Source organism: Zootoca vivipara, chromosome 10 (assembly GCF_963506605.1).
Source record: "Zootoca vivipara chromosome 10, rZooViv1.1, whole genome shotgun sequence".
NCBI classification, from domain to species: domain Eukaryota; kingdom Metazoa; phylum Chordata; class Lepidosauria; order Squamata; family Lacertidae; genus Zootoca; species Zootoca vivipara.
Genome location: NC_083285.1, coordinates 8,722,838 through 8,961,620, shown reverse-complemented (window position 1 = coordinate 8,961,620; position 238,783 = coordinate 8,722,838). Strand labels below are relative to the sequence as shown.

Here is a 238,783-nt window from a genome sequence, read left to right as displayed (position 1 = left end):
AAGTGGGTGAGGCAGCCCTTCAGTTTCGGATGGCAGCAGGTATCATCTTAGAAGAAATCTTTCTGCAGGGGAGCACATGAACTTGTACCCAAAGTAGTGAACTTATCAAAAGTCTGCCATCCGATTAAATGGGAAGTGCATCTTCCAAATTCAGCAGAAGGGCTTTAGCCATTAATGCACTTATTAGACTTGCAGCTGCCCTAGAGCCATAGTCATCAAGCATGATTGATGGAGTGTGTTATTTCTGGGGGGGGGGGGGAATGAGGCAGGTTGAGAATACCTCCATTAGTAGATCCTAGCGATCCCCATGATTGTTTTCTTTCAAAGCCGCCTCAGAGGTACAGTCCAGGTATGTGAAAGTGAACTATCAAAAAGTTCTGCTTACCAGAAAAAGGGCAACAGCAAGCAAACAGCAAGCAAATCATTTTATTATTCCAAGTGTGGAGAATGAAAATTATTAACAGGCAGAGGGTGCTGACATGTCGAGGTTTGCAGAAACCAGCGATTATGTTTTCCTATTCTGTCCTGGAGAGACATAAAGTGTTCCAGGTGTTTGACCTCTAAATACAAATTATTTTGCTTAGTCATGAAAGAGCAGCACAACCACATGATACATAATTTGCATTTTCTGGATGTGAAAAATGATTTATGGATAGGGAGGGCATGTGTTCTTTGAGAAAGCTAGCTATCCTATTTTCCCATGCCTCTTTCCCAGCAATCTAGATTAGCCCTGATTCCTGCTTGGTCACAGTGATTCCAGGATCAATGTGTTTATATTATCTAATGCAGGAGTGTGGAAACTGTGGCTGGACTCCAACTCCCATTAGCCCCAACCAGCATGGCCTTGCCTCATGTAAGGGGCAGCAAATTCCGAGAGCAGGTGCCGGCAAAAATCACGATGCGGGAGAAACCGTGAAGCCAGCCAATGCCTCTACATAGTTCCATCCTTATTTCAGACATTGTGGTATATCACAATTTTTAGCTGGTGATATATCATGATGATGAAAACCAGATATCGCCCAAAACAGCCATCAACTCTTAGTATTAATCCTGTTCCTTCAAGCAATTTACCTGCCCTTGCTTTCAGATGACAAAGGAAGTTGTATGAAATATATATGCTGCGCTGTGCTTTTATGTGAATTCAAAACCCGCTGTCCTTTATCTTTTATCCTGAGGTTGCCTACAGGTATATGCTAACAACATCTAACCATCTTGCTGGTCCCACTGAGAGAGAAAGCGCTGTCCCCGCTAGCAACGGAGAACTGGAAACCTGGCTGCAAAAACCCATCATCCCCCAAAGGCTTCCCATTGGGCTCCCAACATAGCTCTTGAAACTTCCACCCCACCACCGAAGAACTATTTCCCACCTCCACTACTCAGCCAAGATTCTCCTCTTATTAACCCCCCTCTTGTGCCTGAAGTCAAGACACAAACAGAGGGGAATGAGCCCGTCAAATACACAGGAGAGATAATTGGGGGGGGGCACCTGTTGCTGTTCTCCCTTTGCTTGCATCTTGGCTCGTACGGGAACTGCCCTACAACTTCGGAGATGGAGGGAAGCACGCTGTGGCCTCTGCCACCGGCCCGAGGACTAAGGGTCACCCGGAGATGGCACCTCCTACCTTCCCAGAAATAGCATCTCGGCAAGGGGAAGACCGACCTGGCCCCATCCATCGGCCACACGAGGAGCAACGGCTTCGCTTGCCATGCCAGAAAGAACACTCAGCTCCAACTGTCAGTTGTCCCTGCCAGAAGAAGGAGGCAGGAGGGAGAGAGAGAATCTGGCCCCATCCCATCAGACAGAGGAGAAAAGGGCACCAGCAAGGGGAGATCACCCAGCTGTAGAGGCCAATATATATCGATCAAGACTTCATACCAGCTTAAAAAACTAATTTCTCCCCTGTCTGCCTTTCCCTCCTACCCCTTTCCTCTTTTGTCTCTTTCAGTCTTATTCTCTCTCTTTTATTTATAACTTATATAAATGCATCTATAATAGATGCGAACAATAATTGTCTGGAAAGCAGCATAAAACCTGCTAAATAAATAAATGAGAATGAGTTGATTGGGGAGCCAAAGCTGTTCCAAATGTTTTAAAATACTGTGTATGCCCCCCCCAAAATGAGTTGCCAACTAGAAATGCCCCAGTCCTGCTCAAGTTAGCTGTGACTAAATCTACAAGCCTGTACTTACTTCTGAGTGGGCATATGCTGGTCCTGTTAACGCGACTAACTGTAACTGGATCCAGGCCCTGTGTTCTATACTGCATATTTATTCGATGTTCTATATTGCATTTGGATGACACAGTGTTCAACTGATCATACACAGACAAGCTCAATTCAATCTAAATCCCGGCCGCGCATTTGCCATGCAATATTTGCTGCTTGTTAAAATATGCTGCATTTCTCCTGCCCCTCTCTAGCACACGCTGCTTAGGCACAGACAATACATTTCATCGTTTTTACCTGCAAAATGTTTAGCTAACAGTTGAATCCCACACATGCCTACTTGGAGGCAATGAGTTCAATGGGGCTGGCTCCCAGGTTACTTTGATTGCAGCCTTAATTTGAGTAAACAATAAGCCGTACCTCATTATTATTGGGTTAGATTTAGCCTCTGGTCCAGCTTGTTATCTGAAGCGATGGATCCTTCTGTCCCTATGCAGGAAGTGGTCCTGTCATCTTTATATTTCTGCTTTCTCGTGGCATTGGGGATTTCCCATCCTCACTCACCCACCCACCTCCACCGTGACACTGACTCAAAATGTTCCCGTCCCCGGGAACACTGTTGGCTTTCATAACACATCGTGTCCTTTGCTCACATGAAATCCTTGCGTAGTAACTTCATAAGGCAGTTATGAATTAAGCGGCAGTAAGGGAGCCAGGGCAAGCATTGATTCTAGCAGGCTCTGAGCTACTCAGCTGGGGAAGAACAAACACAGAGGGGAAATGTTGGGAATGCCACCTGTCACTTACAAATACGTTTTCCTTCAGTCTCCGTTTGCTGTTAGTAAAGCTCACGTTTCTTAAACTGGCAAATCAGCTTATTTGGACTGAATCCTCACTCCAATGTTTCAGCGGCTGTTTTCCTCCCTCCAATTTGCTTCTCATATGTCACAGAAGCTGTCCCCCTTGCAGAAAGAGATTATTAATGTCCCTTGTGCATTTCCCACACCCCTTTCCCTTTGTTCCCAGGGTCTGACATGCAGAGAAATGACAGCTTATTTGCCTAACGGCGCATTACATCTATTTTTTATATAACAGCGCTGTCTTCCTTCCCTCCTTATTCTTTCATTCATTTAACTCTGTATTTCTGGCTGCCCAGCAGCATAAGCCATCCGCGTGACTCTCGGAAATGTCAAATAATAAAATACAATACTAAGTATTGTTGCACACTGCCACAATCTCCGAGCAGCGTGATACTTTGGGGTTCCAAGTGCTCACCTGGGGTTCATGCTTCCTTTTCGAATGAGGCGCAGCAGAGACAGTGGAGTCTTTATGATAGATGGTTTATTTGCAAACACACATACAACCTGAACTTACGATGGAGGGCTTCACAGCATCAACACCCCAAAAGGATGTTGCTTCTCCCATAGCTGCAACCTTGGATTCAGACAGGAATTCAACATTGCTCTCTGACTCTCTGCAAACTCTGCTCAAAAACTTTGTCCTTCTAATAAAGAGTTGAAGGAGGGGCCCCACCCATTTCGTAACTGGCACAGGTCTCCCCCCTTCCCTTTGTTCTTTTAATGGCCCATCACCCAGGTGATCATCTCAACAGGAAGCTAGCTTGGTTTATATGTTAACACTTGCTTTTAATACTTGTTGGATCCAGGGATTAGAGGGGTCTGTCACCCACAAACTCTTTACATAGAAGAAAAACTGTAAAAAGCAGCACAGAAATGGTTCTTTAGCAACAAGACTGAGGTGCAATATAAATGGGACTTGCCACATCCCATTTATGGGGGCGGGGAGAGGGCAGGGTGTATGTGTAAGCTGACTCATACACTGAATGAATTTCTCTGGCTCTTACCACATTCTAAGAATTGTCATCAATCAAGCCACAAAACACAGTCGTCTTGTTTTTGTAGCAAGGCAGCAAGTTAGAGACAATGTGACCAAGCGACAGAGAGTACTGTATTGCTACAAAGTTTTAGCAGTGTGTTAGATTTAGCCAACTGACTTACAGTATTAGAATTTCCTACCATATTGTGCAAGTGCTTTATCTGAAGAAATTGATACATAGCGTGATCTATATTTTGCATTAGCCGATTAGCATCTAGATAAGTTTCTATTTAAATCCCATATCTTTGGAAGAGGCATATCACATCTCTGTTTGCATATCTCAAATTTATTGAGTATGCCAACCAATTGACAATTCTACTACTGTATACAGAAGAGGAGGAGGAGGAGGAGGAGAGGAGGAGGAGGAGGAGGAGGAGGAGGAGGAGGAGGAGGAGGAGGAGGAGTTTGGACTTGATATCCTACCTTTCACTCCCCTGAAGGAGTCTCAAAGCGGCTAACAATCTCCTTTCCCTTCCTCCCCCACAACAAACACTCTGTGAGATGAGTGAGGCTGAGAGACTTCAAAGAAGTGTGACTAGCCCAAGGTCACCCAGCAGCTGCATGTGGAGGAGCGGGGACGGGAACCCAGTTCACAAGGTTATGAGTCCACTGCTCTTAACCACGACACACACTGGTGGAACCCTATGAATTAACCCTTTCTTATCCCAAATCTGGGGGGGTTGAAACAAGGTATTTTCTCTGAGAAGGAACCTGCAGACCTCCAAAGGTTCTTAGAGTACAACTCCCATCATCCCTGACCATTGACTATGGCTGGAGTCCCTCAACACTGGAGTGTAATGGCTGCCCTAGGGTTAAAGGTCAGGATTTGTTACTCAACCACAGAAGTACTCCTACCATATTACATTGTTCAAGATTACTCATCTCACCTCTTTGCTGAGTCTAGATTAAAAATGTTACTAAAGATCCATAATCATATAGTATTATGCTCAGAAAAACCGATCCCATCTTTTTCTTTTTCTTTCTGGACAACATATGTAATTACGGGGGCGGGGAGGATCCTGCTGTAATAAATTTTGATATCATGCTATGTCATTATCACAGCGCACTTAGTGAAATATATAGAGAGATCAGCTTCTGCGTAAACCTCATTTTTGCTTTCCATGCCCATAAAATACTGCATTCGTTCTTTTCATCAAGAGTCCTTCTGATATTCTGAATTACAGATATATTATTTGCAAATACGTTATCAGGGTTTGAACTGATTTGGATCTATAGATAGCTTTATTGGGGAGTCCCTTCCCCATCATATATACAAAAAACATTTGCCGGGGGGGGGGATTCTCTATAAGCTCTTAAACAAGTAATAGGTTAAAAACAGCAACCATCTAATATACCTTGAACTGGACTGAAAATTGAGGGGCCAAGATTTAGTTTTATTCACAGCACGTGGAAATTACATGATTTGTTCGTTCCTTGTTGGCATCCGTCTGTCTCTAAATTCTATCATTTTATGATTCTATGTGTGCCTTTGACCTGTCCTGGAGATCAAAGACTACCTTGTCTGTAGCAGCTCCCTGTTGATGAAATGCCTTGCCCTGGGAGGCCTGCCTGGCACCAACTTCACCATTGTTTTGGTACAGGGGCAAATATGCTGTTGTTTACCTGCACATTTGGGCAGCACCATGTATTAGTTGCTTTTACTTTGATACAGTTCAATGTTTCTGTACTACTGTTACAGTATTTTATTGCTTCTGGACTAGTTGTTTCAAGAAGCAATACATAAATTCAATAAACCAGGGCACCCTGGCAGAAAGGGTCCAGTTTCTTTTGAGTGACAGTAATAGCTTTGTAACACAGAGACCTCTATGCTCTGGCTGCAAAAAGAAAAAAGAAGTCAGAAAAAAAGCAGTTAGATTAAATCACTATAAATTGTTGTGATGATTCAGAGGTTTACTTTGAAATCAAGTTGGATGTGAGTTTGTCCTGGGTAACGTCTCTCTTCCATCATGGATGTTGGCTCATATTATGGATATATGAACTGTATTGTTTTATTGGTACTGTTGCTGCGGGTTTGTCATGGCTTTTGGGTAGAGCAATAAACTCACGTTATTAAAAATAAACCTATCGGCATGCTAGCTAGGGCTAATAAGAGCTGGGGGGGTAACAACATCTTGAGGGCCGCAGGCTCCTTCCCATATGAAACCAACAAGAGCTTTCCCCCCTGCCCCGCTCCCCTGAGACAGAGAACAAAATCATTTACAGGTGGGGGATGGTGGGCCTCTGAGGGTGGATCTACACATAGGGGGGAAACGCTATGAATAAGCCAGAAATTATATTGTTATAACAAACAAAAAAACCCATGGAAAAATGTGTATAAAAATTTCCTGCTCTCTGGCACCATCTGGTGTTGCATGTTTATAGTGCATCCAAATCATTGTTTCTTTACTAACATACTGGTAGCTGAGACCTGAGAAAGCCTGCTGTTTTCCTATTATTTTTATTTATTTATACCCCAATTTTTTCCCTCATGGGACTCAAAGTGGGTTAGAGAAAAACAAGAATTGTTAAAAAACCTAGGAAAAACAACAACAATTAAGCATTAATGGAATTAGAACTACGGTATGCACAGATATAAAATTGGTCTGGAACAGGTGTAGGCAAACTCGGCCCTCCAGGTGTTTTGGGACTACAACTCCCATCATCCCTAGCTAACAGGACCAGTGGTCAGGGATGATGGGAATTGTAGTCCCAAAACATCTGGAGGGCCGAGGTTGCCTATGCCTGGTCTGGAACATACCAATAATTACAACAAAAACAGCACAGCACCAGCCCTTCCATTAAAAGCAGTCAGTTCCCCAAAGCCTGTTGGAACAAGGAGGTCGTCGCCAGCCGGAGGAAGCACAAGGTGGGAGCCAGTCTGGCTTCTCCAGGGAGGGAGTTCCAAAGTCTGGAAGCCACCACCAAGAAGGCCCTGCCTTGCGTCCCAACAAAGCATGCCTGCGAGGGGGGCAGGGCTGAGAGAAGGGCATCCCCTGAAGATCTCACAACCCAGGCAGGTTTGCATGAGGGAATATGGTCTTTTCGGATATCTTGGACCTACAGTACCAGCCATATCGGGTTTTATAGGGCAGTGGAGCTGCTTCAGCAGGGAGTTGTATGCTCCCTGTAACCAGCCCCGGTCATCAATCTGACTGCAGTTCTTCGAGCCAGTCAAAGTTCCTGAGCACTTTTCCAATGAGAGAATGAAAACCAGCGATATTATTTTCCTACACCTGGCCCAGGCAGATGAGGAAAGTCAGGTCATGCTCCAGGTGTGCAGTCATTTCTGCTTATCCAGAAGAGTAGCACAAACACCTAATAAATCAGTATTCTGCTCCCCACCCCACAATGTGGAGGATAATATGATATATTGGGAGATGCTGGCTACAAGACTGAGAGAAATCCAGCTATTATATTTTCCGATGGCTGGCTCAGAGATACCCCAAAAGGCAGGAAGTGATACAGGTTTGTTCTCAACTCACAGCAACTTTTTCTTCCCCTCAAGAGCGGCACAAGCGTATAATGCCTGCCTTGCAGCTAGTCATCTAGATGCTCAGGGATGTGACCAGTCTAGAACAATGTCATATATTCACACATGCAGAGCCTATTTTCCAGGGATAGTCCCAGTTTTACAGAAGCTGCATCAGTTTCTGAATTGACCCTGGAATGTCCCACTTTTCCTTAGGGCATCCCTATTTTCATTGGAGAAATTTTGGAGGGCAGGCATGCACATGCAAACTCACATACTTTTGAAAGTCCCCCACAAAAATAGGAGTGGTTTTGGTGACTTTCAGGGAGCCCATAGCACATTCTGGCTCCACACTATGTCTTCTTTGGTGATCGATCACTCATAGCCGAGTAAGATCGTCTTCCATAAACATGGTTTTAACATAAGGTTACCAGATGTCCCTGTTTCCTGGGGACAGTCCCCAGATTTACACAGTGGGGACATAGGTTTCCAGGCAGGAGTTGATCATGGTGAGGGTTTGCCAAGTGTGCCTTCCTCTTAGCACGTTTCTCCCTTTCGTCCTGAGTTCGAGTGTCTTCAAAGCCCTTGACACCTTTGGTAAAGGCTGTTCTCCTCCTTGGGGTGTTTGGGGGAGGGTTTTTTGGCCCTAGGCTTTGAAACAAAAGAGATTTTCTCATACTTCTGCAAACCTTGGGGTTCTCCTGTGCGTGTTAAAACCACCTTCGTGTTTTTCAGGTTTGGGTCCATTTCTGAAGCAGTCATTCTAATTCCCCATTTGAAGCAAGTGGTATTTTCGAAGTATATATAAAAAAAGGCCTGTGGGAATTTATCCTGGTGGCTATTTGTCCTTGGTCAGGCAGGCTGCACCCTTCATGGGTGCTTGAGACTTCTTCCTCAGGCACTTGACAATAAGCTTTAGCAACTAGGACTCATTGTGACATGAATTAGCACAAGATATGCCCTCAAAGAGCTGCTTACTACTCCTTAATTGGCTGTTTACCCTTTGGAGCTTTGTATGGCCATCCTCGCAGGAACAATGGCAGGCAAAGATACCCTTGGCAAATATTAACTTCCTCTTTCTTCACCGACTTAAAACCTTCACTCAAGCAAAAGCCAAGGATATCTACACATTTTCCAGGACTCGCCGCTGTGTCCGATTCATGGCATTTCAAGCTAGACTCAAAGAGCTTAAGCTGCGGGGTGAGGGCAGGAGGTTGGAGAAATATATCATATGTGGTGGCAATGCAAAATAGTTAAACCCTTTTGGGAGGCGATTTATAATGAGTTAAAAAAATGTTAAAATACACTTTCCCAAAGAAACCTGAACTATGTTTGTTAGGCTTAATTGGGAAGGAAATAAGAAAAGAAGATGTAAGAATATTTATGTACGCCACCACAGCAGCCAGGGTGCTCCTAGCCCAGAAATGGAAATCCACTATGGTACCATCAATAGTGGATTGGAAAGAGAAAATGGTAGAATATATAGAGCTAGCTAAGCTGACTGGAAGAGTAAGGGACCAAAAAGATCAGAAAATCGAGAAAGAATGGGGAAAATTTACGGAATATCTTAAAACACACTGTGAAACACCAATTGTATCTTTTGTGACTTCATGATACCTGCATCTGTAAATAATGGAGACTACATAGGAGAAGATAAGATGTAAGAACACTAACAGGATTTTGCTTTATATGAGCGCAAGTTGTAAAAATTTGATTAATAAAACCAAGGATGGGAGAAAGGGGAAGTCGTGTTCGGCAGAACAAATGTAAAATATGATGTAATTAAAGGAGATATCCCTAAAAAGGTATAATCAGGGATATACTTTTCAATTTAAGTTGTGATTATGTAAGAATATTTGATTATGTTTATTTATGAAGAAACAATAAAAATTATGGTTAAAAAAAAAAAAATAAGCTGCGGGGTGAGAAGACCTTAGGTGAGCCGGTCGGGGAGGCTAACAGGCCTGCCCTGGGGGGAAAGGCCAGCCATCCCAGGACTTTGATGTTGCCATAGTATTGAGCCAACTAAAAGTACTCATGGCGTACAGAAAAATTTGCTAACTATCCATCTGCAACCTCAGAGGCATGTGGCCCTCCCGGACCTTTGTATGTGGCCCTTGGATTCCTCTCCAGGCCACGCCCTGAGTGGTTTTGCCTGCCTGATAATGCCTCTTCCTTGCCTGGATGGAGAACAGGGATGGAGACAACATGTGGCTCCTAGAAGCTTACAGCATGTGATAGCAGCCATACCCCGGGAAAGGCTTCAACTGGCCGGCTAAACCTGGTGAGGGTGGCCAATGGGTCTCAAACCCTCAGTGAGTTAGGCACTTCCCCTGCCTGCGAAGACAGGCACCGGCAGATTGAGCAGAAGAAAAGGCACAAAGCATTTCTCTTAGGTATAATGGGTACAGAGGATATTCATGTACGCAACCACCGCCACAAGAACAATAATATCCAAAGGTTGGAAAGGAGAGAATATGGAACAAACAACAAAAATGGAATGGCAGGAGAAATTACTGGATTACATAGAATTGGCAGCAAATGACAGAATTAGGAATCAATCAGATCAAAGGTTTAATAGAGAATGGGATAAATACATATTATATTTAAAAGAACACTGTAATCTTAAACAAATCTTTGGCAGGCCTACAATGACTCCTGCAAAGTCACATAAATTATAGATATTTTAGAAAAACTTAAATCAGACAATAAATAATATGCAGTTGATATAGAAAACTTGGAACCCACGATGGGGAGATCGAAGTCATAACAGGTGGAAGGAAACTCTTATGTATAAAAATATTCTGGTTTTTGAGTTTTTTGTTTTTGTTTCTTAGATATGTCATTAGTTATTTGTTTCGTTAAAATGTTTTTATTTGTTTTGTTAAAGTGTTTAAAATCAATAAAAACTGTATAAAAGGGGGGCGAAGGGGGGGGAGGCACAAGGCAATCTCTTATGAAGACTTGACTGCACTTGACCATCCCAGGCCCCCTCTCAAATAACATACCCGTCTTAAGGCTGCACTCTTGCTTAGGAGTAAGCCACTGAATTCAGCACACCTACTCAGTCATTCTTGCACGGTGTCCTTATTTTGTTTTCATGTTGCCATCATTTTTTAGGAAAGAGGTTCTATAATGCAGTCCGCATAGCTCAGTACACCAAACTGGTTCAAATGGATGTGGAGTATCCCAGAGAGCTTTGCTCCTTCCCAATCCTTCTTACTGCCCCCTCCCCCGACCTCAACCAAGGATTGACTTAGGCTCAAGGTTAAACTCTCTACTTCCTAACCATGAGCTGCAGTCAATGTCTCGCTCAGCCACCGTGTCTTGTTCATTGTCTTTAGGAGCCGCACAACGGGTCAACATAAGCAGGCAAACCTTTTCTTGCTACTTTTATCACTATTCTGGAAAATATTTAATCTGTTGTGGTCATGCCATTACTAGAGGGTTAGGATTCTTTGGCTTTGATCCACACATAGCGTTGCAGCCAAAGAATCCTAACACCACCTCAAATGTGCAAAATCTCCATCTTCTTTTGAGGAGCTAAGAAATTCAAGATGCAAGCACATCTGAACTCGTTTACTTTCTGTTTTATCCTTCAAAATCTGAAGAATACGGTCAGCTAAATTGTGTTTTGCCCTCTCTAGGGTTGTTTGGAATAAGGGCGGCCGTTTTCCTTTACTGAGCAATGAAAAGGTTCTTATTGTGCAAACAAAAACCAAGAGCCATAAAACAGGTAGCTTAATAGCATTGAGAAGGAAATACCGGTATCTGCTGGGATCTTGTCAAAGAACGGTACACAGAACACAGAGCACAGAATATGGAGTACAGCTCTATGTATTATGGGTGCTTGCAGACTGCCACTATTTAGCTGGAAGGCTTCAAGCACAGAGCAGGACTTTCGGTTTGTACAATTAAAGCAAATCAAAGTGCTCTGTTGCCTAAGTGCAACTATGCCATTTTAAAAAAAAAAGAAAAAGACTTTGGTGGGTCATTTGAAAAGGAAATGAAAAGTGTGGGAGGAATATGAGTAAGTGCTCTGCAAACAAAGCAGCGTGAATGCTCATTGTCATATAACTGCCCTGCAAACAAATCAAAATGAATGCTCAATAATAATAAATACGGGCATCATGCCACCGTCATGCAAGGTTAGCGCTAGTGGACCAGGGTGAACGTTGAATGAACAGGTTGTTCTTTGACTGCCAGAGTTAACATGCAAGAGTTGAAACTCCTTTACTGAAGGCTATTTCAATGTGGTGTGATCTACACAGAACTAATGCAATGTGATGTACACAGGCAAATGTCTTTTATCTCTTTTGTCTTATGCTGTGCAGATGCTAGACGGCCACGTTTTCTAAAATGGTGTCGTAAGGCTCTCAGCAAAATAATGCAAATCATCATTTATTTATTTTTGAATTCATTTTTATTTGATTTTACAAAAATAAGTTTATAACAATACCAAATGCATATCCATGTAAAGAGATTTCTCTGAATCATTCGCTGTGCTGGAATTCTCAGAGTGGTTCAACAATCAATCCCTCTCCCCAGAAAAGTATGGGAATTGTAACTATGTGGGGAGCAGGGAGATTAGATTAGATAGATGATAGATAGATAGATAGATAGATAGATAGATAGATAGATAGATAGATAGATAGATAATTGGATTTTACAAATTAATGTTTACATTCATAATCATAAATAAAAAAACCCAAATAAACAAGATTCTTCCAAATCTTTTGACTTTCCTCCACCCCTCCATGGATTCTTCGTTTACCCATTTCTACTGCATATCATACGTTACTCCAATTTTCCAGTTATCTATTTTGTCCAACCTTAAAAGAGTTATTTTTAAACCTGCTAAATAGTTCAGGTGTTTACAGCAGTCTTTCAAATATAATATAAATTTATCCCAATCTTTATTAAAGTTTTGATCTTCCTGATTTCTGATTTTCATGGCCATTTTGGCCATTTCTACATAGCCCAGCAATTTGTTCTACCATTCGACTTTGGTAGGGGGAGCTTGTCGTCTTTCCAGCTCTGGGCTACCAGGTGAGCAGGGATGTAATTTAAAAAAAAAAAAAACCTCAGCACCCTTAACAAACTACAATTCCCAGGATTCTTTGGGGGAAGCCACAATTATTTGAAGTAGTTTGATTCTGCTTTTAATGCATAGGGCAGGGAGGGCCTCTAGTCACTCCGTGCATAGTTTCACAAACCCCTATCATCATGTATCACCCCCTTATTTGCCTTTTGTCTAAACTAAAAAGTCCCCAAACCTTTCATCACACAGGAAATTAATAGTAACAACAACAACAACAACAACAACAACAACAACAGTGATTTTGCTTGCTCTTTTCTGCACCTGTTCCACGTCTACAATATCCTTTCTTGGGGGGGGGGGACTGATGGGGTAGCTAAATATGGCTATTATCACAGATTTGTGTAAAGACTGTATACCAGTTTTATTTATTTGCAGTTTTATTTTCTATCCCTTTTGCGAGAATCTTGGCAGCTCAGAAGCGTGGGTTGTGTTCAACTTAGTCCTATTCAGAACAGACCCACTGAGATTAATCAACCTAAGTTACTTATGAGCGTCACTAACTTCAATGGGTCTACTTTGAGTAGGACTGGCACGGAATACCACCAACCCTATGAGCAGATGCCATCAACTCCTCTGGGCTTTGTATTTTTGTATTTGATCATCCATAGCTCAGTCAGCAGGGCATGAGACTGGCGTTGCGGGTTCGAGCCCCATGTTGGGCAAAAGATTCCTGCATTGCAGGGGGTTGGACTAGATGACCCTCAGGGTCCCTTTCCACCTCTACAAGTCTATGATTCTGTCTGGCAACTTATGCCAGTGAAGCATATTAACCAGGAAGGAAGGCTCATCGTCTTCAGAACACTTGTTACTCATTTACACAAAAAAGCACAATGGGTGGCTTAGCCAGGCTCCAAACTCAGCCAAGCGAAAGTTGCCTTAAGCAAGTCATGGGTTTGAGGGAAAAGTTGGAAACTGGCTGTGTGCAACTGCATTCTGATGTATCAGTAGTTGCTGACTATTAATCATCTCGGCTTGTGACCTCTGCAGTTCCAGTTGTGCTCATGCCGCTATAAATAAACATTGGATGCCTGTGCTATGCAGATGAATGTAGTTGCAGGTAATCTTCCCAGATCCTCCTTGTAGTACAAGAATGTGGGGAAATTCAGCAGTCAGAAACATCCTAGCCAGAAACACTGTAGAGACCTGTCAGAAGTAAGCATGGACCAATGGTATCAAATGGTATGGGAAACAGCCTCATTAAAAAAAAACTAACCAATAAACTGACACAGGGACAAATAGAAGATGATGCCCCTTTATCACAAACACAGCCCAACAAGACAACAACAAAAATCGCCGACAGCATACAAATCAATCTGGCTAACCTGATTCAAAAATACACATTCACATCCCTGCTCACACACAAAAACAATTCTCAATACACCCAACCAAAAACAACCAACCACACCCTCTCACCACCAAGGAAACACAACGAGCGAATAGTAAGAGAACCCATACAAGTAAGGCTGATACAAAACCCCACACATACACTACGTAGAAGAATAGAAGCATAACCACCCCACACCACCCCGGTCACCATTCCCCCCCCTTTTCTTCCTAATTGTTCAAACCAATTCATGAACCAGGAACTTATACATTGACCACTAATAATGAACCATACGTTGTAGATATTACTCCACACATGCTATATTTGTGACGTACAATTGACATGAGAAAACTTGGTATACTTGTTTGTATAGCATTATTCTTGTTTATAAAACCCAATTTAAAAAAAAGAATGTGGGGAAATGAAATGGAGAAGGATCTTTGCTAGTCCCCTTCTAAATTTATTCTTTTGCATGCAAAAAAATAAAATGCATTTTCCACATCTTAGTTTCTGTTGCAATGCTATGCTCATTTAAATGGGAATTGGCCCCACCGCATACAGTGGGGCTTCAGGGATAATGCTATTTTTACTTTTTACTTTAATTTTTGTGTCCGACTAGCTGGACCCTGTCTCTTGGCTGAGCTCTGCCAGTTGTCTGCAGCTCAGTCTTGACTGCCCAGCAATTCTTTCCAGCAGCACAGTTTCGCTCTCTTCTCTCTCAATGAAGCCGTATTGCCTAGATTCTCCTACTGGAGAATAGGAATAGGAACACATAAAAGAAATAAGCGCCAGCACATCATAATTGCTTGAGGTGTCAGGACTGTGTCTGAGTCCGATGCATTTTCTGAGGGGACCAAAATGCCCAGTACAAGAAAGTATCGTTTTTATTGGGTAGGAAATGTGCAAAGATTTTCAGCTTTAGCCTAATTCTGCCATTAGCTACACTCTTAAGAAACGGAATGAAAGCTTTCTTTTAATTCTTGGCTTGGCTATTGTTTGACAATTCCTAAAAGCTTTTCTTTTTACCAAAGCAAGAGGTTGTTTGCAGGATTGCAGCTTCTATCTCCTATTTATGGAATTAATGTTTCTACCTGTGGTTTTTGTTTGTTTTAAACATGTATATTATTTGACGGAGGAATTGTTTTGTTACTGATTCCTTATATTGCTTTCTGTGCTGAGAAGGGTGTCTCTAAATATTGGGAATGAACAAATAAGATTTGTTCCGTTCTCCTTCCTGAACGGTCAAATGCCAACCCTGCTTCTTCATCTCTAATGATCCCATACAGAAATACATCCCATTGAGTTAAATGGGGCTTATTCCTGTGGATATATAGGATTTCAGCTTAAATGTTTAACTGTGTGGTCTGATGGATTTTTACTCTGAAGCAAGTGCCAAGTGAGAGTACAAAGAACGGCGGTATCTGACGGTTAGATGCTTTGTTTCAAAGCCGGAGATTGCTTGCAGCTTCTAAATGGATGCTGAGTAGAGGTTAACATGAAACTCCTGTGGTTAGAAAGCATTTGCTGGGTTGACAGGCCTGTAAATTCCAAGGTGATGACTCCTGTCACCTACATTCTCAGCTGCAACTCAATCTGCTCCAATTCCTCATTGGCCTCCTGGCGTTAGCTTGTTGACAACTGCTGACTCATCGCTGTCATTCATATTATTTGGAGCGTCTCTCCCCCACACCCACCCCTCCTTCTCATCTATGGAAGGAGAACAAAACGGAAGAAGCAACTGTTCCCTCCATTCAGATCTCCAATAGCAATAAAACAGCCACAATGGAATTAAATTACCATTGTCAAAAGTCCTGCAATCGTGACCGGAACATCACCGTACCTTTACACTAGACCAGCTCCCTCAGACAAGGTCGGTTCTCAGATTGATCATAAAGGTCGCAATACAGTTCAATGAACCCAGCCATTTGTGCGAAACCTTCCTTTAGGAGTTACCGTACGAGTTAGCAAGCTGTAATTCTATGTATAGCATCATCCCCTACTGGTTTGATGGGAAAACAGGTTTGCAGTGCTATCGATACCAAATGTTGATGGGGCATTTCTCAGCTCAGAACAGGCAAATATTTGGAGGGTACTACGCTGAATAATCAGAGGTAGACAACATGGTCCCTTCTGGATATGACTGGACTCCCAACTTCCTCCATTCTTGACCTTGGGCCTTGATGGCTGGGGCGTTGGAAGTCCGACAACAACATCTGCACAGCGCCATGTTGCCTACCATTGATTCTGTCTGCGGCATTTATAGTTGTCTTTCTGCCAATGCAATCGAGGCCGTTTGCAATTCTAAATATTTCATGAAAAATAAAGGTGAAAAAGCGTTGTCTTGTCTTTTCTTGTTAAGGCAGAATTCTCTCAGGCTGTTTGGTAGTCTTGCTGGATGCAGATGGCAGGAATTTGAAGGTCTGGGTCTCTGCTCTTGCTGTCCTCTCAAGGTGTACACTACAGCCCATAATTTTGCTGGTCTCATTACTATAGTGTGGGGAAAGGTCATTACTATTTCTGTAACTGCCAATGAGGGAATTGACTCATTGGCTGCATTTGGACAAGCATACCGTGGATGAATTTAAAGCTGTTTTCATATCCTGACTTGTTTGAGGGCCATTAACCATAGTTCAGATGTGATGGAAAATGGGGAACTATAGTTAACTAAAGGCTTGCTGGCTGCTTTCCCAGCTTCTGCAAAAGGAGCAGCAAGGTAGCACACAAAGCTTTTTCCTTAAAGCACTTTTGCTTTCCCAAAAGAGGACTGGGAACTGGAATTTACCCACTAGTACCTTAGAGACCAACTAAGTTTGTCATTGGTATGAGCTTTCGTGTGCATGCACACTTCTTCAGATACCATGTGTAGAATAGTAGCATGCACACGGAAGCTCATACCAATGACAAACTTAGTTGGTCTCTAAGGTGCTACTGGAAATAATTTATTTTGTTTTAACTATGGCAGACCAACACAGCTGTTGTTGTTTAGTCGTTTAGTCGTGTCCAACTCTTCGTGACCCCATGGACCATAGCACGCCAGGCACTCCTGTCTTGCACTGCCTCCCGCAGTTTGGTCAAACTCATGTTCGTAGCTTCGAGAACACTGTCCAACCATCTCGTCCTCTGTCGTCCCCTTCTTCTAGTGCCCTCAATCTTTCCCAACATCAGGGTCTTTTCCAAGGATTCTTCTCTTCTCATGAGGTGGCCAAAGTATTGGAGCCTCAGCTTCACAATCTGTCCTTCTAGTGAGCACTCAGGGCTGATTTCCTTAAGAATGGATAGGTTTGATCGTCTTGCAGTCCATGGGACTCTCAAGAGTCTCCTCCAGCACCATAATTCAAAAGCATCAATTCTTCGGCGATCAGCCTTCTTCATGGTCCAGCTCTCACTTCCATACATCACTACTGGGAAAACCATAGCTTTAACTATACGGACCTTTGTCGGCAAGGTGATGTCTCTGCTTTTTAAGATGCTGTCTAGGTTTGTCATTGCTTTTCTCCCAAGAAGCAGGCGTCTTTTAATTTCGTGACTGCTGTCACCATCTGCAGTAATCAAGGAGCCCAAGAAAGTAAAATCTCTCACTGCCTCCATTTCTTCCCCTTCTATTTGCCAGGAGGTGATGGGACCAGTGGCCATGATCTTGGGTTTTTTGATGTTGAGCTTCAGACCATATTTTGCACTCTCCTCTTTCACCCTCATTAAAAGGTTCTTTAATTCCTCCTCACTTTCTGCCATTAAGGTTGTGTCATCTGCATATCTGAGGTTGTTGATATTTCTTCCGGCAATCTTAATTCCGGCTTGGGATTCATCTAGTCCAGCCTTTCGCATGATGAATTCTGCATATAAGTTAAATAAGCAGGGAGACAATATACAACCTTGTCGTACTCCTTTCCCAATTTTGAACCAATCAGTTGTTCCATATCCAGTTCTAACTGTAGCTTCTTGTCCCACATAGAGATTTCTCAGGAGACAGATGAGGTGATCAGGCACTCCCATTTCTTTAAGAACTTGCCATAGTTTGCTGTGGTCGACACAGTCAAAGGCTTTTGCATAGTCACCAACACAGCTACCTACCTGCAACTGGAATTTACCCAGCACCCTTAACAAACTACAGTTCCTAGAATTCCTTGGGGAAAGTTGTGTGCTTTAAAAATAGGGTGTGGCCACAGCTCATATCGTGGTTTATGAAGCCAAATTAGGATTGTCCAAGTGGTACCGGGAGAAGTCTCAAATATGTGGAAGATGCTCTTATGCGCTCCAGCATAATGGGGATTGGCGTGATGAAGACAAAAAAGAGCACCACCATATCCTGAAAGCACGTTTGAAGCATCTCTCAGTGAATCAGTCCCCTTTTCACTAATAGTACAAGTACTGATGACTTCCTTTTTCAGTAGCGTCACAGACAAATCCACTCCTGTGTGTGCAAACAGCCTGAAGGAGAAACCTGTCCAAAGCATGGTGCCACATTTAATCCTAACATACAGAAACTCTGATATGGACATCAAATAAACCGGCTATGCCAAGGGTGTGCCTGTTGGAAAGCCAGTACTGTGTATCACTTGTTTCTTATAGAGCAGGCACCCCCAAACTGTGGCCCTCCAGATGTTTTGGCCTACAACTCCCATGATCCCTAGCTAACAGGACCAGTGGTCGGGGAAGATGGGAATTGTAGTCAAAAACATCTGGAGGGCCGAAGTTTGGGGATGCCTGTTATAGAGTATACCTAACAACAGGGCTGGCCCTATGTTGAGGCAAAGTGAGGCGGCTGCCTCAGGTGGCAGATGCTGGGGTGCAGGGAAGCGACAGAGCTGTGGGTACCATGTGGCCTGCCCTGACCCTCCTATGCTAAAAGAGGCTCCTGGGATGCCACTGGGACATTGCTGGAACAACTCTTGGGTTGGGGCAACTGGCTAAAAGGTTTTTAAACGGTTTAAACGGTTCTAATTTTGGTTCCTCTGTTTCATTTTGGTCGGGTTGGTGTTGGCTAAATGTTTAGTTGGGGTTGGCGGTTACTTTAATTTGGGTGCAACTGTAAAATGTTTATTATTGTTGTTAATATTGCTGCTATTGGTGTTATTGATTTGTTTGTTGCTTGTATAGGATATCTTGTTTTTTAATGTTTGATGTTTTGTCGTGCTTTATGTTGTAAGCTGCCCAGAATGACTGGAGAAACCCAGCCAGATAGGCAGGATATAAATTAAAACATATTATTACATTACATTACATTACATTACATTACATTACATTACATTACATTACATTACATTATAAATTGCTAGCCTGCTGCCCTCAAGTCCCGTGGAAGATACTGTCCTTTTGCCAGGTTCAACTACCAGTCAAATTGGCTTCTGTATGTGCCTTGGGGGAGGGACCTATCTTGTCTTTGCTTCAGGCAGCAAAATGTATTGAGCCAGCCCAGCTTAACAAATGATTTTCACACGTTGTGATGATGCAGTTTCTCCCTTCTTCATTATACATTTCCGTTAAAATATAAAAATAAAAAGTTGTGTGTGAAGCAGGCCTTAGCTTTCTCTCTTTCTAGGACTTAGCTGCCATCTATAATATAGGGATAATACTACTGGCCTAGTTTATAGGGTTGTGGTAAAGATTAAGTATAATTCATGCAACGTGCTTAGGAAAAACATTGTAAAAATTCCGAGCATTCTAGGCATTCTAGCACTCTTGTGGGAAGCGGCCAGAAATCCAACGTCCTTATAAAATAAACAGTATGGATACTGCTGAATATGAATATTCCTGTACAGGAACACCAGCAGACAACTCAGCCTTCCAAGGCAGGCAGGCAGAATATGTTTGCAAAAATAGCAAGAGTAGGGAAAACAGCTTCCCAACAGTGTAGCTTAGCTTCAAAGAACGCTGAAAGATTTATCGCAAATCCGAGAGGCAAAGAGAACAAAAACATAAAACTGTTGATATCGCTGCTTTTGTTGACACAACAGAAAGTGAAAATTGCTGAGGAAGACCCTGCGGTCTGAAACATAATCCAGATTTGGATACATTAGAGCATATATTTGAAGGAAATGGAGCATGTTTGAACAGCTATCATGAAACAGAACAAGGGCCGGAAGAACTGCTCATTCTGGAAATATCAAGTGCCGTTTCATAGGCTGTTGAATACTAACACAGAAAGACCATTTTAGCCTTATTCAGACATAGAGAAGGGATACTCTGGCAACACGTGGATGCTCATTATGGACGGTAGGAATATGTTGTGGATCAATGGTGAGGTCCATAAATCATCACAGTGGTTTTCAGACTTACAGTGGGGGGCAGGGGATTGGGTTTGTGAAGAGTTTATTAGATGTTCCTCAATTAGAAGTTCACTACTGCTGGGCAAATTGCCGTGGAAGGCAGCTTGGCCAATTTCTCCCCTTGCAGGATAATCTTTAGTGTGCATTTTGTGTTGCATGATCTAATAAAGCAGCGCCAACAATGCTCCAGGTGAACTGATTGCGTACGTAGAACATGGAATTCTGCAGAATTCTGTGGTCAAGTTTCCCAGTGCATCAGAACTGGTCATGATCCTAAATTTGCCTCTGCTGCTTGCCACAACTATGATGTAGAACGGAAAGCGAGAGGCGAGGGGCACCAAATTCTGGCATTCCACAGGGGGCCACTGTAAACAGTTAGAAAACAGAAGTGACTTGAAAAGGAGAACGGCCTTGTTACATTTCAAGCTACTAACATGCACATAGTTCAATATACAAAAGGGATCCACACCTGGTAGACTTAGCTACAAATCTACTGCAGCAATAAAAACCCACAGGCAAGTCAGTCACTTTCAGTCATTCCACCTGTGCAATGGGAATAAGAGTGACCTTACAAGGTTTTCGCAAGAGCCAACGAGATATCTATATAAATATAAATGTAGGCATTGCCGGCGCGGAGGTCACAGCCTTTCTCCGTAACCGCTGAACCGTAATGTAACAAATTTGGCCACAACGTTCCATGCCCATCAGGGAGGGATCTGGCATAATTCCCCCCCCCAAAAAAACCACACCAATAATTATTAAACACAAAAAAGGGAGGTGTTTGTGGTGAAGTTCCAGCATCTCTTTTTCTAGAAAAATAGCACCAGCCATTCCATTTAGATATCATAACCCTGTATCTATTGGTTTAACCAGTCCTCCATGAATTAGTCAAAAAAACTCATTTAAACCCCTAGCCATAGCATCTCATAGTGGCGAATTCCACAACTTATTAATGCAATTAGCACATTGTAGGCTTCAAATTCCACATAAAGGATAGATAATAGGCTGCCCAGGACAACTTTGGAACTCGGGCAGAGAGATTTAGCTGGGGAGGGTGGGGGAAAGTTGGTGGATAATTTCTGCCAATAATAATGGTCTTCAGACTCTGGCTGAAGTCCCAGTCAAAACTGGACGTGTGTATGCACAAGCAAGTGGAAAGAGTCAGAGTGTCCATTGTCCCTCTCTCGCTTCCGGGGGGGGGGGGGAATCTTTCACAGCGCTGAGTAAATATTAATTTTGGCACCGGCCCTTCTGTGATGTGGCGATTTCCCACTCTAGCTGCCTTCTTGAAGTCACAGTGCCTTTCAGTCTGTACTCCTGGGAAACGGAGAAGGTTCACCAAGAAATGAACCTCTCCTTTTCATAACAAACAAGTTGGGAGGGGAGGTAGCCAAGAAGGCTGTAACCAGATCACTTAATATTTTGGTGGTGGTTGGGCATATCATTCAGGAGAGAGAGAGAGAGATCAGCAACTGTTCCAAAGGAGATTAAACCGACAATATAATTCCATCAGCTCTACAGGGCGTTTAACCCACTTTGCAGCCAATTAAGTTGCTTCCCCACTGGGTTTTGTTTCTTCTGGGAGAGCCCACACCCCCAAAGAAGGTCCCTGTGCATGCACATACTAGCAGCAAGCAATGCATAACATACTAGCCCACTTTCTTAGCAATCCTGTGCATAATTGGCTAGCATTATACAGCTGAAATTCTTTTTAATCCTCTTCTGGGAGTAAGTGCTCTTGAACTCCATGGCAGTAGTAGTAGTAGTAGTAGTAGTAGTAGTAATTTATGTGTACCCCGCCCATCTGGCTGCCTTTCCCCAGCCACTCTGGGCGGCTCCCAACAGAATATTAAAAACACCATAAAACATCATCAAACAATAAAAACTTCCCTAAACAGGGCTGCCTTCTAAAAGTCACATAGTTATTTATTTCCTTGACATCTGATAGGAGGGTGTTCCACAGGGCAGGTGCCACTACCAAGAAGGCCCTCTGCCTGGTTCCCTGTAACCTCACTTCTCACCAGTGAGGGAACTGCCAGAAGGCCCTCGGAGCTGGACCTCAGTGTCCAGGCAGAATGATGGGGGTGGAGATGCTCCTTCAGGTATACTGGGTTGAGGCCGTTTAGGGCTTTAAAGGTCAGCACCAACACTTTGAATTGTGCTCGGAAGCATACTGGGAGCCAATGTAGGTCTTTTAGGACCGGTGTTATATAGCCTCGGCAGCCACTCCCAGTCACCAGTCTAGCTGCCGCATTCTGGATTAATTGTACGGTTTCTGGGTCACCTTCAAAGGTAGCCCCATATAGAGCGCTACCTTTGAAACTACCATTACTTCTTACTGCAAGGGCCCAGGTTGTAGAACAGCGAGCCTCAATGAAGATTTTGAGCAGGCTGAAATGCGGCTTTGAACTGTTAACACAAAGGATTAGAAGTGCAAAGGATTGTTGGCAGAGAGCAAGTGTGAAGCAGGGACCCCATTTATAAAAAGGCAAGAAGTATCCAGCCTATGTCTAATTCCCCTCCCACATTCTCCAACTTCCTGTGTTCTAATATGTCCCAAACAACAACAACAACAACAACAACAACAACAACAACAACAACAACAACAACAACATGAAAACTCCATTATCATTCACTAGCCAGAGCAAGGAGAGTTCATCAGTTACTCTGGTGCTCCAGCAGAGGATCATCGTCACTCCTGAAAAATGTCCCACATTCCTCCTTCACCAAGCTGCCCTGATGATCTTTGGATCAAAAGGCAGTGGACACAGCTTCTGACTTAGGGATGGGGAACCTGTGGCTCTCAGGTGTTGGACTCCAACTTCCATCAGCCGCTCTCCAACATGGCCAGTGGTCAGGGTTGATGGGAGTTGCAGTCTGAGAATATCTGGAGGGCAACAGCTTCCTCAGCTGTCACTACAGCAAGTGCTGTCACATTCAGGGAAACTAAACCCTTCAGTGCCTCTCACTGCTCTTGATATCTCACCACCCTCCTTGCCTCCTCACGTGTTCAGAGAAGTGGGGATCAGGTAACGATATCTAGCCAGAGTGCTCTCCTGTTTATGATCAGAGAATGCTATAATATTTCATTGTACAGTACGTACTGCTCTAGGGGAATTTTGATTTCCAGTTAATTGCTTTACTTATTTTCTTTAGCAGCCGAACCATGGTATACATCTCTATGTAAACTAGATCAATACAGGTTTTTTAATGCCTTGGATGCATAACTAGACAGCTGGAGCATGATTTATAGGAACTGCTACTATTCCCTTCTTAGCAAATTGACGGTATAATGAGATTTAGGCTGCAATTCTAGATGCACTTACCCAGTAGTAAACTTTACTGAATTCAACGGGAATTCAGATATATTATTTTCATTTTCCTCCTTGCAGAGGAAACATCTGCATCGATGAAACCCATAGGGGTTTCCTGAAATGTTTGAGTTAGTGGAGCAATTTTCTAGGAGGTTTTGCTTCTACCTAGTGGTAGAAATGTGAATTGTGCAAAAGGCTGCCCCCGCTTCTTTTGTTTGTAAAGGATTTGGCACCAATAAACTGTGAAGTCTGCCAGCTCAGAATGTAGGAATACATGCCTTGGCTCTGAAGCCAAGCTCTGAAGAAGATTTATACTCTCTGAATCATGGTACATAAATAGCAGCTTTCCCAAGCTTCTGTAGCAAGAAAGAATTGCTTCCAGTCAATGAGACAGGGAAGTTTTTCTAGAGACCAGTACAGGTATTTGTGGGCTAGCAGTCTGCAGGCTGATTTGAAATACAGAATCACTCTGACTAGAGATTCAGAGTTCTAGATTCTGTCCTCATTGGCCAAGCTGCCTGCTCCTCCCGCTGGCTGCCAAAAGCCACTGTGACTGAGTAGGAAGAGTTGGCATCCGTCTGTCTTGGGGAACAAGAGAGGAGTGTGCCTTTGGGGGTGAGGTCAAGCTGTTGGAAAGTTGCAGCGCCTGCTGTGGCTGTAGAGACCAATACAGGAGAGACATGTTTTGTTGCAGCTGGGACAGATGAAGGTGCCTAGTTGTGCTGCTGCAGATGCACCATTGCCAGGGCTGTCTTAAACGCCCCTGCCGCTGTGGTGCGCCGGATCTCTCCGGCGCCCTCCCGCCCCGTTTCCCAGCGCGGTGGCTGGGTGGGCGCAGCGGCGGGCGGGCAGGCACAGCGCGATCTCTCTGGCGCCCTCCCGCCCTGTTTCCCAGCGCGGTGGGCGGGTGGGCGCCGCTGCGCAGCGGACCGGCCGGCCAGCAGGCGGGCGCAGCTCGCGGCGCCTGTCTGGCGGACCGGCGCCATGGTGCCCTGCGCCACCGGGGGTCTACCTAGAGCCGGGCCTGACCATTGCATTTCTTCTCCCTGCACTCCTCCCAGTGGTCATTTCTCCTCTGGCCACTGCTGTGGATGCACGACCTGTCTATCTCTAAGCACTGCGGTCCTCTGCAAGGGATTCCCACATGACAGGGTTGATGTTGCCAGCCTTCATGTCATGTTTGCAGACATCTATGTAACACAGAGTTGGTTTGCCAACGGGCCTGGTGCCTGAAGCCAGCTTCCCATAGAGCACGTCCTTGGGGATTCTGCCATCTTCCATTCTGTGGGTATGACCAGGTCAATGTAGACGTCACTGAGATAGGAGTGCAAACATGCTGGGAATGTGGGCTTAGGAGAGCACGTCTTCATTTGAAACTCTGTCCTGCCGTGTGGTACCCAAAATTTTCCTTATGCCGAGCATGTGGAAGGGATTGAGGCATCGCTCCTGGCATCGAGCATGTGGAAGGGATTGAGGCATCGCTCCTGGCAGTTGTAAGTTGCCCACAACTTACACCCATAAAGCAGGGTGCTCAACACACAAGCCTGGTAGGCCTTCATCTTGGTATTCGTTGTTAGCATCACATTCTCCCATACCCTTTTGGAGAGGCGAGCAATTGCAAAATGACCTGGTGAAGCCAGGACCATTAAGGAACAAGACTGGGCCATTGAGGACCATTGGCAACGCAAGAAAACTGTCTTGCCCCCCATCCTGAGGTGTGAACAGAAATAGGGGATTTGGAAGGTTGCCTGGGTAACTGGACATGATGTCACAGGAAGAGTTTGGGGCCTCTGGCATGAGGCTTGAGATAGCTGAGGAGAGGCCAGACCAACCTGGGGAAGCTGGCTGAAGAGAGGCTGGGAGAGATGCCTTGGACTCCAAGGGAATCTCCACTGCATCTTCAATTCTAATAATAATAATAATAATAATAATAATAATAATAATAATAATAATATTTATACCCCGCCCATCTGGCTGGGTTTCCCCAGCCACTCTGGGCAGCTTCCAACAGAAATATTAAAATACAATAATTTATTAAACATTAAAAGCTTCCCTAAACAGGGCTGCCTTCAGATGTCCTCTAAAAGTCTGGTAGTTGTTTTTCTCTTTGACATCTGGTGGGAGGGCGTTCCACAGGGTGGGTGCCACTACCGAGAAGGCCCTCTGCCTGGTTCCCTGTATCTTGGCTTCTCGCAGCGAGGGAACCGCCAGAAGGCCCTCGGCACTGGACCTCAGTGTCCGGGCAGAACGATGGAGGTGGAGACGCTCCTTCAGGTATACTGGACCGAGGCCATTTAGGGCTTTAAAGGTCAGCACCAACACTTTGAATTATGCTTGGAAACAAAGGGGCGCAGACCCTGGTTGAGGACCAAGACCTCTGGAATCCCATGCATGGCTCAGCAGGGATTGGGGTGGGGGGTGGGCTTCCGCAGTGCCCTAATCTCTGAACCTGTTCCCCAGTCTAAGCAATTTGTCTGTGATGTGGAGGAACAGCCTAAGCAGCTCTTCTTTTCTATCTCCTCTGCTAATTTGGTTGCTGCTCTGGACTTGTTTTCGACCTCTCTGGGATGCTCTAAACATGAGGTTGGGGGGGGGACCTCTCAAAGAAAGAGTCAGAGGGCATGCCTTTCTCTGCTCCTCAGCAGATGTAATCTGGGTATCTGTGGGGTTTTTTTTGACAATAGAAACTGAAGCTTGAACCCCTTCCCCCTCAAGTCCACATACAGTCTCTCTTCCAGCCTGCAGCCTGTGCCTGATTTCATTATTTAACAAAGACCATCCCTAAAAAAGAACAGTGCAAAACAGGAAGTGCGGGGAATGGCTCCTGTTATCTTTGGTGTTGCTGTGAGTCCCCACCCCCTGCTCCACAAATGAATCGAGTTGGCATGGTCTGCAAACTGTGCATCCTCTCTTATCCTCCCCTCCTTAAAAAAATTGTTAAAATTTTATTTTCACAAAGTAATGATCATAAATAAATAAGAAGAAAAATATGCACCCACCACCAAGACCATTCCATTGTTACTAGCCAACTTCCCAAAATTTCAACACCTCTTGCGATGGTTTAACCCCTTTCCGCTTTAACAGTACAAATTCTACAAACACCTTCCATATCTCCTCAAAATCGTATCTCCTGCATATTCCCCATCTTACCTTAATAGCACATGTTAATTTATCATTAAAAGCTATTATCTCATACCTCTTTATACCATTCTTCCATTTTATATTCTGCTTGCCCCTTCCACTTTCTAGTTATTGTGCAGCTGTCAATAAACTTGTGAGCAAATCCTCACTTATTCTTAGGACAGCAAGAGATAATGCTAAATACAGTGGTACCTCGGGTTACAGACGCTTCAGGTTACAGACTCCACTAACCTAGAAATAGTACCTCAGGTTAAGAACTTTGCTTCAGGATGAGAACAGAAATCGTGTGGTGGTGGCGCGGCGGCAGCAGGAGGCCCCATTAGCTAAAGTGGTACCTCAGGTTAAGAACAGTTTCAGGTTAAGAATGGACCTCCAGAACGAATTAAGTTCTTAACCCGAGGTACCACTGTATAGGACATGGATCCCAGAGTTAGGTGAAGAACGGGGAGAGCAATATGGTCCACCCTGCTTTGCCCATTTGGGCAAACACTCACAAAGTACTCACCCCCAACACACCAAGCGTCACATTTATTATCTGGTTTGGGCTGGCCAGTTTGTTTTCGTTCTGGGGGGAAAAAACACCACTGGGGAATTTCCTAGGTTATAATTGCCCAAGATGACATAATTATAGCTAAACTAACAAGATTACACCTTAACACACATAGCTGACAAGCAACACAGCAATACCAGTTCAATTTATTAAAAGTGGGAGGGTTGTTTCCCTGTTTATGAAACTGTACTGAGTGATCCCTTTTAATGAAACGATGCAAGGTGCTTGAATGATCTGGGTAGCAAGTACAGGCTTGGATTCAGGTGCATATATAACAACAAGAGATAATTCCCCCAATCTGATTAGCCTGTCACAAGCCTCTTGCTGGAATATAGGTGGATTTTATGGGCTGAAGGCAAACTATATGGCACATCCCAAGAATGCCCTGTCTTTTCCTGCTTCCTTGGTTTCACAGGATAAAGGACAGAGCGTGGTATAAATGCTCTGAGCAAATAAGCAAACTTTCCATGTCTACTGGGCATGATCAGTATCAGGGAGATACTTAATTACCAGTAGTTCTTTTTCTTAATTTAAAGTTAGCTCTGTGACATTTGGAGTTTCCCAAAGCATGCCAGAACCTCCTTCTTGTTTCTCCCAGACTGCTGGGTAACTGTCAGGCGCGCGCGGGGTGTGTGTGTGTGTGTGTGTGTGTTTCAATCACACACTGTTGAATTCAGCTTGCGTAATTTAAGCTGATTTCGAGGTCTTGTGCAGCAGAAACCCTTCCCACCCCCTTCCCCAAAACATTGGACTTTTTGCAATAAGGGAAGCAATGGAAAAATGAACTGAGGGGGAGTGCAAAGTACCGTAACCGTCGCAAAGTCAAACCGATCGCAACAAATCTTCATTGAATAGCTATTGTCATCTAATATCCCTGCAAGCAAATCAGGACGAAGTTGCCTGGAAGTGACCGCAGTGAGCCTGCTTTTGCTTCATTCCTGTTGGCACTGAAATGCACATGGTGGCCAATTTTCCATTCTTTAAATGGTCCCCAGTGCTGTTTTCTCCAGGGTGCTACTCAATGGTGCTTTTCAAATGTTCCTGTTTGGCTTCTCAATCAACTTTGCTGCACAGATGCAGCCCCGCCCCCGCCCCCAAATTCATAAGGCTCTTTCTACTAATAAAGCATCTCTAAAACCAGTCCAGCTGTGTTTTTTTGAATCTCCTAATTATTTATTTGTGCTGAAGCTGTTCCCGTAGAAGAGATCGCTTACCCCATCCGAGCGCTAAAACGAATGTGCATAACTCACATGCATATTTGCACAATGTTATAATGACCTACCCACATTTATCTTCAAGATGCTCCTTCTTCCCTTTTATGGTTTTTAAAAGTTTATGAGGCTTTTATGTCCAACTAGAGTACATTTTTGGTGCTGTAATGGGCAGGCTATGAATGATTTAAATAAATAACGTAGTGAAGCTGGACATAGTAACATTGTAATCGTATGCATGTCTGCTCATGGAGACAAATGGGATTTATGCCCAGGCCCAGGTAAATAGGTATAGAATTGCAAACAAACAGTAGGGATGAATAGAGTTGTGGGTTGTGAGTGAGGGGCTTCTCCCTGAGTGATCTTAGACTGATCAGTCTCCACTTCTCAGCTTAGCTCATGGGTCTTTGGATGATAAAATGGAAAAAAAAATATGTGGAGCCCACTCTGCACTTGTTGGAGGAAGGGTGGGATGCAAATGTAAATAAATAATTGTTGCAGACATTAATAGTGCAAAGGAAAAGGAAATGAACAAGATTTTGTGCAATGAACCACAGAAACAAAATAAGACCACTTTGTGCTGCCAATGAGGGATTCAACAGAAATCACAAGGTATACATACTTGCATGCATAAATCTGATGGTTGCACGATGTATCTTGTAAATTTCTTTACAACATTTGCTCTTACATTGAAGCGCCAAGATGCTGGCTGCAAAATCTGATTCAGGGGCTTTTTTCTCCTGCAAAAGAACTCTAGGGCAGCCTTTGTGAAATGTCTATCTAGATGAGAGGCAATTCTGGAAAGAGAACATGGCTGGATTAATTGGAATCAGCCTTTCAAGAGATCCAGACAATTAAGCAAACATGAATTGTGGGGCGATAGTCTGAGCATAGATATAAGCCAGACTGCTTACAGCTAAATTGAGCCCTGCTAAGCATTCTCTTTTAAGTTTTAAATGTCATTAGTATGATGTTTAGATATATTCCCTACTCAAATCTACCCAGAGAATGAATAAATCATGCTTCCCCAGTAGCAGAGACTGAGACTGTGCTTCAGAGTTGCTTGTTGTCTCTGTTTATTGAATGCTTTTGTTTCAATGCAAGTTTTAACTTGTGATATTTCCCCACTGATATATGGGGAGGCGGGGTGTTGACCTTCATGTTTAGAGTGTGGAAAATTCACAGGTAATGCTAATGCAGGGTGGAGAGGGCCTCCTGAGGGTACATTCAGCTTAGAAGAATGTCATCAGGTTTAAAGACATAAATAAGTTAATTACAGCCAATGATAGCCTTCGCCTGTGCAGTTTTAAAAAACAGCAGCCGTGCTATTGGGTGAATAAAATTTACAGCAGGAGAGTTGCAACTTGTTTCTTTTCAGGTACAAGGCTGGCTGGTGTGCTGCCAAGATGTCTCGCACAAAAAGTCTTGGCATAAGGGCTGTCAGCCGTTGAGAAAACTCTTCCTGGCTTTCAAACAATACAAGTCAGTGGGAGGAATTTTGCAGAGCCATTTCCAAAAACAGCAATAAGATTAGTGCTTGGTTCTTCATACAGATGAAGTGTCGAGCTATTCCTTCTTAGAAACAAACAGGAGAGCAAGTAGGCTTCTTGCATCTTACTGAAGTCCTTCTCTCACAAGCCCTGCTCAGCCAATAAGTTAACTGGGTGATCTTGGGTCAGTTACCGCCTATCACCTTACCTGCCTCACCGGGACATTTGCAGGGAAACCAAAATACTTGTTTACAAAGCTATTGTACTACCAACCTTACAGTATGCTTGTGAAATATAGACTACTTACAAATGCCATCTCCAACTCCTCAAAAGATTCCATCAACGGTGTCTCCAAAAAAATTTACACATCACTTGGGAAGACAGGTGAACTAATGCCAGTGTACTAGAAGAAGCAAATATCACCAGTGTCGAAGCAATGATTCTTCAAAATCAACTTCATTGGACTGGTTGTGTTGTTCGGATGCCCGATTATCATTTTCCAAAGCAACTACTCTATTCTGAACTTAAAAATGGAAAGCATAATGCTGGTGGTCAACAAAAGAGGTTTAAAACTCTCTGAAGGCAAATCTTTAAAAATGTAGTATAAACACTGACAACTGGGAAACACTGGCCTGCGAACGCTCCAATTGGAGAATAGCATTTACCAAGGGTGCCATGGGCTTTGAAGGCACTCGAACTCAGGACACAAGGGAGAACCCTCACCATGATCACCATGATCAACTCCCACCCAGAAACCTGGACATCCACAGTCACTTACCGACTTGCTGTTAAAACTGTTTATGGAATGTTTATGGAATGACAATCTTACTCGGCTACGAGTGATCGCCAAAGTAGAAGACCTGCCTCACAAGGTTCTTGCAAGGATAAAAGGAGGAAGAGCACAGTAGCTGTAGCTCAGTGTTGGAATATGCGCTTTGTATACAGAAGTCCCATGTTTCCCAACATCTCTAGATAGTTCTGGAAAATGCCCCTACGGTATCTGAAACCCAGGAGACTTCATGCCAGTCATTGAGAACAATACTGAGCTTGATGAAGCAGAAGTCTATCTGTTTCAATGCATGGTTCCTATGTTATTTCATAGACAAAAACATAGAGATCTATTTTCCATTCCAAATTTTGATTCCACCTAACTCCAACACACAAACCCCAACATTCCTTCCTAACGAATAGATTGCAAATACCGATAGTGACCGCAGCAGGTGAATTCATCATGGGAGCAATTTCATCAAGGACAGATATTTTTGAACAGCTACCTTATTAAGCACATTGTAATTTCCCCATAATTTCCCCTGATTTCGCCACGGCAGATGCAATCCATAGAAACCTAAGTGCAATCCATTACGGAGAGCATGTGCACATTCTGTTTAAATCAGTAGCAATTGAATTCTTTTCCTGAAAAGAACCATAGATATACAGTGGTACCTCAGGTTACAAATGCTTCAGGTTACAAACTCCGCTAACCCAGAAATAGTACCTCAGGTTAAGAACTTTGCTTCAGGATGAGAACAGAAATCGTGCTCTGGCAGCGCGGCGGCAGCAGGAGGCCCCATTAGCTAAAGTGGTACTTCAGGTTGAGAACAATTTCAGGTTAAGAACGGACCTCTGGAACAAATGAAGTTCTTAACCAGAAATACCATTGTAAAGTGTTTTAGGGATAAATACAGGATATGATACACAGTGGAAAATGGTTATTTTCCACGGAGGGGAGGAAGGAAGTCCAAGAATTTGGAGAATTCTACACTTTTTGATTCTATTTTATGTGTGAATGTAAAATTAAACTGTAAAACCAATAAAAATGTATTATAAAAAAGAAATCTTTCTCTGAAGTAGGTTTACTCAGACGCAAACCCTACTGAGTTCAGCGGAACTTACTTCCAAGTAAGTATACTGCAGCCTTGTGAATGACTGTATTTGACTGATTTTAACAAAACTAATCTGAACCGAACTTTGCTTCTAGTGATCTAAATGAAATTTAATTTCACATAACTTATTTTGCACCATAAGCAGTCCAATAAAATGTTCAAGCAGTTTATTTGAGTATCATGACAGACAAACATCCTATAACACACATTGTCTAATAATAATGCGCAGAATGGCTTTAAAATTAATTCAGTTGCTGTGCATTATTTAAAATGAATTTTTGCTGCACAAAAGCAACTCTCTCATTTGGCACTAGAGGTCACTGTAGCAGCAGGGAAAAGGTGCAGCTCAAAGAAGCAGATTCAGAAGCAGTTGGAATTAGGATGTACTTTAAAATACTTCCAAGTTGTGTATGAGGGTAGAAGTTCTGCATCTCAAACAGAACAGTTGAATATGGTGCATTGTGATGTTACAGCATGATGCCATAGAGATCTGATTTTGGACATTTCGAAAAAAAATAGAATTGCAAGGAACCCCGGGGGTCATCTAGTCGAATGCCCTGCAATGCAGGAATCTCAACCTCTGCTTAAAAATCTCCAATGAAGGAGAGTCCGTTCCCCACTGTTGAACAGCTCTGTTAGGAAGTTCTTCCTGATGCTTAGTCAGAATCTCCTTTCCAGACCCTTGATCATCTTGGTTGCTCCCCTCTGCACACGTTCCACCTTGTCAACATCCTTCTTAAATTGTGGGGCCCAGAACTGGACACAGTATTCCAGGTGCAGTCTGACCAAGGCAGAATAGAGTGGTACTACTACTCCCCTTGATTAGGACACTATACTTTTGTTGATGCATCCTAGAGGCAAAGGCAAAGGACCCCTGGGCAGTTAAGTTCAGTCAAAGCGCGGCTATGGGTGGGGTTGCGACGCTCATGTCACTTTCAGGCCGAGGGAGACAAGAAACCAGTTGGCATGTCTTTATTTCCTTCCTTCCCTTTTATATTTATTTGTGCATATTTTTTTGCTGTGAGCAGATTTTTCTTCCAAAACTGGTTACTTCCAAACCAACCTGATGCTTGTTTACTCAGATATATATGTCCCACGGAATTACACAGTAATTATTCTCAAGCAATTGGCTGTTAATGGGAAGGTTGGTTGTTCAAGCCCACACAGGGATGGTTGTGGGCAGGATTCCTGTATTGCAGGGGTTTGGATTAGATGATCCTCAGGGTCCCTTCCTACAATTCTATGATTCTATAATGAGTTTACCAGATCAGGCTTTACACAGCAAAGAGTTACAGTGGTGCCTCGCTTAACAAATGCCCCGTAAGACAAACTTTTCGCTTAAAGAAAGGATTTTTCTAGCGGAGGTTGCCTTGCTAGACAAATTCGTTTTACGAAAAATTTGTCTAGCGAATCACGGTTTCCCATAGGAATGCATTGAAATTCAATTAATGCGTTCCTATGGGCAATTTTTTTTTAAAAAAATAATTCAATGCATTCCTATGGGATTCGCTAGACAAATTTTTCGTTATAAGAATAGACCCGTGGAATGAATTAAATTCGTCTAGTGAGGCACCACTGTATCAGGAAGTGGCATTTCCCTGTTTCCTTGTTGTTGTTTACACTGCTTGATAGCCTAAGGCGGCCTCAGCCCTGTACAGTATACCTGAAGCAGCGTCTCCACCCCTGTCCTTCAGCCTGGACGCGAGAAGTGAAGTTACAGGGAACCAGCAGAGGTCCTTCTTGGCTGTGGCACCTGCCCTCCCATCGGATATCAAGTATGGTAACTACAAAATCTTCTGAAGACACCTGAAGGCCGTCCTGAATAGGGAAGCTTTTTAATGTTTTTATGTATGTTGGCTGGGGGAACCCAGTCAGATGGGGAGCGTACAAATAATAAATTAATATTATTTTGAGCATGGCGCTGATGATGATAATGATGATGATAATGATGATGATGATAATAATAATAATAATAATAATTTTATTATTTATACCACGCCTATCTGGCTGGCTTTCCCCAGCCAGCCACTCTGGGCTGCTTACAGCACATAAAAAAATTGCAAAACATTAGACATTAAAAAATTTCCTGATACAGGGTTGCCTTCAGATGTCTTCTAAAAGTCAGACAGTTGTTTATCTCCTTGGCATCTGATGGGAAGGGGTTCCACAGGGCAGCTAGTGTTGGAAATGTAAAGAGAAAGAAGGTTATTTTTATCATATGTGGTGGTCTTGTAGTAAGGTTAAAGCTTACTGGGAAATGATATATAATGAATTGAACAGGATGTTTAAAATAATGTTTGTTTTTTTAAAAACCCAGCTTTTCTTTTGGGAATTATAGGGATAGAACTAGCTAAACTGTATAGAAACGTATTCATGTATGCTACTGTAATGTATGCGGCAAGAATGTTACTCACCCCAAAATGGAAAGGAGCAGAAGTCCCAGCAAAGGAAGACTGGAGACAAAAACTTATGGAATATGCAGAAATGGTGAAACTTACTGGAAGAATAAGAAATCAGGAAGACCAAAATTTTAATAAGGAATTGTTAGCATGATTTGAATAACACTTGTAGTTTAATGGTGAATTTTGGATATAATTGAGATGTACAGTACTGTAAAAGGTTTGGATTGTTATAAAAGATGCAGGAGGAAATTATTAATAACAGGACCCACAAAGGGGAGGACAGAAGTCCTGGAGATTCTTTGGAATCTTGTCTTTATGTTGTATGTTTGTGACTGTAAAATTTCAATTTAAAAAATAAATAAATAAACCAAATAAATAAATAAATAAATGCAGTTTTTTTTTAAAAAAAACGGAAGACTAAGATACGGTATCAAGATAAAAAACTTTATAAATGAATGGAAACTTTTTATTGAATATTGACAGATAAATTGTAAACAGATAAGAACATTGGCAGGATTATTGTTGTAACCTGCAGTTATATATACTGTATATTTAAAGTAGATGAATAAATGAGCAAATTAAGTTAATCTGGATATGCAGAAGATATTGAAAATAAATTTAAGGAGAAGCAGAAAGAGGGGGAATCAAGCTTTGATTGCAAAATTAGTGAAACGTATAAACCTGAAAAGCATAAATAAAACAGAGGGGGTGAGTTGCAGGTTCAATTCCCACACCCATGGGACAGCTGCATATTCTTGCACCGCAGTGGGGTTGGACTCCTGATCAGGGCTGGATTTAGGTCTGATGAGGCCCTAAGCTACTGGAGGTAATGGAGCCCTTTATATGCCCAGCTGTCCTTTGTCAACAAGAAATTGTCCCTGATTTTTGTGTTGAATGTTAAATAGTGGGAAAGATATATGATATATGGTAATTTATGGACCTAATAGGTATCTAAAGCCATTTGTACATAACAAAGAAGAGCCTACACAACACAAAACACTGTTGCTGTATGTAGGTTTTATTTCATTTCTTTTTTTATCTTATATTCTGGAAATGTACATCCAGGGTTTTTTCCCCTTTAATTTTTTTTGGCGCCCCCAAGAGTGTGGGGCCCTAACCTATAGCTTGTTTAGCTTATACGTAAATCCGGCACTGCTCAAGATCCTCAAGGTGCCTTCTGACCATCCTCTGTGGGCATCGGCATGAATGTTTTATTATCTATATGCCGCCCATGTGCCTTCCCGGCAAACTCCTGCCCTGCGGACGACAGGGGCCGCTGCCGACCAGGCGAGGCAGAAGGGGCCCGAGCCGCCCCGGGACCGCCTCTCCCTCCCTCTCGCCGGCAGCTCCTCCATCCCAGATTCCCCGCCTCTCCCTCGGCGCAGGTTGCCTCTGCTCCGTTGCGCGCAAAGGCAGGAAACTCCTCCTCGGGCACCGACGGCAGCCTGCCCGTCCGACCGCCTGCCTCCTCGGGGGCGGCTTTTGCAGCGTCCCATCTCCCTAGAGATCTCCGGTGGGGAGGAATTAGCAGCAACAGGAGAGGCGGAAATCCAGAGCCCGGGCGGCGAACTTTTCCCGAGCGCACGTGCCGAAGCCAAACTTACCCCGGGCGGATCCGTCTCTTGGGATCTGCGCCGCGGGAGAAGGGAGGCTGCGATGGCTCCGTGAAAAGGGGCGAGGAGAAGAGGAGATCGCGCAAAGCCAGGAAACTCCTCCTCAGGCACCGACGCCTGTCTGCCTCCTCGGGGGCGGCTTTTGCAGCAGCCGATCTCCATAGAGATCTCCGGTGGAGGAATCAGCAGCCAGCACAGGAGAGGAGGCGGAGAAGCGGAGATCCAGAGCCCGGCGGCGAACTTTTCCCGAGCGCACGTGCCGGAGCCAAACTTCCCCGGACTGACGCGAGAGGCTTTTTCCTTTCGCCGGGGATTGGAAGTCTGCGGTGGCTCCGTGAAAAGGGGCGAGAGGTGGAGGAGATCGACGGACTGGGACCGGCTGCCTGGGATCCGTCGGGGCACCGGCGGGGGAATCCTCTCCCCTGAGGGAGCGATGCTTTGGGGCAGCTGCTGAAAGGAGCCGCCGCCCACACCGAGGCGAGAGGCGCAGGTTCATCTCCGGTGGCGGGATACGAGGAGCCATTTTGAACTTTTATATAAAAAGGAAAGTTTGCCCTCCTGAGGGGGCACATAAGCGGGCGCTCATGGACGACGACGCCGGATGAGCAGCAGCGCGGCCGGGTGGATGGATTTTGTCGCCCCGCGGCCGCCCTGGAGATGCCGCGCCGCTCGTCCGTGGCCGCCTGGCTGCCGTGGCTCGCGCTGCTGGGCCCCGTGGCGACCGCCGCTTGGGAGCTGCACGTCGACGAAGCCGCCGCCGCCGGGGCCCCGCTGCTGCTGGACGTGTCCGTGGGGCCCGGCTGGCTCTACGCGCTGGACGAAGCTCGCACGCCGCGCGCGCTGAGGGAAGCCGTGGAGGTGACGCCCGGCGGGCTGCTGCGGAGGACCGCGGTGCCCGCGCGGTGCGGCGACGCCGGGGCGCCCAATCCGCTGCCTCTGCGCCTGCGCTTGATTTCCCGCGCAGGCGGCGTTTCCCTCACGCTGCGACTGGCGGCCTACCTGCACGGGCCCGGCTGCCTCAGTCGCCGACGGGCCGGAGCCCCGGCGCACCTGTCCGTCCCCGACGCGGGCCCCGCGCTGAGGCGGAGGCTGCGCGGCCTGCCTAGCTGCCTCGCCGCCCCGGAGCCTCAGGAGGGGACGGAGGACGAGGAAGAGGAGACGCCGCTCCTGGAGGCGCTGCGGGCCTTGACGAGTTTCCCGCGCTGCCGGTGCCTCGACGGGCCTCACCTCAGGAGCTCTGAGGGAAAAGGGGGGGAAAGCTTGAGGCTTCTTTGTCACGTGACCAGGGGCCACGGGGAGGTCCTGGTCGAGTTTGGTGGGCGCCATTTTGAGGGAAGGGAGTGGGCAGCAGGTGGGCCCGAAGGCAGGTTGGGTAGGAAGAGGCGGGCGGCTTCTCAGGAATGGCGGGTGGGGAGGGAGGGCAGCCGGGGTTCTTGGCCACAACGGACACTGAGGAGTGCCAATCACCCTCCGCAGTTCAAGCTGCCCAACTACCAAGTGTCAATTGCGGAGAACCAGCCAGCGGGCACGACCGTCATCACCTTGGAAGCCCATGACCCGGGCGAGGCGGGCCGGCTGACGTACTCCATGGAGGCGTTCTTTGACAAGCGCTCCAACGACTACTTCGCCATCGACGCCGACACGGGCGTGGTGGTCACCACCCGCAGCCTGGACCGCGAGACAAAGGACACCCACGTGCTTCAAGTGATCGCAGCAGACCACAGTGTGCCGCGGCACCGCTCAGCCGTCACCTTCCTGACGGTGACAGTGAGTGACACCAACGACCATGGCCCGGTGTTTGAGCAGCCGGAGTACCGGGAAAACATTCGGGAGAACCTGGAGGTGGGTTACGAGGTGCTGACGATTCGTGCGACGGACGAGGATGCCCCAGACAATGCTAATCTGCTCTATCGTATCCTGGAACCGGGTGCTGGGGAGGGAGTCTTTGAGATTGACCCTCACTCTGGTGTCGTGAGGACCTGTGCCCCTGTGGACAGAGAGGAGGTCTCTGAATATCATCTTTTGGTCGAAGCCAACGACCAAGGTAAAGAGCCCGGTCCTCGAAGCGCCACAGTCACGGTACATATCACAGTCGAGGATGAGAACGACAACTCGCCACAGTTTAGCGAGAAACGCTACTTGGTGCAAATCCCAGAGGACGCCCCGGTAAATAGCCAAGTGCTGCAAGTGCAAGCTACAGACCGAGACCGCGGCAACAACGCCCAGGTGCACTACAGCATCGTGAGCGGGAACCTCAAAGGACAGTTTTACATCCATTCTTTTTCCGGTTCCATTGACTTGATCAACCCCCTGGACTATGAGACTATCCGAGAATACACACTGAGGATCAAGGCCCAGGATGCAGGGCGGCCTCCACAGATAAATTCTAGTGGGATGGTGTCCATTCAAGTTTTGGATGTCAATGATAATGCCCCCATTTTTGTAAGCACCCCTTTTCAAGCCACTGTGCTAGAGAACGTCCCTTTGGGTTACTCAGTGTTACACATTCAGGCAGTAGATGCTGACTCTGGAGATAATGCCCGCTTGGAATACAAACTCATTGAGCTGCCTCACCCTTCTGCACTGGTGTCTCCAGGTGGGGACATGGGCTTCCCATTCCAGATCAACAATAGCACCGGGTGGATTACAGTGTCAGCTGAGCTTGACCGGGAGACTGTCGAGAACTACCACTTTGGGGTGGAGGCCAGGGACAATGGTATCCCTGTCATGACTTCCTCAGCCAGTGTGTCCATCACCGTCCTCGATGTCAACGATAACAGCCCTACTTTCACTGAAAAAGTTTACCAGCTCAGGCTTAATGAGGACGCGACAGTAGGCAGCAGTGTCTTGACGCTGACGGCGGTGGACAAGGATGTCAACAGTGTGGTGACCTACCAGATCACTAGTGGCAACACTAGGAACCGCTTTTCTAGCACTAGTCAGAGTGCAGGTGGGCTGATCACTCTGGCCTTGCCACTGGATTACAAGCAAGAGAGGCAGTATGTGCTGACTGTCACTGCTTCTGACGGAACTCTATTTGACACTGTCCAAGTCTTCATCAATGTCACAGATGCCAACACGCACCGACCAGTTTTCCAGAGTTCCCACTACACCGTGAGTGTCAGTGAAGACAAGCCCATTGGCACACCCATTGTAACTATTAGTGCCACTGATGAGGATACTGGGGAGAATGCTAGGATCACTTACATCCTGGAGGATAACATCCCTCAATTTCGCATCGACCCTGACACGGGCACAATCACAACTTTGATGGAGCTAGACTATGAGGACCAAGCCTCTTACACACTGGCCATCACAGCCCAGGACAACGGGATCCCTCAGAAATCTGACACCACCTATGTGGAGATCCTCATTTTGGATTCCAATGACAATACGCCCCGTTTCCTTCGTGACCGCTACCAGGGTGCAGTCTTTGAAGATGTGCCCCTCTCCACCAGTGTCTTGCAGGTGTCCGCCACTGACCGTGACTCTGGCCCTAATGGCCGCATCCTTTATACCTTCCAGGGTGGTGATGATGGCGATGGTGATTTTTACATTGAGGCCACATCAGGGGTGATACGGACGCTGCGCAAGCTGGACCGCGAAAATGTGGCTATCTACAGCCTGAGGGCTTTTGCTGTGGATAGGGGCAGTCCACCCCTCAAAGCCTCTGTGGATATTCAGGTTACTGTGCTGGATATCAACGATAATCCACCTGTATTTCAGCAAGATGAATTTGACATTTTTGTGGAGGAGAATAGCCCCGTGGGTTCCATTGTAGCCCGGATCAGTGCTGTAGACCCCGATGAGGGAACCAATGCACAAATCATGTATCAGATCGTGGAAGGGAACATCCCTGAGGTCTTCCAGCTTGACCTTCTTAATGGTGATCTCACAGCCCTGATGGATCTAGATTATGAGAGCCAGACAGAGTATGTCATTGTGGTGCAAGCTACCTCAGCCCCACTTGTGAGTCGAGCCACTGTACACATACGCCTTCAAGATCAGAATGACAACCCTCCTGTGCTGCAAGACTTCCAGATCCTTTTCAACAATTATGTCACCAATAAGTCTAATAGCTTCCCTTCTGGGGTGATTGGCAAGATCCCTGCTCATGATCCTGATATATCAGACCAACTTGATTACACCTTTGTCCAGGGCAATGAGTTAAATCTGCTGCTTTTGGACTCTGCTACTGGAGAACTTAAGCTTAGCCGTGACTTGGACAACAACAGACCCTTGGAAGCCATAATGAAAGTGTCGGTTTCAGGTAAGGAAGCACGTTGTTTGTTTTTAATTTTGGTGACTACAGATAGTAGCTACAAATGGTGGCAGAAAGTTGTTTAGTGGCCAAATATGTTGGCATAGGCAAGTGTGGACTTTGTGCCTGTTTGTGCCTCTTTGATATCCTGAGACTTCTTTTGAGGGGGGAGGGTAAATTTTTGGAGAGCAGCCATGGAAACTTTAAAAGCTGTGTGCTTTGCCCTGACATTACTTTGTAGTGGAATTTAACCAATCTTATTTTGATCCACAGAAACATTTCTGTTTAGGAAGAAAACTTAAATGTGTCTGCATTCTTGCTGCTGGGTAGGATTAAGCTATTTGAATGTTGAGCATAATACTGGTAATTTAAACCTAGCCACAGTTTTCATTGATATATGTTCAAGGCTGTAGTCAAAAGAACAGTTAAATTAGTAGTAAGAGGAAGCTTCACTGACTTCTCTAGCAAGAGATGTGTCCCTATGTGTGTGTGTATAGCATGAAGATTAATGTGTCTTAATGTTGCTGAAAAATGTCTCTTACATTGTAAAATCACAGTGGGGTATTACACAAAGATATGAAAAATGTATGAATTTCTTTTGCATTCTTAGCATTTTATTAGCCAAATTTGTAAATATTAATGGTCATACTTATTATTAGTTGTCCTAATAGGAAAGCAAAACAGAAGACTCTCCAGAATCAATTCCTTTTGTACATTTGTTGCCATTCTTTCCAAAAACATCTTAGTAAGAGGATAATACTTCAAGGCCAAATTCCATAGCATCCTGTTTGATGATTAACACAGCAGATTCTGCTTAGCCAAAGTGAATCTAAATGCATTTGCTATATTAGTGAGGATTAGACTGATGCTGCTGTGGGAACAATGCACCACTAGATCTGAAGCAGAGAAAAGAAGAAGATTGTTCACATTCAGAATTAAATGGGGCTCTAGAAATATTCTGAGGCAATATTGGATCTTGAAGGACAATTTTTTAGAAGAGTAGTCTTGATCGCCTGTTGCAGGAAAATAAAGTGCAATGGCACTTAAAATGTTAACCATACTTGTGCCAAGTTTAAGCACATTTTGATCTCTCTTTTTCCATGTGCAGCTAACACGCTTCTGTTGAAATAAATGGGATTTAAAAGTGATTAATCTATGCTGGATTGTGTCTTAATATATGTATTTTTGCATATGCTTTCATGGACAAGACCTGCTCCACCAGTTGTATTTGCTTCTGAGGCTTGTTACCAGCAGATTGGTTTGAAGTTATAGGCTTGAATTGCAATGGTTACACGAAAATTGGCTTTGAAAGTAGTTTTAGTAAAGTCTGCACTCTGATCGAAGGTTAGGAGTTGGTAAGAAATGGTAGAAGCATTCTCAGAAATGACAGATGTGATTACCAGGTGCAGGGGGACAAATGTCAGGAGATGATTATCTCCTTCATGCCGTGTTTATGGGTTTCCAGGGGACATCTGGTGGGTTAGTGGGGGGGGGGATTGTCTTTGGTGTGATTCAGCAAAGGCAGTTTGTGTGCTGTTTAAATACCATAACCGAGTATAATATGCCTGTGTGTGTGTTCTATATGCTAGCAAGCATTTATTGTGTTAAAATGCTATGCTTTTAAATGATTCAGTGATTTTGATGATATGCTTACAAGTTGTACATATTTTTTTTGAAGGCACATTCCCTACGTGGGTATTTTGAATAACCCTTTAAAAAGCTCCTGGACAAAACTTGGCCCTTAAACTCTGCTTTCATTTTAAACTGTGGACTTAACTCTTTATAATCGAAGCCCATACTGTGCATCAATAATGCAGCACCTAGCCTTTTGCAGTCCCTCTCCACACTGTCTTTATTGCAGGTCTCCTGGGCAGCTGCAACTCTTGTTGACCTTTTGAGACCCATTGTGAACAGGATCTTGTTAGTAATGCTTTTCACTCCAGATAGTCTTTTCACTTTTGAGAGAAATGGATTCAGCGTGTGCAAATAACGTTTTGGGAGGTGTTTCTCTCTGGCTGCTTTGTTACTCAAATTAGTCTGATTCTATCAACACCTAATTAGAATGTAGCGCTTGTGGAGTGAATGGCCATACTGAGATCAGTGGCACAAGCCACACCCAAATTCAGTGTGCTCCTCGTATTTGTTGGACTAGTGAAAGTGGTGCTAACAACCATGCTATATTCCACTTGACAACTGACTTAGGTTTCATGACCAACTTTAGAAGTGTCTAATTGTGGTTAGCACATAATTGTTACTTCCCCGCTGGTTAAAGATTTCCAGAGATAATACACTCAATTCTCTGGGCTTGCAGTGGCTTGTATTTGGGTGACATGCACAGAGCCATTAACAAGCTGAATCAACTGATAGAGAAAAGTAGGTTCTTATCTAATGTCAGAAGATGAAGTGTAGGTCATAAAACAAACCTCAAAGGACTCTGCTTGGGGTAAAAAGACAGGAAAGAGCTATTTTTAATTAGTGTTCACACTATAATAATTCTGAAGATTTCAGTGGGTGGACAGGAAGCCTATCATCTTGATTCCCATTGCTATTCAAAGAAAGCTAAACATTCTAAGGTTCCAACATTATCACTTAACTATTGTACACAAATCTGTTGATCTCAACGTACAGTATTTGGTTTTCTGTGCTTGTATCCATAGGTTTGCCCCATTGACCTAAACATCTTCATGCAGACCCAAAATAAGGGCTATGTCAGGTTAATTACATGGAAAACATTCCCATATGGAGGGGGGACATGCAGTCTTTGATTAGGTGTGATACCTTTTTTCTATATATACAAAGGATTTTTGTCCAAATCAGGTATCACAGTGCACATATGTACAGTGGTGCCTCGCTTAACGAATGCCCTGCTTAACGAAATTTCCGCGTAACGAAAGGATTTTTCAAGCGGAACTTGCCTCGCTAGACGAATGCGTTTTACGAAAAATTCGTCTAGCGAATCGCGGTTTCCCATAGGAATGCATTGGAATTCAATTAATGCGTTCCTATGGGCAAAAAAAAATTCAAAAAAAATTCAATGCATTCCTATGGGATTCGCTAGACGAATTTTTTCGCTATAAGAAAAGACCCGTGGAACGAATTAATTTCGTCTAGCAAGGCACCACTGTAAAGTGGAACACACAAAGGTGTACTTACCTCATCAGCTGTCCTATTGTTTTGTTGTGGTGAAAGCAACTGGAACTTTAATGCTACTGAGTGAGAAATGCAAGAAAGTTAGCATAAGCAATTTTTTTTGGGGGGGTATCCAGACTATGTTGCACTGAGCTCCCATGGAAATAAATACTTAGGCATGGCTAACTTAAGTCCAATTGATTTCAATGGGAACTATTTGCAACTAACTTTGGATCCCACCCAATGCCTGAATCTGATTTACGGGTACAGATTCATTATGAAAATGCTCTGGCCCTCATCCAGAGAACAGTGAGTCTCAATTCAATCCCCCAAAAGTAGAAATAGCAAATGTTCAGATTTATTGCTGAGTTCCTCTTTTTCTCCCAGTTCTTTCAATTTACAGTACTTGAACTTCTTGTTCCTACTATTCCACCCACTTTTTCTTGTATTCTTCCACTTCCCTGAAAGGGTCCTTTTGCTGTTGTGTCTTTTCCTTCCAGCCAGTAAGCAAGATTGACACATAATATTTTACCTTGCCTATGAGACATCTGTGCCTGTAGTGTATTTTCACTATTCTCCATACCAATTACCTGTCTCCATACCACTCCTGTCTTTCACTGCCTCCTGACCAAACTGCGGGAGGCAGTGAAAGACACGAGTGCCTGGCGTGCTCTGGTCCATGGGGTCACGAAGAGTCGGACATGACTAAACAATAACAACGATGCCAACTACAGCAGAAGGAGGCAGAATTTGTGTGGTGGTTACACACCCAGAATCAAACTATGAAATTCTCAGTTAAATGATCTCAGGCAGCCTGGTGGAAAGTCTCATCTTCCTGAAACCCTGGAGGGCTACTATCAGCACAGAAACAGGGTTTGGCAGTAGGGGGTTTGACAGACCATTGATACGTCTTGTTAAGCACCAGCTCCTGTTCATCTGAAACAAACTCTGGCTTTATGTAAGTGACCTTGCTCCTGTTTCAGTTATTAAATTTTTGGGCTGCAGTTCCATGGAGGTGCTGAAGGCTTGTTTTGATAGAATTATGCAGAGCAACCAGTTCTTCTATGATTGACATATCAGCCTAATATTGCAAGGACTTGTTTTTATAGTTCACTGTTACCTTGTTGCTTGGGAAAGAAAGGGTTGGCTTTGGGTGTCAACAAAGGAGGGATTAAAACATAAATGGTTCTAGTAGCCTCCTCCCTGCCGCTAGGGAAATAAATTCCATAAGTGTGGGGCATCGTTGCCATGATATCACTGCAGGTCATACAATTATTGGATTATCCTACTCTTCTGAATGCATGATGTATTTTACACTTTTGCCTAGACAGTGATTTCCCCCATGCAAGAGACACTGATCCATCATCTGCTGTGTAATAAATATAACATGAAAAAACCCCACTGAATTTAATTCTATGACATGATAGACTTCTATGAGTGTTCAAATTTTTGTTCAAGGAAAAACTGAGAAAGAGACTTAAAATATAGCAGTAATTTGAAGCAAAGGTGAATGTTATGGCTTTAGTGTAGGCTGCTGGTTTGAATCCAACAGAGCAATAGTGCAAGTGGAAGCCACCTCTGTTGATGCAAGAGATGGGCCCTTTGATTTCTCCCCATTGGTTGAAATCTATTGAACTACATTGAACATCATTACACAGGGTCCCTGCCACTCAAGAATGGCTTTCTGGAGTTGCAGGTGGTTGCAGCGACAAAGAGCTGGGGATGCCTTTTTCTATGAGAAGAATTTCATTCTCAGTTCTTAGAATGCAAGCCAAAATTCTCCTTATCATGGTGTTGCAAGGACTCTACATATGTACCATATCATTTTTGCTCAAATCCTTCCTTTTTTACCCATGATGCACTGCAGTGTTAATGGTAACTATTCGTGTCCTTAAAGCAAGCTTTGAAACCAAGGTTGGAACATGGCTTGCAAAGCCTGCTTCAAGCTAAAAGTGATTACTGTCAGTGTGAGAGTGGACAAGGGATGTGACTCATAGAATTGCAGAATTGTAGTGTTCTGAGGGACCACGAGGGTCATCCAGTCCAACCCCTGCAATGCAGGGATCTTTTTGCCCAACGTGGGGCGAACCCATGACCCTCAGATTAAGACTCTCATTCTCTACCAACTGAGCTATATATACTGTGGTAATACTGCACAAGGTTGTGCAACATTATCGGTCTCCCATAGCCACGGTTCCATTAAACCAGGGATGACCAAACTTGGCCCTCCCAATGTTTGGGGATTACAATGCCCATCATCCCTGACCCCTGGTCCTGTTAGCTAGGGATGATGGGCATTGTAGTCCCAAAACAGTTGGAGTTTGGCCAACACTGCATTAAACTGTATAATGAGTTTAATTTGGTGAAAGCAAAATTAGTAAGTCTGAGAGCAATTTTTAAAAGATGTTATTAGATCTGCCTCCTTTTTACTATGGCAGTTTGAGTACAACTGCAAATTGAATGCATGAAAAGGAAAGGAATTTGAACCTGGAGTATAGAATAATAGAATTGTAGAGTTGGAAGGGACCCCAGGGGTCATCCAATCTAACCCCCTACACAATGCAGGAATCTCAGCTAAATCATGGCCATCCAACCACTGCTTTAAAAACCTCCAAAGAAACAGCATCCACAACCTCACATGGGAGTCTGTTTCACTGTTGAACTGATAGGTCTACAGTTGTTGATAAGTAGAAATATAAAATAAAAGCATCCTGCACACTGGCCAGTAGAACTAACAGTATTCAGCTGCTGTGCTGATTTCACTGCTCTTATCATTCCTGGGCCCCGTTAAAATTGCTCTGTACGTCTTTTATCTAAGTTATCAATTAATACTTATTTAATCGAGTGACAGCCCTAACAGAAATCCGCTGTGTTAAGGCTAGAATGTTGTGTTTTATTTTTTCAGCTTTCAGAGGTGCTTCAGAAAGAAGGAACTTTCAGGACTAAAAAAACTGCAGTTTATTTCACCTAAGAAGCAGTGAAGTGAAAACTTTGCTTGGTAGCACTGGAAAAACGGAGTGTGGTTTGCTCCAAGAGGAGCTAACAGTCCACTTGCAGATTCTAGGAAAATGAAGGGTGTTGACTCTCCCAACATTTAAAGTTGTAGTGCTATGGTGATGTACTTTGTCACTTATGAGAGACAAGCACTAAACAGCAATCACATGAAAAGTGAAAGACCCGATAGATCTCTTGCTGCCGACATACGTAATCATGAACATATAATCCTTATCATGTACAAAGCAAGTGATGTAGAGCCAAACTCTTTTCAGCACTCTTTGGGGAAGCATGATTTGTCTCAAAACCATTTGAGTGGCAATAGAGCCCAAAACATTTCAGCAGTAGAAACGGAGGAACCCATCAACAACACCCAAGATCTACCATGTAGGTGTTATGATGATAGAAAATTTTGCCACCATAAATAAAAGGTTTAACGGCTACTATCTATATATGCATTGGTAGATGGGAACAAAACCAAGTAAAAAAGAGACCTGGAGAAATAAGAGTTAAAGGGCAGAAACTTTTTGCTTGAACTAAGAGCCTATAATTTAGTGGTAGAGCACAGGTTTTGCACATACAGAGCTAAGGGTTAACCCTTGGCATATCTTAAAAGTTATAGAACAGTGGTTCTTAAAGGGTGTGGTGTGAAGGAGTATGGCAGGAGATGATGGCAAGTGTGGTGGGAATATTCAAGGACAATCAAAGAAGCATTTAACTGTTTCAGTATAGTGTAGTATAGTATAGTATAATTTTTTTATCAGCAGAATATGGATATTTTGGGAATGATTTTTATTCTTATGTAGCTGCAGCTGCATTGTTTTATACTTTCTGGATGTCCCGTAATAATATAATAAAGTATTTTTGTTCTATGTTATAAATCAAGCACTGCTAGAAGTTGTTTCTTTTTGCTTTCCAATGTATTTTTTATCAATAACAAAATCAGAGTTTACCTCTAAAAAATTTATTCTGTCAGCGTGGACCAGGAAAAAAACCTTTGAAAACCACTGTTATATTTTGCTAGTGTAGTTTATTTTGATCGGATTTGTTTATTATACAAATGGTTATACTTGAATTTGCTTGTATTCTTTCTTATAGCATTCTACTGTGTTGCTGCACCAGGACACCTGCCTTTTATCCTAATTTAATCTAATAGTTTTTAAACTATGTCTGCACAATGTTTTATTGCAAGCTGACATAAATTACTGTGAGATTGTGTTGCATCAAAAAAAATACATCTTGCAATATCCTCATTACTCAGCAAGAATTGCTGTCAATTACTGTACCTGGGCTTTCCTCACAGTAGGAACTCAGCACCATGTTCCAGGATGGTCATCCAGAAGCTTGTCTGTCTCTTGTCAGAATTAGTTTTCTGCCTAATTTAATTTGCTACGGGAGGCTTTATATCAGTAAAATAGCCTCTTTTTTAAGGCTCACAGCTTTATTAAGTCACTGTTGGCTTTGTTGCATAGTTGGGCATTTTATGTCTAGTGAAGTGCTGAGAAAACAAGAAATGAGGGACTTTTTAAATTTAAATACTGCTAATCCTCATTACTGGTTGGCCTGTTGGTAATTTGCCGGCTTGCCACAGCTTGTTTCTTGGCATAGACAGCTTTGCCAGCAGTTCCCCAAGTGATGCCTGCCTGATATATTTCGTAAGGATGCTACAAGTTTTTGTCGATAGTGACTAGGTGGAACCATCCTGGGGGGAAATGACTAATGTGTAGGCACACAAGGAGTTTGAAATAGGGGCTTAAATATATGGCACATCCTCATTCAAAAGGTGAACGTAAGCTTATCCTAAGCTTTTGGAAACTGTCTGGTATAAGTGGAGCATATAACAGAAATTGCTCTCTCTCTTAAGCTATTGACAAGTTGAATTTGAATAGCATGAAATGACCTTACCATCTGGCAGATAATTTGTTTGCTAACTTAAATCCTCTCTTACACCTGACTAGAAGGCCCTTGGTGTTTGTTCAGTTGTTTTCAACTTCCTTTTATGAATTGCAGCTGATTCTTAAGAGACAGTTGTATATATAATATATATAATAACACATGCCTATTTTAAACAAGGCAGCTTGCTTTATTTTATTAATAAATTCAAAGTGTTGGTGCTGACCTTTAAAGCCCTAAATGGCCTCGGTCCAGTATACCTGAAGGAGCATCTCCACCCCCATTGTTCTGCCCAGACACTGAGGTCCAGCACCGAGGGCCTTCTGGCGGTACCCTCGTTGCAGGGAACCAGGCAGAGGGCCTTCTCGGTAGTGGCGCCCGCCCTGTGGAATGCTCTCCCATCAGATGTCAAAGAGAAAACAGCTACCAGATTTTTAGAAGACATCTGAAGGCAGCCCTGTTTAGGGAGGCTTTTAATGTTTAATAAATTATTGTATTTTATTTTTCTGTTGGGAGTCGCCCAGAGTGGCCGGGGAAACCCAGCCAGACGGATGGGGTATTAATAATAATAATAATAATAATAATAATAATAATGTTGTATGCCACGCCAATCTCCGAGCTATGCAAGATTTCAGGCACTCACCAATGGTTTGTGCATCCTTTTGGAAATGAGACGCAGCAGAGACTGTGGTGTCATTGTGATAAATGGTTTATTTGCACATATATACAACCTGAGCCTATGATGGCATCAACACCCCAAAAGGGTGATTTTTCTCCCATAGCCGCAGCCTTTGAGCCAAATAGAAACCAACCATTGCTCTCAATCATTGCTCTGACTCTGTCTCCGGCTTACTGCTTTACTTCTAGCTTACATCACTGCTCTCTACCTTTCTGCTCTCTACCTTTGTCTTTCTAGCTAACAAACAGTTGAGGGAGGGAGGCCCACTCAATTTGCTCTCTGGCACAGAGCCACTCGTTTTGTTACCTTGGGACCCATTTTGGGGGGTCATTATAGCCTGGCTATTCCGCCCATTGACTCAGTACTGGATCCAGGAATTAGAAGCCGGGCTCAGACATACAGCCTAAAATAAGTAATGTTTTTGTACTTATTTCAGTCAGCTCACCTTTTCATAGACATGTTTAAGGTAATGTAAACTATGGTATCATTGGTACTCTAAAAATATGTGAACATTTATGATTGTGCTTCCAATTACTTAATAGTTAAAACAGATAGTTATAAGGGAGCTTGATGTCATATGGTGTATAAGGGCCAGTTCCAATATAACACATATATGGGATAGCTTTTGGAGTGCTTCCCATATTGCTCTCTGAATAGATGAACTATACTAGTCAGAATATGTTATTTAGGTATCAATGAACTTGTTTTCTTTATCCAACTTCATCACCTGGGATTTTATTTTTCAAGTCACATAGTTCCTGTTTCGTAATTTATCAGGGTTGAGTTTTTATACTGCTTTACACTATCCTGATGTTTTATGAGATGGGGGTACATGAATACTTTTATTAAGTAAGTAAGTAAATAAATAAATAAATAAATAAGAACCAATATATGAGATGATCAGACTGTCAGATAAATAGTTTGCTAGAATCTGAATGTAGTTCTATAAGGTGTGTGTGGCATGCAATCTACCACTGCATTACGACTCTCTAGTCTGCTGGATTTCACATAATTTTTATGTGGTTTTTCTGTTTTTCTAAATTAATCCGATTTCACAAATTCACATTTTTTCCAGTTTGTCAGGCTTTATATCTTGGAGACCTGATGTGTATGTTTCTCAAATTTAAGTGCAATTTACACATGTGCCACTAACATAGGCTTGGGAGTTTCTTTCAAAAATCTAGTAGTGCTTTTGGAAACTACTGCTGCAGTGTATACATGTGCGATTTAGAACCTGTGCATGTTATTTTTGCTTGGGGTATTTGTTTCGTTGGAATTTTATTTGACATAGTGCAGTCATACAAGGTCAAGTACAATTTCACTAGACATATGTCTCGCATATGGTAGTTAGGGCCTTCTAGAACAAGGCTGATTAACAATTCAGGGAGTTATCTCTGAGAGTTTGTGCATAGCTGGTAGACCAGCTATGGAACCCTTGTGCCAAGGTAAGATAAAACTATCCAAATGCTTTGTTATCAGTAATGGTTTAGCTGTAGTGCCTTTGTTTGCTGTGGTATGGTTGCAGATAGTGTCAAATACCACTGAAGAGGTGTGAATTATTCCCTTGTTCTTCCTGCTTCTGTCTGTGTCGGGCCCCATGGCCCCACCACTGACTGTCAAAATATGAAATTCAAGGCCTACAGGGGGAAATAAAGTGACAGCTCTCTAGTTATGCCTGATGTCTAATTATTACATGATGTCTAATTATTGCATGTATATCCAGAATGAACATTTCTGTAAACATCTGTAAACAAGCTTCCTCACAAGATGGTGTGACTTATGTAGGCATTCTAAGATTATGTTTTGCTAGGATTCTTGTGCATAATAACGTGTGGAATGTTGCTTCCCTTGGCATTTTAGAAAGCTTGTCCAAACTGGAACAGCTAACCAATAGGAAACATAATAATATTCCCTGAATTATAGAAATATAGTGGAATATAGCTGAAACTAATCTCAGTCAAGTTAATATATGATGGCAATTAACAGAAGCATAGATTTTTTTGGTAGATTTTTTTGTTTTTGTTTTTAAGATGTGCTGTATGTTTGGACCACATGCTGTTCCTTGCATTACAGTGTTAGTGCAGCATCTTTCTGGGGGAGAAGCACAGACACTAGAAAGAATCACGGCTTCCTGAGTGAGAAAACTAAATACATTGGTACCTCAGTTTACGAACTTAATCCGTTCCTGAAATTCATTCTTAAACCGAAACTGTTCTTAAACCGAGGCACGCTTTCCCTAATGAGGCCTCCCACCGCTGGTGCCCTTCCACCATTCGGATTCCATTCTTAGACCGATGTAAAGTTTGCAAACCAGGATACTACTTCCGGTTTTGCAGAGTTCGTAAACCAAATCGTTTGTAAACAGGACTGTTCTTAAACCGAGGTACCACTGTAAATAAATCTGATATGAAGTAGGATAAATGCCATAATCCTGTAAAGAACATGCGTGAGCACATTTATTTCAATGAGTTTAAGTGCCCCCAAACCCTATTTTGTATTGTGGCCCTGGTCTATAAAACATCAGAACATCAGACCCAGGCGCCAAATGTGGCCTTCTGGGTTTCCACAAGTGGCCCTTGGAATTATCCACTTTGGGGGCACTTAAACGCATTGAAGCAAGTTGGAGTTAGCTCTTTATTAGCAAAAGCAGGATCATCCCACCACCAATCCCCTGGGTCTGAGCCTTCTTCCCTTGGGCGTTCCCCAACTGGTTCCTCTCACCATTCCTCTGCATCTAACCAGTCCATGACACAGTCAGGATGGAGAACAGAGAGAAGTGTGTAGAAACTAGTCTGCCTCACAAATATAGGTTGCTTCACCCACTTTTGTCTCTGGCCCTGCCCACCACTGGCATGTCACCCTCAGCAGACTACCCAAAAGGGAAGGCAGCCCTCCATCCAAGAAAGGTTCCCACCACCCCTGCTCTATAATTACATCACTGGTGCATAGTTGTGTGTATTTGGTATCCCTGGCTGTGTTGTCCATCCCAACAGAGTTGTCCAACTGGCCAGCTTTACTGCCAACCCCTTTCCCTTTCCCTGGAGTTTCTTTTATATCAGTGCAAAGAAGCAGGGCATTTAAAATGGACGTGTGCTCAACATTAGTCTACAAAGTATGGACATTAGTCACAGAAACAGGGTAATATCCATGTCATGGGGTGTGATATTGGGCACTGAGCAGTTATAAAAACCCCTGTATGTCAGAGAGCAGGTCCACATTGGGAGAGAATACGGAATACATTTTCCTTGCCTATTCTTTCACAGTCAACCTGTGCTGCACTCTTGAGTATTGGAGATTATTATGCTCCTTGAGAGATAAAAACCTGATAGCTGCGTTTGAAACACCACTTTGTTAAAGCTGTAGAGTAATTTGATCATTTGGCAAAGCAAGACAGTTAATAATTTAAGAACACCAACAAAGCAATTTTCTTTGTGTTCTTTCTTGCATGCCTTACACTTTAAAAATTGTTTTTAATTAGTGCTTTATCATATTTTAACAGCTAATGAATTACAACTTTTGATCATATTGTTGATTATATTATTTTGATCTTCAAAAAAAATCCCCCTTGCCATTGGGAGGCGGCAATTATGTATGGTCTTTTCTGTTATTCTTCCTCAAACCCCTTTGAAGAAAGGTGAAAAGGAGTCTGAAGGACATTAGTAACTTTATAAATGGAGGAGCCATAGCTCAGAGACAGAGCAGATGCTCTCTATGTATGAATCCAAAGGTCACTCTTCAGTATATCCAGGTTAAAGAACTCCAGTAATACAGTTTGTGGGGGAATGTCTCCTAAAAGGGTTATTCTATCTATCTATCTATCTATCTATCTATCTATCTATCTATCTATCTATCATCTATCTCTCTATCTATCTATCTATCTATCTATCATAAACTTTATGCACCACTTGATTGTTTAAAAACCTCAAAGTGGCTTTTAAAAAGTGGATTGTTTTTATTAAATTTATATACTGCCCTTCATTTGAAGATCTCAGGGCGGTTAACAAGATAAAAATACAGGATAAAAGCACAAAATAAATAGTTAAAACAAAAGAAAACAATACCACCACCCCACAAACACATTTAGAAGGACATAGAATATTAATTAGCCTGACCTGGTTGAAGAGGACTGTTTTTGCCTGGCGCCTAAATATTTATAATGAAGGTGCCAGACAAACCTTCTTGGGGACAGCATTCCACAAATGGGGAGCCGCTGCTGAAGAGGTCCCGCTCTTGTGTTGCCACCCTCCAGACTTCTCATGGAGGAGGCACACAAAGAAGGGCTTCAGATGATCACAGGGTCTGGGTCAGTTCATATGCGGAGAGGCAGTCCTTGAGGTATTGCGTTGCCATACTAAGAAATCTGTATAGGACTAATATATCTGTATAGGACTAATATATCTGCCTCTATGAGAGAGAATTAAAATGGAGAAAAAATTAGCATAAAAATGGTAACTCTCTCCTCCCATTCCCCTAAATTCATCTCTCCCCCCCCCCATTTTTCTGCTGGCTCAATCCCTGCAGCAGAACTGGGGGTTTCTACACAAATACCAACAATTAATTAATTGACTCAAATTAATTAAATGTTGCACAGATTCTCCCCACCCCCCAGTTTCTTCTAATCTTAGAGCATGGAAATGCACACAAATTGACCATATCCTAAAGAATTCTCCATTTTTCTTGCTCACACTGAAATGCTGGGGAGAGCTAACATTCATCAAGCTTGTCTATAATGCTTGGGGGGGGGGTGAGGAATACTCTTTCACCAAGATTCCTATCTGAGATGGAAATTCTAATGAACACTGAGCAAGAGGGATATACATTTACCTATACTATAGCTATGTGTGATCAGCATAGCCATTGACCTTGACTACCTGCATATGGTTAAATTGTTCCCAATCCTTGTCATCACTAGGATTTTATATCAAGATGGTTATCTGGGAGGGAAAAACATTCACATTATTATAAAAAGAAACCATAGACAAACCCCTTTCTTAATCTGTAGACTTCAGTAGGAATGGGCATAACCAAAAAGCAGTGGGATATGCAAAGCCTTTGCTTGCTATCCACTACAAACCCAGAGTCTCATTCCTGGTCAGTCACTGCCAGTTCATACCCCTTGAAATTAAGATAATTTTTTGCCCTGACATCCATCACTTTACACTTATCTACCTTAAATTGCATTCGTCATTTTATTACCCATGTGCTCTGTTTGGAGAAGTCCTTTTGGAGCTCTTTGTACTCCTTGTTTCTTATAACAACCCTGAACAACTTGTTGTTATGTAATCCATTCCTGATGCACAACAGGACCTCTCTGATTATTTATTGACTGCTAAGATTATTCAGGAGTTGTGGTGAGGCAATTTGTCAAGAGTTTTTTGGAAGTCTTAAGTACACCATGTCAGCAATATCACATCTATCTATATGCTTCTGGAAATTCTCCAAGAACTCCTAACCAGTGATGGCGAACCTATGACACGCGTGTCAGACGTGACACGCAGAATCCTCACTGCTGGCACGTGCTGTTGTTGTCCCCCCCCCGTTTGTTCTCCCGCTCCTCCTACAGCTTGTCTCCGCTGTTAAAACCCAGATCCTTTTTTGTTGTTGCTGCTGGTAGCCAGAGATTGGTTTTTAACCCTTTCTGTGCTGTTTTTTCTTGCGCTTTGGCAGACTATGTTGGTGCTGCCTGTTAGTTCCAGCGAAGTTATTATTCACCATTTATTTCTGTTCTCTTCCCACCCAAAAAAGTGCAGCAGTTTTGGGGCACCCCCCCAGAAAAGCAAAGCAACTTTTGCACCCCCCAAAAAACTCCAAAACTTTGGTCAGCAGCTCCCCCCAAGAAGCTCAACAACTTTGTGATAAATAAGGGGGTTTTGGTTTGGTTTGGTTAAATAACTAGTTTTTGGTTTATTAAATACAGTTATATATTACAATTATACATTTTTGTTATTTAAACTATAAATATCGCGCAATTATGGTTTTTTTCTCAAAGTGACACACCACCCGAGTTATGCTCGGTTTTTTGGCGAATTTTGACACACCAAGCTCAAAAGGTTGCCCATCACTATACAGTAGGTTAGTCAGACAAGACTTACCTGAAGCTGGTTCTGCTTCAGCAAGGCTTGTTCCTCTATATGCTTTGTTATTTTATCTTTAACAATACTAGTTTTCCCAGGACTGACTTTAAGCTAATTGTCCTGTAATTTCCAGTTTCTCCCATGAATTCCTATTTTTTAAAAATGGTTTTACATTGGCCACTTTCCATTCCTTAGGCATGGGGGCTGATCTGAGGGACAAGTTACATATTTTTGTTAAAAGATCAGCAATTTCACCTTTGAGACATTTGAGATCTCTTGGGCTTGGTGATTTGTCAGTTTTGATTTTGTCTTATTAGGACTAGTCTGGCATCTCTCAGTTCCTCAGACTCCCTTTTTGCAACAGTAGTTCAGGCACTGGAATCTGCCCTACACTTCCATTCCAAAGTAAGATGCAAATAATTCATCCAACCTGTCCCTGTTAGACTAAAATGGCTCACCCTTTGTAAACAGCTAGGGATCTCAACCTCCCTTTTAGGATTAACTTTCTAAGGGTAGATTAAACAGCCACTTTGTTTGCCCTATGACTACTTCTTGAAAGCTTAGTAAAGATTCCCATAATTCTTCATCACGCAAGCAAAATGCTCTATAAATGTGGCTATTGAAGATTGACTCCCATATCCTACCCAACCTAGAGCTGCCATCACCAAAATTTGATGTCTAGAGCTAAGTAACTGGAATCAAAAGACAGCTCTCCAGAGAGATGTCTCATCTCCCTTCCTCCCAAACAACACCCCTAGGAAGAACTTACAATGCACCCGAACATGCAGCTGCTCAAAGTGTGGGTGGGGGCCCTGACATTTCTTTTACTTGCTGTGGTCCCACCCCACTCAGTTGCCCACCTTTTCCACATTGAGCAGCAAAGGTTTGCAGGTGCTTCAATTTACTTTTGCTTCAGTATGAGTAGAATGCTTCATGTGATTGGGGACCCTGCACTGTCAGATACAGAAGAGAAGAGATGAACTTGCATCGTGGAGAGACATTTGGAGTTTTAGTATTCCAGTTCTCACTTGAAATAGGCAGCCAAGCTCCTGTAATTATGCTAAGAAAGAAAAAGAGATGGGGATGTAGAAAGCTCCTTATCATGAAATACAACAGAGATTTTATGACAACCTGTTTAAATAACTAATTTCTCTTTCTCAAATGAGTGTTCAGGTGCAATGTGAATTCCTAGTTTGTGACTTGGTGGTATTGATATTAGCCGATAAGTAAACTTCCTTCTTTTACTTTCAAAAGAAATGGGTGTGTGTGCTGCTCTGGAAGGTAAATAATGAAAGAGCCTTTCTTGGCACATTTCCTGATTGGGGATGATTTGTTTCTATTGCAACAGACTACAGCAGATTTATGCTGTGTTTCTGATTAAACACAAAATGTGTCTGACTAGAAAGTCTGCAAAAGTGTGACTTCTAATGAAAAAGAAACTGCTGTGGTGATGCCATAAATTGTGACCAGAACATTAAAATTTTTTGCAACAAAACAGCAGAAATTGTATGGAACATAATATGCAGTAATTCCTGGGTGGGTGTCCTTGTATGTAAATAAAGGCTAGCTAATTAATTGCTGAACTTGAAGTGATAAACCTCCAAGCACTTGCACATGCACAGAGCAAAAACACTTTAGCCTCAGTCCTAATAATCTTACTCATAAGACTATATGAGGAAGACTTGCTCACATACCGGTAATAGTTCAGTTAAGTGTTAGCCTGAGCATTTGTACGATCAGCCTTGCCTTCCTCATATCTTTAGGACAGTTCTTCCAAATGAGGTTTTTCAGCCTACATGGGGCATCAGTGGGCATTTGCAGGAAATGGAGTACAATTAGGGCACAATCAAATGAAGGGCAAGTACAGTACATTATTGTGGGCAGAATTGTTAGGGTTCTGGAAGGAGGCAGCCAGTGTAGCGATTCAGAATTGAGGGCAAGCAGCAGCCTCAGAGCAGAGGCTCACAGAGAGGGCACAGGGTAAACAGAAACAAAGGTCCACAATAAACAGACGAGAGAGAGATCTCCCTGTGGGGATCAGTCAAGTTGCTCTGATCAAATGCATTGTACCACATATTGGAAACTTCCTTATGCATGGATTGTTTGAAGAATGGGGCTGACAAGACTCTCAGGGATGACTGCTACTCGTGAGGAAAGATAATAGCAAGGAACTATGGTACTCCCTGCAACTGCCACTGTCACCTGCTTGAAGCTGAGGTGCACCTGAAAGCGCAAATATGTGGCATGAAGGAAGCTCAGCCAGGTTTGGGGGCATTCATTGTCTTCTACCCTTAGTCCAGCCTGAGATGTGTAATGGTGAAACAGAGGCCGCTGTGTGTGGGGAAAAGGAAACTGTTCCACCCCAACTTCCAGCCCCGCCAACCTTTATCCAAGTTTTTGATACCAGTGCTGGAATGGAAGGCAGGGCTGGGCTTGTTTGCTGTTGGCCCCTTCTGCCTGTCAATTCTGAAAGGTATTTATTCACATAATATTTTAAAAGAATGCACTAGCTGGCATGCTTGCTCTGTCTACAGGAGAAAGTCTCGCCAGTGCAATTTTCTTCCCTGGTATGAAGTGGTGAATTATTCAGCCAGCATTTAAGAACTGACATGGAAGATTACAAGAGAATTCATGATAGTTGTCAGTGTGGAGTGAAATGTGCTACTGCAGAAGAAGTGGACAGCTCAGATTGCTTGAGGCTTTGCCAAAGGGCTGTCAGCTTTGCTCCTTGACAAACAAGGGGTGTTTTTACACAGTTCCCAAGGAAAGTCTGTTTTAATTCTACTAAACTATACTAATTCTGTATTAGCAGGGTTATATCTCAACCACCTTCTAGACTGGTATTTTGAATAATTAAAGCTGTATACCACATAGTACATGATTCCTCTCAGCATCTTAGGCAAAATGTATTTCACACACAAACACAGCAGAACCCTAACAGAAGATTTGCAGTTACTCCTGTTGAAGTGAGAAACAAGACCCTGGTTATCAAAACCAGAGAGGGCTTCTGAGGCTATCCTAGCTGAAGGTCAGCAAGAAGCTAAGAACTTCATTATTGGCTCCTTTGGGAGGATGAGAGGGACATAAATTTGATAGGTCAGTCAATCAGTCATTACCAAAGCAGCTGGAGCAAAAGGATAGTGAAACCAACCCCCTCTTTACAATGAAAGGTTGGACCTACATTTTTTTGAGGATATGCTAAGTATATATTAACACTGGTGATCCTATGGGGGCATTTCCAATTCTAAGGAGTGTGTATGTCAGGTTTTTTAACACCAAAAAGTTCACCCTGTGATAATGATAGCATAAAAGCAGTCATAGTACTATGTAGTACTTTACTTAAGTGTTCAGATCATCTCATGTACATTATATTGATAATCCTAAACAGATCAATAAGGTTGGCCCCATTCTTGGCATGTCTGTCTCGAGAGAGAATGGATTGCTCCTCTGGGGGTGAAGTTAGCAGCACCGAAGTGACCTCCCTGGGGTGCAAGCCTGGGCAGTGTGTATGGAGGTCCTGGGCTGCCCAGACGGCAAGACACCACCACCCCCCGGCCTCGCTGATGTGGTACAAAGCATTATTATCACCATATTTCATATCTTAAGAGGTCATTCTCATTTTCTTGTAAATGCTTTGTTCTTACAAAGGTAAGAACCCTGCCCTGTCCCCTGAAAAGAAAATTTGATGTGTACGAAATCATCACAAATGTAGTTTTCAGCAATTGCCTTTCTTTTGGTTATTTTTTAATTGCATGGCGTGAAGGTACATTAGAAGAAGCAAAAACCATGGAAAAGGTATAAAGAAGTATTACCCCATACTGCCAATTTTTTTTTTTGTAAAACATGGTTTTGAGGTGACTACTGTTATTGGATGCTGGTGCCGATGTGGGTTAAACCACAGAGCCTAGGGATTGCTGATCAGAAGGTCGGCTGTTCGAATCCCCGCGACAGGGTGAGCTCCCGTTGCTTGGTCCCTGCTCCTGCCAACCTAGCAGTTTGAAAGCATGAAGTGCAAGTATATAAATAGGTACTGCTCCACATGACCTGGAAGTTGTACACCGGCTCCCTCAGCCACTAAAGCGAGATGAGCGCTGCAACCCCAGAGTCATCCACGACTGGACCTAATGGTCAGGGGTCCCTTTACCTTTACTGTTATTGGAGGAACAAGGGCACTTTTCAGAACCTACTGCAGCAACCTGTTACAGCAAGCCATTTAGTTTACTCCATGTATGGTAGTAGTACAAATAATATGAAATAGTATTTTTGTCTCAGTTCAGACCACTTGAAATATGAATGGCTTCTTGGGATACAAATTCTGACAAGGAAACAGTAGCAGTTAAGAGCCAATAAAGATAACGGCTATTAGCAAGTATGATATGGAAACTTATAAAAATGTAGCAATCCTGGTTCCTCTTGTGTGCTCTTCTTTTCTTTGTAGCTGCTTTTTGAGGTAGCATTTGTTTGGTTTTGCTTATTGTTATAAGATTGGATGGGATGAGCTTAGATACAGTTTCAGGGACTTTTTGAAGCAGACAGGCACAGCGAGTTCTCAAAGCAATACTGTTGGCATAGGCCTCCCCTGCCTCCCCACTGGCTATTTGTAATTGAAATGAGCTTAGGCCAGAAGGGTGCTTTGAAAATCAGCCTTTAACAGCTTTTTCTAGATTAGAAACTGTATTGCAGAAGAAGCAGATTTGCTGAAAATGGGCTACTGTGAGCTGAGCTGAAATGCACATTCAGAAAAAAAATACAGGCTGGAAATTGCATGCTTGATCACTCTACCACCAAGTAAAACAAAACAACCAAATTTCATGAAGAAAACAAACAGAAGGCTGAGGCTAGAGCCCCTCTTCTAACATGCTGTCTTTTCTAGGCAGGGGATTTCTGATGTAGGATAATATTCAAACACTAGACTGCTGTTTGACATTTTAAAGTGTCCTAAGAGAGCTGTATCACGTGTGTTCTGATTGTGTACAGTAACTTTTTCCTTTAGGCTTTCAATAGGTAAAACATTAATTAATGTTGTCCTGCTTGATAGAATTGGGGGGTTGGGGGGACAGCATTTTGGTGGCATGGAGCATAGGGAAGAATAAACAAAAACTCATGCCTTATAGTATGTTGGGCCTTCAGCGCAGTTACTCCTATATTTATGGAACCTCTTTTTTTGAAGAGGTGATGACAGCTATCTTCTTTGAAGTTTTTTCCCCCTGAGCACGCCTCTTTCCTCAAGCTTTTGATTGACAATATTGCTTTTGATAATATTGCTTTCTGTGACTGTTTCCACATTGCTGTTGATTGGTTACTGTTGACTTCACGTTGTATTTTTGTTGTTGTAAAACTGCCTTGAACTCAGTGATGTAGTATATAAAATATTTTAATAAAATAAAAACAGTATATTCTGATAAAATTCTAGTTAATTAATTCCTGGAATTCTGAGTGTGCACATCTGCAGAGGGTTCTCAAAATTAGAATATGAGTACCACAACAACTTTGCTATTCCAAACATGTTATCATCAAATGAACAGTGAATTATTATTTTTTGTACTATACTGTACGCACCTATCAGTAGAGTATATTACTTTTCATAGCACTACTTGTCTTGCTAGTCTTCTGAGTACCTTGCATGCCAACATTTTGACTCCCCTCCCCGTTTCCTGTGTTTAATTAACTCTGTTAAATTCTTTTTCTAATTGATATGTGTTGCTGCAAGTACAACCATAAGTGAGAACTGTGTCTTAGGCACAAGGCCATCCTTTCTCATTAAATATTTGAAAGATTCTCTTTAGTTTTCTCTTACATATGTGTAATCTCTCCCGTTCCCATTTAACAGGCTGGTGACATTTTCCAGGCTTCTGACTCTAGAACAGCTGATAGAACTTACAAAATTATTAACATTCCTGAGGTATTCCTCCTACAGATTCTTACTCATTGTTAATTACTTCTGCAGTTGGTCTTTGAATGAGTAGTTTGTTGATTAGGCTTTCAGAGCAAATCCACACACAAAAAATCATACTGCCGCCTTTTTAACTAAAACCACTTTACCACTTATCTGGCATTTATAGCAAAATACATTGGACACCTGCTATCTATGTGTTTGTGTAAGTGTATGACAAGAATTAATAGGCTACAGAAACTGGCTGCATATTAGTATTGCCCTAAAGCATGCTCTTTATTTAGCACACTAAAGATTGCTGTATGGTAGTTTTTGTTGCTTTTTTATCTTTCTGGTTATCTGTTGGTGGGCTTGTAAAAGAAAGTTCTATCATGAGGATCTAATTCATTCTAGGACTTGTGAGAGTCCAGCTCTGGCACCATTATTACACGCCATGTCTCAACTATGGAATGCATCCGCTAAGGTTAGGTTACTTAAAAGTCGTCCTGTGCATGACTAGAAAAAGTTAAGGACCTAGAGAAAGACTTGCAGATATTTGTTCTTTGACATATGTGACCCCAGGCATTTCCCTCCCCACTACACTAGAAATTAAGCACCTTTGCCTAAGAATAGAAATTTGGACTGGTGACAGGTTTCAGTAGGGCCAGGCTGTAGTAAGGCAGGGGTAGAGAAGCTTTTTCAGCCCAAAGGCTGCATTTCCTTGCAGGTTATCTTATGGGGATTGCATGACAGTAGGGCAAAAAGCAGAAAGAGCAATGAATGTGACTCTTTCCTTTGTATATAGTAGGCTACATTATAGCCATGCAAAAGCTACAGTAAATACATGTTTTGCTTGTAAGATATGACCGAGCAAATGTTCTTCATTACCTACTGACAGATTCCCTCAATGTGGCAGCACCTTATTTGGAGCCATTAAAAAATCTCTCCCTACAACGAACTTTTAATTAATATTTTTGTTGGCTCGCCATAAGGAAGCCAGCCTGCTGCACAATTAAGAGCAGAGGACTAAATATATATAACCTCTCCATTAAAACATTTAGGTTGGAAATCTCTGGATTCCTGTACAGTCATACCTTGGGTTAAGTATGCTGCGGGTTGCGTACTTTCAGGATAAGAATGTGGCGGACCTGGAAGTGTTTACTTCTGGGTTCCGCCACGTGTGCATGCGCAGAAGCGTTCTGTGCGCTTTGCGCATGCGCTAAAGCGCTCTATCAGCACTTCATGCATGCACTAAAGTGCCGCTCGGGTTAAGTACTTTTCGGGGTGCAAACGGCACCCCGGAATGGATTGAGTATTAAACCCAAGGTACCACTGTATTCAGAACTTACATGATAGATGGGAATAGCCTTTCCTTTCACCATTTGTATAGCATGACCAGAAGAGAGATTGTTGTCTATGGTGTTCCTTTCATAGGCTCTTGAGGTTTTTGTAATGCTTCAGAAAGCAGTGGAATCTTGTTTGATCTGAGATAGCATGAGGACAAGAGAATACATAATAAGGGAAATAGTACATCTATGGTTCAACATTAATATCTCTTTTAAAACAAAGGCAACACTATCTATTGTATATATCCAGCCAAAACCTTTCTTAGTAGACTATAAAAGACAAATGAATGAATGTGAACACTGCACATGCCAGTTAGGCCCAAATATTTATCATTTCTATAGAGATAAAGAAATGAGATTAAACCAAGAAATGGCAGCATGACCTGTATATTACTGCTTAGAGATCGTTTGTAAATAAGGATGTTGGCAATGGAATATTTTTTCTAATGTTGTAGATCAGTATCTAAGGTGGTTTAAGCTTCTATGAAAATACACTCCATTGCAATCAGTGCTGCTAACTTCCAAGTACATATGTGCAGTGCTGAGAAATAAATGTTTAGTTTGGCAGACAGCAATAATGAGAGATATGCGAGAGAACTTTTTATAAAGATAAAGAGCACCTTTGGCATTTATTTTGTTGCCTCCTGATTCATCAAGTACTTAAATTACTATGCGTTTTTATTTATTTTCTAATACTAATTTGTGGAAACAATGTTTCATTTATAAATGTTTGCTGAGATCACATGCTTTGTATTCTGTATTAATTTTTCATAAAACAGCTGTTGCTTTGCCAACATTAACATAAAATTTAGGTTTGACCAAACTGGTAACCTCATAGATTCTCCTCTTGTCAGTAAATGCTTGAACACAGTTTTGGCGCAGTCTTGCAACATGCCCTTTCTCAGGAAAGAATTGTCTGGGCTAGAAAAAGCGTTGGCGCAAGAAAAAGGGTTGCCATAGTGACTGAAACCTACACTTAGTCATCCCTCAAGAAAAGTAGGCTGCAAGATGCACCTTTGTAATGGCCTTTTGAAAGTAAGGGACCCTTTAAATTGAAGAACCCATTTCATTGTCTAAATGCAGATTTCTGTCACTTGCAAGAGAAAGGGTCTCTGGAGTACGGTTTGTGTATCAATGCTTATTTTAATCGCTTTTCATCCAGAAATGTCTTAATGAGAATGAAGGTTTATTTTCTGTGGTGCAGCAGGGCTCAGAGTTTTGGGCCCGAGCATGGATCTCAGTTTGGTTCCCTAGAGTTATAGAGAAAGAACATATAGACCCTAGTACAGAGGCTTGAATAGCTATGATCAGACTTGAAAAGCACAGCTTGGGAATTCCTCCTTCACAGAGATCCATCACCATTTATAGTAGCAGTGATGAATGTTAACGGTTTAATGTTTGTCTTTTACCCTGTAACGTGTGAGGCAGCTGCATTTCTCTTTCTAGCTCATGTACACTGAAGAAACACTATGAAATGTTGGCACAGACCCCCACCTTGCTGTCGTATGATTCTGATCAGTGCACATACGGGATAAAAGACATAACTGCCTCACATGCTATTGGGTAGAAGTGAAGTGTTTGCTTTTTTAAAACAGTAGATTTGCTCCTACTATAATGTGTAAGGCAGTTAAAACAACAACAACCGCTGATTGTGGACAGGCGCTAAAGTTTAGTGTGATCCACCAAGATGGATGTAGCCCACCGATCTCACAGTGGGGTTTTATAAACCTACTGTTTTTCCTCCTGCCTCAGATAGTAAAACAGGAATATTAACTGGTAGATTAAAATATATGGCTAATGGGGCTGGGATGGGCTCAGCTTTGGTAGGTCATAAGTTGCTGTGCTGGACTGGTCTCATGAAGGAACAAGATTACAGTGATCTCAAGGATGCACCTAGAACCACATACAGCCATTGTGAAGTTGGAAGAGACCCTGAGAATAATCTAATCCAACCCTCTGCATTGCTGGAATAGGCAGCTGTTCCATACGGGGATCGAACCATTACTTGTTCTGATTTCGTCCAGGTCACAATTACAGTAGCTACATCATGAACAGATATCTTGCAATTATATTTGCAAATAGGTTTCTTTTAGGGATACTAGCTGGCCTGGCCACGCATTGCTGTGGGTCATTCCTGTGATTCCCCCCACCCTGTCCCGATCCATGACGTATCCCGCCCCTCCTCCCTCCAACCCCCTGGCTCATCCCTGTGTTTTGGTAGGATACCCATCCCTCTGTTTTCCCCAGGGAGTGTTGTCCCCTCCCCCCTGTATCTCCATACATTGGCCCCTGCGCACGCATCGTGAACATTTTTATACAGTGGTACCTCGGTTTATGAACACAATTGGTTCCGGAAGTCTGTTCATAAACTGAAGCGTTCATAAACTGAAGCGAACTTTCCCATTGAAAGTAATGGAAAGTGGATTAATCTGTTCCAGACAGTCCGCGGAGTACTTAAACTGAAGCGTTCATAAACTGAAGCAAACTTTCCCATTGAAAGTAATGGAAAGTGGATTAATCCGTTCCAGACGGGTCCGCGGAGTACTTAAACTGAAATGTTCATAAACTGAAGCATGGGTGTAATTTGTTCCAGAAGTCTGTTCATAAACTGAAGCGTTCATAAACTGAAGCGAACTTTCCCATTGAAAGTAATGGAAAATGAATTAAACCGTTCCAGATGGGTCCGCGGCGTTCATAAACCGAAAATTCATAAACCGAGGTGTTCATAAACCGAGGTTCCACTGTATATTTAGATTAAAAAATTTTGAAATAAGAACATGAGAAGCAGAAGTTATTATTGTTTAATTTTATTTTTTGGGGTTGTCATTTATTTTGGTGGGTATTGTATGATTTGGGCGTTGTTGTGTGTTTGGGGTTTTTTTGTGTTTTGTGTTATTTGGATTTTCTAATTTTGGAGTAGATGACCCAGAGAACTACTTTAATAATCCCTACCCGGGGGGGGGGGGAATAAAATAGCGAAGATCCACAGCCCCGTAGCAGCAGAAGGCGAGTTCCGAAGCACCCGAGCTGTTCGGTTCCATAAAAAAAACCAGGAAGTGGCAAGGGGAAGGTAGGAGATTGTAAATCGGGGCGGGGGGGAATTGGCCACTGCAAATATCTGAGGACTTAAACTGGGGAGAGAAAGTGCATGGTTGTTGTTGTTTTTAAGAAGCAGAGGCTTGCAATCAGTCATAGTATAAAGCCTAGGTTAAAAGGGGCATGGCGGCCCTTACTTAAAATGGGCACCGGAGCCTCACATGTGACACAACGCCCACTAAATTTTAAAGTAAAAACCCCTTGCCATGCCCCCAAGTGCGTTGCTGTGGGTTATCCCCCCCCCGGGCCTAGTGGGGGGCCTGGTGGCCTGGCAGGGGCCTACATAAAACAAAGGCCGTGCTGCGGCCTGTGATCTGGGCGTTCGCCCTCTCCCTCCCGCCTGGGCCTATTGGGAGCCTGACAGGGGCCTAGGGGTCTACATAAAACAAAGGCTGTGCTGCGGCCTGCGATTTGGGTGCTCGGCCTCTCCCCCCCCTCCCGGGCCTAGTGGGGGTCTGGCAGGGGCCTACATAAAACAAAGGCTGTGCTGCGGCCTGCGATCCGGACGCTTGCCCTCTCCCCCCCCCCCCCCGGCCTATTGGGGGCCTGGCAGCCTGGCAGGGGCCTGGTAATGGCCACCTAGTGGTTTCAGTTGCTTGGTTGATGATGTTATTATTTGGCACCGCCCTTCAGAGCTTTTGCTGGTGACAATGTGCAATCTGCCTTTCTATTGGATGCTGCTGGAGTCTTCAGAGCTTTTGCTGGTGATGTCTAATTTGTGTGCCTTTTTTGCATTTAATCACTATTTAAGGTATGAAAGCTGTGCTTTTTTGGAAAAAAAATGTTATGCCAGATCCCTCACTGATGGGCAAGGTACGCTTTGTCCTAATTTGATGCAATTTGGTTCAGCACTTACAGAGAAAGGCTGTGACCTCTGTGTGCTCAATACCTACATTTATATATATATATATATATAGATAAACTGGGAGCCACATCCTCATAGACATCTGATCAAATATAGATTGCAGAGTAACTTGTGTTGCATTTAGGCAATTATGAAATGTGAATGATATATATAAGCTATAAGAATGCCTATTCATGACTAAATTGTATTGAATTTTGGATTATGTTTTACTGAATATATTTATCTATCTCTGGTCACAATTGCTCGATTATGCATAGACAATTCCTGTATGGCAACTGCTTGATTAGGCATAGTCCACTATAAGCATTTAGACAAAACTGTTCTGTGTCCAGAGGATGAATCCTGTGATCAACCTGTTCGCTTCATTGTGTGTTATGTTGTTTTTCACATGCAATGACCCATTTAGAATAATGACCTGAATTTCTCTGGGTTAGAGTCAGATGGCACTTTTTGTCTCAGTTATTTATTTTACCAATGTGCTAGATACCATATGCCTGTGAGAATGCAACCATTCCTACTTAATCTTGCTTAAAGCCTTTTCCTTAAACGGGTATTTAAAAACATACCCCTGTGCAACATCTTATTTGGTAAACATCAAAATGAGTATAGATCCATCTTTGCCTGGATTGGCATTTCAAGGGATTTATTTCTTAAGAGGAATAAAAGCTTATAACATTGTCTAATGGGCTTTTTCCTCTTTAGACCTGGCATTATACAGAAGCTGATGAAGAAAAATGGTTCAACAAAAACTGTTTCCAAATATGCAGTGAAATAAGGATCTTAAAAGGCTTCATCCTGAAAGCCACTGCATTTGGTTTGGAAGCGCAGCAGCAAAATGTTAAAAAGAAAGAAAGATGTGCAGTGTTGATACTTGTTGCTGTGGGAAGGTTCATCAGTGGTCCTAGAGAGAGACATGGAAACCAACCTAAATATAATAATCACAACAAGCTACAGGTGCCTCTTCCATTAGCCACTTGAAATGGCTTCCTGTCATATAACTTTGCCAGCCGCCATGCAGTGGTTTCATTCTTTGCTCTCTTTTAGACCTCTCCCTTTCCCCCTTAGCTTGTCTGGCATGTGGTAATTTGAACAAGTGTTCAGTGAATATCATTGTTCCCCTTAGTTACTCATAAACAGGCTGACTGGCAGAACTGCTAAGCTCAAAAAGACCCAAGTCTTTCACAGGACACCCCCCGTTGCTGTGGCAACCAGAGAACTGTGCTACATTTGTAAATGTGATCTTTGACCATTCTGGATGGGTACACAGGGATTTTCGCAGCTCTGAGAAGAAGAAAAAAACACAAAATTCTGATATGTAGACGGTTATCTGATACAAGTCAGTTGAAACAGAGGCTCGTTCTGTGCAATAGCACACATCCCTCCTCTCTTCTGCAATGAGTGTGAGAGAGCACGAAGGATCTTTTCTCTCACTTTGCAATCAGCTTGAAATTTGAGCGAGATTCTGCGTTTGTAATTGCAGCGATAATTATAAGTTGCTTTCTGGCATATTTGCTTAATGTGAGAATACTCTTTGAATCATGGATCAGACATCAATAATGTTAATTTTTCTGCCTTCCTCAAGTTCATTAGTCCGAAACATAATACATATGTTCCCTTTGGTACCAGCCGAGTGATCTTCTGCACCGATATGAACTATCTAGGCCCCAGTGTAATTAACATATCAAATGCCCTGAGTTTTAAATCTCTTTCTCCCCTCCTCTTTCTTTTATATATATACACACACACACACACACACACACAGAGAGAGAGAGAGAGAGAGAGAGGGAGAGAGGGAGTTTTTAGACCCCCTACAAAAATTTGATACCCAACCTGTAGACGTTGGGGGTGAATGACAGAGAAATAGGTAAGGGTGGGGGCCGAGCTTGATTCCTTTTCTTTTTCCATGGGTTGATTGTGTGTATATAGGACAATAAACAATGACAGGCTGTTGCTTGTAATCAATAATTGGAAAGTGTAATCACAATTTTAGCCTATCCTATCATTTATTTATTTTTTTAGTCACTGAGCCCAAAGCAGCTCGGTAGGAACTAATATTTGATTGTCTCTTTCTGTGAAATCCTCACTTTTATTTATAAAGTGGCCATAGTTGTGCTAGGTACTGTACAAGTTATCTATACAGTTGTACCTTGGAAGTAAAACAGAATCCATTCCGGAAGTCTGTCCGACTTCCAAAATGTTCAAAAACTAAATCACGGCTTCAGCTTGGCTGCAGGAAGCTCCTGCAGCCAATCAGAAGCCCCATCGGACATTTGGGTTCCAAAAAACAGTTCGCAAACCAGAACAATCACCTCTGGGTTTGCAGCATTTGGGAGCCAAAACGTCCGAATTCCAGGGCGTTCGGGATCCAAGGTATGACTGTATCTTAAGGCAAGTAAACATCTGTCAGATGGTAAGCTGCTACTATCGGGAAGAATCAGTTTTTGCTTCAGTTATAAAAGTGCCAAGTTCAGTTGCACAATAACTTTTAAGAAGTTGCTGTACCTGATTTATTGGTCTTAGGTTAGGTATTACCACCCCTCTTCAAGTCTTCTATTCAACAATGCTGTCCACTTCTTTCACCTCATTAAGCATAAGAGGAAACTATTGCACAACCACAAAAGCTGACTTTGATTGCAGAGTTGAATGCATCTCACCTTCCTTTTTCTTTTCTTTTCTTTTCTTTTTATAAAGGCATGTTTCTAGTCCTCAAAGCTGTGATTATACACATGACATTGTGTGGACAATGGCTGGCGAAATCTGAAAAGGGGGCAAGGGCGTGTGTGCTGCTAAAACACCCAGTAGTCAGGAGGGGATGAACCCTCAAGTTCTCCAATAGTCCCTCCCTTGGCCAATCGAAGTTGACTGTATCATGAAAAACAAGCAACTACGTACCGGTATATTAAAATCTGTCCAGTTGTGGTAGGTTGAATTCAGTTGTTACCACAGAATTTTGATTTACTCTGTCCAGAGTTATGGTTTATAGCGTGGAGCACAATCAGTTCTAATCACAAAGCATAATGACACATCATTGTGAGTGGTAACAGTGATATCAGAGCTGCTATTTAGAGAGCTGACTGTGAGAGGTCTTCAGCATTTCGAGGTCTCATCAAAGCCTACTGTAGTGGATGATATTTAGCACTTAGAAGGCTTAAGCCTTCACCTCTTATTTATCTTTTTTCTCCTCCTGCTCAGGATTCAAGTAATAATGCATGATTCACTCATTTTAGAGCCTCTGGGAGGCATGTTGTTCTGACGTATTTCCCACCATGGATTGCGCATAGCTGATGCAGATTCTTTGTCAAAGACATGTCGCTTCTTTGAGAAAAGTAGAAGCACCTGGTCATGCCACCCTCCAGAATTTAATTAAGTTCCCAGGTTAGTTTACAAGAAAGTTGTTCCTACCTATCTTGTTGGGCTGCCTCCACAGGGGCAGGGAAGAAACACCATCTAGCTCAAGGGCATTTCATAGAATCATAGAATTGTAGAGTTGGAACCCAAGGGTCATCTAGTCCAACCCCCTGTGATGTAGAAATTTGCCACTAGTAAATTGTACATGCTGTACATAAAATGCCTGCCACACGTACAATCTGGGCAATGCAGAACATTTCCTCAAAATCATTATTTTATTGTGTGCCATGGCAGTGAGCCATTTATTGTGTGCCATGGTTAGAGAGATTTGTAATTCAGTAAACAATGAACAAAGTAAGTGGGTTCTTTTCTGGATTATATCCTAAGAAGGACTTCTGAGAACGAAGGTGGGGGAGAGAGAAAGAGATCTGCCATATGATGCAGTGTTTTGTTAATTGATTAAACATTGCTCACAGTTTCATTTGAAAGACTTTGTGCGTCTTTCATATTCTTTTGTAATGTAGCTGTCTCGTGTGCATTCTGAAAAGGCAACAGATCAGTGGTTCTTGATCTGTTACCTGCCTGTCAGTTCCCTCACAGATGATGGTTTTCATGCCATCTGAGTACACTTACCTGCCTGTCAGTTCCCTCACAGATGATGGTTTTCATGCCATCTGAGTACACTTACCTATCTCTTATTGTAGGTTGATCCAGCTGTTTTGTGGGGGTTGGCTTGGTTTTATTTAGGAGTGGATGGTTGACTCTTGCAGAGATATATATTGCCTTACGCCAGCCTTTGCAAACCTGATGTCCTCCAAGTTCTATTCTGCAATTCTGTTCAGCTCCATCCAGCCTGCAGGTTCAAACTTTAACAATACAGTAGATCTGAAAATGAGTTTCAGTGACGTCTGCTTTTGGCAAATGTAGCACAGTTTCGTCAAAAACTACCGTATTTCTAATTTAGCTACATGAGGCCCTACTAAAGTTTACCAGGAAGTAAGTTTAAATAAATTCAGTCAGACTTATTCCCAAGAAAGTGTTCATGGGATTGCAGTCTAAAAGGTTAACTGCATGGCCCCTTGTTAAATGTCCCAGATTGAGTCCAATACAGTGATACAAAAACCATCCCATGAGTTGCAGCTTACTTTTTATATACTTTAGATAGGTCCTTGCCTTTTTGTTTTGAAGACAGCATACGTGTCATGTGTTTTGAGGAAACATACGTTCCTATAATTTAACTAAACACAACCGCTTTGGATTTATAATCTTAGACAAGAATAATTATGGATACACAAGCTGTCAGACAACTGTAATCAAGAGGAGACACCAAAGGCCAAACACAGGGTGTAGTTCACTTAGAATAAATGAAGGCTGGTGCTGAAGCTGATGGGAGAATGGAACATGGTATTACTGGCAGTGGCATAAAAGACAGCATTTCTGTAGTGCTTCATGCTCGAACATTTCATTTTACATCTTCTGTCTCCTTAACAGTAGGGGCAGAAGAGGAAGAATCCAACATTATAGAATTATAAATATTTTTATATTGCCCTTCAATCATAATCCCAGGGCATTTTGAGATCCCACCATATATATATATATATATATATATATATATATATATATATATATATATATACACACATACACACACACACCACACACATACATTTCACCAAGGGTCTTGAAGCAGTTTCCAACAGATTAAAATGCAGGTTACAACTAGAGAAAATTTAAAATCTAACCATTTACCATCCTCCTCCTCCTCCTCCTTCTTTGGCGATCACTCGTAGCCGAGTAAGATTGTCTTCCATAAACACGATTTTAACAATGGGTCCGTAAGTGACTGTGGAGGCCAATTCTGGATCCACACGTCCTTCCACAGTAGGGACATTAGTTTCCAGGCGGGAGTTGATGACGGTGTGGATTTGCCAAGCCTGCCTTCCTCTTAGCACATTTCTCCCTTGCGTCCTGAGATGGAGCTTCTTCAAAGCCCATGACACCTTTGGTAAAGGCTGTTCTCCAACTGGAGCGCTCGCAGGCCAGTGTTTCCCAGTTGTCAGTGTTTATACTACATTTTTTAAGATTTACCTTGAGACAGTATTTAAACCTCTTTTGTTGACCACCAGCATTACGCTTTCAATTTTTAAGTTCGGAATAGAGTAGTTGCTTTGGAAGACGATCATCAGGCATCCGCACAACATGACCAGTCCAATGAAGTTGATGTTGAAGAATCATTGCTTCAACACTGGTGATCTTTGCTTCTTCCAGTACACTGATATTAGTTTGCCTGTCTTCCCAAGTGATGTGTAAAATTTTTCGGAGACACCGTTGATGGAATCTTTCGAGGAGTTGGAAATGGTGTTTATAAGTGGTCCATGTTTCACAAGCGTATACCGGTAGTAAGGTTGGTACTACAGTAGCTTTGTAAACAAGCACTATGGTTTCCCTGCGAATGTCCCGGGTCCTCAAACACTCTGCACTTCAATCGGGAGAAAGCCGCACTTGCAGAGCTCAGGCAGTGCTGGATTTCGGCATCAATGTTGGCCCTTGTGGAAAGGTAACTGCCTAGGTAGGAGAAGTGATCAACATTTTCCAACGTTACACCACTGAGTTGGATTTGTGGTGCTGCAGAGGGGTTATTTTGTACTTGTTGATGCAGCACTTTGGTTTTTTGGATGTTGAGTGATAGGCGAAGCTTTTCGTAAGCTTCTGCAAAGATATTTAGGATGGTTTGGAGGTCATCCTCTGAGCGTGCACACACTATGTTGTCATCAGCATACTGAAGCTCTAGGACGGAAGTTACGGTAACCTTACTTTTTGCTTTCAGCCTGTTCAGATTGAAGAGCTTTCCATCTGTTCGATATATGATTTCTACTCTGGTGGGGAGTTTCCCGTCGACATAGGATCATGGCAGTGAAAATAATGAATAGAGTTGGGGCAATAACACAACCCTGTTTAACACCTGATTCCGCTGTGAATGGTTCACTTTGAGAGCCACTGTTATCTGTGATTGTTGCTGTCATATTATCATGGAGGAGCCCTGGGTGGGGGGAGGAGGGGCCCAAATAGGTCATGGGTTGAGACAGGGTGGAGGGAGTCACAGGGATGACCTGGGGGTGGGGGGAGGGGGGACGAAATACCTAATGGGTTGCTACAGGATGGGAGTAATCACAGGGATGAGACACAACATTGGGGGAGGGGGTGGAAAAAACACATAGTCCGGGGGGGGGGGCGGAATACCTCATGGGTCGTGACAGGATGGGAGGAATCACAGGGATGAGACACAACGGGGGGGACACACATAGTCCAGGGGGGAACATACACATCCTCCCCCTTTCCTGGGAAACAAGGAACCTGAGCCAGGCACAGCAATGCATCATGGATCATCACAGGGTGGGGGCAGCCACAGGGATAACCCACAGCAACGCGTGGCAGGGCCAGTTAGTTATTCTTAAAAATCAAATTGTGTATGATTCTGAGCACAGTTTAAAGTGTTGGTGCTGAACTTTAAAACCCTAAACAACCTCGGCCCAGTATACCTGAAGGAGTGTCTCCACCCCCATCACTCAGCCCAGACACTGAGGTCCCTCTTCTGAGGGTCTTCTGGCAGTTCCCTCACATGTGAAGTTACAGGGAACCGGGTAGAGGGCCTTCTTGAAAGTGGCACCCTCCCTGTGGAACACCCTCCCTTCAGATGTCAAGGAGATAAAGAACTACACAACTTTTAGAAGCCAGATGGGTGGGATGATGATAATAATAATAATAATAATAATAATAATAATAATAATAATAATATTGCTTACATGAATATTATGTTAACCAGTTGGTGTGTTATTACTGAAGGGAACTGATGGATTGTATCTGAAATGTGCAAGGTGGAAAATCAAAACATTTTCTATTTTTCTTGGACATAAGCCCATGTGAAGTCAGGCTTACTTACCTCCAGGTTGACACAGGGAGATTGCTCCATTGTTTTTTATGCTTAATGCAGAAATAATTATAGAGTCACAGGCCATTATGCACACTTCTAACATTTCCAACCAAGTTTTTGAAGGTATTTCAGTAAATAGAATATTATATTATATTATTTTCAAGCCAAGAATAAAAAGGAAAGAAAAACAAAAGCCAACATCAGTTTAAAATTAAAAACTGCATGTGATATAACAAAATGTCTTAAATTGCCAGCTAATTCAGGGAGATAACTCAAATATGGGCTGAATCAGCTGACATGCCACTACTTCCTTTAGGCAAATAGGGACCATCCCCTCCTGCAACTAGGAAGTCATCACTTCTCTGGCCAAGCTGGCCATCACTTCCTTGCTAGTTTTTAATCAGCCATGAGGGTCAAGAACACAAGTCCCTGCCCAAACTGAGCCATGGGATAATGCTATGTCCTGTTTCATTCATGATCTCCCTTCTTATGACAAGGTGCAATCCACACGCAATATAAAACATCCTAATTTCATTTCCTAATTTCATTAGTGTCAGCTGGATGGAACCATTTCAGGGGCAAACAGGCAAGTTTTAAGTTACTTGCAAACCTCTACATTACTGTGAACAAGCACTGCAAGAAATGTTGTCAGATTTAACTTCTTTTCTTGTTCAGTGGACATCAGATCTTTTATTCAATCCTTGGCATGCATTACAATTCTCTAACACACAAGGTTCTAAAAATAGCTTGCCTCTCTTTCTGAATATGCAAAAATCTCTTTCAATTGAGGCTTAAGTGAAGTGACATTCCTTAAAGTTGATTGGCAACAAATCTTTCAGACTGTTGCTAATGTACTTTTGTGACATGTGCACCTGTTTAACTGGAGGGGAAGATTCTGTCTGCGTTGACTTAGTGGGAGGGAAAGCTGTTGGCAGCAAACAGCAGAAGCTCCAGTATTATGCAAAGGGGCCCCCAATGCATTGCATTGAGCTTTTCTCCTCCTGACTGTATTATGTCTAGGAAATGGAGATGCTCTTTTTGAATGGGCTTGTGAGAAAGCCACTGGGTCAAATAGCCAAGTTTGTGTGCTAACGTCTATTCCACTGTTTTTTTGCGGTAAAGTTGTTGTAGATTAAAACAGTTGGCTTTAAACTGCTGCTCTCTTAAACTTTAATTTATATTTCAGTGTTGTGGCTGTTTAGGCAAGTCATTGTTTTAATAAACAGTTAATTATTATTACTACAGACTTGTAGGCAGTCACTCACGTGGTTACCTGTGGTGAGTACGGTAAAAATTGTCTCCAGTTGACCGGGCAAGGAAGCAGCATCTTTTAGGACACAAATAACTATTACAGATGCAAAAGCCGAGGAGCTAGTAATTTGCCAAGAGAGGATGGGTGTTTTGCAGTTAGGGTGGTTTTACAGTAAGGGTGGATTTATTTGGAAGGCTGTACTATTATTTATCATATCTGTATCCTACCCATCCTCAATGAAGCTCATGGTAGCTGCAATGGGGATATTTATCCTCATAGCAAGCCTATGAAGTAGGTCAGTCTTAACAAGCTTCATAGCTGAGTGCAGATTTGAACCTAGGTCTTTTTAGAATCTGTACCCCTCTCATCAGCCTCAGCCAACATGGTCAATGGCCAGGTATGGTGGGAATCATTGTCTACTAACATCAGGAGAGCCACAGAAACCACAGAGCTTCAGACCAGGATGCTGTCCGCTATAGCATGCTAGCTGGTTCTGTGCTTAGCAGAAGGCCCAGAAAATGGTAACTGGTGACTTACAATGTACAAAGATACAACAGGAGATATATATGCTGGAAATGAGGAGAGGAGGTGCTATATTTTTGTCTTCACTCTGAACTTGTATTGTGGATACAGTTTCACTTTGGCTTATATCCTGAAAACATGTTAACTATAGTTGATGCCAAGATTTGAATTGGGTTTTAGAGGGAAAGCGCTAGGTGTTAACTATGGTTAGTGCTGCTGAAGATGGATTGGTAAAGCAGGATTAAAGTAAACAAGATGTCAGGTGGGGAATTGTGCTAGAGAAGAGAAGAGGAAAGAGGAGGAAGTCCGCAAGCTTGCGGACAATGTGTAGTTTTGCAATTTCCAGCCTTTAAACCAGGCATCCCAAAACTCGGCCCTCCAGATGTTTTAGGACTACAACTCCCATCATCCCTAGCTAACAAGACCAGTGGTCAGGGATGATGGAAACTGTAGTCCCAAAACATCTGGAGGGGCCCGAGTTTGGGGGTGCCTGCTTTAAACCCTGGCTCAGAGATTGACAGTATTATGATTGTACCAGGCCTGTGTTGGATTGTAGCCACTGTCAGGGTGTAACCACACTAATTATAGTTCTGTGATTGTTTTTGTACACTGATCGATAGAGAGATAGACATACACACAAAACCATACCCACACTCACATGTGCTGCTGAGGCTGCAAGTTGAAGCAAACGAATAGTGCAGCAGATGATGGACTTAAAAACTCTTCCTACCAGCACTGAAAATTGTGTAATCCCCTGCTGAAGAAAAGTCATGGCCCTCAATGTAGGATAACTCCTACTAACTATGTTAACAGGCTGGGACGTGGGTGGTGCTATGGGTTATGCGCGACTGGACCTAATGGTCAGGCATCCCTTTACCTTTTAAGCCCAAGATAATGTCATCAACCCATATATATGGAACCTAACTGTTTGCTAATAGAAAACACAGAGTTGTGAATGGTGGTGCATATTTAGCCCTTATGTACAATGAAATAGCCTTAATTATCTAAACTGTAATTATGCAAATTGACTTATTCAGAGGTCTGTTAATTATTCTGTAAATTCTTTCAATGATGCCCAGAAATCTTAATTACCAAACTTATTAAGTTGACTTTCCTTTGTTCTCCAGCACAGTTGAATAATCAACACATGCAATTTTGGCAGTAAACAGTACCATACTACTTTCAAAATAAACTTGCTTGCTCTCTGTTTATGTATAAAAAATAGTTTTTTTAAAAAAATACCTGGCAGTTTTTAGCAAAAGAAAACTAAATAAAAAAACCTTCCAGAGGAATAGCTGTGTCAATTGTTTGCAGCACAAAGAAGAAAGAGCTTTGTAGCACGTTTAACATATTTACTATGGCACAAGTTTTCGTGAACAAGAGTCTGTTTCATCAGATGCACACATACAAAAGACGCAGACACTGAAATAACTACCCTACAAATTTTCAGTTAGATTATAGTGCTAACATGAAAAGATAATTAACCCTTAACTGTATGGCAACCTCATTGTGCTGGCTGAGGCTAATATTTGAAAATGTTTAGAGGGCAACAGATTGGCAGAGGCTGAAGTGTCCCATTTCCACTTTCCATAGAGAAATTTGTATTCCCAGTCACGACTTGAATTGGAGAGCTGGCAGTAAGAAGGAAGGGACAGGCTTTTCTCATAATGAGTGGGCAGTGCAGCCATACCTGTATGCGCACACCTCTTTATATCATGTCTTACTCAGAAGGTAATGCTCTTTGAGTTCAGTGGGACATACTCCCATTGCATCCTATGGCTTCAGTCCTATACTCACTTGCAAAGGGAGCAAGCCCTTGAACTCAGTGGAACGTTTAAGAAGACATGCATAGCACTGCACTCTTGGTCATCTTGAGTTACAGCCAAAGGAGAAGGAATGCTTGCGAGGGCTTTAAAAAAGTAAACTCACTTAATCTTCTATCCTAAAGTAAAAATCTTGCCTGATTGCTTTAGGTGAGCAGGATTTCTCCCCAGATGACTAGGATATGAAATCTTTCCAGAAGCTTTTTTTTCTTTAAAAAAAATGTTTTAAAATTAGAATTTATTTGCAATGCTGATTTTATGCCTTCGGATGGGCTTTGGCCATGCTGACTGGAGTTGAAGTTCAATGGCATTTGGAAGGCCACAGCTTCCCTATCCACTAAACAAATCCAACAGTGAATTTTGGAAGAGTATTGTCAGATAAATGAGAGAAATCAATGATGGATGGAATGTGGGCAAACAAACAAGCTAAACCCAGGCAAGAAGGAAGTACTGTTGGTTGGCGGAACCGATCTAGTGTTAATGTTCAGCCTTTTTTGGATGTTGCCGTGCTTCCTTTTAAGAATCAGATTCTCAGCTTAGGAGATGTTCCTAGTTGCCCAAGTTGTTGTAGCAGCTAGGAGTGCCTTTTTCCAGATTAGGTCCCACTTCATCCTCAGCTCTTTCAGAATTTCCATTTCTGTTCAGCTTCATACTCTTCTTGAAGCTTTTCTCAGTAAATATTAAGTTTCCTTCCATTTTGATAGTTGAAAGGACCCTTCAACACTTCCATACAAGAGTTCCCCACCACATAAGATCAATAGACATAAGTCACTAAGTATTAGTTGTATATCACCCAGGGTGACTGATCACACCCTCAGCTCAGGAATTTGTTTTTTCCAGTAGTCACACAGTCCTAGCACACAAAAATCCACTGGATTTTCTCCCACCAGGATTACTTCATCTCAGAAACCTATTTAGAAGGGGAAAGCCATTTTGTTGTTGGTGTTTAATTTGAGAGCCCAAATCCATGCTGCTCTACTGCATATCACTACTGAGATCTGCCCATAGGTCCAAATCTACCTTTTGTTCACCCCTGTTATATATTGCAAAGCAGGGATGGGGAGTCTCTGGCCTGTGGGTCAAATTAGACCCACCAGGCTATTTTTGCCAAACTGCACCCAGCTGCCCTACACCTAGGGTTGCCAGACTCAATAGAGGACCGCACTTCTGTGCCTTTAATTACCCTGCTCTCTTTTGAGTCTGGAAACCTTAAAGAGAAACCAGCAGACCCTTTGTTTAATTTCATATGGGGCAGATAAAAACCTGTTTAAGCTGAAAGAGGCTTTGCAGGCACAGTCATTCAGCTGGAGAATGTTGGGTTTGTCAAGCTCCTTGCAAAATACTATCTCACAGAGCACTTTGAAAGGGGCTCTGCAAGTGCAGGTTAAAAAGTCACCCACTATCATTGACATGTGGACAGAAGTAAAGAGAATCATGGTAGTCTTTGATTTAGCAAAGCCAGGTGTCAGGGAGTCGTTGCAGCTACTCCCGAGTAAAGACGCTCCAGTCCGTTGTGTCTTTAAAGGTTTTATTGTGCATACTATTTACAGTGCAGAGATAGCAGAAAACATGACCTCCTAGTCACTCTCAGAATCCAACAATGGCACCCTTCTGCTTCGGGGCCAGCATAATAACATGGGCACCCTGAAACACCGCCCCCTAGCCCTGCGTTTGGGCGCGTGCCCCAATTCGGGTGCCGGAAGGACCTGTGCCCCTTCTTCCCCTTGCTGGCTGGGGCAGTGCCTGGGCTCCGACACCTCCCTGAACCGTCCCTCCTCCACTTGTTGGTCAGAGTGGTGCAGGGGCTCTGATGCCTCGCTGAGCCTTTCCTCCTCCATTCCGCTTCCCCCATACCCGCTGCTAGCGCTGTCACTGGGCGAAGTGCTGGTCAGGATGATGGGGGGAGGCTCCCTGTAGGGAGTCCCCCCGACACCAGGGATTAATTGTGGATGGTGTACTAGGTGCAGTCAGTTGAAGCAGATTGTATATTGCCTGGTGTTCAGAAGGGATGTAACTCTCAAAATGCAAAATTCATCTTCAGGTGGTGGGAAGTAATCTTCCTCTGCGTGTGGATTTTCTTAACGCATGTTCCTTTTTACCCTTCAAGGTTAGCTCCCAAGGTCTCATTTAATCAAACTTTTGCCAACCATCAGTTACTTCCTCATAAGATCCTAGAAGAAGATAACAGCCCCCCCCCCCCCGCTTGCTTTAGAGACATAAAAGCAATTCTTGCTTTATGCCTTAATTTGTGAGTCAGATGAATATGTTAGATCATGATATGTTTGTACAGGTTGCTGGATGAGTGAGCAGGCATGTAGAGAAAGCAGAAAGCTGTGAGATCATTGGGCTTGTTCTTCAGTTTAAAAACACTATCCGTATACCTGGTATTGCCTATGAAAAGCCAAACCAAGCTCCTAAATCTTTCACTGGTTGTAAAATTCTTGACACATACCGTACTTGAGTCAAAGGGTGGGTGGGTGTTTTAAAGCAACTGCTTATGAGAGGTAATTGAAAGTGCTGTTGAGGCACAGCCTGCCGTAGGCTTCCTTTATGGGCAGAATTCAATACCTTCCCAGCTCCCCCTCCTCCATGAAAATAACTTTTGAAATGTCAATTTAGTGATTGCATGTGTGTACAGGTGAGCTTTTAAATATTTAAATAAAATTCAGAAGCTTTTACTTCCAACACTCTTTGTATTTATGGAACTTGATTTGCTTGACTTCAGTTTTTTTAAAAAGATGTGCTCCATTTACTTTTCAAACATTTTACTGGCTTAGTCAGTCATTAGGATTTTAACTACTGTATAACCACCCAAACCAGTTTAACAAAAATACACAATTATGTCTCAGTATGGTAACAGAAATCAATCTGTAGAGCAGCAGTCATGGCTTCTGTACTTGCTTTGTGAAATACCCGGTCAAAGTATAATTTATCATGTGGACTTGGAAACTAGTTGTAGGAGTTTCCTTACTTCTGAGTAGGGTGTCTAGGACATTGTGCAAGATATGACCTCTTCTAGCAGTCATTGATTGGCATGCACAGAATGTGGAGAATCTAAGCTCTCATTCTAAACCGCAAGTTTCTAGCCTTTAGGGTTGCTCATGAAAATCCTTGAAACATAAATTTCCTGCCTAAGGCATAAAAAACTAAGAGGTGACTAGGTAGATATAATTATTCAACAAGAACTGTTACTATTACTATTTCAGATTAGGGGTATGAAATATTTCATCAGCTCAGCTCTCAATTCCCATCTCTTTGTGCTATATGCTATTGGTCTCTCCAGTTTACCAAGTTTCCTATCTCCAGAATATTTGGAGTTTAAAAGATCAGGTATGGGTGGGTGTGTAATTGCTTGTAATTGAAGTACAGTGGACCCTTGGAAGCCAAACACCTTTAAACTCGGATATTTTGGCTCCTGAACGATCGAAAACCAGAAGTGATTGTTCTGATTTTCTAACGTTCTTTGGAACCCGAACGTCTGGCACAACTTCCGCGGCTTCCGATTGGCTGCAGGAGCTTCCTGCAGTCAATAGGAAGCCACACATTGGTTTCCGGAGGTTTTGGAAGTCAAAAGGACTATTGGAACAGATTCTGTTTGGCTTCCAAGGTATCACTGTATAGATCCTGTGTGAATTGTTACATTTTCAGAAAGTTTGTAACAGCAGCACTTGGCGCTTTTTCTGTGCGACCTTCCTTTCTGCTGAAGACATGGTAACACACACAAACATGGGCTTAGAAGAAGCTTGTACAGTGGTACATCGACATCCGAATGCCTCGACTTCCGAAGGTTTCGACTTCCGAAGTCAGCAAACCCAGAAGTATTTTCGCTGCGCGTGCATTCTGCGCCTGCGCAGAAGCGGCGTGTGTGGTCTACGCATGCACAAAGCGCAAAATCACGCTTCGCGCATGCGCAAAATGGACGCTTCAACATCCGAAGGTTTCAAATTATGAAGAGCACCGCGGAATGGATCGCCTTCATAAGTCGAGGTACCACTGTACTGTGGATGAAGAACAAAAATTTAACACCTATTTTTACTTTGGAATACCTTTTGGTTACACATACTGCATACCATTATAGTCTGGGCCTTTTTTTCCAGTTGGCTAATTCCAGTGGGATCGATGAGATGCTGACCTTGAGAGGTGTTCCAGTGAAACAGTTTCCTGGTTCCTTGAGTTCCTTTTGCTAGCTGAATGCCTATGTCAATAAATAGAGTGGTGCCAGTAAACAGTGTCCAAAAGTTTGTTAAAGGCCAAAATCCTGTTGTTTCTCTTATGTTTTCTGAGAAAATTACAAGTATATGATTTACCATAGAGATTAGAAATAACATGGTTGAGGAAGAGTAAATGCAGACAGTGCACGTGAGGCCTCTTATCAATATAAAGACAGGACATACCATATATACTGGTATATTTGTCTCTTTAAGCTTGAATGGGCTGTAATTGGAGTTTCTGTCATGTCTGCATAAGAAAATGGTATTTATAATAATTCACTGGCTATGACAGCAGCCAGTATGACAGGCACCAAATGCAACTAGACCTATTGCTTGCTCAATTGTAGCCTAGCTAAAACCCTGTTCTCACTAGAAGGGGGGAAGGGAGGAAGCCACTAGCCAGTGTCAAGATTGCACTGTCCTAGGAGTAAATACAAGATTGAAGTAAAGTGGGAGAGAGTCAGTAATTATTAGTAATATCTCTTTTTTTCATGCCAAGGTAAGTGACCATTGAGTTACTATCTCTGACAGGTGAAGTTCATTGAATCCTACAGCTATAAGTGCCCAAAGACCACTTGCAGTCATTAGATCAGTCTGCATCAGGCATCCCCAAACTGCGGCCCTCCAGATGTTTTGGCCTACAACTCCCATGATCCCTAGCTAACAGGACCAGTGGTCAGGGATGATAGGAACTGTAGTCCAAAACATCTGGAGGGCCGAAGTTTGGGGATGCCTGGTCTACATCAATGCTAGCTTGGGTTTATGGGAGTTATAGTTTAAAACATCTGAAGAGCACCAGGTCGATGAGACCTGGTCTACAGGGTCCAGACCAATATGTGCCTAAGCAAAGGACAGATGTAAGGATGCCTGTGGACCAAGGGGGTCCCAGTGATCTAAGCAACAAAATTCCATGAATGGAAAGCAGTGGTTTCTGCATAACCCAAGGTAGGGAGTAGCATAGAGCTAGGGTGAAAGAGAATCACAGAGTCTTCAGCATCCTATTTAGCTTTGAAAGCTGTAATTTGAACTTCAAATGAGACCTTGTGACTGTATTAAGTTGGAAACAAAGTGTTAATCAAAGAGCATTGGGAATACCGTAGAATGCTTGGATAACATTGTGGAATTTTGTTCATTTTAGCTAAATAAGATCTTGATTTGGTTAACAAGTGATTCTAAATTTAGAAATTGATAGGTTTTCTAGGTAAATGGTATATATTTGGCGGGTTGTCAAAAGAAGCATCCTTTCTTGATTATAATTAAAATTATAGTTTCTTTCCTTCATTATGTCTCCTGGGATAAAGTATCAGGAAATCTTCTGCACATTTGTCACCAAACGATCTTAGGAAATCTTATTTATTTTCTGAGGTCTGTAAGGAACCTAAGAATTCCCCTGGGAATCAATAGTCTCTGTGTTGACAACAATGAGTGATATGTCCCTTGTACTGGGTAATATATCATGCTTATTGTCATTCTTTGACTTGTCTCCTCAAAAGAAACAGTGCACAATCCTGCTGTCTATTTTGTACATGCAGTCAGATTGTTGATTGATCATTATTTCAGTGGCTTCTGTAAAGTTTGTATTGCCAGTTGTTGTTTTTTACAATTGTGTATATATAGACACATGCACAATTTAGACAATATTGTGAATGCTGTTATGTGAAGGACCATAAAACAATTTTTTGCAAAGGGCATCTTTGAAGAAGACTGGGTTGAAGAACACAACATTTGGCAGATAAATTAGGCAAAGTTCAGCCACTGTGTGGTTCAGTTCCACTAGAGCAAGTGCATACAATTTTAGTAGTCTCTGGTTGACTTTTAGCTGACAGTTTTTAAGAGCAGAAATAATGGTACAGTATTAGGAAAGTGCATTCCTGTTATTTATTTGCAGTTTCAGTTGCTCTGTTATTATTTAGTGTTCTCTAGGTTCCTTTATTGCTGTTTTGGATGGTTCTGTTTTTATCTTCTATCTCTTCTGCTTCTGGTTTTATTTCTGTAGCTTTTATTGTAGCTTTATTGTTATATTTTGAATGGTTGTTCTAACTAATTTTGGCAGTTGTCTTGGGCAATTTCATCCTGAAAGGTGAGAGATAAGTTTTAAAAATAAACATTGTAAAGGAAAGTGCTATTTTCTAGCACTGTTTGAGCACATGGTGGAGAGTGGAAGTTGCGGGTTCATGCAGTTGTGGATGCATCCTTGCAGAATACAGTGGTACCTCTAATTACGAACTTAATTCGTTCTGTATTTCAAAAGATATTTCAGATATGTGACAAAATACCAAATATTAAAAAACAGATAGGTGACATTAAGCAAAATAAACTGGAGCAACTACTTGATTGGATGCGCTCTGCTAGTTTAAAGCTGGGTTCTGACACACACACAAACAGGCAGACTTTGTGATTATAGTTCAACTGTTACTGAACCAAGGAGAAAGTATCAATCCATTCTTGAACATTGCTGAGGGCTGGTTTGCATGTCTGAGACTTTTCACCAAGCCCTCAGTCTACCAGTAGGTGCAATGGGGTGTGTAAGAGCCAATGAGTGCCACTGATCAGCTATGCATGGCTTGGCAGTGGAGCCTCTTAAAAGAAAAAAAAACTTTAGCAAAGGCAAGTGGGCTGCTGAGCTAAGCTGCTGCTGCTATCTGGCTTTTCTTCCCATAACACACATCTGTTGCTGTGCCCTGTTTTGAAAAGCTAGCAGCTAAACACAAAGAGATTAGTGTGAGATAGAGCTTTGCAGAAACAGACTATTTAATTAAAGGTACTGTATGGGGTTTGCTTGAGCACCTCTGATTACACATGCAAAGGCTTTAAGAAGAGAAATTAGAGTAATGGAGTATTAAGAAGTGATCTTTCCACTCTTTAATATCTCATACATCCAGGCTTGTAAACATTAATGGGTTGCATTCTGATTGTTGCTCTATATGTGTATATGCATATGCCCATTGAATACAATAGCTTACTTGGAATTTACACTTAAGACCTGATCTATTTTTTTTACCATCTGGAATAAGAGAATGTACAGTGTTGGGAAAACATATGATTAAATTTCTGAATATTCCATGTTTTCTTAATTAAAATCTTATTGATTTTAATAACTTGTGGCATGAATGTGCTCATTGTCTTAATGTTTCAGAGTCTGTTTGATTGTTTGGCTTTTGCTGCTTATCTGTGGTGTGTTTGTAGTGAACATATTCCTCTCCAGACTGCTACAGTTCTCAAGTAGGGAACAATTAGTTTTGTCAATCATGATGGACATCCATGGCTAGATCTTCACTTTTGTCCCTTCCTTTTCAGCTTGCTTTTCTAGGTAACAGGGTTAGTTTTGTAGCATATACCATGGCTAGGGAGAAAAGTGCACTAGGCCTGGTTTCAACACTATTTATATACGTATCTATTGAAATTTCTATCATGACCCATCTCTAGATGTTTTCAAAATGTTAAATTGTGACTATCAAAAGACTGATAAAAAAATTGAGTAACCAATTAAGCCAGGTTACAGGTAGGTAGCCGTGTTGGTCTGGATCGAAGTAAAATAAAAAAAAATTCCTTCAGTAGCACCTTAAAGACCAACTAAGTTTTTATTTTGGTATGAGCTTTCGTGTGCATGCACACTTCTTCAGATAAGCCAGTAAAGCTCAGTGTTCAAAAGACCTCACTTTCTCCCTACCCACTTAATAATGGATCTGGGGCTTAGACTATGGCCTCCTGAGTGAGAACAGCAACTTTCAATCTGATATCTCAGTGTTTGGGTGACGTATTGCATTGCATAATGTTTGTGTATTTGGTGTTGCCCTTGGAAATGGGTGCAGAGCTGTAGTTTGTGCATGAAATGTGCACACCAACTTTTGGCGCCTTGTACGCTTCCTTCCAGCAACTGGTGCCAAACATATTGCTCTTCTTTCTTCTGGACCACACCAGTGAGGCTGAGAGGGGGGTCTTGTCATCTGGGCCATCCAGGACCTCTATACATATTGCCCAGACTTGTGCCCCGTTGAGGTCATTTTGGTGCTGCTAGCATAGCGGTTTGACTTCACCCCCAGAGGAGCAATCCATTCTCTCTCGAGACAAACAGATGCCAACCATGGGAGTAGCCAGAATTTGGGGGGGGGCAGGCTTTTGTTAGGGGCAGCAGAACCTCAGATTTGTATTAATTTATATTGATTTTGATTGACTTTCTCTTTTCCCGCTGGACACTTCAAGAATGTGGAAGAGGTCAAGCTGGGCTTTGCACTGTAAACACAGCACATCGTTCTGAATATGCACAGCTAGTTTGATGTCAGTGTCTCAGCCTTCAATGGAGATACTGTTTTGCATTATGTACTGCACTTTCCTCAGGTGTGAGGATTGCAAGGGTTTTCAAACTTGAAATACAGAATTGCCTCCTGAGCTTGTGTACCAAATTTCAGCCTGATATCTCAATGTTCAGTGAATGCCTGTGGTGGCTGATGTCTACAAAGACTGGTTGGGCAGAAGGCAGGGAGACCAGCAGTAAATGAAAGCCAGAGTTAGTGGTAAGCAGAGCTGACAAGTAGAACAACCCGTGAACAGGTTGTAAGTAAGAAATCAGGCAGGTGGATGCTGGGCAGAGGCTGAGGTGAATTTGTACAGATTAAACTTGCAACTACAGAGAAACAAAAGACTCCAGCAGATGCTTCTAGGAAACTGGAAAGCAGAGGATCCATTTTTGTAACTGTAAGAAGTGGATAGCTTTTCAGAAATGCACGTTGTTCTTGCTTGTTCTGTGAGAGCCCCATGCACTAGAGGGATTTGGATTTCAAAGTGAAATTAAAAAGACTCAGAGGTACAGAATAGGCAGTCATAAAGGCAAAGTTAGAGCCTTCTGATCAGATCACTCATCAGAACCTGTGGGGTTGTAGTACTGTGGGGGATATCATCCTGCCTTAGTTGTTTGGAGCTGCTTCTTTTTTTAAAAAAATCTACTCCCTTAAACATTTTTAGGGAAAAAATGAAAATAGGAGTTTTGCAAACTTCAGTGGTGGAAATAATTCCTTTTTGCACAAATAGACCTGTTCATGATATTCCTTCCTCTATTCAACACTGGAGTAAAGGTGAACTAATCTGCACTTTAATATCCTCCACTGCCTGTGTGCTAAGTAGCCATACTAGTCTTTTATTTTGAGTAAAATGAGCAAGCAGCAAGTAGCTGAGGGAAATACGGGTTTGTGGTTATAGATACACTGCTGCAGGCTTTAAAGGTGTAGCATTATGAGGATTTTTCTGCAGGAAGTGGATGTGTATCAGGTGCTCATCCGGTTGTCATCTACGTTCCTTGGCCGTCTACTCATGACTCTTCCCTGACTTTCTGCATTGGTGTGTGTGTGTGTGAGTGCAGCCATGGGACTTCACAGCAAAATGATTTCAGTTTCGGTGATGAGGACCATGGCTCACTTAGGATTTTCCTGTGAGAAGTATTGTCTTCTCTTATAGTGACAGTTTCTCCTTCTTTGAGTACTAAAAGCTGATTGTGAAACTTGGTGCAGGGTAAAATCAGTTTATCACATCTGAACACCTCACTTGCTCTGTGTCTATTTAATTTGCCTGACTTACTCTTTGCTCCTGCGTCTGTAATGTTAGAAGATTAATTTCAAATTGTTAGCATTCTGTTTCCACCCCCTTCACACAAATACCCTCAAACCCACTTAAAACCCACTTCCAAATAAGATGATTTATTCAGACATCATTATTATGCGAACATTAACTCTCTGTTCCTATTTGTTTGAAATAATTCAAGGTAATTTATTGTCAAGTTCGTTATGAATATTACAGCTGTTTCAGCCTCACCCCGTTAAAAGAAAATGTCATAACCGTAACTGACAAGCTGTTGTTGTTGTTTAGTCGTTTAGTCGTGTCCGACTCTTCGTGACCCCATGGACCATAGCACGCCAGGCACTCCTGTCTTCCACTGCCTCCCGCAGTTTGGTCAAACTCATGTTCGTAGCTTCGAGAACACTGTCCAACCATCTTGTCCTCTGTCGTCCCCTTCTCCTAGTGCCCTCAATCTTTCCCAACATCAGGGTCTTTTCCAAGGATTCTTCTCTTCTCATGAGGTGGCCAAAGTATTGGAGCCTCAGCTTCACGATCTGTCCTTCCAGGGAGCACTCAGGGCTGATTTCCTTCAGAATGGATAGGTTTGATCTTCTTGCAGTCCATGGGACTCTCAAGAGTCTCCTCCAGCACCATAATTCAAAAGCATCAATTCTTCGGCGATCAGCCTTCTTTATGGTCCAGCTCTCACTTCCATACATCACTACTGGGAAAACCATAGCTTTAACTATACGGACCTTTGTCGGCAAGGTGATGTCTCTGCTTTTTAAGATGCTGTCTAGGTTTGTCATTGCTTTTCTCCCAAGAAGCAGGCGTCTTTTAATTTCGTGACTGCTGTCACCATCTGCAGTGATCAAGGAGCCCAAGAAAGTAAAATCTCTCACTGCCTCCATTTCTTCCCCTTCTATTTGCCAGGAGGTGATGGGACCAGTGGCCATGATCTTGGTTTTTTTGATGTTGAGCTTCAGACCATATTTTGCGCTCTCCTCTTTCACCCTCATTAAAAGGTTCTTTAATTCCTCCTCACTTTCTGCCATCAAGGTTGTGTCATCTGCATATCTGAGGTTGTTGATATTTCTTCCGGCAATCTTAATTCCGGCTTGGGATTCATCTAGTCCAGCCTTTCGCATGATGAATTCTGCATATAAGTTAAATAAGCAGGGAGACAATATACAACCTTGTCGTACTCCTTTCCCAATTTTGAACCACTCAGTTGTTCCATATCCAGTTCTAACTGTAGCTTCTTGTCCCACATAGAGATTTCTCAGGAGACAGATGAGGTGATCAGGCACTCCCATTTCTTTAAGAACTTGCCATAGTTTGCTGTGGTCGACACAGTCAAAGGCTTTTGCATAGTCAATGAAGCAGAAGTAGACGTTTTTCTGGAACTCTCTAGCTTTCTCCATAATCCAGCGCATGTTTGCTATTTGGTCTCTGGTTCCTCTGCCCCTTCGAAATCCAGCTTGCACTTCTGGGAGTTCTCGGTCCACATACTGCCTAAGCCTGCCTTGTAGAATTTTAAGCATGACCTTGCTAGCGTGTGAAATGAGCGCAATTGTGCGGTAGTTGGAGCATTCTTTGGCACTGCCCTTCTTTGGAATTGGGATGTAGACTGATCTTCTCCAATCCTCTGGCCATTGCTGAGTTTTCCAAACTTGCTGGCATATTGGGTGTAGCACCTTAACAGCATCATCTTTTAAAATTTTAAATAGTTCAGCTGGGATATCATCACTTCCACTGGCCTTGTTATTAGCAATGCTTTCTAAGGCCCATTTGACTTCACTCTCCAAGATGTCTGGCTCAAGGTCAGCAGCCACACTACCTGGGGTGTACGAGACCTCCATATCTTTCTGGTATAATTCCTCTGTGTATTCTTGCCACCTCTTCTTGATGTCTTCTGCTTCTGTTAGGTCCTTACCACTTTTGTCCTTGATTATGGTAATCTTTGTACGAAATGTTCCTTTCATATCTCCAATTTTCTTGAACAGATCTCTGGTTTTCCCCATTCTATTGTTTTCCTCTATTTCTTTGCATTGCTCATTTAAGAAGACCCTCTTGTCTCTCCTTGCTGTTTTTTGGAAATCTGCATTCAGTTTCCTGTATCTTTCCCTATCTCCCTTGCATTTTGCTTGCCTCCTCTCCTCCGCTATTTGTAAGGCCTCGTTGGACAGTCATTTTGCTTTCTTGCATTTCCTTTTCCTTGGGATGGTTTTCGTTGCTGCCTCCTGTATAATGTTACGAGCCTCCATCCATAGTTCTTCAGGCACTCTGTCCACCAAATCTAAATCCTTAAACCTATTCCTCACTTCCACTGTGTATTCATAAGGGATTTGATTTAGATTGTATCTTACTGGCCCAGTGGTTTTTCCTACTTTCTTCAGTTTAAGCTGGAATTTTGCTATAAGAAGCTGATGATCTGAGTTACAGTCAGCTCCAGGTCTTGTTTTTGCTGACTGTATAGAGCTTCTCCATCTTTGGCTGCAGAGAATATAATCAATCTGATTTCGATGCTGCCCATTTGGTGATATCCATGTGTAGAGTCGTCTCTTGTGTTGTTGGAACAGAGTGTTTGTGATGACCAGCTTGTTCTCTTGACAGAACTCTATTAGCCTTTGCCCTGCTTCATTTTGAACTCCAAGGCCAAACTTACCAGTTGTTCCTTTTATCTCTTGATTCCCTACTTTAGCATTCCAATCCCCTGTAATGAGAAGAACATCCTTCTTTGGTGTCATTTCTAGAAGGTGTTGTAGGTCTTCATAGAATTGGTCAATTTCACTTTCTTCAGCACCGGTAGTTGGTGCATAAACTTGGATTACTGTGATGTTAAAAGGTCTGCCTTGGATTCGTATCGAGATCATTCTGTCATTTTTGAGATTGCATCCCATTACAGCTTTTGCCACTCTTTTGTTGACTATGAGGGCCACTCCATTTCTTCTACGGGATTCTTGCCCACAGTAGTAGATATGATAGTCATCCGAACTGAATTCGCCCATTCCCTTCCATTTTAGTTCACTGATGCCCAGGATGTCAATATTTATTCTTGTCATCTCATTTTTGACCACATCCAGCTTACCTCCATCCATGGTTCTTACATTCCAGGTTCCTATGCAATATTTTTCTTTACAGCATCGGACTTTCCTTTCGCTTCCAGGCATATCCGCAACTGAGCCGCTTCATCAGCTCTGAATCTACTTGTACTTGTCCTCCGCTCTTCCTCAGTAGCATGTTGGACGCCTTCCGACCTGAGGGGCTCATCTTCCAGCGTCATAACTTTTATATGCCTGTTGTCTTTGTCCATGGAGTTTTCTTGGCAGGGATACTGGAGTGGCTTGCCAGTTCCTTCTCCAGGTGGATCACGTTTAGTCAAAACTCTCCACTATGACCTGTCCATCTTGGGTGGCCCTGCATGGCATAGCTCATAGCTTCTCTGAGTTATTCAAGCCCCTTCGCCACGACAAGGCATTGATCCATGAAGGGGCAAGCTACACAGAAATAAACACTGTAAATTGAAAGATAGCTTTGCGAAACAGGGCGTAAGAAGGAGTTGCCTAATTCTTTTCATGCAGTTAGCACCCTCAAACATTCTGCTACATGATGCTGAACTACAACTCCCCCCCACTCCCCCCCCAAGCATTGGTCATGTTTGCTGGGGCTGATGGGAGTTGTAGTTTAGCATCTGGAAGGCCAAATGTTCCCCACACATGCTCTACTCCAGGCATAGGCAAACTCGGACCTCCAGATGTTTTGGGACTACAATTCCCACCATCCCTGACCACTGTTCCTGTTAGCTAGGGATCATGGGAGCATAGCTGCCAAGTTATCCCTTTTAATAGGCTTCCTCGCGAGAAAAGGGAAAACTTGGCAGCTATGCATGGGAGTTGTAGACCCAAAACATCTGGAGGGCTGAGTTTGCCTATGCCTCTTCTACTCCCTCAATCCCTAATAGAAATACCGTAAATCATGCATAATGCCTCCAGACAGAGAGCTGAAATCTCATCTATCCAGGGAGGGGTCATCTGAAAGCACATGATGCAGCAATCTTGCTGAAGCTGTGTAGGTCAGTGGCTCAATGAGAGACTCCCTATGAGACTTCCATACACCATAGCTGCCAAGTTTTCCCTTTTCTCGCGAGGAAGCCTATTCAGCATAAGGGAAAATCCCTGTAAAAAAGGGATAACTTGGCAGCTATGCCATACACTGCCTTGAGCTCCTGAGTGAAAAGGTGAGATATTAATGTGATAAGTTGGTTCACACATGCATTGTTCCATCAATTGTTGCTTGTTTCATCAAGCACACTCTTGTGTGAGAGAATGAGCCATGGAAAGAGCTTTCACACTGGACATCAGCTACAATACTTTTTATTGAAAATTGTTCCCACATTCCATAAGTGAGTAGCTAGATGAGATAATAATTGCTAAGTGAGTAGCTAGATGAGATAATAATAATAATAATAATAATAATAATAATAATTTTATTATTTATACCCCACCCACTCTGGGCAGCTTACAGCACGTAAAAAATTGTAAAACATTAGACTATTAAAATTTCCCAATACACCATTGGCTACAGATGAGAGGCATAGTGATCTGGGGTTTGCAAACCAGTCTTACAATATGACACAGGGTATTTGCTTGATGTTACTAGTTATGAATGCACCTTTGAGAAAGGGAAAGGTATCCAGAGCTTATCAGGAAGAAACTCCTGCTTGCCATCCTGAGTGATGATCTCATTCCTCCCTTTTCCTGACACCATGTGCTCAGTAGGGAGGTCTGGAGCAGAAGACCTCAGGCATCTCCAAAGTAATTGCAGATCAAAGGTCAGCGGATGAAACAGAGGCAAGGGCTCTGACAATGAGAAGAGGTTTTAAAACCTGTACCTTGTTTAACACTCCAGTGAGAAAACCCATTTGACTGAGTGAAGCGGCTGCTTTGTGGCAGGTCAGCAGGAGGGAAAGGCTGTAAACCAAGACTTACAGTGGTTAAAGGCTGTAATGCTAAGGGATTGTTGTCATGCCACAGCAGCTGCAATAGTACATAAGCAAAGAGAGACCTGGAATGCAGCTGCTTCAAGCCACTTGTATTTGAGCATAAGAAAAGGAATTGGGGGGGGGGGTTGAAAACTGTTGAGATATGGTCCCATTGATAGGATGTTTCTGTCCTTATCAGCACATACTTTAGGGGTAGCTGGGGTTGCAAAGAATGCAGTTCTACATTGATAAAACAGAGTTGTTGTGACCCCAGGGTCATTTGTACTAGAATGGTAACCATTATGCAGCCTTTTGTTATTGTGTGTGAATTAGTTTGTAACGAGAAAGTGAGCAAAGGATTTGACAAATGTGAGCATTCCATTTTACCACATTACATTTGTTGATATATGTTATTGGTGCAAACTGTATTCATTTTTGTGTGTGTATTTGGTTTGAGTGTGCAGGGGAGAGAAGGTGAGCACAAATTCAGTTGCATAAGGCAACAAATGTTTGCTCTTACTAGAATATACCGAAAGACCTATGCTTCCCATACTTTTAGGCTACGGTGATCATGTGAACCGTGCTGACTCCAAAATCAGCTGGTCGTCCAGTTGTTACATGGTGGAAGTGGCTTTTGTATAGGGATACCCTGTTAAAGATTACACATAACTGCTATATTTTTGCACAAAATTAATGACATGTGATACTTTCTGAGTGTTAATGTTAGTGTTAGTGGGGTCTGGCCTGCCTTGCAGATGGCGAGGTGCGGTTTGTGGGGGTGGCGAGGGGGGTGGGTTGTTTAGTGGGGTGATTGCGGCAGCGGTCAGGTTTGTGAGGGTGGCGACGGGGGTGTGGGTTGTGTAGTGGGGTGTTTGTGTCTGGCTTTGAGGGGTAACGGCCGTTTTAGCTGTTATAGCATGGGGGGGGAACATCGTCCTGCCCTCAAAGATGCAGCTTCTTTTCTATTGGATGCTGCTGGAGTCTTCAGAGCTTCTGCTGGTGATGTCTAATTTGGGCGTCACTTTTTTGTGTGTTTAATCATTATTTTAGGTATGAAAGGCTTGCTTTTTTGGAAAAAAATTGATGCCAGATCCCTCACTGATGGGCATGGAACGTTGTGGCCAAATTTGTTACACTACAGTTCAGCGGTTACGGAGAAAAGCTGTGACCTCTGCGCATGCAATGCCTACATTTTTATATATAAAAATGCATCTCTGGGTTATTTGTGGGGCATAGGAATTCGTTCATCCCCCCTCCCCCCCAATTTTTTTTTAATAATCCGGCCCACATGGTCTGAGGGACAGTGGACCGGCCCACGGCTGAAAAAGGTTGCTGACCCCTGAACTAAACCATAGTTTGCCCATTGTGAATGGTCCTCTTGCTTGCATGCTCCCTCACTCTTTGGTTTGCACAACTTCTTTCCCTCACTCTTTGGTTTGCACAAACCAGAGAGTGTCTGTTATGTATTGATTTAATATGTGTGCATGCGTTTCACTGCTAGTTCTGAAACTACCTTTCCTGCTCCAGGGTGATTCAAACGGGTGGAGTGACAGTTGCTATTGGTTAACTTGTTAGTACTGTACAATTTGGATCTCTACTCTGATTGGGTCCCGCCAAAATCTGAATGTATCCTTTCCCTAACTCCTACTCCTGAGAGTATAGAAGGAGCTCGCCCTTTCCCTCCCCGCAGTCAAGTTCCTACTGCAATAAATGAGATTGTTCTTGTTAGACTTAACTCCTAGCATATCCTTGCAAGCATGCTGCAGAGCTGATTACACAAAGAGCTGAAATCTGCACTCACGACATAACAGTGTCTTAGTTGGGAAAACTATGGTGTACGTAAACCACAGTTTGCTTCTTAAATAAAATTGGAAACAACAGTTGGAAGACGTTTTCTCATTTTGGCAAACATTGCATTGTGCACGTCAGTCTTCCCAATGTGGATGTAGCGGGAAACTACCGGTAGTTTGTGAAAACCAGGAAGTAAAAGAAAATTACAGCATCTGTGTGAAATAGAGTGTGGAAGGAGTACATGAGCTCAAGGCACAGTATCTAGAAAAGGCTTGGGGTGTGTGTGTGATTTGTTCCTATGGGTTCTCTAAATTACCAGATCTGCGCAAACAATACTTTAGAGCAGGGATAGACCCTGTGGCCCTCTAGACATTGTCGGACTCAGGCTCCTTTAATCCTCAGCCAGCAAGACCAGTGTTCAGGGCTGTTGGTAGTTGCAGGCCCAGTGGCATCTGGAGAACCACAAGGTCCTTATCGAAATGCTTGCAAAATGTGGTATATGTTTGATAAATTGGAAATTAATTCAAGCAGGTCTTTTTAAAATGTTGCAAATTCCCTAGGTAACAGACTCAATTCCCTAGGTACCAGACTCAATTCTAAATCTCCTGGCTGACTGGATTGTCCAGAGATCACAATCTCCCTATTTGTTTGCAGATTCTCCTATTTGAGTGAAATAGGGAAATGCATTTAAAAAGAAAAAAAAAGTTATTTCCAATTCTAGGGACAGTGGTTCTGCATTTAGCTGGCATTTCCTGCCTGTGGCAAAGGAATTGGCTTTTGCCCTTTACAGCAAAGGAAATGCAGTTCCTTTTCCAGTTTTCCTTTCCTTACCGAGGTCATATTCTTATTTCAGTCACAGTATTCAGGCTTCCACAGAGGTGATATCTTGTAAGTGAGAGCTTTAAGAAACCCAAAACATTTGCCTCCTTTTTATGAAGCATTTCCAGATCTCCAGCCATAATCACCAAAAATAAATATGACTCATCTTTTAAAAAGATATCAGTGAAAGATTCATGGTGAGTGCTTTTGTGTTAAAATAAAACAGTCTCCCTGTGAATTACATAAACGGAACAGAACGTTGGAATGACTTTTTCAACTTTTCTTTAATAATATTTCCTCAGTTGTTTATATTATTTTCATCTAAGGATTCAGAAATATTTTGCTGAATTTAATCCAGACTTAGAGACTGCAATCCTAACTATGTTTACCAGAAGTAAGTCCAAGTGAATTCAATTTGGCTCAGTCCTGGGAAAGTGGGAATAAGATTGCTGTCATAGTCATACTTGGAGTACGACAGTAAATGTGCCTCCCGAGGTGGAAGACTACCTTTATTTCACTTCCGAGGTTGTATGAGTTTTTAACTGGTCAGCTGCCTTTGTTGTACAAAGTGACTGACAGAGATTTTGTACAGGCTACTCTCGTTTCACGTTGGGGTTACATTCCCAAGATTGTGTCTAAAGCCAAAATTGTGTATACTGTAATCAAAAGCTATTGGGTTCAATAGTGGGTGGGATTGCCAAAGTCTTTTCCTGGACACTCATCTCCTTTCTGTTCCCTTTTTAGTTTTTTTGTCAGGCACATAAAGCTGAATGTGCGTGTTAAATGCACATAAGAGTGCATGTCTACTTAGAAGTACAGTATGTTGCATGGAATTCAGTGGAACTTATTTGCAGGTGTTTAATATGAATGCAGCCTTTCACTTCTTCTTAGTTCAGATTCAATGTACAGTTATAGTTAATGTCCTCCAGTTTAAACAAGTTGCTTAAACCTTAACGCACAGTCTTTAATCATCAGCATTTCTGTCAGTGTTCAGTTTTTTTGTGGTGCAGTCATAACATCACAGCAGAGCCCCTTATAACATCATACCTCATGCTGGGGCAGAGGTTGATGACCCCCCCCCCCCCTCAGCAAGTTTGTTGCTGCAACAAGTGTTGGAGTTGGGTTGTATTATTAGCTCATTTCATTTTTATTCTAGCTAAGGCCCTCAGAATAAGGCGTATTGTTCTTTCATAAGCGCTAGGCACAAGTCCCTCCTATTTTTTAAGTGAACAATTTCTAACAAACTGATTTCTCGCATGCTGTGGCCTATAGCAATTAGTCAGAGGCCAGTCGTCTGGCAAAAACATGGTTGTGCTTATTGCGCTAACAATTTTAAATACAATTTTTAAATACAAATTTAAATACAATGTGGTTTCTTTTCAATACACCACTATCCTTGTGTTGTAGGATTGGACAAAGTTATTTTAAACTGCTTTATGGTTTGTATTTCAGCATCGCCATAGCTGCTTGCATTCATGTCCAATTTCCTTTTGTGCTCACTTTTGGAGGACAAAGCTGTATGGTGTCTTGACGCTGTGCCTTTTATGGTGATTTATTAACTGTGTCAGAATAGATGCTGGGAATTCTGGGGAAGCTGTCTTGTATATTGTGACAGTTGATATTGATTATGACAGTTCCTGGACTCCAGTGGTTTCTCACACAGTAATGATATTTTGTCTTCTTGGTATACATACCATGTGATATACATCATTGTGCTTTTCTTAAGGGGGGAAAAAGCTCTTTGTTCGATACCTTTTATTCACTGTAGTTATGAGAGAGGAACTATAATAATACATTGTGCTGCAAGGAGGCAAAACACACAAACCCCCTGTTGCATAGGAACTGGGAACCAGAAACCATCTTGAGGCTTATATCTAAATGGCAGTTATTGCAAAGTAAGCCTGAATGATTAGTTAGTGTTGCTTGTGTTCATTTACTGTAATAAGTTGCATCCTATATTTCTATTGTGCTGAAATCCACACTCTGCCCATGCACTGAATCTACATTTATTGTTAAAAGCAACAAGATCTTTGCTGTTTTCTTAAATGATAGCTGAACTGTACCTTTTAAGTGCAATCCACATCCCATGGAATTCAGCAAGAAAATCCATAGTTTTTTCCTAGTGGTTCTGGGTTACCAATATTATTAGCAGTCATTTTCTTGTTTCAGAGCTGTAAAGGTCCCTTGCTTGAAAGGCAAGTCAGAGATAGCCTGGGAATTATTTACTCCTTATTTCCACATTCCTAACTCCCTGAAATCAATGGGACTTAGAAATGGTTACATTTATAGGCATCATTTTTCTGTTGATCTATTCTCATGTCTGGATTCTGCTTTTGGAATTTTTGGCAACCACCAATTTTTGGGGGGGAGGGAGGGGCATTTAGTCTAACCAAGGTTTCTCACAATTAAAGCCAGCCCTGTTTGCAGAATTAGTTACAACGGTGCAATTTTTACTTTGGTTGAAGCACACTATGGGTTAAATAGCTAATTAACCCAAATATGTTATGTTCTGAGTACAGTTTCGTTGACCAATATACAGTAGGAGGAGAATACTGTATGGTGGGGTGCAGGGATAGGAAGTTGCTTCCACTAATGAGCTCTTCGGGAGAAGAGACTTGGCTTTTCTCCTTTCCCCGTTAAGACTTATCCAAATGCTCACCAATCTCTTCGCATCAAGATAAAGACAATGCTAATTGCAATGAGAAATCTACCTTTTAAATAAAGTTGGGGTTGTGGGTGTTCAGACTATGAGTGAAAGCATGCAGGCAACTTGATGAAAGGCACCAAGTCTTTGATGCCCCTGCTCATTGCAATATGCCGCTGCTACCGAATACTTTTAAGTATTCCAGCTATGCATCTGCTTGATAATCGGGTTTCAGAATGATTGATGTTAAAAGATGCAAAAGACACTACTGGTTAACCTGACAAGCCTGTTCTAGGAACTTCTGTCTAGGCTGATCACTAGTGACTAAAAATGTTTAATGCTGGTGCGGTTAATGTATTTATTCAGATTCGTAGTCCTTCCTAGCTTAAACGGTTCAGCTTTAAAAGTTTTAAAAGATTTTGCAACAAAACTGACATAGATAAACTGCATAATAGCATTAAAGGCAAGTAGATGGATTGTTTTACTCAGGTTTGTAGGTAATTTTCATATAGTTACTATATTTTTATATGAACAATACGCAGTTAACAGATTAGAGTGGATCACTCAGGCTGCAGCCTTCATTCCATTGAATTCTGTGAGTACTTCTGAGTAGATACACATGAGATTGTTTTTTCTGTTGATTAATCTGTGAAACTTTCACCACCATTTTCAGTAATAGCCTTCACCTACTGCTTCTCACTAATTCAAAATTGTAAAGGTATTAGACAAGTGAGCAAAGAGTTTATTATGATGATGAGCACATTTATTTTATTTATTAATGGGGATAACTTACATCCTACCAATCCCCTATAAAACAGCACTCAAGGCGCTTAAGAACATTCACAGAAAATGCAATAATATAAATATTAGACTATTAAAGTAATACTTAGCAGCAAGTCAATTAAAAACATTGGGACGTAAGATAAAACAAGTCATCCTTAGGTTGTTGCTACAGATAGATTAGAGATAACAGATGGAGAACAAACCAAAACGATTTTCTATGGCCATTAGAGATGAAATTCCTCTTTACTTGATGTACTGTATTTCGGTTTTCTGCTTTATGTAACAACCTTGGCCATATAGCTTGCACAAGTAAATCTCAGAAAATTAGCTGCAGTTATGTAAGGTAGAAATTTTTCCAAAGCCATATAATTTTTCATGGATTTTTTTCAGTTTCTTTTCTTTAAAATGTTTAAAATATGATTTTATTCTATGGAAAATGTTCATTTTCAAAAATGCATTGTTGCATAAAATTATTGAATGGATGCAATGCTAGATTTGCAATTTCAATGTTGTAATAAACTTAAGAACCATATGTTTGTATACACAAGCATGCATACACAAATATTTAGTTTATTTATTTGGACCTAGGATATGGTAACTGTATATGCATTATCAGATCCCATTACATTTGGAGCCATGGAAAAGTTCCTGGTTCATAATTTTCTGGCAAGGTGAAAGGGAATAAGATTGAACTCCAAAATCAAAAGGTTTAACGTTATTGTTTTATTTATTTCCTGGATTTTGAGACTAGCTACATTTGTACTTTAGATCCAGATATATGAGGATTGTGGTGGAACTTGTGAAGCTTTCTTGGTTGGTGGAATCAGAGTTAGATTGTATTTTTGCTTATGGAGCTGCTGGAATCCCTCCTGACCAAGTCTACTTTTGGTTTTAGCTCCTTGAATTTGAGCCTCCTGCTTGAGTGGATAATGTGGGTGTTGTGTAGAAAGCGAGAATTTCATAGTGTGTATTGTAACCTGCCAGATACTGATCTGACATGCATAAAGTTCCATTCTAAATAACTTCATTTATTCTACCCATTTCCATGCTGTCAGGGCTCATTTTGACCTCACAGTTATCAGTGGGCCAGGTCCTCCTGGCTGCTGCCATTTGTGGCGTCTTTACAGCACTGAATTACCACTGGCCATTTGAGATGTTGGCTGGCATACTCTTTACTGCTCTTGTGCATGATATGAATCAGCACCCCATATTTGATGTTGCCTGCATGTGTAAGCACTTGGGAATGTTCTAGAAACACCTCTGATTCTTCTCTCTTTCCTCCATAGATGGCATTCACAGTGTTACAGCGCTTTGCACCTTACGGGTGACGATCATTACTGATGACATGCTGACCAACAGTATCACAGTACGACTGGAAAACATGTCTCAAGAGAAGTTTCTGTCACCACTGCTTGCTCTCTTTGTGGAAGGTGTGGCTACTGTGCTGTCGACAACCAAAGAAGGCATTTTTGTTTTCAATATTCAAAATGACACAGACGTCAGCTCCAATATTCTGAATGTGACCTTTTCTGCTTTGCTTCCTGGTGGCATTCGGAACAAGTTCTTCCCCTCGGAGGACCTTCAGGAGCAGATATACCTCAACAGGACACTCCTAACATTGATATCTACCCAGCGAGTATTGCCTTTTGATGACAACATTTGTCTGCGGGAGCCTTGTGAAAACTACATGAAGTGTGTTTCCGTACTTAAATTTGACAGCTCTGCTCCATTCATCAGCTCAAACACTGTCCTGTTCCGACCCATACACCCCATCAATGGGCTGAGGTGTCGGTGTCCCCCTGGGTTTACAGGTGACTACTGTGAAACGGAGATTGACTTGTGCTACTCTAACCCTTGTGGAAACAATGGCCTTTGCCGAAGCCGAGAAGGAGGCTACACTTGTGAATGTTATGAAGACTACACAGGTATGTTGTTACTTTTGTGAAATAAGCATTGCATTATGCATGTGTTATGTCTTAAGAAAGGCCAACCTTCTAGCTAGCTTCTCAGTAAATCAAAAGACCAAAAAGAAACCAAAGCATAAGGCCAAATTTAAAGCTAACTATAAATAAATAGGAGCAGGGGAAGACCCAGAACATGCTGTGCATGCACAAGGTCCAGTGTTCAGTCCCTCACATTCCCAGTTAACTAAGATTCTTTAACTGGACTGTTGTCTAAGTAGAATCAGGGGTATAGGCTACAGAGGGCCAGTGCAGTAAATTAAGGCAATAAAAATCCCACCTCACAGTTGTTTCAATGGTTATCTTTCCCCTGTACAACTGAGATGGCTGTGGTGTGATAGAAGCTGGGGAATGAGAGTCCAGACCAAAGAACTGTCATAAACTATGTACAGAAAAGATCGCAAAATGCACAGAGATCACGGCTGAGGTTATCAGGGTTAATTCTCACACACCCTACACATGTGGAATGTTTCTGTATCTGGACAACAGGGCTTCTGGCACTTCCCAACAGAACCTGCTATAGGGCACCAGCTCAACTCTGAAGAGATGAGGAAACACTTCCATACATTCTGGATTTGCTAGAACAGTTCACTTATATTGAATCATGTAGTTTTGGGGTCAGTTATGAAGATTTATACGTATACACATAGAGAAAACGAACAGCGGAACACAAAATTGTTCCTCCTTTATACACCTTCCCCTCATATTGGGAACAATAGGAGGGAAGGGAAAGACAGCTATAGATGCACTCGGACGCATGTCTAAATTGATTCTTTCTGGGCACCAGGAAGGCTTAGGATCCTTTGAATCCTATCCCTTCTACTGTTATAACAGTTCTCTGGGTTTTCCAGTGTAGAAGGTGCAATGTTGGTTGGGCCAGGGCTTTAGAGAAGCTGGTGGTATCAAAGAGGTGAGCTCTGACATCAGGTCTGTCTCTGACAATGTGGGGTGGGGTTTAGATCTAGTCTACTCCATGGCCCCTGCAGTACCCTCTCAGGGGCCATTGGATTGTACATTTATATGCATTGATGAACCCAAGTGGCCATGGTTTCTGGGTGTGTGCTCACTATGTGTTTTAGTTGGAGTGAGTTCACTATGTGAACATGCATCTTCACTTTTGCATCTTCATGTCACTATGCACTAGCATAAACACTGCAAATGCTCCATGTAAGTCATGAGTGTGCCCTCAGATGCAGATAATAGAAGATAAATGGATTTAGCATGAGGCTTTTTCACATTTCCTCTGAGAATGGTTGTTGCCTATAAAATACGAATGAGGAACCTGTGCTCATCCAGACATCAATGAACTTGAACTCCCATAGCTAAAGCCAGCATAGTAAATGGTCACGAATTATGGAATTAGAGACCACCAACAGTTAAGAATGCCATGGGTTCCTCTATTATGCTCTAAAAAGATGGTTGATATTCCTTTCCTTAACTACAATTTATCTCTCACTTCTTAAGTTCCTTATCTACATTGACAGGACACCCTGGATCATAGTTCTCAAACTTGTTCGGAGCTGTAGCTGCATGTGAGGCCACAGAATCTACATATTTGCCAGAAGAATGGCCACAGTACAGCTATTGACCATGTAAATCAATAAAAATGAATCAACAGTGCTTTTTTATGGCTGGAACAAAAATCATCCCCAATGGTGGCTGCCCTGGTGCTTAGGCAAAAATGTGATGTGGGTATTCACTATTGCTTGGCTGAAAGTTGAGGAATGTAGGGAATTTGTAGTGCCAGTGCACACTGGAACCTTCTGACGCTGTCTTTTTGAAAATCTTATCCTAGACTTAAAAGGCTAGACTACCCTTGTTGGAGTGGTAATCCTCAAGGAAATGCAGTGTACTGTGGAAGCTCTCAAAATCCACTTGGAACAATAATTACAAGCAAATAGCACAAAATATTTCATCTGTTTGCTTAGATTATACTACAGATATACTTCTATCCCCAAACACCTTGATTTCCTCCAAAAGGCAATTACATCCCAATGAAGAGGCTTCTATTCCCCTCCCATTCTCATTTCTCCCACAATGCTTTGAAGCTTTTCATTTGTTTAGATGTAATTTATACATGATGAAAGTTTCGCTGTCTTCAGGAGTCTTCTGTTTCAAATAGTCAGCTACACAGAGCTTTTATGAGCTATTTTTGAAATGGAAATACCCACCAATTATAATTACCTGGGACAGACTGTACTTCCTGTGATGCAGGGAGGTGAGTGATAAGGAGACATAATATTTGTGGGTTTAAATCATATCTGGAGCAACTTAATTTCATTTGGCCAAAAACGTACATTCACTTGCTTGAATACCTGCCTACAACAATCTCAGACTATGAAGATGCTTGTGGTAAGGAAGAAACACAACATGTCCTAGACTAGAGAATATAAAGTAGATTCCCAAGTGTCCGCCCCCCCGCCCCAATCCTGTATGTAGGAAGCATATGTATGTATTTCTTGGACATAAAGCAGCAAGAGAACAGATTTTATGTTCACACATTTTGTAAAATCACTATCTAGTACTAAAATCAGCATGTCAGTCCAAAAGTTAGGGTTTTCAGCAGTAATGTGGGCAGAAAATTTTCCCATGTGATTTTTCCCCTTTTCTAACATTCATTTGTACGGTAACAATGGATATCAGTTGCAAATACCATATTAGGCAAGCATGGCAGTTCAAACCTTTCTCTTTTTTTACCTTGTTTACTAAATGCAAGTAAAAGAAGCATGCCAAATTCACTGCCCAGAGGGGAAAAAAAATATCTGTTGCAAATTGAAAATATCCTGATGCAAATCTCCTTAATTTCATAATTTGCTCTTCAAATCCCATCCTCCCCCCCAAAAAACCCACCACCCTGGTTGCTGGCTGACAACAGGAAAATCATGTTAAAATCTTCATCCATTGGGACAGTATGCAGCCGCTGTATCTGTTTTTCCACAAGTCCCTTAGCTTCTCTGTCTCCTTTTGTGAGAAAAAATTAAATCCCTACTTACTACAGCAGGGGGGCAGGGGTTAGATGGTTTCTGTGCACTGGAGCTGTTTGTTGGGCACAAAAATTGCTGTTTTGCATGCTGCTCTTGAAAACTTTTCCAAAGTGGATCAAACAGAGGGGTGGAAATTGTGGCTTGTGCCCAAAGAAAGGAAAGAAAACCCCACCGACATCCTGTATAGTGGTCATGTGAACTTGCTTGTGCCTGTGTGAGAGTGTTCTTTTACTCAATCACTGGAGTCATTAGAAGGCTTTCCTCTGTCTCTTTCTGTAATCGTAAGAAGTAATGCTTTGGAGTCTTCAAGGCGGAGAGATTAATTTTGCCAGTTGCACAATGTACTAGATTCAGGAGAATTACAAAACACAATAATGCAAAAATTAATCATTCTGTGTATTCTTTTTTCTTTACAGTTTCTACCGGTATGTGTTTGATTAGCAGGTCAGGCAGAGCATTTGTGTATGATTAAGTTATATTTCAGTTACTGAGCTGGTCAGTAGCAAACTTTCACCCACTTCTACAAGTTAAAGCACTTTTTTCTTTACAGTTTCTATGTGTTTGATTAGCTGGTTAGGCAGAGCATTTGTTCATTGCATCTGGGAATCTGGACTATGTTCTTCCTCTACTGTCAAAGGCACTATGCCTCTGAATACCAGTTGTGGGGACTGCAGGTGGGCAGAATGCCGTTGCTCCCAGGTCCAGCTTGCAGGCTTTCCACAGGCCACTGTGAGAACAGGATGCTTGTCTATAGGGGCCATTGGCTTGGTCCAGCAGACTCATCTTATGTTCTTAAGCATTCCCTTCTTTTCTGAAGATTGTACACTACACAGTAGTAAAGTAAGACTAAAGCATACTTATTTATATTTGTTTTTAAAACACTCTCATTCCAAGGGCTTGAGAGAGCAACAATACTTTAAAATACAGCCTAGAATTAAAAAAAATGTACAGTGAGGGAGGAAAGTATTCCCTGCTAAATTTGCCCGTTTGCCCCCTGACAAAGAAATGACCAGTCCGTAATTTTAATGTAGCTGTGAGAGTCAGAATAACAACAGGAAAACCCCCAGAAACCCAGAAGACAAAAGTCAGAGATTGATGTGCATTATAATGAGTGAAATAAGTATTTGATCCCTTTGCAAAAGATGACTTAGTACTTGGTAGCAAAACCCTTGTTGGCAATTACAGAGGTCAGACGTTTCTTGTAGGTGGCCACCAGGTTTGACACATCTCAGGAGGTATTTTGTCCCACTCATCTTTGCAAGTGGTCTGGAGACTGGCTAGGCCACTCCCAGGACCTTAATGTGCTTCTTCTTGAGCCACTCCTTTGTTGCCTTGGGTCATTTGTTTTGGGCCATTGTCATGCTGAAATGCCCATCCTCAACCCATTTTCAATGCCCTGGCTGAGGGAAGGAGGTGCTCACCCAAGATTTGACGATATATTGTCTATAGTCCCATCCATCGTCCCTTTGATGAGGTGAAGGTGTCCTGTCCCCTTAGCAGAAAATCACCCCCAAAGCATAATATGTCCTCCCCCATGTTTGATGGTGGGGATGGTCTTCTTGGGGTTGTAGGCAGCATCCCTCCTCCTCCAAACACAGCGAGTTGAATTGATGCCAAAGAGCTCGATTTTGGTCTCATCTGACCACAACACTTTCGCCCACTTCTCCTCTGGGTCATTCAGATGTGCATTGGCAAACTGCAGCCGGGCATGTACATGTGCTGTCTTGAGCAAGGGGACCTGGCGGGCTCTGCAAGATCTCAGTCCTTCACGGCGTAGTGTGTTACCAGCTGTTTTCATGGTGACTATGGTCCCAGCTGCCCTGAGATCATTGACAAGTTCCCCCCATGTAGTTCTGGGCTGCTTCATCACCGTTCTCCTGATCATTGCAACTCCACGAGATGAAATCTTGCATGGAGCCCCAGACTGAGGGAGGTTGACAGTTATTTTGTGTTTCTTCCATTTGCAAATTATTGCACCAACTGTTGTCACCTTCTCACCAAGCTGCTTGGCAATAGTCTTGTAGCCCAGTCCAGCCTTGTGCAGGTCTACAATCTTGTCCCTGACATCCTTGGACGACTCTTTGGTCTTGGTCATGGTGACTACTTTGGAATCTGCTGGATTGATTGCTTCTGTAAACAGGTGTCTTTTGTACAAGCACTGTAACGAGCTGGGATTACAAGTACTGTAAAACCTCTCCCTTACAGCAGGTGCTTCTAATCTCAGCTTGTTACATACAGTGAAAATACCAGGTAGCCTGACATCTGGCTAGTTGATAGGGGATCAAATACTTCTTTCACTCATTATAATGCACATCAATCTCTGAGTTTTGTCTTCTGGGTTTCTGGGGGGTTTTCCTGTTGTTATTCTGTCTCTCACAGCTACAATAAACCTACCATTAAAATTATGGACTGGTCATTTCTTTGTCAGAGGGCAAATGGGCAAATTTAGCAGGGGATCAAATACTTTCCCCCCTCACTGTATCTATAGGTAACAGTGGATATAATATTGGGCATCTCACCCAATAGGTGCAGGCGATAAAGATTAACCAAATAGCATCCACAGACTGCACACCTGATATTTTAAGGAGAAAGCGGGTTCCTTCCTGTGCATATGAGCCATCCAAAAACACCACCTGTTTTGTCAGGATTAATTTTAAATGTATTAACCCTCATCCAATCCATCGCTTTTCTCAAACACTGGATCCCACTGTGGCGGTACCTATTTATCTACTTGCACTTTGACGTGCTTCAGAACTGCTAGGTTGGCAGGAGCTGGGACCGAGCAATGGGAGCTCACCCCGTCGCGGGGATTCAAACGGCCGACCTTCTGATTGATATTAAATCCTCCAGAGATATCCAACAAAATAAGCAGGGTTGTATACCTCAATCTATCTCTCGGTATAGGCCATCCATCAGTCACCAAGCAATTCCAAATGTGGGTCAGAATCCAGATTGAAATGGATCCAGATAATCTTTTTCATCCAGTAGTGCAGAATACGGTAGCCCTTTATGTGTTGAAACCATCAATTTGTGTACGCACAGTTGGTTCATTTAGTAGTTTGATGAGAGACAGTTTCTTGTTAGCTGGAGAGAAAGCTGTTAAATTAATTGTAGTATTGAGTACTTGGCTCATTTCTTGGTTTTGACATTACTGATTTACTGTTGACTGCTTTACCCAAGTCAAAGTGGCGTAAATCACCTCTGGGGTTAACTTCATTCTGCCATGAGGTTTCTAAAAGTCAATTCCGACTTTCCTGCACTGTCAACTGAGCACTGACCATTAGATTTGCAGGTCTTCCATTCTGTCTTGGTTACTGATTACTGAGATGTCTCTGTTGGTGTTCATCTACAGAATTCAGCACTATTCAGTTGACCTGTTCAACCAGCCCCGGGTGCAATGCACACTCACCACTGAAAACCTCAAGTATTCCCCCTCCCCTCTTGGCATCTGTTGCTTTTTGCCTGTGGAAATGTTTCAACAGATCAAAGTCCTGCTCTGTCTTCTTTTGAAACCCCTTCTGGAGATTCAACATTCTTGTTTGTTCTTTTTAATTAGGCTTTAAAATGGTCTGACAGGATTTCTGATGTTACAAAAGCATTTTAAAGTGCTGGCATTAAGGAAGCTTTGCAATTGAAAGTGATATGCCTAACATCAGTGTAATCACTAAATCCTCCTTTCCCCACCCACCCATGAACCCAGAAGTTCACTGTGTCACCTTCATCATATAGGTGATTCCATCACAGACAGGAGAAATAACTCCTGTTGGGGGTATGTCCATGGTTTTGCCCTTTGCTGAATAGTTTTGGGTGGTATTTTGAGAGTATGAAATTTTTTAGCCCTGTGGTCATAAGATGCTTCTTCACCTGATGAAAAAAGCAGCACTATTACCAACTACCAAGCTACCAACATGAGTCTGACCAAACTGCGGGAGGCGGTGCAAGACAGGAGTGCCTGGCGTGCTATGGTCCATGGGGTCACGAAGAGTCGGACATGACTAAACGACTAAACAACAACAACAACAATTACAATAATACTGATAAAAACACCTAGATGTCTGAGGCCCAGTTCCCATATTCATGCTCATCAGCATCAAACTGGGGATACTAGTCAATTGCATAAATGCCAGTTTTCATACATTGTTTTGTTTGTTTCCAGTGGATGTGGAATACCTTTCCATTGCTTTGCAAAAGCAAATAGTCACCCATACTTTAAAGAAGAAAATAAATTAACTCTCCATATTGTTGCTAGGAGATAATAAGTTAACAATAGAAGAAACTTCCCAAAAATGAAGGGATTGGTAAAAAGGAAATTGAATGGCAAAGTCAAGAGGATCAAATCACTTCAGATGCTTGGGAGCTGTTTGGAGACACAACATTAGAAGTTTCTTCTGTATTTCCTCATTTATACTTGACTGTTGCGCTAATAATACTGGACTGATTAGTCACTTTTTAAAATTAAAAGTAAACTTAGAGCAACTTGCAATGTAATACAAAACTTAAAACCAATGAAAAACAAAATAAAAATGGCAAACGTTCATCTACACAAAAGGTGGTCTAACGGAAACTGGAGTCCACAGAATCTAAATCCCTCCAAGTTAATTCCAAAAGCCTGACTGAAAAGCACCACCTTTGCCTGGCTCCTAAAAGCAGTCAGTGACGGTGTCATGCACGCCTCCCTGGGGAGAACATTTCACAACAGGGCTACGACTGAAATGGGCTGTTCTCATGTTGCCACCCTCCATGCCTCCCTTGGAGAGGGCACACAGAAGGATGATCATTGCCCCTTGTCTAGGCAAGTGTGGATATGTGTCTCCCTTTTCTCTGACCTCTAGGCATCTTTATTAGCAATATTATTTCCATTACTGGCTCTCTGGAAACCTGTTATCTCGTGAAAGTGGCAGAGTATTACGCAGAATGCCCTCTGGCTCACTGACATTTCAGCTAAGGAGAAGTTCCCAGAGGTACAATACTGAGCAGCATCCCTCCTCCTCCAAACACAGCGAGTTGAATTGATGCCAAAGAGCTCGATTTTGGTCTCATCTGACCACAACACTTTCGCCCACTTCTCCTCTGGGTCATTCAGATGTGCATTGGCAAACTGCAGCCGGGCATGTACATGTGCTGTCTTGAGCAAGGGGACCTGGCGGGCTCTGCAAGATCTCAGTCCTTCACGGCGTAGTGTGTTACCAGCTGTTTTCATGGTGACTATGGTCCCAGCTGCCCTGAGATCATTGACAAGTTCCCCCCATGTAGTTCTGGGCTGCTTCATCACCGTTCTCCTGATCATTGCAACTCCACGAGATGAAATCTTGCATGGAGCCCCAGACTGAGGGAGGTTGACAGTTATTTTGTGTTTCTTCCATTTGCAAATTATTGCACCAACTGTTGTCACCTTCTCACCAAGCTGCTTGGCAATAGTCTTGTAGCCCAGTCCAGCCTTGTGCAGGTCTACAATCTTGTCCCTGACATCCTTGGACGACTCTTTGGTCTTGGTCATGGTGACTACTTTGGAATCTGCTGGATTGATTGCTTCTGTAAACAGGTGTCTTTTGTACAAGCACTGTAACGAGCTGGGATTACAAGTACTGTAAAACCTCTCCCTTACAGCAGGTGCTTCTAATCTCAGCTTGTTACATACAGTGAAAATACCAGGTAGCCTGACATCTGGCTAGTTGATAGGGGATCAAATACTTCTTTCACTCATTATAATGCACATCAATCTCTGAGTTTTGTCTTCTGGGTTTCTGGGGGGTTTTCCTGTTGTTATTCTGTCTCTCACAGCTACAATAAACCTACCATTAAAATTATGGACTGGTCATTTCTTTGTCAGAGGGCAAATGGGCAAATTTAGCAGGGGATCAAATACTTTCCCCCCTCACTGTATCTATAGGTAACAGTGGATATAATATTGGGCATCTCACCCAATAGGTGCAGGCGATAAAGATTAACCAAATAGCATCCACAGACTGCACACCTGATATTTTAAGGAGAAAGCGGGTTCCTTCCTGTGCATATGAGCCATCCAAAAACACCACCTGTTTTGTCAGGATTAATTTTAAATGTATTAACCCTCATCCAATCCATCGCTTTTCTCAAACACTGGATCCCACTGTGGCGGTACCTATTTATCTACTTGCACTTTGACGTGCTTCAGAACTGCTAGGTTGGCAGGAGCTGGGACCGAGCAATGGGAGCTCACCCCGTCGCGGGGATTCAAACGGCCGACCTTCTGATTGATATTAAATCCTCCAGAGATATCCAACAAAATAAGCAGGGTTGTATACCTCAATCTATCTCTCGGTATAGGCCATCCATCAGTCACCAAGCAATTCCAAATGTGGGTCAGAATCCAGATTGAAATGGATCCAGATAATCTTTTTCATCCAGTAGTGCAGAATACGGTAGCCCTTTATGTGTTGAAACCATCAATTTGTGTACGCACAGTTGGTTCATTTAGTAGTTTGATGAGAGACAGTTTCTTGTTAGCTGGAGAGAAAGCTGTTAAATTAATTGTAGTATTGAGTACTTGGCTCATTTCTTGGTTTTGACATTACTGATTTACTGTTGACTGCTTTACCCAAGTCAAAGTGGCGTAAATCACCTCTGGGGTTAACTTCATTCTGCCATGAGGTTTCTAAAAGTCAATTCCGACTTTCCTGCACTGTCAACTGAGCACTGACCATTAGATTTGCAGGTCTTCCATTCTGTCTTGGTTACTGATTACTGAGATGTCTCTGTTGGTGTTCATCTACAGAATTCAGCACTATTCAGTTGACCTGTTCAACCAGCCCCGGGTGCAATGCACACTCACCACTGAAAACCTCAAGTATTCCCCCTCCCCTCTTGGCATCTGTTGCTTTTTGCCTGTGGAAATGTTTCAACAGATCAAAGTCCTGCTCTGTCTTCTTTTGAAACCCCTTCTGGAGATTCAACATTCTTGTTTGTTCTTTTTAATTAGGCTTTAAAATGGTCTGACAGGATTTCTGATGTTACAAAAGCATTTTAAAGTGCTGGCATTAAGGAAGCTTTGCAATTGAAAGTGATATGCCTAACATCAGTGTAATCACTAAATCCTCCTTTCCCCACCCACCCATGAACCCAGAAGTTCACTGTGTCACCTTCATCATATAGGTGATTCCATCACAGACAGGAGAAATAACTCCTGTTGGGGGTATGTCCATGGTTTTGCCCTTTGCTGAATAGTTTTGGGTGGTATTTTGAGAGTATGAAATTTTTTAGCCCTGTGGTCATAAGATGCTTCTTCACCTGATGAAAAAAGCAGCACTATTACCAACTACCAAGCTACCAACATGAGTCTGACCAAACTGCGGGAGGCGGTGCAAGACAGGAGTGCCTGGCGTGCTATGGTCCATGGGGTCACGAAGAGTCGGACACGACTAAACGACTAAACAACAACAACAACAATTACAATAATACTGATAAAAACACCTAGATGTCTGAGGCCCAGTTCCCATATTCATGCTCATCAGCATCAAACTGGGGATACTAGTCAATTGCATAAATGCCAGTTTTCATACATTGTTTTGTTTGTTTCCAGTGGATGTGGAATACCTTTCCATTGCTTTGCAAAAGCAAATAGTCACCCATACTTTAAAGAAGAAAATAAATTAACTCTCCATATTGTTGCTAGGAGATAATAAGTTAACAATAGAAGAAACTTCCCAAAAATGAAGGGATTGGTAAAAAGGAAATTGAATGGCAAAGTCAAGAGGATCAAATCACTTCAGATGCTTGGGAGCTGTTTGGAGACACAACATTAGAAGTTTCTTCTGTATTTCCTCATTTATACTTGACTGTTGCGCTAATAATACTGGACTGATTAGTCACTTTTTAAAATTAAAAGTAAACTTAGAGCAACTTGCAATGTAATACAAAACTTAAAACCAATGAAAAACAAAATAAAAATGGCAAACGTTCATCTACACAAAAGGTGGTCTAACGGAAACTGGAGTCCACAGAATCTAAATCCCTCCAAGTTAATTCCAAAAGCCTGACTGAAAAGCACCACCTTTGCCTGGCTCCTAAAAGCAGTCAGTGACGGTGTCATGCACGCCTCCCTGGGGAGAACATTTCACAACAGGGCTACGACTGAAATGGGCTGTTCTCATGTTGCCACCCTCCATGCCTCCCTTGGAGAGGGCACACAGAAGGATGATCATTGCCCCTTGTCTAGGCAAGTGTGGATATGTGTCTCCCTTTTCTCTGACCTCTAGGCATCTTTATTAGCAATATTATTTCCATTACTGGCTCTCTGGAAACCTGTTATCTCGTGAAAGTGGCAGAGTATTACGCAGAATGCCCTCTGGCTCACTGACATTTCAGCTAAGGAGAAGTTCCCAGAGGTACAATACTGAGCTAGATGGACCAATGGCCTAGCTCAGTATAAGGCAACTTCCTTTGTTCCTGTTTTCCAAGGAATGCAAAACCTGTGTCTTTGCCTTCCTAGGGGGAGTTTTATTTGAGTTGCGCTGTGTAAGTCTCCGAGTATCCCCCCCCCCGCTTGAGGCTGTGCATAAACTCTTCCCCTCCGAGTAGAACTTAAACTTTCTATTGTTATTCATACATAATGGGACTTCAGGGCTGTGTGTGCAAAATGGAGAAATGTTAAAGGAAGGTATTGTGCAGGTCTTTTCTGATCTGAATTTGGTATAACTGCTTGTGATTAATTGCTCACAAATACAAATATTATGAATTCTTGCCTTTAGGTTGCTTGATCAGCATGATGATGAATCCCAACTGGCAGCCTAGTTATGTGCTTCCCTTTGCAATAAGGCTTCTCAGTAGCACTGAACTAGCATGATAACAAGATGCTAAATAAATAATCAAATTGCTACCATGCCAAAGAATCTGATTTCCCCCCCTTTTGACTAAGAATGTTATTTCCATTAAAAAAAATTAAAAAAAATATTTATCATAAATTACATATACATAATGTAACTGGACATTCTTCTAACATGATTGGATTTATAATATATATTTAAGGATTAAAACAAAATATTAGATTTATTACACCACCACAGCGATCCTCCCATTCAAAAGCAAATAATCCAATACCAGATACTCAGAATGTTATCAGCAAAAAAATAAGAAAATAAAAAGTACGTTAGCAAAGGGTATAAAGCAGATTTAATTGTATTAAAAGTAGATATGCTTTTGTACGTGAAATTTTGGGCATTAATTTCTCTGTTATGTATTCTTGAATACAAAATTACAAGTATACAGAGCACTGACATGGAGATGCTCTCCCAGGTGATATAAAATCTCTATATGTGAATTTCTTGAATCACTTTGGGGTTTTTTTAATTGATGCAAAACATTTGGCTCTCCCAACTTTTCTTGCCAATTACCTACCCACTCACTCTAGAGAGTGAAGGTAAGTGAATACATCTGCTGCTCACAGTGGGCAGTGGGCAGTGGGCAACTGGCAAGAGCAGCTAGGACCACCAAAAGCAGGTGCATATATTTGCTCTCCTGGACAGTGGCAGCTCCTGTCTGCCAATTGCCTTTTTCTGGCAGATGGATTGAATGCTTGTCCCTGCTGCTCTCAGCTGGCTTTTTTGGTAGGCTGATAAATTATAATAGCTGCAACTATTGCCAGTTCCTCCTGATACTAAAAACTCACACTGTTGCTATCCTCAGCATAGTTAAGTCTCTGGTTGATATCATAGGAACATAGGAAACTGCCCTGTTATCTAATTATTATCATTTATAACCTTATATCACGCATTTATCCCACCATGAGCTCAAGATGGCGAATACAAGGTAACCTGGCAGTCTCTGCCGCCCAGACCCTTGATCCATTTAGCCCAGTATTGTTTACATTGACCAGAAGCAGGTCTCTAAGGTTTCAGACAGAAGTGTTACCTGGAGATGCTAGGGATTGAACCTGGGGCCTTCTACATTAAAAGCAGATGTTTTTCCAATGAGCTATGTTCTTTCCCCAATATCAGTCATAGAGTAGACCCACTGATATCACCAACATTGGGTATCACCCATGGTGCTGAAAATAGCTTTATGTTATTTTTGTGTGTATGTATAGAGTCCTATCTTAAACATGTTTGTCCTGTGTAAACCCTGGGAGTTAGCAGGGAATTGCTTCAAAGTAACTGACTTACTGATTGCTGCTTATATCTCAATACAGTACTGTATAAGGCAAACTGGTGATTTGCTAACATTCACAGTTATTGACCATAGCTCAAATCTGCATGTTACTGTTTGCAGATACTGAATTCAACTAACCACGGTCTGCTTTATTATTGTTGTTTATGTCATGAAGTGGGGTTTTTTTGGAGGGGGGAGAGTTTGCACTCTTATGCTGCAGTGAAGAGATTGCCCTCAGTTGGAACATTGCATGACGAGGCCCCAAACCCCACCCCATCAACACAGCACAGCCAGAGGCTAAATTAACAAAGGGGTATCATCATACTGAATTCCTGGCTTGAGGCAAACTTATTTTGTAGTTGTCAGGTGTATGGAGGTGTGTCTGCAAATAACTGAAATCTGGATTACAGTATATTCAACAAGACTTAAATGGGTAAATTTAAGCTTCTGGGCAAACTGTTATTCTCTTCCTTTCTATTCAGATCCCCTACTTGTTTTTTAACTACCGTATTCATACTTTGCATTTTTATTTATCCAGCTTGGTTGTAACAACATTTAACGACCAATCAGATAAAAATGATGTACTTATTTCCATGAATAGTGCAAGAACCTATAAGTAAGTTCGTAAATAAATAAAGCCAGCTCTTAGGCTGGCTGCACAGCTTCTGTTGACATCATGGATTAAGGACACTGGACAGCCTTTTGTAAACAATGGAAATTAAGTATATAATCTTGAGAATGTGTTTGCATTTCCTGCTGATGGGAGAATTGTTTTTGTTGCCGTTAGCAGATGTGCCCTAAATAACTAGTAATCCCAAATACTGTACATTGTTTCTTTCCTCTTTAAATTATTTTTAAAATCCAAATTAAAAAGAAAAGAGGGATCCCAAATTGTCTGTGTGTGAGAGAGAGAGAGAGAGAGAAAGAGAGAGACAGACAGACAGAAACAGACAGACAGAGAGACTGTAGGGGAGGAGGGGGGAGGAGAAAACAGGTACTCCATCTCCACCTATAGTTTTTAAACCCTGGTTTTATTAAAAAGAGTAAACTATGCTCACTTTATTAGCATTTTAACAAATCAGGGAAGCTGTTTTGGTCCATAAGCAGAAAAACAGTTGGGTAATGACCTTATTAGGACCAACCAAAAGGCACAAAAGCTTTTGAGTTCTCTTGAACTGTTCATCAGGCATGATGTTGCTAATCACTGCAGTAGCTTCTAGAAGTGAAATGCCTCAGTCTAGCAGGGCTCCTCTAGGAAATCTGAGGGAGTAGTGAGAGCTCTCTTTCTGCTGGAACAATATGCATGGAATGCCACATTTATATCTTTCTGACCTATTTACCCAATTGCTGCTGTCACTCTTGTATTACCCCATTTTTGTTTTATCCCAAAATTAGTATACAGTATATTTATTGTGAGAAATACAGAGCTTCCAATTCTGACAAGTCTCCTCCTTGATGAGACAAAGTGACATGAAGCATCCTAACACACTTTCTCCAGTTCACACATTTAAATATTTGCTCAGTGTAAGCTTTAGCATCCCAATAGTAAACGTTTTTCACTGGCTTATCTGTGTATAGCACAAGAATAGCACCTCTGCGGCAGTGGCTTACCATCAAACTGATACATAACCTTCCAAAACTTTTGTAGACAAGCCTTACAATCAGATGTCAGTAGATTTTATTGTTTATAGCCAATGGCCATCACAATACAGTATGAGCACAAATCACACAAGACAATCTGATATAAACATGCTTATGTAGAAACAATTCTTTTTGAATTTTTGAATCAATGCAGCCTTTTTATTAATTTATTTTATTAATTTAAGTTAATTTATTGTTACATTTATATCCAACCCTTCTTCCAAAGAGTTCACGGTAGCGTATGTGTTTCCCCTCCTCTCCATTTGTTCTGACAACCACTTTATTTGGTAGGTTAGGCTGACAGATAGCCCAAAAAATTCTAACTCTGGTCTCCCAAATACTAGCCCAACATTTTAAAATAAGCACTAAGATAATCTTATTTCTTACTATTCATATGGAGATAACAAGTATGAGGAGAGGTGTTTTTTACATAAGTGTGAATTCACAGGTTCTGTCTGGGTTGTTAATCTTGAGTCAATAGTCCTGCCCTATACAATGAAAGAAACCTATTACTCTGTGGGCCTTTCACAGTTCACTCTGCATCTCTAGCAAACTCAGTACTCTTCCACCCCCTCCATCCCATTCATACGATTGTTTACAAGATCACTTGACTTTTTTATGAAGAAGAGAAGGGTCAAGAGCCCTCAAGATAACTAGGCATTGTTCAGTCATTCAGATTTCTTCAGAATCACACTCACATTTTGAAGGTGTAAACAAATTAGAAGTTCAGTCAAGTCCAGGAGTTGGTGTCCCAGGATAAATGATTGCATAAACAGACCTTGAGCAAATAAGGTCTGGCACACTGTTGTTATTTCTTAGTATTTCATTATAGCCCCGTTATGTCGTACATCCCTGTACTGAAGGCAAATATCACACCTACCCACCATGAATTCCTATGCTTTGCCTCCTGTGTTGCTAAATCTTAAATTTGCAGACTTGGTTTCAAATGTGGGTGAAAGTGTAAGAGGATCTTTTTTAATATAAAGGCAACCACTGTTTCAAACAGGAACAGAGGAGAAACAATAGAATGAGCACACAGGCCTGTTGACTTGCCAGGGGACATTCTTGACTTTGGACTTTGGTGAAATGTTCAGGGATCACCCAAGTGGGTATTAAAAATTTACATTCAAGAATGCGCTGTTATTTAATAACTCCGGGGCTATTTTTTTTCTACCCTTAAGAATGGCAGTGATTTAAAGATTACAGACCATACAGACAGCTGCCTGTTCTCTTGTTTACTTGATTCTGTAGTGATTTCTCAAGTATTGTACATATGTGCATGTCAATGCCCTATTTGTTTGTTGTCAATTACCCTTTCATTGGCCCTGTAAGATGTCACTCCAGATAGAAGTCAGTGCTTTATTGGTAGATACTCTCTTCCAGTTTCAATAGGGCAAGACCATACTTAGCCATTTATTTAGGTTTGTGCTGTTCTCAACAGTTCAGACATGCAAAAGCACTGTCACCTGAGAGACTTCATTGTGATTACTAGGTAACAGAAGGATTGGCTCTGATCAGACAGCAAGATATGGTGCTATCCTTGTAGTGTGGGTGGAAATGCTTTTGATGTTAGTGTATTTTTAATGACATTTTAATAGTCCTTTTGACTGTTTAATTGCACCACCACAATCATGCAATAGAAGCTCTTTCCTCTGCAACAGTGTCAATTACTTTCATAAGAATGAAACATCTGGCCTGGTGTAATGGGAGAGCATGAAGGGGTCTTCTGTCAGAGGTGCAAGAGCAGACCACGACACTTAACAGCTAACTCACGAGGCTAGGATGGGGAACTTTGTTTTATGGAATTAGACATAAATACATAGCCCATTTCAGATGATAGTTTCTTCTGCTGAAGTTCATCAATCATTACTTGAAATGCTTTTGAACTGCTAAAGGTTTTGGAGGCATATTATTATCTCCTCACACTGGATGGATTTTTTTTATTGTGTTGTGTTTTTTAGGAGAGTACTGCGAAGTGAACGCTCGCTCTGGGCGCTGCACTCCGGGAGTGTGCAAGAATGGTGGGAGGTGTGTCGATCTGCTCATAGGAGGCTTCAAATGCGAATGCCCTGCTGGCGAATATGAGAGACCTTACTGCGAGATGACCACAAGGAGCTTTCCCCCAGAGTCATTTGTCACGTTCAAAGGATTAAGGCAACGCTTCCATTTCACTGTTTCTCTCATGTAAGTTTGCTTCCTTTCTAGTGAAAATTTCCAGTCACTGACCTGGTTCACACATGAAGCCAAACCATGGGAAAGAGCTGAAGACATATCTAATGACGTTCACCACTTGATTTCAATTTGTGTTTTTAAAATAACCCACCTGCCCACAAGCTGTGTTGCAAGTTAACAAAAAATTTCTAATTCCTAAATTGCAGGTTATGTATGCCGTATACCACAGCTGAAAAAGCAGGTGCAATAAAAACAGCTAAATAAAAAGTAGAGGCAGCTTAGAATCATCTGCTTATTCATCACAAGCTGTTTCTTTTCTCTTAAGCATCTTGTCACATTTTCTGCATTAATTGTCAGCTGTGTGCCACCTACTATAAGGCTGAGGAGCTTCTCTTTCTCCTTTCCTTCCTTCCTTCCACCAACCAGTCACTGTTTTAAAGAAATAGTTTCTTGGACACATCCCAGTAATATGTCCTTGATGGGGGTGGATGGTTGCATGACCAATAGGGCAGAACAGCTAGACAGGTCTTCAATGTAGGCTGCAGACCTAAGATCAGATTCTTAGAAGTTCCACACACAACAATGGGGCTTCCTTCTGAGTAGACATTTAGGATTGGGCTTCCAATAAGCATGAAAGTGATAGTGGCCTGGTACGACTCACCATTTTTTGTAACCTCACACATCTGCTCCAAGCACTATAATAACAAGTCAGCAGTGTCCTAATTTGGCCTGCTAAGCCATTTCCCCCAAACCACAGCTACCTTCTCTGTACCTGATGCCATAATGGGACATTGGATGTGATGCAGATAAAGACACAACTGCAGAAGAAATAATATGGAGCCTTAAAGTGCACTCCTGTTCATTCATTGACAAGCAAGGCTGGCTATAACCGCTGATCGGGTGACTGGCACTTATAGCAGGCCCCACAAGAATTGACTGGGTCATCGATGGAGAAAAATATAATGCAGCAGGAAAGGGGGGGAGAAACATGGAAGAAGGGTGGGGATTCAACTTTTAAATGTGCATTGGATTTGATGTTAATTTGTTAAAAAATTGTGAAACTCAAAAATTAATTGACAAAGTAAATCTAAATTAGTCATGTCCATTAACTTCAATGAGTCTACTCTGACTAGGTCTAGCACTAAATGCCACCCAATGTATTATATTTAGGAGACTGTCATGGTCTCTCTTTGTAGATACTATTTCAGATATTTTGCTAGTATATGGTACAGCACAAAGGAATAGGTTCCATTTTACAGCTAGGAATATGCTAAGTGTCCATTCTTTGTTAACACAGTGGCTGGAAATTCTTAAGAGGTTTGTTTACTGGGCAACTTTGCTGTAGATAATTCTTCCCGTTTGCTTCCTAACTTGTTTTAGGTTTGCAACCAGAGAAAGGAATGCTCTGCTTCTCTACAATGGGCGTTTTAATGAAAAACATGATTTTATTGCACTTGAAATAATTGAAGAACAGATCCAGCTGACGTTCTCTGCAGGTAAGACATTTCTGTCTTTTTCGCTTGCAAAAGCCAACAGTAGCTCCTTATTGAATGTGTCAGTGAAACTGGATGGTAACTCAGTAGCGTGAGAGAGTCACCCAGTTGTATCCAGATTTTTTTTAAAGCACGTAACAGCAATTCCACATGGCTATGCTTGGTGATGGACTAAAGCAGGGGTTCCCAAGCTGTGGTCTGTGGCTCCACAAGGTCCATTTAGGGGGTTCACGCCATGTCTTTCTTTGAAGATGGAAGTGGTAAATATTAAATATTCACATTGTTTTTAACTGTATTTTGAGTGCTTCATTTATTACTAACACTGTATTTTGTTGCATTACAGTTTGGATTCTGTGCAATTCAAATAGCAATACAGTAAGATGCAATACATAATAAATGAAAGAAGCAGTAGCAATACAATTGAACTTTTTACAGCATCTAGCACAGCGCATTGCAGGTGGAAAATCATTAAGTGGTCCACCAAGACATACACACATGCCCTAGTCCATGGGTGGGGAGGAGCTGGGGGATAATGTGTTAGAGTGAGAAGTATAATTTTGATCCAATGAACCAAGTAAGCGCTGCATAAATTCTGTGAGTCATAGGAGCTTTGGTGTGTGAATATTCTGGACCTTAAATGCACTCTCCTGCACTTTCACGCAAGAGATATAATTACTGGTAGATGTGAAGCATTTTGCCCAAAGCAATACTTTCTATATCTGCTAAGTCTAATTGGAAATCAACCTATGGTATATAGTAACCAGAGAAGATTTCTGTCTAGATGGTATCAATTATTTGTTGGTGTCTGCACCCTCAAGCACTTTTTATTAAGAAAGAGCAATAGTGATGTAAGAGGAAGGCTGCTTGTCCTGTTTTGTGTCTGTATAAGCCAGACGTTATTTGCGAAAGATTTGTGCTAAAATACTATAGAGAAGAAACAGAGAAAAAAAAGGACTGCCATACTTGTGTATACATTCTTATATACTACTTAAGATCTTTGAGATATTAAATTTTATCAGCATGGCTGCATCCCTTTATCATAAGTCTGCTTCATGAAAAATCATATCCATGAAAACATTTCCTCTTTAAAATGGAAAATTCGTAAGTCAGGGGAGAGTCAAGTGCTCTGATCCAGCAAGAAAAACCAATGTATAACAGCAATATTTCAGTGCCTACAGTCAGCGTGGGTGCAAGTGGTACCAGTATTCTGGGCCCCATTGAACTGGTTGGATTTTATTTTTAATGCTATTATGCATTCCTATCTGGTCACAATTTGCCACGTGCAACTACTTTGAGGTGACTTGACACAAGAGCCATTGGGTTGTATGCAATTAAGTGGTCCTCTTAGTATAAGGATTTCCATCTATGCAACAGGACTTCCTCTCCCCACATGCCCCACAGTCCCCTCCCCGAATCTGTTTCAGAGCAGGTTGGGAGGGCTGGAAAGGGAAAAGAAGTCCTGTTGCTCAGGCATAGACCCTTATGCTAATAGATACAGCGCATCATTTTTTAAACTATCCTTTAATAAAATAAGTGACACATAGCCTTACATCTGATTCATGTTGCATTCTGTAATATGAGCAAATATAGGTCACAAAGTATCTCAGCAACCGAGACCAACATGTACAAATTCTTGAGTATGGAAGGAGGTAAAATTGCTTGGGGTTCAGTAGAATTTGGACAACCCTGCAGCTAATGAGCGCCTCTGAGGGTCAACATGGGGCAAAATCACAACATATAATTCATGGGGTTGCATTCAGTGGTGTGGAAAGGGCTTACTACTGTGCAAGGCAGGGGCAGAGCATTCAGTTTTCACCAGCCAGACGTATGAATTCTATTCCATATACCAAACTGTTCCCAAGGGTTGCCCAGCTCCCAGGAGCACATTATGTAGGAGGTGTAGTGGGCTGCAGTGAATAAAAGAATGGGTGGGGGCTGCCCAAAATCAGATGCTCTACCTTGGGCAAACAGAAATTCTTTCAGTTTCCACTTTGTTTGAATAACCAGTGTTGTAAAATAAACAGAAGTTGGGAAGTAGTCACTGATTTAAAGACAAGCACATATATTTTACAACTGTTGTGAAATGAAACTTTAATGCTTCATACTATGGTAGTAGCTTTTCTTTTTGTGGGGGACTGAGATAAGGGGAGCCTTACTTTTGCATTGTTTGTTTTTGTCAGTGTTGCAGAAATTAGGAAATGCCTAACCTCTAAAAAGAAGCTGTATTTGTGTTCCTCTTTCAGTTTAACGCCTGTCTGTATAAACTGAGCAGGTGTGTATGTTAAACTGAAGGAAATGTTTGCATGAATACAGCTAGAAATATAGTGATTTATCGTATGTATAGGTTTTTTTAAATGTTTTTTTTCTTTTCTTATTCTTCTCTAATGGAAACTTTTGTCTAAGTAGTCATTCATAACAAACCCTGCCTGACCAATTTGACAGGCCCTTGTGTACTTTTGCTGTAGATGTTTGTTCTTACCTCAGAACAGCAGTGAATAGTCACCAGGCTGGTTGTACTGGTATGCACAATTAATCTGACATTCTCTGCTTTATCGGATCCAATCTTTAAAAGACATTTTAACGGAAAAGAAAGGAAGCAATGCCATTAATTGCAAGGTTAGAACTCCTGGAGCTTTCTAGGGCGAAAAATGTTTTCTTTGTTCCCTAACACCTTATCTGACAGTCCTGTAAGACCCCAGCTTGGAAAAACAAGAAAGCCACAAAAATGCACATTCTTTCTGTGGGTAACAACTGTTTGCACAATCTGTATTTGCCCTAAATATTTACCTTTTGTCAGGAAAAGTGTTTTCACTCTTTAGTTAAAATTTGAGGACTGCCACCTTCTTAAGCACCAGAACACTAGATATAGGGGGTGTAATTCTCTATATTTGTAGGAGCGTAATTAACAAATTTGAATATTGTTTGCATTAACATAATTTATAGCAAGCCAAAGTTTATAGTAAACACTCTGCAGCTAGTCATTTTGTTTTCATTTATTTGTGAAGGAATTTAAGTGGCCGTACCTTCTTGGCGTTTGTTTTCTAGATGTGAGAATGATGCCAATGCCAATGATGAATGAATGAATGAATGAATGCATAAATTGGAGAAAGGCAACCCTCTCTCCAGTCCTTCCCTCAATGCAGTCAAGTGCAGGAAGAAGAATGGAAAGTTTTCCCTCAACTGCTAATCAACATTTTTGTTAATTACAAAGATGAGAGTGTGGTGGAACTTTTTAAGGTGACTGTTTTTCTTTCTCTTTCATGCAACCTTTCAGGGGAAACCACTACGACAGTTGCCCCCTTTGTTCCAGGAGGGGTTAGTGATGGGCAGTGGCACTCTGTCCAGGTGCAGTACTATAACAAGGTAAGGCAACATGTTTTGGATATATTTTTGTGAACTGAATTCTTCTTCATTCAAATTTGCCAGCTTATTTGCTCAAGAAAACCAGAGCCAGTCTTTAGACTTGTACAGTGGACCTACATTTAGCCAAAGCATTTTTCTGGAATGGAAGTTTTTATTTGAGACATACCGTAATACTCCCTGCTGTAAAAGAACAATAGAGCGGCTGGCTCTAACCCTTAGCACTGTTGGTGTAAGATTCCGTGTCTCTGCCAGTGAGGCTGCCATGGCTGCTGTCCACTAGGCAGTGGTACATTAAAGTCTATGTAAAGCCTTAGAAAATCAAGTCCAGCAGGTTGCATACAGATCAGCATCCTCCTTTAAATGAACAATATGGGTTTCAACTTGTGAGAGTAAGAGCTGTTTTGTGCACTGAACTCCTCCTGTCATGAGAAACTGATGATTCAGGGGAAGCCTTTCTTTATTTTTAAACGTAAAGAGAGCAATTATTCAGATTCTTTTTGTTGTTGCTGCTGCTGTATTTGTAGCATAATTAAGTCAAAAGCTGGTAAATATCCAGAAAAAAACCAACATAAACAAAGAAATAGTTCTGAATTCATTGGCTGAATGCCATTTTCAATTTAACAATTTAGACTGAAGATAATAGCAAATAATTGCCACTTATAAAGCATCAGGCTCTACCATGTTGTCTCTGAGGTTTTAAGAAATATATAATCTTGAGTCCGCATTTCAAGTAAAATGTTACCTGTTGCACATTCTGAAGGGTTTAATTGGTGGATAAGGTTTGGTGTTTCTCTTACATTGTTCAATTATGTATCTTGTTATAAGTAGTAATATATGTGTGTTCATTTAATGAACCTTGGTGATAGCTCTGTTTGGGTGGATCTGGCTTCATGGCACTTATCTCAAAATATTTTATTCATCATGTTAAAATAAAACATTCCATAATCTATTTTTTATTTTTTTCAATTTTTCTGGGGTTTTTTCCAGGCCTTCACATCTCTACCCTCAGCCATGGTTTAGCGTGTGAACAAAATGAGCAATTCCACTGCTTTAAGTTCTTTTATGAAGGAAACTTGCCCATTCCTGCGTGTATTTTTATTTTCAGTCTTATTTTGCTTATTTTGCCTCACTGCCATACAATTAGAAAAATATTTGTAGCTTGTTTCATCTGTGTGCTTGGACTCTGTGATAAATTTCCTTACAATCTGTAAGAAACACTCTGTGTTTGGGTGTTATTTCAGAAAGTAGCTTTAATAGAAAGCTGATAAAATGACAGATGATAGAGTAATCCATAGTTCTTTTGCTGGAGCCATTCCTGCCCATTGGCCAAGAAGCCTGGGAAAAGGAGTATATATCAGCTGAAGTCTGGATTTCTTAGCATGGTTGTTGGTTTAGAATTCTAAGCAGCTGCCAAAAAGATAAGGACTTGAGACAGCTCCAGGGTATTCTTTAAAAAGGAAAGTGATCCCACACACTGGTTAAAAATAAACCTTTGTCTCATTTTCATGATTCTTTTGCTCTCCCCACCCCCAAGTGATAAATGTCTCTTAGCAGTATAATTATTCATGTTTGAAAATAGGAGGGGAAATGCTTTGCAAATTTTGTGTACAAGCTAATTTTGCGCCTATTCTAAAAACCAGATTCTGTCTCTCTGAGCTCAAGTAAATTAATATGCTGCTTTGAGAACGAAATTGGTGTGAGCAGTCTCAGGATCAGATCACAGTCACATGCCAGGCAGATGTCTAGCTTTTATTTACTTAATTCCTCACCCTGCAACAGGTTATGTACATGAAGTTAAAATTGCAATAAAGCAGATTAAAACAAAAGCATTAGAACACCACTATATGGTAGGTAAGTAAGTAAGTAAGTAAGTAAGTAAGTAAGTAAGTAAATTTTTATTTATACCCCGCCCTCCCCGGCCAAGATTGGGCTCAGAGCGGCTAACATCAAATATCAAATGCATTAAAACACAATCAAACAATTGATTAAAATACAGCTTAAAAATAAGAATCAGGATAAAATTAAATGATTGCCCACGAATTACAACCATAGGGGTCAGGAACCTCAAGTATTCATCAGGGCCAGCTACCCATGTTGGTCCCACATGAGTCGATAAAAGGGCCAAAGAGGTAACTTACAGGGTCCCAAAGAGGGGGGTCAAAGAGTAGAGTAGTCTGCAAAATAAAAACAAACAAACAAAGGCAATTTTCTCTGAAGTCTCTCAGCCTCACTCACCTCACAGAGTGTTTGTTGTGGGGGAGGAAGGGAAAGGAGATTGTTAGCCGATTTGAGACTCCTTAGGGTAGTGATAAAGCGGGATATCAAATCCAAACTCTTATTCAATTTACAGAGGATGAAAAAGACTGGGAAAATAAAATAAAAAGTCATTTTCCTGGCACTGAAGTAAGCTCATCTGGGGAAGACATTCCACAGTTGGTAGTCCCACCAGCAAATAGTCATCCTCCATACCTCAAATGGTGGGATCTGAAGAAGGCTTGGTTCTGGTGGATCTTCCTGAAACCTTGTTAGGACGATGCTACGGAATTATTGCATTGAAGCAACTGCCTATTGAATCTAACTAGAAACAATAGAGGAAGCTTCTGGTTCTCTCAGAGGCAACAGAAGCTCTAGTGGCCTTTTGGTGTATTGTTGGCACACATGCAGTGTGCACTAGCCTCTGCTGGGTGGGTGATTGAAGAAAGGCTAAGCCACAACCCTGCCTTCTGCTCCCCTTTTCTCATAAGGATTCCTTCCCCTGTGTGACTGAGGCAGAGACCTGCACTTTTGCCTCCAGTGGTATGTTTTTGGAGGCAATTCATTGGCAGACTCTTGTTTTAAGGAGGACTAAGATTTTTTTAAAAGCACTATGAGGGGTTTGCTAAGACATAGATAATTTAGGGATTATGGGTTGTGCCAAGATAAATGCATGTTATGTCTAAACTTGATACAACTCAGACACATAATAATAACTCCAGTGTATTGCTCTACTTAAACTGCATAAATAGAGCAGGTTTGAAAGTAAGGTAGCTTTTCTATTAATTTCAAATCTGCATTATTTCTAGGTCTCTTTATTGCTTTCTCCTTCCTCTCCCAGCAAATCTCATACCTTACCATTCTGAATTTCTGTTTAAACGTCGTTCTTCCTGTATATTTCATCTCTGTTCTACTAAAATGGTTCAATACAGTACTATGTTATATAGCCAGTGTTTGCAACCAAGGCAAGACAAGTTCTAAACATATTTGCATTTATCTATATGCTGATCTATTTACAGGGCACTCTCTCTGAAACACTTGTAATAACTAGCATCTCTTCAAGTTGTGTGTGTTTGTGTGTTTGTGTGTGTGTGTGTGTATTTCACACACAAATATATACGAGAGAGAGAGGGAGAGATTTTCAAAATAGCTTTACTCTAAGAGCAGTCAGATAGACAGGTGACCACCGGGGAAACCTCCAGTATCAGTTTCATTTTTTACTATATGTCAGGGGTACACCAGGAATCAGCACGGAGCCCAGCGGAATGGTGCCTGAGCTCCAGGATGATGTCAGTTCTGAGTGTCAATCTGAAGGCGGTGTTGAGGCTCTTGCAGTGGAGAGGGGAGCGGGGGATGCTGACAGCTCACAGCAGCACTGGGGAATGTTAGAAGTGTCGGACCAGAGTATGGTGGAGGGGGAGGTTTGGAGGTCAGAGAAACGGCTAGGCAGTTAAGCAGTTCAGGGGGAGAGGGGGATATGAGAAAGCAACACTGCGCCCTGACACTATACTATTTTTAAAAACTGATGGAAATTCATGATGGTACAAATAGGCAAATATAACATTTTGTTGTTTTTCATAACATTTGAGGTGAGACACAATTGCTACAAAGATCCCTTAATCACAAATGCACCTCCTTAAAACTTGGAAGAATTTCATTCCCTTACGTAGTGCATCTAAATTCCAGTGTTTCCACTTTGGATGAATTACATTGTAAAGTTTCAAAGCTTCACAGGTATCTTTAACTTATTACACCACCTGCAATGAGTCTTGAAAGGAAAACAGGACTTTGACTCTATTTTGTGGAGCAGGAGTTTTTTAAATTAAAATCTTTGATGTGCTTCCAAATCCCCTTGCTATGAATCATGTTATCTTTAATCTACCAACTAAATTATCTTTTCTTTAATACAAAGTGAAGCTTTATCCAAAATTAAATTGAGCATGTCTTTTTTTCATGGGAATGCCCAAACAAATTACACAATTTGAACGAATACTAACAATTGCATACACTTAAAGAAAATTAGAGAGTAGCCTCTTAAATCCTAACATGCTATGTAAGAGTCAACAGAATTCTGCAGCTTGTTTTTCCATTGGTAGGTATGTAAAGCAGCCTTGACAGGCTGATTGGGCAATTTGTTTTGAGCAAAGCATATATAAAAAATACACCTCTGCAATCTCCAGTCAACAAATGCAAGATCCATTTGTGGTAGCATAACATATCCTGCAGCCCTAGCTGCCTCTGCAACTGAGAGATAGATTATCTCACTTCCTTCTGGAAAACAGGTTTTGCATGATGATACGGTAGCAATCACCTGTTATGTGACCACAGTCATACTGTACCTCTGAGATTATCATTTGCTCCACTGTATACCAGTTGCTAGTTATCTCATTGTTATCCTTTGGAAAACAATGCTGTCTAACGTCATAGGTAAATGCCAGGGTAATTGTTTAGATTGCAATCCGAGTATGTGCCAGTTAGAATTGACTTCTGAGTTATTAATAGTAATGATATTTGTGTTTTGGAATTAATATACCTTTAATTTGTTGAAAAGTCATCGACCAACCTAGAACCTTTTATTCCAGATAGTTTAGATTAGCAGTTTGCCTAGTGGATAAAAAAAAATCACAGTCTAATTAGATTCATATGCAGATGTAAAGTTGAAGAGAGATCTGTGGCCAGCCACACCTTCACTACACAATGTGTAGTAATGTGCCCAGCTTACAAGGAAATAAAAGCCAGCAGTCAGAAGAATCCACACAGCTAGGCTACTTTTACTGAAAGGACTTTTAAGGAGCAGTGAGCTCTTTCCAGAAGGTGTCCATAGTGGCGACTTAAACAAGTTATCATGAAACAAACACTGCAGCTGTACTCCAGCCCCTCACTGGCAATTCATTCTAGCCACTTTCCCCAGAAGAGGTTAAGGAGGAGCATGTTCTACTGTGGCAATACAATAGCAAGAACTTTTTTGTTCTCCCTTCCCACAACCTGTAAACTGGAGAAATGAACATTCAAAGTCTTAAGTGTGGTGGCAACAGTTACTTTACAATAAAGGTAAAGGTCGGGTGTATGTCACAATCCCAGGGGATGGTTGAGGTGGAGACTTAATCCTCTTTGCAAAGGATGCAAAATAGCCAAAGCAATGAATCATTGTGATTCCCTGTCTCTCTAGATGCCTAGAGAGAACATGTGTGCATGCAAGAATGCTTACTGTTGATGTGTCTTAACAGCTTGCCAGAACGAGTCTAGTATAAGGATTCTGAGTCTACAGTACCTAGGTAGGAAGAATTTCAACCACCGCCACAGCCCTAAGATAACCCGCAACTGCTAGTATTTTCCTTTCTGTTGTTGTTGTTTAGTCGTTTAGTCGTGTCCGACTCTTCGTGACCCCATGGACCATAGCACGCCAGGCACTCCTGTCTTGCACTGCCTCCCGCAGTTTGGTCAAACTCATGTTCGTAGCTTCAAGAACACTGTCCAAACATCTTGTCCTCTGTCGTCCCCTTCTCCTAGTGCCCTCAATCTTTCCCAACATCAGGGTCTTTTCCAAGGATTCTTCTCTTCTCATGAGGTGGCCAAAGTATTGGAGCCTCAGCTTCACGATCTGTCCTTCCAGGGAGCACTCAGGGCTGATTTCCTTAAGAATTGATAGGTTTGATCTTCTTGCAGTCCATGGGACTCTCAAGAGTCTCCTCCAGCACCATAATTCAAAAGCATCAATTCTTCGGCGATCAGCCTTCTTTATGGTCCAGCTCTCACTTCCATACATCACTACTGGGAAAACCATAGCTTTAACTATACGGACCTTTGTCGGCAAAGTGATGTCTCTGCTTTTTAAGATGCTGTCTAGGTTTGTCATTGCTTTTCTCCCAAGAAGCAGGCGTCTTTTAATTTCGTGACTGCTGTCACCATCTGCAGTGATCAAGGAGCCCAAGAAAGTAAAATCTCTCACTGCCTCCATTTCTTCCCCTTCTATTTGCCAGGAGGTGATGGGACCAGTGGCCATGATCTTGGTTTTTTTGATGTTGAGCTTCAGACCATATGTTGCGCTCTCCTCTTTCACCCTCATTAAAAGGTTCTTTAATTCCTCCTCGCTTTCTGCCATCAAGGTTGTGTCATCTGCATATCTGAGGTTGTTGATATTTCTTCCGGCAATCTTAATTCCAGCTTGGGATTCATCTAGTCCAGCCTTTCGCATGATGAATTCTGCATATAAGTTAAATAAGCAGGGAGACAATATACAACCTTGTCGTACTCCTTTCCCAATTTTGAACCACTCAGTTGTTCCATATCCAGTTCTAACTGTAGCTTCTTGTCCCACATAGAGATTTCTCAGGAGACAGATGAGGTGATCAGGCACTCCCATTTCTTTAAGAACTTGCCATAGTTTGCTGTGGTCGACACAGTCAAAGGCTTTTGCATAGTCAATGAAGCAGAAGTAGACGTTTTTCTGGAACTCTCTAGCTTTCTCCATAATCCAGCGCATGTTTGCTATTTGGTCTCTGGTTCCTCTGCCCTTTCGAAATCCAGCTTGCACTTCTGGGAGTTCTCGATCCACATACTGCCTAAGCCTGCCTTGTAGAATTTTAAGCATAACCTTGCTAGCGTGTGAAATGAGCGCAATTGTGCGGTAGTTGGAGCATTCTTTGGCACTGCCCTTCTTTGGAATTGGGATGTAGACTGATCTTCTCCAATCCTCTGGCCATTGCTGAGTTTTCCAAACTTGCTGGCATATTGGGTGTAGCACCTTAACAGCATCATCTTTTAAAATTTTAAATAGTTCAGCTGGAATATCATCACTTCCACTGGCCTTGTTATTAGCAGTGCTTTCTAAGGCCCATTTGACTTCACTCTCCAAGATGTCTGGCTCAAGGTCAGCAACCACACTACCTGGGGTGTACGAGACCTCCATATCTTTCTGGTATAATTCCTCTGTGTATTCTTGCCACCTCTTCTTGATGTCTTCTGCTTCTGTTAGGTCCTTACCACTTTTGTCCTTGATTATGGTAATCTTTGTACGAAATGTTCCTTTCATATCTCCAATTTTCTTGAACAGATCTCTGGTTTTCCCCATTCTATTGTTTTCCTCTATTTCTTTGCATTGCTCATTTAAGAAGACCCTCTTGTCTCTCCTTGCTGTTTTTTGGAAATCTGCATTCAGTTTCCTGTATCTTTCCCTATCTCCCTTGCATTTTGCTTGCCTCCTCTCCTCCGCTATTTGTAAGGCCTCGTTGGATAGCCATTTTGCTTTCTTGCATTTCCTTTTCCTTGGGATGGTTTTCGTTGCTGCCTCCTGTATAATGTTACGAGCCTCCATCCATAGTTCTTCAGGCACTCTGTCCACCAAATCTAAATCCTTAAACCTGTTCCTCACTTCCACTGTGTATTCATAAGTGATTTGATTCAGATTGTATCTTACTGGCCCAGTGCTTTTTCCTACTTTCTTCAGTTTAAGCTGGAATTTTGCTATAAGAAGCTGATGATCTGAGTTACAGTCAGCTCCAGGTCTTGTTTTTGCTGACTGTATAGAGCTTCTCCATCTTTGGCTGCAGAGAATATAATCAATCTGATTTCGATGCTGCCCATTTGGTGATATCCATGTGTAGAGTCGTCTCTTGTGTTGTTGGAAGAGAGTGTTTGTGATGACCAGCTTGTTCTCTTGACAGAACTCTATTAGCCTTTGCCCTGCTTCATTTTGAACTCCAAGGCCAAACTTGCCAGTTGTTCCTTTTATCTCTTGATTCCCTACTTTAGCATTCCAATCCCCTGTAATGAGAAGAACATCCTTCTTTGGTGTCATTTCTAGAAGGTGTTGTAAGTCTTCATAGAATTGGTCAATTTCACTTTCTTCAGCACGGGTAGTTGGTGCATAAACTTGGATTACTGTGATGTTAAAAGGTCTGCCTTGGATTCGTATCGAGATCATTCTGTCATTTTTGAGATTGCATCCCATTACAGCTTTTGCCACTCTTTTGTTGACTATGAGGGCCACTCCATTTCTGCTACAGGATTCTTGCCCACAGTAGTAGATATGATAGTCACCCGAACTGAATTCGCCCATTCCCTTCCATTTTAGTTCACTGATGCCCAGGATGTCAATATTTATTCTTGTCATCTCATTTTTGACCACATCCAGCTTACCTCCACTCATGGTTCTTACATTCCAGGTTCCTATGCAATATTTTTCTTTACAGCATCGGACTTTCCTTTCGCTTCCAGGCATATCCGCAACTGAGCGTCCTTTCGGCTTTGGCCCAGCCGCTTCATCAGCTCTGAATCTACTTGTACTTGTCCTCCGCTCTTCCTCAGTAGCATGTTGGACGCCTTCCGACCTGAGGGGCTCATCTTCCAGCGTCATAACTTTTATATGCCTGTTGTCTTTGTCCATGGAGTTTTCTTGGCAGGGATACTGGAGTGGCTTGCCAGTTCCTTCTCCAGGTGGATCACGTTTAGTCAAAACTCTCCACTATGACCTGTCCATCTTGGGTGGCCCTGCATGGCATAGCTCATAGCTTCTCTGAGTTATTCAAGCCCCTTCGCCACGACAAGGCATTGATCCATGAAGGGGATTTTCCTTTCTACACAAGTATTAAAGGTATATAAGCTTAATCATCTATCAATTGATAGGTGCCAAGTCTTAAAATTCTTATATCTGGATGGAGCTCCCAGAACACATTCTGTTCATCTAAGATATACACCTATTGCATGTGCTTAGAAGTATCCTGTCATTATACAATATTGTGCAGACATGATGCCACACGCACAACACAGTATAGATTACTACAAGTTTGCAGTCAGAAATCAAAACTACTAAGAAAGTGAATCAAATTCTAGCTCAATTCATCTGTATGCCTTTTAAAACAGATAAAATTCAAGGCAATCTACAGAATGCAGATAAAATCATGCACTTGTATTAAATTGGTAAGGAATTAGTGTGCACGTAATCAAATCTAATAACTTTGTGACATGTTGTTATAACATTAAAGGACAGGGGTATCCTAATTAGTTATAATCTAGTTGAACAGTGAATGGATCTTTGTATGATGTAGCTGTAGTATAGCTGTTTTGTCCTAATTTTATTTACTGATCAATAAGAGGGTGAGGCATGGTGACAATATAGGAACCAGTATTGTCTGCTTGGCATCCATAACAGGTGTTCTGCCACTGAATTATAATTCCTCCATTTGTAGCTGCAGCTAAATATCCACAGAATAACTAACCATTATTGGGTTGGCACTTTTAGCCATTCCTTGATGAAAATACTTAAATTTGATTGCCAGTTTAGATCTTACAAACTAATCAAAAACATATTTATCTAGTCAGAAATAAGTATTGTTGAGTTTAGTGAGATTTATTCCTGGTTAATATGCTTAGTGTTATAGCCGTAGACATTATCAGATTATTAGAGAACACAAGGTATGTTTTGAAATGTTATTTTAGCACACTGGAGTGTCTTCCATTTGCTATACAGCAGTGTGTCAGATGCCTGTCTGTAACTTCATTCTGTAGTGCTTCAAGAACATTTCAAGACTAGGCAGCCATAAAGGTACTTTCCACCTGATTGTCTTGATCCCTAGAGCTTGGTCAGGTGATGGCTTCATTTGATGGCTGGAGCAGCAGCATATAACAAAGTTGTGGATGACATCTGAAATGAGGATTTGCTGAAATTCCACATGCAATTATTTTCACAATTTGTGGTGCAATTGTCACCAATAGAGATCGTAGTCAGAGAAATAGAATTAAAGATATTAGTCCCAGTGCCTTCAGAACTAATTCATTAAAGGATTGAGAAGGATTATCTGCATAAACAGTATCATTGGAGAAGATTATTGTAACAAGGCTGTGACTGAAAATAACATCTGTTTCAGAGTGTGAATTGAATGTGGATGTGAACTTTATAACTTTGTTAATGTTTTCTGTCACAGACATGGTCTATAAATTGGATATTTCAGCTGTTTGAAAACTTGTGCTTGGTAAATTGGTAAAATAACCACTTTGATATAAAGGGGATGGCAATTCAAAATAACAGTATTATATACGATATCACTGTGCAGGCCTGCTGTGTGGTGGTTTTCTTTCAAACGTAGCAGATTGGTTTATGCACATCTGATTATTGGAAAGAGATTCCTAAAGGCTCAGTCTTATAAATTAACTTTTTAATATCAGAGGGCCTATATGACTCCAATTTGCCCCCCACTACTTCAGAGATACTATGCTGGTGATTGTTCACCCAATGTTGTGTATAGGTGCTCACTGATGCTACTACACAGGGGTTCAGAATAGGGTTGTGGGATCAGCAACTGCCCCATATGTTCACTCCTCTTTCAGCCCAGCACCCCTGAAAGGCTAGCACAACATTGTGTTTGCCACCATCAGTAGAAAGGGGAAAAATATTCCCCTAACAAGGTGGCGCTGTGGTTAAACCACTGAGCCTAGGGCTTGCTGATCAGAAGGTCGGCGGTTCGAATCCCTGGGACGGGGTGAGCTCCCGTTGCTTGGTCCCAGCTCCTGCCAACCTAGCAGTTCGAAAGCACATCAAAATGCAAGTAGATAAATAGGTACCGCTACAGCGGGAAGGTAAACGGCGTTTCCATGTGCTGCTCTGGTTTGCCAGAAGCGGCTTTGTCATGCTGGCCACATGACCTGGAAGCTATACGCCGGCTCCCTCGGCCAATAATGCGAGATGAGCGCGCAACCCCAGAGTCGGTCACGACTGGACCTAATGGTCAGGGGTCCCTTTACCTTTACCTTAGCAACACATACTCTAGTGCTTATGCAGCTAAAATATCTTTGCTTTGATCCTAATGCTTGTGCAACTACAGAATCTTATTATGATGGGGCTATGTATATATATTCCTATGAATAATATTACACAATAAGGAGACAGACATAAATATTATAAAGGTTGCTCACTATAGAGGGTGATCACAGCACATTCTTCAGATGTGCTGCCTGCTCATCTTCATGGCTTGAAGTGACAGACAAGCATCTTGACAAATCAAATGTTGTTCAGTCCATTCCCTCCCTTTTCACCACCATCTCAGCCTGCTTCACCTCCACCTTGAGAAAATTAAGAAAGCATCCTGCAACTGGGTGCCTGAGATGGAAAGCCACCTGCAAGGAGCTTTCCTAAGAAGGATTAGGTAGAAAAGGCAGCAGCAAGTGAATAAATGAGAAGGGGGAGTGGACAGAGACTTTCTGGAACTGTCATAGAAAATTTGCCCATGTTGGGTTTCTGGATGGATTGCTCAACAATCTTCTAAAGTTTACATCTACCAGTGGTACCTCTACTTACAAATTTAATGCGTTCCAAACCCGCATTTGTAAGTAGGAAAAAATTGTAAGTCGAATCCCATTGGAATGCATTGGGAGAAAAAATTCGTAAGTAGAAAAAATCCTATCTAAACCGCATCCAAGATGGCGGACAGAGCTCCATTCGTAAGTAGAAACATTCGTAAGTAGAGGTACCACTGTAATAAAGTACAGTGGTACCTCGAGTTACGAACTTAATTCGTTCCAGAGGTCCATTCTTAACCCGAAACCATTCTTAACCTGATGCGTGCTTCGCTAATGGGGCCTCCCGCTGACGCCGCGTCACCGGCGCACGATTTCCGTTCTCATCCTGGGGCAAAGTTCTCAACCTAAGGTACTACTTTCCGGGTTAGCGGAGTTTGTAACCCGAAGAGTTTGTAACCTGAAGCGTTTGTAACCCGAGGTATCACTGTACTCAGATTTTACATGCATATGTGCATCCATGGATCTTTGTGAATACCAACTATTAATATGTAAGCATACCCATGTGGTCATTTTAGCATTGGAATAACTTTACTTCAGACCTACAGGATTCTGGAAATATGTAGAGTTTCAAAATAGGTGCCAGAAGTGACAAACGGAATCAGTGCAAACAGCGTCTGTGAAAGGGCTTGGGAGTCTGACAATCCCAGCAGTCTTCATCTCCAGGAAGCTCCTTCTCCCTCCTTTGCAAGCCAGGAATTAGATTCCCTTTATTCCTAGGCTGCTCATCTACGGCCTGTAGGAGGAGGAGCTAGCAGGTGCTCAAAATGAGCAAAGGATGACAAATGCCTAACATCCTAGGTTCTGAGAATTGTATGGAACAAGGAGAGACCAGGAATATTCACAAGCCATCTTAGTAGAATCATTTGATCACATACTTTATCAAACCATGCATAAACAGAAAAATTGTAACACTCTCCCACCAGGGAGAAATCCTACTTCAGAATATTTCTTTGTTAGTGGCAGTTAATATGTGGCAGGATATTTTTCATTATCACCCACTGGTCAAGTGAGCTGTAATCCAGCAGGGCAGCTGGCGGTAGAGAGAAATCAGCTTTCTTTGTAACAGAGATGATTCCCCACCACTGCCCGTGTTTCCATGGCTTTCAAACGGGGATGGTTTACGAGACATAAATTTTCCAAGTCTTTGACAAAGTTCAAAACCGTAAGAGAGGGGCCCTGCTTTGTGAAAGGCTAAGGCTTTTGCTTTGCAGAAGAATTTGGAGTGAACTGTTCAGTTACACAAAGCTCAAACGCATCTCAAGTGATACAAATTTGTTGGCTCATTGTACACAATGTATTTGGTCTGGCAGGGGGCTTGCATGTTTAATTTGCTCTCACACTCAAGCGCCCCAAGTTTTTTTGTCTGTGTTAATGATATGCTAGCTGGTCAACCTTACAGTTGGCTCAGGGTGGGTTTTGAATGCAGTTTGCTGCATCAGCAAAACATACTTTATACTTGCGGAAAATCTGCACCAGTCTACAGTTGATGGAATGAATATTTATTGGTGTTGTAAGCTGCAGACCTTGCCTGTGACATGACAGTATTTTTTAAGCATAGCACATGCAGACATCTTGTCACAACTACCGTACAATACAGAGAATTTAGGGATAGGAAAACTCTCTCTCCCTGGCACACGGTGATGAAATCATCACTGTGTTCAGGGCCAGGAAGCTGAGGCCCTCCTATATCCTTCAGGCGGGGCTGGATTAATCATTAAGCATGTGCTTAGGGCATGGGGGGTGGGGACCACATAAATTTTCCATTGCCTAGTTTTTAACATCAATGGCCACAGATTTCTCAGCTGAGCATTCATTTTCTCAGTTGAAGTATATTTTTTAAAATCCCACCAGAAGAACTATGAAACAAGGCCTTATCTTTACTAAGTATAGAAGCAAATGTGTTATGTAAGATTAGTTTTGAGGATCTGATCAAAGGCTTTGCAATTAGTAAAGGGAGGGGATTTTTTTTTCAAACAAAGTGGAATTATATAAAAATAACATTAATAAATTTATATTTTGCAATATGTCAGTGGTGGGTGGGAGTGATAAATATGCCAGTGGTGGTTGAGACTTCCCTTCCCTTTCCATAATGCTTCATGGTATTGATTCATGATATCAATTCTTCCTGAACTAGACAAGAGATGGAGATAAAAGAAGAGAGCGGTACCTGGGCTCTTTTACCTCTGCAACATCCATTCACACAGGACTCATTGCCATAAGTTAGCACGACACAGGTTTTCTTTCTTTTTTGTAATCAAGACTGGTGTTTTGAATTCCTCATCATAATATTGAAATTTTGCATGCACAAATATACTCTACTTTGTTTGCCCACTTCCCTTAAGGCTGCTCCTGCATCACATCCCTACAGGCCTGCTTGTGGACCATGGACTGAATTACATTGTCAGTCATGATCATTGCATGACCTTGCAGAGCTCTTGGAAGGACAGCTCCTCTCATTGTCAGTTCTTCTGCCTGTGTATTTGAACAAGAGTTGAATGTCCTACCTAAATCAACATGGCATTATCTATAATCTGCTATCATTGTGTGACATGTGTAAAGTCACAACTTGCCATTGACAAATAGTACTAAAAACTGAAACTATTTATTTGCTTCTTCTCCAGAACATCCGCATGGCTCTGCAGTTAGCCTGTGTCTAATGCAGACCTTCACCCAGCCTCTGGCATTTTAATAAGTGGAATTTATGGCCTCGTGATCTGGCATTTTTTATAAGCGAAAATACGGACATGTATCAATGTGTATTAAGTCATGGATTCTTATCCGTTTGTTTTGTAAGCCCAGTTCAGAAGTTCCAGGTCTACTCACTGGAGATTGTGAATGTACTGGCTGACTTAATCAGCCCCTTTCAATCCACTTCACACATTGGCACATCTGCATAGTGGCTTGTGTGTGTAGATGCCAACTACCGTATTGGCCTGAATATAAGCCGCACCCGCAAATAAGCTGCACCTTTACAATTCAAGGGGGGGGGGAGAAGAACAGACAATACCCGAATATAAGCTACTCCCTTAAAATTGGGTTACAGGCTGACAATCGCTGTGGTTGGTAGAATTGTAACTCTGAGCCTATTTAAGCCTTTGATCTTGCAAGCCTGCAAAAGTTACCATACAATCACTGAAATTGCAAATCGCTACTCAGTTGCTACAATTCTGCAGGCACTCACATCCGTAAATGGCAAATGATCAGTCTCAAGCTCACAAATCGTCAATAAAGCATTTTTTGGTTCCATTTTAACGTATGTCTGTTGCAGCAGCAATATCGTAAAAGCCAATTTTTGTAAGGTCACAAATTTAAACCACATTTTAACTTTTCACGGTCGGAATTTGGGGGGGGGGGCTGAGGCATATATTCAGGCCAATACAGTACATTATTTGTCTGCTAGAAGAATTGGATATGCTGATTGCATGGTTGAGCCCTATGCCCATAGGGCACTATGCCCATATGTCCTCCATGGGCAAAGACCAGTTGGTGCAGTCACAATCTGTGCCACACCTCTAAAAACATACACTTTGAGTTCCTCCACAGGACTCTAGATTACACACATCCAGTTATCGTCTTTCTTCACTCATTCCTTTTTTACCCACTAGTCCAGCGTTTCTCAACCGCTGTTCCGCGGCACACTAGTGTGCCGCGAGACGCTGGCTGGTGTGCCGCGACGTGCGGCGACGAGAAGAGCGATTTGCATTGTCACATGCCTGGCGGCCGCCAATAAAAAAACACTGACCCGCCGGAAAGCAATATTTCTCCTCCTCTTTCCCAAAGCTCAGTGCAAACGAGCCTGGCGGCCGCCAATACACAACGCTGACCCGCCGGAAAGCAATATTTGGCAAGTGTTTCTTACAGTCATAATTATAATATAGGGCGGCAGAGAGTTAATTTTTTTAACTTTTTAAATGGTGGTGTGCCTCGTGATTTTTTTCACGGAACAAGTGTGCCATGTCCCAAAAAAGGTTGAGAAACACTGCACTAGTCTGCTAATTATCAGTTCAAGCACACACAATAGATTCCAGTATGTCATGGATACCATATAGTAATCTATATTGTACTGTGTTGATGGAGGTGAAGCCTCTGACACTGATTGGCTGACCTGATCTGAATGTTTCTGACTATCGGTCGAATAAAGTATATTGATTGATTGAGAATAAATCTGTCAGACTTATTCAGTATTTGTAGTACAGCATTTTATAGTACAGCTGTAATACAGGGTGAAGAAAAAGTGGTCAGTTTGCTTGGGATTGAAACCTCTCATAGGTCCTAATGATGAAAGATGCTTTGTGAACCAGTTCTGAGGACTGGAAAAAGGGGAAAGGAGGTGGGGAAGTGAAGGGATGGGGAGCCCAGTAGGAAAGTGGCAGATAGAAAAATGAAGGTTGGAAAGCGAAACCAGAGAAAAGAAGAGGGGGAGGGAGGGAAAGGCCAGAGGAAACGGGGAGGAGAAGCAAGAAGGGCCACTGAGATGGGTGGCTCTAATTGCACTTCACTATGCTCAGGCTCTAGCAAGACTCTATGATCTATATACAGTATGTAGAGGTTGGGAGACTGGCTGAGGGACAGGCTATCTAGCCAGTGAGACCAGGAAAGCAGGGACCCAGGGGCGTAGGAAGATAGGGGCGGTGGGGGTGGGCTGTGATCCCAGGGGCGCCATCGTGGCTGCCCACCCGCCCCCAAAACGTGCACCCTGCTTCTGCACGCGTCGCGCCCTGCCCCAAAACACATGCTTCGCCCCTGCGCACGGCCCGCCCCCAGAACGTGTGCCACGTCCCTGGGGCAGCGCGCCTGCTCACCGCCCCTGGTGGCGGAGCATGAAGCTCCGCCGCTGCAGGGACCAGCTGAAACAGTTGATGGTGGAGAGAAGGAGCTAAAAAAAGGAAGCATGAAAGGAAATTGAACAAAACTTCATGTGGGACCAGAGGACAGGAAGGGACAGGACAGGAAGTCCTGCAAACGGACAGGAAGTGGACAAGTAAGAGAACTTTGGAGGGCTGTGAAGAAGGAGCAGATGAGCCAAAGGATAATAGGATTCTTTAGTATAGTACTCTTGGGCTTTCCGTGCCAGAAGGGCTGCACCTTTAGGAGATGATTAGGAGGAGAATTCTGTTGATGGAGAGTCTACCGGTACTATGGCTCTAGCATTGTGACCTGGCAAGCCTAAGTGAGCAGTAAGGGCACATAAGAAAGGGTTTAGGTGTGAACCTGTGAATTTCACTGTGAATAAGTCAATCAATTCGTTGGCTGCAGACTTTCAACATTAGTTTTCTATTTTAATTCAAAACATTTTTTTAAAATGGTAATGATGGGCATTTTTCTATAATCTGTTTAATAGGAGCAAGGATTTAGCATGGCACACTGTTCCATATAGTCATTCAGCTGGCACCTTAGGAATTCGCTGTAAGGACTTTGAAGTGCACCCTTATCTGCATTTAATCACACTGTAAGCTTCAGGAACTCAGAAGCCTTTTAAAGAATTTCACATCTGTCTGTGGAAGACAAAGAAAAAGAGAACTGAAAAATAGTGCTTTCTTAGTGTTGAATGTTTAGCTGTAACAACAGTGTACCTGGAGACTCTGTAGGGATCTCTAATGAGAGAGAAGCATTTAAAGATTAGGGAGGAAGCATCTCTGAAGACTTGGAAGATCCACCTGATTTGAGAGTCCGTTGAAGCCGGGCAGTGAGTTCAGTGGCTGTCTGCCCAAGCAGCTATTTCATTTCCATGTCACATGACCTTGACAGAGGCTGGGTCGCCATGTGTCAGGAATTCTTTAGCTGTGATTTTTGCATGGCAGGGATTGGAATAGATGGCCCTTGAGGTCCTTTTCAGCTCTATGATTCTGTAGTTCTATTAATTTAAAATGCAGCAATAAAAACAGATTAAAACGAGTTACAGTCCCAAGAATAGGGTGGACCCATATAGATCTAGATATAGTGTCAAAGTTCAGGGCAAAGAGGTGCATCTTCAGCTCTGCATACACAAACAAAGTTTTATAGAGTTTATCATTCGGGATTTTGGGTGTTTCCTTTGAACTAATAATAAAGAAGAACCTGGAAAACAGAAGCCCTAGGTTTTCTTAGTCAAAGGAAATGATGAAGTGCTTTCCTAGGTCTGTGAAGCCCTTGGCTCGTTCAGTGGAAAGTGTCATTATGGGTGTGCATTCTTTATACTCGAAAACAAGCATGCACAAAGCCCCGTCTCTTTAATGAACATGGAAGGGGAGGGGAGCCAATGAGACACTTCAAAGGAGGAAAGTGTTTGTGCTCAGGATTCATTTATACCTTTGGTGATCAGCAGGAATGTGTCCACCTGTTGAAATATGTGGTGGGTTCCCTGCTCTTTTGGCTGTCTGCTTTCAAATATTCTTAACACTCTTTCCCCTTCTGCCCACTACCCCGAAGCTGAGGTAGGGCACCTTACTGAATGCATGCCTTGATGCCTCCTAATTTTCAGTTGCCTCTAATTGACTCCTCCAATCCTCACAGACTACAAACCCACACTTAAAGGCATTAAAGCTTGTCTGGTGTTCGCTGGCTTCTTCCCCTTAGGTTGAAAATCTGCCCTTTTCAGTTCCTGCGGCTTTATACGGTATGTTTCCCGTTTGTTTAATTTTTCACCCAGGTTTGACTCTGATAGCTGTGTGCTCAGTTGAAAACGTGTCCGTTGCAAAGCAGTTAATGAGATTTCTGACCACTGAACCAGTGAAGTTTCGCTTGAGAATCCGAATCTCCCCAACCCCCCTACCCCCAGTTTCATACATTAGTCTTTTGGGCTCAGACCAGTAGGTTAATGAAAGGGTTTTCTGAATCTGGCGATCTGCCTAATGAGACTGAACATGTTTGAACTAAAAGTGCACCCTCGGCTTCCAGCAACTCTCCTGCAGACTGCATTGCTGGTTCCTCTGTTTTCTACTAATTGCTGCAAGGGGAAAAATATGGACTACTGTGAACATGATACTTTTTAATCGCAACTACTTCTGCTGCTCTTTCCCCTATCTGGCTGCACAACTGTATGAAAAGAAAATATTCATTTAGCTTTTCAAAAGTCAGTAGGAAACAGGTTTTCTTTAACCTTTAACCATTCAAAACAGTGAATGAATGATTTACTACTGATTAGTGAGCCCCTAAAATTTGGCATGACTTATAAAAATGTGTGACTTTTTAAAAAAGTTTTGCTCGTTATTTGTCTTTATCGGTTATATGTGCTTGACAGAGGGTGGTTTGGTTTAACTGCGACAACAAGAACAAATAGCATCAGAAATCCCTGTTCAGACATAACACTAAACCGTGAGATGCTGCAAAGTTCAGGCTCTCGCACTCTTCCCCATCGTGTTTCTTCTTGTTTGTCCTAAACTACAGCTACCCTTATGAGTCTGGGGCTTGTTCTGGCTCATCTGAACTGGACCTGTAGTCATGGATACAGTCAGCTTAATCACATTGAACTCAACGAGAATTAAGCAACTTAATAGTGTGCACAATTGCAGCCAAACTTGCTAACTTCATTTTACACTATATGTGCTTATTATATCCGAGTGTCTAGGCATGTGTGCATTTGTAAGTAGTGTAATCAGTAAAACGGTCATATTATGCCATTTCTTTGGAAGACTAGGCCAGCTTGTTCCAGATATGACATTTGTTTCATCTAATTTTCAAGGGCATTCCCCTGTGTTTTCATATCTTTGTTTTTGTGTACTTTTTTTTTTAGTGCAGCCTGAAGATACTTGCCTGCTTGGCTGTCTTAGGAAAGCCATTAGGATTTCCAAGCATTTGAGTAGCTTCTGGACTTCAATCAGTACAGTAGACATAAGATATGAGCTCTTACAATGAAGAACAGATTAGAAGTGTTTTTAATAAACAAGTAAATACAGTGGTACCTCGGGTTACAGACGCTTCAGGTTATGCGTTTTCAGGTTATGGACCACAGCAAACCCGAAAGTCCCGGAAAGGGTTACTTCCGGGTTTCGCTGCTCACACATGCACAGAAGCACTAAATCGCGCTTCGGACATGTGCAGAAGCACCAAATTGCGCCATGCGTGTGCGCAGACGCAGCGCTGCAGGTTGCGAATGCTGCGGGTTGCAGATGTGCCTCCATCACGGATTACATCCGCAACCCAAGGTTCCACTGTAAATAGATAGCTAAGGTTTAATTTTACTTTTACTGTAGACATGATTTGATGCCGTTAGACTTACATTTAAATTGAAATAGGTTCACTTGTTTTACATTAAATTGATCCCACAGCAATTACCGATAACTGTCTCTGCTTCACTTCTGCTGTTGTTTTAAACCACCAGTTTTCCCTTGGCTGTGTTCCTCCCATGTCAGGACATTGGTGGAATGCTCTCCCCAGGGAAGTTCGCCTGGCGCCTTCATTAGACACTTTTAGGCACCAGGCAAAAACGTTCCTTTATATCCAGGCCTTTGGTTGACCTGATCAACATCCCCATACCCTTTTAAAATGTGGCTCTTTTGTGGGGTAATATTGGGTTATTGCTTTTATTTTTATTTTATATACTGTAGTCTTTTTATGTGAACTGCCCTGAGACCTCCGGGTATAGGATGGTAAAAGGTAAAGGGACCCCTGACCATTAGGTCCAGTCGTGACCGACTCTGGGGTTGCGACACTCACATTGCGTTATTGGCCGAGGGAGCCGGCATATAGCTTCCAGGTCATGTGGCCTGCATGACAAAGCCACTTCTGGCGAACCAGAGCAGCACATGGAAACGCCGTTTACCTCCCCCCCCCCCGAGTGGTACCTATTTATCTACTTACACTTTGAGGTGCTTTCAAACTGCTAGGTTGGCAGGAGCTGGGACCGAGCAACGGGAGCTCACCCCGTCGCAGGGATTCGAACCGCCGAACTTCTGATCAGCTAGCCCTAGGCTCTGTGGTTTAACCCACAGCGCCACCTGCGTCTCATAGGATGGTATAATAATAATAATAATAATAATAATAATAATAATAATAATAATAAAGCAGGGCATAGATTATTGTCTTTAGTGTATGTAAACTCTACTGTGTTTAGCCATGTGTTTTTAATCTGCTCTTAACTGTTTTGAAGTTTTGTTTTTAACTCTTTTAAATGTTGTAGGCTAAAATATTTATTTATGATTAAATAAAAACTAATTATTTGGTCATGAGCATCTAGTTTAACAGAGAATTGTAGATTGCTCTGGATAAGGATGCCAATTCCCATATGCATCAAGAACACACCCTGCTTCTTCATTGGGGCTCAAATGAGTATAGACAACAACCATTTTGCCACAGGGGTTATATTCCTGACCCCCACGCATGTCAGTGGAGCATGCATAAGCCCGTTATGGCCCTGCCCCCATTGAGCCCCCTTTTCTGGCTACTTCTGGGTTACCGTGATGCACACATGCACGGTTGCGCACATTTTGAACGTGCCCATAACAGTTGTTGCCTGTATCCATATTAGCTGTATATGTAGGAGGCAGGTCTTCCTTGCAGGACTGAGGCATACATCTCTAGCTAATTTAGGTGAAGACATTTTTATTTTCCCAGGCCTTTTAAATCCATAACTTCTATATTTTTGTGCTTTTTAAATTTATTTTTCCTTTGCTGTTTTTAATATTGATTTTATGCTGGTGAGGTAATTGTTGTTGTTTTGTGCTGATTTTTACGTAGTTATATATACGGTACTGCTTTTATTCCCCCTAGCCCCAATTGTATTTTGTATTTTTAATAAGTTTGTAAACCATCCAGAGGACTTAGTGAATGGATCGCCTAGAAATGTAATGAATGAATGAATGAATGAATGCTAAATAAATAAAGATTAACTGCCCAATCCTTATGAGTGTATTAACTGCTGTTGTAGCAACAGTTGCTGTGGAACTGAACAGATAGAAAGGCAGAAGTCTAGTTAGGCCACTAAACATCTGTATATGCTCTTCAGTTACCACCTTGCCATATATTACAACCATAAGGAAACTGGCTGTGTGAGTCTCTTCGTGAGCCAATACAGGGCTGAATTTTATGACTTAGGTAAATGTCCCAAGTGGAAAAGACAGGATTATAAATGCCCACGTGTGATTGAAAACTTCCTGAACAAGATAAAAAGAAAACTCCCTGCCTTTTCTGTTTTCAAGTCAAGATGGAAAACAGAAGCATTGCCAGTTTGATGGATTTCAGTCTGACTAACAAACTCAGTTCACTTACAGTAGATTCTTGATCCAATCAAATAGCCACTTAAGTATCTGTGAATGATACAGATGGCATTGTGGTAAACACCGTACAGATGAGATCTGGAGATTAAAGGATAATACAGTGTACACAGTGGCCACATCTCCTGGATTTTAAAGATCCTCATTTGCAAAATGTTAACAACATAAGATTAGTGTCTGTGTTTATCAGGGCATACAGATTTATTTTTTTCCTTTTAAATAAAGCCAGGACCCTGGAATATAATAATTTGTTTGTGCGCAGGGGAGGGGGCGTTCTTAGAGCTGGTCCACATGCTAAAGTTTGGCATACAAGTGATTTGGGTCCCATTTTCATGGTCCTCTCACCTCTTGGCAGCCACAGCTTTGAGTAACTGCATCCTACAGTAATACAGAGCCTAGGGCTTGCCAATCAGAAGGTTGGCAGTTCGAATCCCCGTGACGGAGTGAGCTCCCGTTGCTCTGTCCCAGCTCCTGCCAACCTAGCAGTTTGAAAGCACGTCAAAGTGCAAGTAGATAAATAGGTACCACTCCAGTGGGAAGGTAAACGGTGTTTCCGTGTGTTGCTCTGGTTTGCCAGAAGCGGCTTAGCCACATGACCCGGAAGCTGTACACCGGCTCCCTCGGCCAGTAAAGCAAGATGAGTGCCGCAACCCCAGAGTCGTCCGCGACTGGACCTAACAGTCAGGGGTACCTTTACCTTTACCTTTACCTAAAGGCTGTGTTGCCATGTGATGAGAGAGCCAAGAACAAGCTGACAAAAATACACTCAGGAGCACTCCCAAACAACACATCTGTTCATTCTGGCAGAGAGCAATCCTGTTCAGAACTGGCATTTCACCCAGTTCCAAGACCTGAGAACTGCTCATCCACAGGTCCTCCATCTTGTCAGGATCCAGTTTCAGCCTTTTGGCTCTTATCCAGTCCATAACTGCATCTGGGTACCAGTTGCAGTCTTACAGCTAAGTGTCACCAGCATATCAGTGACACTGCTCTCCAAATATCCTCAGGAACACTCACAGCAGTTTCATGTAGACCAGTGATGGCCAAACTTAGCCCTCCAGCTGTTTTTGGACTACAACTCCCATCATCCCTAGCTAACAGGACCAGTGGTCAGGGATGATAGGAACTGTAGTCCCAAAACAGCTGGAGGGCCAAGTTTGGCCATCACTGATGTAGACGTTAGATAATATTGGGGATGAGATGGTTCTCTGTGGCCCTCCACAATGTCCAACACCCATCAAACCAAGCCATCTCACCCCACCAAAACCTCAGTTTCTCGCTTACAGCGTCAGAGGAGTATATTAGTTCACATGTGCAAATTAGGCAGGTTTGCATTAAAATATGAACTGAGCAAATTTCTACCCCATTCCTATTAACAGGTAAGTATGTACAGACTTCTGACTTAAAAAGGACAGCAAAGAAATCCTCACTAAAGCTGGTTGGAAGTTATCCTTACAAAGGGCAGGGGTGCCTTCAGGGGTCAGCAAACTTTTTCAGCAGGGAGCCGGTCCACTGTCCCTCAGACCTTGTGGGGGGCCAGACTATATTTTGAAAAAATATATGAATGAATTCATATGCCCCAGAAATAACCCAGAGATGCATTTTAAATAAAAGGACACATTCTACTCATGTAAAAACACCAGGCAGGCCCCACAAATAACCCAGAGATGCATTTTAAATAAAAGAACACATTCTACTCATGTAAAAACATGCTGATTCCCGGACCATCCGCGGGCCAGATTTAGAAGGTGATTGGGCCGCATCCGGCCCCCGGGCCTTAGTTTGGGGACCTCTGCAAGTTTAACCCTTCAACATAAGAAGAGCTTACTGGATCACACCAGAGGCCCAGGGGAAGCCTGCCGGAAGAACCAGTGGTTCCCAGTAACGGGCATTCTGCAGACCCAGCAGACACAGAGCTACAGCAACCATCCTGTGTTATTCAGAGATAAAACATAGTAATATTGTAAGATATGGTAATATATTCTTATATGGATTTAATGGAAGAAGAGTGTTTGTGAGCCCGCAAATGAGCCACTGGATGTGGAAAGGAGGGTGGGGTAAGCACAGCAGCTGAAGGACTTCTGGCCACACAGAAACTGATTGGAACTGATTCCATTTGATTTGAAACGACCCTTGTCTGCTTCCTCCAGATGCTGCCCACAGGCTGCCACCTGACTATTGCTGCTGTTAAGTAATAGAATGAAACAAAAAAGAAAAGAAAAGAAATTGAGCCATCTCAAAGCAATTATTAGTAATTAAGCCTCTTTTTTATTATTCCGGCCCACCTCTTTCTTCTCTTACATCAACAGTATGTGGCCTTTGAAGACTTAATTTCATATGAACAGTATGCAGGAAAGCAGCAAGAAGCACGTTTTCAATGCCACAAGCACAGACTTTGTTAAATAGCTTCCATTAACAATAATAGTAGTCATGCTGGTAAATTTGGCTGTGCAACGCTAAGCATTTACCCCTGAATGCAAAGCTGTGGCATAATTTCCAGCTAATGAAAGATGGCTTTCAGGTAACATGGGGCATAATAGGGTCAGCCCGGGAGAGTGAACACTTTTTAGCAAAAGAATTTGAAAGCCATCAGATCCAGGCTCTTTGAAATGGGGAAAGAGTGTAAAATTATACAGTTGACATGCTTTACCTCCACTGCTGACCAAGGCATGCAAGCATAGAAGCATCCTTTTATTTAAAGTGCCCTCAGTACAAAGCTCATACCACTCATTTTGTAATTTGCATGTGCTTTGCATGTTTTGAAAACTCTGGGTATTTTATAGATCTTTGGCCTCTCGTTTTAAAATACATGGAATGTAGGGGTGATCCTTTTCCAGTTGCAGCTTCCATTTACAGTCAAACCTCAGCTTCTGAACACTGAAAACCTGGAAGTAACTGCTCCGGTTTTCGAACGATTTTCAGAAGCCGGACGTGCTACGTGGCTACCATTTTGAGTTTCCCTATTATATTGAGGCTTCCGCTTTCAGTTTTTCGGTTGTCGAACGTTTCAGAAGACAAACGGTCTTCCAGAACAGATTACGTTCGACAACCAAGGTTTGACTGTATTTTTTTAAAAAGAGGCAATTTAACCACTCATTCACCAGTTAGAGTATCCCTATATTTTGCACTCAGGCAGGGATCAACTGGCCAACCAATAATGTCTCAGATATGAAGCATGATGTGAGAGGGAAATGTCCTGCACTCTCCAGCTCATGGAGCTGAGGCTGGATATGGGAGTAGAAAACAAGCTGTTGTCCCCAACAGTTCAGAACTGGAGCAGGGAGCAGAGTCCCGTTCTGCCACCGTACTAGTGTGTGAAGGGGAAACCAGGTTCTGCAGGGCAAAATGGACTCAAGGCTCCCTCTAAAACTGAAACCTTTGCCTCCTGTTCCAGACCAAAGCTGAAATGGGAGGCAGAGAGGCACAGCAGATCAAGGTTTATCTAGCTGGGAGCTGCAGCTGGGAGCTGCAAGCTTATTACACCTCTTTGTTTTCGCGCAGTGCAGTCAGAAGAGCCAAAACAAATCCTGTGGTTCAGCGAAACATTGATGCTGGAGAAGAGGTGATGTTCATTCTCTCTCCTCTTCAGCTCCAGGGAGCTTTCTGCTCATGTCAGTCTCCAGAACCTGCTTTCCCCCCCACGCACACCAGCCCCCACTTTAGCAGGGAGAGAGCAGTGAGATAATCAAAACCTGTGCTTAAGCAGAGGCAAAACTGGCTTTATTTTACCTGCGACAAAGACCAGTTTGGCACCCACCCAACCCATGTATGCATTTGCATACACACACAGGCTGGGAGCCTCAATAATGCCCCTCTGGAGGCTTCATCTGGGGCAAAAAAAAAAAAAACCAGCTAGCCTCCGCCTGCCCATAGCTACGGCACTGACTCAGGTATCTGTAACTAATATGGAAGGTAGAACTGCTGAGCCCCTGGGCTAGGGGTATAAAACATGGATAGCAATAGCAGCAGTGCTGGAATTAGACTTATTGTTGAGATAGGTTGATATGAAATATGGCAGCCCTTGGGGAACCCAGGTCCCAAGCTATGAAAGAGGTTTAACGTTAACACAAGGACCTCAAACTGTGCTTGGAAGGAAATGCAAATCTGGCCAAACTAGTGAAGTACTGTATTTTTCCGTGTATAAGACTAGGTTCCCCCCCAAAATGTCAAAAATTAGGGGGTGTCTTATACATGGGGGTGTCTTATAGACGGAAAAATATGGTATGTTTCTAGTAGCAAGCTATACACTCAAAATCTTGGATGCTGTGTTTTGGACTGACTTTCGAACTATCTTCAAGAACCTCATCATATGCAACATATTACAGCGGCTTAAACAGGTTTCCAGAGAACGCATCACTTGTTTCCAGGAAAGATTGCAGCCACCACCCTATGCTAGCAAGTACACCTTCAGCTCAACTGAATATAAAGAAACCCTCATTCTGTTTGTTCCAAAGTGTTCCTAATCTGGTAAACTCTTCATTAAGATTTCGAGCATCACAGACATAACTACCGTTTCATGTCTAAATGCCAACATCTGTGAGGGTAAAACATCCTTTATATACCCGGTAGAACTTTGATGCCAGCTTGGTGTTTGTATGAAAATATTAAGACGGCATATGAAATTCCTCGCCTTTTTGGTGCTGATGTTGCACACATTACTGAATCTGCTACTCGCTGAATTTGGAAAATGTTGTCACAAACTGCAGGTGAGGATGTAGAACTGCTTATAGCCTGTACTGCATGCAAGGCTGACATGATTGAACTGTCTGTCGCCCGCCCAGCCTGCCACACGTTCACACAGTAATATCCTGTACTGCACATAAATGTCAGGAAGAATTGTTTTCTTCTTGACGTCTAGTTTCTATGTGCAGTCTTGTTTTGTTTTATGTGGAAGAACTTTCCAGCAGTTGAGGCCCTCACCTGCAGTATGATTTGTTACTGCGCAGGCATAGAGATTGATCTCATCTTCTGTTTGTGAGAACTAGGCCTTACTGTCACCTGATAGATATCAAGCCCTTTGTGTGAAGAGCTGCCAAATGCTGTGGTCACCGTAAACACAGTGAGGAGGAAATGGAAAACACTGGGATGGTCTGCTATCAGGAAACAGCTTTTGAGAAATTTTTGAAAAATACAAATTCTGTGGTGATCCTTTTGGAGTGGCTTATCCCTAAATATGACAGTTTTAGTCTTTTGCCTTTTGTCAAGATCATGTATGACATAGATTATCTGTGGAATATGTTTACTTTTTGTCAGGATTAAAATGAATTAGATTATAATTCAAGCAGTAGTTATTTTGTTTTGTATGCATTAATTATTGCAGCAGTAAATATTATTTCAAGTTAATATTAGCTAATGCCTGTTAATTTGAGTAACTCCAGTGTCTTCAACAGCAACAGGACTTTACATGCGAGATTATGAACAATATCCTGAAACGCTAACACACCTGCTAGGAAATGAGTCCCACTGACTACAGAATCATAGAATTGCAGAATTGGAAGAGACCCTGAGGGTCATTTAGTCCAACCCCCTGCAGTGCAGGAATAACCTAATATATTGGGGTTTACTTCTGGGTAGACGTGGATATGATAGCACTTAAAATTCTCTTGCATTCTAAGCAGTGAGAGTAGAAGCCAGGCTTTACTAAAACTGTTACAGGGTTTTTCTAACATTCTCAGTCCCGTGGTGAATGTGATTTAAATATTTTGCTGTAGCTCCATGTACAGGAACCTGTGTTTCTCCATTCCATGGAGAATCTGGAACTTGGCCAGTTGTGGGGATTCCTTGTTATCAATCATTTACTGGACATTTATAATAATGGTGCAGTAATACATTTCCTGCAGTTCCTGTTATGTCCTTGAGCCTCAGTGGCATTATCTCCCAAGGATGCAAGCAAATTTGGGATTGGTGAGCCAGTCATTGAGATTATACTTCCTTTCTGTTTAACTGCTCCTCCTTGCCACCTGCAATCCTCTTAACATCTCTGTAGGGCTGATTATAGCAGTTTTACAGCAACATTGGTGAGCTCAAGAGACAACTTGTTGGTAGACCCAGTTGGGCTTTTTGGTTTGGGATGTTGTCCACAATCAAGGAGACAGTAATTAAGAATTTTATTGGAAATCTTCCTCCTCTTCTCCCAAGCATAATTCCAGCTGTTGGCTAGGAGATAGCTATGAATTATATTCAATGGGGGGGGGGATTTCATTTTTAAAACTGCTGAAACATTTTTGGTTTGGCAGAGCTGTTTTGGGAAAAGTATCTAATTGCTTATGCTGGTCATTTTATCTTTCCCAAAAGTATTTGGGAAATTATTGCATTAATAGCTTCCCCCCCCCTTGCATGAAATGTTTGCAGGTTTGCTGACGGTTCCTTTCTCACTGTTGTTGTTGTTATCTGTTTGGTTCGGAAGCCCAACATAGGAAGATTAGGTATTCCTCATGGACCTTCAGGGGAGAAGGTGGCAGTCGTAACAGTGGATGACTGCGATACTACAGTCGCTGTTCGTTTCGGAAGTTTTATTGGAAACTACTCGTGTGCTGCTCAGGGAACGCAGACAGGCTCCAAAAAGTAAGACACTTTTAAAAAATGTTATTGTTCACAAATGATATAAACCACTTACCTTGAAAGACCTTCTCCTTATCTCTTAGGTGTGCTTAAGATGGGTCACTGTCATATGCGAGTGGACTTTCAAATGTGACTGTGTTTAGAAAGAGTTTTTATTTGTGTTGAACTCACTAGATGTTTTCTTCTAAGTAAATTTGAGATTGGAGAGAATAAGTATTTTAGATGCTGTCTCTCCTTTTGGCCAGACAACTGTTGTCATCATGGTTTATTACAGAGTCAGTCACGACTGGACCTACTGGTCAGGGGTCCCTTTACCTTTTAAAAAGCACTGTATGGAATAAAATAATAGAATCTAAAAGAAAATACTCGGGTGGGGGGACAGAATGTAGCCCTGCAGCCTTGCAAGCCAAATTCAATATTGTGCGATTGACAGGCGGGTGGACCCTGCCCACCACTCAAAAGCCATTGTGGGGGGGATTTTCTGATACCTGATTTCTAAACGTCTTTGGATTTCTGATTTCTTAAGGTCTTTGGATCTAACTGGCCCTTTGCTCCTTGGAGGAGTTCCAAACTTGCCTGAAGATTTTCCTGTGCACAACAGACAGTTTGTTGGATGTATGAGGAACCTCTCCATTGACAGCAAGCCAATCGACATGGCCAGTTTTATAGCCAACAATGGCACTCTTGCAGGTATAAACTCGATATTGCAGGGACGGAAACAGAACAAATGTGGTTTTGTTTCATTGAGGAGTAATATCCGAGTAGGTGGGTGGCTAAGGGAGCGTCAAGCAGCTAACCCACCCTCTCTGCCCAGCCTTGGGGTCAGGCCCCTCCCCTCCCCCATGTGCTGACCTCTCCCTCTGCTTGCTGGTGAGTACTGGCACGTTTTTCCTAGAAAAACAGAACTGATTATATTAAGTATGTTCTTCCCGTATGGAACCAGTACCCACCCACCCCCAATTTTTTGTTGGACGATAATAACTTCCTTCATTCCTGATGGTTGGCTATGCTGACTGGGACTGACAGGAACTGGAGCCCAACAATATACCCAACTTACCCTGCAGAGTAACAAGTGACAAGACCTGGATTTCAAAGGTGACCTTTGTTGCAATACAGTTTCAGTAATCTGAGAAGGAAGAGTCTGTATCCTGTGTAGACCCCCTGCACTGAAGAGAAAGGGAGGTCATGTCACGTCCCGAATTATTTAATGCACTTGCTGATGGTGATATTGCATCTTTGAGTTCCTTAACTTCCAAGAGTCACAATCCAGACAAACTTTTGGGTGCCCGCAAGGGCTTGTGTGCAAGCTGCAGAGCTTCCAGCGGCAGTTTGCTTTCTGCGCAAATAAACTGCTTTTTAAAAAACTCCCCACAAGTTTCAAAATTGTCCAGCAGTGCTACAGTTAGAGGTAAAGAAGCTGCACAGTATCTGCATAACTCATAGCAGCAGTGCCCCCCCCCCCCCGGGATTACTGTGTACAGTATAGTTGCAGCCATTCAGAAAGCTAAGAATGAGATTAATCGTAGTTTGTTGTTAGCATGGGGGGTCGGTAGAATGCTAAACAAGTGGAGGGCTAAACCGATTCTTTTGGAATGCCAGGCTGTTTAGCTCAGAAGAATTACTGCACCACCAACTGGTGTCAGAATGGAGGCACCTGTGTGAACAAATGGAATACCTACACCTGTGAATGTCCCCTGCAGTATGGAGGGAAGAACTGTGAGCAAGGTGAGCAATTCGTCCATTTTCCCTTTAACAAGTAAAACATCCCATAATATATGAACAAATATGAATTGCTACTGGGCAGCTTCTGGGCCCTCAGCCCATTAGGTGCTTTCGTAGAATCATAGCATCCATGACAGGTGGCCAGCCAAACTCTGCTCAAAAACCTCCGAGGAAGGAGAGTCCACAAATGCATAAAATAGGGTGGATAGTGTGTGTGGTTCTGTTATATTGTCCTAGTATAAGCAAAACTCTGTACAACCACACCTTTTTTTTTCAAACTTAGAAAAAAAGATCTAGAGCTTTGTTGCAATAATTTTTTTTAAAAAAACAAACCATTAAACCACAGGTTTCCTCCTGTAAAACTAATGAACTCAAAAATACATTTTGATGGTGTGTTAATATCTAATCAAGATTTGAGTCAGAACCTATTTGACTCATGTTAAGTAGCAGGTTATTAGTCCCCTTTCGCGTTACGTTCCCATAAAATGCACTTGGAGCAGAGACATAGCTCTGTACTCCTGTGTAAACCGATTTTCCTGCCAAAAAAACCCAAAACAATCATCTCCTTAGAAAAACATTAGATTTATTTTATTGTCAGGAGGCCCCAGATCAATTACTTATTTCCCGTAACGTATCTGTGGGGAGAAATATGCATAAGGGGAAATAAGTAATGTCAATAAAAGGGAACTCTTAGCAATTTATGACCAAAGTGAAGCAAACATTGGAAGTGGGGGGGGGGGTGGCTGCTGAATGCCAAATACTTTGGATAACCACATATATTTATAGGCCCTGGGATGTTCATGACACACCAACCATGTGTTTTAGTCTACCAGGTCTTTTATTAAAAAAACTCTTTTTGCGGCTCACCTGGGGCCATGAAAATGAAGTTTATTAACCATCTGGTAGGCCTTGATACATAAGATGGCATGTCTACTACAGCCTAGAGAGTCGAGCTTGACATGCCCATACTGCTGTTGAAAATCTGAACCATAAAATTCAAGCTGGGTTTAGTTACTTTGTGTTTATAAAGCTGATATTAGAAATGATGCCTTTTTTTACACATATAGTTGAGCTCAGCATGCCTGTTATGCAGTGAACAAGCATCTATTCTGTGGCAAGCTTGCTGTAGGGTTTGTTACTTCAGACTGGCGAAAGCTTTTAAACATTTACTGTATGTGGATTTAAGGACGATATACGGATCAGCTGCTCAGAAAGGGTTGCAATCTATATACTGTCATACAAGCGTCTGCTATATCTGCTCTTTCTTAGTTGATATTAATTTCCACTGGTAGTTGATGCAGTGTGTTTCTCCAAACTGAGGGAAGTGTTGGCTATCATGGCACATACATTTAAAGTAGGGTTACCAGACGTCCCCGGTTGCCAGGGACAGTCCCCGGATTTGCAAATCTGGCCCCAGGAAACATGAGAGTGGCAGGTTCAGCAGCCCGGAGTCAGCCTGGTAGCACAGTTGGCTCTGGCTGGCTTCAGGAGCTGCTTGCTGCTGTGGCCCCCGCCATTTTTCCTCACTGGAAGTCCCCATATGATGTGTCTTGTGCGCAACACATCATATGGGGACTTCCGGTGAGGAAAAGTAGCAGGCGCCACAGCAGCGAGCAGCTCCTGAAGCCAGCCAGAGCCAACTGCGCTACCAGGCTGGCTCTGGGCTGCTGACTGCCGCTGCCGCTGCCACTGCCAAAAGGGAACCGGGGACGTCCGGCAGTACAGCTCTCCTGCCCCCTTCCCCCTTTGTTTTGACTGATTGGGAGTTGGCTCAGAAGTTGCAGGTGGGCAGCCAGTGCCCAGTTTTTTAAAAAACTGCGCATTTATGTTTCACAGGGTGCAAAAGAAGGGCTTTGCACCTTTATACAATATGCATGTGTGCTTGGGCCCAGGATCTTTTGCCTCACCAACCCCACTACTGACTCCCTGTTGCTACTCAGCTTTAAAAAAAAAGTGTCCCCAGATTCATTGAGAAAAATCTGGTAACCATAATTTAACACCCCATAATAGACCACTGGTTTCTTGGAAGCCATAATTCAACATGTGAAGACCATTAGTTCACTATCGTTAAAGTGTAGACATTGATTCTTTGCCAGAGCCAAACCACTTGAGTACTGCAACTTGCCCTTAATTTACTCAACAATGCCCACCTGTATTTGTGTGCTTCCAGGCAAATATCCACTAGCAAGTCTATCCACATTCCACTTTTCATGGAAGAGATGTCCTGAGCACAGTCTCAGCCAGCCACACTTAGGAATGCCATGCTTTGATTTATGCCAGTGCAACTGAGAATGTTATGAAAAATAATTATGTGGTGTGTGTTTGTGTCCCCCACTCCATTTCAAAACTTTCAATGAAAATTCTGCCTTTCTTTTCTTTTTATCCAATGTTGCAGTAATGCCTTTCCCTCAACGTTTCACCGGAGAAAGCATCATCATCTGGAGTGATCTTGATATCACTATTTCTGTGCCATGGTACATTGGTCTCATGTTCAGAACGCGCAAGGTTAATGGCATGTTGATGCAAGCAAATGCAGGGGTCTCGTCCAAGATCAACATTCAGGTAGATTGGTTCAACACAGCACCAAACTTAAATATGTATACTTAGTCATAAATCACAGTCCAATACAGGTTTGCTCAGAAGCAGCTCCAACAGTGTCTAGTGAGGCTTATTCCCTAGTATGTTTACTCCAGATAGCAGTCTATGTTCATAAGTCTAGAACAAATAGGTAGGAGAAATTAAATGCTACAGCACTGATCCCTGAATCAATCCATTTGCCAAAAACAGATGTTTCTGATAGAAAATAACAGATTGCATTCAAATGGAAGGCCGGTTATTGATACAAATATATTCAATATATATTTAAAAACAAATAATAGGATAGTCTGGAATGCACAGCCTTTGGTTTGCTGCAGACTTTACAGCCCAGGTGAACGTGCAAACTATGCAGACTGCAGGTATCATTACTAGTACATGGCAAGGGATTGAAATAGAACCTGTTTTTTCCAGCAATGAACCAAAGTTAATGTTTTCAACAGATACTGAACAAATATGTGGTATTTGAAGTCTACGATGGACTGCACCAGGTGGCTAGTTTGCGGATGACTCAGTCCCGAATCAGTGATGGCGAGTGGCATCATGTGCTAATAGAACTGAAGAGTGCAAAAGATGGCAAAGACATCAAGTACCTGGCTGTTGTATCCTTGGATTATGGGATGTATCAGGTGAGGTGGCATCAGTATTTCAGCATAAACATGAGACCAGAATGAGCAACTGTGAGTAATACAATATGACGGTATAACTATGAACTATACCAAGGCCAAGTTGTGCTACCTTACATCTATAATGGGTTCAAAAACCTGTTTGTCCATCATTACCCCCCTTCCTTTCCCCACTTCCCATTCCCCATGTCTTTCTCCTCACCTCCAACCTCACAAAGACTATGATAGTAACGTTTCACACCAAATGTAACTCGCCTGCAGATAGGACTGCATGAACAGATGTTATAGGTGCAGTCATACCTTGGATCCCAAAAGCCTTGTGAGTCGAACATTTTGGCTCCCAAATGCTGCAAACCCGGAAGTGAGTGTTCCAGTTTGCGAACGTTCTGTGGAACCCAAACACCTGACATGGCTTATGCGGCTTCTGATTGGCTGCAGGAGCTTCCTGCAGCCAATTTGAAGCTGCACCTTGGTTTCTGAGTGTTTTGGAAGTTGAACGGACTTCTGGAAAAGATTCCGTTCGACTTCCGAGGTACCACTTTACCTTTGTTTTGTTATCCATGAAAACCTTTCAATAAAAACAATTTTCAAAAGAACCTGTTTTCCTCCAATCATGCATGAAGGATAACATGGTCTCTGTAGTTATAATAAGCTAGAATTTGCAACTTTTCCAAAACCCACATATCACACATAGAAATTTTTAGCGCCAAATGGTTTTTATCCCTTCCTGGCTGCAGAACACACACACACACACAGAGAGAGAGAGAGAGAGAGAGAGAGAAGACTGACTAAATTGGCTGTCCTGTAGTTGAATTGAAGGAGAAAAGGCATTTTACCTCTTGGAAATGCTTCCTTGTTGAAGCAGAACATGAACAGCTTCCATTACCTCTTTAAGTTTATTCTTGATTACGTTCCCTATATCAGTGAAATATTGTAACCGAGAATGTATAAAGAAGTGGCAATCTCCTTTCCTATGTTCTTCATTTCAGAGCACTGTACAGATTGGAAATCAGCTGCCTGGACTTAAAATGAAAAGCATTATTGTAGGAGGCGTCTCTGGAGATCAAGTCTCTGTTCAGCAAGGCTTCTATGGTTGTCTCCAGGTGAAAGCTGAAATAAGTAACGATGGGCTGTTACCCATGAGAAGCATTCTCATCTCCTCTGGGAATGGGCCGATTTGGGGTAGAGGGCAGAAAGGGGTGGTATTCATTTGTTTTTCTGCATCTCTTTTAAACACTGAACACTTAGTTGACTTAATTATGAGGACAACGGACACAACTCCTATTTAAATTAATGAGACTTTAAGCACATAACTGTGTCCCCAGATCCGTTTGATTTTAATTAAGTGTATTGTGTCAGGATGGCATCCAGTGATTTGTTGTTTTTGATTGCTTTTAACACCAGAAGTATGGTTTCTGGTTCATTAGCTCTCCATGACTGATCTGGAATTTTTTTGGGGGGGGGGGGAGGCATACTGTTCTGCCATTTGAACACTGCATGTTAAAGCTTGGACACTAGTTGGATGTTACCATTGTTTATGTTCCTTCGCTCCTTTTTCAGGGAGTGAGAATGGGGGAAACGTCCACAAATGTAGCTACTTTGAACATGAAGCAGGCAATCAAGATTAATGTCAAGGAAGGCTGTGAAGTGGACAATCCCTGTGATTCTAACCCTTGTCCCCAGCACAGCTATTGTAGTGATGACTGGGACAGCTATTCATGTGTCTGTGATCCAGGTAATAATGGCTTCAAGCACACTATTAATAATAATGAGAGCCTGGGGGATTATAGAACTCTGTGGTTATGAAGGTTCTTAAAGAACTTGGCAACAGTTGAAGAAATTCATGCTCATAATCACATAAAAATCAAGAATAGCAAGCACCCATCATAGTTGTGGATGGTACCCTGTTGTTCTCCATCATCCTCGTGAACTCACTTTGAATGCCTTCTCTTGGAGGAGAAAGGCATCCTACCTGAAATTCAAATTCTTCTGCAACGTCATTTTTAAAAGCTGCATTTTAAAGGTCCTGTTAAATGTCCATTTGTTTTAGTTTGCAGAACTTTGAAAGGTTTCTCCTTGCTGCAGAACTGGATTTTCAGGAGAAAAATGAAAGATTGACACAAGCTTGAAAATAATCAGAGAGTTAAATATGTGATGGGAAAGCAAAACAGAATTTGATTTGTTTAGATTACAAAAAATGGTTTCAGTTTTCAAAATGTTTTAATATCTTCCCTGTCTTTATGCAACCCAGTTTCTTTCAAACTGGGTTTGACTTTGAAGTTCAAACTACATAACTGAATCTGAGCCAAGGGGTGCTTGCTTCAGAAATAAGGCTGCAATCCATACCACATTTGCACTGGGCTAGGTGGGACATTAGACTAGGCAGAGGTGTTCCTCTGTCTTCAACCTGCAGAATGATGTTGAGTTAATGCATGTTTAGTTCAGAGGTAAGACCCCAACCCAAACTCTCTTGCACTGGGGTGTGCATGTGTTGAATTGGGCAAAAGGGTTCCTCTGCCTAATCCTATATTTTTAATTAATGCCTTAAGCAAAAAAAAGAAAAGAATGTGTGTGTGTAGGCGGAAATTGCTTCTAAATATGATCCCAAAGTATAAACTTTCAGTGCTGTTAACAGTAATCTCTCTAGACAGTGCATTGCAGGAGGAGATAAATTTACTGATAACCAAAGAGGTGCTATTAGCACATAAGAATAAAATAGATTGCTTTCCTGAGGTGCACAGGTCATAAATTACAAAGCAGTTGCTATATGTCTATAACCTTGTCTCCTCAGGGTACTTTGGGACAGAATGTGTTGACGTGTGCAGCCTGAACCCATGTGAGCATGTCTCTACCTGTGTCCATAAGCCAAGCTCTTCTCATGGATACACCTGTGAATGTGGGCAAAGCTATTATGGGCAATATTGTGAAAGCAAGTAAGCAAATGACACTGGCTAATTCTTAGCCTTCCTTTCCTACTCTGTCTCCCTCCCCCAAATCCCTTGTATCCGTAAAAAGAAATGAGGAGGAGCTACCTTATGCTCAGCCCAATCAATGGTCTGCCTTATTCAAAACAGAATTTTCCTTTATTCTTTTTATCGTGTAGAAAATGTGCAAAGGGTGCATATTTGTAACAAATTCCACCTCAAGTGCTATATAACAAGTGCCACCACCATTTTTATTCAATAATTTTTTTTTCACCCACCTTCCCTCCCGTTTTCTATAACTCGGCAAACTATGCCTCAGTGGTTTCAGTAGAAGAGATCTTTTAGTTTTTTGTAGCTCCAAAGCTAAACATTAAATATATTTTCCACCTTCTTTGTAGAATTGATTTGCCTTGTCCTAGAGGTTGGTGGGGAAATCCCATTTGCGGGCCATGTAACTGTGAGATCAGTAAGGGATTTGATCCTGACTGCAATAAGACTAATGGAATATGTCGGTGTAAGGTAAGCAAAGGATTGCTCACTTCTTGTGGAACTAAAGTTCAAGCTAAAGCATAATAAATAACTGCAATTCAAAATGAAGCAGTTGTATTGATGTTATCTTCCATTATTTCTGCAAGCCTTCTATATAGCTTTCCATGAACCTGGCTTCAATAGCTACATTTCAAGAAGGAAAAGAAGAAAAACATTTGGCCAACCTGAGAATTGGCCAAATGAACTTGTACAGAGTTATATTTCTGTTTGGGCTGGCTGTGACAAGCTGCAGACACCTACTTTCAATCGGCAATAAACTTAGCACCTTCTGCACATTATTAATTAAGAGTATGCAGAATAAGCTTTGAAGAATTTCTCCAGTTGGGTCTCTCACAAGCTCTGTTGCATATACACGCATACACATGCTTGAACTAGTCACAGCTTCTTGCCACGTGTATATAATTTGTTGAAATAAAAACATGTAGTTCAGAAATGTTGTTCACTTCAAACACGATTCTGCCTCTGATACACACATAGAAAGGAAATATTTCATTTAAAAGGGATGAAACATGCAGAGTACTCGGCAGCCCTTGTTTTGTCCAAAGCTGTTAAGTGGACTGTAGTCATTCACACTGGAGGGGAAACTGTGGTTCAGAAGCGCATCTCTGTATTTTGAAACCAACCTTCTCAGGTCCAAATTGTTTGGCAAGTTTTTTCCACTCAACTTTAAGCATCCTTTTACTGAGGATGAATGTTCCTTTACCTGAGATAATCTTTAAATCACATTAAAGTGTGAATTCTACTCACTGCTCATATCCTTGATTTGCAAGCACTTCTCAAACCTCTCTCTTTTTCCAGGCAAACCATTACAGACCACAGAGCAGTGACCACTGTTACCCGTGTGACTGTTTCCCTTCTGGTTCCCACACTCGCACCTGTGACCTAGAAACAGGGCAGTGTCCCTGTAAGCCAGGAGTGATTGGCCGACAGTGCAATCGCTGTGATAATCCCTTTGCTGAAGTTACTGTTCATGGCTGCGAAGGTACCTATACATACTTCAACACCAGACCATTTTAGACTTAATTTTAACCCTGACTCTTAAAATCCGTTTTCATCTTTGTTTTTTTGTTGTTTTGATTTGTTTCGCCTGCATTTTAATTCTGGCTATGTTTTCCTCTTATATAAAGCACCCTGTAATTATTATTTTTTAATTGAAGGGCAATAGAAAGATTTCTGTAATAAATAAAATAAATTGTTAAACGGAATTTCAGAGAAAAGAGAATCCTGGCAGTGGAGAAATTTAATGTAAACAGAATATTCTGAATAGCTGTGACTAACTGCCTTTCCAATGCAGGTTTTTTTTCCTGCAGAACAAATTGCCCGCTGCTTTGTTCAGATCTCCTTCTACATCTCTCGTAGAAACTTCTTAGATGAGCTTACTAGTTTAAGCATGTACAAACCTTATAGCATCTTATGAGAAGTTGCTTTATCCTTTGCTTCTATTGAAACTGAAAACTGATGATTGACATGTTTTATGAATACCCTCTCCTCCTACTTTCAAAGTCAAGAATAGAACTAAGAACGTCTAAATGTTTGTCCTCAGCAAAGCAGAATCCCTTCTGTTATAACTTAAGTGCTATTATATTATCAGAAAAAGAAATGTTTTCTTTCCCTTCCACCTCACATAGTGGTTTACAATGGATGCCCCAAAGCATTTGAAGCTGGCATATGGTGGCCACAGACCAAATTTGGGCTCCCTGCTGCAGTGCCCTGTCCCAAGGGATCAACAGGTAAGTACTACCGCTAACACGTCAAAAGAGTTATCATAGCATCAGGGGGTAGGGGAGTGAAATTCTAAAACCTTGTCTTACGCACAGAGAGTAATGTATTATTCGAGCCCAAAGACAAGAAACTGCATAGCATAGACAGAAAGTTTAATCAACATTAAACTACTAAGAATACATTTTAAAAGTAACACAATGGGAGGCAGAATGTTAAAAATTGTGAAATGGTTGTAATGTGGGAAAAGAAAAAAACCTTGTACTAAAAATATAGCCAATGTATTCTCTTTCATTCTGCAACATCATTGCATGTTTTCCTTTGTGATGTGTATGTAATTTAAATGGTAAATAATGGACAGACAAACCCCTGGTCACTGATAGAGAATTATGCCTTAGAACACCTGTAATATTTTTAACAGCTCCTAAGTTTTTATTAAGAGCCTGGTGTGCTCTGGTCCATGGGGTCACAAAGAGTCGGACAAGACTAAACGACTAAACAACAAGTTTTTATTCTAGACACAGCAGTCCTAACCCTTGATCTGTGCTGCTGGTAGGAGTTGGATTCAGTGGAAGTGTCACTCCACCAGGTTCTGCTGGTGGAGTTTCCACCATTAGAGGCCAGCCCTAGGCCCCCAAAACAGGGCGTTTGGACACAGGGCAGGACAGGCTGTGGATCTGCTAGATCCAGAGCTGGTCCTGCCCCAAGCGCTGTGTTACTTTGGAATTGGCACAGAAAAATAGGTGGGGAAAGTGGCACCGCCACGCATTCTGGCGAGGCTGTAGATGTGGCATGAAATCTGCCCACTCTGCCTTCTAAGTTACAATAAATACCTTTCTTTAAGATAACCGAAAGCTATACATTTGTAATTTTCTTATCAATTAAATTTGGCATATGGCCGTCAACCGTTGTCTCTGTCACAATCTCATTTTCTTTTTAAGGAAATGCTGTCCGTCACTGTAACAGCGAGAAAGGCTGGCTCCCTCCCGAACTTTTCAACTGTACTACCCTTGCCTTTGTGGATCTGAAGACCATGGTAAGTACAGGGTGATTTGAAATAACTGAATGTTTGCTGACTCAGGCATTGTGTTGTAGTCACAGTCGCCCTTTAATATCACTGGAAAAGTTGCTGTGACATTAAATCGTTGCCGTGTAACTGCTATGCCCACAGGGTGAGAACTGCTCATTCCAACATGGGATTACAGGTATGTCACAAAGAGGGGGAAAACCCAATTCCTTACCTATGACTGTTACTCGCTTTAGAGTTCTCTGAGCATTCACGTGTCCTGCCCACTGCTACCGTTGCAGAAACTTTTAACGCTCTTATTCAAACTGGAACCAAGCAGGAAGTGCCTTTTCTCTGCCACACAGAATATGCTCAGAGCATTAATTATGCAAACCGGGAAGGAACACTAGTATTTTATTTCCTCTGGTGGAGTTTAAGCTTTTGATTGTTGGGTTGTATATGTGCAGATTCTGTATCTGAGATTGTGCAGAGGCCACTAAGAGCTGGTTCACACAGTCTTTCGGTGTTTAGGCATGCACTACACATGATGGAACACAGGAATAAGTGTTGGGCTCATAAGTATCCTCTGACATGTATACAGATGTGTACACACAAACACACACATATACCTGATCACATGGCAGTCTACATGTGCTGTGAGTGGAGTGTGTTTCAATATGCCCAAGTGCAGGAGTCAGTTTCCTCACGTAGATCCTGCATGTAGATCTACACGCTTGCGGAATCCAGATATGTGAATCAGCATCCCATTAAGCCCTTTGACATGGAAGAGAGGTGGAGTTTGCTTGCTAAGTGGGAGCCCTTGTTGTTTTGGGTCTTCAGAATGAAAAGCTTATCCGTAACGAGACCAACATGGACAGCGATAAGTCGGTGCACATAGCCAAAGTGCTTCAGAATGCCACCAGCCACACAGGCTCCTTCTATGGGAATGACATTCGGACCGCCTACCAGATGATGCTCAGGGTGCTGCAGTATGAAAGCGAGCAGCAGGGGTTTGATCTAGCTGCAACGAGGGATGTGGATTTCAATGAGGTAAGAAATGCTGAACTGATGCTGAGAAAACTTGGGCTGTGCCACTTTAGCTCCAGAAATAGCGCAGATGCGTTCCATACCACAGTCCTACCCACGTCCTGCAGGGAGACATCACAAAGCTGGCTGCGGAAACTGCACAGCATACGGTGATCCTTTAAGTGTTTCTGAAGAGTGAGACTTTGCTAAGGCTTTGAGTAGGATGTACTGAATGCTGCCATCGTCTAGTTCCCAAAATAATGCCGCGCGGAAAAGTCACAGAACAGACATATCTCTTGTAAATGCATTTCACTTGAAAACAAATGCAGAGACTGTAGCTATTTCCATATTTTATAGAGCCTGGGATTTTATGTTATTTTTCTACTGTTGCTTTTATAAATCTTGGATCAGGTGAAATACTTAAAATAAAACAGCCTTGGTGCCTCCCCCCCACCCCAATCTTTAAGCAAGACTACAGCAGGACGTGTCTGCATTGTTTCATTTGCATGTTTACCTGTATCAATAATTAGTTATTTTTTGGGGGGAGGGGACAGGCAGTATTGTTCTTCCATTTTGTGTGTAGCATTTCCCCCTTTCTTTCCTAGAACATCATAAAAGCAGGTAGTGCTCTACTGGACCTTCGTACCAAAGAGCACTGGGAACACATCCAGAGGACAGAGGGGGGCGCAGCACACTTGCTGAAACACTATGAGGAATATTTCAGTAACGTAGCCAAGAACATGAAAAAAACCTACATGAAACCTTTCATAACTGTTACCACAAACATGAGTAAGTAGCTGTCGTTCTTGATCAGATATGACTTCCTAATGCTTCAGGCCTAGGCCTGCAATGTTTGTTTGATTCATTGGCTAGATTAATTAATTTTTTTAAGCCTTTGGGTCTGGGGAGGTCAGGAGAACAATGTGAGTGGGAGATTGTTCCATCAGGCAAACAGAAATGCTTGCACTGGCAGAGCAATCTCCTTGAAGGCAACACTGTATTGGGAATTTTTAAAATGTCTACTGTGTTACATTTTTTTATGTGCTGTAAGCTGGCCAGAGTGGCTGGGGAAACCTAGCCAGATGGATGGGGTATAAATAATAAAATTATTATTATTATTATTATTATTATTATTATTATTATTATTATTATTATTATTGAATTCCTCCCATTGAATTCAGTGGGTTGTATTCAACTATGTTCCACTTACAGTAGAGCCAGTGAAATGTATGTATATTAACTAGTGAGTAGGACTAGCATAGAATAAGGCACTGCAGCCTTAGTCATTTATCTTAATGCCAAGGCTTATATTATTAAGATTGTGTGAATGATGTACAATAATAGATCCAGATTTCTTCTCAACATCCATGTAGTTTGCAAAGCTAATAAAGCCTCACATTTACTAAAACACCACTGGATGTTTGATTTGTATGTGGCAGAAATATGTATTACGGCAAGCTCTTTTTATCTGTTTAGTTATTGCTGTTGACATCTTTGAAAAGTCTAATTTTACGGGAGCTAAAGTACCACAGTTTGATGCGATTAAAGAAGATTATCCTAGAGATTTGGAATCATCTGTTTTGTTTCCTGATACTTTGTTCAGAGCTTCCGATAGAAAAGGTAGGATGCTTATTCTACAGCTGTTTGGAAACCTGTAATGTGAATTCTCAGATCAGCTATGAGACAAAGGCAGTTGGATCCAGTAGTAGTAGTAGTAGTAGTAGTAGTAGTAGTAGTAGTAGTTGTAGAATTTGTATACAGCCCTTCGTCCATAGATCTCAGGACAGTTCACAAGGAAAAAATGCAGCCTTTTAAATTGTGGGAAGGAGGGGGGTTGTTTTGCTGTTTTGTTTTACTTACTTTTATGTTTTTATCCTGTATTTTACTTTGTGAACTGCCCTGAGATCTTACGATGAAGGGCAGTATATAAATAAAATAAATAATAATAATAAATAAGTAACACAAAACTCACCACATATAATAAAAACAAGAACAAAACAACACCCCACAATAAAAATCCTCCCCAGGGAGAGGCCCAGTGAAGTAAACAGGATTTAAGCCAGCCAATGGATCTACTTCAAACATGACTAGGTCTGGATACCACCCAATGCAGTATGGGGTTGGAGAATGGGTAATGTTCACTCAACAAACAGAAGAAGCAGTTTCCCCCTGCCTGTCCATTTGTACCAACTCATCCCAGGTTTGGCTCAGCATAAGGCCATTTTCTTGATATGAAAAACTGAAGGGGGGGGGAACTCCAGTCGTGTTTTGTTTTTATGTAAATTACAATATTCATAAGGCAAAAAATAAATGGGTCCTTTTAATATCACTTCATATTTAGCAAGCTCAGAATTAGGTCTTTAAAGCATAACCCCAGCATTGGATGATAGTAAAATTTGGCATTGGTTTTATCTTCAGCCATTCCTACGATGAAGCCTTCAAACCTTAGATTGCCTTCTAAAATACAAGATGAGTTTTTGAAGAACAAAAATGTGCTTGCAAAAAGAAAACGTCGGCATCCAGAGGACACTGCACAGCATGCGGTTGCTATCGTGATTGTATATCGAACCCTAGGGCAGTTTCTGCCTGAGAGCTATGATCCTGACCGAAGGAGCCTGAGGTAAAACTGAGCTTCATTCATTTGCTTTGGGTAGCATTTGTCTGTTGTATTCTGGAATGGGAAGGTCTTGCTACCTGAGAGCAATCATATGTTGCGATTTTAATACTAGATGTCTTCAAAACTTATGGGTTGTAGCCAACAAAGTTAATTCTCAGAGTAGACCCACTGAACTTAATAGACTTAAGTTAGTCCTGGCCATTATTTTAGGGGGTTAACTCTGAGTGGGACCAATATTGACCACAACTCTATTCATCCACAAGGCTGCCTCTGTTGTTCTAAATTATAATCTAATCTATGTTAAAAGACCAACTAAGTTTTTATTTTGGTATGAGCTTTCATGTGCATGCACACTTCATCAGATACACAGTGTACATGCACACGAAAGCTCATACCAAAATAAAAACTTAGTTGGTCTTTAAGGTGCTACTGAAGGAATTTTTTTATTTTGTTTCGACTCAGACCAACACGGCTACCTACCTGTAACTATGTTAAAAGAGATATCATTTTGGTAAGAAGCTGTTAGATTTCTTAGGGTGATGCTTGTACATCACCTGATTTCTAATGACTCATTGTCTCACAGTAGAATATATGACCTGACTTCGTTTAAAAGTATTGTGTTTCAGGTTATGTCAGACTATGCGGTTTCTGATTTATGATGGCTCAGTAATATGCATGAGCTATCACTTGATTCTTGCAGTCATCACATGATAAGCATACATGTGATAAGCCTACACAGTGGGTGGCACTGTGGTCTAAAATCACTGAGCCTTTTGGGCTTGCTGATCAGAAGGCCGGTGGTTTGAATCCCCACTATGGGGTGAGCTCCCATTGCTCTGTCCCAGCTCCTGCCAACCTAGCAGTTCAAAAGCATGCCAGTGCAAGTAGATAAATAGATACTGCTATGGCAGGAAGGTAAACAGCATTTCTGTGCACTCTGGCTTCTGTGCCAGAAGCGGTCTAGTCATGCTGGCCACATGACCTGGAAAGCTGTCTGTGGACAAATGCCAGATCCCTCGGCCTGAAAGCGAGATGAGTGCCACAACCCCATAGTCACCTTTGACTGGACTTAACCATCCAGGAGGTCCTTTGCCTTTTACCTTTACACATTTGAACTACCCCTTCAGACTTTTTCGTACCATCACACCCATCTAAATTCAGTGGAAAGCTCTCATCTGAAACTAGGCAAAATACTATAGCTTTGTTTTCACATCTGTAATGGTATGTCTTTTCCCTGGTTGTTGTTTTTCCAGATTACCCAATCGGCCCATCATAAACACCCCAATAACCAGTGCAATAATTTACAGAGATGGGGATTCTTTACCAAATCTTCTGGACATCCCCATTATGATTGATCATGCATTGCTGGAAACAGAGGAGAGAACGAAACCAGTCTGTGTGTTCTGGAACCACTCAACTGCGTAAGTTTCACAATCTGTATTGTTTTGGAAAGTTGCTATTGCATGTGGACATGTTAACGTTAATGAGTCTTCTTCATACAGCTAGTCTGAGAAAGGAGTCAGTGACAATATTGCGTGCTGCCACTTTCTATCAGGAAGGGTCAATCTTAGAGCAGTGTTTAGCCCTGGTGCTGAGAAAGAGAGAGAGAGAGAAAAGGTTTTTCATCCCCCATTACATTTCTGCTCAAGGTCCAGACAGAGCATTTGGCTAAAATAAAGGCAGGCTCCTTAGTAGGAGGAAGTGTGTGTGTGTGTCATCTTGTAACAAGTATCATTTGAGTCTAAAGGGAGCACACGAAGAGACAGCTCACACACTGTCCAAGTGAAGAAGAGGCAAGTTGGCCCAAAGGCAGTCCTGCAAGTCTTTATCAGTAACTTGCTGTTGCTCTCATTAGTTATCTTCATTGGTTGTAATGAAAAAAAAATCGAAAATAGATGCCTGTGGGTAGAAATGAAGTGGATTCTGTGAGACCTCTGACCTCTCTATATTTCATCTTCCAAACCCATATTACAGGTGGGATTGTAGTTTATTCTAAGGATTTCCTTGCAAGAAGAAAAAGGAGCTTGCATAAAACCTATGTCTGTGATATATGTTGTGCTCACACAGCCCAACAGAGGGTTGTTCTGCTGGAGCTTCCATGACAGCAAGGGCTTTGCTATGTGTAATTTTAATTACATGACTTGTAGCCAAACCAGGGGCTTAAAAAATGTAAGGGGTGTGTGTGTGTGTGATTTCCATGCTGACCACAGCTTGTAGGGAGCTTACCTCTCCCTCTCCAGCCATCATCCCAATGGAAATCCACTCCCGGCACTGCAACTTGCAATCCAATTGGTGCCAATGGAATCTTTTTTTCCATTGCTAATTGCAACTGGAAGATGGGTGAATACCATTGGGATCACAGCTGTGGAGGGAACGGTGCTGTGGTCCCCTGCTTGCTGTAGCGGTGATGGAAATTATGGGGCTCATACCCAAGACCATTTTTAAATATCCCTTGATTTGGCTATAAGCCGAGTAATACCGTATGTTGTGTATAGCTAAGGTTTCCTGTACGTATATTTTTACATCTAACTACGGGGGAGTCATATGTCACCTACATCATTGCTAACTGCGACAGGATCATAGGAAGCTGCCTTATACTGGGTCCATCAAGGTCAGTATTGTCTCCATTGACTGGTAGCAGCTCTGCAGGGTTTCAGACAGGGGACATTCCCAGTGCTCCTTGCAGATGCCAGAGACGGAACCTGAGCCTTCTGCCTGCAGTGCCAAATGCTCTGCAGCTCACATGGGTGTAAATTTTAGACTCCTGGTGAGCAATTAGTTTTTTGAAGCCCACTTTGAGTGTGAAGTAAAGGATGGAGAATCAAGGCACCAACTCCCATCTCTCTCGGTTGTGTGCTGGCAGGTCTGTTACCAGAAACACAATTCCCATCACAGCCCTCCCGTTCTCCACTTGATGAAAAAAATTGGCAGCTAAGCAGCACTCCTTCTTGGGCCAGATTTAGTTTTGATTCCATCAGTTTCTGATCTTGACTTTAGACAGTCTCTTACCAGCCTGGGAACAAGAGCAGCAGCAACTACATTTGATAAGAGGGCTATTAAGTTTGGTAGGAACTTGATAATTTCAACAGAAGAAATTTGAGCACATGCTTTGCTCTCCAGGTGCAGTCAATGAGACCTAAAGTACCCACTTTTCTCTGGATCATGCCCTTTATTCCTGTATGCTAAGATTACAACTATTACCGCCTCTGCAGAATATATATATATATATATGGAATACATCAAAATGACATATTGAAAACGTGGGAAACGCAGGCTCTTTCACTAGCTATACACTTATGCAATCAATAGAAGAGCATAAAAATATACACATATCAAATAAAGAAAGAGACATATAATAATGAGTTGTACCAAGAGAAGATTCAACACTATTTGAAGATCAAAGAGACAGCTAAGCCTAATAAAGTAGTAAGAATGGGTTACGTAGTTTATTTAGGCTACCTGCATATAATTTGGACATTTGTCATGTTGAGGCAAGGTTTAAAGAAGCAGAAATCCTGCTATTTTAAGCATCTGCTTCTTGTTCTTCCCTAACTGCCCAGAGTGGCAGGGGCAACACAGTCAGATGGGCAGGATATACATAATATATTATTATTATTATTATTATTATTATTATCATTATCATTATTATTTTATTTACTACTACTACCACCTATTTTTGCCTTATGGAGTTAACGTGGTAGAACACATGGCTGCCTTTCTTGGGAAGACATGGAGAGCACCAAATTTATGCAGGTTATTCCTGTCTGTGTTTCCTCACAAAGTTCTGTGCGTGGAAATTGGCAGAACAGATGCATTGCTACTTAATAGTTGGTGAGTGAAGGAGAGACGGCCATTTAAGGAAAATAGCAATTCATCATTGAAATAGTTCCATCTGCTAGCCAGTCATACAAATGTCATCGGATCTTGTTTTGTTTTGTTTTTTGCTTCATTTCCCGTTGATTAGAATTGGAGAAACCGGAGGCTGGTCCTCAAAGGGATGTGAGCTGTTCTCTAGAAGCCAGAGCCGAATTGTTTGCCAGTGCAACCATATGACCAGTTTTGCTGTCCTAATGGATATTTCAAAACGTGAAGTAAGTGCAGTTTCGTGGCGATTTTTTTGGTTTGCTAAAGTTATGAAATTAAGCAGGTTTGATTAGATCTCCATCAGTGTTTTGTGTTTATCTTGAAAGGCAAATCACCAGTTTATCAGAACAGCGTGCCTTGACACCAATTCCTGTTACAGTTAGTTTGCTTGTTTTTACTAATTGTTTTGCATGCTGCCATCTTACACTGTAGATTTCTCTGAAACAAGTTACATCTCCACCGCATTCCTGTTGAATGTGTTCATCTCCATCACATTCCCTGAAGGCCCATACAAAGCGGCAGTATGGCTAATTATATAGAGTGCCTGGAATTTCCACCCCTTAGTATCAGTTTTTTCACCCTTCCAATTTCCAAGTTGCTCTGCAGCTTTAATTCACCCTAAGCTTGAGAAGGGAGCTGCTGTGACTCCCATTTTACAGATGGGGAGGCTCTGCAGTAAGCCTTCTGGGAGTTGACATGATTCCTTTCCGATACAACCCACTGAATGAAAATGGCCATTGAATAGACAGCCATAAAAACTGGGCAGGAATCCTTGGCTTCCCGAATATAAACAGAGTTGTGCCTGGGCAACCATTACCATGCACTTGTCCATGCAAGGTCTCTGCAGGCTAGTTTATATACACTCATGTTTATATGCACACACTGCTCTGTATCCTTCTGTAGGTGACTGTGACCCCTAGAGCCAATTGCTGACCGTGTTCTGGCAAGGCAAAATTGCATTCTTATCTCCAAAATTATGAGGGCTAGAAACACTGAAATAAGTAAGCCTGAAAGTCGCATATTTCATGCCACAGATTCTACACAAAATTCTGATTATAGGCAAGGTTAGCTGTAACTGAATGAATCTGCACTGTACCTATAAATAGTATAGTATTCAGTGCATGGAATTACCCCTGCCTCTTGAAAGATTCTATCTTCATAAAGGCTCACAAAAGGATTACTTGAGTTTACTAATCTAGAGTATGCTCTTTCCTATTGATCCGGATACACAGTTGAACCTCTGTTCTTGAATGTCTCCATTGACTAACGTTTCAGAACCCGAATGCCAAAATCCCAGAAGAAAATGCTTCCGTTTTCGAACGTGCCTTGGAAGTCAAACGGCTTCCGCTGCACGTTTTTCATTTTTCTCAATTGAATTTGCTGACAGCCCTTTGCGTCTCGGTTGTTGAACGGTTTAGAAGTCAAACTGTCTTCCGGAACAGATTATGTTCGACGACCGAGGTTCCACTGTACTTCAGGAAGCTATACATTTGGAAAGAAAAAACAGTAAAAACTTGCTTGGTGGTTTGAAACAAATTTAATTGTGGTTTTCTTTTTATTGCTAAGAAAAACCATCAAGTGAGTTGAAGGTACCTGACATTTTTTAAAGGCATTTTTATCACTCTTTGGAGTCACTACAGTTCCCACTATGTGATTGGGTGTGTGTGAAATTAACTCAAGTAACATTTTTATATACAGTATAGCACTTAGAAAGGGCATGTAGCAAAAATGGTTCTTCTTAACTCCACAGAATGGCGAGGCGCTTCCTCTGAAGATTATCACTTACACAACGGTCTCCATCTCACTGGTAGCTTTGCTGCTCACCTTTGTCCTCCTTGTGCTGATCCGAACCCTGCGCTCCAACCTGCACAGCATCCACAAAAACCTGGTGGCTGCCCTCTTCTTCTCAGAGTTAGTCTTCCTGATAGGAATAAACCAGACAGAAAATCCGGTAAGAGTTCATTTCAATGCCTTTCGCATGGTAGGCTCCTGCTAGCTTTTAACAGGGCACTAAACGAAACAGATCACAGAAGCAATGTTCGATGCTGAGGCTGCGGTGGCCCCAACCCACATTCAGTTTAGCACCGTTTGGGACAAGCAGAAGCCTGGCAGATGGTTTGGCTTTAAGCAGGAACCCTACCCTGTTCCTGTGACAAACGTAGGCAGACACAGAATTGCTAACAGATTGTTAAGAGGGCGCAAGACTGCATTGCTCATGGCTGAGTCCTCTGTATGCTGTTATAGCTGCTCCTCTCAGCACTAGGCCCTTAAAAGAAAAGGGAGAATAAAGCTGTGTTTGCGCTTTGGGAAGGTAATGGTGCTGGCACTATTTCTTCTTCATCTTTCAGAGTTGAAAGAAGTACCAGGCACAGTGGCTGCCATCTTATTTCCACATAATAGCTCTGATGCCTGACGGACTGTTGCTCTGTCAGCAGGAGGTTGAAGGCTCTATTACTAATACAGGGAAATTAGTTCGTGTTTAGCATTTCAAGCTTCACTGTAGCTATTAGCGCTGCATCATCTTTCCTGTGGGTGGTTCTTTAAAAAAAATTTGTGCTCATCCTTCGTTTTCAACAAGTCACTTCAAAAGGCCGTATTTTATAAACCTGAATTTCTGTTTGATAGAATTTCCAGAAACCAATTTGCTTTATGTTAGCATGAGAACAGCAGTCTTCTGCCCCTTTTACCTCAATTAACAACAATATACTACTACCTGTTTCTGTTCCTTAAACCATTTCTTAAGGTATTTTCTTTAGCAAGCTACATATTGCACAGTAAAGGGCCACTCCTTGAAACTGTAGCAGTGACTGTGTTTCAAGCAACTATTAATCCTTCCTTGTGGAATAAGAATTGTCCAAGGAGTCACACGCGGATGAGCATGAAAAGTCAAAGAATGTGGGAGCACACATGAAATGGAATTCCTCGTCATTTGGTTTTAGCTTTTATAAGTTTTTGTAAAGCAACAGTAACGTGGAAGGGAGAGGTTTCAACCATCCATGGATGATTGATGGAAAATAAAAATGATATATTTTTTTTGTTGCATACCTGAAATAATCAGTTTTCATCATGGTGATCTGTACAAAACAAATATTTTTAGAAGCCAACGCGCGCGCACGCACACACACACACACACACACACACACACAAGTTTAGAGCAGTAAAAACTTTTTATTTTATTTTGTGGGGCATGTTTTTAGTTTTCTTTAAAAAAAACTAGCCAGAGCAACTAAAACCATAATTCTCAAAGTGTGAGGCAGGTCTGTAGGGCTGCCAGGGGAGGTTCAGTTCCTCACCGACTCCTTTGTGAATGCCTTTATTAGAGGAGTAGTCCAGTGTAAGAGATGGTGACTGCGTTCAGATGAAATGATAAACTAGGCTTTATTGTTACATGGATGAACCTAGCTGTCGTGAGCTGGTATATTACCACCAACTCCTCCATTATGGCTGCAAGGAGGAGATCAGAAGCTTCAGCTTCCATTTGTTGATTAATCAGTTTTGAGGTACATCCAAACCCTAAGCTGTCATTAATCTTAACCAAGGGAAGGGAGCATGTGTCCCTCCAGATGTTTCTGGACTACAACTCCAATTACCCCTCATCATTGGCTATGCTCTCTGGGGCTGATGGGGAGTTGGAATCTGGAGGCCCACAGGTTCCCCACCTATGTAGTAAACCACCCTTTAGGCTAGCTGCAGTTTGTCCAGGCTTGAACAAAGTGCTAAATTGCAATTTCAGCTGAATTTGGGGAAACCACTTGAAGCATCCGTTCATGTTGAGCTATTTCAATTGCTTTTGTTTGGTTTGCTCATTGCAAACAGCTGGAGGGCTGTAAATTTTGATAATAAACCTGATTTGCAATGGGGGTTGAATATTGATTGCAACTGTACATGGCTAGGAGGCTGCATTCATCTTGGCAAGGCAGATGTTGGGCAAGTATTTCCAAAAGAGCACTACTACATTAGGATAAACTTTCTGTAATTAGGGAAGTTGTGATGGTGGCTAAAGGCTAAGTTTAGAGGCTTGTTTACGTCTAACGGAAGTCCATCTCTTGTGCCAGATTATTTTGTGGCTCAAAAGAGGCCATTCTAATTTCATGGCCTCTTTCTTTCTCTAGTTTGTGTGCACGGTGATAGCCATTCTTTTGCACTACTTCTACATGAGCACCTTCGCTTGGATGTTTGTCGAACAACTTCACATCTACCGGATGCTGACGGAAGTGAGAAATATCAACTTTGGACACATGAGGTTCTACTACGTCATGGGCTGGGGGATTCCTGCCATTATAACGGGTAAGGAAAATTAGATGATGAAGGAGGAAAAGCTAAAATGTTGGGGAGATACAGTATCTACGCTACAAAATTACAACTGTCTTATATCAGTATGGCTGTCATGGCTTCCTTTCAAAGAGTCATGAGAACCTGGTGACATTGCTGCATGTTCTCTGCTTGAGATGCCTGACATTTTAAAAGTTTTGCTATTTAGCTCTGGCTTTTGAACTGTTCAATAATGCCCCATATTTGAAACACTTCCATATGGACTTCCAGTTCCTTGTGGAGAGAAATTGTTTTTATAAATCAATGGATATATGCCCAATAATCCCTCCCCTTTCCTCGTGCTGGGCCTAATTCAAGAAATGGTTGCGTCCTTAGGATTATACTTATCAGTGGTGCCTTTAGATCAGGGGTTTTCAACCTTTTTGAGTCCACGGCCCCCTTGACAAACTACATTCTTTCTGCGGCACCCCTGTGGGGCTTAGGAGTCCAGTTATGTCACTCCTTTCCTGCAAAGCCAGCAGCCTCTCACCCTTTTTGAACACCCTCCCTTGTGCAGTGTTCCTTCAGCCTCCTCTCATCTCCCCTCTTGCGAGTTCTCTGGGCAGCCGCTACTGCTGCCTCTGGTCTCTGAGCTACTCCCTCTCCCATCCCAAAGAGAGGTGCCTCCTCACACTGCCCCACAGGGGCCTAGGAAGAGGATGCCCCCAGCCTTAGTGGTGCAACAGAGACTAGCCAAAGGTGAATGTGAGGCCAGCACCTTACCTTGGGAGGCAGCAGTGGGCGCTGCCAGCCCTGCATGGCAGAAAGGCTCCCCTTTGGCGCTGGGCACTCAGCTCCCAGGCAGGCCTTGCACACAGCAAGCACGAGAAAGGCCAGCTCAGTGCCTGCCTGCTTGCCTGTCCAGCCTCCCACTTGTCTGTTCATTCCCAACAGCAAGGACTGGCTGGGCTCCCTCTCCTCCTTGCTTGCTTACTCTGAGGCTGCCATAGCTCTTGGCAACCAGCACCCCCTGGCCAGCCCCAGAGTCGCCAGGGCTGCTGCAACAAACAGCTGTGCAAGCCTTTGGGAGGCAGAGATGCAGGAGGGCATCAGAGGAAGGGAAGGAAGGAAAGAGGGACAGAGGCCAGTGTTGCCTGCGGCACACTGGTTGAAAACCACTGCTTTCGATATTAGGAGCAGTTCAAGGCACAAAATTTGTACTGGGTGCCTCTTGCCCTACTTAAAGTAACTTCTGTGCAGATAAAGGGACTTAAAACATAACTGCATTCAAGTTGGAACAAGAATCGCACACATACCTCAGGAATAACTTCATTCACTTTATTATAATTACTTGGTTGCTTGCAGTGTTTTTCATATTCTGAGAAGAGAAAGAGGCGGATGTGCTCTAGATTTCACTTGCGCTGGTAGAAATATTCCCTCAGGCGCACAGAAAATGTGACCCTGCAGATGATTCTTTTATTATTTTGTTTACTATTTATTACATCTATATTGCCACCCATCAATAAATATCCCCCGGGTGTCTTATAACAAACAACATTAGAGGTGCAATATATAATAATTAAAACCAACAATTCAACAACAAAGAATACAGAAGCTTCCGTACAACAGAGAAAGTATAAATCACTTGCAGCCCTTGCTTCAAACATAGTTTAAAAGCCTGGATGAATGAAAAGGTCTCTACTTGGTGCCGAAAAGCCACAGAAGAGGCGCCAAGGAAGCTTCTGCAAGTTGGCTGTTCTCCATAGCTGAGTTTCCACTACACCAAAAAAACCCTCAATATATTTTTAAGTTATGCATATTTTAAGTTCCTTTACTCAGAAGATTTCTTTGCTGCTTTTAAGGACCACTACCTTGCAAAGCTGTTGATACTTAATAAAATGCACCAAATAAATGATCAGTAAAATGTTGTAAAACAATTAAAAAGAACTTTACATTCAACAAAAAAATGAAAAGAAAAACCAACATTGGACAAATAGCATGATTATTCTAACCCAGCATCCTGCATGACATTTCTGTGTCCAAACACCATCCCCCCCCCTTTAAAGGTGTCTTTAAAGCTCATTTAAAAGAAAGAAGAGCCAGAGTTTGCCTGACTTCCACTAAAATTATGTTCCGTGGTGGGGAGAGCACTGCAGGAAAAAAACCTGTTTCTTGTGCATCTGGTTAGCCACTGTGAGAGCAGGATGCTGGACTATGTGGAACACTTGCTCTTTTTACTTTGTTCTGTTCAGCATCCAGGGATTTTCAGTGCTTGGGGCTGAAAGAAAGCTATCGATACCTTTTCTCTTGTGCCTCTATGCTCCTGTTCAAAATTACAGCAGTCTGTCTCTATGTCTCATTAGTGAGTTGTGAGATGTAATCCTAGTAAGGTTTTTGGGGGGAGGGGAGGTGCACAGCAGGGTGTGAAAGACTAAGTATGCAGTGTTTGAAGCCAAAAACAATTTAAATAAAACTTTCTGAGTTTCTACTTGTTCTGTATTTTTTGCTAATAAAATAGCAATCATTAATAAAAAATGCTTAGTGGTACACCGCAGGCTCAAATAAATAATAATAATAATTTATTATTTATACCCCACCCATCTGGCTGGCTTTCCCAAGCCACTCTGGGCGGCTTCCAACCGAATATTAAAAACAGTACAGTACAGTACAGTACAATATAGCCAATAGAGCTTTCACGCAGTTTTTAAAATAGTAGCCAATTAATTGCATGACTTTTAATCAGTTAGTTAAAGCTGCAATCCTATGCACACATATATGGGAATAAATCCTGTGGAACTCAATAGGACTTGGCTTCTGACCATAGGACTGTGCTGTAATGTGAATAAAACTAGAGTAAAACGATCTTTGTTTTTAAGAGTATGCACAACAAGCAACATTCTATACAAGGCATTTCCTTCTACGCGAGGGAAGCGGAATGCTTTTAAGCTGCTCACTGCCACCTCCGATTTTGTATGTGCTTAGCTTATACATTAAAAAAATCAATTCCTTCCTGATTACAGTAATGTGGAATATCCTTTAAAACGGATCAATTTAATCCATTAAACTAAATATGGAGCTGGCACCAGGGAGTTGCCTCATTCCCATGAAGGGGCTCTTTGTCTGGGGTGAGAAAGGAGCAGCAGGGATTGTCCTATTTGCTCAGCTGTTTGTTGCTCGCCAGAAACTTGGAGCTGATGGCAAGTATTTCCTTCACCCATGGAGGGGCTTTTCTGTATGTACAGGTATGTGGGGTGGGGGGTGGGGTTCATTCAAGGATGCTGGGACAGGTGATGGAGGGCAGAGAAGGAGCGAGATGCATGCATGGCAAAGAGAGAAGAAATGTTTTTGTGGCTGTTCACATGTAGAGTGTCTGTGTGCATGTGAGAAGCAGGTACAGGTGTGTCTGCTCTGTAGGGCCCCAATTCAAAGTGCTGGTTTTGACCTATAAAGCCTTAAACGGCTCAAGACTGCAATACCTCAAGGACCGCCTCTTTCCATATGAACCTACCCGGACCCTGAGATCACCTTTTGAGGCCCTCCTTCGTATGCCTCCTCCTCGAGAGCTCTGGAGGGTGGCAACATGAGAATGGGCCTTCTCTGTAGTGGCTACCCATTTGTGGAATGCTCTCCCCAGGGAAGTTGGCCTGGCGCCTTCATTATACACCTTTAGGTGCCAGGCAAAAATGTTCCTTTTTAACCAGGCCTTTGGTTGATATGACTGACATCCTTTTTAAAATGTGGTGTTTTTTGGCAGGAGTTATTGAGTTGTTTTTATTTTGATTATATATATTGTGATTTTTAAGTTGATCTTTTCTGTGAACCGCCCTGAGACCTCCAGGTATAGGGTGGTATATAAATTCAATAAATAATAAATAATAGGGCCGGCCCACCCACGAGGCAGGGTGATGCAGCCACTTTGGGCAGCGAAACCCCAAGAGGGGCCACTCCCATGGACTCCACACTCACCTCACTGCTCATGGAGAGGCAGCAGTGGTGGTGGCTTTTGGTGAGGTATTGAATTATCTTGTGTGTGCTGCAAGATTTCGCCAGAACCTGCTACCACTTCGCAGGTGCCGCCACACATCCCTGGTGGGGCGGCAGGGTGGTACTTCTAGTACCAGGGGACGTCCCCTGTTGTTATTCAACAGCAACAGCAACATTGTTTTGGGGAAAATCATTATCGTGTTATTTCCATAATCGAGACCAACAGGACTTCCTGTGTTGAACATGAGGTTGTGCAGCAGGGCAGGAGGACACTCAAAATAGAGCCATTTTGTGACTGGTGCCCAAAACACTTACTCAAAATTCAAAATTTGTCCGCTGGCCCAAAGCGGCCAGCAGCTTCTGCTTTATAAATTATAAACTTTTCACGGACTTCCGGTTTTGCCGCGGATCGTTTCACGGGCAGGAAAGAGGAGTTCCGTAACTCCCCTAACTTTTGCTGGCGCAAGGGGGGTTCCGCGTGGCTAGCGGACCCCAGGAAAGGTCGGGGAGGCGATCCCCGACCGAACGGTCGGTCGTGCCTGTGCGTTCTCTTGCTATCCCGCGCGTACGGCAGAGGAGAAGAGGAGACCAGGGCACTGCGACGCAGTAAGAACATCGCGGCCAGCAAAGAAGCCAAAACGCACCCGAACGATTACGCCGGTAAAATTCCTTTTATTTTAACCCCAGTGAACACCCCGGGCGTAAGTTGACTGTGGAGAGAAGGGACATAAAAACGCCGAGAGCGTCCCACCCCGCGCGGTCAGAGACATTGGAAAAAAAACTTTAAAAACGTAGCGGGGGAGAAGGGAAAGAACGAACTGAAGTCTTTTGATTACGTGACGTTACCGGGGGATAAATCAGTGTTTTATTTATGGGGGATTGCATATGGACTAAAATATAGGAACCTGCTGGACTTTGAACTGACTGAAACGCACACACACAAGTCTAGAGTCACGAAACAAAGTGGCGAAAAGGGAGGAGGGGATACATTCAAGGCATGAAAATGGCGACAGAGTTACAAAAAGTATGACTAAGCAGACAAAGCGTCAGAGATCGGGGAAGTGACGTTTGTGCTTGCCACTACGAACGCTTGATAGTTAAAGAGACGTTGCCCCTCAGATGCTGTCCCTCAGTTAAAGAGACGCAACACTAGTAAAGAAAGGCAACAAAGCGACAGCCAGCAGGCTCCATTATATCCACTAGATCTAGCGACCTCTCTCCACCAATAAGCAAGAACGACACCGTGTGGTGAAACAAAGCCATGCCACAGGAAAATAAAAAATTGGAGAAAGTGAAGAAATTAAATGCTGATGGTGCAACACAAAGAAGGATATCTTTTTCAGACCAAGAAATGGAACTCAAAGAACTGATTCTGAGTCTAAAGAGTGACATAAGCGAAATAAAACATGACCTGGCAGAAATTAAGACTGAGATGAGTGAAAGAGTGAAAACCCTGGAGGATAAGGTGGAAAAGGTTGAAGAGAAATATGAAATCATTGCAAAGGACACCCAGGAAACCAAAAACCACCTGGAAAAATTAGAGGAGACCACAAACAAGTCGACAGAAATTATTCAAGAACTCCAATCTAAAAACCAAACCATAGAGAACGCGCTAGAAAAAATTACCAAGGAAAAAAGAGGTGGCAAGAAGGAAATGGAAAATTTAAGGAAAGATGTCGACAATCAAAAGGCGGCATTTGAAGCCCAACAAGATGCCCTTGCCCTCATGCAAATGAAATTAAGAGAGAAAACTCTGAGATTTCGGAACATACCAGTGCTACCACATGAGAACATAGAACAGAGAGTGATTACAGCCCTGGCTAATTGGCTACAAATAGAAGAACCCGAGATAGAATCAAAAATTGAAGAGGCCTTCAGGATTAACTCTAGAGAAGCAAGAATGAACAATTGGCCAGGGGACTGTTTAGTGTCGTTCACAACGCTATGGCTCAGAAATAAAATCTTACGGACTAAAGGGAAAAGGAAATTAATGATGGATGGCGCTGAGATAGTGGTTATGAAGGAGATTCCACCACATCTGCTACAAAAAAGGAAAAAATATCAATTTTTGACGAAGCACTTGCAAGCAAAAAAGATCTTCTTTAAATGGGAATACCCAGAGGGTCTTTCACTCTCCTACAAGGGAAGATGGAGAAAGTTCGAGACGCCAGACACTGCTGACAGATTTTACAGGACTTACTCGCAGCAACTAGGGGGAGAAAGGAATAGAGAGACTAAAGAAAGACAAGAACCAAGAGAGGAAGAAACAGACGTTGAACTGGAAGGTGAAGAGGGGGAAGCAGAGACAAGTGACCTGGACGACGTTGATGAAGAGGGAGCGACTGGGAATTGAATACCTCTGACAAACCTTTCCTCGGCTGACTTATTCTTTTTAGAATGGACACTTTTACAGGTTATAAACATTTTTTCTTTTTCTTTCCATTTTTTTTTCCTTTCTTTTTCTTTTCTTTACTTCTTCCATCAAAGCCTAACCTATTGTATTGAATAAACATGAGTCTTAAGGTAATTTCTTGGAATATTAATGGATTAAATAATAAGAAGAAGAGGAATAGGACAAGCCATATCTTGAAAAAAGGAAACTGGGATGTGATATGTCTCCAGGAGACTCATGTAAACAAAAAACATGAAAGGGTGCTAAAAAATGAGAAATTGGGATTAGAATTTGTAACTTCTGATATGAAAAAGAAAAGAGGAGTAGTTATCTATATAAAAAGCAAATGGAATCCAGAATTATTATGGATAGACAAAAAAGGTAGGATAGTAATAGTAAAAACCCAGATCGAGGGAGAAAACTGGATCTGGGCCGGGGTTTACGCCCCGAATGGCAGCAAAGTAACCTTTTTTAAAGAATTGGAGGACCAACTGATGAATTATCATGGTGACAAAATTATACTTTTAGGAGATCTGAATGGCATCAACAATCCGACCTTAGATAAATCAGGCCCTTCTCAGAAGAAAAAACAAAACAAATTTCCAAAAATTTTTGACGAAATGACGGAAAATTTAAGTTTGGTAGATGCCTGGAGGCATAAACATCCATTTCAGAAAGGCTTTACCTATTTCTCACACAGGCACCAAGTAGCCTCCAGGATAGACGCTATTTGGATTCCCAGGGAGTTTACTTTGAGGTTGACAAAAGCAGATATAGGCCCACAAACGCTATCGGACCACAATCCGGTAATGATAACGTTGGCCCCAGAGATAAAGGATAAAAGATGGAGGTTAAATGTTTTCTTGTTAAAAAATCCAAAAGTAATACAAGGGGCCTTAAAACAATTTAAAGATTACCTGGATACAAATAATGGGGGAGAGGTGGATCCCACTATAGTCTGGGACGCAGGGAAAGCGGTGATGCGAGGGTTCTTTATCCAACAAAACCTAAAGTTGAGGAGAATTAGAGAGGAAAGGAAGAGTAATTTGTTACAAGAAATTAGAAAGAAGGAGAAAAAATTAATTTTAAAGGGAAACGAATCCATAAAATATGAGTTAAAAGTTCTAAAATCGGAATATGAGAAATTAATTGATTACGAATTGGAACAAAACTTGCAATTTTGGAAATACAAAAATTTTAAATGGGCAAATAAGCCAAGCAAATTATTAACATGGCAGCTAAAGAAAAGACAAAAAGAGAAAATTATTAATAAGATTGTATTCGAAGATAGAACCCTCGAAAAGCCAAAAGAGATCTTAAAAGCATTCCAAAAACATTATGAATTAGTGTACCAGAAAGAAGGCACGAACATGCAGAGAATAGAAGATTATATTAAAAAACATAAATTGCCACCTATACCGCCAGACAAAATAAAAGCATTAAACAAAGAAATATCAGTAGAGGAAATAAAGGAAACCCTGAAAACGATGAAAAACGGGAAAGCCCCTGGTACTGATGGTCTACCAACTGAACTCTACAAAACACTAGAAGAGATAATGTTGGTCCCCCTGAAGGATCTATTCAATACAATACTAGAAAAAGGTACTACTCCGCAATCCTGGGAAGAGGCACAAATCATATTAATTCCAAAATCGAAAGCAGAAGTGGTAACACCAAATGACTTTAGACCAATTTCACTTCTAAATAGTGATTACAAAATATTTGCAAAATTACTAGCGAACAGGTTGTCCACTATACTTGAAGACATAATACAGAAAGATCAAGTCGGTTTTGTGAAAGGTAGATTTGCAAAAGATAACATAAGAAATGTTATTAATATTATTGAATATTTAGAGAATAGAAGAGATAAACAAGCTGCTATCTTATCTGTGGATGCGGAAAAGGCCTTTGATAGGGTGGCCTGGGACTTCATGTTAAAACTGTTAGAAGATTTGAATTTGGGGAAAAGATTAGAAAAAGCAATAAAGGCCATCTATAAATCACAGAACGCTAGACTAATCATAAACGGAAGATTTACCAACAAAATTAACATTTTGAGGGGAACAAGACAAGGATGCCCCTTGTCCCCCATTCTTTTTATTATTACACTTGAGATATTATTAAACACAATAAGGAAAAAGGAGGAAATCAAAGGGATCGTGGTCGGTAATAAAAGACATAAAGTAAAGGCCTTTGCTGACGATATCATAATAACCTCAGAGGACCCAATTATAAGTATTCCCAGTGCCATCCAGACAATAGAAGAATATGGGGAATTGGCCGGCTTAAAAATAAATTATAACAAGACAAAATTATTAGTTAAAAACCTTGAGAAAAAAGAAGAAAAAGTATTACAAGAGAATACAAATCTCAAAATTAGCAAGAAAATGAGATATTTAGGAATAGAGATATCAACTAAATCAATTGATTTAATTCAGGACAATTATTTGGAAATTTGGAAACAAATTAGAAAGAAATTTGAAGTATGGAGGAAATTAAAACTATCATTCACGGGTAGGATATCAGCTATTAAGATGTGTGTGGTTCCCAAGATGAACTTTCTTTTCCAAAATCTCCCACTGTTGGGAACTGAGAAATGCTTTAAAGACTGGAAGAGAGACATAGCAGAATTTATATGGAACGGGAAAAAACCCCGGATAAAATATAAGATATTAATTGACCACAAGGAAAGAGGGGGATATGGTCTCCCAGACTTGGAAATATATCACGATTCGGCGGCACTAGTTTGGATCAAAGAATGGATAGAGTTAAGGAATTTTGATTTATTGGACCTTGAAGGTGATGGGCTAGGATTTGGCTGGCATCATTATATGATGAAAGATAGAATAGACAAGAGAAACATTTTCACGTTTAATATAATTAGGAAATCACTATTCAAAGTTTGGGAAAAATATAGGAGATTTTTTGAAGCAAAAACCCCCTGGTGGCTCTCCCCTGCTGAGTTATTGGCAGTGAGGAGGCGTAACATGGAGGGCATTTGGCCTACATATCGCGTACTCCTGGAAGAAAAAGAAGGAGTATTGAAATTAAAAGAATATAGAGAAATCAAAAATTATCTAAATACGTGGCTAGATTACTTCCAAATTAACCAGAGATTTCAATTAGACAAAAAGGTGGGATTTGAAAAAGACAAATCAAAATTAGAAGAAATCTTAATCGATAAGGAAGGTAAATATATATCCAATCTGTATCAATTATTGTTAAAATGGGAAACGGAGGAGGAGCTAACAAAAAATTATATGATCAAATGGAGTCAGGATTTGGGTAAAATAATTAATTTGCAGAAATGGGAACAATTATGGAAAAGAGATTCGAAATTTACTCCAAATTACGATTTGTTAGAAAATTTATTCAAAATGCAAAATCAATGGCATTTAACGCCGGCCAAACTAGCTAAAATGTATCCTAGTGCCAATAATATCTGCTGGAGATGTTGCAAAGAAATAGGTACATATATTCATGTTTGGTGGAATTGTGATCGTATCAAGGAATTTTGGGAATTAGTTTACAATGAGTTGAAAAAAATTCTGAAATATTCTTTCAAAAAACAACCAGAAACCTTCCTATTAGGAATGCTGGGAGAGGATATAAAACCTAAAGATAGATGTGTAGTGAGCTATGCGATTGCTTCAGCAAGACTACTAGTCGCAAGAGCATGGAAGTCAAAAGAAATCCCAAGAAAGGAGGAATGGTTAGAAAAATTAATTTTATATTATAACTTGGCAAGAAAACACGAAATATTGAAAGAAACAAACCTGGAGGACAACGTAGGGAAATGGGAGTCACTTACCGTTTATCTGAGCACTTATATAGATAAATCGTCTCTCCTCTCTGATGTAACAGGACTCTAGAATCAAAAAGATAGCAAATTAGTTATATGAATGTTATTGACATTGTAATAACCATAATCTTTTTTGTTTTGTTTGTGAATTTAGTAGATACAAAAATTAAGTACTTACCGTGTATCAACGTGTGTGACCGGAAACAAGTATAGTATAGATAAGTCTAAGTTAGGTTGTGAAGGATTAGGGATAGGGGTGGGGGTAGGACTCAGGGTGGGGGTGGGGGATTTTTTGTATTTGATAATATGCTGAATTGTTTTGTTTTGTTTTTGTTTCGTTTCGTTTTCTTATTGTTGTATTTGTTTAAATTATTAATAAAAACTTTTTAATTAAAAAAAAAAAAAAGAAGAAAAAAAAAAATTATAAACTTTTCACCTCTGTAAATACACACACACACGTGTGTGTGTGTGTGTGTGTGTATTGTCTGCTTTCCTAATACAAAACTATAAATTACAGTTTGACCAGTCCCACTCCTTATGTATGTTTGCACAATAATTAATAATGCAAGCCAAACATTTGTTGCAAATGATCAGCAGTAGCAGAACAAAGCAGACGATAAGGTTTGCTGACAGCTTATTGTGAGTCATGCATGGTTTCCCAGGAAGTCAGGACTTCAAAAGTTCAGATGTAGGCTCCTTAGAAAACAATGCATTGTTCTCCGTTGGTAGCTGACAGACAAGTAAAATTACGATCCTTTGCACATACAAAAACTCATGCAACAGAAAGAGCCTCAGAATCTGCAGTCAAATTAAATTATTGACAATTATATAGTCTTAATATTTTCTGCCCAAGCTTGAGGTATTCAGTAAAATCGGTACCCTTGGCAAAAACTGAGGCAGTGAAGGGTAAAGAGATTATTTCCACTGGCAAATATTCTGAAAATATTGAGCAGTCCTGATAGAAAAAGATAAATGACTGGAGAAAATATCTGAAAGTTTTAACTCCTGCAGCATGACATCTCTAAACATTTTTCTTGAATATTCTCCAGGATGTTTGAAGTTTCCCTTCTGCTTCAAACTGTGGGAATTGCTTGCATCAATTAGTAATCTTAACCTATACTGAGTTGTCTTGATGCCGAAAGGCTAATTTTTCCACCAAGCTTGTTTCTCTGCAGATGCATTCCTTGAGAAAAGTAACTAAACTCTAGAAAATACAAAAATTCCTTCAGTAGCACCTTAAAGACCAACTAAGTTTTTATTTTGGTATGAGCTTTCGTGTGCATGCACACGAAAGCTCATACCAAAATAAAAACTTAGTTGGTCTTTAAGGTGCTACTGAAGGAATTTTTTTATTTTACTTCGACTCAGACCAACACGGCTACCTACCTGTATCTAGAAAATATGTTATTTGATACTTATCCAGTTGTCTGCATTGTGCCTCATTCTATAAAATGCATACAGTGGTACCTTGGTTGTCAAATTTAATCTGTTCCGGGAGCCTGTTCGACTCCCCAAACCGTTCAAAAACCAAGGCATGGCTTCCGATTGGGTGCAGGAGCTTCCTGCACTCGATTGGAAGCCGCATAGGATGTTCGGCTTCTGAAAAACGTTTGCAAAAACGGGAGCTGATTTGTTCAGGAGCCAAGCCGTTCGAGTACCAAGGTGCTACTGTACTCTATACCAACAGGCATGGTTGCTGTGTTTTTAGTTGTGTTATTTTTGTATTTATTTGAAGCACACAGTTTTTGAGTTCTAAAACTGTAGAAAGGCTCTCTAGCACTTTTCAGACATTACAAAAGTGTTTAATCCTCCTGTGGATAAAGCCCATTTGGACTTGTGTATTTTATTGCATTGCATTGTATATGATTCTGAGCAGCCCTAAAGCAAGCCCCAAATGTAAGAGAAATACTATAATTCCTGTTAATTTTCATAGTAGGTGAATTGCACACTTAAGGGCAAGAACTGGGTCTATTTTAATTTAGTAAAATCTTATGGCAATGTGCAGAAAGTAAAACTGCTGGCGATATTGGATTCATATGTTTGGCCACACTTTGGTGCAAATGCCGCAAATGAATATTCAGTCTTGAGAAGCAGACTATTTCTGCCAAATTAATTGATGCCAGACATTTCCGGATGGCTAAGTATTTTTGGGTGGTGGCTGCTCTGAGAGGGAAAGACCATACCTCTCCGGCAATGGTTACCCAATACACGTGATATGGATGGATTGTGAGTGTGAATCTTAACTATTTTGATGGACACTCCACATCAGAAATTCCTTCCACTTTTGTGTTGTGATACAGGTCTTGCAGTGGGGCTGGATCCACAGGGCTATGGGAACCCAGATTTCTGCTGGCTCTCCGTTCACGACACCCTGATTTGGAGCTTTGCAGGACCTATTGTGATCGTTGTGGTTGTAAGTATTGCAGGATCTGCCCACGGCGTGAAATGCGTCTGAGCTGAATTTATTACAGTAATACCTCGGGTTACGAACGCGATCCGTTCCGGAACGCAGTTCGTAACCCGAATAGTTCGTAAACCGAACGCAATGGGCGCCGCCATTTTGCGCATGCGCAGATCGCGCGATCGCGCGTGCGCGCCGCTTCTGCGCACGCGCGCGCGGCGAAAACACTTCCGGGTTTGCGCAGTTCGTAACCCGAACTGTTCGCAAACCGAGGTGGTCGTAACCCAAATCAAATGTACAAAAGACATGGGACAACACTGCTCCAATAACTAATCCTAAAACTGTATATATATATATATATATATATATATATATATATATATATATATATATATATAAAAGCCTTGATAGCAACACCAGTCCTTACAAATTTCAATCATAACTTGGCATCCCTGTTTTTCTGGCCAAGAATCAAATCAAGAGAACAACTGTGCCCGTAAGTATCATGATGTGTGTGGCTTGCAGCCACTTAGAAGTTGTAATTGGGAATGAACTCACAAGCAGAATTTGAAATATGAGCAACAGAAGGAATTGGAGAATATAGTATTGACGTGATGGTATCAGAGATAGAATGTATTGCACAGCAGAGGGGAAGAAATTCAGACACCATGAAAAATGGGGTGGGAAGTTGGGAAAAGATCAATTTATTATGTATTGAAGTATATATGTCAACTTTTTGAAAGTGTAATAACATTTATTACAAAAAAAAGTTGTAATTGGAAGAAATTGGCCTGTTGGGCCTCCTCACATAGTATTGTTGATATGAATCACTCACCCCTGAATTCTCTTTTCCTTTCTCAGTCTGGAATACCGTAAGCTTGTAAGGTCTCTTAACTCCTTTGAAGAACAAATTGTATTTGGGGAAGAGAAATCGTTTCCTCTTTTCCTAATAAATCCCCTCTCTAATTACCCTTTCAGCTGCAAAATAGACAAAACATCCATCAGCCTAAAGTATTCTGGCCTGGGGAGGATGGAAGTCAAGTTGGGGGATGCACATCATAATGAGTTGAACTGTCACCACACCGTCACCAGCATATAGCTTAAAAAAGGCCTCTTGCATAATACTGATCATGTTCAGGGCTAGATGAGCCCCCAAACCTCAGCAGTCCCATGTTATAAAGCAATTGCACTACAGTACTCGACAGTTGAGCTCAACACTAGCGTGCAGTAACATTATTAGCCAAGCCCCAGATCTCAGCAGTCTCACACTTATTGTGCCCCAAGGGATTTCCTGGTTGTTTGTTCCTCCCACATACTGCATGAATCCTTCCTGGCCTCAAGCGTGTCCCATACTTTGACGTAGACTAGTTTATTCGGCATGCTCTTTTTGCAACAGTTACAAGCATTCTTGTCCATGATAATGGTACCTGTGCATTTGCAGTGGTATCTACCTTTTGCAAGTACAATTTGTAAGGACCAAATCTTTCTTGTTCTTACTAAGCTGGCTCCAGAAGCTTTGTTTTACTTCAAAACTTGCAAAGCAGAATCTTCAAGACAACTGAGCCAAAGTTTATTGAATTAAGAAAGCAAAGCATAACATGAAGTGAGGGGCTCTTAGCTGTGTAGAAAATTGTGTTTTGGTGAATTCATGGAAGGAAAACACCTGCTCATCACTATTCTGATCCATACTTTCCCCCTCCAGATCAACGTTGTGATCTTCATACTAGCAGTTAAAGCATCATGCAGACGACGGCAGCGTTCACTGGAAAAAACTGGAGTTGTGTAAGTTTGTAACCGTGACCAAAAGAAACTAATCATGAGAAGTGGTAACACAGAGAGAGAACATATTGTTCCTGCCCCCAGACTGAAACTGGGACACCTCTTCCTTTGAAACGTTGTTTAGTGGTTCTTTTTACTATTTGTTGAATCTTTCGTTTCCCTTCTGTCAGCTCATGCTCAGCCACTCCCTTCCTTGTCCCCTTTCAGTTTTCTCTTGCTTGTGATCCCCATCTTGAGACACTTTCTCCCATAGCATAATTACAGTGATGTACTCCCTGAAAGCAGCTGCTAAAGGTAAAAGAATTGCCTTCAGGCCAGAATGTGCCTACACCCTGTGACAGCATGCTTCTGCTAAGATGTAAGCAAGGAGAATAAAATGTTAATTTAAAAAAATGTTATTTATACCCTGCCAGAATGTACCCATGGAGCGGCTTACAACATACTAAAATTCATCACTTTTGCACAATATATTAAAGAAACAACTCATCAGCTGTTTCTTTAGCATGACCATTGGTCAGGACTGATGGGAGTTGTAGTCCACTAACATCTGGAGGGGACCATGTTGGCTCTTCCCAGCCTGTGGCATTACCGTTTGGTCCCAGGTAATTGATCACCTAGTTCAGGTTCCAGGAACATCCCTTGGCAGGGATGGGGCTAGAATGAACTTCAGGTGGATCAGGTCATGCTAAAAAAATCCAGTGTACCCCGGCCAGGTGCTTGTCCAGTCCAGGAGTTTGCATCATTGTCTTCTGAGGAGTCCCACCCTCAAATATGTACAAGTTAGAGGCAAGGCAGTTCCTTACCATTTTACTAACGGTGTACATAACAGGCAAGTATTGCCACTGCCCAGTGATAAACAAGGGTAAGACAAAAGGCAAAGGAGACATATCATCTGGTTTCTGGAGATTGTTGTAGTTTCCTGAATCACTCTATTGAGGAAGGCACTTCTGGTGTGCTCAGTATAATACTGTGTGAAGGGGGGGGGGGAGTTGGTGTCAGTGGAAGCATACCACCTGATGAGGAAAACACTTGCTAGCACATGATGTGGGTGGCACTGTGGTCTAAACCACCGAGCCTCTTGCGTTTGCCAATCAGAAGGTCGGCAGTTTGAATCTCCGTGATGGGGTGAGCTCCCGTTGCTGTCCCAGCTTCTGCCAACCTAGCAGTTCAAAAGCACGCCAGTGCAAGTAGATAAATAGATACTGCTGCAGCAGGAAGGTAAACGGTGTTTCCATGCGCTTTGGCTTCCGGCATGGTGTCCTGTTGCACCAGAAGCGGTTTAGTCATGCTGGCTACATGACCCGGAAAGCTGTCTGTGGGCAAATGCCAGCTCCTTTGGCCTGAAAGCAAGATGAGCGCCCAAACCCCATAGTCGTCTTTGACTGGACTTAACCATCCAGGGGTCCCTTTACCCCTTTACCTTTACAGAATAAATCCCCTTTACCTATCACCTGCTTTGTCAGTGGGTGTTACTTAGGCCATAAGCCAAGCTTCTGGGGTCTGGCTACCTAGGAGACAGCAAACTGGAATTCACAGATCAGTAGTTAGTATCTCTGCCTAGAGCAGGCATCCCCAAACTTCAGCCCTCCAGATTTTTGGACTACAATTCCCATCATCCCTGACCACTGGTCCTGTTAGCTAGGGATCATGGGAGTTGTAGGCCAAAACATCTGGAGGGCTGCAGTTTGGGTATGCCTGGCGTGTATTTGGTGGACGAGTCACAAAAACTGATTTTTTACAAGGTCACGTAGCAAACAAAACTAGTGTTTGAATTTACTTGTGTTTCATTTTGAACTTCTGCATTTCAGCCAGAGCTTTGAGAATTTCTTTCTTTCCTGGGGGTGGGTAGGTTTGGGAATAGCAGTGTGTGTGCTCCAGGGACTGCCATATTTCATGTCTAATGCGAATTATTTTATGGTTTTCATCTAGCTCTGTACTGCGGACTGCTTTCCTACTGCTACTGTTGATCAGCGCCACCTGGTTACTCGGTCTGATGGCGGTGAACAGTGATGTAATGACATTTCACTACCTGTTTGCTATCTTCAGCTGCTTACAGGTGAGTTTGGTAAAATGTCTTTTATGGCGTGCCTTCAGATCCACTTCATGCTCCATGGATTTATCACTTCTCTGATTATGCAGTGCCAAGTCAGGGCTTCATAGGTAAAAATGGCAAACTTAGTGAATTCCTCCTCCTTTAATCATTAAAGGACCCCCTCCCTGCAAAGCTTTTCTATTTTTTTAAAAAAACATATTCTTCTTTTGTCCTTTCTTCTTCATCCTTCTAAAAAACATCTAGGGCCTGTTCATCTTTTTCTTCCACTGTATATTCAATAAAGAAGTGAGGAAACATTTGAAGAATACTTTCACTGGAAAGAAGCCACTCACCGATGACACCACCACCACAAGAGCTACATTGTTAACTGTAAGGAGCCATTCTGCAAAAAGCATTTCCAGCAATTGACCAGCATAGTCATGTATCCTGACAAAATTGCTAATGCCAAATTTCGTCTGGATTTCCCTGCCATCAGCAATTGGCCTAGAATTCTGTTTATTTTAGGACGTATCCTCTTACCAACATAAAACAGAGCTGCATTCAGCTTTGGGTTTTTTAGAATGTAAATGGAAGTGTATGCATTGGGATTTATACAATTATGTCATATTCCTATTAAACCATTTAAGTGATTGGAGTTGACATAAGTCCATTGATTTCGTTGGGTCTCCTCTAAGACTTAGTTGGATATAACCCTACTGCACCTCACTAGTTTTCTTGTTAGTGTTTAAGGGCAGAAACTCTTTTTAAGGAAACATTTAGAGTTATTTCTATCCTGTTTGTGATATTTTTAGATCCCAAATTTACAATTATTATCTGATTTTATGAATCAAATGAGGGGACATCGGAAACCTTTGGCCGCTCAAACGTTGACTTTCAGGAGCAAAGTTTCTCCTGCTAAAAGCTCGCCATTTCCTAAAAGTCCAATTTTTAGGAAAGGATTACTGAGACTAATCCTTTCTTTGGACAAATAACTGAAAAGTTAAGCTTCCTCCAAACAAAAAATGTAGGGCTCATTTGACTACCAAAGCTCATGATCAGGATAATCACATGATGTGGCTGTTGATCAAAGTGCAAGTAGATAAATAGGTACCGCTCCGGCAGGAAGGTAAACAGCGTTTCTGTGTGCTGCTCTGGTTCGCCAGAAGCGGCTTTGTCATGCTGGCCACATGACCTGGAAGCTGTACGCTGGCTCCCTTGGCCAGTATAGCGAGATTAGCGCCGCAACCCCAGAGTCGTCCGCGACTGGGCCTAACAGTCAGGGGTCCCTTTACCTTTACAAAAAAGATGTGAGAGTCATCCGTTACCGATTGTTCATCATATTAACACACAAAAAAAAACCCACAGTAAACTAGCATATCAGGAAGAAAGCAAGTCTCCATGAGATCCAATTTTTCTGTGTTCAGGGGCACTGGAGGAGTAGTTAAGTATGCAGCCCCCTAATTTCAGTATGAAATGACACAGCTCAGCAAGAGCTTCACAGCAGGATTTGGCCTGTATGTATAGATCAGCTTTTATAATATTGACCTTTCAGTTTGATGGGTGGTTTCTAAAATAAACAAGTGTTTACTGGTCAACGCCTCTTATTTTTCCCTTCTCCCAGCGGTCTCTGAACTGTAACGACACGTATGTAGAAGAGCCAAATATGTATCGTACCACTATTGGGGAATCCACCGTCTCCTTAGAAAGCACCGTCAGGTCAGCCAAGAGTCACAATAGCTACCTTGCTTATATTCTCAGGTAATCTGGTGGCGGCGCATGGCTTTCAGGCCTCTCCCTTTACTCTTTGTGTTGCTTTTGCAAAAATAAAATAAAATGCATTGCTACTTTTGCACAAGTTGTGCTTCCCTTACGCTTCTGCAAATTCATTTTTGTGCAATATGCGTTTTGCATCTTACCTGTGCACTCATTTCCATCGTTTGATTGCACTATTTAAAGAAAATGTTGGCTGAATGCCAATTGTAGTGGCTATACTATTGCCATACAGTCCGCCAGGCAAATGTTGCATTTGAAGCAGCAAACTAGAATTTCAGATGTCCCTGTGGGGTTGCTTGCTATCATCCCCCTTTTCTTCTTTTTAGAGATGAAGCTGGCCAGAAGCTTAGTGTGTCATCAAGCCAAGCAAGAGCTGGTCATACAGAAGGCGATTCCTCCATCTTCCATAAGAAGCCATCAAAATCCAACGGTAAGAGGTCTTTCTTCTCTGAACTGTACATGACAAACATCTCCTCTAGTCTCCACCAACCAGCACCATGGTTTCCGCTCACGTCGCAGAAATCACCTATTAGCTCCTCGATCGCCGCCAGCGGCCGCCAATCATGCTCCCACATACTGCGACAAGGGCAGCTGTCTATTGGCTGCCGCAGCGGTAAGCAAGAGGGCTAATAGCAGCGATCAGGCAGCTGTGACACGAGCGGTTGTGTGCTGCGTTCCGGCGGGTGAGCGATTTTTGGCATACCCCCCAAATAATCCTCCCCAAAAGCTCAATCAAAATTTTCTAAATTTTGAGGCCCCCAAAATTACAGGGAGGGGCGTCTTATAGATGGAAAAATACGGTAATTTCTATATTGCATCAGGACCAAATCAATATTTGTAGTAATAGGAAATGTCAGGAGCCGTAAGTGTACTACTGTGTTGAAAAGGGCAACAAAATATCCTCCACAATGCATATTATAGCAAGGTACAAAGCTGCGTTTGTACAGTTACTCATGCATAGGTGTCAGGGCCGGTTCAGTTGCAGGTCAGCATGAAGACACAGAGTTGAGCAATAAAATTGATTATTCAAAGAAACAGAATACAAACTGATGAACCTACGGGCAGGACTGGCCCCGCGGGTCCAGCAGTTGACAGAACTGTGTCTCCCACTTTCCCCAAGTCTCCTCCCCATCCAGCTGTTTTCCCAGCCATCTTAAACTCTGTCCATTTTCTGTGCTCTTTTCTCTGCTCCATGCAAAGCTCTCTATGCCCTTGGAGACAAGGGAGGAGTGGAGCTGAATACAGTAGGACCGGGAGACTCCTGTTGCAGCCTCAGCCCCCACCTTCCCCTCAGCTGCCTCTCCTTCCTCTCTCACTCAAGTCTATTGCTTGTTCAGCATCCAACCATCCTGCCCCCCCCCCGGCCTCATCGTCTTTTTTCCGTGTCCGACCACCATTCCCCTGGCTTTTATCCTTCTTCCTCTGAGGCTTCTCTAGGGCACAGAAGCCAACCAGGAAGCAGGACATGAGTGCCACAGGTCTCTTCCCACTTGGGATTCCCAGCAACTATCATTCAGAGGCATCCAACAGAGGAGGCAGAGCATAACTGTTGCAGCTAGTAGCCATCGAGAGCCCTATCCTCTGTGACTATGCCTGCACAAAGAGGATTGATAGAGCAGACTAGAGCAAACACCTTTCTGTGACTATAAAACGCTTGAAGAATGTGATAAGTTAATGAACTTGCTGTTTGCCTTGGTTCTTGCATATAGTAAACATATGCCTGCATTGTTTCAACACTTTCATTCATTCACTTCTACAGAGAATGATTCTGACTCGGACAGCGAGTTGTCCCTTGACGAACACAGCAGCTCCTATGCCTCCTCACATTCGTCGGATAGTGAGGAAGATGGGGTAGAAGCAGGGAAAAAATGGAATGCAGCCAGCTCAAAAAACAATGACCGGGGTCCACTCCACAGCACTCCCAAAGGTAAGAGAGTAACAGCTAAAACTCTGCTTCCTCCCGGGGGGCCTTAAAAGTCACTTTGAAATGGCTGGTGTGGTTCAGAGAGTAGCAGGGTCTTGCCCTTGGAAGATGCACCACAAGTCCAGATGGGTTTGGCCTAAGACAGGGCTGGGGGAGCCTTCTTTCTGCCAGGGGCCATCCCTTCGGGTCACCCGCATGAAATTAGATGGAGAATCTCAGGCCACAGGTTGCCCACCCCTGGAACAACTGGCTTATTTCACATTCCCCACCTGATTCACGTGCCAGTCATAAGGATAGTAGAAAACACAATCTTAAAGGTTAAAAGGGAAGCAGAGATAAGCCATAGTCAAAATGAGTGTTTACTACGCAAGAGGATTCTTAGTCTAGAAAGGCCTTCTGCTGTCATAGTTCCTTAGGCGAATGGGGCAATGGCTTCCTTCATTGGTTGCGAAGCTGCGGCACCAGTAAATTCAGAGAAAGCAAAAAAATACCCCTGGCCACCCTTGGTTGTTACCCAGAACAGTGTGAAAGTCCGAGAAAGAAGAAACCTCTCAGTTAGCAGGCACAGGAATGCCGATTCAATCAGCTGGCACAATCCAGGCAACAGGTCCACGGTGAGCAAAGGGCAAGGCAGCACATGAAGCCACCAAAAGAGAAAACAGCTCCTTGTTCTCTTGAGGAATGTGGAGCATTTTCCCTGCCTTGGGTCTCTTGTGGCATTTCAGCAAGAGTGCTGTGTTTCCTAATGCAGCAGGACTGCCCTGGCTTGGAAATGACCCTCTCCATAACAGGCAAGTCAGTGGAGAGGCAGTGAGAAGCAGACTGAGCAGAGCAGATCCCCCCCCCCCAAAAAAAATCATGCAGTGAGGCTTAATTTCATTTATTAAAAAATCATTTGCAAAATGTACAAGTCACTTTATTTGGCTGAAAACGGGGGCTCAGAAAGTGGCATGCTGAAACTCAAGTAATCACCAAACCCTTTGTTGTAAAAGGGAATCACTTGGAATCCAGTTACTTCTTGGTCCCTGGCTGCGATCAAGAAATCACCTATTCCCCCCTTTACGTTTCTTGTGCCCTAGTTTTATTTTTAAGTGAGAACGTTTTCAGTGCCAATAACCCTGCTGTTTTAGAAGAATGAATTTTGGATTGTGTGTATGTGGTGGCCCAATAAATGCTCAGTGGTGAGAAAAAGATGCTTCCCAACCGCGATTACATTGCTGGGGTTCCAATTCATTTGTGGAGTGAGGGTTGCCATCAGGGTGGCTGCAAATAAGGAGAAAAGAAGCAACCACAACCTAAACCTGAAATTATATGCAAACCAGATTTGAGCCAAAGGACTGCAAAGGAAGCTGCCTCATCCCGAGTCAGATCATTGGTCCATTGGGCTCAGCATTGTTGACACGGATTGGCAGCAACTCTCCAGGTTTTCAGGCAGGAAATACCACAAACTGAAACTAGTTCATTTTGACAGCTTTGGCCAAAGATGTGTCATCGCTAATGGGCGTATTCTGTGTTGTAGACAGTTGCCAAAGCAGCTTCCAACAACAGAGGAAGCTGCAGAGAGAAGCTCTAATTTTGTGTGTCGCTTTTTGTTTTTAATTGGTTTGGGGTTTTATTTTCCTGTGTTCTGCAGTGGATTCTGTTCCCAATCACGTGAAACCCTACTGGCCTTCTGAGGGTGTAACGGCAAGTGATGGTGAGGAGGCAAGTGCAAAGCAAAAGCTGAAGGTGGAAACGAAGGTGAATGTGGAACTTCACCAGGAAAACCACACCAACCACAGCAGCGAAGCGCCTCAGGATAAAGAGAATGAAGGGCAGCAGAAGGAGAACAAGCCACTTGTGCAGCAGAACCACCAGCAGCCAGAACAGAGGAAAGGTAATGGAGAAGGGTCTCCATAAATATATCCCCAGAAATCCGCAATGCTCGAGAGACTGTTGGCTCTTCCTGTTTGCATTATCTCAACCTCTCTTACATTGAGCACACCACCTTAAACATACGGTACTCACATTTCACTGGATGTCACGATTGTACATCCTCCCATCTGTTCTGAACAAAGGAGAGGTTCAGAGAGCTTTGCTTTAGGCAAGCACAGCAGTGCCTAATGTCAGTGCCTTTTCCCCATCAATGGGAAATGATGCCTGCTCCATTTTGTGGTCCTGCCTTTTCCCCTACCCTTTCAGATGGAGTAGCTGTTTTGTTCTTTGCCATGCCACCCACAGCACTATCTCACAATTCCAAATGTGCCACAAACAAACAAACAAAACAATTCCAAATGTGCCCACTGGCCCAAAAACATTGACAGCAGTTGCATCTAACAATGGGATTTGGTGCCATGAGATGTGGGTGACAACCCAACTTAGACCTCTTTAAAAAGAAATTGGAGTAACAATTGGAGTAACACATAGAGGAGAAATCTCTTGGTTGCTGATAGTCATGCAGTCTGAATAAGACCTGCGGGATCAGAGACAGCCTTAGGAAATGGCAGTGGGAAAGGGCTGTGTCGTCCAGTCCTACTGGTAGGCTTCTTCTAGGCAACTGGTTGGTCACTTTGGAAAACAGAACGCTGGACTCAATAGGCCTTTGGTCTGATCCAACAGGTCTGTTATGTATTTAATACAAAATAATGAAACACAAGAGTTCTTCACCCACCTAGTTTGAAAGTGGCAGACATGCCTTTTGAGGATGCATGCATCCTAAGTGACAGGGAGCCATGACAGACTGTCAAATGTAAATTTAGTGAGATGCCTAGGCAGGAGGGTACGTAGAATCACCTGCCGGACATGGCTGCTGTCGGAGAGCATTGCTGAAAGGCTTTGTGAAATCGATCCCTACAAGCAGGGAGAACTTGCTGGGTTATCAGTTCATGTCTCAATCTCAGCTCTCTTCCATGACAATTTGTACTAAAAGGTAGGTGAAGGGCAGGCTTGGGTACAAAGATTGTTCCTATATAAACTGCTTTTCCAGGTGGACAGTCTTGGTAGGCATTGGTGGTTGAGAGTAATGATAGGCCAGACTGACTTATTTCCAATCTAGGAATACATGGAGCATTGAGTCTTCCTTAAATACAGGTTTTGAACCTAGAAGAGTTACCTCAAGTTGAGAACTTTGCCCAGGGGTGAGAACAGAAATTGTGTGTCGGCAGCGCAGCAGCAGCAAGAGGCCCCATTAGCGAAAGCACGCCTCAGGTTAAAGAATGGACCTCCGGAATGAATTAAGTTCATAACGAGAGGTACCACTGTACTGAATTCCTCCATTCATCACTTCCCGTTTCTTTCCACGGCAGGCATACTGAAGAACAAAGTCACCTACCCACCGCCACTGGTGGACAAGAACATGAAGAACAGATTAAGGGAAAAACTGTCAGATTATAATCAAACCACTATCTCATCAAGAATGAATTCCATTGGGACTAACAATGGCATCCGTGCCACTTCAGATTCTGGAGTAACAATAAAAAACCCCAGAAGAGATCAGCCTCCAGAACAGATAAACGGTTTGGCCATGAATGTCCATGTGGGAACTGGAACTGCAGAAACTTCTGATTCTGAGTGAGTGTGACTGTTTGTGAATTGCTTCTCTGTCGCGTGGTGTTGCCCCTCTCGGGTTTCTGACGCCTGCTCCTCTCCATACTTTTAACACTTCAATGGCCCATATTGCAGACATTTGTTCTTACAAACGCCAGGGCTGTTTGCTCCTCCTTTTCGCCTGCTTTCTCTTGTGCACCAATTTTAGTGCTTCAATCCTGCTTTGTTTTAAACCAAAGTTCTCTCTTGCTTCTGAAATGGGGAACTCTGGAGTAAGCCAGAGCCATATCCTGGAACCCAATTAATCACAATATCCCCTACCACCATACCCAAGTTAACAGAATACTTGCTTTTTACCAATTACCTTGCCCAAAAACATCCTGTCATTAATTTCACCCACTTTTTAACTTTCATACTTGACACCTGTCTGTCTCTCTGCATGCTAACATAATTAAAATGACCTCGGTAGTTTCACTTAAAGGATTTGTCAGCCTGCCTCCGTTTTAACCCCAGGTTGCATGATTGCTTCTCTTCATGAACAGAGGCAGTAATGAAACCTCAATTTGAATCATCAGGAAATGGTGACACCTGCTGCAACTTGCGAGAGACGACTCTGCCAGTGATGCCACTTCCCTGGGACCTTTTGATTCTGCCTTCGCCAAGGGATGTTGCGTCTGGGGAAAGTTTCTCATGGCGGCACCCCTGTGGCCATGCCCCATTTCCTGCAATCTACACAGTAAGGCATCTTATGGTACCTTCAGGGTCTGCCTGACTGCATCAGTTGTGCCAAAACAAGCAGAGACTGATGAATGGAAGTCGCTACTGGAGACCAATGCCTTTGGGGAAAGTGGACAGAGCCATAGCAATGCTGCAAGGATATCCTTGAGGAATAAATGGTCCATAGTACAATAGACATAGCAGCTTAAACCTGCTGTTACTCTCGGCCTACACTGGGGATCTGGGGATCCAACAGGATCTGTGAACTCAGGAGAAAAACAAAACCACACCAAGTGCCCTTTCAATTCCTTTGCCAGCTTCCACACCAGCTTGTGGTGGACACTTTTGTCTTAAACTACCATCATTTTGATATAAATATATAAAATATAAATATATATATAGCTGTAGATATTTTTTATATATTTTATATGGTGATTCTTTAAAAGTTTCTTTTTGTACATTTCACGTAATATGACGGTTTTCTTAAAAATTGGATAGCAGGAGAGTAATTGTGAAAGAGCTTTGGTATTTTTTATATTAAAAAGAATTGCACAAGTGTACTTGAATTTGGCGTTTCAGGGTGGGGAAATATAACTAACGTCTGCATCATGCCTAACTGTAATGCAGTCTTTTTAAAAAAGGCTGCCACTTATCTCTGGAAACTTAAATTCAGGAAAAGAATTTTTTGGAATAATCTGAAATATTTTAAAGGATTCAGTGTGTATTTTTGTACTCCTCTACACCAGGCAATCATCCAGTAACAATGAAAGTATTTGGGGGTGATTTTTAAGGAAGTCTGCCTTTCCCCCACTATTCCATCTACATATAGACATTTTCTGCACTACAAAATTAATACTTGCTTAGGGGGGAAATGTGAAATTAACTATTTTTGTGTTGCACAGTTAAGGACTGTAAGCAGAATTGGTAACCTGAATGCCCAGAAGTGCCTTTCCAGAAGTAAAGGCCTTTAGTTAATGGGCTAAACAGCATTTCTCTATAATGTGGAATTCCCTTTTAGAGTCCCAGGCGTCGGGGAGGGTAGCTGACAACAAAATTCACAATTTATAAAAAATAATAAACGTGTAACTTGTATTTATGATACTTGGTCTCTGAATGCACAAAGCTGCCCGTCGTTTGTTCATTTACCCCAAAAGGGAAACTTTTAAGTCAATCTGCATGATGCAGCCTAGTTAAGCCCCCCAGATTTCAGTGACAGACTTGAGCATTTGCTAAGATCTTTTCTCCCTTTGAAATCAAGTGCTTAACTTTGATAAGGTCAGCGATTCAGTTTAAAGAGATTATGAATGCAGCCCTTTAATATTTAGATGGCATTCAGATATTGCAAAACTACCTTATTTAAGGGATACCTGATAACTGGATTTCAAGAGCAAATCAGAAATTGTTTTGTTCAATTTTATTTTGTTTTTAAACCAACTCCATTGTCAAGCTCAGAGAACCGGGAAAGAGTATAGCTCTTTAAAAAGTATTGCTTTCATGCTGTATGAAAATCTGATGTAAAAAAAAGAAAGTTTTAAATGTGAACATATCTGCCTATCATACTTGGGGATGTGCTAAATGATGTTACAGCTGTTTCACATCTATGTGTATATTTTGTCCCAATGAAATGTAGTTAGGTTTTTTTTATCAGAACTGTTAAAGTATGTCAGCTGTGCTAACCCTGGGGGTGGGGGGTGAAATCCTGGGGTGGTTTTTTTGTTAGTTTATGGCAGATTAGACACTGGAGGAATTTTTAAAACAAATTTATATTTATTAATGTGCAGAACACTGGAATTGAAGCACAGATGAGAGAACCTAACAATAAATTAAGTTTGTGGATTTGTATTAATGCTTCCAGCCATTTATTATCCATTGGTCTCCTCTTGCTAACCCATGCCAAGAGAAGGCAGAGAACCTCATTTATCCGTAACTGCTGCTCTCCCAAGAGCCTCCAACTCCCAGCTATCCACTCTAGCAACAAAATCATCCAGTTTGCTGATGACACCACTGTGGTGGGGCTCATTTCTGAGGGGGATGAGTCCGCCTATCGGGACGAGGTGGAGCGGCTCTATGGTTTGTGTGAAAATAATAATCTGGCCCTTAATACTGCCAAGACTAAGGAACTGGTGGTGGACTACAGGAAGAAAAAGGCGGACATTCAGCCCCTGTATATTGGCAGGGACCGGGTGGAGAGGGTGGCTATATTTTAAGTTTTTGGGTGTTACCATCGAGCAGAGTATGACCTGGAGCACAAATACCACTGCTCTAGTGAAGAAGGCCCAGCAGAGAATATATTTCCTCAGAAAAGAACAAGCTGGTGTCCTTCTACCGAGGCTCCATAGAGAGCATTCTTACATACCGTATCTGTGCTTGGTTTTCCAGCTACACAGTCATGGATAGGAAAGTGCTCCAGAAGGTCATAACCACAGCCCAAAAGATTATCGGTCATCCTGTCCCATCTCTGTAAGAACTATACAACTCCCGTTGCCTTAAAAAAGCAAATAATATTTTACAGGATTCATCTCATCCTGGATATAGTCTTTTTGCACCACTGCCTTTGGGCAAGAAATACAGAACAATTAAATCAAGAACAAATAGATTTTTAAAAAGTTTCTATCCAAGAGCTATAACCATCTTAAATGCTGTAACTAAATAATATGATCCTGGGGAGTTGTAATGTGTGTGTGTGTGTGTGTGTGTGTGTGTGTGTGTGTGTGTGTGTGTGTGTGTGTTGTGTCGCTGTAATTGTGTTTTTGTTTGTTTTTATGGGATGCCATTCAATTTCGTTGTACTATGTACAATGACAATAAAGTATTCTATTCTATCCTGTTGCTCACATCCACTGCGTCTGAAACCAACCACAGTGAAGGTGGCATTCTTTTCCTCTTCCACTCATGTGACTTAAGATCTCCACTGGATTGGGCAAAGGGCCCACCTAGTCCAGTACGTTGTTCTCACAGTGGCTAAGGAGATGCCCATGGGAAGCAGATCCTCGGTTCTCCTTACCTGCAATTAGCATTCACAGGCATACTGTCTCCAATAGTGCAGGCAGAAAGAACAACTGGTCTTACCTGAAGTGTCATTCTGGGAGTGGGGCGTCGTATCCAATGGAGTGGCTGTTCACCCTGTCGCGAGACACTAGACAGCAGCAAAGTCTTGTGGGAAGTAGGCGGCACTCCCTCCGTTTTCCGGATTCGCCCAGCAGAAAGTACCTAAAGAGAGAAAAAATACCTGCCAACCTCCCCCTTCCCCGCTCTGGAAATTTCTGCAATAAAATAAATTGCTAAATATCTGAAAGGCAAGGAAACGCAACACAAGGAACGTGACAAACTAGCACTCAAGATAGGCCATACTCCCCCAGTGTATAGTAGAGCTATACAGTAAATACACTCCCAAAACAAAACTTCAGGTAAGACCTGGGGTCAGCAAAACTTTTTCAGCAGGGGGCCGGTCCACTGTCCCTCAGACCTTGTTGGGGGCTGGACTATATTTTGAAGGGGGGAAAAATTCCTATGCCCCACAAATAACTCAGAGATGCATTTTAAATAAAAGGACACATTCTACTCATGTAAAAACACACTGATTCCTGGACCGATTTAGAAGGCGATTGGGCCAGATCCGGCCCCTGGCCCTTATTTTGCCTACCCAAGGGTAAGAACAATTGTTCTTTTTAGTTTGTGGGCAGTTGTATCCAATGGAATGGGAAATACCACAGACTTTTCCCAGACAGGAAACAAGCTGGAAAGACAAACCCCCCCCCCCTCACAAGGGACGCAAACTAGTCATTGAGTTTGTTGTTTTGTTGTCTTTGCATTTGAGGAAGCCTGCAACCACTGGAACCCTTGCCTGCCTTAAAAACATTGACAAAAGGGCTGGGATTAGAATATAAAGTCCCTTTGTCTATTTTGTGTTCGAAGGGGGGGGGGGAGGATTGAGAAGCGTTTGGTGAGAAACGACTGGCTGGTTGCTTGTCATCTCTCTGGGTTAGCAAAACTTTCCTTTTACCCTTTGATTCAATAAGGACATCTTTCAATGCCCCTTGTCCAAAAAGGTGACCACCGGAAAAGAGAACGGTAGAAAAGTTCACCCTAAGACGCTGCATCTGCATTTTAGCTCTTTAGCCACAAAGTGTGTCTAGCCATTATCTGGGATGCCACTGCTCTAGCTGAAAACTGAATGGAATCCATAGAGGCATCAGCCATAAAACCCCGAGCCTTTAGCTTAGTCAGAATTTGGTGTTGATGGGCCACATCTTGGGGAGGAGATTGCAATAAGTCCTCAAGCCACACAATGCATGCTTGGGCACATGATGAAGCTACACAGGAAGCTCTTAAGGGCAGCTGCTTCATGAACTTTACATGCAGCAAACTCCAGCCTCTGGTCAAGTCATGTTCCAGAGTTGGGCATCTCCCTCCTGGGGGACCAGATGACGAGATGAAAGATTTAACCGAGGGAGTCCAGCCTACTTCCCACAAGTCTTTGCTCCCTGTCTAGTGCCTTGTGACAGGGTGAACACCAATTCCATTGGATGTGACGCCCCACGAACTAAAACATAGCCATTGACTTACCCATGCATATTTCAATTACATGCACACAGCTCAAACCTTCCCGTGGAGAGTAGGTTTCAGCTTCTCTGAATAACCAATGAAGAGTTGCTAAGCAGCCAGGGACTTGGCTCTCACTGCCGTCTCCCTCTGGTGAAAGCTCTCCGATTGTCAGCACATCTGAGACGTTCAGAATCCATCTGTTCAAGTGAAACGGAGCTTTTCAAATCTTTCTGTTCTAATCTCTCTACCCCACTCAGTGAAGTAAGAAAGCCAAAAAGTTTGCAGATTGTATTTCTAGCTCAACAAGATATGCAGTAGAAAATTCCTCCCCTGCCAGCTTTTCAGTTTCCTGAGTGTTCAGTGTTAAGAGCAACTCCCTATCTTGTATTTGTAAAGTGTTTACAGAATGGACACCCTCTCATCCTGGAAGTAAAGTTTAAATGCTTCCAGGGAAGGGGAAACAGAGAAGCAAAATCTAGACATCTACCTAAGTATCGGCATCAGCCCTAATAAGATACAGTTCCCGGACAAATAGCCTATGAATGAGGCAGACCTTATATTCCAAGTGTGAATATAAATTTTAATGCTCCAGGATAAGAATTTCCCTTGACTCTTAGACGTGGCAGATAAATACAAAGTGTTGATATAAACCCTTTTATCAGCCGTGGTTTAAAAATAAAAATTAAGAGCCAAGGCTGTGATCTGACATTAAACACACCTGCTCATTGGAGGAATATACTGTTGGTAGATTTATGTGGCCTAAACACACACCTGCTTCAGTTAGTTGCACTTCCTACAGAAATTAAGAATGCCGGTCTTAAGAGTCGATATCTAGGTGACTCATAGTAGCAACACAGTCCAAAGGTGTGAAAATAAATCGGAACCATACGGTATGAGCCAATTCACCTGCAAACCTTGGCAAACCTTCACAAAAGTCAAATTACAAGGGTAAGGAACAAGGGACGCTATTATTTTTTGAAGGACTGCGCATCAATGCTGCTACCTATGCAAAGTACAAGAGGACAGGATTCTGCCCAATGAAGCTTACTGTCCAAAATTCAACACAGGAGATAATGGGGAGGGAAATGGGGGCAGAGGGAAATGGGAAGAGCTTGTGTTTCTTTCTGGCCACACCTGCCTTATATTAGTTCCTGGTTAGGATTAGCGGATTACGTGGTTGTACTAAAGGTGTCAAGGAACAGGTAGGTCTTGAGGAGGATCTGAAGGAACTCAGGAAGGTGATGTCACATCGGAGTTCTGGAAGGCAGTGAAAATGGTGGAGAAGCAGGACACCTGCAGATGGAGGCATGTACTACTGCTTAAAATCAAGTACATATACCAATAATTATGTCACTGTCTTTTCACAGAACATTTTAGAACTCAATGCAAACTCCATTTACACCAAGGTATGTTCACCCCACCACCACCCTTCATGCTTATGAGTCGGGGCTTAAATAACTATTCTAGCACAAACTGGGACTGGCAGGTTACAGCTTCTCACCAAACATTGTATAAAATTTTTATTTTGTTAGCTGGATTATATCCAGCACCTAGCCCAGGGGTCAGCAACCTTTTTCAGCCATGGGCTGGTCCACCATCCCTCAGACCATGTGGAGGGCCGGACTATATTTGGGGTGTGTGTGAATGAATTCCTATGCCCCACAAATAAAGGGACACATTCTACTCATGTAAAAACACGCTGATTCCTGGACCGTCCACAGGCTGGATTGAGAAGGTGATTGGGTTGCATCTGGCCCACAGGCCTTAGGTTGCTTACCCCTGACCTAGCCCATCACAGGCAGAAAACAGCATGGGGAAGTATTTCAAATTCATTCCTTTACCTACATATTTGGATTTTTCCAGCCCTGATGTCCAGTAGAGGGAACAGATATACACCCACTAACTGAATTACAGTATTCTCAAACTGACATGTGCAATAACATGCCAGAATAACTTTTGTTTTAATTGATTAATTAAGGAATCAGCTGAAACGCTAAGCAAAGAATTGGCAAAAGCAATTACTCTTAATGGCCCTTGTGAATTACTCCAGGAACAATCCTAATCCCGTGAAATGAAAAGAATATTTGCCACCCAATTTAGCTGAGCAAGTAGTCATTTTCCAGTACAAAACACACACACACACACACACAGCAAACAATAACAGACCACATCTCTAAATCAAGACTAAACCAATCCATAATTGTTTAAAGCTTTCCTCCTATTTTGGGAGTATGGCCAATTTTAAGGTGCCCCCAGCCCAATGAATAGAATCTATTCATTTTTTCTATGAAGCTGAAGTGTGTCCACAACAATTTCTATCAGTGCTGACTTAAATTTCATATACATCTTTGTGGGAAAATGAGCTTTTGGAAGATACAATAAGCCACAAGAATTATGCTCTTAAAACACTCCCCAAGCGTATGTTTTATAGAACATGGCGCTTTGTTTGTCATCACTCTGAAATCAAATCTATTGAACGGGATAATAAGGGGATATAACAGGGTTGGGCAACATCTGGATTTCAACATTGCGATATATCACCAGCTAAACATCACAATATACCAATATATCACAATGTCTGAAATAAGGATGGAGCTATGTAGAAGCATTGGCTGACTTCAAGGTTTTCCCCACATTGTGATTTTTGCATAGCACACACACGTTGTGATTTGCAATATATTTCCAGGTCCAAAATTATGAAACCGATATCATGATATAGACTTCAAACCAGTTTTGGATGTTAGAACAATATATCACATAATCCTAATAATGGTCATTTTCTATTAAAGAAAATAGTGTGTGTGTGTGTGTGTGTACACACACACACACACACACACACACACACACACTATATTTGTATGTATATACAGGGAGAATTTATCCAGGGGTCAACGGCTGGCTTGTTTGTAATTTGCCTGGCTGAAAGTTTCCATCCCTATGATAAATCAGAAATAAAGCGTCTTCTTACACATATTTTTCAAAATCAAGATATGCCAATATCGTTGCATAGTACTGAAACACACAGACCCTATTTTAATATTGAAGCCGCATGATGAGCTGAATATGGGACTTGCACAACAAACCCTGTGTCCATATATGCAGAGTGCTTTTCTTCTAGGTGCTGGTACCCTTGAGTACCCCCAGAAGATAAGATCTATATGCAGGTATGTTAGAGGTGTTTATAAGCAGTAGAACCAAACAGGAAGCCATCCAGGGCAGGAAATATAGTTGTTTTCAAAGCACTGAAGCAAACTTCTGTATTCTCAAGTCTCAAGAACTACATAGCTTTGAAGCCAATACGATCATGGACTCACCAAGTGGTCTTGGCCAAATCACCCCCATGCATTTTTCTTATCTTTTCAGGGACACAGGTTTTCAGAATCAATGTTATAATCACCACCCTTCCCTCCAAAATGTTGCTTGGAGTAAAGATTTGAGATCAATTTTGGCTACAGAACAGTTCAGAAGACACAACAGGGAATGACGCCAACAACAAAAACCCCACTAAAATCTTTGAAATCTAATTTAGTAGTAAGAGAAGATTCTGAACTGCATTTATATGAACCTGGGGCACAAGTACAGTGGTACCTTGGTTTATAAACTTAATCCATTCAGGAAGTCTGTTCTTAAACCAAAACTGTTCTTAAACCGAGGCGCGCTTTCCCTAATGAGGCCTCCCGCCGCTGGTGCCCTTCCACCATTCATATTCCGTTCTTAGACCAAGGTAAAGTTCTCAAACCAAGACACTATTTCCGGGTTTGCAGAGTTTGTAAACCAAATCGTTCTTTAACCAGACTGTTCTTAAACCGAGGTACTACTGTAGTCTAAATATATTAAAAAAAAACTTTTTCCTGATAAAACGTGCCTACTGCTTTGAGAATATATAATCTAGAGGACAAATTTCAACAGAAATACAAAATCAAGTGTAAGAATCCAACCAGCTCTCAGGATTTTGCCAACGTTCAACTAGTCCTATTGAACATAAAACAAAACATTTTTCTTCTCTGTTTAGTAAACACACGACAGGGGAAATGTGATTATTTCAGAAAGAGCAGCTTGGACTTTGGTATTGAAAGGAGTCCAAGCAGGTCATTTCTGAGCGAAACTGAAGCAGCCAAGAGCGGCACTTACTCTCAGCCAGAGCCATATAAAGGCTTAGCAGGAAATAAAAGGCGGCTATGAAAACAGTTGGCAACTCAAGTGGATCCAAGAGGCCCGCATGGCAGATAATGAGCTTCATAGAAGTCCTGTGCTCAAGGAGAAACGAAAAATCATTAAACCATTGCTGGTGTCACAGCTGCTCCATTCACAAGGAAAAACACCATCCTTCATGCTTATGAGTTGGGGCTTAAAGGACAGTTGCACTCCGTACGGGAATTACAGAGGAAGTGAAATATCTTGCATGACCAACACAAGGGTGGTTTTGACACCTGCCGTTTTCCTTAACGCAATAAACATTCCCTTTTTGTTAATTCGCAATCCATTTAAAAACAAAACCAAGGTTAACCTTTTCTGCTCACTTTAAAATTGATGTGCTGGGAAATTTTTTTGTTGTTGCTATAGGACAGAACAAGCACCATTTAACGGTGCAACCATACAACCAGTTATATATACCCTTTGAATATTTGGTTGCATGAAGAGTTTTTAATTGACATTCAGTAGTTTAAAGCTTTCACTCACTCTCCGTTAGGTGGATTTGTAGCTGGTTGACTGACTGAACCCAAAGTGTATGGCTCCTCGTCATCGTGGGGGGAAAGTGACAAGTGGGGTGCCGCAGGGTTCTGTCCTGGGCCCGTTGTTGTTCAATGTCTTTATAAATGACTTGGCTGAAGGAATTGAGGGGATGCTCATCAAATCTGCAGGTGGCACCAAACTGGGAAGGGTAGCCATTGCCGCACAAGACAGAATCGAGATTCAAAATGACCTTAACAGATTGGAGAACAATGGGACAAATGAACAATGAACAAAATGAATTTCAATAGGGACAAATGTAAGATTCTGCACTTAGGCAGGAAGAACCAGATGCACAAAGTTTAAGATGTGGGACACCTGGCTTACTATCAGTACACGTGAAAAGGATCTAGGGGTCTTGGTGGACACAAGCTTAATGTGAGTCAACAGTGATGAAGTGGCAAAAATAACTAATGCTATTCTAGGCTGCATCAACAGGAGTATAGTGTCCAATCAAGGGAAGGTATAGTGTATTCTGCTTGGTCAGACCACACCTTGAGTGCTGTGCCCAGTTTTGGGTGCCACAATTTAAGGAGGATGTTGACCAAGCTGGAATGTGTGTAGCGGAAGACAACCAAGATGATCCAGGGTCTGGAAACGAAGCCTTATGAAGAATGGTTGAGGGAGTTGGGTATGTTTAGCCTGGATAAGAGATATGATAGCAATCTTCAATATCTCAAGGGTTGTCACATGGAAGAGAGAACAAGCTTGCTTTCTCCTGCTCTTGAGGGTAGGACTCAATCCAACGGCCTTAACTTACAAAAAAGGAGATATTGACTAAACATCAGGAAGAACTTTCTGACAGTAAGAGCTGTTTGATAGTGGAATAGTCTCCCTTGGGAAACTGTGGATTCTCCTGCCTTGGAAGTTTTTAAGCAGAAGTTGGATGGCCATCTGTCATGGATGCTTTAGTTGAGACTACTGGATTGCAGGGGGTTGGTTATCCTTGGCACTCCTACTGGTCTTGATACTCCTACTTTCTGCTAGGGTTACTCACACAGGGTCAAGCAAAATTCCACATGCAAATACACCTTCCATTTCAATTGCCCATGCTCCTGAAGAACAAGATAATGAGCTTGCATGCCCAAGGCCTATTCCCAACTACACACCAGACACACAAAGTGGGGCTTCATTCATCAATATAGCCACCATTATTGTAAGCTTTCAAACATTTATTAAGCTAGGGAGAGAAAGGAAAAAAATAAAAGCGTTTGCTGTTAAATCTACAGCTGGCATAACTGTATGCTCGTAGCAGGTGCTTTATAAAGCAAATGTTGACAGAATAACTTTGTTACCTTAGAAACTCGTTGCTATGAGGAAGCAGCTACAAAATCATCTTAGGTGGTCTTTCTATTAGGACAGCTTGTTCCAACTCGACACTCCCACATTGCTCACAGCTACCTCTCCCCAAATATGTATGTACCATACATAGAGAAAATGGTTAAAGCATATTGTTTCAGATGTTCTATAAGCCCTAACAAGATCCCCTGCACTTCAGAAAAAGCTGCCCTGAGGTACATGTAAAACTGTAAGGAAAACTCTAAAAAAAAACCACCCCACATTTACTTCATAAGGGGCAGGGATTTGTATATGCTCTCACCGTATCAAAACATTTCAAATAACCAGACACACGATTCAATCATTTGTTCATATTATATTCCTGGATGTATAGTAACTCATAAGCACTTTATTATAGTTGCCATAGGAACTCGCAAATGATTTATTTAACAAGTGTGGAAAATGGAAACTGTTCTTCAATAATACATAATTTTGAGCCTGAAAAGCTATAGCACCTTTCCTCACAGAGGCACAATTTTGATCCATGGAAGAAACACGCTGTTGGAAAAAGCTTAATAAAGTTTACAATCTCAGACTCCGGGGAGAATTCATGGAGAATCTCTCATGCACAAGCCTCATTAGACGAAAGAGGTGCCGTACTAACAGAAGGCTTTCCCCCTGATGTTGCCAGAAGGTTTTGCTCACTGTCTTTTAATTAAGTAATTGATCGGTTGATTTTATATACTGACGTTCATCTGAAGATCACAGGGCAGTTTACAATATAAATAGAATTAACCAGTGCTGTGGCTAGATGGAACAATGATTGGACTCAGTATAAGGGGCTTCCTGTGTTCCAAATTGTCATGTCTGCATCAAGCAAAATGTTTAAATGGCTGTATTTCCTTCTATCGCAGGGAACGCTACACAAGCTGATAAGGAAAGGCCACTCTTTCAAGGTTAGAGAAATCTAGGAGGAGATTCAGCAAACAGCCGGAACATTATTCCACATTTCCTAGTTTTCCAGGTGCTATGGAGTTTTCCCAACTGCTGGCTTGGTCGTGACCACAGAATGGAAGTTGGAAGGTTCCTCAAGGACGTGCTCTCTGGGGAGCTGGCTTCAGGCACCAGGCCCATTGGAAAACCAACTCTGCATTACAAATATGTCTGAAAACGTGACATCAAGGCTGGTAACATCAACCTGCCGTGTGGGAATTCCTTGCAGAGGACCGCAGTGACTTAGGAACAGTTAATCTTCTTCTGTTGCTCACCACCATAGGTCGCTCATCATGTCAACAATATTTCATTTTTTAAAAAACCTCTAAAGTATTATCTTAATTCACCTCGTGAAAATATCCCAACAAATACGTCAATGTGTGTATTCATATGTCTTCTTGCAACTGTAAGACCATTTGATCTTGATCTCTCTTTTAATTCAACATCTTTTAAGTAACAAAGTCTTTGCATGAAAAAAAGCAGTCACGTGGCTGGTTCTACCTTGACCTCATCAGCAGGCCCATTCCCAGCCGTCTTTTCCCTGTTTCTGCCCTGCTGCAAAGTATACACCGAAGGACCCAGTCTCAAAATCTTTCCACTGCCAAGACATTCATCACCCTTGTAGAAAACAGCAAACTGAAAAGACAAATGGCAACAATGTTTACAGCACACAGAGGGTTATGTGTAACTGCAAGGAATAGATAATTGAACACAGAACCAAAGTCACATGTAAGCTCTCCTGTTTTGAACATGGCAATGTGAAAAAAAGGCAAGGGAATCAAAGTTATTGGTATGTTTGAAACTTGGTATATAAAAAAACTGCACGGATATATAGATATACAATACACAGTTTTAAAGAAGCAATCTTCTAAATAAACAAAAAGGCAAGTGCTGCATTCCATGGCAAATATGTTAAATGCTTTTCCTTTGATATACCACTCAAATGGTACCTATAAAATTCTCCTCAATAAGAGACTAACATCTGAATTTAATCATTACTATCTAGCATACCAATCAATAGACCACAAGCTCACAGTCCATAGCATCAATTAATATCCACATCAGGACACATACACACATTTATATGTTGTATTGTAGATCCTTTTTTGTTAAGTTTGCAGGATTTGAAAGCCATCCTGCTAGGTCCAAATAAACTATACAGCTGTATATGAGAATTCGATGGCGAGACACTTCTGAAAAGTTAAGTGTTCTTAAGTCTCACTATTTTGTGGACACAAACCTGCACTTGGCTATTCACATCACTCTCTCAAGATTTCAGTAGGACTTGCTTGAGTCACCACCTTGATGCAAGGCTGCACTTTAGAAAGCGCTCTGAGCGTTTTTGCATCAGTTGTTGACGCTATTATGCTGCTTTCCCAAATGCAACCCCCGTTTCTTCTAGGATAGTGTGAGATGAAAATGGAACAGAAGGAAGTGGGCAACAGCTACAGTTCTCATTTATTCATTTTAGAAAAGGTATTGCACCCTCTCAAAGCACTGTACTACTTTACATTAGACCACTGGTCCATCATGGCCAAGCACTGTCTTTTACAGCTGGCAACTGCTTTCCAGGATCTCAAGCAGAGGTCTTTCCCAGTTTTGCTCTTACAGAAGCCAAGAGTTCAACACAAGACCTTCTCCATACAACGCATGTGCTCTTTCACTGAGCTACAGCTCATCCCTCATCATCATTTACTTAGAAGTGAGCTTTGCTGAACTCAGTGGGTCCCACTTCCAAGCAGACATCCACAGGATCTGGCACTGACTCATGGAAAATGAAAGGAGGAGAGCTTAGTGTTGCCTCACTCACTATAATTAGCAGTCCATTATACACATTCTACAACTTTATTTAAAAAAAGAAATAGGGACGACTGAATTTATAGTACCCAATAAATGCTAATTAGTAAAATGAAACAGCAAGGGAACGGAAGGTTGTGCAATAGGGAAAGAAAACTCCATTAGAAACAGTAGTTCCCTCCAGGAGGTAGATATTCTAATAGTTATATTGAAATACTCACTAAACAAGCCTATAGAGGAGTTTTCACACTAGGGTGGAAATGAAAATGTTTGCCACCCACTAAGTGAGAGATCCAGACTCACAGCACAATCCTACTTAGGTTAATGAAAGAATATGTCCCGATATATGCAATCAGGCCTGCTCACAGGTAACTGCATAAGACTGCTGCACTGAATATATGCTGCAGCTTATTGACAGAAGAAGTCACTATGTATCAGAAAAAAATCCAAGGAGACTTATTGTGATCAACTTTAAAAGTTCAAACTGTGATCAGTTCAGACCCAAGAATCCAAAAGCATCTTCAGTACCTACCTGGCCTGGGGTAAGAGCCCTGATTGGCTTGACCATTGTCACCCATACAGTCCCATCCTGATTTAGAGTTAAGGTGCAAGGCTCTAAACACAAAATAAAATAAAATAGATGTTAAAGAACTAGTTTTCGCATTCTCATCAAATTTGGATTCTATCTCCTAATCCGAATAAATGTCAACGTGCAGTAATACTGGCTCTTTTCCTAGTAATACCAAACGCCTTCCCCACTGAAGTAAAATGAATGAATGAATGAATGAAGTCCAGTCACCTTGTGCCATCTGGTGTTGGAAGCGGAAATGACATTCCATCATTTTGTTCTGAATCAGCTCTGCGGGAGGTTCCTCTGCGATCCAGTGAACCCTGTTTGTCCGCAAGAGATCTCTGTAAAGTGCAGGATGGTCTGTAGAGGGTGCCTTGGAAGTGGGTACAACAATTTTAATTTAAAACTGGCTGATCATAATGAATAAAACCAGCATTTGGCTAAGGAAAACAGTTACAAAGCCACTCTTTTATTATAGATTAGTAACTTCACAGCCACATTTGCAATACTGTGGTTTTTTTAATACACATTTTACACATCACTTGGGAAGACAGGTGAACTAATGCCAGTGTACTGGAAGAAGCAAAAATCAATAGTGTCAAAGCAATGATTCTTCAACATCAACTTCGTCGGACTGGTCATGATGTGCGGGTGCCTGATTATCGTCTTCCAAAGCAACTATTCTATTCCGAACTTAAAAATGGAAAACGTAATGCTGGTGGTCAACAAAAGAGATTTAAAGACTCTCTCAAGGCAAATCTTTAAAAAAAATGTAGTTTAAACACTGACAACTGGGAAACACTGGTCTGTGAGCGCTCCAATTGGAGAACAGCCTTTACCAAAGGTGTCATGGGCTTTGAAGACGCTCAAACTCAGGACAAAAGAGAAAATTGTGCTAACAGGAAGGCATGCCTGACAAATCCTCATCATGATCAACTCCTGCCCAGAAACCTATGTCCCCACTATGAAAGGATGTGTGGATCCAGAATTTGCCTCCACAGTCACTTACGGGCTCACTGTACATGGAAGACAATCTTACTCGGCTATGAGTAATTGAAAAGAAGAAGACTACTGTGTAGGATCTTTGGATCTCAATTTTTTAAAAAAAGTCTGATGTTTAATGATGTCACTGCTTCAAATATTTCTTTCAGGGAGAGAAAAACTACATCCATGAAACCGTGAAATTTTCTGCAAAATTCAGGGTTTTCTATAGGACAAGATGACACAGAATACCTTGGGATCACAAGGACAGTGGTTTATCTTGTTTGTAGATTTCAGTACTTTCATTTTCTACAAAATAAAAAAATTCTTTCCAGTAGCACCTTAGAGACCAACTAAGTTAGTCATTGGTATGAGCTTTCGTGTGCATGCACGCACACTTCTTCAGATACATTGAAACAGAAGTCTCCAGACCCTTATATATAGTGAGAGGGTGGGGAGGGGTATTCTCAGAAGGGTGGTGGGAATGGGTGTTTGACTGATACCGTGTTTCTCATATTATAAGACATGTCTTATATTTATTTTTTCCTCAAAAAAACACACTATGGCTTATTTTCAAGGGATGTCTTATTTTTTCCCTCCTCCTCCTGCCGCGGCCAGCATTGCTGCTGCGCCTATCACTATGTCTTATTTTCGGGGTATGGCTTATATTCCTTGAATGCTTAAAAATCCTGCTATGGCTTATTTTATGGGTATGTCTTAAAATATGAGAAACAGGGTAGGTGTGGAAACTCGTTGATGACTAGTTACAGGTAGGTAGCCGTGTTGGTCTGAGTCGAAGCAAAATAAAAAAATTCCTTCAGTAGCACCTTAAAGACCAACTAACTTTATATTTTGGTATGAGCTTTCGTGTGCATGCACACTTCTTTGGTGTATCTGAAGAAGTGTGCATGCACACGAAAGCTCATACCAAAATATAAACTTAGTTGGTCTTTAAGGTGCTACTGAAGGAATTTTTTTATTTTGCTTCGTTGATGACTGTTAACGACTGCAATTTGTCTTACAGGAAAAAGCAATGGGTGAGATGGCTAAAGATAGCTTTATCATGTATAATGAGATAAGAATCCAATGTCTTTGTTCAGGCCAGGTCTCTCCATGGTTCCAAGTTTGGTAATGAGTTGCAGTTCAGCAACTTCTCTTTCCAGTCTATTTCTGAAATTCTTTTGTAATAAGACAGCTACTTTGAGATCTTGTATAGAATGTCCTGGGAGATTGAAGTGTTCTCCTACTGGTTTCTCTGTCTGACATTTTCTACAAAAGGGATGGCAACAAACATAAAAAGTGGCTTGCTTGCTTTTAAGCATGATTTCTGAATCTCAAGCAGGGATGCCCTAGCCTGCAGTCCTCCAGATGTTGCTGGACTACAATTCCCATCACCCCGGACGACTGGTCTCGCTAGCTAGCGTTGATCGGAGTTGTAGTCCAAAAACAGGTGGAGACCCAAGTCTGGAAAACTCTGATCTAGAGGGTCACAGGTTAGCAACCTCTTGTCTAAGCATGGCTAAAGAATGGCCAAAAACAGGGTGTGAAATGATTATTTGAAGTGGGTGGGTGTTATGGGCACCTATCACAGTTTAGTGCAACATCTGTAAATAGCTGGTAAAGGTAAAACTAAAGCACCCCTGGACAGTTAAGTCCAATCAAAGGCGACCATGGGGTGCGGTATTCATCTCGCTTCAGGGCAAGGGAGCCGGCGTCTGTCCACAGACAGCTTTCCAAGTCATGTGGCCAGCATGACTAAAATAGCTAAAACAGTTTTGCAGTTTTCCTTGCCTTTCCAGCCCCTCATTTTGCAAGATGACAAGCAGGTTTACGGGGTGTCTCCTTATACAGTGGTATCTTGGTTTACGAACTTAACCCATTCCGGAAGTCCGTTCTTAAACCAAAGCATTCTTAAACCAAGGCGTGCTTTCCCATAGCAGAGGAGGACTCAATTTACAAATGGAACAAACTCATCAGGAAGCGGAACACATTCTGCTTCCAAGGCAAAGTTCACAAACCAAAACACCTACTTCTGGGTTTGCAGTGTTCTTAATCCAAGTTGTTCATAAACTAAGCTGTTCTTAAACCAAGGTACCACTGTACATGTCTAGGTGTGTGTGTAGGCAAAGCTTAACTATGCAAACTAAACCATGGTTTTACTATGGAATTTGGGATTTAAAACAGGTTTTAGGCAATATACCATGATAAACACTACCTACACTGCACTGGACAAACATTATTAATCAAACTATACCATAGTACAGTAATATATTTGGTAAGACTAACTTATATTAGTTCTAAGGTAAAACTCAACAATTTCTTTCAGTGCATGCCATTAGATTCTTGATGCCAACATCCTTTTCAATCTTTGTTAATCAAAGAATCTTGTTAATCTTGTTAATCAAAAGCCAGTTTGAACAGGATGTAATAAAACTTGACACCAGCTAACTTAACGGCTTTTCTTTTTCTTTTCAATGGAAAAGCCAAGAATCTTAGGCCAATAATAACCACATTCTTTTTGGCAGGAATTACAAACGGTACACAGAATTAGAAAACTTACCACAAAGATATCCCTAGAGGCAATATTTTTATCTACAACAAACCAAGCATCTTTGAGGCCTCCTAGCCTGGCTCTCTGGCCATATGTATACAAGAAACAACCTAAAAATAAAAAAAATAAAATAAAATATATATTTCACATCGTTAACACTACTTAAGCCTTTTTTCCTCCAGAAATCACAACCTATCATCTCAACAGAGAACAGAATCCTTCAGATTAAAAACATAGTTTCTGAATGAGTAACTCATAAAACTTAGGTGACACTCAACAACTGTTGCGTTTTCATTTTTGTTTTCAAAAATGACCAAAAAAGTAAGTCTGAGTCTATAAAGTCAAAAAGCTTTTCTAAATGTTTGATTCAACAATGCATAATATGCTGACAATCATCTACCACACCTGCCTCAAATGCAAAAAAATGCTCCATATTTATACACTTCGTTAGCTGGGATCAGGCACAAGTTCCTTTCTAGGCCTTTGGAACAGTATTTATGAAGAAAAGTAGCAGATAACAAATTGGCAAATAAGCAGGCATTAGAGGAGATATGCCCATATTTTGTGAAACTGTTATAATTGAGGGTATTGCTCTACTTCAACATGGGAACAAAAAAAGGTTCTCAGTTATTATGAAAGAATGTTCAACTATCTAAAACTTACAAAGATAAGAATTCTACCAACATTTTGTCTTACAATATAAAATCTTACTGAGTTTGATAATACCACTGGCCTATAGAGATTACAAATTTACAGCAACGGTTATTTGTACCATTTGCCTTCAAAACTGCACTGAGGGGCTAACTTAAATCACAAACTAGACAATGGAACAGGGGTTGCCAACCCTTTTGAACCACTGGGCACATTCAAACTGGGGTTATATAGTATATTTCTACTGCTTGAAGCACTATTATTTCAGTAATTCTCACAGCAGCCCTTTAAGATGATGTATGTCTGAAAGTTACATATTGGAAAGTCAACAATCGTGCCATGAAAAATACCACCTAATGAGTCGAAGGTAGAGGTGAGGATCTGCAAATGAGAATTATGGCTCATAACTCACATTCATTTCTATTTTATTACACCAGCCTTTCTCGATGAACATACTTTGGATTGCATTCAATCATATGAATAAACCAATAGCCAATAAAAGTCCACATTTACATGTTACATGCACAAATTTGAAATGTGTAATTTTTAGATAGATACCAAAATGAGAATATAAAGATGCAATAGTTTTGCCAGCGAATGGGTTAGGCCTCTTCCTCCTTACAAATCTTTTGAACCTATATATTCCATCTTGCTAACTATGAAGAAGAGAAGCACTGTGAAGGACTGGAACCACCTCTATATCTCTGTATTAAGGGAATGAAGGGTGTGCAAGACCCCAGACCAGTCGCCTCCAGAGAAATGAACATTCCAGTCCTACAACCCCATTCCCAAAACTTAGGCTTAACTTTGGGAAATCAAAACCCACAGCTTCCTTTGGATTTAATGAGAAATGCACAGCAAAGCTACCCTGTTGAAAAGCCTCCGCAAAGTCTCACTCTGCAGAAGGCCAAGGCCAAGCCCAGCAATTATTACAATTCCTTTCTTTGTGAAAATGATTGTTCTCCCTTTACATGTCTGGTCTAATTTCAAGCATTAACAGATTCCTTCCTTAAGCATGTTTATGTTTATACTGCTTTACCATTTACTTTAAAGAGATTAAAGGATCAAAATTTTGTCAGCCTGAAAAAGGCTCATTTCCCTACAATTTATCAGCTAATAAAACAGAAACAGAATGCAGCAGAAGAATAGCTAACTACCAAATCTGAAGCTTTTACAACCAGATGCTTTTGACACAAATTGCATTCTACAAGCACCGGGCGGTGCTTTTTAATCTACTGTTAGTTGGGCCAACTCAGGAAAGATAGAACTCAGAAAAGTCCTTTCTGATGCCTCTGCATCCTTCCTGTTCATGAGATATGGGGTCAGAGAGCCAGAAAACAGAGGTATAAGCCTTGTTTTTCATATATAATCGTGCTGTGAAATGCAAATAAATTACAAGAGCAGTCCATTTTTTTCCAAACACAAAGGACATTTAACGTTAGCAGAGTAACAAAATACCAGCTGACCTCTGTGTGTTCCAATGACCTTGTTGTCTTCAATGGAAACAAAGTTGCCTGGACAGGGCTCTAAATACTGCAAGGAAAACAACAGTGTGTAAAAACCCACTCCCAGGCCACAATCTGAAAATTAAACCAAAGCAAAACAACAGCATACTTCAATTTTTAAAGACACCTGATACAAGTTATTTACAAATGTGGTGAATCCGTAATTACTTACCTCCAGAAGGAACTTTTCAAAATTCCTTTCGCCGATAAAACAGATTCCCATGCTCTAAAATAAAACAAGTGAACAGAAACTCTGACCATCATGACCAAATAACAAATAAAAAAGCATGGATATTTTAAAAGTCTTTACAGCACATAAGATATGCCTAGAAACAGGCAGAGCAAAGAGCAAAATTCAACTTCCATCAAATACAACATCCTTCCCTGAAGTACATAAATAAAAATCTAATATTAATTTATTAAAACATTTATATCTGGTCTCGCCTACAAAAGATCTCAGCAACTAACAATTGGTTTAAAAAAGGCAGGAAAGTGAAATTGTCTAGTTCAGTTGAAAAAGAGCAGTTAAGCAGAGATCTCTCCACTACACCAGCTCTGGAAGCTAATTCCTGCACATTATCACCTCATCTGTTAATTATTGCAATTCCCACACACATCTTTATTGCTAATTATATCCAGAAAACTCACACAAAACCATGGCAACCCCTACCAGATTAATGGGTTGATCCCCAAACACCTTCCCTACTCCACAAACTAGGGTCTTAATTCACAAGAGGAACACCACATTCGTCCTGATCAACTCTTCCAGGAAACACATAATCACAGAAAGAATCACTCTTTGGCCACCCTATGGCAAGTCTATAATTTATTCGTGGTCATCTCATGCCTGATTCTACCTTCTGGTGACATGTCATGCAGATTTAACTTTGGTAAACCCTTTTGATTCGTCTTCTTCGGAACTACTGCCACAAATTGGTATATTAAAATAGAACAGTGATCATATCAATGTTTTGGGAGGCTTGTTTAAACATTGTACTTCAGTGTGTAGATTACAAGAGTTGTAAATATACACTTTACTAACCACTCATGGTATAAACACATTACAAAAGCTGGTCAAAAGTTGGTCTTTAAGGTGCTACTGAAGGAATTTTTTTATTTTATTACAAAAGCTAGTTTTTTTCAGTGAGCAATACCAATGGTTCAAACCATAGCTGCCAAGTTTTCCCTTTTCTCGCGAGGAAGCCTATTCAGCATAAGGGAAAATCCCTTTAAAAAAGGGATAACTTGGCAGCTATGGTACAAACAAAAACGTCACAAGTTTGGACTATGAAATGTTTTCCAGAAGTAATGAAGAGTCCAATTCAGCTGCACATGGAGAACAGGACTGGTGATCATGCCTGCAATACTGGTATTGGCCCCACTCACATGGCAGACTTTTCCAACGCACATTTGAGTACCAATGCATGAATGCCCAAGAACAGGGCCATAACACAGAAGGTGGACCCAGCAAAGCCAGGCAACTTCCCCCTTCTCCACAAGTGGCTTCTTTGTCCAGGGAACAACCATACTGAACTGTTACAATCATCTCTATTTCAATCATAGTGTGCAAAACAAATTCTTATCAGGAGAACAACGGAGTGATAAAAACAATTTGAGGATGACAGAATTCTACTGCTGCACTCAAGTTTTATGATGGTGGCACAAGACCCCATTCAGTGAGTGTTGCCCCTGTAAGCGCTTTGATAAGACAGTAAGAGTTACCATGCCTCTTTTCTCTGCAGTACATGGTGAAGTTGATGTTCCGCAGCTATCTTCTTTACAAAGTCTTTTGTTAACTCTCCTAGAGGAAAAATGGTTCTCCGCAAGGCTTCTTGTGAGATCTGACTGAGAAAGAATGTCTGATCTTTAAAATGATCAGCTCCCTGAAGAAGTTTTACAGCTGTGAAAAGGGAGGTGAAGGAAAAGATATAAAATTACATTGACTATACACAGCCCATTTCACTCGCATGTTTCCTTCACTGTATTTCTGACTATTACTTAAAGAGAATATTATAAAAGATTTCAAGTTTAATAGGAAACTATCCAAATTTTCTCATTACAAAAAAAATGTGATGCATATTTTAAGGAAATGTTTAGAAAGCATTCCTTGCACAAAGCAGCAATTGTGTGCTGATGTACACACCTCATCTGCCAACTATGATGCCCTCCCACTCACTTCAATTGAACGGATACTATATACATGGAGCTCCTTAGTGCGAGCCTATGGAAATATGTGCAGTTTGCTTCATGGTTAATAAAGGAAGCTCCACGTGCACAAACTAACCAACCAAAGGGAAACTCCAGCTGGAGCTACAATAAACATTTCATTTGATTTTAGCCCAACCCAGCAAGAAGCTATTCCTGTGAATCATTCCATTTGCTATGGAACATAATTTGTGGATGAACAAATATAGAGAACTTTGCATCAGAACGCATTGTGCATAGTCCTTCAGAATACAATGTTTTCTGTATGTGCTATGCTATCAAGTAAAGTCTGATTCATTTATTTCACCCATGGGCCATTACAAAGTAGCTGAAACAATAAGGTACATCTGGGCAATCAACAGCCCTAAAATATACACAAGGCAACCCAAAACAGCAAATAACCCAACTTTTGTTAAGGCAATACTCAAATGCAAGCCTCCTGATTATGGGGTCTACAATGAGCAGCACTATACAGCAGCTTTCCCAGAATTTCTACTTCACCAAATAAGGTAACCTTGCATCAATTGTCTGCTCTGCTTCAGCTTCTCCTTCCCTATCCTATGAGATCTTTTGCAAAATGCATGTTATGGGCAAAAATATGTAGGTTACATATGCCCCACTCATCCCAATTCTCAGCATAATAAATTATATTAAATATAAGATCTGGATTTCAGCAGGAGGTCACTTACCATTTCTTACTTCAAATCGATTCCTGAAAAGTCCTTCTGGCCTGCGTATGTATTTTTGCTGAAATACTTCATTGTCTTCCAAAGAAGTCCTTGCATAATGTCCAGTGGCAATTGCATCTGCTCCTGGCATGTTTAAAAAATATGTGCACATTACGGGAGATTCTTCAGAGAGAAGCTTAGAAAATGCTGTTATGTTAACAAAAGATCCAACATATTACATAACAATGCTAGTTTTCTATGGTACACCTAAATCCTGAAAAAACAAGAGGCCAGGCTTAAAATCTGTATCACTTTCTCAAGGGCTTGCTTCTGATTTTGGTTGCAGTTTCTTTACTGGCCTTTAGGAATGAAACAGAAGACGCTGGCTTATACAGAGTCAGACCACTGGTATGAATGTATATGAGGCTCCAGCCTAGCTGAAGCTAGGCAGGTCACTACTTGCCTGGATGGGACCTCTTGGGAACTATATTTATGCCACCTCGGGTGGCATGTATATAGGATACAGGATATCAGGAAATAATAAAGTTAAATATTTTTATGGCTTTTCATGGTTTCAAACGGGGCTTTTTCAACCCTACCTGAAGATACCAGGGATGGAAACAGACACCTTCTGCAAAGCAAAGGATGTGCTCTACTAAGCTACAGTCCTTTGGTTAAGTTGTAGATAATACAAACCTGCAAGCAACTTACCAAGGTTATTCACAGCATAATCGAGGAAATAATTGAATTTGATGTACTTATTGCATATAATATCAGGATTAGGAGTCCTTCCCAATTCACATTCATTTAAAAGGTAGCTGTAAAGAAAACTAGAATTATTATGAACATTTGGAAACTCAGAGCCATGTTTAAATCTATCCTAAATCTATCCACATGGGCTTACCAGGAACCTTACACATTTTATGTAAAAGCAAGTATCTCTTTGTATTTTCATCCCAGCAAGAGGACTAGAACTGAACAAGCTTTGTCCTCTGTCTGGATTTCACTGAAGTTGTTTCTTCTTATGCTCAGAAACTCTGAGATTAACATGGCAGTTCTTCTTGTATTTAGCACTTATTGTGAAGTTCAGTGTTTATATTCAACCATGATTAAGAACTACTACTAAGATCAAGATCTTAAAATCTTCAGGCATGCTTTCAACAACTTGCAAATACAAACTGTAAATTTGTAAACCGTGACTGTACAATTCAAAGATGCTCACATATGCAATATAATTAGCTATGAAGTCTATAGTTAATTACTGTTTTATGAATATGCATGTTGATCAGCAGGGATTTATGCCCTATTCCATCAAGCAGTGCCATAAGAGGATATTCACTTGCTCTTGCAAAGGTTTCTCTCACTTCTTCTTTGCATTGTAGAACAGGAATCAGCCTCCAAAGGTATTTCTGCTGAACTCGGTTTAATTTATGGTTCTGAAAATGGACATCTTCATTTTGTGTCTTCATGTATTTTAAACATCTGAGTCCTGCTTTTTGAGCTCATGAGGTGCTCAAAGTGCCTTATGAGCCCATCATTTGAAACAACAATAAAATGTTCTGCATGGTCTCAACCATTAGCTGTAAATAAATTATGACTACAAACTGAGAGGTTCAATCCTCAATAGAGGTTGAGCCAAGCTCTTTTTCTGGAGAAGAAGCATATGACACTTGCTCAGATTTGGCACACTCCACTCCTCCCATCAAAAAAATGAACCCACAAAATCATAAAACAAATTTCTATAAAAGAAAAATGACAATTCGCAGCACTCTATACTGCCCTACAGCATATATCTCCAGATATATCAAGCTAACAACCTACCAGCTACAAGGAAATGAAACCTTGTTTTACACACACACACCCTTTCTCATTCCAGACACAGTGATCCATCAGAGCCTTTAGTACATGAAAAATTCATTCACAGAGTCTTCCCTAAGGAAATTTTAGAAGGATGCAAGGCCATGACATCCATCATGCATTCTCTATTTGTTATTGTAAGAGAGAGGGCTTGCAGAGAGCAGCCCACTCTGCTTACTTCTACCAGCTGGGAGAGCAGCAGCGAGAGCAGCAAGTCTGGGAGGGAAAACCAGGAACAGGAAGTGGTAAAGAAGGGTCCAGGGCTCTGCAGAGTCCTGGAGGCTCAGCTACAGGCTGGGAGCAGGGAAGCAGGGGCGGAGCTAGCTTCAGCAGGGACTGGAAGGGAGGAGGTAGGTAGAAAGGCACCTCAGGAGCCTGGTTTGGGACCACGGAGGACCCGTAGAGCAAGGAGAAGGGGTGTTTGGATGCCCACTCTTAAAAGGGGGGTCAGAGCCCGCGAGACGCCATTGCGGGCTTCTGCCCCATGCAGAACAGACATGATTTGAGACATCTCACCACTGTATATAGCATGCACAATAAAACTCTGAAAATTCAGAGGATGTGTGGAGTGCTTACTCGGGAGTAGCCAACACCCTTCTGTGACAGTTATACTCCAAGATGCCCTAAAAGAAATGGAAATTACCTCAGGAGCATTTGCAGGAGAAGAAGATACTCCTACTAGATTAAAATGGGCTATAACAAAAAAAGTCAAAGGTGTAGAAATGCGAAGATTTGGAGGAGATGGGTTGGAGGAGAATGATTTTGCCCCAAGTCAAACATAAAAATTGGAAATTCTGAGGGGAACCACTGCGCCTGGCCCAGCCAGGTGCAAGTGGAGGAGAGGGGCAGCAACGCTACCATGGCTCTGCTCCTTCTCTCTGTTCTCCAGGTCAGAGCTGGGCTACAAGCAGCCCTGTGGAGAAGGGGCCTTTGTGGGGAGCCTAGTTGCACCCCATCCCAAAAATGTGCTCCCACTACGCCACTGCACCTGAATATCATATGAGGGCCCTCTTACATGGAAGCTCTTCCCCTCTCTATAGACTTTCGATGAATAATTGATGTTTTTAATGATCACTCTGCACATGTGTAATGACGTATTATACAACAGCAAGATTAAAATTGCAACCCCACCAAGTCAAAATATCAGCAGTTGCCACTGCAGGTGAAAAAAAAAGCAGGCAGTTATTCAGAGTGTCTGTACATATGCAGAAAAGTTTGTATTACAGCAGACCTAAGCTGACTTTGGGGATATTTCATTACTACATAGAGCCATGCAAAGCTTTATCTTGGCAAATCTTTAATGAAAACTCTCTTACCTAAAGACTTCATTCCAATATTCTTTTACATAGGAAACCTGGTGAAATGGAATGTCTAGTATCTGACAAACTTTGTAAGCATCTTCACAGTCTTTGTCAGCAGTACAGATTCCTTGTTCGTCCACAATGTCCCAGTTCTTCATAAACACTCCAGTCACTTGGTACCCTAGAGAGGACAAGAAAGAAGAAAATATTTTGCATGCAGAATCACTCAAGACTAACCTTGCAAATTAAGCAAGCTGCCGGAAATAGCTGTGTCTTTCTCAGCAAGCCTCTTTTTTTTGCGAAGCCTCACGCTGTAACAGAAGATTGCTTCAAAACAAAAAACAAACAAAACCAAGGTATACTCAGATTAGGAACAGGTGTTATTTTGGCTTCATAGTGGAGCTTCATAGTGAAGCATTTCAGAGCCTAGAATCACTAAGGAAGGTGGAACTGGATGAATGAAGGTCACAGGCAGTTCCCAAACTGCTGTGCTCCAGGTATCTTGGACTACAACTCCTACTAACCCTAACCAATAGTTAAGGATGGTGGGAATTGTAGTCAAAGGGCCTTATTTAGGTGGGCGCCATTGCCATTCTAAGAGAACAAGGGAAGTTCATGGGAAGTTCCAGCACCTCTTTTTCCATAAAAATAGCACTGTGTATTAGTATAATATCCGTGGAAAGATGAGGGTGACACAAGGCTTTTACAGTAGATACAAGAGCCCCTTTCACGCAAGGAGGAGACATACTACGCAACACATTTATTGATCTTGCACAGAGCCGCATGGGCAGACCACGAGTGTTTTTTTCATTTGTTCTCCCTGGAAGAAACTTTGTTATAATTCTAAGCTCTCAAATATAGAATATCCATAAACGCTCACATATCTAAATATATAAACCACGTGCCTGAAATAGTAAGGAGAGCAATCCTGAAGCCATTTAGACTCTCCCAATGACCTCAAGTATTCCTCTGCAGTAAGGAAAGCAAATGGGGAAAGCCTTCCCATTGTCTTTTTGCTTACAAAATCCTGTCTTAAGGGCGTCTTTGTGTGTGTGAACCTGTATAAATAAATAAAACAAGCTAAATCCCACCCAGGAAAACCGGCTCCCTGAGAAGAATAATGGTGGGGGGGGGGGGGAGAGACTCGCGTGTGTGTTGACGAGACACGTGTGAAGGCTGCGGGAAGGCGGCCTCCCGCCACACTCAAGCCACGGGAGTAAACCCTCGGGGCTTACTCGCGAGCAAAACACCTACAAACCGCCCCGGCTGAAAAGCGGATGGGCCGAGGAGCGGCGGCGGCGTCAGGGGAAGGAGGATGCCTCTGTTCCCGCGGCCCGTGAGGAAAAAAGCGGAGCTCGCGTGAGGGGAAGGCCGAGGTGCTAGGCCCCGTCCGAAACCCGCCGCCAAGGTGGCTGGCTGTCGCCTCACCTCTCCGCCGCAGCAGCAGGGCCGCCACGGCGCTGTCCACGCCGCCCGACAAAGCGCAGGCCACATGCCGCCGAGCGGCGCCCAACATCTTTCCCCTCACGGACCCGGCTGCTCGGCTCCCTTCCGCGGGGCGGAGCCGAGCTCGCCGAGGGCGGGGAAGCGGCGCTTTCCACTAGGCCGTGTTGTCGGTTTCCCCCACCACCAGAGGTCTTTCTGACGAGTCGCAGAAGGGGCCGAGTTGGAAAGGGGCCGCGAGGCTCGGATAGTGTGGTGGGAACCTTTCGCCCAACGCGGGGCTCGAACCCGCCACCCACTGTGAGTCTCATGAGCGCGAACCGGGCACACGGGGCCCCGTGAGGATTGGCGACTCGGAGGAAGCCCGCGCGCGTTGCACTGTGACGTCATCACGCCACTTTAAATACCCTTATGGAATATGGTGGCCACCTGTCTTGTATAATACGGTATACAGAGGGCTGGCCCCTTATTTCGGCTTAAAATGCCACGCCCTGTGTTGATAGTTTGTTCTGTGTTTCAGGCAGTGCCGAATTTACCTATAAGCTAAAGCTATAGCTTAGGGCCCCACTCTTCTTGCCCCCGCGGCCCCGCCAAAAAAATTCACTATTGATATACTTCTTAATCGTATTTCAGTTCAACAATTACTTTGATAAAATACATACATGTATTTTGTTATGTGCAAATGGCTTTAGATACCAATTTAGGAGCAGAAATTACCATATAGCATATATTCTGCACAAAAAACATTGATAATTTGTTGTTTACAAAGGACAGCTGGACATATAAAGGGCCCCATTACCTTCAATAGCTTAGGGCCTCATCAAACCTAAATTCGGCTGTATTTCAGGTCTTCTCTCTCTCTCTCTCTTTCTGCCAACAGGTAGGTAGCTGTGTTGGTCTGCTGTAGTCGAAACAAAATTAACAAATTCCTTCCAGTAGCACCTTAGAGACCAACTAAGGCTCATACCAATAACAAACTTAGTGGGTCTCTTAAGGTGCTACTGGAAGGATTTTTTTATTTTGTTTCTTTCTGCCAAGTTAGGAAATCCTCTCCAAATGCATGTGCTTGAAAGGATGTGTATTTAAATGTATAACCCTTTAAATACATGAGTAACCTAGCACATGTTAGGATACCTGAGTTGGTGAGCATGAGATGCTTCATCTCAATGTCATGGGTTTGAGTCCCACGTTGACCAGAAATATTCATTTATTATTTTCAGTTTTATACATTTCAATAATTGCACAATCATTTTACCATTTCAAAGCTCGACTTCCTTCCTTCTCCCTTTTTGCAGTTCCTTAATTTTTTTTATTTTCTGCATATTCCAAATTAACTTAATTTACTCATTTGCTCATCTACTTTAAATATAGGGACCCAAATATATACTTATAAAACTGCAGGTTATTACAATAATCCTTCCAATGTTATGTTTACTGTTTATTTGTAAATATGCAATAACAGTTTTTCTTTTTATAAAGTTTTGTTGTTTTGATGCCGAAGTGACTTACAAAGCAGGTTGTAGAAAACAGCCTTTCTCCAATTTTCGGGGGCTAATGGGAACTGGGGTCCAACAGCAGTTGCTCCGCTATTAAAGTGAGCAGAGAAACCACACTTCCTCATCCCAGCAGATGCTTCTTCACTGCACATGCTTGGGCATATTTACAGGGCTTCCAGGGTTGAGCCTTTGAAAAGGAAAAGGCTGACATGGCCCAGGCCAGGCATCCTCAAACTTGGCCCTCCAGCTGTTTTGGGACTACAAAACTACATCATCCCTAGTGAATAGGACCAGTGGTCAGGGATGATGGGAGTTGTAGTCCCAAAACAGCTGGAGGGCCAAATTAGGGGAAGCCTGGCCCAGGCAAATGAGGTATGCCATCTCTCATACCCTTCAGATCACTTTGAGAGGCCAGTTCTCCCACAAACATTCATTGCTTAACTACGTATCAAGCAATGACATGTTAAACACTGAGAACTCTAAAAGTTTCTTATCTCAAAACACAAGAACATAGCACCTTGACTAAAGTTTCACATAATTCCCTCTTAAGCATGCACCGCCAATGAGTGAACCTCAATTTCCGACAATAAATTGCATATATTGAGCAGACTTTCACTGCATTGTGCAGGACTTCCAGCTTATCTTCGTAGCAACTTCTTCCAAATATTGTGTGGAACAATAACATCTGATTTATAATGGCTTAACCCAGCAAGGCACAATGACTTGACACAGTTAGTTTAAATCCAGTATTTAATTTGGTTCTGCTAGTTAAATTACGTTTTATAAATTCACAGCTAGTCTAGAATCAGTTGTTGATATGAATCTGTCAATAATATATTAAACCTAAACTATGAAACAACCATTAGAAATAATATAGTAACCTATAGATCTCTGCTGGGCCCTGTAACCATACGTCTTGGTTCCTGTTTCCCTATATAAATTCTTACATTATTTCTTAATTGGAAAAGATAAAATACTAATTGTGTTACTTTAAAATAAATACCCACACAGTTTCTCCACCTAGATTCTGAAAGATACATATTAGTTTCAGTGTATATGCTACAAGAGGATTCAACTATTTTAAAGCCACTTGGATTGTAGGGATTAAATAAACAAATAAACCAGAGCTTTGTATTTAACAGCTAGTCTGTTAGCCAAATGCAGCAAGGAATTCATGTAGGCAAGTGAGGAGGCTTGCAGGAGAGGGAACAGATTTCTCCTTCACAGAGGAGGACTTTCCAAGGTGGCAGTAAAGACACAACCTGGGAGCTTTGTGCTAAGGCTGAATTAGAACTATGTATGCTTTAATATGCTTACTGAAGCCAAAGTCTTTTCCATACTTTCCAAGTCACTACCATTTTCTTGGTTTTTTTAAAACTACATTTCTAGCTGCAAGGGAAGACCAGCCTAGTACTTGTCCATCGTTGCATCCAGTTAAGACAAACTATCAGTGAGGAATGTCCTGCTTTTCTGTAAAAGGAATCTCCTCCATGATGTAAAAGTCACCCATTCCCCCGCCCCCTTGCTTGAATTGATCTGTTCTGGTAAATTCATTTTCATATAAATGTTTGGAACAGATGTCAGAGGCAGATCCGTCATTCCCTTCTCTTCATTTGATAGCATGATGCACAGGAACAGGAAGAGCTCACTGTGCATAAAAGCTCTCAGCTTGTTCAGATTTCTGATCCAAGAGTAATACGGCTATGATGCAACAAAAATTCACATTATGAAAATTGGACAGTTCCAATTCATCCTAATCATAATACAGCAAATCAGTTCTGCTTCAAATACTGTAAATCTCAATAATCATTCACCAAATTGTTCAAGTTACTGCAGAGTTTCCAGTCACAAATTACAGACCAAAATGCCTAAGTGTACAGTGTGCACGTTATAAATCCTAGCAGGTGCTTTGAATTGTAAACTTGAAATGGCGGAAGCATTCAGAAAGGCTTCCACTATATTTTCATGAAAATATGTATTTTAGAATGCATTTGCTTTATTTTAATTCATGACATTTGACAAATTTGTGCAAAACTAGACATTTTTAACACGCAAGGCATTTGCGATCAGTTCTTGCCAGTACTGAGTAATCAATATTTAAGCAGTCTTTATTATTATTCCTTAACACATTAACATTACATTGGCAAGTGTTCAGTTTTAAAACTTCATGTCTATTTTACTAGTCTGTTACCCACCCACACCCTGCTTAGAGAAACATCAGTTTTTTGCGCTTAAACTCTTCCAAGTTAAGAGATTTGCTCAAGAAATCAAAACTTCAAAAGAGGAGAATCCAGGTTCTCTTTATTTCCTTCTGGTGTAAAACTGATGAGAGGAGAGCTCAGATCTATTGGCTAGAAGGAGGGAAGGGGAGGAGACAGATAAAGACAGTTAAGACCAGGGGTAAGCAAACTTTTTCAGCAGGGGGCCGATCCACTGTCCCTCAGACCTTGGGGGGGGGGGCTGGACTATATTTTAAAGGAAAAGAATGAACATATTCCTATGCCCCACAAATAACCCAGAGATGCATTTTAAATAAAAGCACACATTCTACTCATGTAAAAAACACGCTGATTCCCGGACCATCCGTGGGCCGGATTTAGAAGGCAATTGGACCGGATCCGGCCCCCAAGCCTTAGTTTGCCTACCCATGGTTAAGACATTGACTAAAACAATATTTGAACCATTACAATAGCAGACTTCTCCTTTGCTAACAAGTCTTATAATGGCATTCTTTGACACCACTACACAGCCATAAATTCCAATATTTATATTGCAACAGCCAATTTATGTCACTATACAAAGTCAGAATCCCCTTGCTAAGTTCCTGAATGTCACATATATCTGTGTGGGTGCAATATGCTGTGAATGGCAGTTTGTCCTGTGTACATTTTTCAGCTTATGTCGCATGAGAAATCTTCCTGCTGCACTGACATTTATATTGAAACAATATCCTTGCATGCTAGCAGTATTAAAAAGGGAAATATAAAACGGCGTATCTTACCTGTCCTACAGGCTTCAACAGAGGAACTGGAATCATTTCAGGAGTATTAAAAAGATCAATAAGGGGTTTATTTTCACATTCCTGGGTGGCAAGTGGTGTTTTATCTATCCCAATGTCTATCAGTAAAGTCTAGGGGAAAAAATAGTAATTTATAAGTTGTTGACTGCTTATTGTGCTTCCTGAAATAAAGTTAATTACAAAAGAACTGCCCATGAGAACAAAACTGTTTAATAAACCTGTTTGGCACCCTAAAAATCCACGGTACTTAATATGTTCTTTCTCCAAGAACTGGTTTGGGTTAGCCTCCTATTGACTCAGGAGTCTCCATATATCTGCAATTACTCATAATTTATTTGGAAGCAGTCATTAACAATTGCCATTTGGATGAATTTACTTTATGTTGTTTCAGCAGACAATCTTCTGCAAAGCAAAAAAATTAAAATAAGACCAGAGAAATCCTGCTTTACACAAACTTCACAACAAGCAGTGGCTCATTGGGAAACTGACCAGAAAAATTAAGGACACTAGATATAACTAAACACCTTTCAGCTCCTTTTCAGCACAGACACTGTTTGCAGCTGTGGGTAATTTCTGAAAGAGATGCTTCACACTTTAAAGCTGCCTGGGAAGGCTGTTCTATATATGCAAAAAAGGAGACAAAGCAGCAGCCTACCTCCTCCGTGGGTGTTCTTTCTGCTGGTTTCTCCTGCTCGGAAAGGTCCTGTTCTGTTTCTTCAGAAGACTTCTCTGTTGAAAAATCAAGGGCAATAGGTGCAACTGGTGGGGGAGACCCTTCTGTTGAAGATGAGCTATAGGCCCCACGTGTCTTGTGCTCTCTGGTCCATTTGAAACTGGAAAGGAAGAGACACAAAGAATTTCATCTAAGAACTTGTCTTGAAAATGGTGCAAGATGGTCGGTTTTGGTTATGTCTAGATTTACCTAGCTGCTAGAGTCTTTTTGGATGACACACTCGAGACTTGCCGAAGAGACACAAGATTGGGGGAAGACATTGCTTTGGGAACCGTTTTGGGGGTTAGTGATGGAATTCCCGATGTACACCGACCAATGGGAGTAGGTAATGCAGAATGCCTTCTGTTGGATGGAGTCCATAAAGCAGACTTGGCAGCAGAACAGGTATTTAATACCAATCGGTCTTCTGATAGTTTGCGAGGCGGGGTAACTGCAACATTGCTAGAAGGATACACAAAGTGTTAGAAGCTGAAATTGCATCACAACTGAAGCATTCCTCTTAGTTTAAGTGCATACTCAAAAATGTAGGGCATCCCGAATACTTTTCAGTAATGCAGTCAAGAGCAACCAGCAACCCAATTTAAGAATTGCAATTGGATACATTTTAAACCAATTCAGCTTTTTTATTAGGCTGTTTGCAGGCCACTGAAATATTTGATTTTATCCCAAACTGAGGCTTTTTCTGAAGCGCAAGTCAGTGTTCGGAATAGCAGACTGTGGTTTTTCAAACCAAGGGGAGTGATATAGCAGCAGATAAAACATCTGCTGGGAAACTTTAGAAGTACTTAGGTACCACATGTAATCCAAGCTGAAATTCTCATCGGACCATTTCAGAAATTGTGGCAAACAATAGTTAATCTTAACTACAGCTTGTTGTGATGTCTGATTTGACAAATTTATTAGTAGCTGCTCTACCTCCAGATACCCCAGTACCTCAAGACTAGACCACTGAGCAAAAAGAAAACAAATGAAAGCAAGAAATTGCAAGCTATAGTTTGCATGTATGTTTGAAGTCCAAACCATGTTTTGGCTCACTCTGAACGAAGCTTTTCGGTGCACATTTTGAAAAGAGATACAAGGGTAAAACTTGGACTTTTGGCAAGGTTAAATTCCCAATTTCACGTTCACTGTTGAATTGCAAATGTGTACCCAAATAGGTATACATTTTCGTGACAGCAGTCACGAAATTAAAAGACGCTTAGAAGCTTAGAGGAAAACAAGTATGAATTAAAATAAAGAGCATTACCTTCCAACATTACCACAAGACAGTGACGCAATTGGTTGTAACACTCTGGCAACAAAATTCTCAGATACACCTAGGGAGAAAACAATTACAGGACTTAATCAACTTATTGGTCCTGAGTTCAGTTCCTACTCCCCCATCCAATGCAATGTTTAGAATAGAAATAAGGGCAGGCACACAAAAATTTATCACATGGGTAAGACCCATGTTCTTACCTTCCTTTGAGACTGCAGGTACTGCTTTGGGCTTGGGACTTGAAGTTGCTGTTCTGTTTCCCAATATACTTTTCTGCAATGGTTTCTGAAAACTAGGATCTAAGTCCTCTTTCAAAATCCCACTGGTCGTCTCAGACTTATCTGTAACTCTGTATTTGTATGCATTTATTGGAGGATTTGTTTTCGAAGCACTTGTGGGCCCATGTTGCTTTCCAGGTGCATCAGAATGGAAAGCCTGCACAGACAACCCCTTCATAGGTTTAACAATAGCAATCTTGCTTGCTGAAGAGGACAGGCGGGAACCACGTGCAGAAACTTTAGAAGCAACACCTATTTTACCTGGAGGGGGAAAAAAGAAATTTTATATCTATTGTTTATATATGTATGCACCACTATCAATGCACCCAATGCTTTAGTGTCAGGAAAGCAAAGGCAACAAACTTGAGCAAGCAATTCCCAGTGTTGGGAGAGAAGGGAAGACAATGAGAATGGATGTTGAGATGCATTACACACATTTGAATTAATTGATAAGGACAGAGTCATGGATTTTGAAAAGTGCAGGTGCTTGGGACAAGTATGAAGCACAGGAGCCAACAAGGGAGAAGAGATTAAACTATTTAAATGGTGCATAATGCAATTATTCAATTTGGTCTATGGTGACCACATTGGTAAGAGTGTACTTAATTGCAACAGGTGCAGTGTCTCAGAATAATTGTCTTTGCAAAGGTTGGAACTCTGAAAAATATTTGCTAATATGCAAGTTGTATAATTACTAGACTATTACTATTTAAGTTAGTGAGCACCAATTTTATTAAATCAGTTTCTCACTTGTGCTTCAAAAGAACTCAGCAGTTATTCATTTTGGCCACTGTTGCTATCACTTAATATTTGGGGCTTGGATTCTGTATTCTTAGGAGCAAAATGTATGCGAGTGTGTTGTCTCCACTATGGAAGGATGTGTAAATCCAGAATCGGCCTCCACAGTCACTTACGGACTCACCGTTAAGGCAGTGTACATGGAAGACAATCTTATTCAGCTATGAGTGATCGCCAAAGAAGAAGAAAGAAGTGTGTGTGTGTGTGTGTGTGTGTGTGTGTAGAACCTAGGTTTCCCCGCAACTCAGCAGGCCATTTAGTCAAGTGGTCACCATTTTGGGCAACTGTTGTTTATTCCAATTCTGGTTAGTTAAGAGCCAACCAGGATCAAACCACATTGCATTTCTTACCTTTCCCTATCTTAGGAGAGATGGACAGACTTGAATTCAAGCTTATGCTGGAAAAAGAGGATGAAGAAGAAGTTGAAGTGTTCCTTCGCATATGGATATTACTAGGACGTTTCAGCTGTGTTGCCTTGATCCCCAACTGTAAAGACAGTAATAGAGGTCATTTAGGTATCCCTAAGAGCACCTAACAGACTTTATCCTACTGAAATACTGATATTCCTTATGTTCACATCTGTGTGGCTACAAGAAAGCATATCCAGCCCTAATGCTCCTGCAATAAGGGTTTAAACATTTTTTTCTTCAAATTAAGATACTGCATCTCTGCAGATCAGTGATTTCAAACTCTTAAGTTTTCCTGGGAAATTATTTCCATTATGTGTGCTCATGAAGAGCTTTATATCTTCCTCACCCACCCCATTTCCACAACAGCATATAGAACCCTCCCTGTTCAATTTGGCAGCAAGGGTCAAGTCGATTCAGACCACGAGTTTGTTACTTCAATAAATCACTCATATGCATCGCTGGATTCTTTGCTAAGCCTATATCCTCATGTACCACAGAGTACACTGGTCCAAGGATCGCTAATCCAGTATCACAAATTTAGAACATCTGTCGAAACAAAAATAAAAAAATTCCTTCCAGTAGCACATTAGAGACCAACTAAGTTTGTCATAGGTAGGAGCTATGAGGTATGGTTTCAGGTGTCACCAAGAATTACAAAGGCAGAAGTTATTCATTAAGAGCATTTACCTTGCTGGAAGTTGAAAGAGTTCTCTTGTCTTTCCCCGCTGAACTGTTAGAGAAGGACGCATCTCCTGCATCTGAAGCAAGACTTGATTTGTCAGAGACTAGCTCTTCCGACGACTCCATACTGCTCAAATTATTCCAGCTGGAAATACCGGGCAGCTTCCCTTGTTTTGGCTGCAAGGTTTAGATTTCAAACATTTGTAAACCAAAGGATGTCAACAGTAACGTTATTTTAGTGTTTGCCCATTAAACTAAAAGACCCTTTCAATAAACAGGTTCTAACCAACACTTTGATTTCCCACAGGCGCAGCACGGGTCCCCAATAAAGCCTGTGAGGCCATTTCTACCAAAGCACGCCCAACTGCTCCGAAACTGACATATTCAACATCAAGTGAGGGGTCCGCAAACATGTGGTTAGGATTGGCTGCCTCATCAGGGACTCCCTAGTGCAGCCTATAAGGGTTTCTCTCAAGAGCAATCAGCTGATGGGTGTTGAGAGCACCCACCTTTGAAGTCCATTGGCAGGTGTGGCATGGATTCAAACTACACTTGCAAATGGATATTGTTCCTCGGAGGGAGAAGCGTTTCCTTCTGCAGCGGTGGTTTGATTCCATGCCTGCAAGTGGATTCCAAAGAGCCTTTAAGCAAATGCAAATGCTCTCCCCAGGGAGATTTGCCTGATGTCTCCATTATATATTTTTAGGCACCAGGCAAAAACGTTCCTCTTCAACCAGGCTTTTGGCCGATTAATATTCTACAGCCTTTGAAATGCATCTGTGGGAAGGCAGAGTGATTGTTATGTTGCTTGGGGTTTAATTATTTACTGTCTTTTATATGGTATTTTAGCCTGTGAACCGCGCTGAGATCTTTTGATGAAGGGCAGTATATAAATTTAATAAAATAATGATAATAATAATTAAAGTTCACTTTGAATAACCATCTGCTGGAAGTCAAGATGACAAACAAAGCAGCATTCTGGTAGTAACAGGGTCACACCTCACACCAATTTGTATGTCACATTAAATCAGTTAAAAACAAGCTATGGTTCAATGTGGATACGCATAGCATTCTCTGTTCCCTCCTCCTAGGAAATTAAGCCATGGTCAGGCTTGTGGTGAAATCTAAAACCAGCCTCATGGTTTGCACCCCTGAACAATTATCCAAGAATAAACCATGGCTATTGTTGGTGATTTAATGACACATAAACAAGCAAGAGACACACAGCACCTGGTTAGATGTCTCTAGCTAACTACACTCCAGCAGCAGATATGATAGGCATTGAGGTGACTACCAATTTCACATTAGCCTCAAGTCCTGTTTAGCAACCAACACCACCATAGTTCTATTGAAAGGCATATTAAATGACTTCGCCAGCTATAAAAGTAAGAAATGTCAAGATCACCGGCATTATGCACTCAGGCCAACAAATTTAAATGAGACCACAACCATGCAGATATTTGTTCTCTATGTAAGAAACTTCACAAACAAGGGGAAAAAACCTGTAATAATTGGGAACTAGCAGGGAGTTACCATTCTTATGTGGCAAGATGACTGCCCTTTATGCTTTAATCTACCAAGAAGGGAAAAAACTTTACCTGTCCCGCTGCCAAGAGACTATTCCCAAATGCAGATGCATTTTTTACAGTCTGAACTGTGCTGGGTTTGTTATTTGTTTTGTCACTCTTCCCTTGTGCTAAAGATGCAAGCGGTGTGTGGGGCAATTTGCTCATTCTGGCAGGACTAGAAGTATTTAGAGGAATCTGTGGAGAACGAGAGCTGTCCATCCCGGCAATCGGTTGCCTTGAATGTTTCTGAAACAAAGGCGGCCACGGGGAGAGTGGACTTTCACACACACAGTAAGTCTCTCTCCTAACTTCCTTTGAGGTTTTATCCATCACTATTCCTTTCTCAAGGAGTTTCAGTTTTGATTTAGATTCTTGCACAAAATTCTCTTCCAGCTGGCGACCGTTGTTCCTTTTGGCTTTGCTTCCACTTTGTATCTGGACTGCTATCTGGTGAGCTTCCTTAAAAATCTCCACAAATTTCTCCTCAGAAACAGGGCTCCATGTTAGTTCATCCACAAGTGGTGATGGAGGAATTGTGTCTTTTGTTGCTTCAAGAGCCGTCGCAATGCATTTTTCTTTATGGCCCATGGGCCCAACAAAAACTTCATCCTCCTGTTCACTAGAATACAGACAAATTAGTCAGACACCTCCAAATCGCTTGCTCTTTTAAAAATGCAGTTTGCTTTAGATACTTTGTTTACCTTATAGGAGACAGCGAAAGGTCAAAGTCAAATTTTTCATCAGACAGCTGGTGAAAATCTGGAATCATAACAGAGCATCAGTTGTTATTATGCTAATCATGGCTGACCTTTTTATAGTAGATATGTTACTCACTGTATTCCCCTTTGCCTTGCTGAAATTTCAGCTTCTGCTACTACTTTCGGTTTCAAATTATTCTAGTCTAGGCAAAACAGAACAGAGAATTAATTTCTAATACAGCCTAGAACGCATGACCCAATCAAGAAAGGATGGTCTGTGCGCAGACAAACGTTTCAATGTACAGATATCCTTCTGAATCAGATGCTTTGTGAGTACGTGTATTCATACAAATACTGGATCCCATAACCAGCACTAAGGGTGGGGTACTGATGGACAGAACCCACATTTTCCCTTCTTCCCCCACAAAACTAGCACCTTAAAAGCTGACAGCAATGATCATATTCATGGAGTTTTCCTTGGGGTAGACACTGCACATATGCGGCCCACTGTTATCTGAAGGTTTTTAGATCAGGGCTTGAGCCCAGCCAGCATTAAACTGTACTTAAGCTAAGTCAATCCAATGCATTACCGAACTGGTCACAAGGGACAGTTCAATGCAAACTCTTCGTATCACCTTTGATAGTGCGTGCAGAGTTAAACACTAAAGCAGTTATTTCTAGCATTATTCCCGGTAAACAGTTGCAAGTAATCCAGAATGAAGAAGTTTGTAATATAAACTTAAATCAGAGCCTATTTGTTATGCAGATTGTTACGAGATTCTTGCAGTGGGTCTTTATCTTTGGATACAATTTAACAAATTTCAGCCATCCATTGCAAAACAGAATAGCTATAAAGCCAGAAGTCATTAGAATCATTTGATTGAGTATTATTCCTAAAATTGCATTTCCCTAATGACAGGTAAGACTCATCATTAAAGCAACCTATAGTTATCCTTTTTGTAACTTTATTCTACAGCAAATTATGTGTACATGTGTCAAAGGGCAGAATATTCAGCAGTATTAAAGGCAGCAGGAAGAATGAAGGGGGGAAAGGGTTAATATTCTTGCTAATAAACTGAACTGGCTGCAGTACATTATCTAGCTGATTGCCATAAGCTTGAACACCATGCAGGTTTTTTTTTGCCTGCAGATTAGATTGTGTTGGCTAGGGGCAGCCAACTGGTGCTGTTCAGATGTTTTGGGCTACAGCACCCATCATCACCCTCAGCCAGCATGGCCAATAGTCATGGAATAGTAGTCCAGAAAGCCTGGAGGGCACCATGTTGGCTATCGTGGGTGTAGACCATAGGCAGAGGGTGGCCTTACAAGCCCTGGGCTTAGCACTGCGCTGCCTGACTTTTTTATCCCAATAGGAATACCACCAGTCTCTCGAATTACTCCTCCCACTCAAGAGCACTCGATTTTAGAGGTGTCTCGTGACAAACAACACAGTAATTTACAAATGTGCTTTATACCGGTATCTTACAGCAATGTTGTTGTTTTTATCACCTACCATTATTCACACACTCATTGGGTTTGGCTTCCATCATTTTACATTCTGAATGCAAGGTTGTTTTCCCTTCATCATCCATGATACGGCTGTAAAACACATTAGGTAAACCAGCTCAATATTATATTTTTAAAAATCCAGCAGCAGTTACAGTCTGTTTATTCCCATTTCAAAGAGCTGGTTCACTACAGTTACCACCCTTGCACACCCATACGTATTTATACCAGAATCTTTTCCATAGTAACGGAACAGTGGTAAAAAGTTGGCTAGTACTCAGTGTCAGATACACATGGACCAGACTACACCATCATTCCTCATATCCACTTATGGCAAACAATCCGGATTCAACAGGATAATTTACAGAGAAGTACACTGCCTTTTGGTAAAGAGTCAAATCCCACAAGCAATATTTGCTGCTTGTTGCAGGAGGGTCTTGCCACTTCAGCTGTACATAAACCAGCAATTGCCCACAGTAAAAAAAGGGGTGGGGGGAACCCAATGGCTGAATGTAGCCCACCAGCCAGATTTCATCCAGGGAGGGGGAAATAGTGGCTGCTGTGCAAAGTTTGCAGTTGCGGTTCTTTCCTCAGCAAGATACAGAGGAGGAAATTGCAGCAGACTTGCGTTCCTTGCAAATATATCTAAAAATGCATTTTGCAAGCATTCAGTTTTAAGGATATAATTGCATTATGAAGCTCAAGGCTTTGAACAGTAGAAAGGCAAAGCTCGCAAGTCAGCTGTGCATTGACTTTACCTGCATTCTTCTTGTGAGGATTATTTGGTTATTTTGCCTTTTGGAGTCAAGGTAATTGTTATTATTATTATTATTATTATTATTAATCCCCCACCCATTTGGCTGGGTTTCCCCAGCCACCCAACAGAACACTAAAAACAGAATAAAACTTCAAACATTAAAAACTTCCCTAAACAGGGCTGCCTTCAGAGGTCTTCTAAAAGTTGGGTAGTTGTTAATCTCCTTGACATTTGATGGGAGGGCGTTCCACAGGGATGGTGTCACTACTGAGAAGGCCCTTTGCCTGGTTCCCTGTAACCTCACTTCTCGCAGTGAGGGAACTGCCAGAAGGCCCTCAGAGCTGGACTTCAGGCTGAACGATGGGGGTGGAGATGCTCCTTCAGGTATACAGGGCAGAGACCATATAGGGCTTTAGAGGTCAGCACCAACACTTTGAATTGTGCTCGGAAACGTACTGAGAGCCAATGTAGGTCTTTTAGGACGGGTATTATGTGGTCTTGGTGGCCACTTCCAGTCTGGCTGCCGCGTGACGCAGAAAGCTGTCTGTGGACAAACACCGGCTCCCTTGGCCTCAAAGCGAAATGAGCGCCGAAACCCCATAGTCGCCTTTGACTGGACTTAACCGTCCAGGGGTTCTTTACCTTTGACATTACCTGCTTTGAAGTCACTTCAGCACCTAGTGCACACCACACAAGTGTGACCCTACAAGCCTCGACAGCTTCACCCTTGTCCTTTTAATTATCCCAGTGACCTGAAACGTTTTATATTGTGATGCCAATAAAGGTATTTGATTTGATTTGAAATTTGAAAAGAAAAACCACCGCCACCCCACGCCCACGCCGTGACAAAGGTGGTAACTCTACTTCCAGGCCACCCCTCCTGTAAAAACAACAAAACCCGTTAAGTTTCACGCTTCTTTAAACTGTAGCAGGCCTGCCCTTCCACAGGCCTGAGTCTGAGACTCAATCTGCGTCCACGACACCTCGAATTATCTCACCGCCGGGCGGGAACTCCTTATGGACTAGCCGCATGAGCGTCAAAACTCCACGCACCCACCCACCCAGGAGAATGAGCTTCGGTCGCTTCTCCCCTTCCAAGCGCCGGCGACGCCGAGCTACCCCCGGTCGTAGGCCCGTCCCTGAAGCGCCCCCAAACCTCACCTGGGCGAAGCCACACGCTTAGGAAGATGAGTCCGCTCGGTGCAGCTTCTCGCGGCAGCGTTTGAAACGACCGCCCCGCCCCTCCCGCTCCTCATTGGCGGATTTAAGCGACGCTCACCACCCGCAGCCAATTGCAGAGAAGCCAAATCGCGGACTCCGCCCCGCAATCAACTCTAATCTGAGGCATAGGTGGGAGTTGCCCTTCACGTCCTTCTCCGTTAAGGGACGTCGTCAGCGTGGAAACGGTCGCTCTAGGAAAAGGACAACGACTTTGTTGTTGTTTTTTCTCCCCGTCGCCCGACGTTCCGTGGAGAACTGGAGGTTTGAATTCCCAGAGAGGCGTTCTCTTGGTGCTTTGTCCCGGCAAAGGTCGCTAGCAGCGCCCCCTGC

The 238,783-nt window shown here is 42.0% G+C and overlaps 3 protein-coding genes across 11 annotated transcripts; 1 reads left to right on the top strand and 2 right to left on the bottom strand.

Annotated features, from left to right (window-relative positions):
- Positions 1 to 35,927: 35,927 nt before the first annotated feature.
- Positions 35,928 to 208,461, top strand: CELSR1 (cadherin EGF LAG seven-pass G-type receptor 1). 5 transcript variants are annotated; one of them, XM_060279376.1, is made up of 35 exons: positions 35,928 to 40,095; positions 98,979 to 99,617; positions 116,362 to 116,584; positions 117,953 to 118,068; positions 121,340 to 121,428; positions 149,572 to 149,729; positions 150,253 to 150,416; positions 151,326 to 151,451; positions 153,844 to 154,010; positions 154,487 to 154,672; positions 155,659 to 155,772; positions 156,230 to 156,404; positions 157,461 to 157,602; positions 157,992 to 158,112; positions 158,941 to 159,124; positions 159,771 to 159,872; positions 160,803 to 160,897; positions 161,708 to 161,917; positions 162,499 to 162,682; positions 163,370 to 163,513; positions 164,312 to 164,513; positions 165,764 to 165,931; positions 168,475 to 168,601; positions 170,125 to 170,325; positions 172,487 to 172,661; positions 185,104 to 185,216; positions 186,907 to 186,986; positions 188,913 to 189,039; positions 189,280 to 189,405; positions 190,637 to 190,773; positions 191,115 to 191,218; positions 192,548 to 192,715; positions 194,346 to 194,588; positions 195,997 to 196,261; positions 208,422 to 208,461. In XM_060279376.1, exons 1-35 carry the CDS (start codon positions 36,483 to 36,485, stop codon positions 208,438 to 208,440), a joined length of 9,207 nt encoding a protein of 3,068 aa, XP_060135359.1. In that variant the 5' UTR covers positions 35,928 to 36,482; the 3' UTR covers positions 208,441 to 208,461. The 5 variants fall into 5 exon arrangements, with proteins under 5 accessions (XP_060135359.1, XP_060135361.1, XP_060135360.1 ...); XM_060279378.1 differs by lacking the exon at positions 208,422 to 208,461 and adding an exon at positions 196,780 to 198,796 and having other exon boundaries at positions 190,637 to 190,731; XM_060279377.1 differs by lacking the exon at positions 208,422 to 208,461 and adding an exon at positions 196,813 to 198,796.
- On the bottom strand, positions 207,872 to 224,377 carry TRMU (tRNA mitochondrial 2-thiouridylase). 2 transcript variants are annotated; one of them, XM_035126507.2, is made up of 11 exons: positions 224,016 to 224,377; positions 222,603 to 222,768; positions 220,141 to 220,247; positions 219,451 to 219,573; positions 218,284 to 218,456; positions 216,729 to 216,782; positions 216,518 to 216,584; positions 214,410 to 214,510; positions 211,097 to 211,241; positions 210,830 to 210,912; positions 207,872 to 209,136 (listed from the first exon to the last, which is right to left on the bottom strand). In XM_035126507.2, exons 1-11 carry the CDS (start codon positions 224,101 to 224,103, stop codon positions 208,984 to 208,986), a joined length of 1,260 nt encoding a protein of 419 aa, XP_034982398.1. In that variant the 5' UTR covers positions 224,104 to 224,377; the 3' UTR covers positions 207,872 to 208,983. The 2 variants fall into 2 exon arrangements, with proteins under 2 accessions (XP_034982398.1, XP_060135383.1); XM_060279400.1 differs by lacking the exon at positions 214,410 to 214,510 and having other exon boundaries at positions 208,969 to 209,136.
- A 1,899-nt stretch (positions 224,378 to 226,276) lies between these two features.
- On the bottom strand, positions 226,277 to 238,540 carry GTSE1 (G2 and S-phase expressed 1). Of its 4 annotated transcripts, none has more exons than XM_035126489.2 (12): positions 238,394 to 238,540; positions 236,483 to 236,568; positions 234,973 to 235,030; positions 234,302 to 234,890; positions 232,710 to 232,880; positions 231,963 to 232,098; positions 230,737 to 231,075; positions 230,525 to 230,594; positions 229,468 to 229,719; positions 229,201 to 229,378; positions 228,528 to 228,656; positions 226,277 to 227,877 (listed from the first exon to the last, which is right to left on the bottom strand). In XM_035126489.2, exons 1-12 carry the CDS (start codon positions 238,486 to 238,488, stop codon positions 227,794 to 227,796), a joined length of 2,187 nt encoding a protein of 728 aa, XP_034982380.2. In that variant the 5' UTR covers positions 238,489 to 238,540; the 3' UTR covers positions 226,277 to 227,793. The 4 variants fall into 4 exon arrangements, with proteins under 4 accessions (XP_034982380.2, XP_060135375.1, XP_060135376.1 ...); XM_060279392.1 differs by lacking the exon at positions 238,394 to 238,540 and adding an exon at positions 235,106 to 235,172 and having other exon boundaries at positions 236,483 to 236,571; XM_060279393.1 differs by lacking the exon at positions 238,394 to 238,540 and adding an exon at positions 235,106 to 235,172 and having other exon boundaries at positions 234,302 to 234,883; positions 236,483 to 236,571.
- Between the last annotated feature and the right edge of the window lie 243 nt (positions 238,541 to 238,783).

Bases quoted from the DNA above. Each gene is read 5' to 3' on its own strand.
- CELSR1 (XM_060279374.1), top strand. From the start codon at position 36,483: ATGCCGCGCCGCTCGTCCGTGGCCGCCTGGCTGCCGTGGCTCGCGCTG. The intron at 158,113-158,940 runs GTAAGCAAAGGA...CTCTTTTTCCAG, and splicing joins ATGGAATATGTCGGTGTAAG to GCAAACCATTACAGACCACA. The intron at 189,406-190,636 runs GTAAGGAGCCAT...CCCTTCTCCCAG, and splicing joins CAAGAGCTACATTGTTAACT to CGGTCTCTGAACTGTAACGA.
- TRMU (XM_035126507.2), bottom strand. From the start codon at position 224,103: ATGTTGGGCGCCGCTCGGCGGCATGTGGCCTGCGCTTTGTCGGGCGGC. The intron at 220,248-222,602 runs GTAAGAGAGTTT...TTTTCTTTACAG, and splicing joins TATTGGAATGAAGTCTTTAG to CTACCTTTTAAATGAATGTG. The intron at 216,783-218,283 runs GCATGGTAACTC...GTTTTATTTTAG, and splicing joins ATGTACTGCAGAGAAAAGAG to AGCATGGGAATCTGTTTTAT.
- GTSE1 (XM_035126489.2), bottom strand. From the start codon at position 238,488: ATGAGGAGCGGGAGGGGCGGGGCGGTCGTTTCAAACGCTGCCGCGAGA. The intron at 235,031-236,482 runs GTAGGTGATAAA...TTATGATTCCAG, and splicing joins CAATGAGTGTGTGAATAATG to ATTTTCACCAGCTGTCTGAT. The intron at 230,595-230,736 runs GTAAGAACATGG...TTTTCTCCCTAG, and splicing joins ACCTGCAGTCTCAAAGGAAG to GTGTATCTGAGAATTTTGTT.